The 288,358-nt window shown below is 42.3% G+C and overlaps 5 protein-coding genes across 20 annotated transcripts; 3 read left to right on the plus strand and 2 right to left on the minus strand.

Moving 5' to 3' along the window:
- Window positions 1-13,917: 13,917 nt before the first annotated feature.
- Window positions 13,918-54,163, minus strand: SLC12A8 (solute carrier family 12 member 8). Of its 6 annotated transcripts, XM_076057469.1 has the most exons (16): window positions 54,045-54,163; window positions 53,528-53,690; window positions 40,868-41,171; window positions 38,556-38,833; window positions 36,191-36,337; window positions 32,190-32,381; window positions 31,522-31,753; window positions 30,005-30,118; window positions 29,279-29,366; window positions 27,507-27,594; window positions 26,838-26,984; window positions 23,814-24,522; window positions 23,516-23,613; window positions 22,056-22,173; window positions 21,171-21,231; window positions 13,918-16,807 (listed from the first exon to the last, which is right to left on the minus strand). In XM_076057469.1, the coding sequence occupies exons 4-16, from the start codon at window positions 38,715-38,717 to the stop codon at window positions 16,642-16,644; spliced, it is 2,322 nt and encodes a 773-aa protein (XP_075913584.1). In that variant the 5' UTR covers window positions 38,718-38,833; window positions 40,868-41,171; window positions 53,528-53,690; window positions 54,045-54,163; the 3' UTR covers window positions 13,918-16,641. The 6 variants fall into 6 exon arrangements, with proteins under 6 accessions (XP_075913584.1, XP_032801996.1, XP_075913590.1 ...); XM_032946105.2 differs by lacking the exons at window positions 53,528-53,690; window positions 54,045-54,163 and adding an exon at window positions 46,816-47,085; XM_076057475.1 differs by lacking the exons at window positions 40,868-41,171; window positions 53,528-53,690; window positions 54,045-54,163 and having other exon boundaries at window positions 38,182-38,692.
- MYLK (myosin light chain kinase) lies at window positions 53,743-119,750 on the plus strand. Of its 4 annotated transcripts, XM_032946103.2 has the most exons (34): window positions 61,609-69,870; window positions 74,105-74,279; window positions 85,613-85,820; window positions 86,324-86,372; window positions 86,543-86,702; window positions 87,082-87,256; window positions 88,517-88,568; window positions 88,976-89,781; window positions 90,085-90,291; window positions 90,520-90,645; window positions 90,761-90,913; window positions 91,796-91,930; window positions 92,605-92,802; window positions 95,023-95,269; window positions 97,775-97,855; window positions 98,121-99,097; window positions 99,254-99,370; window positions 99,763-99,846; window positions 100,382-100,432; window positions 100,551-100,696; window positions 101,509-101,665; window positions 104,052-104,354; window positions 105,027-105,059; window positions 105,163-105,259; window positions 105,424-105,627; window positions 105,766-105,983; window positions 106,733-106,856; window positions 107,202-107,354; window positions 108,042-108,165; window positions 108,701-108,830; window positions 109,181-109,321; window positions 109,643-109,756; window positions 111,624-111,632; window positions 118,066-119,750. In XM_032946103.2, exons 1-34 carry the CDS (start codon window positions 69,572-69,574, stop codon window positions 118,200-118,202), a joined length of 6,390 nt encoding a protein of 2,129 aa, XP_032801994.2. In that variant the 5' UTR covers window positions 61,609-69,571; the 3' UTR covers window positions 118,203-119,750. The 4 variants fall into 4 exon arrangements, with proteins under 4 accessions (XP_032801992.2, XP_032801989.2, XP_032801993.2 ...); XM_032946101.2 differs by lacking the exons at window positions 61,609-69,870; window positions 118,066-119,750 and adding exons at window positions 53,743-53,760; window positions 55,301-55,408 and having other exon boundaries at window positions 109,643-111,953; XM_032946098.2 differs by lacking the exons at window positions 61,609-69,870; window positions 118,066-119,750 and adding exons at window positions 54,042-54,184; window positions 55,301-55,408 and having other exon boundaries at window positions 109,643-111,953.
- Window positions 119,751-142,640: 22,890 nt separating this feature from the next.
- Window positions 142,641-225,721, plus strand: LOC116938663 (formin-like protein 2). 6 transcript variants are annotated; one of them, XM_076057513.1, is made up of 29 exons: window positions 142,641-143,460; window positions 183,337-183,420; window positions 188,375-188,455; window positions 190,951-191,063; window positions 194,192-194,275; window positions 195,191-195,348; window positions 197,404-197,431; window positions 199,136-199,244; window positions 200,197-200,273; window positions 200,887-200,980; window positions 204,050-204,124; window positions 204,235-204,345; window positions 205,046-205,195; window positions 206,362-206,463; window positions 207,140-207,512; window positions 207,846-207,983; window positions 208,234-208,257; window positions 208,842-208,966; window positions 210,247-210,449; window positions 211,116-211,350; window positions 212,038-212,106; window positions 212,405-212,485; window positions 212,685-212,814; window positions 214,084-214,247; window positions 215,110-215,211; window positions 215,597-215,692; window positions 216,029-216,152; window positions 217,052-217,183; window positions 222,730-225,721. In XM_076057513.1, the coding sequence occupies exons 1-28, from the start codon at window positions 143,293-143,295 to the stop codon at window positions 217,144-217,146; spliced, it is 3,393 nt and encodes a 1,130-aa protein (XP_075913628.1). In that variant the 5' UTR covers window positions 142,641-143,292; the 3' UTR covers window positions 217,147-217,183; window positions 222,730-225,721. The 6 variants fall into 6 exon arrangements, with proteins under 6 accessions (XP_075913628.1, XP_075913617.1, XP_075913655.1 ...); XM_076057540.1 differs by having other exon boundaries at window positions 142,642-143,460; window positions 190,987-191,063; XM_076057502.1 differs by lacking the exon at window positions 217,052-217,183.
- Window positions 225,722-229,495: 3,774 nt separating this feature from the next.
- On the plus strand, window positions 229,496-246,751 carry ARL6IP6 (ARF like GTPase 6 interacting protein 6). Of its 3 annotated transcripts, none has more exons than XM_076057554.1 (6): window positions 229,496-229,696; window positions 232,432-232,672; window positions 233,106-233,162; window positions 233,658-233,790; window positions 239,098-239,172; window positions 243,359-246,751. In XM_076057554.1, exons 2-5 carry the CDS (start codon window positions 232,444-232,446, stop codon window positions 239,150-239,152), a joined length of 474 nt encoding a protein of 157 aa, XP_075913669.1. In that variant the 5' UTR covers window positions 229,496-229,696; window positions 232,432-232,443; the 3' UTR covers window positions 239,153-239,172; window positions 243,359-246,751. The 3 variants fall into 3 exon arrangements, with proteins under 3 accessions (XP_075913669.1, XP_075913676.1, XP_032801980.2); XM_076057561.1 differs by having other exon boundaries at window positions 239,098-239,160; window positions 243,359-243,469; XM_032946089.2 differs by lacking the exon at window positions 239,098-239,172 and having other exon boundaries at window positions 229,499-229,696.
- A 27,101-nt stretch (window positions 246,752-273,852) lies between these two features.
- Window positions 273,853-276,307, minus strand: RPRM (reprimo, TP53 dependent G2 arrest mediator homolog). The gene has a single exon (XM_032946088.2). It carries the CDS (start codon window positions 275,809-275,811, stop codon window positions 275,485-275,487), a length of 327 nt encoding a protein of 108 aa, XP_032801979.1. The 5' UTR covers window positions 275,812-276,307; the 3' UTR covers window positions 273,853-275,484.
- Window positions 276,308-288,358: the final 12,051 nt, after the last annotated feature.

A 288,358-nucleotide genomic window follows, 5' to 3' on the forward strand; every position in this document is an offset into this window, starting at 1 on the left:
ACCAGGGTACTGTATGTCCGGAATCACATCTTTTACAGACGGAACCAGATCACGGATTTTATGTAATGTGTTGAAACGGACCTGGATCTTGTGTTTATTCAAGATTTTGGAGATCTTTTTTGTGATCCCCGCAATGTAGGTAAAGTGATGGTTTTGAAAGGCTCCTCAAGAGGGTCCTTCTTCATGGTTTGAGTGATAGCTTTGCGGATTGTATAGTCGGAGTAACCATTAGCCTTAAGAGCTTGGTGTACGTGCTTGAGTTCACTGCCTATGTGTTCCTGGTCGGATATGAATTGGGCTCTATGATACAGAGTCTTGATGAGAGAATTCTTCTGTGATGGATGGTGGTGGGAATCCGGTTTCAGATAAGCATCCGTATGGGTAGCTTTCCTGTAGACAGAGTGGCTCATTGAACCATCAGGTCTCTTTTTAATTAGGACATCCAAAAAAGGTAGCTTGCCATCTTTTTCGACTTCCATGGTAAATCTGATGGCTGGGTGTATGGAATTGATGTGATCGAAGAATTGGTCTAGAGCAGGCCGGCCATGTGGCCAGATGACAAAGTGTCATCCACGTACCTCTTCCATAAGGTTGGGCGCAGAGTGGCAGTCTGGATGGCGTCAGCCTCAAATTTCTCCATGAAAATGTTAGCTATAACCGGAGAAAGGGGGGAGCCCATTGGGGTGCCCTCAGTTTGTTTGTAGAAAGTTCCATTCCAAGTGAAGTATGTATTGGTTAAACAGTGTCTCACCAGGGGGGGTACCTCAGTGTTTAGTCCTTGATGAACCAAGTCTTCAATGAACACAGATGGACTAGTCCTTCTAAACAAACTGCTAAATCGCTGCGCATGGCGCTGACGTTTTTTATAAATAAATAAACACACCGTTTAAAAATAAATAAATTTATGCAAACCGACACACCTGATGACGACCGTTTGTGTTATGGTCGAAACGTCGTGAGAATTTTTTTATTGTTTTATATATATATTATTATTTTATTGTTTCCCTTCAACGTGACTTTACCGAAAGAGCTAAGAATATGAATTACTGCAGTCACGAAAGCTTTAAATCAGTAATACTGTAGTTTTGTACGTGTATAACTTCCTGAGAGTTGACAAAATAATTTCCCTGAACTCATGATGTGCCTAAACATGGCAAAGGGACCACCTTTTAAAGAATATGACAGTATTATGTAGTCACTTATGCAGTGTATGATAACATTTCAGAACACTGAGTTTATTGCTCTGCCAGGGATCGCAAGCTCAAATCCTGGTTGGAGGTCAACTCAGCATTGCATCCCTCGAGGGTCACTGAAATACGTACTTTACCACTTTTGTGGGAAGTCAGCAGTGGTTATCATATGGATACTCAGTAAACATGCAAGGTGGGGCCAATGCTAGCACGTGATTAGTATTGTTGGATCAATGTTGTCCCAACGTTTCGTGTAAAATGGGTAGACTCGCCCAAAGCAGAGAAATGTTAGGTATCAACCAGTAACTCAGGGCTGACGTGAAAAGACCCATGACATTTTATAGCACAACATGTGAACTGAGATTTTAAAAATGGGTGGAATGTTTTCATACTTGTTCACTGGATAACTATTTTACTGCTCCTAAACACCTGTCTAGAAATTAACAGCGTTAATAAGTAAATAATTTACCTTGGCTTAACAGTAAGCCTGGGTCACTGAGGATATGTTTTGTCAGATTCGTTCTACAAATGCCAGTGAGATGTGCTCACAACTTGCATATAACTCACCTCTTCGCCTCACTGGATAAAGTGAATGCTTAGACTGCACAGGAAACCATTGTAACTCTGTGTGCAGGGTGATCCAGATGTCTTGTGAACCCACATTAGTTGCCCCTTTGCATTGTCATTCTTTAAATAAGCCTTACTTACAAAAAATATTAAGTTTTATAGGCCCATGCTGAACAGTGTACGCGTTCAGCCCTCCAGTTTGTGCACGGCAGGTGTGATGGCCGGTTCTAACACGAATGGAGGAGACCTCCAGACGGCAGACGCCATCGAAAAATCATACCCGTGGGCTCCCTGGCGGTAATATTGATGTTCAGTTTGCATACCTGTCAACCCCTTCTCAGTGCCTACATCTTTACAGACCAATTCAGACATTATTGGTCATCCCGTGCCCTTAAGAATCTCAACGTGTTTCGTACAAAGTCCCCATCACAAGGGAGAATCTACTCAGTTTCCCTGTACAAGAATACGGGTAAACCGGATGGATTGACAGGTATGATGAGTTCGTTGTCCTTCCCTGCACTTCCGATTATAACGGTTGGCTATGTGCGGCGCGAAAAAAAACGAGTTAATTGAGAGGTTTTTTGTACAAGTGGCAGTTTCAGAACAAGATACGATTGAGTTATTACATTGCTAACCAGCTTGGTGAAGTTTAGCCAAGCAACAATGTGGGGAGGCTTTCATCCAGCAGTGGATGGACAAGTAGCCGATTGCGAGTCCATTGAGGTTGAATGCCCTTTTTTGCGAGAGAGACCTGGGTGATGGCAGTTATGCTGTAGAGTTTGCCTCTATAAGAGATTTGGGCTTTACCGTGGGAACGTTAAACTTCCACTTCTGGCTCATCACTCCCAACGGAGGTGAGTGCTGCGTGTGGTGAGTGTATTTATGCAGGGAGACACCTTGACATTGGCTTGATTTCTTTTCATTAGGCTATTGGGCTATGAATCTCGTCAAAATGGTTTTGTAGGAAGCACTTTAACACGGAGGCTATTAAGCCATAAATGTGAAGAATGCTGAGACTACACGATATCTGACTTCTGTGTTGCTGTTTCAGTCATATTACGACATCATCATGACAAATGTCATTAACCTTTGGACCCTTCACAAGTCTTTCTTCATCTTCCTGATGAAGAAAGACTTGTGAATGTGAGTCAACAGCTATGTCCATTATACATGAGATTTGCATATTTTGCATCCTTCCTGCAATAAAAAAAACCCTCTCCACAGTGGTGACTATCAGTCTGTATTAGTCCCTGGTTAATCATTCTCAACGTTATCAAATGGCAAAACTATTACAAAGAACGCAACAGTCTCTCTCTCTCTCTCTGTGTCTTTCTGTGTGTCACTTTTATTTCGTGTCGTGCGCGGTGCTTTTAGCGCCACAGCGCGTGGATTTGTAGCGTTTATTTTCATTTGTTTGCTGGTGACTGTGTATTTCACATCGAAATCACTTCTAGTGCTTTTGCTGCTGGCGGCAATAAAAGTTGTTGAAAAGTCAAAAGTCTCTGTGCGTGGGTGTGCCTCTCGGTGTGTGTCTCTCTCTCCTTCCCTCGATGTGGTGTTGTCCTTCGTTTGTTTTCCGTCGTTTTCAATCGAGCTGGATGTCTCACTAGCACAGCCACCGTTGCATTGGTTCGTTTACATTGACATGCTCATCTCTCACAATATAAGGACTTGTTTCAGCAGCCTCTTTCTCTCTCCCACCTGTAGACGATTGCTTGTGTGGCGATCGAAACGTCGTGATCTATTTTTATTATTATTTTTCTACCTACGTGACTTCACCGAAAGAACCAAAGAGCAGAGTGTAAACTAGTTTAAAAATCCTTTTATGTCCAAATCCAAACATATAATCACAAGTCATAATCAATTAAAACTGACCAATGTTCAAAAGGTAATTCTGAAAATGTAATTGTTTTCCTTTACTGTGTAGAGGATTGGTTTATGGTTATTCACTTCAGGCAAGTATGTTGTAAAAAAAATGTTTGTTCATTCATTTTAATGAAATTCGTTGGAAAGTTGCCCAAGCTGGAAAATGCTCACTGCCTCTTATCAATAAGCGTTGTATAATTCTGCTATTCTCATATTTAATATTCAGAATGAATGAACGTGACAGAAACCTTCATATTCTTGGTTCTTTCGGTAAAGTCACGTAGAAGGGAAACAATAAAATAATAAATAAAAATATGAAACAATATATTTTTATATTCTTGGTTCTTTCGGTAAAGTCACGTGACTTTACCGAAAGAACCAAGAATATGAATCTCTGCAGTCACGAAAGCTTAAAATAAAAATTCAATATATTTTTATTATTTTATTGTTTCCCTTCTACGAAAGCTTTAAATCAAAAGTCACGAAAGCTTTAAATCAAAAGAAACCTTCATGTTTTAGAATGCCTAACCATGCTGGTATCAGTGGGAACAGATGCAGTTATCGAAGCTCTCACACACCATCAATCATCAAAACGATCAACAAATAACTAACTGCAACTCTTAAGAGATTGTGTGAAAATATCAAGAAAATACAAAACAAAAAAAGAAATTGGCCCAGGAGATACCCGCTCAGCAAGGCTATGCACATGAATATTAGAATATATCATGTGAAAGATCAATTGGGGAAATACATTCATGAAAATAAACGCAAATAATATCCATCTCAGATTTTCTGACAACATATAAAAAGGAATGCACAAAGATGGTTGCTAAAGTCAGGCTGAATAAATATGAGAAAAACAAGTCTCACTTGAATTCCATAAAAATAATGAAAATCTCATCTGCCTCTTCCACATAGCTCTTTGGACCTGAGATTTTTTTATACTTTATATATGTATGTTGAAGTTCTTTTGCACCGTACATAGCTAACTATGCTAATCGGAAGTGCGGGGGAAGGACAACAAACTAAACACAAAAGTGGTTCTAAAGAAATTAGTTTTCAATCTATATAAGTGGCTTCTTAATATCGGAAAGAAGAGCATTCCAAACGGCCGCAGAAGCGCATTTGAAAGCACGCAATGCAGTGACTATTTTTGTTCAATGGTTATCCAAAAGCCACGTCGAAGATGACCGGAGTTCATGTGATGGTTATGCTCCTTGACAAGATCAGCAAGGTATTGTGGTTCATTTGTGGCGAACACTTTGCATGTATGAGTGCAGTATTATAATGTATTCGGCAACCAGAAGCCAATACAACTCAGTGAGCACTGGACGGACATGGTCAGATCTTGCAGTACCCATCACACATGCCAGAGACTTTTGTACACGCTCCAGCTTGGTAATATATTATTTTTCTTCTGCCAGATGTCCTGTAAAGTATTGAGCTGCAACAATATAATACCTGGTAGCTTATAATATATGACACTGAAAACAAAGGTTCTTTGTGGTGCCATGGCCGCGGAGCAACTCTGCAAGCGCCGCGACTCCCCCTGGCCCCCACCCTGAGCACACACACGCAGCGCACACACATAGTGTCCTGGTGGGGGATCGCCTGGCACAACGGGTTTTCATCCGAAGGGTCCCTAGGAGATTGGCCGACCCTCGTAGGACAAGTCACATTGCGGTTCCCCTGAGTTGGCTTAATATTGTATGGGCGCACAAAGGTTCACCGGGCCAGCCGCAATGAGTCATTCACGCCATCGGGAAGGGGGCTGGGGTGAAATATTAAGCAAGCAGAGCAGACTATGAGGCCAGGGGATCGCAGTGCCATGAACTCCGCCGGCCCCAGACCGAGTACACAACTAGCAGGGTGTATATTCGCCAGCCGGATGTCTTTCCAGATTATAAGGGATGAGTCAAAGCACGGGTGGTTAGAAAATAGTCCGCCGAAGTAACCATCGCAACGCTCCGTGTAAGGGGAGGGAAACGAGCGAGGATCACAGGTAAGTGCATGATTGGCCGCGCGGGATAACGTAACCGTGGATTCTTGAAGTCAGGGGGCATGAAAAGGGGAGCCTGACACCATTCAGATCAGAACTCTTCTTCAATAGATTGGTCTCCAAGCCCCCCCCCCCCCTGTCATCCTGCCACCTCGAGCCGCTCACAGCATCCGTGTGATGCCAGGAGAATGCTGCGACGAGGCAGCGATAGGCAACGTTTTTTCGTCATCCTCCCTCTGACTCTCACAGCATCTGTGCGACGCCGTGGGTACAGCTACGAGTTATGTGATAGGGCGTGTGAGTATTTGGGGACTTGGATCGCAGTAGGCTAGGCTCTGCTCGTAGAATATTCCCTCTGGGTAGTGCGGGGTTTGCACCGCGAATAAAAGTTAGCACAGAGCAGTGTCTGTGATTCCTGTGTGGAGCGGCTGCGTGGGCAGACGCGCGGCGAGAGTGAGGGCCGAGCAGCAGCACGAGTGCACGTTGAGACAATCGCTCACAGGTGTGGCCGCTAGTGTGCCGCTGCGGAATGCGTTAACGTTAGCTGTGGTGTGTGCGCGTTAGGATATCAGTTCAGTTCATTTATTAGGTATAGCCCTGTGAGACATTCGGCTCTTGAATTGGGTGCAACAGCAACAAACAAAAAACATGAACAAGAAAACATCTTAAAGTGACTACGTGCAACAGAAAAATCCAGGAAAAAACAGCAAAGTCTTCTAGAAAAAGCACCGTATATCAATGCTGTGTGCAAAAATCCAAGTAGGATGCAAGTCAAACAATAACAACCATAAGACAATTTAGATTAAAGTTATCAGTCTAACTCTGTACAACAACAAACAAATATGGCTAATCGCCAGCAGGTGCGAGCGCATTCACCCCCCTGCGTTAGCGTTCGCTGTGGTGTACGCGGGCGTGTGAGGGCTAACTCCATGCGGCTGTAAGCCAGCAGCATGAGCATGTCCCTCAGAGAGGGCGCTAGCTCGGAGGGCCCAATCACGCGGTCGGCGGGGGCCCAGCAGGAGCCAACCAATGCGGTGGAGGACGGAGTGGAAGGGGTGGACGTCGCGCCCCACCTCGCCAGTCAGGTGGGGCGCAGGGGAAGGACAACAAACTAAACACAAAAGTAGTTCTAAAGAAATGAATTTTCAATCTATAAAAGTGGATAGTTCCAGTGGCTTCCTAATATCGGAAAGAATAGCATTCCAGACGGCCACAGAAGCGCATCTGAAAGCACGCAATGCAGTGACTGTTTTTGTTCAATGGCTATCCAAAAGCCACTGCGGGGAAGACCGGAGTTTGTGTGATGGTTATGCTCCTTGACAAGATCAGCATGGTATTGTGGTTTATTTGTGGCAAACACTTTGCATGTGTAAATTAGAGAAATACGCGGTACACGCAGTTAAGCGGGTGCAACTGAGGACAAACAGGTGTGCGCATTGTAACATGAGGTTTACACCGACAAACCGCCAGTAATTAAGGGCAGAAGCGGGTGCAACCGAGGTCGGACAAGTGGGTACGCTGTGACTGGAGGTTGGCGTCGAAGAGACGGGAGATGGTGGGTGATGATAAGGGATTAATGGGGCAACAGGTGCCGGGCTGGCGGGAGCTCGAGGGGGAGCATATGAGGACTCAGAATGAGGGGGGATATATAAGTGGAGTGTGCATAAGCGGAGGGGGTTCTTGCCCGGGAACAAAGAGTGAAGACATCTCGCCGCTGCCGCTCCAGCCGTCAACGAGACATCAACCCTTATGCCGTCGCCGGGCGGGTGTTGGCTGAACCCCTCGCCTGGGACAGACATGTGAGCGGGTCTGAGGGAGCGTAGGTGAGGGCAGCGGTGGAGATGCAGTGTCGCTGAGTGCGAAATTGCTGTGTGTGGAATCGCTGAGTACAAAGTTGCTGTGTGCTGGATAAGTGAGGTGCAGAATAGATAAGAGTGGAGAGAAGTCAAGTTTTTGTGACCGTACAGATAGTTATAGGAGTGCCTACAACTGGCGCAAGAACAGGTGACTACACATGTAATGAGTGCGGTATTATAATGTGTTCGGCAACTGGAAGCCAATGCAACTCTGTGAGCACTGGACGGACATGGTTGCATCTTGCAGTACCCGTCATACGTGCCAGAGACTTTTGTACACGCTGCAGCTTGCTGGGTTTTTTTCTTCTGCCAAATGTCCTGTAAAGTAGTGAGTTGCAACAAGATAATATCTGGTAGCTTATAATATGACACGTAAACAATGGTTCCTCATTGCTGCTACGTGCACTGATTGTGGCAGGTTATTGCACTTGCAGTCCAAGAAGACACAGGCAGTTAAAGAGTCCATGTGTAACCGGCTGCGACCCTCGTGTAAAATTGGCTCCCTCAATCAGCGCCACTGATTATGTTAGGTCAGAGAACAACTGGCGTGATTGTGCACCCTTCTTGGTCACTGTCTTTGGCATTTTTGAGGTCAGCCATAGCATCTGAATGAAAGTGGTAGTCCTTTGAAGAGTATGAACCCTGTCACTGGAATATGGCATTCTGTACTGCATCCAGAATGCCATCGTAATGATCACTATAAAACATGGTTAGTTTGTTTCTGACTGAAAACCTCAACAAATAATTCTGGAATTTACCCAATTAGCCGCTTTTTTCGCCGCGACCCTCGAGCGCGCCTACACCGAGATGGCCGCTATTTTTGATTCCCCGTCTAATGTTCAGAGAAGATTTAGGCTACGGCAACGGTGAGAATGAGACGCTGCTGGCTTAGCGCAGTGCGCTCCTCGCCTAGGGGCACGTGGTCTTCCCTCGCATGGACAGTCGCCTTGGATTCCCTCGCCTTGGAACGGCTTCGCTCCTTGGCTCGGGAGTTCGAGGTCACCCTCGTGGTGGCAGAGGAAGACGACCTGACTTCTCTGCAGGTGACCCGTGACATCCAGCCACATGGAAATCTTAAGGACTAGCCGGTGTGATGGAGCCAGCCGGGGACGAGCAGGCGTGTACCTCATTGGCCCGGGGATCGGAGGGAAGGAGCGCTAGCCTGCAGCCATCAGCACGGGAATGGCGCCCCATGTTGAGCCGGACACCTGGGCGTTCTTCCCGGACCTGCTATATGTGCGACCGCCCGGGGCAAATCGCCGTCGACTACCACTACGGGACCGACGGGTTCTCATCACCTCCATCCTCTGGATTCAAAAACTCCTCCTCCCGCAATACACAAGCGAGTTCGAACGCATCAGACACACGGCCGTTTTTGTCCCATCATCCATCTAGCTTAGGTCGCGTGCGGACTCATCCTGTGAAAATTCAATCCCGTCGCGACTCGTACACAGGGTGCGGGATCGTTAGCGTGTTTGCCGTGCGGCATCGAACAGTGGAATGCACAAGCTCATCGCGTAGTGCGCTCCTCGACGGGTTCCTCAACAATCATCGGTTTAATTCAGGGGATCCAGGTTCGTCCGATCGTCTTTCCCCTGTGGAAAGCGCTTGTGTGGCGTGGCGGCTAACGGGGGGAGTCTGGGCATAATGGGTCAGATGTTGGCCTCTGTGCAAATTGGGGAAATCTCTTTGGAAGGACAGGTGTTGGTTTCACGGACATTGGCCATGCCCTGTTTGCTGGGCACCGATTTTCTAGGGAGGATGCCCTTGAAAATTCTCATCAACCAGGAGTGTATTGACTTGCCATCGGGACAGTGATTACTGTTTCTGAACTCCCTTGGTCAAGAGCCATCGCAGAACGCTGTCATTCAAGCGATGGCTAGCCAAACCGTTAAAGTTCTTACGGGTTCCCAGATGCTCGTACCGCAGCGATTGCGCAAAGAGTTGCCTTCAACGGGCCCGGAGGAGGGTATCCTGCTAACCCCTTCAAACGCCGTGTCGCGATCTCCTTCCCTGGCAGGGGCTATGACTATTGTATCCGCCGAGCGGATGCCGTTCCTACAAGTGCTCAATGCAGGGCATGCATCGGTTGTCATTCAGGTGGGCACTGTCCTGGCGCACACCTCGGCAGCCCGGTGTTTTGATAACACGGAGCCAGCTCCTGGTTTCGCGGGAAGCGTTGGTAAAACTGATGAGCCGGATTTCCACATGGTTGGAATCTCTATGCTCCAAGAACCCTGGACTGATGGAGGTTCAGTGAGCTCAGCTGCACCGGCTCTTATGCCATGTTTCCGATGTCTTTAGTGCCAGAAAATTTGATATTGGGTGCACTTCTCTCCTCCAACATCATATCAATACAGGCGACTCGCTCCTAATTCCGATAAATTCGCACAGACTTAGCCCCACGGAGAAGGATCAGGTATGCCAGGCTGTGGATAAGATTCTGGCAGCTGATATTATTTCCCCGTCAAATATCCTGTGGGGGGCGCCCATAGTCCTAGTGAAAAAACGTGATGGTAACTTACGATTTTGCGTTGATTTCCACAAGTTGAATAAAATATCGGTGGCGGATGCATATTCCCTCCCTCGTATGGACGACTCACTAGATGCATTATCGGGCGCAGTTTTTTTCAACACTCGATTTACTGTCCGGGTTTTGCCAATTGCCCCTCGATGACGAGTCCAAACCAAAAAACGCGTTTTGCACACCCCAGGGACTCTACCACTTCAATTGTCTTCCATTGGGATTGAATTCAGTGCCAGCCACCTTTCAGCGATTAATGGAATTGGTCCTGGGAGGATTGCAATGGGATTCTTGTCTAATTTATTTGCACGAAGTCATCGTTTTTGGCAGTACTTTTGACAAACAATTACAGTGGTTGCCTTCGGTCTTTGAGAGAGTACGTGCGGCTTAATTGAAATTTAAACCTGAGAAATGTCATTTGCTTCAGACATCAGTTATATACTTGGGCCATTAGTCAGCGCAGCCGGTGTTCCCATAGATCCGGAGATAACCATGTGTGTGCGCACGTGGCAGGTGCCAAAGTCGGTGGCAGAAGTCCGCAGTTTCGTTGGATTTGCTTCATACCAGCGGCGTTTTGTCAGGGATTTTGCCACCATTGCTAAACCACTGCACGCCCTCACGGCCAAGGGCCAGAAATTTCGATGGGAAAAGGCTGAGGAGGATTCCTTCCTTGCTCTTCGCGCTGCCCTTGCCGAAGCCCCTCCACTCGTATATCCCGATTTTACCAGGCCCTTCATATTGGATGCGGAAGCCAGCGATACGGGCATTGGGGCTGTCCTTTCCCGGCATAGAGAGGGTTGTGGCTTACAGCAGTCGAGTATTGTCCCCTGCTGAACAGCGATATTGCGTCACGCGCAGGGAGCTAATGGCCATGGTCCATTTCATCCAGCTCTATCGTCCGTATTTGTACGGACGGGACTTTGTCGTCCGCACGGATCATGCGGCCCTCCAGTTCTCCCTGCACATCAACCAGCTGCCTGGGCAGTTGTCCCGATGGCTTGAAATACTGCAGGGATTTTCATTCACAGTGGTGTATAGGAAATGCACTCGGCACGTCAACGCTGACACGTTGTCCCGCTTGCCGGCCCATGGCGCATGCATGTATGCCTCGGGTGCGTCGAGATGTAAGCCTTTGCAAGAGGGTACACCCACGGTGCTTGCGGCAGCCGGGACAACGTGGGATAAGGGCGCGTGGGCTAAGCTGCAAGTTGATGATGCCTCACTCTTGAGATTGCGCCATCGTGCTTTTCGTGGGCCGGGCCCTGCGGGTCGCCCATCCATTGTACTACGCGAGGGACTCCTAATGCGGTGGGAAGGGGAGTCCCAGCATTATTCCTTGGTTGTACCCACCGTCCTTCGGAGAAAACTTACTAAAGCCGTACGCGAGAAATTAATGTACTCCTTCTGATAAAAGGTTGCGCCGATTGTGCACGTCGGAAATCTCCTGCCCTGCGACCGCAGATTCCGTTACAGTCCATTTTTGTGTCACGGGTGAATGAATTGGTGGCCCTTGACATTTTGGGACCCTTTCCGGTCTACTAGAGAGGACACAAGTACCTCCTCGTTGGCATTGAATTTCTGACCTGTTGGCTTATGGCCTGGCATCTGGCTGACCAATCGGCCACATCCATAGCTGACGCCTTTTTATATGGCTATGTTCTTGATAAGGGGGCCCTTGAGCAGCTCCTCACAGATCAGGGCAGAAATGTATCCTCTAAGTTGCTCCAGGAGGTGTGCGATTCTCTGGGCATGCAGAAAATACGTACCTTACCGTATCATCTACAAGTGACCATGGGCCAGTCAGACTGGGATCTGCACATTCCAGGTGTCCTCGCTGCTTACAGGCTAGCTCCTCATGCCTCAACAGGATTCTGACCATTCTACTTGATGTATGGGAGAGAGCCCGAACCCCCGGTGCAGGTTCAGTTGGGCTTGCGCCCTTCTAGGAAGGGGTCAGTGGTGCCAAACCCCATGTCACAGATACTTGAGCAGCTGCAATTGGCCCGCGAGGCTGCTAGGAGCAACAGGGAGGGCCGGGGGTACCTTGGCAAAATGGGGACATGGCGTGGTTGCAAGACCCCGTAGGCACGTCCCCAAAACTGTACAGTCCAAGGCAAGGACCAGTCAAGGTTATTGAGGTCCGGCGGCCGCAGTGTGTACGTATTCGGTTGGGCCAGCGGCGCTGATTCATGCAACCATCGCGGTTAAAAAGATATGTCTCGCCCTGTCCTGTCGATTCATCCCCGCATCCCTTACGGCCATTGTCTGATGTGTCCGGCGCGCCGACCGCCACACCTGAGGAAACGGGACGTGAGGCGGATTGTTCTGTACCGCCTACAGGACCAAGGCGCCTAACGTCCATGGACGGAACATTGAGGACTCCTGCAGCGGACCATTCTTCAAACCCGAGCGAAACTATCTCTACCCGCGAAGACAGTCCTGCTGCATGCACTCGCTCGCAGCGCGTCACTTTCCATTGATATGAAGGACTATTCACGCCATCACATTACGCTTGTCACTGTTTATTGTTGTTATTTCGTTGCCCCTTCCGCGGTCCCTGCTTACAATTACGTATTTTTCATGGGTCGGTCACAACACATGCGCGCACACTCGCATAGATTTGACAGCCAAGACGACTGCGTTTTTATTCACAGGGGGGGTGGGGGGGGGATTATGTAGAGGAGAGAAATACGCGGTGCGCGCAGTTAAGCGGGTGCAACTGAGGACAAACAGGTGTGCGCATTGCAACATGAGGTTTGCACCGACAAACGGCCAGTAATTAAGGGGAGAAGCGGGTGCAACCGAGGTCGAACAGGTGGGTACGCTGTGACCGGAGGTTAGCGTCGAAGAGACGGGAAATGGGGGGGTGATGATAAGGGATTAATGGGGCAACAGGCGCCGGGCTAGCGGGAGCTTGAGGGGTAGCAAGTAAGGACTCGGAATGAGGGGGAATATATAGGGGGAGTGTATATAAGCAGAGGGGGTTGTTGCCCGGGAACCAAGAGTGAAGACATCTCGCCGCTGCCGCTCCAGCCGTCGCCGGGCGGGTGTTGACTGAACCCTCCGCCCAGGACAGACGTGTGAGCGGGTCTGAGGGAGCGTAGGTGAGGGCAGCGGTGGAGATGCAATGCCGCTGAGTGCGAAGTTGCTGTGTGCGGAATCGCTGAGTACAAAGTTGCTGTGTGCTGGATAAGTGAGGTGCAGAATAGATAAGAGTGGGGAGAAGTCAAGTTTTTGTGACCGTACAGATAGTTATAGGAGTGCCTACTACTGGCGCAAGAACAGGTGACTACACATGTAATGAGTGCGGTATTATAATGTGTTCGGCAACTGGAAGCCAATGCAACTCTGTGAGCACTGGACGGACATGGTTGCATCTTGCAGTACCCGTCACACGTGCCAGAGACTTTTGTATAAGCTGCAGTTTGGTAATGTGTTTTTTTTCTTCTGCGAGATCTCCTGTAAAGTAGTGAGTTGCAACAATATAATACCTGGTAGCTTATAATATGGCACGAAAACAACGGTTCCTCATTGCTGCTAGGTGCACTGATTGTGGCAGGTTTTTCCACTTGCAGTCCAAGAAGACACAGGCAGTTAAAGAGTCCATGTGTAACCGACTGCGACCCTCGTGTAAAATTGGCTCCCTCAATCAGCACCACTGATTGTTAGGTCAGAGAACTGGCGTGATTGTGCACCCTTCTTGGTCACTGTCTTTGGCATTTTGTAGGTCAGCCATAGCATCTAAATGAAAGTGGTAGTCCTATGAAGACTATGAGCCCTGTTACTGGAATATGACATTCTGTACTGCATCCAGAATGCCATCGTAATGATCACTATAGAAAAGCTTGTTAAAACATGGTTAGTTTGTTTCTGACTGAAAACCTAAACAAATAATGCTGGACTTTACCCAATGGCCATGGCGCAAATTCTTATCTTTATTGTCGTAATTCCTCACACACTAGACAAATAGACGCAAACACTTCTAAAATGTACATTCTTTGGAGGCAAGGGTTGGTGAATAATGCACATTCGTAAAACTCCCAATCTGGCTGGACTGTGAGGTGGCCTCAAGGTTGCGGTAAAAAAAAATGTGTTTGCCAACCTGTCGATGCGGAGCTCTGAGTGTTATACCCTCACATGTGTGGGGTTTCTTCCAGCGTTTTGTTTGCTATCAAAGTCTTTTTCACAGATGTCCAGTTGGGGTGGGTTGGCAGCAAGTTACAGCAAAGATCACAAAAAACGTTAAGTTAGGAAAAGGTAAGAAAGTCACTAAAGTATGTACATAAAATAATAAATGTATCATATTAATAAAGCCCAGCTTGGGAAAGGCAGCAAAACAAAAATAGTCCCAGACCACACCAAGACAACACACAGTATCTCAATAAAATTGCATATAAACATTGAACTATTGATACAAAGGTCAGGATCAAAGTCACACATGTGATTTGTATCCAGCACTAATCTTCCGCTTCAGGATATTTTTGGATGTTAAAGGAGGAAACAAGCTTGTTCCAAAACATTGGTGCTGTAAAGGCAAAGGCTTTGTCACCTATTCCAAAATCGTGTTCTTTGGATAGCTGAAAGGCATTTAGATTGACATCTTAGGTTTCTTGGGTTTGACAATAGGGTCAAATAACTAGCTAAGTATAGCGCATATTTTCCAATAAGGATGTTATGGATGAACATGATCCAATGTAGATTTCTTCTGGCATCAAGTGGTGTCAGATTGGATTTTAAGTATAGACCCCACTGCTTTAGGCCCATAGAATTCTGTTTGTCACTTGCGTCTGCCTATGTCGGTCTCCTCACCGTCCCTTGCTGTATTTCAGTTTTTTCCGTATTTTTCTCTGTGCCCGTCTCTATGCCAGTATTTATAGCCCAGCTAGGACCCACGTTTTTTGCCTCCGGAGCCCCGCTTTGTGTTGAAATTAAATATATTTGCTGAAAATGTAATGCAAATATCCCGCGATTTGTGGTAACATAGTCGTTAGGTCACTGTTCAATAAACCTCTCAACCTGATTTCAGTTCTCAACCGCAGGAAATGTCATTGTTTAGAGAATCCTGACAAGGCTTTTGGGTTCCCCTTCACCAACCCCGTACGGAGCAGCATGAAGCATGGTAAAACCCCTCCAAATCAACACGGCATGGAGAGGCCCTCATGCAGCAGTGGATTAATGAAAGTCCATAACTTATCTCATCAAGTTATTCTGCCATTGTGGAAGCTGAGGACTATATAGGTTAGATTTTTACCTTGACGAGGTTTCATTCTCGTTATATTTTTACGTGAAAACATGTTTCAGTCTTTTCTACAAGTCGAGAATGTGGCCCTTTATTCTTTACATGACATGACCACGATGCTTGTGTTGTAACACACTAAAATTCATACAAATTAATCATACATTGAAAGTGTACATACCATTGATTTGATCTTCAAGATCTCCTTGAATAATTTCCACCCCAATGGGTTCAAACCTGGTAAAAATAATTAATAATCTAGCTTTTGCATTTACTGTGCTGCATCACGTAAACAATTGCGTTTACAGCTTATGCATTCACTTATTTACATCCACTTACAACTAGGTATATTTACACCAAGCCAATGTCGTTGTGTGCCCAGACTACTCAACTGTTGGCATCTCGCATGTCCTGCGTGCCAGATGCCTCATTGCACCATTGAGGCATCTCAATGGTGCAATGAGGCACTGCCCTGGAGTCAGTCTTCCTACCAGACCCGTCTTGTTCACAAGGCCCAGCAAAACCATCTCACTTGCACAGGGATGCGATCGTTTTTTTGTGTGAGTGTTGAAAACGTCATGAGTTTTCACCATGATATTAAAAAAATTCACATTTTACTTTTGCACTGTGTTTTGCATGTCGTAAAAATCATATCAGCTACACCAATAAATGATAAGAAAAATCAAAGCATCACAAGGCAAAACACTGGTCAAGTGAATATTTCATTTTGTTTAAAATAATTCACTCTTTTCATTTGTAAACATGTCAATAATACAGTATTTTTTTCAGCAGCCTTTATTTTGGGGCCTTTCTTGCCAGTATCAAAGTATGAAAAAATAAGAATAGGTTTTACCCTTTCTGGCAATACAACAGGTGTTAAGATGTTCTGGCAAAAAAGGCCCCATGATATAGCTGCTCACCCCCAGCTATGAATGTTCTGATTCGTGTGGCATTGTCTTTGTACTGTTCGCCTTTTGCCATTCTCTGGTCTGACACTGGTGATAATCAAGTCTATTAACCACACGTACCACCACAAGTACGTGTGGTTACCACAAGTACTGTACGTGTAATTAAACGATAAAAGATAATCAAGCACTCGTAGTACTTGTGGTTAATGCGAACTTGATTCCTTGCAAAAGGTTTTATTGCCAAAACGGGTAAAACCTATTCCTATTTTTCAACCTTTATTTTGTTCAACATGTACCCCTTCAGCTTTGAGTGTACGCGAATTAGGCTACATCGGTTAAAAATACACATACCAGATTTCCATTTATTAGCTCTCCTAATCACATTGAGCACAGAAACTTCTAAAAAAAACTGTGACAATGGTAGGAATCACGGATGACTTATCGTAGGTAAAATATAGAATAAACTCCATTGTAAAATCTTATCAACCAGCTTTTCTAATCTTGCTTGTGATTGAATTCTGCAGGTTGTACAACAGATGACTGGTGGAAACGGTCACGCGAGGCAAAATCCGCATTCTCCTGCGTGAGCTGCGTTGTTGAGAGGCCCATCGGCAGGAGAGATGGAGTCACGACAAACTGCTCCTTCGGTGCTGGTCCTCTCCTGAAATGAGTGGCACAACAACCAGTGTTCATCAGCTATGGGCACTTGGAAATTTCAGTTTAATTTGACTCGGGGTTTAGGTCACTGATTTGGAGAAGCAGCAATATATGTGGCTCGATCCCAAACTAATTCACTGTCGAGTTAAATATTCTTGGTTCTTTTGGTAAAGTCACGTAGAAGGGAAACAATAAAATAATAGGTTCACATGACATTGACTTCTCCAAGACAGAGGTTCTTTGCAAGCCATCTGGCTACCATGAGAGATTTGTTCCTGAGGCTATCCACATATACAAACACAGAGACAATTTCAACCGAGATGATGGATTCTGGCTTAGCAATCATTTGAAGGATTTGATAAACCATTTCGAGTCTTAATTGATTGATCACGCTTAAGGTGGCTTTCAGACCGCAACCATTATTTTTCGTCTCCCCCCTCCTCTTTTTCGAACATAAATGGACTCGTCCATCTGAACAAACTGTCAAATCTCTCTCCGTGGTGCTAACGTTAAAAATAACCGCCACTTTTTTCACATTTTCTTGCTGTGGTTTTCACACCTGATGATGATTGCTGCTTGTGTTGCAGTTGAAACGTCGTGAGAATTTTATTGTTTTATATTTTTTATTATTTTATTGTTTCCCTTCTACGTGACTTTACCGAAAGAACCAAGAATATGAATACCTGCAGTCACGAAAGCTTTAAATCAAAGTTTGTCGAGTTAAATGTTTTAATTTCTATCTAAATATATCACAGTCAAGTATAGCAAACAATTGTTGCGTTTAAAGTGATCGGTTACAATTGTAATCATTTTCGTCAGCTATGTTCTATCCACTACTAGATGAAGGCCTTACTACCCTATAGCCATAATCACAGTCCCAAGAAGCCACAACCAGTTTCAACAACACCCGAAAACGTGCACTGCATGTGCAAAAGCTCTCAGACTCATCCATGATGCGAAATCCAACAGTTCCTTAAGACATTCATTGTGATTTAAAGCTTGTGTGACTGCAGGGATTAATATTCTTAGTTCTTTCGGTAAAGTCACGTAGAAGGGAAACGATAAAATAATAAAAATATAAAACAATAAAATTCTCACGACGTTTCGACTGCAACACAAGCAATCATCATCAGGTGTGAAAACCACAGGTGTGAAAACACAGGCAATCATCATCAGGTGTGAAAACCACATGTGTGAAAACACAGGTGGTTTTCACACCCGATGATGATTGCTTGTGTTGCAGTCGAAACGTCGTGGGAATTTTATTGTTTCATATTTTTATTATTTGATTGTTTCCCTTCTACGTGACTTTACCAAAAGAACTAAGAATACATTCATTGTGGTTATCTTGTTCTAAGTCAACATTAATACATTGTGTAAATGTGATCAACCAACAGGCAGCAGCTTGACAAAGAGCCAACTGTAGAACGGTTTCGTCCTCAGGGCTTATTAGGGCTCATCAGTACAGTATCATCACCAATGCTCAGTCACCAATTCCAAGTGATATACTTAGCAGCAGTGATCATTTCAGCCTGTGCTGCATTGATGAGTCCCAAGAACGACAAAACCAGTCTATACTTTTTCTCTCTCACTGCTGCCTGTCAGTCACATTTGATATTCGTTTTTCCAGCCTGCAGAAACTTTGTTTTTGTTGCGATGGGTTTTCTCAACAGTCACAGGTTTTAAACAGGTCCCTGCAGGGTGGGCTGGTAGGAACATTGGAATTTTGCGCAATTTTATTTTTACACCCCAACAGCACGAGATTTCACTTCGTTAAAGTATTGAAAGGGGACGGACGGACGGACACATTGATCTATTGCAGGCTGGTACACTCAGTTTACAACTTCGTTACTACCAGTATTATTAATGCCACAACCTCTCTCTCTCCCGCACCATGAGCTGCTCTGATTGTGCCATACATCTGGGGCGGTCAGCCACTCGAGTTTGCTCCCCTGCTTTGGCTGCCATAACATCAACAGTCTCATCCTTTGGCCATCATCCCTTCAGTATATCCTAAATGGTGAGGTACCCTAGTTCACCGAACTATGCAGTTGTAGCACTCATGTGTAAACACTGGTAAGCACAATGTGATTTCAGCATTGTAGGAAACATTGGTTGAGTCCAGCTCTGTGCTTTGTCCTGTACAGCAATCCCTCGCCAAATCGCGAACTTGCCAACAGCGGAATTCACGTACACGTGGTTTATTACCTCTATACCAATTTACCAAATATGCGGCTTGGAAATGTTACGCATGCACAGGCTAAGCACGTGTTCGCAAAAAATGCAGTTACAAATGTTGCGGGGACGACGTTTTTCTCGTGTGCGCCACCGCGCCAATTGTGGCGTTGCGTCATAGCTGCCCGTCTGTTTTGTTGTGATTCTCACAGGGTATGAGACCGACGCGTCGCATTGCAACCGCACACTTAGCTTCTGTTTGTTGTGGGGCTGAGCTAAGTCCTCCTTCTAACCACCCCTTTCCCCTAATTATCCCATTGTCGTCGTCGTCGTCATTGTCGTAATTACCGAAAATCTACCCTCAATGTTAAAAAAGTATGGAAAGTTAAATTAATGTTTTTTTAATGTAATTGTGTAATGTACAGTATTTTATTCGGTGTTTAGTGAAGAAACAGGCGACTTAGTTAAGCTATGACGATTCTGACCGTGGCTGTGGTCCCCCTAACCCTCTATATTTCCCATAGGCCCTGTATATTACCAAGCGCGTATTTGCCTACCACGGCCTTTCCCAGTAACATAATGCCTGTGGTTGGTGAGGGATTGCTGTAATAGTAAGCAAAATAGTAAGAATATACAGTAATTATTGTTAATATGAATAACAGCACCATAATGATCACGATTTGTGAGCACTAGCGCATAAGCATTTGGCAGCTAGATAGCATGCACAATCCCGTTCACTCGAGCTTGTAAGAAGCACTTACAAGCTCGAGTGAACGTTATTAAGCGCTAGATAAAATTATTATGGGTAAGCACGCATGCTCCGTAGAACTATCAATCACAACCGTTATTAGAATAGTAACATGATGTATTAATGCGTTACCTCACCGTAGCAGAGCCATTTAAATGGAATTGTCACACTGCCTTTATTTGCATATACACGGTCAAGACAAAAAGCGCTGCTAAAAGGAATACCTGAATAGAAAAGCCTCAGTGCACCTAAACCTCGCTAGACAAATTATGTAATGATGCTGCTGCGTTGACAGTAGTGCACAAGCACAATTAACAAACAAACTTATGCTCATCAACACCACTGCCTTAAAAGAAAAATATTAAATTTCATCAGCAGCGTTTCAGGCTATGGCGGCAACCAAAATAACAAGAGCCATTTTTTTCGAATTTAGGAACAAAAACACTATATCAAGAGCCACAAAGCACGTGAATACGAGTCTAAGCGCTAAGAGTTAAGACGGTTTGGAGACTGTATTTGACACCATGGGGCCTTGCGAGCATTACATTTTAAAAATAACTTCTCATGGACCAGTTTTAAAAAGGCATATTAATAGCTACCAAGTACCAGACACACCCTTCAATAATACAAAGTATGACTAAATAGACTCGTATAAAAAAGTAACGTTCGAAAATGTTGCGGGCACAATGCATTGTGAGAAGGTTTGTTCATGTAAGAACAAGGCTTCGCGTTCCTGAGCCAAATGAGCCTTTCAAAAAAGGAATTTCACTGCATATCGTGCTAGATAGGAAATACGGCAGTGACGTATTACTTTAATCAGGCATTGACGTCATCAGTTTACAACTGATTATAATCTGATTTCAGGGAGTGCAAAATTTGATTTTTTACATCACATTAGCTGCACTCGCACTTCTATTCATAGTGCTACAGCAGGTATGGAATGAGTAAATAACTGAGAAGTGCTTTTAATGGCCGACAAAATAGAACTTGCACAAAATATGGATTACATATTCTCAATTGCACCAAAAATGAATAGTCACTCTTTTTGGTTGTGCCCTGTTGATAGATAATTGAGTTTTGGACATTATTTCTGAAATACGATTACATTACAATGAAGGTGAGAGGTGTAAAATAAGTGTTTGTCTTTCCCCACTTCTAAAAGTAAAAAGTGACACTGGCTCGAATTTAAAAAAAAGTTACACGTATATCAATGAAATACTAAAATTATGTAAGCATTTTTGTAATGGCAGCCAAAGCAGGGGTAGACCACCAAGGAACTAAGCTTTGTAATTAAATCAGCTCATGTGCAGAAGATGGTTTGTGGCATTACGGAACCATAAGAGAAGGCAACAACCTGGGGAGGCTCTTCATCCAGCAGTGGATATATTATCGTTTGCCATTTCTCTTAACATTGATACAATTGGTAATTTGAGCATTTATTTACCTGCACATTCTCAGGAACAAGGACTTTATCCAAGTGAAAAAGTTGAAGTCTGTTGCAATACCTGCAAATAAAGAGTGCAATTTTACGGCAAATAAAGTGCAATTTTAAGCAACGACGTACTAGGTTCTGTCATTTTTCTAAACTACACGCATCATACATTAATATCAAGCAAAACAATAAGGGACTGAGTTGATTGACATTGGTGCACAAATAAAATAATCCCACCACAATCATAATCATCATCTCTGTCTAATAATGTAAACACAATTAACAACTGACATTTCTGGCAATAGCTCTTCTGCAGATCAAACAGCATTTTTTTTTTTTAAAAGTTTATCAAACACAAATCCTCATGACATTCTGTTTATTCTTGTTGTGCATACAGTAAGTCCGAGCTTAATGTGAGTTCACAACGCACAATGTGGAACACGCACCGTTATAACGCGGAATGGGCACCGCTCTAACAGGGAATGCGCCCATTTCTTACGGGGCTTCTGAACACTCGACGACAAACGACTGCGGGATGAGTGGAATGATACAGGAACGCGGCGGCGTACCCTCAGTTATTTGTCCCGCCATCTGTGTGTGCGTACGTAACATCCTGCCAAACTTATCGTTACATTCCGTGTGTTTCGCTCAACGCGGCACTTTTGGGGGCCATGGATCTGCCGCTTTCAACGAGGGCTATTACTGTATTTGTCTATACCGTGTTATTAGGAACCTTTTATTTGGCCTGCAATCACTTCATTGTTGAGGGGTTCTCTCCAACATCCCTTTGTCCTGGTGCCTCGAGATGTACATGCGCGGTATAATGTGTGCGACAAATACGATGATGATGATGACTTGAATGGCTCAGGAGTTGTTGTTGCTCTACACCTTGCTCACCTGGAGGCAAGCCTGGGCTCGACTGGCCGATGTAAATGAGCAGCAGCAGCGCCACCACGAGGTTGACGAGCGCATAGATCCACTGGATGACCATCATGACTACAAGACAGACGAGCATCTGTGGGCACCGCACCGTTTTTTCACTTAGGCATCACATGGAAGTAAGGACCATGATTATTCGCCCGCCATAGCCAGCGGTGGTTGACAAGTCCTTAAATTGGAAAGTTACCAAACGAACCTCAAAAAGTCGTGAGATGTCGTAAGACGTTTTAAAAACGTTTGCAAGGCAAGTTATCCATGATTTAACGGAGTAAACTGATACAGGATGTTTTAATATAAGCCTGAAGTCTGCAGCATGTCCTCATCCCAGAAAGTTGTTCGATTTGTACAATTTGATTTGACAATGCTACCATTAAGGGAAATCCAAAAAGTTGCTGGATAATGACTCCACCATATCCTGTATACTGTTTCTCAAATTATATTCACTGCATCAATATAAATTAAAATGTAAAAGCAAGTGTGTGTGAATAGTAGATACATAATGACATGGGTAATTGTCACATTGTCTTCTGTGGTTTACATCGTCTCACTTTGCAAAGCAGCTTCTAATCAAAACAACTTGTTCCTCCAAATATCCAATTTATGTATTTTAAATGAAGGGTGCTGTATACTATACATATATTGATACATATTACAGCTTGGACAATTAGTTGAAGTAAACAATAATTAAGTGGCTGATAACAAATTAATAAATAGAGGACTGCAGAGTTTGGGCAATTGTTGGCATCGGCTCACTGCCTACTTGTCTGTGGTTCCTCCTCACACCTGAGTCGCGCTCTCTCTCTGAGAGTGAGTCAATAATGTGCACGTTAGAAATTTGAATTATTATTAGTCAGCAAAACATTGTAGCCGACTACTTTTGTGGTCGATTACGGTACTCAGGCCCTTCTAAACATGGCAGATGCCTCGACATCCCACCTCCCGTGGGCAGGAAACCCCCTGCAAGTGTGACGAGGTTGATGATGACGATGATATCATCACCTCCCGTCCAGCGGCACGTGTGGCAACAGAGATTATTTTTTTCCAAACTTTTTATGTAATCTGATTATTCAAGTAATCCATCTTATTATTATTGGTAGTGTAATCATTTCAATAATCAGATTTCCCATCTCTTAATAAATGTGAAAACACAAGGGCACCTACGTGCCAATTGCACACTTACATTTTAGTATGTTTGACAGAAATAAAGAATGACATAAAGGAGTCATTGTTCTCTTTCAGATCATATTCAGGCAAGTTTGATATATCTGCATGGGAGTTGTTAATATACAACTGTCCACCCATACAGTGTACTTTCCATGTGGATGTGTTTTGACATAATTATATCGGTATTTTATATTTGAAAGGGCACAGTGGACTGCAATGACATTTCAGTACATTTGATGCATAAGAAAACATACCCCAAGCAAAGAAACCCAGCGATTGCACAGTTTTGCGTAGAATTTGTTTGACATTTGGCTGATTTCTGCCTCCCATGGGTTTCGTGATTCTGCAATATCTGTTAAAAAACACAGGTGATATTTTTAGTGACGGTGCATAATTATGACCGGGAAAATAAGAATCGCAAGACAAAAGCAAAAAGGATAAACCATGACAGTTTGTAAAATATTGAGCCAGCATATTTGATAATGCATTGAGCAAACAAGACACACTCGTATTTTACATTCGTTGTGTTAATATTAAATTGGAATTTGTCACCTTTCTTTGAGTCACTTTCTGATGAGCCTCTCTTGAGTTGCCACTTGGGTTTACTTTGTGTTTCCTGCTGGGAAGAATCTGACGAAGAGGCTAGGTCTTGAAGGGGATCTTGGTGGATCGTCTGCTCGTCACTCTCGGCTGAAACGTCGTTCATCGGGTCAACATATTTTCTCTTCTCGGGATCATTTGTCTTAAACACCTGTCCTTCCAGGTCCAGCATGAAGCTGTCCTGTAACGTCTCCTTGGCCGGCTTACGAGAACGACCTCTTCTGGGCGCCTGCTGCTGACCGCTGTTGGCATCAACCTTAGAACTGCCCGAGGACTCCTTGGGAAACAAAAGGTCCATGTCCTTGGTGAACTCCTGCAGTGAACCCTGGCCCGCAGCCCTGTTTGCGCCGTTGCCATCGCCGTTGCTGTCGATCAGAGGCTGGTAGCCGCTTGCGTTTGGCTGTCCAGACCTGATGCCACCTGCAACCTGCGGCTTGGGCTGCATCTTCACGCCACCAGAGGCCAGCCTCAGCCTTCGCTCCTGCTGCTCATCGTAGGTCATGGCGAGCGCGAAGTAAGAGTAGTCGATGGTGGCGTAGGTGAGCAGAAAGTTGATGGTGACAATGGGCGCAAGGATGTTGACCTGGCCTACGAAGATGAAGGCCGTGGTAATGACGCCCACTACACCGATAGCATAAACAGGTGTCTTGTTTGGGCCATGCTGTGGAGAGGACATATGAAAGATTGTATTTAATAACATTACTTGGAGATATATGTACTTGTAGCTTAACTGAGAGTAAGAAGAACATGGATTAGAGAAAATATGTAAGTTATAGGCATCATATTGACTGTTCGGACAAGTGGATTTGGGGAGGACATGTCACTCGAATGGATGATGGCCGGTGGTCAACACGAATGATGGACTGCCAGTCAATGAAGGGAACATGCCCGAGAGGATGTCCACTGCTCATGTGCAGGTGGTAGACATGTTCTAGATTTGAAGCTTTCGTGACTGCAAGGATTCATACTCTTTGGTTTTTTCGGTAAAGTCACGTAGATAAAACAAAATCAAAATAAAAGAAAACTAAATAAAATCACGACGTTTCCGAGGCAACACAAGCTTCCGTCTTCAGGTGGAACAGTCACAGCAAGATAGCTGCATCAAGTGGGGAGCTCTGAGACCCTCGAGCTTATATACAGGTTAAGGTGGGGGGGAGGAGCCAAGCGAGGAGCGAGGTTAAGGTGGGGGGGAGGAGCCAATCAGGGAATGACGACGAGGCCAAGTTAATCCATTTGTTATGTTGAGGGTTTGGGGGAAGCGGTGGTTCACTGCACGGGGGCAATGAAAAATGGTAAAAAAGGCTGTGCGCTTATAAGGTAGCTGAAGTTTTGACTTGGTTGATGACATCTTTCCAGTGGTTGCTTAATTTAAAACCATCCTCTCGGATGAAGTTGTGTCTGTGTTTGTATATCTGGATGGCTTCATGGACAAATCTTTGGTAATAACCGGGAGGTTTGCATAGTACTTTGATTTCGGAGAAAATAATGTCATGAGAACCCGCTGTGTTGAGACAATGATCAGCCACGGCCGAAGAATTCGTTCTGCCGTGTTTCAAATCTGATTTGTGCTCGCGAATTCGGTCAGAAATGTCGTTTCGTCTCCCCGATATAGCAGTCACCGCAGATACAACTCAATTTGTAAACACCGGGGTACTGTAAGTCAGGAATGACATCCTTTACGGATGGGATCAGATCACGGATTTTGTGTACTGTATTTAACCGAACCTGGATCTTGTGCTTGTTTAGAATTTTGGAAATCATTTTGGTGACGCCTGCTATGTATGGCAGTGTGATGATTTTGATCGGAGTGTCAAGTGGTTGCTTCTGTATGGTAGGAGAAACTGCTTGGCAGATGATACGGTCAGAGAAACGGTTAATCTTGAGGGCTAGATGTACATGTTTCAATTCACTGGTCAGGTGGTGTTGGTCAGAAATGCAATGAGCTCTATGGTATAATGTTTTGATGAGATAATTCTTTTGAGCCGGGTGGTGGTGGGAATCAGGCTTGAAGTAGGAATCTGTATGGGTGGACTTCCTGTAAACAGAATGTTCCAAAGAGCCATCAGTCCTCCTCTCAAACCGAACATCCAAAAATGGCAGCTTGCCATCTTTCTCCACTTCCATGGTGAATTTGATGGATGGGTGTCTGGACTTGATGTGGTCTAGGAAATGGTCCAAAGCTGGGAGGCCATGTGGGCAAATGACGAAAGTGTCATCCACATATCTCTTCCACAGGGAAGGACGAAGTGTGGATGTCTGGATGGCGTCTGATTCAAATTTCTCCATGAAAACATTGGCTATCACTGGTGACAAGGGGGAACCCATAGGGGTACCCTCATTTTGTTTGTAGGTGCCATGCAATTAAGCAACCACTGGAAAGATGTCATAAACCAAGTCAAAACTTCAGCTACCTTATAAGTGCACAGCCTTTTTTACCATTTTTACCATTTTTCATTGCCCCGTGCAGTGAACCACCGCTTCCCCCGAACCCTCAACATAAAAAAAGACGGCTTAACTTAGCCTCGTCGTCGTTCCCTGCTTGGCTCCTCCCCCCCACCTTAACCTTAGCCCCGCACGCCGTCATCGCTCCTCGCTTGGCTCCTCCCCCCCACCTTAACCTGTATATAAGCCCGAGGGTCTCAGAGCTCACCACTTGATACAGCTATCTTGCTGTGACTGTTCCACCTGAAGACGGAAGCTTGTGTTGCCTCCGAAACGTCGTGATTTGATTTAGTTGTTTTCTTTTATTTTGATTTTGTTTTATCTACGTGACTTTACCGAAAAAACCAAAGAGTATGGGTAGACATGTTGTTGTATCAGAAGATGGTAAGAAATGGCAATAGCTTGGGCGGGGGGGGCTCCATCCAGAAATGGATTGGTCACGGTTGATGATAGCAAATTAAATATAGTTTTGGGATGCTGCAGGTGTTTTAGCTCAGAGAAATACGTGTTTATTAGGTGAAGTGTCAGACGCACCCCTCGGCCGAGGACTTCGATGATGGGTATAACCCGCTCCTGGGCGATGCACTGCAGGATGCGTGGCGCTCCGTAAAGCCCCGTCATGCAGGAGGCCAGCGAGGAGATATACAGCCCCACCAGGAAGAGGAATCCCACCAGAGACACCTAACACATTGAACCCCAGCGTATAACATTTATACATTATAATCCACAGAAGCTACTGGGTTATTATTTGGTTAAAAATACCAAATATTCCGATTTGTTGAGGCAGATTATACTCCACATAACATGCTGCAGTGGTGTAATGTTTGGTACACTAGACTTGCAATCCAGAGGTAGACGGGTTCGATTTTCAAGAACTGCAGGGGAAATAATTGGCAAGGTTCCTGTCCCACCCCAGCAGTATAAATGGGGACACCACAGTCAATCGGCAGGTCGCGTGTGGTGGGGCAGGGTGTTGATACTCCCTTCTCTTCCAAGACATCTGTCCAGTGTGGAAGAGTAAGCGTAGTACGCTCTAGACGGGCTCTCTCGAGCCAGCAGTGGCGTGAGCAAGAAATTACAAGGCTGCACATCCACCTTTAATATTACACGTTAAATAATCAATAAACAATACACAAAATGTGTGTGATTAAAACCCCCATGTCAAAATATTCGATATAATGAGTTTACAATGAAGGGTCGCACTTTCTCTGCGATCATGAAGTCAACCCGAAGAGCCTCCCGGGTGCATGTGGCTCCAAGCAGCAGCACAAATACGAGGTAGAGGAACCACCTGGACAGGTAGCGGGAGAGGGCACGCAGGTGTCACACATGGCATTGTTTCAAGTGGAAATATTTGTTTTGGCACGAGTCATTCCTATTTGAAAAGTAGCTCTGTGGCAGTTAGTTTATATGCCAAGTATTCATTAATTTAGTATGTACATTTTTTTATGCTTTTAGAGAAATATTGGTTAATAGTGGATAGTTAAAAATTCTTGAAAAGATTGCCAAAATTCATTCCATTTTAAATCAACACAGTTTATATTTTAACTATAACTTCGACTCTAAACTCCAACATGTTATGTAAGCCTGTTGTTTTAACCTCCAATGAAAAAAAATAACAAGTATAAAAAATGTTAATGTGCTTGCAATGCTTAAATGTTTTAAAAGCATTATTTCTGTTCAGGAGACCATAGCAAATACATTCAAATACATTAAAACCTTGGATTGCGAGAAACTTGGTCTGCGAGTGTTTTGAAATACGAGCAAAAATGTTAAATAAATATTAATTTGATAAACGAGGGAGGTCTTGCAATACGAGTAGTACGTATACGCTTTGTCTGCCGAGCGTCACGTGATCACAACTGATATACGAGTGATTTGATATACGAGTGCTTTGGATTACAAACACGTTTCTGGAACGAATTATGCTCGCAATCCAAGGTTTTACTGTATTTTGATACTGGCAAGCAAGCCAGAACCACATGTGATGTGTCGACAGACCCACCAGGGGTCGGTCTCATGCCACTCTCCTCCTACCCTTGACATGCATTTGGTTTAGTTAATCAAATAAGCAATGTGAGCAACAACAAAGAAACAAGGTGACATGCATGTGTGTGTGTATGTTGTTGAACTTCTTCACACTGTACATAGCCAACCGTGTTAATTGGAGGTGCGGGGGAAGGACAACAAACTAAAAACAAAAAGCAGTTCTAAAGAGATGAGTTTTCAACAATCACTATTCTTCATCACTTCACTTCTTTTGTTAATTACCCTAAACTATATTTACTTATATTCTTAGTTTTTTCGGTAAAGTCACGTTGAAGAGAAACAACAAAATAATAAAATATATATAAAACAATAAAACATATATATTTATATATATATTTTATTATTTTGTTGTTTCTCTTCAACGTGACTTTACCGAAAAAACTAAGAATATGAATTACTGCAGTCACGAAAGCTTTAAATCAAAATTTATATTTACTTAGTTTATATTGTTATACTTACAATTAATATGCATACTTTAATGTCCGATTAATGAAGCATTGTCTGAGTAGCTGCAACAAACTATAATGCTGGCATTGTTGGCTTTTTTTACATCTTGAGTAACCTAATATGTTGTGTTAATAAAGAAAATCAGATATATTGCTATGATACAACTCAATGCACGTTGTTCTGAAACTACCACTTGCGGCAGTTTAAACTACTCTCGATTGCACAGGGTGTCCCAGAAGATGTTTCGTGACCCACCCCCCTTCCCAATTAACTCACCCAGAACAATTTTTTACTTTGACGATTCATTTTTGTTTTCACACCCATTGGTATGCAAAGTTTTCAGTTTTAGAGAATTAAATCGGGCGGGGGTGGGGTCACAATACATCCGGACCACCCGATAAAAAAACCAGTAGCCTCGGTGTGTTCCACGAGGGGACGACACTGCAGGGCACTCCACGTCCCAAGCATCTCACACTCACGTGATGCCAATTGCAGCCAAGGACCCCACGGGAATGTTTTTGGATGGCGTCTTGAGGTCTCCACTCATGTTGAAACCGGCCATCACACCTGAGGCACGCAACAGTCGGATTTATTACGCAGAATTTTTTTTACATTAAAATGTCATTGCCCAGAAAATAGTTTTTTTTTCAGTGTAGACAATAAGTGGATTAATAAAGTAAATTTGATTTAGTTTATTTTGTGGCCCTCTGTGGGGCAAACGATACACTGAGAACACGATCAAAAGTTGCTCGTCAAGTTTCTAATGAAGTTATCGTGGGTTATCTTTAGTAAACTGGGGGAATTAGCTTAGAATTAGTCCTCTACTGGAGCTATTAAAAGCAATTGATCTATATGAATGTAATAATGTAGTTACCATGCACTGCGATTAGTAATTGCTCTGATAGAGGAATGTGGCAAGAACAAATATCATATTTATAATCAAAGTAAAGGTGCTGCGCTGCAATTGCCTCGACTCGAGGGAACTCCAGACAGCCTCTCTAGACCAGCCATCTTGGAAGAGGTGGGAGTACCCAAACTTTACCGTACAGGACCTGCAGATCGACTAACTGTGGTGTCATTATACTGCTGGATGTACAGAGGCGACGGCAGGTCGAAGCGGTGACCTCTGTTCAGTGTGCTAACCATTACTCCAGAGTAGCCTATACCATAATCAGTCTCTGCATGAGGTTGACACATCTGCTTACCAGTTGCGGTGGGGAAGAAGACCCCAAACACCGTGAAAAAGCTCTCCCCAGGGGTGTAGTCCGGGAAGGTGTTGTTTTTCAACAGTTCTTCGGTGTAGCCCACAAATCCATTCTCTGCACACACACACACACGCATGCACAGTGCCACTGAAAATGCCAGCATTGTTTTTGTTATATTTAACTTTCAGAACAGTTACATACAGCGACGCTGAACAGGACAATGCGATTACCGTTGTCACAGACCATTCAAATTGTTTGCAGGCCACACGTATGTCTTTGTCAAGGACATGCCGTTTTGTTTAGGGTCACTCTGACTAGTGCCGTTAATTTGGCGACAGTGCTGGCAAACAATGCCATAATCTTTCAAATAGCGGTATGGGATTTCTTAAAATTCCACGTGCAAAGCGGACTATGTTTTACACAGTTGGACTACACCAGCACATTGTTTGACACCGGAACAAGCATGCTCGACATCTGGACACAAATACCACAGTTGTGAAACTCTACAAAAGAGCTCATACCATGGTCTAGTTTTCCAAGTCTAACGTTCATAAATTTCAAATAACGTAGACCACTTGCTTCATATGTGCATGGACACGTACTGTATAAAAGAAATTGCAAAAAAATGTTGGCATTAAAAGCTATCCTCTGGTTGTTCCCGAGGGCTAAACGTTGAGTACCGAGGCTCTATGCCACATATCCAATCACCCACGTGTTAACACCCTGTCAACCAGTCCATAAACCTTTCCACATTTGCTCCTGTACACACAGCCATATACTGGAGAAAACCACCACTGGGATACAAGTGGTGCAAGGGTAAATTCGAGTGTGAATGTGGCTTGAACAGCCAATACCGACGTACATGCCTGACCTTCCCAAGTGTGCTGTAGTGACCATTGCCACCTTTGGCAACAGCTCTCTTTGGCACGGATTCACGTGTAACATAAAAATCGACGTTCACCGCTAAGTGCTGGTGATATCACCACGGCACTTGTGCTATGCTAGGTGCACTTTGAGGCCAGGTGAAGTGACGAAGGCCCGCTGGCAGGAGGTCATGGAACAGACCCAGGTGCCACGAGTTGACTGCGATGACTGGCAGATGCGCAAACTGTGTTTTCCACTGTGCTAACTCTCTGCGCTTTTGCCGCCCGCCACTCTGCTCGTTTTTGAGAGCGTCGCTCCTCTGGCCTGCATTGTTGCCGGAGGGTAACTGCCGCCAAATCCTCAGCAGCATCCTTCACGAACCTCCTCCACAGAGGCCGATCTTGACACTGCTGGCACCATTCATTGGCAAGTCCAATCAGCTCCACCTCCTTCTGTACCACATCAGTCCATCTCTACTCTAGACCATGTCACGTGTGTACACACACACATCCACGGTGTAAAGTGATTGGTACGGGACTTGGTACAAGAGATGAAATGGGGAATCCCTGTTTGTCTTCCTACCCTCCTCCCCTCCCCCCTCTTCATACAGTTGCACCGCCTGCACACTCCATAGTTCGGCCACACGCACGCACCGGGGTCAAGGTGCGTGAAGGAGCCGATGACGAAGTCGAGCATGGACACGGCGAGCAGCGCCAGCAGTACGAGCTGCAGGCGGATGACCCACTTCACCCCGGCCAGGTTGATGCCAAGGAGGCCCAGCACGACCCCGATGGCGATGCCACGCACCGCCCAGATGTTGGATAGCCCGAACGTATCGGCCACAGACTCGGCGAAGCCCGTCACGTACAGAGCGCCCACTACGCACTGAGTAGCAGCCGCAGTAGCGATGGAAAATTAGATTGTGTCTGCATCTACCGTGCAGCAGTTGCAACTCGCTCCATTTAAATAACGTCATCCTTATGCACTCCACCACAGCAAATGTTATATGTTATTGATACAATCTTGAGTATCTCGACAAGTACATACACTGCCAATATGTATTGAGTGTGCAGGTCAATTAATTTACCTGTACTGTATTTAGAACCAGGTGAGACCTTTTAGACAAAAATCCCGATTGCAGGGGGTACCTGCACATACAAGCTCGTGGAGTTTGATGGGTTAACAAGTGTACATCGGCCAAGGATATGGAGGTCAACCATCGACGCATCCTGTGGATGAAAATTTTTTTCCTTTTCCAGGCCACTTCGAACAATTCCTCCTCAGCATTTCCCGTCGGCGGCGCGGCGGGTGCGCCCGTCACCTGCCCAAAGACGTAGAGCAGGCCGATGGTGCCGCCGACCTTCCCACCGAGCACGGTGGAGATCATGAAGTAGATGCCGCCGCTGCCGATCTTGCAGCGCTCGCACACGCCGATGCCCGAGAGCACGGACACCAGGGCCACGAGGATCACGAGGAACACCATAAGCACCCCCAGCAGCACGCCGGCATTTCCCTGGCACGGGCAGTCATGGGCGAGCCAAGTACTCTGGCTGTCGATGCGAGTGACGGCTCGCACGGTGATACAGTAAGCAGTCGCGCCAAACGTTCGTACGCATTTTTAGACTTAAAACTTTCATGACTGCAGGAATTCGATCGAAACATCGTGGGTTTTTTGCTTTTAATTTTGTTTTCTATCTACGTGACTTTACCGAAAGAACCAAGAACATGAGATCGTATGCATATTGCCCTCGTTCAAATTGTGCTATAATGCCAATAGCCGTTGAGAACTGTGCGCCAATGTGAGCTGACAGACAAGCCAGATGGTCTAAACGAGGAAGGGATGTTTGTTAGGATGGAATGTCGATTGAAGTTATTAAGAAAGCGGCGCTTAATTTTGACGAAGTTATCTGGGTGTCGACATGAATGTTATGATTGACGTTGACTATCATCATCTACTTTTAATGGATTAGAAATACAAATACAATGGTGTACGTCTATATCAGGCTGTGATATTCGTTTAAAAGAGGTAGTAATAGGATTATTTTTGGATAATTGTACTATTTTCCCTGTAATGTAAAATGTGGAAAACTGCTGTGGTATTAGGATTTGTATAAAACTGTTAAGTGGTCTTATTTAAGATTAATTTAACATTGTGATCCAGGACACTGTAGCTCATCCTTATTTAACAACCATTTATAAACAAATAAAATGTCTGTACAAACGTTATTTGAAAATACACAAAAGAACAGCACTATCGCCTTTCCCTTTGATCTAAGGACATGTGTCTTCAAAAAAGTTTTAATTCTATTCAGCATACTGTCGTTAAAGCAGAGTAATGGATAATTGTCATTATGCGTTTTTGGGGTTTGGACACATATCCGTTACGTGGTTGACTTGTTTTAGACTACAAGTTACATTTGTTTCAGACTACAAGTTACATTTGCTTCAGACTACAAGTTTCATTTCAGGAGCAGTGGCTATAAACCTGTAAAACCAGAATGCACGGGTCAAGAAAAAAAACTGTAGGGTAAAGATAAAATATGCGACACGTGTAGCACAATGTTTGCTCGTGACATGATTGCTGTTTCAGCATAAATACCATAATGATCTCACGAGTTTTTAATTTAATTACCAGCAACAATGTTGAATATAAAAAAAATCCCAGTATTTTTTTTACAGACTGTGGATTAATCTGGAATAGGGCCAGGGCAGCTCCAAGTAATAAACAGGGCAGTTGGCTCCATGCCCTCAAGGCCTCACAGCTTTTGCAATGGGTGGACTAATATACTGCACATGTACACCAAACTGAACTAATGACAGAGCTATAAAGTATGTTCGTACTATGTAGGAGAGCCTTATCTACTTTCGTATTGTTTGGAGAACACCATTTACAGTGTTATGGGAGATTGGTTGACAATTTTTTGGCATATGATGTAGTGGCTTTTTTATTTTAAACATATATTATTATACATGTATAGCAGCAGCCCTGTTCTTCCCATGCTCTTTAGATGTGAAATCAACATACCTTTCAACCTTCATGAATATTCTAAAAAAAATTAACGTGCATCCGGCGAGCAAATGTAGCTCACCCAAGGGCTGCAGCCAATGACCCTTGACCCGGAACGGATTTGTGCTCGCCTGTGCCATGACGCACGTCTGCCACATGGTAATTCATGCTATGTGTTTCATCTAGCGAGGCTGCTGTAACCAGCATACAGCAAAAACACAAAATTACTGCAAAGAGTTTCCTTGATTTACGTACGAGAGACGTGGACGCTTGAAAAAACAATAATTGCATCTATCCCTGGTGGTTTATTTTGTTAGAGAGATAAATTGGTAATTTCTGTTTGCACGCACAAATGTTCTGGAGCGTTTTTCCTCTCCATTTGGGAAATGTCAGCTTATTCGGGCCAGTGAAAGGCTCTTTGAGGCTCTAGGTAAAACCTGCTGCATTTACTCTTTGGGAATGTACTTTGCATGCGTGCTTTTCAATGCACACATTGCGTTCATAATGGATAATTTTATCCACATGCTGGCTCTTAGACATTTAACTACTCACCCCCCCCATTCCCCAGTAATTTATTTATATTTAGGAATCTCTTCTCTTTTTCACAATGCAATTAATGTAGCAGCCTCAAGAGTTTGCAGGGATCACGTGAACCCATTGCATACAACATACAAATAAGAAACATTAATCCTGACACAGTCAATACGATGCATGTATCATTTAGTTTAAGGATGCATATTCATTGATCAATTGCTGCATCTTTACAATCATACTGGCTATTTACTATTGCACTGTTGAAGAAGTGAACATTTAAATATATTCTTTGCGCCTAAAAAATCCTTGATGCAAGTGAATACAACATAAATGAAGGAGAGTCTTGCAGAAAAGCGTTGCACTTTCTGCATTGAGGCTACAGTCGGTTTTGGGGATGTTTTCACCATTCTTAGAAATCAATTACCATTACTATTATATTTCAGAATGTTTGAGGCGAATACAAATGTTTTAAATTAATTTACAGTATGGTGATCTTTATGGAAAATTCTTTCTTGGGAACAGGAAAGAGTAGGCTACTAAACTCTTTTAAAAACACAAATGTACTTCTCAAATACGCAGCGATTCCAGGTGGAAAATCCATCCACAACTGTTATTATACCATTGCTCTGCTTTTATAACCCGAGGTTAACTTTTCTGACACATATTGCTTTAAACCCAAAACAAGCCAAAAGGCTCAAGAGTCGCGGTTTTAACGGTCGGTAACTCCGAACGTTTTCCCTTCTGCTCCACGGGAGGGTTCTGTCCCCTCTGAGCTCGCCTTAGGACACTTACATTACCGTTTGGCAGGTGTTATCGCCCTCCCCCCCCGTCAAACTCCCTGCCAGACACTGTCCCTGGAGCGGGACACGTCTCAAATGTAATTTTGAGTGGAAAACTGTCGATCGTAAAATATGTAAAGGCCTTTTACTGTTGTTACATTCAATTATAGAGTACTGCGATCATACTACAAGAATAAAAGTTTAACAGATATTTAAAAAGTAGCGTTGTTATTTTTTCTTCCTAAACTTCTTTGATTTCACAAGTATTCATACCTAGGTTATTGTACACTCCGACAAAGAAAAATACCTATGTATATGTAATGTCTAGAAATGTTTCACTCTTTACAAAAAAGTTAGGCTTAACACAGACTCCGAACATGTGCATGGCATGGTCTTTAACAAAAGGTGTGCACTGTGAGGCCTGGAGCGCCCTTTCCAACCTCTCGTGTAGGTCACTCGGTGAGCCGGAAATGAAAATAAAATTGGTATAGGCAAATTCCGTAGAATTTGCAAATACAGGTGCACATCATTAGACCAGGTGGGTAACAAGTGCATTTCTTGAATTACACGGGTTAAAGATTTTAAATGACATAGAATGACTTAATCAACCTGATTACGTGGAACTGAGTGTCATCAAGCTGCCAACGACAACTCTGCAAACACTGACCATTAATAGCATAGCATATCATCTTAATGTCATGCTTTTTTTGGCCTCTATGCATACTTACAAATGTACATGTGCAATACAGTACTGTACTTAAGTCTGGGGGAAAAATTATAAATTAGATGGACCAGAAATCTGATCAAAGTTAGGTTTATATGGATGAGTAAGAGACTGCACAGAAGATCAAACTTCCTCTCATGTCCTGTCTAGACCAACACAGGAAATGCACTGTTTGCCTAACCAGATCTGACGATTGAGCACCAATTAAAAAAAAGTTTCAGCCAATTCCGCTAATAGCCCCACCGACTTGGAGCCTCCCTGGTCCCAGCCCAGCCTACCACCAGCCAGCCTGTGCGCAGGAAGATCACAACCCCGAAGATGTTGATCATGCAGGAGGTGAAGACACCGTCCCACATGCCGAAAAGCACGGGCTCCCGCACGAAGAATTGGCTCCTCCACCAGGGGGTCCGGCTACCCGCAGCGCTCTGCAGCAGCACAGGGGCGGTGGAAAGGAGCTGCGAGGTTAGACAGGGGCACGTTTCCTGGGGCTAATTAGATGAGGAGAGGTTTCATCGGCTGACTTCGGATTTTGTGGTCTGCATGGGACGTTGAAGAGCATTGTGCAGAGGTGTACACATCATTTTCATCACCTCTCCCCCCCAGCAAGCATGCAAGGTTTAAAACAAATATATTATGAAACTGGATCTACGATTCATGATACCAGCCAAATACTAACAAGAGAGCACCAAAATGCACTACTAATGGATGTACTACTTTGCACACTATGGGGAAGAGCCTCAGAGCAGAAAAAAGCATTTTATTGCAAATCTAAGATAACAAAATAGACAAGCAGACAAGAGGGGTATCCGTTATATGTTTGTCTTAGCACAAGATAAGATAAATTATATTTCGGAAGCCACTGGCAACACACATTGCATGCCTAAATAATTAACACTCAGACAGCCATAGCCTTAACTTGGCAGTGACAAATGCCAAGGCCCCTTCCTTAGCCATCCGTGCAGCATTCAGTTTCCATTGCAGTTTGGTACCACAAAATCACATCGTATTTTAGTGGCACAATATCATTGAAGAGAGTATCTTAGCTCAATGAGCTTCAGAAAAAAGAAACCGACTGACTGAATACAAATTTGTCAAATTTTTGGGAAAAAAGTAGATGCTCCCAATGCCATACGTACTGTAACTCTCACATTTATTTTGTTTTCTTTGATGTTTTGGCTGGCTGGCTGGCTGTAGGAGTGTCAGGAGACAGAGAACCGTGGCTTGAGTTGGTCAAGGACTCATGCCCACATGGTTACTACCTCTTCATGACCAATTGTCAACATAAAGATATACAACTGCACCATTTGGAACGCTCTTCATCTGGATATTAGGAAGCCACTGGACCTATGCACTTTCAAATCAACTATATTAAAAACGGATTTCTTGAGAACTGCTTTGTGTTTAGTTTGTTGTCCTTCCCCCGCACCACTGATTAGCAAGATTGGCTATGTATGGTGCGAAAGAAGTTCAACATACATGAAGAGGAATCAAAGTGTGTATATGTCAGCATGTGTTGATAAATGAAATGTTATCTGAAATGAAAAATTGTTTAATGCAGCCACTAAGAGGTGCCATGATTAAATTTAATATCTTTATCTTTCTGCCAGGCTCAGTATCAATATAACACAACCTTACATATACAAATTACAATGAGTCATATTTACATGTTTTCATTTGGAGCCACTCCCACAAAGCAGGTGCAAAGTTATAACGGCCAGTGCAGTAAATTGTGCCATTAACATAAAAAAAATTTTTTTACAACCTTTCGTCACTGCTAAATGAAATATTTTCCATGCCATGGCAGTCATGGAGGTTGTTTGATCATACCTCACCCCATTGGTCAGTCCGGCTTGGCAAAAGGGGGTCCCAGATATCACTTGCCACTGTTGTTCGCCATTGGCTGGAACCACAAACTCAAGTGACCAATGAACTCCGGTGGCCAGGTTTGTCCAACTAACCACAGCACCACCACTCGCCATGAATCCCATTATCGACACTTACAATCAGTGATCTCTGGCGATTCTCCTCCAAAGTGTGGGGATAATAGAAAAAGTTATAATTTATGAAATCATGATACATGTTACCCATCAGCGACCTTTTCTACATCAAAGTCCATTTAACATTTTGCCCATGGGTGTGCGGATGCCTGGCAGAAAATTAAATATATTCATGGTCAGGCTGAGCAGATTCTGAGAGGTTTTGAAGTGTAGCTTACAGTCACAGTAACATTATCAGTTTCTCTAAAAGCTGCAGACAGACATCTCCTTACCACCACGTAGCCCGTCCTGAGAAACAAAACAACCCCAAGGATGTTGACGAGGCAGGATGTGAACACTCCCGTCCACGTGCCAAAGAGGGAAGGCTTCCTCGCAAGTAACTTCGCTTTCCACCATGCACCCCAAGCCCAAGCCTGTTGCAATGTGTTAAGTTACCGAGGTCACCGATCGCTGACAGTACAGAGCAGAACAGCACAGCAAGTGGGCAGAATCTTAAGTAAATCAAAAGGGGCAAATGTCACAATCGTACAGAGCATTTTAGTGCGTGCGGGCATCCGTCTCCAAGAAACAATGACGTGTGGCTATTACGTACTACTGCTTGCGTGCATAACAACAGGCGACAGTGTGTGGGAAAGGAATCCCTTGCCTGAGTCTCTTCGTGGAAGAGGTCCTGCACCTTCCCATTCTCCTTGGTGGAGCCATAGTTGTCCGTGGCCTCGGCCTTTTCGTCGGCGTCGTCTGCAGCCATTGCCTTCGCCGTGGCGGCTGCGAGCAGGGCTGTCCTGTCACCCTGGTCTTCCCCAGACATGGCGACCTGAGAAGGTGATGACCCTCGTGCCCGTGCGTTTATGTGCAGCCTCTGGAGTCGGGATGAACTCGGCTGATCATTCGCCGGTTTCTAAGGGTATGGGCTTCCATGGATACCTACAGCAAATAAAAAAAAACTATGATATCCTGTTTATCATACAGCAAATGTATTATCATCCATGGCTTATCTGCTACTGGTTGAAGGTTTCCTCAATTTGTTGCATTCCTTCCTGGTCTCATGAACAAACAATCCATTTAGCTCCTGGACACACGCTCATGTCATTGCTTCATCTCCACATGGTCATATTTTATATTTAAATGTTAATTTATGCTTCTTGACTGTATTATTAACAACTGTCTTGTACAATGTATCACAAATTGTCATATACAATCATTTCAAGTCCAGAATTAATCCATATGTTAACACTGGCAACCATAAAAAGGCAATCGATAAGCCTGAATATTTTTAACAGAAGATATATTCGATTCACAAAACATTGGGCTCCAATTATTTGTGAAACATTTGTTATGGTAATGTCAGCAGAACCAATTATGAGTATAAAATTATTCACATTTCAATTTTACATAGAGTTGATATGAATTTTCATCAAGGCTGTGGATACGTCAATCTAAGTATAAAATAATTGATTACCAACCGTTCTCTTGCCTGAAATGTTTTTAAAAATAGTTTCTACCATTAATAGACAGAATCGTTAGAATATTGCCACGAAACATTAAAAGGATGACAAAAGCTCAATCACTATATACACAGCGGTGTCTATGCCACCTCGCTTGGTTTTCATTTATTTATAATTTACTTATTTATCCAGGAAAGCCATACTGAGTCGTATGACTCTTCTTAACGAGGGTCCTGCCACATTGGGTTTTTATTTCAAGATATTTTCAGCGAATTAATCAGGAGTTTATAAATATGGGAGGAAGCCGGAGCATCCAGAGTAAACCCACGCACGTGAGGGGGGGAGGGGCAACACTCGTACAGATGGAAACAGATGGTGAATCAAATCTTGACTTAAAGCTTTCGTGACTGCAGGAATTCATATTCTTTGGGTCTTTTGGTAAAGTCACGTAGATAGGTTGAAAGAAAATGAACAAAAAGATAACAAAAAAACGACGACGTTTCGATCACAAGACAATCGTCTACTTGCTGTACTGCCTTCTCCCGGCGAGCCAGGGTACGGCACCTCGACGCCTACGGGAAGGGAGTTTCACAGCATTGTGCGATCCACCAACTGTTGCCTCCAAAGTGCTGATTATAGGCGTGCATATCCACCACAGCCCTAGTTTTAACAAATGCCCTAATGCAGAATATGGAAATTGTACAAAATACTATACAGTATAGCAAAAAGTAGAATTTTCCAAAGTGTCTCCAAGCCCAATAAAACACAGTTTTCATTTCAACAAAATATTACCCAAATTGTTTCCTGTTTAAACAGAAAACAAAACAACAAAATTGTCCTTGATATTCTATCATCAGTGACCATGAAGACCCTAAAAGCATTTCAACTAAGAGATAAAAATCCTCTTCCAAGCATAGAGCTTAAGAAGCGTTATTAGAATACACATCTGTTTGGAAATGAACCATAAAGCAAACACAATGAGTGAGCACAAATTTCTTCAGAACAAATCCAGTACACTCTGTACAATATTAAAACCCGTTACAGTATTCAAATGAGTTTGTGGAGTAGTGGAGTAGTGGCGCAGTGGTTCCTGCACTGCACAACGAACTCCCGTGGACCAAAATTCGATTGCAGGCCACAGTGGTGAATGATATCTGAACCACTTCAACCTGCACTGACCAGCACGGTGAAGTATGGTCAAACAACTCCCATGACCAACACAGCATGGGGGAGGCCTTCATCCAGAAGTGCACTGACAAAAAATGTTATTTTAAAATGTTAATTATTCATGTCCATTACAAGGTTTTAAGTTCAATCTCAACATTTGATAATAGAATTACAGTGCTGTTATACCCATACTAAAGTAGCAACTATTAACCATCATCCAGTGTTGAACAATTGCACTGCATGGTCACCTGTTTGTGACATATGGTGACAACCTACCATTTAACACCGTACCGCTGACAGGCAGTCCCACGTATAAAAAATAAAGGTACACAAAATGAGCTCTTACCAAAATTGAGATAATGTTTCATTTTCGTGTGATGAGATCTTGAACCACCAGTGTCGTGAACGGCCCACAAAAAATAAATAAATAGAATAAGACAAAAATTCAGCTTGGGCAAAATAATGTCAGCAAAATGTTTAAAAGGGAACAGTCAGCTATTTTTTAACATGACTCCCGTCATGCACAGTCGCATTGCCACACGATGAATCCATGGAACAGCCCCTGGGCCACTGCTGAGGCTGTGAAAACTCCGTCCACGACCTGGTCAAATGACGTTGAGATGTGGTTTGTTTCCAGGCAACCGCATAGCCTGCGAGAGGGAGGGAGCGAGACAGCCAATTCAGAACTCAATCACTGGCACAAGTGTCTCAGTCCGACCACCCAATGCCACCCACTCCACTCCCAACCCCACAACACTTTCATTTAATCATGAAATTGTTTCACATTTGCATTCTAGGTACAACATTGGCTCATCGAGAAGAGTATTACATCTGCTACGGCAAACGAGTGGTGAAACCGAGTGACACGGCTCTCACTCAAGACAAGCGGGTGGTGCGTGTGACGATGACGACGTTGATGAATACGTCTGTATGCAGTGTATTTGTATTGCACTGAACAGGATGTTGATCTGCTGCTCCAGGCTAAGTGCCCTGGTTAAGGGGCTGACGACAGTGATAGGGGCCGACACCCACTGCAGTGAGCCACAGCCCACACCTCCTGGGAGAATGTACAAAGGCTACAGTTGACCACACCAAACTGCATTTTCCACGAAACAGATTGACTTGCGCCACACGCATGTAGCAGTGTATTTTACAGTACAGTACGGTATGATGAAAATGCCACCTTTGAAACAAATGTTCACCAACAAATACTTCCATCATTAGCCTATCCACTGCTAGATGAAGGCCCCCACATGCTATTGATATCCCTCACGCTCCTGCAAGGCCACACTCCATCTCACTCTTCAACATGAATTGATTTCATCGCTCCATCTCCACAGTTGTCCTCCCGGACGCCTTCGTTCCAGAACTCATTTGGCTTTCATTGTAACTCATCTCGTCCATCGATCATCGTCCCTTGACCAGGCTTGCCTACTTTCCTTAACAGTCCCTGTGATGTCTCAATGCCCCCACTCGCCCCGATCAACCTGTTCATTTACAGCACTTATCTACATGCATGGAAGAGTTATGGACGACACCAATAAATAAGAAGAAAAACAACATTTAAATGCCACCAATGATATTTGTAATGTATCCAATAGGTTTGCGAAACAAATGCAGGTGCTTGTCGAGGCAACACAACTTGTGTTGAGTAAGGTCCAATCTCCACATATATAAAAGGCAAAGATGTGAATGTGTGTCTGTTCAAAATGTTTAGCGTACTTCCCGACATGCAACAAACATGAAATTTGCCATATGGGTACTTTCCAGACTGTACACCATGCAAACATTATAAAAATACACTTTTGGGGGGGGGGGGGGGGGGGAGCTCAATAATGCATTTATTTTTTGCTCGACAAGTCAGCTGTGTCGTCAAATCTGTCATGTGACCCGCGCATGTGGAAGCGTAACGCATTGCAGTGTAGTGGTTAGCACGCTGTGTATGTGTCTGTGTGTGTGTCTTTGTGTGTGTGTCTATCTGTGTGTGTCTGTGTGTGTGTCTGTCTGTGTGTGGAAGCGTAACGCATTGTAGTGTAGTGGTTAGCGCGCTGTGTATGTGTCTGTGTGTGTGTCTGTCTGTGTCTGTGTGGAAGCGTAACGCATTGTAGTGTAGTGGTTAGCGCGCTGTGTATGTGTCTGTGTGTGTGTCTGTGTGTGCGGGCCCGGGTAAAACTACGTGGCCGGGAGTCAGAGCCATTCCCTGTACACCTTGGGGTGCGACAGGGATGTCCTCTGGCTCCCACATTATTTAACATCTATTTTGACCACGTAGTTCGTGAAGCCTTCAATAGCTGTACTGGGGGAATCTCCATATGGTACAGATATAATGGGAGGCTGATCGATGCCCAGGTGCAGACAAGGGATGGCTCCCTATTGCTCAACCACGTTATGTATGCTGATGATTTGGTAATAGCTGCTCATTCAGAGGAGGCGTTGGAGACGCTGCTGCTGAGACTGGAGCGTGCCACTAAGAGGTGGGGCCTTACCATCAGCCCCACCAAAACTAAGCACCTGCCTGGGTATTTTGTACCATCGGACACTTCACCCCCACAACTCCCAATCGGTGATGGGGCAGTTGTGGAAAGAGTGGAGAGTATCCCATACCTGGGCAGTGTGCTTATGACCGGCTCCAGTTTAACAGCAGAGGTCTCACTTCGAATCAGTTGAGCGGCAATATCTTTTCATCGGTTGCGTAACGCTGTGTGGAAGCTACCTGGTCTGTCGCTCCGCACTAAGCTTCAGGTCTTCTCGGCCACGGTCATTCCCTCCCTTCTCTACGCTTGCGAAACGTGGACCCCCTGAATGGAACATTTTCGCCGGTTAGAAACATTTAGGCTGGCCTGCCTACGATCCATCCTGGGTTTAACCAGACTGGATTGTGTGAGGAGCTCACAAATCCTTGAAAGATCTGGGCAAAGTCCCATCGGTGAGCTCCTCCGGCGGGCAAGGCTGCGATGGCTGGGTCATGTAGCCCGCATGCCCAGCCACCGCATGCCAAAACAGCTTTTGTTCGGCCGAATTGAGAGGGCTAAACGGGCGCGGCACGGGCTAGAGAAGAGATGGAGTGATGTGGTACAGGAGGATGTGGAGCTGAGTGGACTTGCCGATGACTGGTACCAGCGGTGTCAAGATCGGCCTCTGTGGAGGAGGTTCTTGAAGGACGCTACTGGGCAGTTGGAGGCAGTCGCCCTCCAACAACAACGGAGGGCGGAGCAGCGACGCTCACAACAACGAGCGGAGCGCCGGGTGGCTGAAGCACAGCAGGTTGGCACAGTAGGGGGCACAGGTGGTGCATCAGCCAGTCATCTCAGTCAGTCGACCCATGGCACCTGGGTCTGCCCCGTGACCTCCTGCCAGCGGGCGTTCGACACTTCACGTGACCTCAGGGTGCACATAGCCTGGCACAAGCGTCGTGGTGATGTCACCGCCACTTAGTGGTGAATGGCGGTTGTTGTTGTTGTGTTGTCTGTGTGTGTGTGTCTGTGTGTGTGTGGAAGCGTAACGCATTGTAGTGTAGTGGGTAGCGCGCCGCTCTACGAACCCGGCAACCCGAGTTCGATTCCCGCTCATGGCCACCACCGGTGACGATTACTTTAACCGGTCCTGGGCCTCCCCTAGGTCGACTCAGCCTCAAACGAGTAACTGCTGTGGTGTGTGAACATCGCCACTGGGGAGGCAAAGGCGGCCAGGCGTGGTGCTGGCCACCCACCCCCTCGTGTGCCGTGCCGGCCTTCATAGGTGCTCGCTAACAGCACTTGCCCCCTACAGGCTACACGAGGGATCTTTGTCTTTATCCTGTGTGTGGGGGGGGGGGGCAGCGACTGCGTAGCGATTCGCGCGCTGCGCTACGAACCCGGCGACCCGAGTTCGATTCCCGCTCACGGCCACCGCTGGTGACGATTATTTGAACCGGTCCTGGGCCTCCCCTAGGTCGACTCAGCCTCAAACGAGTAACTGCTGTGGTGTGTCAACATCGCCACTGGGGAGACAAAGGCGGCTGGGCGTGGTGAATCCAAGTCCCGGGCGAAGCCGGGTAGTTCATCTATATGAAAGGGAAATTTGTGAATGTGTCTGTTCGAAATGTTTAGAAAACTTTCCAACATGTAACACACTTGAAATTTGGCATGTGGGAAGCTTCCAGACTGTACACAATGCAAAAAATATAAAAATAGACTTTTGTATTTAGGGAGGGGGGGGGCGCAATAATGGATAATTTGCACGGCAAGTGAGCGGTGACGTCACATGTGTGATGTCACCCGCATGCGGCAGGGTCACGCATTGTGCCTGCTGACGTCACGCATCCCCCCCCCACCCTCCGCGTACGCCGTGTAACACATTCCTGCGGAGGGGGCTGGTAGGAAATTTTGAAGTAATTATGTACGGATATTTAAGCCAAACTTGTTAGGGTCGTGCGCAGAAGAAAGCAAAATGAAAAGTGAGCAGAATTATAAAACGACGCCAGAAAGTGCAGTGTAAAAGAGGTCGCACCAGAAAGTGCAGTGTATAATCCCCTGCCTCCTGTGAATTAATCCCGGTTGGGCTTCCAGTCAATATAAGGGCACCACGGGGTGACCAGCCCCTCCCCACCCAGCCCCACCCCTCCCACCCCCCACCCAGCCCCACCCAGCCCCTCCCCACCCTCCCCTCCCCACCCAGCCCCTCCCCACCCAGCCCCTCCCTAACCTCCCCTCTCCACCCAGCCCCTCCCACGTGGACAGACATCCACAGACATCCACAATTAATCCCCTGCCTCCTTTTAATTAATCCCGGTTGGGCTTCCAGTCCACTACGTTTCCTACCAGTACAAGAATCCAAGTCTCGGGCGAAGCCGAGTAGTAAAGCTAGTTAATTATAATTAAAGGTGGACTGGGGGCAAAATTATGAACGAAAGAGTGAGCAATAGCAGGTAGGAGTGCTTTTAGAAAAAAAATAGCTCGATCATACTGCTGAAAATACATATCAGTTTAACTCAGTAAATATTACTTGGATCAGATACATGTACAGGAGCCAGATGGTTATGTCGCAGGGCTACTGAGGGATGTTGATGACCTGGTGAGACCCTCATCCAACACTGGATAAAGCATGGATGATAACATTTAATGTCCCCATACATTATATCTCTGTACATTATAATATCATATGATTCTATAGAATATTGTATGGGTATATTGATGTATGGAACAGTTGTGGTCATTATCCTTCTACAGTATTCATACGATTGTCATGTATTTATTTCACAATACTTTTTGTCTCCTGGAGAGTCTTGCATTGAAATGTTTGGCCATTTTCACAAGGGTTTAGCATATGGAAGGAAACCGGAGTACCCAGAGAAAACCTACTCACGTGCAAGAGAGCAACACTCAAAAAGCCGTATGAGGTACAGGTTATGAAGAATACGTTCATGTACTTCTGAGAACCTCGCAGGACAAGCCTATAACACCTGGTATTCACAGGCAGGGTCCCATCAATCCACGAATCAGGCTACAACACGCTTAGCTTCCGAGATCTGATGAGCTCGGAATTTTTCTGGAGATAATGAAAACAATTGTTACACTGATAATGCAGTACTCATTAGATATGTGGGTTTGCTGAGCAATTTTAATCCTTACAGTACTGTGCATTACAGTACAGTATACACATGCCACTAACATATGTTGTACAGCTAGCTACTCGACTACTGAAATGTACCAACTTAAAAAAGAGCAGATGTCTTTGGTAAAGTCTAAGATAACCATTAACAACCGTTGCCTTTGCTACTTGTACTATAAAACACGACAACGGCAGCATGTTGTTAGGACACAGCGTTTATATAGTTCGATTGTATGCTGGGAAGACGGGCATGTGACCGACACGTGTTTATGTAATTGATCATTTTACATATCTACACACACACATCGCCGACCACGTATAACTTAGCACACGTTGACCGTCGCTAAATAGGTCGTTCATTGCGATACGGGATGGCCAATTTAAACGAGAGATATCCTGTTTCGTTTCGGGCCGTTCCGATAACGCCGTGCGGGTGAGAAATGTCAAACGTGACGCTTGCCTCCTGCTTTACAGACGCGACGCAATGTTCCACGTCACCCGCAAGTGTTGAGTGCTAAACCCTTCAAGCCGGGTCACACACACACACACCGGGCTCGTTAAGCCCAGGTAGGTGGAAGCACATCCTCAAAACGGCTGCCATGCCAGCCTGCGCAGGTGAAACCCCTTCAACGCTCATCTCGCCCACAACGATTAAACTTGCGTGTGATACGACGAGGTGTTACTAAGGATGCCAAAGTCACTCACCTGGCAGCTGGGGATCCCCACTGACTCTCACCTGTACCTGGCCAACTTCCTGAGCGCGTCAAGTGTGGGCTGGGCTGTGACGGACTGGGTGGGCTGGTTTTACGTGATCTGGGCAGTGATTAGGTTAAGGTGGAATTGACGTGGGTGCTTTGACATGGGCTGGGCTGTTTAAAAAAATGTACGCTTGCTTACGTAGAAAAGCCTCTCTCGGTATCTCAACTGTTTTTCAAGGCTCTGCCAAGTTATTGCCGTAGGGGGCGTAGTCGCTGTATAATCCCAATTGAATAATTTAAATATAATTTGGTAACATTGGGATGTTTGGCAAATACCAGTTACATGGCATGTTTTTTTTTACTGCGATTAGCTTACGGTGGAATGGGTCGGCTAATTTGACATGGGCTGGGTTGCCACAGGCTCGGTCGGCTGGTTTGATATGGGTTGGGCTGAGTTTATGTAATGATGGGCTGCTTTGACATGAACTGAACAGTAGTTTAGGCGAAATTATTGAGTTACAGTGAGGGAAAAAAGTATTTGATCCCCTGCTGATTTTGTGCGTTTGCCCACTGACAAAGAAATGATCAGTCTATAATTTTAATGGTAGGTTTATTTGAACAGTGAGAGACAGAATAACAACAAAATCCAGAAAAACGCATGTCAAAAATGTTAAAAATTTATTTGCATTTTAATGAGGGAAATAAGTATTTGACCCCTCTGCAAAACATGACGTAGTACTTGGTGGCAAAACCCTTGTTGGCATCTTCTTTGGTTCTTTCGGTAAAGTCACGTAGAATGATAATAAAATAATAAATTGACGTTTCGGCCACAACACAAGCGGCCTTCATCAGGTGAAGGGGGCGAGACTGTCTGGTAGGACAGCGCTGGAGTGAAAGAGCCACGTTCAGATACGGTCTTTAAGCTGTGTGAGAGGAACAAATGTTTCCACCTCCATGTTTGACGGTGGGGATGGTGTTCTTGGGGTCATAGGCAGCATTCCTCCTCCTCCAAACACGGCGAGTTGAGTTGATGCCAAAGAGCTCCATTTTGGTCTCATCTGACCACAACACTTTCACCCAGTTGTCCTCTGAATCATTCAGATGTTAATTGGCAAACTTCAGACGGGCATGTAAATGTGCTTTCTTGAGCAGGGGGACCTTGCGGGCGCTGCAGGATTTCAGTCCTTCACGGCGTAGTGTGTTACCAATTGTTTTCTTAGTGACTATGGTCCCAGCTGCCTTGAGATCATTGATAAGATCCTCCTGTGTAGTTCTGGGCTGATTCCTCACCGTTCTCATGATCATTGCAACTCCACGAGGTGAGATCTTGCATGGAGCTTTAGGCCGAGGGAGATTGACAGTTATTTTGTGTTTCTTCCATTTGAGAATAATCGCACCAACTGTTGTCACCTTCTCACCAAGCTGCTTGGCAATGGTCTTGTAGCCCATTCCAGCCTTGTGTAGGTCTACAATCTTGTCCCTGACATCCTTGGATAGCTCTTTGGTCTTGACCATGGTGGAGAGTTTGGAATCTGATTGATTGATTGCTTCTGTGGACAGGTGTCTTTTATACAGGTAACAAGTTAAGATTAGGAGCACTCCCTTTAAGAGTGTGCTCCCAATCTCAGCTCGTTACCTGTATAAAAGACACCTGGGAGCCAGAAATCTTTCTGATTGAGAGGGGGTCAAATACTTCTTTCCCTCATTAAAATGCAAATCAATTTATAACATTTTTGACATGCGTTTTTTTGGATTTTGTTGTTGTTATTCTGTCTCTCACTGTTCAAATAAACCTACCATTAAAATTATAGACTGATCATTTATTTGTCAGTGGGCAAACGTACAAAATCAGCAGGGGATCAAATACTTTTTTCCCTCACTGTAGGTGGGCCGGTTTTACGTGGGCTGTGCTCTAATGGGATAGTTGGGCTGGTTTGACGTGGGTTGGGCTGTGTTGAAGTTAAATTGGGCTGTGATGGGCTACGTGGGCTGTTTTCAGACATTGCCATTCTAGGATGACTTGTGATGTAAAGAGTTGTAGATGGACAACATGATATGGGATAAGTTGTGCCGGGCTATAATGAGGCTGCATTTGGATGAGCTATAATAAAGTGAGTTAGATATCCTGCACATGTTCGGATGTGTTGGACTGTAATGACATTGAGGTGGTCTTGTATAGACTGGACTGATGACGTTTAGGTGAGATATGCCATGATTGGCTTGGGCATATTGCTTTGAAGTGAGATTGGCTGATAATCTCAGGCAATCGGGGAATGACCTCTGTGCAGGCCGCTGTGTACACTTACTTAGCTTTCACTGTGAAAATATCTACGCGTGTGTTTGTGCGGCCAAAGACACTAATGGGTCGAACTGAAAAAAATATGCATAAACTGTACATTTGAGACGAAGAGTTTTGAAAGCGTTTCAGGAAATTAACATTCGGCCAAGACTAATACATGACAGTGACGTTTCCATTCGCTAGCTGTAGGAAACAAACGCAAAGCTGCCCAGCTGCTCTCTGTGCCGAGAGCATCCCAATGATAACCGCAAACGCGTTAACGCCAACACGCGGGCAGCAGAGGGCAGTGCATCCAAATCCATTGCTGTGCTGTACTTCCCTGTTCCTACCGACCACCCGTTACGTATGGTCAAATTACAAGCGATGCGTGTGGGTTTACAAAGGGCTCGACGTACAAATACATATATGTACAACACCGACACGAGGTTCACACAATGACTGACGAGTCACACGTGACCTATGCGACGCCACAACGGTGCTGTGATCACCCAGCTTGACATACTCTGGTGAAAGGAGGGACATTAATTGACTTAAATTTTAACACGCAGGCTTTTGCGGCCAATATTAGTCATAATAAAGGCTTTTGGGTTAGATCGCGTAAGTATAAATGTGTCGTTAACCCGCCACCACCCGCCACCGCCAACTAGTAAGGTTTGCCATGTAAACAAAACGTGTCAATTAGTTACTACTTTAACCCACCAGTGTGTTGGGGAGTACAGTGAGGGAAAAAAGGATTTGATCCTCTGCTGATTTTGTACGTTTGCCCACTGACAAAAAAATGACCAGTCTATAATTTTAATGGTACGTTTATTTGAACAGTGAGAGACAGAATAACAACAACAAAAATCCAGAAAAACGCATGTCAAATATGTTATAAATTGATTTGCATTTTAATGAGGGAAATACGTATTTGACCCCTATGCAAAACATGACTTAGTACTTGGTGGCAAAACCCTTGTTGGCAATCACAGAGGTCAGACGTTTCTTGTAGTTGGCCACCAGGTTTGCACACATCTCAGGAGGGATTTTGTTCCACTCCTCTTTGCAGATCTTCTCCAAGTCTTCTTTGGTTATTTCGGTAAAGTCACGTAGAATGAGAATAAAATAATAAATTGATAAAATAAAATAACACAATAAAATTCTCACGACGTTTCGGTCACAACACAAGCGGCCTTCATCAGGTGAAGGGACGAGACTGTCTGGAGGACAGCACTGGAGCGAAAAAGCCACGCTCAGATCGCGACCTTTAAGCTGTCTGAGAAGAAACAAAGCGCCTTGACAAAGGAATTAGCATAGAATTTAGCATTGAAATAGCTGAGTGATTAGCTTGTGACTGGTCACAGAAATGGCTATGTTAAAGTTAAAGCATACACATCCACAGAGGCACCCCTTGACAAAGGAATTAGCATAGAATTTAGAATTGAAATAGCTGAGTGATTAGCTTGTGACTGGTCACAGAAATAGCTATGTTAAAGTCGGAGCATACACATTCACAGAGGCACCTAGTACAAATCAAACAGGAGAATTTAGCATTGAAATAACTAGGAGAATTTAGCGTTGAAATAACTCGGAACAGAGGAGGGGGAGAGAGACAGCTGCGAGGCGCTGTTATACTCCATGTTGTAAACCATACCATTAACCGTGGTGTGAGAGGTATTAAGAGTCAATGCCAGCGAAAGAGCTGCGGTCTGAAGGTCATCGCGATCTGAGCGTGGCTTTTTCGCTCCAGCGCTGTCCTCCAGACAGTCTCGTCCCTTCACCTGATGAAGGCCGCTTGTGGTGTGGCCTAAACGTCGTGAGAATTGTATTGTGTTATTTTATTTTATCAATTTATTATTTTATTCTCATTCTATGTGACTTTACCGAAAGAACCAAAGAAGATGAATCCTTGCAATCACGAAAGCTTTAAATCGAAACTTCTCCAAGTCATTGAGGTTTCGAGGCTGACGTTTGGCAACTCGAACCTTCAGCTCCCTCCACAGATTTTCCATGGGATTAAGGTCTGGAGACTGGCTAGGCCACTCCAGGACCTTAATGTGCTTCTTCTTGAGCCACTCCTTTGTTGTCTTGGCCGATTGTTTTGGGTCATTGTCATGCTGGAATACCCATCCACGACCCATTTTCAATGCCCTGGCTGAGGGAAGGAGGTTCTCACCCAAGATTTGATGGTACATGGCCCCGTCCATCGTCCCTTTGATGCGGTGAAGTTGTCCTGTACCCTTAGCAGAAAAACACCCCCAAAGCATAATGTTTCCACCTCCATGTTTGACGGTGGGGATGGTGTTCTTGGGGTCATAGGCAGCATTCCTCCTCCTCCAAATACAGCGAGTTGAGTTGATGCCAAAGAGCTCCATTTTGGTCTCATCTGACCACAACACTTTCACCCAGTTGTCCTCTGAATCATTCAGATGTTCATTGGCAAACTTCAGACGGGCATGTATATGTGCTTTCTTGATCAGGGGAACCTTGCGGGCGCTGCAGGATTTCAGTCCTTCACGGCGTAGTGGGTTACCAATTGTTTTCTTAGTGACTATGGTCCCAGCTGCCTTGAGATCATTGACAAGATCCTCCCGTGTAGTTCTGGGTTGATTCCTCACCGTTCTCATGATCATTGCAACTCCACGAGGTGAGATCTTGCATGGAGCCCCAGGCCGAGGGAAATTGACAGTTCTTTTGTGTTTCTTCCATTTGCGAATAATGGCACCAACTGTTGTCACCTTCTCACCAAGCTGCTTGGCAATGGTCTTGTAGCCCATTCCAGCCTTGTGTAGGTCTAGAATCTTGTCCCCGACATCCTTGGAGAGCTCTTTGGTCTTGGCCATTGTGGAGAGTTTGGAATCTGATTAATTGCTTCTGTGGACAGGTGTCTTTTATACAGGTAACAACCTGAGATTAGGAGCACTCCCTTTAAGAGTGTGCTTCTAATCTCAGCTCGTTACTTGTATACAAGACACCTGGGAGCCAGAAATCTTTCTGATTGAGAGGGGGTCAAATACTTATTTCCCTCATTATAATGCAAATAAATTTATAACATTTTTGACATGCGTTTTTCTGGATTTTTTTTGTTGTTATTCTGTCTCTCATTGTTCAAATAAACCTACCATTAAAATTATAGACTGATCATTTCTTTGTCAGTGGGCAAACGTACAAAATCAGCAGGGGATCAAATACTTTTTTCCCTCACTGTACATCCACATTTACAATTTGAGCAAGACGTTTCACTGGTAATTACATCCAGCATCATTGGGCGATTTTGCCAGAACTCTGGCATATCGCCAGATGGATTTACTTTCCAAACCCATCGCAGTGTCTCCAAGCCCGTCTCCATTGATCTGCAGGCTGCCCGTGGCGGTTCCCAGGTATGATTTGTCAGGTGTAGTTGCAGGGAGAAGCGCGGCCCTAGCATCGCTGAAGGCGCCCCGGCCTTGTGCTCAGACGAAGATTGCGTCTCCACGAGCTGGATTACGTCTCGTGGTCTTTTTCTGGAACATCTTCCTCCGAAAGACGTCAATTCTCGTTACTGTTATTGTAAGATGCTACTATCTGCTAGAAGGTTTCTTATGAGAAGGGCTTCCTAAGCTTACCTTAAACACATGATAAGCCACCTCGTTGAGTTACCATTTGTGGCCAGGTCGCTTCTGAAAAATAAGCTAACAACTCAATGGGCTTTCACTGGTAAAATAATAAGTTAGTTTAATTGTATGTTGTTCAATGATTTGCTTACCTTTCCCATATTTTGCACTTCTATCGTATTTTTTTATTGTTGTAACGTTCTGACCCACCGCTACTGAACATCCATGAAGAAGAGCTTCATCGCTAATCGGATTCCTCCTGTATAAATACATATTATGATATTGAAACTTCCCAGGTTCTCTCGAGAAGGGGTTTCCAGGAGTTGTGGGATTGTTTTTATTTTAATATTTATCTATGCCGTTCCACCAGAAGTACCTTCTGCCCATGGAGGTTTAATCTCCGGGGCTGTCTGGGCTAAGAAGAGGGACAGGTACGACACTACGCGTATAATATTATAAGAGAAAATAGTCCCCTTGTTAAAATAGTATGTGGGTTGTTTTGATGGGTGTACGCAAGGCTGGGTTGGTGATGCGGGACTCTTAGGATCAGTTCAGATATCATTCGCCGCAATGTCAGCCTTGACCAGGAATCGAACTCCAGTAGCCAGTTTCACAGTTCGATGGGCGAACCACACATTTTAAAAAATATATCTAATCTTACACGCGCGATTCGGTGCATCTATCATGAGTGTAAATAATCGACATTAATCTATTGGTGCATGGTTGCTTGCCCGAATCCATCGAATGTATTTTAGCAAACACATTATTCGGTGACACTGTACTGCGTTGGGAGTGGTGCACAAGCATATATGTGCTATAATGCATGTGCTGTGAGAAGGAACACGTGCCTCGAAACGTCGCACGTGTGTTGAGTTGTTTTTGTTGTTGTCGTCGCTTCTGATGGACTCGCTCCCGGGACACGTGGCCGCGCGCACGGGAGGGACGTGGGAGTGGCTGCAGGCTCCGTCACAAGGGAGGGCGCGACCCCGTGCTCAGAGGACGCTGCTGCCACTGCAGGGACCAACAGCACAAACCATCATTCACTGCAGGCAGCAGTAGCAAGCACATACCATTGCCGCAGGTAGTAACAACAGCAGCAGCACCACATACCATTCACTGCAGGCAGCAGTAGCAGCACATACCATTGCCGCAGGTAGTAACAACAGCAGCACATACCATTACTTCAGACAGTAGCAACAGCAGCAGCACATACCATTCACTGTAGGCAGGTACCAACACCACATACCATCATTCACTGCAGGCAGTAGTAACAGCACATACCATTTCAGCAGGCAGCAGCACATACCACTACTGCAGGCAGTAGTAACAGCACTTACCATTGCCACAGGCAGGAGCAGCACTTACCATCGCTGCAGGAAGCAGCAGCAGCACATACCATTGCTGCAGACGGCAACAACATTTCTTCAGGCAGGGACAGCAGCAGCAGCATCAGGAGCAGCAGCAGCAGCAGCAACAACAAGGCGTGATCTTTGGACATCACCACAGTACTGTATTCTGTGATGGCCACGTCGTATTTTGTTTGATGCGAAACTTGCTGAACTATTATGGACGAAACTTGTATTTGTCGTGACTGTGAGCGCGTTCGCCTGCCTGCCTGCATGCGGTGTTGCGTTGAGAAGAAGCTGTATTCGAGAAACACAAACGCGGTGTCGCCACGGTGGACGCGTTAAAAACAAGTTTTAACACCGTGGTTGATGCGCAGCGCGTTCCTTTTCCACCCCAATGCCTCTCCTTCAGCCGGCTTAACTGGCGCTGTTACTGAGCGGGGCTGGCGGCTCGGTGCGTCCGGCACGTGCGCCCGTCGAGACGCCCGTCGAGAGGGATTGATGGTTGCGGCAAAACTCTTCGTGGTCACTTCTCAACAAAGCAAACAATAACTCGCTCGCCGTATTCTGAGCAGTCGGTGTTTTCCATTGTACTCGGACTGTTCAAAGCACGCAACAACAAAAAGACTCTCGCGCGCACACACGCACACACGCACACACATGCGCACACACACGTACACGTACACCCACGACTGGCTCTGTTTATGTTTAACAGCTCTGATATTTGCATTCCTTAAAGCCAAGCGCGCTCACTCGATCCTGCGCATAGACGCGCGCTGCGGTGGCCGCAGCGCGCGTGCGTCTCAGTGTCTTGAGTGACACGGACAAGACAAAGATGCCGTGACTTTACCCAATAGAACCAAAGAGTAAAGACAAAGATGCCCCGTGTAGCCTTCACAGACTATTTGGGGCAAGCGCTCGCTGTTTGCGAGCAGCACCGATGAAGGCCGGAACGGCGCACGAGAGACGGTGTGGGTGGCCAGCACCACGCCCGGTCGCCTTTGTCTCCCCAGTGGCGACGTTTAGACGCCGCACCGGGTACTCATTTGAGGCTGAGTCGACCTAGGGGAGGGAGGCTTGGGGGGGGGGGGCCAGGACCGGTTCGGATAATCGTCACCGGCGTGGGCCGTGAGCGGGGATCGAACTCGCGTCGCCGGGTTCGTAGTGGTCGCACACGCGCACCTGAAGCTCACTTGCTCACTCACTTTTGTTGTTGTTGTTGTTCGCAATGTGTTTGGTAACCCGCGCAATGTGCGTCCCCTCGCCTCTCCTAAGTGGGCCGCACACCTGGCTAGCCGCTCGGCATTGAGTGCGTGTCCACCTGGCTGGCCGCGTCGCTTCGCGGTGTCAAAGAATGCAGGGGAGAGACGACGTGGCCTGGACGTGAGTCAACGGTTGCATACCGGCCACGGAGCAATGTTTGCCATGCCTGGTTATTTCTCATTGGTGCCTCCTGTCTAATGAACGTAATCGATGTGCTTTGAAAAGTGGACGCTGTCCAAAACGTCGTCCAATTATAGATATGTTTTCCTACTTTGTGCGGTGCTTTTGACTAATGTGTCGAGTTTTTTTTGTAATTTGTGCTCGTATGCACTCCTGCCAAGGGTAGTGTCGCCAACTAAGTTATTGAATAAAAGTAAGCTCATTTCAACCTGCGTGTTAAGCCTATGTGTTAAACTCATTTCAACAAACGCTGCTTGATTTTTTATCGCCGTTTTTGTAAAAGGCCTTGTATTCTTTCAACAAGAAATGCACCTTTTGCATTCACTTTGTATATCAGTTGCAAGATCTCGCATCGTCTTCTTTGTAGTTCTTCATACCTTTACTCCCACTCATCTCTTTGATGCCATCACTCCCTTATCCTCCCCCTGCGTCTGTGAATTCGACCTCGTCTTTCATCTTCCCCTCTTCTCCTCCTCCTCCTCGCCTGTTGCTGCTGCTCACGCCTCCTGGCAGATCCTCGCCCTAATTGCCTCTCTCTTTTACTCGTGGATACCGCCCACGGTTTAAATGCACGCCAACACGCGTCATCTATTGCTGAAGACTGATCAAGTTATTTTTCATTTGCGTAGACATTCATTTCATATATTTTTTTAACATAATACAATGTATGCTGCTGTGGTGTCAGAATCAGAATATTTATTTATACTGGAGGAATCCGATGAGCTATAAAGCTCTTTGTCACAGACTTTCAATCCAGAGGTAGGCTGTCCAATCTCTCAGGTGCGGCAGTTGAAACAATTGGTACGGTTCTTAAATTCCCCTCCCACCTGTGTCTATGCAGCAGTAGAAATGTATACATATTCGAAGGTTGTAGGTGGTGGAGTCAAGTGTGAGTACTCCCACCTCTTCTACTATGCTTGGCCAGCGTGGACGAGTAGGCCAATATACCCCCGAGAGCAGCGAGTATCTTGGGCTCCCTCTTGAGGCCCTTTCACCAGCAGTGGCGAGAAGCAAGTAATTGTAACTGCAGGGCTGCCTTTTTTACCTTTTAGAGTAATGTATAGTATTTTATTCCAATGCCAAAGTTCTTCTTAAATGAGCATTAGGGTGATTCTGAGCTGGAAATAAATTCCAAGTTCTCATGGCAGGGACCAGTCCCACGTAAGACGACTTGTGTTGACGTTCCACAACGTGGTGCTGTGCGTTTTACCCATGGGAGATGATTGGCTGAGTTCCGTTGTATATACTGTATGTGTTCCTTATTTCATTTCAGTAACAGTGCATAGCCCTATCGTGACTGCACAGCTGCTAGAGATAACGTTAGTATTTTCTGTTTTAAAGCCGGTTGCGTTATGTTTTAAATTAGGCAACGTTAGTTTAGCCTTCATTCGATCGCATTGGGACACTCTGCACTTGACCCTGAAGATGTGGTAAATTAAAAAAACATGTGATTTAATTCGCTGACAAGAAACCCAAAACATTTGTTGTACTCGCATTGAAACCTTTCTTATAATAAGTTGTATATGTTTAATCGTAATGCACGTATTAATGTGTGTACATTCACGTGGATATGAAAGCCTTCAAACTAAAATCAACTAATGACCAGATAAATTAAGAGTTGCCATGCCCCCCCAGTTTAGATTACATTTTTCATGTTGACACACTTGCACCTAGTTTTGTATTAATTTAAGAGAGAAAATGTTGCATTTTGTTTTCGACATACAGTCCATAGTTGTGAAATAACGTGATCTGGCAAACGACTTCGGGGCATTTTTCAGAGGTTTTGTCATTGCATTACCTTTGAAAAGATGCCCAGTATTTTACGATGAAAAGATGCCCAGACATTTCCACGAGCAAATGCATCTGCAGATTTTAGTTTTGCATGGCAGCTCTCATCCCCTCAATAGGCTAATGTTCCACGTCACAATTCACATCTTTATTTCATTGCGACAATGATTTGTTACCGTCGGTGAGCGCATGCAAACCTGCTTACCTCACAAATGAAAACAAGAAGTTACTTGCAGCCCTTTGTCAATCCACTGTTGGACAAAGGTCTCCCGACAAAGTGGGGGTTGTTTGACCGTAATTCGTCAAGCTGGTCAATGTGGATATGTGGAAGACAAGATCCTAAACCAGTTCAAATATCTCTCCCCACTGATGATGTTATAGCCATGGCAGGGAACTGAACTAAAGTGCAGGATTTATCGTTCAGTGCACTAACCACTGTGCTACCACTCCATTGCACCCCCCCACAGTTAGAAAATATTGAGCTCGAATTAAGAAGGCTTTAAATTATGTTTTGTCAATTGATGTGGCAAAAAAAAACTTCCGAGCTATGCCCAAACTTGTATTTTTTTATACGTGTTTGACACAGCTTAAAAAGCATGCAAATAGGTGGCTGAGTGGCATGGATAGTTAATACTTGGGGTGTAAAGAAACGTCGATTAATCAATTGAAAGTAGAATGCTACGTCCATGATACATGCAACGAATCGTGTGTCTAAGAGTCGGTTATTTTCCACTAGCCAAGAGGGTGCTACATCTACTACAATGGTAAGAATAATAATCGATTATTTAAGTGAATTGCAATCCTTAAAGCTGACAATTCGTTGAATGGTGAGCAGGGCAAATTATTACAGGCCTAGCTAATACTGATGTGGTTACGTGTTGACTTCATGGAAAGGTTAAATAAATGTAGCTGCCTATTCTAAAAATTAAAAGCTGAGATTGTCTATACCTATTATCACCAGGCACTGCCATATTGCAAGTGAAAAATACACGAGAAACGTAATTTTCTGGGCGATGACCTTTCATCACAGTTAAAGGGAAAAAAAGTTTGAAAAGGCTTTGATGTACAGCAAGTTTGGTGGTCTGACCTCAGTCTCAAAGAATTAAGCACAACATTTTCACAAAAAATAACAAATGTATCAACTCTCATTGCCAAAAATACAGCTCTGAGAAACGTAGAAATAGTTGATTGACTGGACACTGTTCTGCCGTTGCTACATATAAAATGGAGGAGAATCTACCATATGTTGGCAGAAGTTCTATAATGCCTGAATCAGAGTTTTACACTGCTTGATCTTAAAAAAGGATGCTCCAGAAAAGAAAATGTTATTATATTATTTTTTCATTTTATTCCAGAGTTTCAGCGTTGAAATTCATACAATTTATTCTTAGCAATTTTCAAAATAACCCCTTAATTAATTTGTCACTGAAACACTTCCTACATTGTGGTAGTACAAATAACATTTTCCTTTAGCTTTTAAACAGATTTTCCTTAAAATATGTAGCCGATATATTTTTAAGCGAATATATTCGTTGGTGAGTTGGTGAAGCATTGTGACTTCCAAAAAAACCATACAAATTATAAAAAAAAATATTGTGCGGTACACACTGTGCTAAAAAAAACTACGTAATCGGTTGGGAATCCGACACTGATTACATCCACCTGTTGAACGTTTATTTTGGCCAGAGGCTCCTTTAGAACACCTAGAGCCAGGCAATTCTAGGGATAGCTTCCCAGAGAGGCACCTGTATCTAACATTGCTCTTGCGAGTACGTGGTTTCTACCAAGAGGATAGTAAATTCACAATAAATAAGGAGGTGTAAACACAGGCGGCATGCCCTTGACCTATACCTATTTTGTGACTGTGCAGGCTGCTTTGTTAATTTATTTAGGTCAATGCTGGAATGTGGGTGGTCCTTGGCATGCGCAGTAGGAGACGCATGTATGACCCGATTGTTCAGAGAAATGCATTCTAGTTTATTTTCTCTCGTGAAATTTTGGGCCCATCTTGTGTTGTTCTTTCATCCTCCTCCCCAGTTGGAACCAATTGGTCACTGTTCACTTAGTAGGGGAATGCAGGTTGCATGCCAAGATGTCAGGTAACTTACACCGTTCATTTCCTGTGTAATAATAGCCACCCAGCTCCATGGGCAAAAACGGCGGTTTTCCCTGGCCCTATCTTGACTGCTATTTAATCAAAATGAGGCACTCATCCATCATTTGGCTTAAAGGCGCAACAACACAAATTTTGGTATTGTTATTTTATCACTTAATTGCAGTTGCAATGATGCGTCACTTCACTTGGCCAGTTCCGACACAAGTGTGCGATTCGTCATAAAGCCTATTTATCACTCAGACTACAATAAATGAAACAATAGATTACTGTCAATTATATACAGTATATAGTCATAAGCCAGCCAAGAATTTGTAGAAAACAGTTATGTCATGAAGGTATTTGGTTCAAAGTACTGATTAACAGCTTTTCGCTCAAAAGAGAGCAGAACATTTTGCATTCGAACTTTGTAGCATGGGGCATATTTAAAAATGATTAATTTCTGTACAAACAAGGTAAAATATTTATGTTTTGCTTTTCAAAGCACACAGAGTCATTAACAAATGCAAGTGTGTATACCAATGTGCACACCAGACGTGTTAACGATGCGTTGATTCATCAATTGGTATGAATTTTTTTTTATCTCCACAACACATGCATTCAGTTGTGCCTGTTAAACCAATTACTCCTCTTGATTCATGTGCGGTGTACGGCACTGTAATGAGCTCACGGCAAACCCCTCCAGCTATTAAGAGGCCAGCGAAGTCGAATCGAAAACCTGAAACAGAAAGTACTGTAACCGCGTATTGCCATTAACCCGAAAGCAACCTTCATAACAAAAATGTTGCTCCAGAATGGAAAAAAGGGATTCGGTTACAAGTTTTAACCGGTTTATATATATACAGTACAAGGACTCTGCTACGTGCGAACGAGTTAGGTTCCAGAGGTCTGTTCGTAAGTCGATTTGTTCGTAAGTCCAACTTTACTCCTGTCGATTCCACACATGTTGTACGGCATGTACACTAAACACGGGGAATGACTTTAAAAGTTGTATAAACGAGTGTTAGATGTAGATGCCACTGGTTTTTCACGCTCTACAGATGTAGATGCCACCACCGCCATCTATTGCGTGGTGGTTGAACTTACGAATCTCTAGGCAACTGGACATACAGACAGGTTTGTTCGTATCTCTGAAAGTTCTTAAGTCCAATGTTCGTAAGTAGAGGGGTCCTTGTATATAGTTTTGTAGCTGGAATGTAAAAGTGCGAATGGCCGTGATGCCTCTGCCAAGTTAAGTTCACCGTTATTGCTACGCAAAGGGGCCCACTCGGTGTAGTTCTGCAGAGAGACAAACTCTTTGTGCACGGGACTCGAGACACGGCGACTCGGACAGAGACGGACACAGGACACAGACAGGGTGAGAGACGACAATTTTGCCGATTTGAAAGAAAAACTAATTTTCTATCCAAAGTTTACAGTCAAATTAAATTTTAAAAGGTTAACCTAAATCCCCAAAAAATAACCGTGAAAGTAAATTTTATAAAATGCTGTGCGATATTTAGTGTTGTTTGATTGCTTTTGGAGAATGAACTTTTGGGCTTGCATTATTACACCAGAGGAAATCCATCAAAGCAATGAACATTGCACTGCGATTAAATACACATACACAACAAACATACAAACATGCATATTATAACAATGGACCAATGTACCTGGTTCTATCTCTTTTGGGTTCAGCTGAACCGTTAACGAAAAACATTCACCTCCACATAGTAAAACAATAATCTATGCTTCTTAAATAACATAATGACCCTGAATCACAGCATTGTATTGACCACAACTGAGTGACTCACTATACCCATAATGTATGCCTCTATATTTGTATTGTCATCACTGACACTTCTCGGGTAATAGCTGTGCATGAGATGATAAATTATCACTTCAGCTAGTTGCAAGTCCTTTGTCAATTCACTGGATGAAGTTCAGTCATGCATGGGAGTTGCATGACTTTACTTCACCACCGTGATCTGTGGAGGTTGGTGAAAGATGACACTCAGAAAAGGTTCAGATATCACATACTGCTGTGCTCTTGATGTTCACCTTGGCTGAGAATTTAATAGCTGAGTTGTTAAAATCGGTTTTTATTTTATTACCAGAAACCACATTTAAAATAATCTGTAAAAAAATGGTTACCGGTTTGCCACACACATATACAGGGTGTTTTAAAAAAATGTTAACACTTACATGGGACTATCGTTTTTAGTGGAAAAAGAACGGATGATACATTGTAAGCGTTGTCTCTGTTATCTCTGTTTGTGTCTCCGTTTGTGTCTCCGTGTATGTGTCTTGTCTCTCTCTCTCAAATGTCACACTTAACTTAAGTTTGTGTCTCTGTGTTGTCTCTACCTGTGTTTCTGCCTTTGTGTCTACGTGTATGTGTCTTGTCTCTCTCCACAGTCCCTGTGGGCATGCTAATCTGATTTTGTGCCACTCCCCCCTCCCCACGCTGCGGCGGCATGTGTGTGTGTGTGCCTCTACTTGCTCCAAGTCAGTCCCTGCTAATTTGTATCCCTTTATCTCTCAGTCTCCGCCCCCCCCTCTCCCTTTATTTAAGGATTCGACACAGAAGCGCTGTTTCACTGTGTCCCATGTGTGTGTCTCTCTCTGTGTGTCTCTGTGCTAACTCTCTCTGCTTAGATGTCTATATATGTGTCTGCGATCTGTACTCTTATCACTCCTAACCTATAATTTAGCAATCTTTGAAATAACGTAATCAGCCAGACCATGCGTTAATTGTGTTTTGACCGACCCTCTGTGTTGCCTTATATTGTTTCCAAATTTTACTAAATCTTGTTCGATTTGATGTGCTTCTCCATCTCTCTTTGTCTCCCCTACATGCTAAGGCCTCGGCACAGAGACCCTATCTCTCTGTGCTCCATACGTTGTGTCTCTCTTTGTGTCTCTGTGTTAACTCCCTCTACTTAGGTGTCTGTATATATCTGCGGTTCTGTGTTTCCTCTCTCTCTTACATTTAGCTCTTCTATGCCTGATGATGATTGCTTGCGTTGCAATCGAAACGTCGTATGCTATTATGTAATTTTATTATTATTTCTTATTTCTACGTGACTTTACCGAAAAAAACAAAGAGTAATAAATGTATGTTAATAGCTTCAAAAAGCCACCACTTGTTCGCCATCATTGTCAACACGTGTCTGGAATCTTCTACAGGTGGTCTCCAGAGCCCTGAGGCAAATTTCGTGTGGTATTGTTGCAAATTCTCAGAAGTGTTAACACATTTTTTTTAATCACCATGTATATAAGTGTCTAGGAATGCATATATTTTTACTCTTTTTACTGAGACTGAGAAAGGCAGCTACCGTGGTATAATGGTTAGCACACCGGAATTGCAATCCAGAGATCGCCGATTCGACTCTATCCCTCGGTGTGGCAAAGTGAAACAATGGTGCAGGTTTCTTAAATGCCCCGGTCTATATCCACCCGGCAGTGTAAATGGGTTCACCACAGGTAGGCGATCGGCAGGCCGCAAGTGGCAGTGCAAAGTATTGGACTACTCCCGCCCCTTCCAAGGGTCAGTGTGGAAGAGTAGACCAAATGCCGCCTCGTGTTCCCTCTCGCGGAGGCCCTTCTCTGAGCAGTGGCTACAGTAAGCAGACCGGCACCTTTGCCTTTTAACTGAGAAACGAGAGAAACATTTTACCGCTCGGTGATTTAGATCGCCCTAGAATTGTACTCAGGTCGCCGAGTCCATAGTTCAGTGCGCTAACCACTGTCCCGCTACTCTTCCCCAAAACATTAAATACCAGATGGCATGATTAATTGCACAATGTCAGCACAAGCTCTTAGAACATCACGTTTTCAACAAGTGACGAGTATAGTAAATAGTCTACCCTTAATAAAATAAACTCAATGCAAATCTAAAACTCAACAGAATTGTTGGCATTGCAGTGACATACCATGAAGCGGCATAAAGTGGCATGAAGTGCCAAAATGATGTGTAAGTGAAAAGGTGCAGCATTTGTTATTAGTTTACACTGGTAGATATGTGCCACAGTGTCAGCTATATAAATGAAATAATACATTTTAATGTATGCCCCAGAGTTGGTGTAGATATTCAATTCAGTTTAGTCGTTTTGACATCACCGGATTTTGTTAAAGGTGAATGTATCTGACCTCCACAAACCTGTGCTGAAAATCTTATCGAACATATTGTGAAACATGTTTATTCACATACAATGAATGGTCAGTTTAACGCGTAGGCTTTCGAAGCCAATATCATCCATAGTACAGTTTATTGGAGGGTTAGATCGCATAAATATATAAATGTGTCGTTAAACCCGGCACACCCGACAGCCAATCAGTAAGGTTTGTCATGTAAACAAAACATGCCAATTCGTTACGAGTACAGCACACCGGTCAGGTATGTTTTATTACAAAAGGGTACTCATTGGATTATAGTGAATGAAGAATGGATTTGGACCACCAATAGGCTCTGGTTCAAAATCATGAACAGGTCTATCGCCCAAAGAAGGAATTATTTAGATTTCAAACTTTCGTGACTGCATGGATTAATCTTCTTGGTTATTTCGGTATTATTTCCCTTCTACGTGACTTTACCGAAAGAACCAAGAAGAAGGAATTATTTATCTTATGATCTATATATACGCGGATAATTTGTATGTATTTATGGATGTTTGCCTGGAAAACTCCTGATAGTCCACTCTTGCAATGAATTAAGTTATCATATGTGGTTTATGCAATAGAAGTCTAAATTATTGAAAAAAAGTAAAATTTCTCCAGATATTTTAGCAAATTAGAATTAAGTCTTTTTGATGTCCATGATTTCTACCATTTAAAATAGCTTTCCATGTGCCCGAAGCCTCATATCATCATCATACAATGGATAGATGTACACAATTGGGGAGGGATGGCCGTGGGAGCCCGTTAAATGGGCTCCCACTACGTTTAAGAATACATTCAAATAATACATTGCAGCCCTTTATATACACTGCTCGATGAAGGCCTCCTGACACTGAGTTGGTCACGGGGTTTGTTTTGAGCATACATCAGCGTTGCTGGTCAGTGTAGGTTGGTGAAGGGCAGTGCTCCTGGACTGAATCAGACTGGTTCTGATATGACTCACCGCTGATGTTAGCAATGGCCAGGAGTTTAACTAAGGTGCCTGTGGTGTATCGTCCAGTGTATTAACCACCGAGCCACCATTCCACCCACCTGTATTATTTACATCTATATTTAACATTCTCACATAAACAATAGGTAGTTCGCAGTTTTGATTTTAACACTGCAACATACTTTTTTGCTTTTGCGTTTTGGCATGGTTATCAGTTGGATGGTAAATCCTTAAGCAACATGCAGAAATAACAGTTTAATGTTGTCATCATCTGAAGAGTTAACAAACCATGCTTAGAATGCCGGAATGTAAATCTTGAGGTTCAAGGCCCGTTTTGGGCCTGTTTCCAATACTTTTGCGATTAAACAACATTTCTTGGCATTGGGGAAGGATAAGCTTTTTTACAATGTTAAATTCCATACACCAATATTAGACAGAAGCATACATTATTTTGGCACTGTTCCAAATTCATTACGATTCCAACAAATAATTTACACATTTGTCTGCTGTTCAAATGCTTTCTTCGGCCTGAGAACTCACACGCCTGTCTTTTACAGTAACTTGTGTTTATTTTTGACCATCTAATTCCACCGGGCTAACGTGTCTCTAGACACTATGTGGAAGATTTGATGATGGTCATGATGATGATTTTTTTTATAGCCGTGTCGATTTCGTTTTCAAGGCTGCACATTGTTTTACGTTTTAGCTCATGCGTCTTATTGGTCAAATACTATATGGCAGCAGTCAACATTACGTTTGCCAATTTGCTGTCAACATTAAGGTTTTATTTCGTGAAAGAATCACGGATAGTCAGCCTCAAGATTGTTCTTTGTTTAAAGTAATTACGGTAATTCAGTGGTTTGTCATGCTTGCTCACTGTTATTGAGAAGGGTGTGAATAACCATGGAATGATAATTTATGTCGTTTAAGGTTTTCGTTTTCAGGGTTTGAACATGTTGTTGATGTGCTATTCAGTACATTAAATTAATAAATATATACGGTAATGTATGTCTACTTTGCTGGTTCATCAGCTCTTAATCATTAATCTGGTCAGCTAGCACAGTAATAGAAACAATGTAGATGATGCGATGATGAAAAGTCATGTATCGAATGAACATATATAATATTTCATACAAAGACAGTATTGTTTTGCTTCTTGCAAACACTTCGTATTACCCATCTTACAGATGCATACAGTTTTCATTATAGTTTTTTTCCCCTTTACCTAGGGATAGAGATGGGTGCTTAGAGACCTTGTGTAAGTATACAGCCTTTGACTTACGTTATGGCTGTTGGTAACTAATTCCCTGCTGTCCTTTCCAATTGCCTCAGGCAAGTCCTAGTGGGAGTGCTAGGACATGAGGGCTGCTCTGGTTTCCAGCTGACTGTGTATATATATACCTTATGTGTGGTATAAATGCATTGTTTCTCTTTTGTTATGTCATAAAAGGTCTGGCCCAGCTCAGGTTGTGTGCGTCGGGTGTTTTATAAGCCTATGGTCAGCTCTCTAGGGCTCTGCAGAAACTTCACAAGTATTGGGTTCCCATGATGATTCTAAACTCTAATGCACACGAAATAATATCTTGATATTTGAGCCGGTTTACCTACTGTGAAAGAAAGTTATTTCTGTGTCACCTTCAGGTTGGGCCATGTGATTTTTTTCTTGCAGACATAAGGTGCCGCGGCTATGTTTTTATTAAGAGATGAAGGGCCAGCTTTAAATCGTACTTCCTATTACATTTTCAGATATATGCCTAAGGCTTCTATAAGTTATTGAATAAAGAAACCAAAGCAGCAACACATTCGTGATTTATGTTTGTTATACCGCGAAACTGTGGATTTTTTTTAAAACAAATGCTATGGCGGCTCCTTTTTTTTGCCAAGGAATGCTGAGGAATGTTTGCTGTCAAACTGCTATACTGTAGCTGGTGTTTTCTTTAGTACTGCATTTGCTCAATTCCATTGATTTTAGCAGCTGCTCACGAAAGCAGAGGAAACTACGGGGAAAGCGGTATAACCTATTTATTTTACCAGACGTAAAGAATGCCCAAAAATCTGGCACATTTTCGGGGGTTATTTATTGTATGATATGCGATTTTAATCTCCTCATTTTTCCACTTCATACACGCCCGTGTGTGTAAATTGATTTCAGTACAGCACACTTGACGACATTTATAAATTGTTAGATCCCAACGCAGGGAATGTGTTTATCAAACAGGACATTCTGCCTGGGCTTCACTGTGACGGTGACCTTGCAGAGTGTCCACAACCAGGATTAAACCATTGTGAGCTGTTAACCTCAATTTCTTCCAATTTCCTGGTGTCTTCAGTCATGCATTCTTCAGTGGTTACTATGTGGGCAGAATAAATATATTGTTTCATCTGCATTAGAGATCGGAGATCGACTTTAATGCTATCTGCTGGCTACAAATGAAAAATAACATCTCAAATAGTTTACATTCTCTAAATAATTGTCTCTTGGTGGTATTTTCCGCAGCATTACATTTCTAAATATAAACAAATTAATCATTCTGAATGATTGCTGAATATTCAAGTGCAAGTTTTTGGTAGCTGTAATGATGCTTGAGCAGCCTGTCTTTAACTGTCAAAAGTCAGCGTCCACTATATCATATTTTTTATTCTTGAAATGTATATTGCCATAGATGCTGACATGGTGTTATAGTTATCACATGGACTTGCAATCCAGAGTTTACCGGTTTGATCCCCCAGCACGGCATGAACAAGATTCTTAAATCCAAACCCACATCTGTCTATCCAGCAGTATAAATGGATACACCACACAAGCAACTGTCATCAGGTAGAACAGAGACACACAGAGAGAGACACACAACATAGACACACAGTGTGTCTCTGTGTTGTCTCCCTCTGCTTGTGTGTCTGTCTATGTGTCTCCGTGTCTGTGTTTTGTCTCTCTCTCAAATTTAGTTCTACCTGATGACGGTTGCTTGTGTTGCAATCGAAACGTCGTATTCTATTATTTAATTTATTTTCTTTCTACGTGACTTTTCCGAAAGAACCAATGAGTAATTCCTGCAGTCACGAAAGCTTCAAATCAAGTTTGGATACACCACATTTAGTCGATGAGCAGGTCACGGGGTGTGGTGAGGTAAAGTGTCTGGCCATTGTGGAAGAGTAGGCCAAGATAGCCTCTACTGGGGCTGTCTAGAGCTCCCTCTAGTGGATACTAGGAGTAGCTTCACATTTATGTATTATAATTGTAATTGCATTTCACTTATATAAATAGTTAAATTATGACATTACTTAGATTTATGTTACTATTATGCTATTATAGTGTCTGAAGAGGTCGCTCAGCATTAGAGTGGCTCGCATTCAGAAGGTTGCGATTTCAAATCCTAGTTGGGGGATCACTCAGCCCATCATCCCTCTGGGGTCAATAAAATTATTACTACATTGTACGGAAGTCCACAGTGGTCGTCCTACGGAAGCCTCGCGCCTGCCATAGGAATGTGGAATTTCCGCCACTGCCTCAATGCTGTAAATAGGAGATGAGCACCGCCTCAATGCTCAATTGAGTATAAAATAACTTCCACTGCCATTGTTGTTATACCACACTGACATTTGGTGCTACTGATTCAAGGACAATTATTCAACGATTACTCGAACCTGCTACATACTCCACTCATGATGTAAACTCTGCCGACACTGCAACATGTGGCAATGTTCTGCTATGCCATAGTGGTCTGATGTGCATGTTGGATGGGTATCTTCACCAACCCACAGCGAACAAATTATCTGAAACCACGTAAGGCATGTTTAGGAAGAGGAAAAATATAACACTAGATTGAAATGCCTCATAAAAGATTGGAATTGTAAAATTATCAGAAAAAAAACAGGTTCATGATTTCTTAAATTCTCAGATGGTAGTCCTTAAGGAGAAACATGGGACCATAGCACCGACAGAGATAACAATCTTAAAATTAGTGGAGGAATGTTATGCTGATAACAACAGAAAAAAACAATATCCTTGGAATAAAACCATTTTATGGAGAGGAAGAAGAACTTTACAGATGTTACACTTGAAGAAGCATTCACGACCCTTCACTGTATGAGACATTGGAATTCTACTGGACTAGGCATAACTATGGGTATCGCCAGAGAACCATGACCAATGGTTGGAACTTAATTCGCAGATAATTCATGACTAAATATTTACACGTAACTTAAATACCTCAATTGTGTAACGACCCCTCTCTTCTATATGAAAAAGACATAATACTGACTTTGTAATCATTGTTTGTAATTATTGCACTCTATATTACCTGCTGTGACATGGGTCTGAAACATGGACATTGTAAAATAAAATCAAACAAAGGCTGCAAAGTGCACAAAGAGTCGTCGAGAAGTGCATGCTTTGAATTACACACACATATAAGAGAACATACACAAAGTAAATACCCTATGACTGACTAGAAAAAGCGGGGTTGGGAAGGACGTATGGCGAGAAGGGATGAAGGATTGCGGTCCAGATTATGTGCAGGAGCTAGATGGATTTGACACATCGCAGGACCATGAGGGATAGTGACAACTTGGGGAGATCATCATCCGGCAGTTGATAGATCATGCATGATGATGGTTGCAGAATATTATTATTTCAAGGTTATGTAAAAATTAAATGGCGAATTATTATTTTTTCAAACTGCATTCTGCAAAAAAATCATGTAAAATGTGTAAACGTACTCGGACTAGTTTTGGGTGTTGTTCAACTATGTTGGCAATCCCAAAGCAGGGATAAGAGTCCATGGTCTTATGACAGAGATCACCGGCCTGTCTGCACAACATCCACAATTGACTTCTCACAAAGTGGTATTTATTTGATTGCCCCAGCAAGGGTGATGGCTTAAATTGATTTCGTTCTTCCACAGTTGTATGCAGATAATTGCTCTTTGATCTTGTCCATTTTATTTGAAAGTGTGTACGCAATTGCCTCTTGAGCAGGGAAATATTTAAGACTAAATTAAGCAATACGTGCAATCGCACACACACACAGAGAATATGTAGGCCAGCTGTTGACTCGGTCTAAGTGGTTATTTTGTCTGTGACTCTGCCGAGAGAGAACTTTCTACAGCAGCCAATGGGGCAGGGAAGTGGAAAGGAGGCCGGAGCAAACAGTGGCTCAGCGACATATGAGGAGGGCCCTCCCCCCTCCCTCTCCCTCGCTGCACTCTGCCTGGAGACGTTTGGCTTTGCGTTCACACGTCCCCCCCCCCCCCTTTATCATCGCTTTCTGCGAGGCTTTGCGGCCACACGGGGTTTTGCACGTCTGCGCACGGCCGATAGACAAACGCCACAAGGCGCTCCCCCCGTTCCCTTCACGCCACCCTGGTGCTTCTACGTACTCGCGACGAGACACGACGCTTCATTTTTCCCATGGTACGGTAAACAAACTTGCACCGGACCAACATTTTGGGCAACAGTGAGGTTTGATAGGTTTGTTTGGGGGAAGAAAAAAAGGTGTGATTTACATTTCAATGGCTTGTTAAATATTCTTTTGTTGAAGTGAATGATGCGTGTTTTTTTTCTGTACATAAACACAAGCTTTAATTTTGCATGATGTTTTGTATTTCTATTCATATTTAATTTTAAGCATTAATTTACGATTCTATATATTTTTAAGTGATTTGTTTGCATTGGAAGTTATGTTTGTAGTTGCTGTTGACAAAATGTATCGGTTTTTTGCAAAATGCATTTGAAAAGACGGGACACTAATGTAAACCAGATACTACAGTACTGTATATTATTTTTTACAACAGTCTATTACAAACACTTCAAACATTGTCTTATGCCGATTGTAGATATTGTACTTCATCCATATCCAAAGAAAATATATGACATACAGCATTCATTAGGACCTGAAAACCACACTTTCCAGAAGATTTTTCTATACAGCCGAACTTAATTTTCTTTTGGAACTCAAACAAAGAAGAATACCTGTCATCTCAAACTGTTGCCAGACCGTACTGGGTCCCGAGCCAGCTCTTAAAATGCTCTTTTTAAAAAAAAAATATCAGCATGGAAATATGGTTATACTATTACAGAGCCTACTGCATAGAATAAAATACTCTGTGGTGCTAATTTTGTAAGCAGTAAACATTCATTGCACGTTTTCTCTATCAACATTAGCATTTACACATAATATGTAAAAAATACTTCCTGTTTGAACCTCTAACAAAGTAAATCTACATTGTACAGCAGCAGTCTGGCCATGTATTTTTCATACATATTTCACAACAGCAGCATGCATTTTCATTCGTGTGAAATTTGATGAAAAGATCATACATTGTGTTCATTGCTTGTAGAACAAAGCTCTGTGTCAGAAGGTTAATATAGTAGAACTGACCCATAGAAACGTGCCCCCTTTTGGGGCCACTAAGCAGCCTATGAACACCGACGTGAGTAGTGTCATTAATGTGAGGTGCGCTGGCTGGCTGTCAGTCTCGCAGCGTATACATTTAGTCACGACAGGTGTGAGACATTCTGAAAAGCTGTGCTTTATTTGTTCCCTGCAGTATATTTCAAACATCAGTGTGCAGCTATGTCAGGAATTTTGTATAACGTAATAACTTCCTCTCATAACGTGTTTAGACTTAACTTTTTGTTCTGATGTGCAGTTATATCACCGGTGGAATCCAAAGCGGTTTGTATGAAGAGGTAAAATAAACAATACTCACAGGCAATTCCTCTTTCGTAAAATCTGGCATTTGTAGGAATGATATTTAATAACATGCATTCTTACTATCATTCGCTGTTGGCATTGCCAGGCCTAATCAATTTATGACCATTGGTTTTAGACAATGTCGAGATTTATGACTTCAAACAACAGCTGTTTTGCATTTTTCTTTCAAAAGCAGGTGTGGAGTTTTTTTTTTAATCCATTTTTGGCAAAGCGTAAGCGAAATTGAATTCTGGGAGCCATTTGGGCTGCTTGGCTACTGGAAAGTCAGTACCTAGCCCTGCAGAAATGTTGGCAGTCCTGCGATAGTGTGGGTGGGTGCTGCAAGAAAGAGGGAGAAAAAAAAAGGAGAGTGCCAGGAAAATGAGCAGAAGGCAATGTGCGAGCCTAAAGCAATGCGCCTAATATTTGGATTAGGATATAGAGTAATTTGGTTAGTTTTTTTTTTTCACGTGCATACCACTTTAATAATTTATATTGCTCTGGCTTATATTTCACTGTGTGCTAAGCCAGCGTTTAGTCTCAAGATGTATACACATTAGAAGCCGTGTAAATTGCACGCAATATATTTAAAAAAAGAAACAGCCTCAGAAAGGGTCGTAGACAGTGCAAGAATGCGCACAGTCTCATTAATGTTTGCTGGCCCATTCCCTTCAACCTCAAGCATCTGTACTTCCTCAACCTAAGAGACAAAGAAAGACAGTTTTATATATATACACAACGTGCAGAATATACGTACATTTTAAAAGTTAAACCTCCAAAGTTCTTGAATTAATATGGTTTACATAAAACCCTTTATATGTAAAATTCCATTAAACGTATTTTGTATTTATTAATTACGCTATACATGGAATGGATGTATTATAATGGATGAAAATAACGTGTAAAAATACAAACAATAAATACATGCATATGCTATTAAACGTGACCATATTTGTTATAATAAACTGCAGTAGGCTGACGTTTTGGTGAAGAGACAATCCGACGAACCTTCAGCCACTCCACTGAAATGTCTTTAGTGTTACTCTTGAGGAAGGGGCATTCCTAAAATGCATTAGCCTATTACATGTTTCTTATCAGACTGGTTCATGGTGAACATTCTGTACGTATCCGTGCATGCTTAACCCTTTGCCAACGTGCATGTACGTGTACAGGCCGTATTTGCTGTTAATCGACTGTTAGAATGAGGGCCTTGCCACGCCGCACCGGGCCCGTTGAGGATGATTTGATGATACTTCACCCTGCTTGTCGGTGCGGTTTGGTGACGGTAGGGGGCGAGTAGAAAACAAACGTGGATTTTGCTTCGCTGCCCACAACGCCTGCGACACCTAGACGAGTATAAATACATACATTTAATCGCCATGCTTGTTTGTATGCCCGATATCGTCAGATTGTTGAAGCTAATCAGATTTTGGGCCTATTAAGTGATTTGGATGGGCGATCGGCGTGCATAAAACATACCACTGGCTCTCAGAGTCCTTGAATTGTTCATGCCAACAGCATGTGAACACAGTACAAAGCTGCAAATACCACCAAGATGATCCACTACTTGCCATTGTACTCAAACAAAGCCTCCTCCATAAGTGGGGCCATGTGGCCTAAAGAGACATCACGATTGCCTCGATATACATACATTCATTCCAAATGGTTTCAAGATAATTTATGTTTAGCGCATACTTTGTACCAAATCTGAGCTCTTAAGTTCTGCTTTGAATAAGCGCACCGCCTTAAAACAAACGGGGGCATTTATTGTGGGTTGTTCATATTACATACAATTTCATGAACATAAAACGAATAATACAGTGGACATTTTTTGTTAGATATATAGCCCTCTGTCAATCCACTGCTGTATACATACCTCCCCATTACATGCCAGTCATGAGGTTATCTGACCATATTTCACCATGCTGGTTAGTGCAGAAGCAGGGGACCACAGGACCGGCTCACATATCACTCACCCACGGTCGAGGAGCAAACTCAGGATGCCGGGTTCAAAGTGCAGTGCGCTAATCACTGTTCCATCACTCAATTCCTTATCTTATTCTTTGGCGATTGTTCTATTCCTCTGCTGAGTATAGTTTTAAGAAATTATTATACAATCGTTGACCATAGCGGATGTTTTGATTTGATACCATCATTTTAAACGTTTTGCCGTGTTTAAAAAAAATGCATAATTATGATGTGCTTGATTTTGTGCAGATATTTAACGTGGCTTGACCCAAAGCATTCACGTGTTGCCACGGCACCCGTTATCTCGTGCTCCAGTCGCTGGGCTATCGCATGCTACGTAACCGTGGCATTATTCTCCAACCTCCCACACTCGTTCACGTTCACTCTCATTTCGTGAAGCGCCACTCATCGTGGCGGCATTACTCGGCAGTGATTATCCATTGGAGTGTGCGCGCACACATGCAAGCCACAGTGTCCTGCTCCAGAGGAAGCTCGGTGGTAAGCATCAGCTGTAAAAACAGAGCCAGCGTTGGGTAATGTAAGACATTTCCTTTAGCCCGAGCGAAGTTTAGCAACTTTTTTTTTCAAGCACAAAATATGGCATGCAGTTTAATTATTATATTCTTCAAAGCTGGTCAAAACTCATCCAACAGATAGTTCCATTACTGAGTCAATATTTTTTTTCCTGGGTGCAATAGGATTAAAAAATAATTTAAAGAAATTCATCTGACTTGTGAGATTGTATCTGTCGTACGTTTTAATGAGTTGTGTAAGAACTTCGTAAACATTTTTACGTGGAGAGACAGATATATATGAAGGAGACGTATTGTCTGCCTACGTACAACTTAGAGGGACTCTATAGAGCTCCCTCTATTGGAGCCCCTTGCGCTAACATCAGAATGAAGGAGCGATTGCAGCGCTGCGCCTTTACCTTTTCCCTTTACCTACCAATATCCTGTCTGTCGCCTTCTGTATTGCGCACAGGATGATGGCCGACAACCAAATCAGCGCAAAGTCCTCACCATCGCGGGTGTCAAAAGCGACGCTCACTCTGGAGCTCACGTCTGCGGCAAGGCCCCCCATGGAGCCGCCTGCCTTTGCCGTCGCTCCACGAAACGCGCGAGCTCCGCTGGGCGCCACGGCGCGGTTTGATGGCAAGGTAAGGGAAAAGAATCAACAGGCCAGGGATCTGCAACAAATCATGGCTTTGGCAGCCTAACAATCGTTAAAAAAGGTCGTGGCAGTAAACCCGGTGCAATATTACCCCTTTGTAACCGCAGAGATCTTGCAGTCACTGTGATGCTCATATTGCCGTTCTAAGAACAGAACGTGAATGCAGCTTTGAAAATTCTCCAGTTTGACAAAAGAAGCAAGGCTGCAGTTAAAAAGGCTTTTTCACTATCAATGTGTTTATCCGTATAAACCAACAATTGCATGTGAATATTATTTTGTACATAATGACTTAACTTTTATATTCTGCGTACATGAAAAAATAATAGATCTAATGGACCACCTTAATAATGCTGTACAAGCACAAATACAGTGAAAGAGATATTGCCCAAATCGTTAGCTATTCTATTTTTATAAGCCACTCTTTTTTTGTATGGATTATGTAGAGTAACTAGAGATTCAGTTATAAGTGATTTAGCCATTCAATTGTTGTGTTTGAGAGTTGGCAAATGATAGATAAACCGTCTTCACATTTATACTTGTGGCAGTGCAGAGTTGTGCATTTGGTGTCCAGATCTTCCATAGTTTGTGCGGATCTGGTTAAATGCTGCCCATTGTTTCCATAAAAGATTGGTGCCATGCAGTTTGGTGGTGGGGTTACTGATCACGTGTTTGTTGGGCATGTTCCTTGGAGCCCACAAAATGGTCCGTGTCCTTTTGATGCTCAAATTCACATCACGCGGAGCCTGTGCACATTTCCAAGATGGCTTTCTGGATCTCAGCCATGATTGTGGGATATTGTTCAGATCATCGACGAATAGCAGGTATGGCTCAGCTTCTGATCGGTGCAGTCAACAGTGTTGTGGCATCACAGCGAATATGTGGTGTGATATTTGCAAGTAGAGGAAGCCAAATGTCTGAGGTGGAGTTGTGTGATAATCCACAGTAAATCTGAAACTTGCAAGCAAAAAGCAGACCGTGACGTGATATTCATTGCATCAATTCGTGTGAAATTTGTAAGGCCGCGGTTACACAGACTTATTTAATTTAAAGGTTATAATCACTTGTTCATAATTACGTCCTTTTTTACTTCTATGTCTCAACAGCGTTACGGAGATCGCGTGACGTGAGGGTTCTACCTTTGTAGTGAGGGTTGTGAGTTGACGCTGAGGAGGGGGGAGGAGGCGTCTCGCCCCCCCCATGTGGAGTGACGTCAGCCGCTAATTATTATTAATGGGGGGGGGGGGTGTCCATTTGGAAGACGTCACCGCTTCATGATTATTAATGTGGGGGGCTGTTCGATGTGGAGTGACGTCACCTGCCCATGATGCTTAATGAGGGGGGGTGCTACATGTGGAGTGACGTCACCCGCTCATGATTATTAATGAGGGGGGCTGGCCGACGTGGAAAGACGTCACGTGCGTTACACACTGACATTCTTGGGTAAATATAGTAGTAAATGTTGAATTTGGTGGGTATTCATGTGTTCTAATGTATATACATTTTATATTTAGTTTACAAGTTGTTCTATAGAATGAGATGCAATTGCACCTGTATGAACGTCTGCGATACTGGCGGCTTTCATTGTAGCCTCCTTGCCACTGATCCTCATAGTTCTGCAGGAGCCATGTTACCTGTCAGTGTATCTTGAGAATATGAAAATGGCACAATCGGTGTTGCTATTAAATTAGGCAAATCTGTAGACTTCAGTTGTTGATGACCGTGACACACAAACCTGTATGTGTCCTGAGGCGAGATAGGCTCAAAATAATCCAAGAGCGAAATGATTTTTTTTCTCCATAACAGTGTGGAAAGGGTGAAAAGAAAGTACCAGAGCATTGGTAAAGTGGTAGCATCATGGCAACTCACTAAGTGGAATTCCTTTGGTCAAGACAAACATAATTAGCTAAAGTGTTTGTGACCTGTCAAAAAATGTGCCCAGTGTAGACAAGCTTTTGCATAGTTAATGATTATGGTCCATAATAGACGTTTTTTGAGTTAGTGTTAAACTAATTATGGTCCAGATATGAAGTGGTTTATGACATTTCCCCATTCCCCCTCCCCCCGCACTGAAATTGGTAGATCATTTTTCAGCTGGGAATGCTAATACTAACTAACTTAAAGTATGTTATTACAGTGTTTTACTTACACGGTGTCTGGGGTAGGTCGACTGTGTTGGCCATCAGTGAAAAAAAACTTCTAAATTAGACTAAAGTCCAAGACATCGACTCTGTCTTATCCAGAATGTTCAGAAGTTTAGAAGGGGTAGCGATCACAAAAAAAAAACCTTGGCCTGCAATGTAGTGCACATCATTGACTTAAATTGTGGTTCTAAATAATCATTCTCAACCTAAATGATTTGTGTATACTTATAGTTGATGGATGAAGGCCTCTCCACAGTGTGTGTTAGTTCACCAGAATTGTTTGACCATGATTCACCCTGCTGGTCAGTGTGGGTTGACAAAGGGGAAGCCCCAGGCTGGTTCAGATATTGCTCAAAATTAATGTTTTCAAACATAAGATAATACAGTATAACAATTAAAAACTGTCCCTCTGTATCGCCACAAAAATATGAATTGCATTGCAGTTTATTGGCACGCCGATCTTGCTGCTGGTTAATGTGTCTGAAAAGCTAAGTAGGATAATAGACTGGAATACATTTCGTATTTATTTGGAGATAGAGAGCAACAGTTTTTTTAAAATAACTAAATATAGTAGAAATTAGCTGTATTATCTAAAGTACTACATGATTATATAATAAATGGACTTGATGGTACCGTGAGGTCATTAATCCTTTATAACACTACCTGTATTTCTATAAAACTAACTGTTTTGTTTTGTATGGCTCTTGGCCTCGCAAGTATTGCCACTGATGCATGACCGTGTTGCCAGCACATCTGACTTCGAGTTGTAAATGCCATCTTGACGTACGGCAATGTAAAATAAGTGACGAAAACGACGCGAGGATTCCATCGGCAGCTGATGTTTGGTGTGCAAATCTTTTAAATAAGGGTTATCCTGCAAAGCTTGATAACCCAAATGCATTTTCTTTCAGATACCCCATTGGGAACTTCATCGGAAGAGTTTTTTCCACTTTCATTGTATCACTTCCCTAGAGATGGCCACACAATGAACCTAACACATCACAATTTTTTTCATCGTCGTAAGTTTTCAAGTCTCTCTCGGACTCTCCTCAAAGGGGACAATCCGTAACACGAGGCTTTTGAAGGGTGCTCATTTCAAAGTACATTTTGGTCAGAGGCAAAATAATAATCGCCCCCACTATTGCTTTGAAGAACTGTTTCATTTCATGAGAATGAAACATCTTTATATGAATGTATAGGTCCCAGTTTTATTTTCATTATCGCATATGGACTTTGGGGTACCTAATAAAATGCACGAATTGTCCTTTGTTCTTGACAAAAGCAGATGGCCTTTTGCTTACGAAAATAAATAATTCTGGCATTTTTTTCGTGCTCATGTGTTTCCTTACTGTTTTATAAGTATTTTCTTTGCTTTGCAAATGCCTCCCTCCATGGCTCCCTGCTGTGCCTAATTACCCACTGATTAACTGCAACCTGCAGCCATGTGGTTATTTTTAAGATGGCAACATGGTAAGGTCGGAATAAGATGTATTGTGGGGAACACATAAAAGGGAAAATGAATAGCAGACCGTTCAATCTCCGGTATTTTGACGTTAATGTACTTCATCAAGCGCACTTGGAAGCCTTCCAAGCCAAACAATATAGCAGTGTCTTTTGTCACACTGAGAGCTTTATAGGATCGTTACTGAGTGGCATAAAATGTTTCTGCAACGCATACCAATTAATATCATTTGGCCATTAAAAGCAATACATAACGCAACTACTTTGTATACTATCATACAGCAGCAAATCTTTGTTTATATTTGACCTGGGACTCGATGCTGTCCTTTTTTAAGGATACATTGTTGCAAAGGTAGCTCAGCTAGTTTGCCGCTTGTTACAGAGGCCCGCAGTTGAAACCCAGCAGGCTGCCCTGGTATTATTGTGGGTGTATTCACCATAAACACACGTGCCGTCCTCTTAAATGTGGACGTTAAAGATCCCCTAACTTCATTCAATATTAGTAGACCATTCACCGATGTCATGGCCCAAATGTGCAAAATAATTACCTGCAAATGACTCAATTGGGAGTACACATAATCGCACCCTATTGACAGACTAATTCCCATATACAGGCCAGGTGCTGAGTCATCTTGTGCCATACAGGGACAGCTCCCACTGGGGTGAGGGGTTTTTAGAAATTTGAGCTGAGATGTGAAAGAACCAAAGAGTATGGATCCTTGCAGTCACGAAAACTTCAAATCTAGAATAAACTGAGATGTGATGTAAGTCACAAATTGCGTGTAAAGGGCTCTGAAGTGCCTCGGCATAAAGGGCGTTACATTTAAAATAAATATATAATGCGGAAAGGGTTCTGGCACGAAAGAGTGATTGCAGCGCGAGCTGCAATCAGGTTTTGCGTGAGATCATAACAACTTGACATTGGCAATCTCCAAGACAGGTCAAAACACTTCTCTTTCTGCTTCTTACCTCGAATTCCCTCCTATTATCGTCTGTTTTCCCAAGCTCTTATCACCTTCCTCAATTCTAAAAACACGTTAACTCTTTTGACAGTCCTGTTTTTTGCTGGTGTTGCACACTCGAAATGAAGGACGTGGGCAGGTGCTCCAAATCGAGGGCAAACACATTTATTGTGGATAATCTGTGAGATGTAACAGCACGTGGTGTCACACACAGCAACCCTCAACCGAGTCGCCATTAACCACGTGACTAGTGTACACGTCCGGTTAATCAATAACCCTGCCAGCCGCCTACAGGCCCAACTCCGTTATCGCATGCTGCTGTACGCACGTGCATTGATGCACTGCCCAGCACATCAGGACTTTCACAAAACTACACTTTACTCCCTTGCTGCAGGAGGAAATAATTAAAAGAGTGGTCCATTCCTAATGTGCCACACTGGCCACTTGATGTCTTTGGCCTTTGGGCCGTGCTTAGCATCTGTGTAAAAAATACAAATGCACGTTAAAACCCTGTTCACTTCAACAAAACAAAGATCTCGGTAGAGCATTTAGTGTAGATTTGGTTAAAAAACATTTAACAGTTTTTTTCATTCACTTTGCTTCTATTGCTCATACAGTATGCCATATGGCGCACTCCATAACTATGCCGTATGATATGACCGTGGAATAAACGAGATGCACATTTCACTTTTGGTGGGAATCTCAGGCATGGTGCGTGTATGACGTGTCCTCGCTTTGCCTTTGCTGCATACCTCAGCTAACCCTCTCTCGGCGGACGCCTGCATGCATGCCTCCTCTTCGAGAGAACATCAAAAGAAGAGTGGTGCCAATATCATCCAGCTTTGAGATTTAAAGCGGGGCCATGTTCATAAAGCTTCATGTTGTTTGATTCTCATTGGAGAGATAAGCCTACAATGCTGCAAATGGCATGGCTTAATTACTCACGTCTCACGTGAAATATATGTAGCATGCCACTTCACATAAGGACAAACCCTAACATGACGGAAGGTGTATAGTGTGCTATTTGCCGAGAAGTTTATGCGGACTAAAACCCTTTTCCTGATTTGTTTGACTTGCCGGAATCTTTGTGCATTATGGAGACATTTCGCAGCGTCTTTTAGTCCTTGATTCAACCCTAACCAAAAAAGCCCCCTGTAAAACCCTCATGTGACCCTATGCAATGCAGAGGCAAATATTTTCTTGATAATCTTCGATGATGAATGTGCAATTTTTCTTTACCAATGTAAGGCTCAGACTTGGAAACTCGCTCGTGAGCAGGCGCTAGGGGCATAATTCACATCGCGGGATCGTGAGCGATGGCAATGGCTTGGGGTAGGGCCTTTATTCATCAGTGGATTGATCATGACTGATAACGCTAGTGAGCACTTGGGAAAAGTTTAATTTCCCCCGTGTCCAGGAGAGGGTGCTCGTGTCGTGACGGCGAGTGCGACGCAAGGCACTCTACAGGCACGCCAGGGTGTCGTGGTTTCAGTGAAATCCAAAGTCAGCAGCTGAACCTGCATTTTGTTCAGTCGAGCACAAGGAGGCAGTGCCCGTTCGCTCTGTGTCTCACGCAGTGCCCGTGGTAACTGTGCCTAGCTGGGTCCATGTGAGGTAACAGCAGTGTTTTTAGAGTTAGCTGGGTCCATGTGAGGTAACGGCAGTGTTTTTAGAGTTGCCTGACTAAGTCGCATAAAACTAAAGCTTTTTTTTATTTTACCAGATAAGGTCCACTGAGTTTTATAGGTCTTATTTAAAAGCGACCCGGCCACAAAGGTTCGCTCAACACACTGGCTTATTGTGTGGGAATTTATAGCAGCCAAATTCTTTTAACGCATGTTTCTAAATATGGACGGAAAAATCCGGAGGACCCAGAGAAAAGCTCACACGACCATGGTGAGAATTTGCAAATTCCAAATATACAGAGGCATCAGGGTCAGAATCTACCCCACAATCTCCAGCATATAAGGGGAGGGAGTTAACATCTCACCACTGCGGCGCATGCATGGGTTGGGAGGGCCCAGTCATGAAGACTTCGTGTTATGGGATGACAAACTAAGGCAATTTGGTTATGCGTGAGAGTGAAGGTGTTGGCATAGGTCTTGGCAGCTGTTACATCAACATGGATGTATGTCTTCACCTTGCAGCGAATGATGAGAGTAGCATAACGTAGCAGTAAAAAAAACCTTTTACATGACATATATTAAATATAGAACGGTGCATGAATTAATTATTGTAATTGATTCTTATACTTTTGGCACACGCATCGATCATGCGCGTGAGAATCGATTGATGGAAGAAAATGAAATGCAAATGATATGCTCACGTTACAATTAGGGGTCACGTAGCGAATACAATTATACAACTGATGGATACAACTTAGAAGCAATACTGTTCAGACAATAACATCCAGACAAGAGAAAAACATTTCTTTAATCATATAACAACATATTTGTGACAATTGATAAAACATTTTGAGGGGTAAATTGTTATATATCAAAATCATCATCATCATAATGATCTATCCACTTGTGGATGAAGGCTTCCCCGTTATTATCCCGTCCCTCGCAGTCTTCCGATGAACATGAGCCGATCTCTTCATTCCAACTCCGAGGAGGCCGTACTCTCGGGCGTCTTCATTCCTTTGGTTACCATTCGATCACCAGTATCGTCCATTGGCAATCATTTCCTCCTGCCCATGAGGTGTCCACTTACTTTCCTTAACAGTCAACACGGAGTGTTTTAATTTGCATTCGTTCTCTGATCCATGCGTTTCCCTCTCCCTGGATCTCAGGATAATTCACAACATGCATCTCCCCATGCTTTTTTTTTGCATAGCTTTCAACCTTTGTACCATTTCTTGCCAGTGCCCATGTTTCTGATCTTTATGTAAAAGTAGGTAAAGTGCCACGTTTGAACATTTCAATCTGTGTTCAAGCACATAGTTGTGTTGCTTTTCTTGATCAAATTCAGCTTTCCAAAGGCACTGCACCCTGATCTTGTTTGCCTCTTTATTTAATTATTTGTATTCCAATCTGATTTCAACAGTCTTTCCAGGTGTACATGTGTTCTGCTGTGCTTTTCCAGTGGCGTACATGCAACAATTGTTTCCTTGTGTTTGGAGAACTTTCTGCAAGTAACTTTTGTTTGGTTCATACCCATCTTAAGCCTGATAGTGCAGCCCCTGGATCCTGATATCGTTAAGTTATTCAGTCATTCCCTGTAATTAATTTATATTGGTTGTTATAATGACCATGCCATCGGCGTATCTGAGGTGATTAATACCCTCTCCTATTGAAGTGTATGCGTTACAATTTTAGTAAAACGTCTTACAGTGTTGGTGAGGATGTATCTCCTTGCCTGACTCCTCATCTGATTTGCATTTTGTTACTTTTTACACGCAATCTTAGTGTGGCAGCCATCCACAATTGAGCGATTGCCTTTCTGTTTAAACACAGAGGGAATAAGTCCGCTAATTGTGTTACATCTGGTCCCACTTTATAAACGATTACCACAGTTAATCATTCTATATAGTGCGGGAGCATTCCCTCTTCTGATCCTACAGAGGGCATTGGTTAATTTTCCAAAGTGTACCATCTGCAATTTCTTCTTCTTTGAAAAAAAAGATTGATTTGGTGCATATATGATTCTTTTGTAGACAGATCTGCAAGGAATTGACTACAGTACTAGCTTTACAATTATATCGCTATCATGGCCGATGGACAAGAATGGTGTCAGAATAGCAGCCAAAGAAGGAAACATATCCAGGAGAGAACATCCCCAATATGGAGATGATAGAGAGATACGATCAGTTCATGTGCAAGAGCGAGATGGATTGTGGTATTGCAGCGCTGCACCTAATGGCGTAGGTGCTTTCACCCAGCAGTAGCTAGAGCATGGCTCATGTTGATGAACGTTTAATGAAGTTTGTTAAGAATATCACTGCATTACAGTGCAGGCATTAACCACCACCACCACCAGAGCTGCCTCATACATATGGATGGGAAATACAAAACGTACATTGAATGAGACTATACAAACCTTGTATTAATGTAACAGCTGATGAAACACAAAATACCATAAAAAAATGAGAGCACTATATCTTCATAATTAAACGTATAACTGGAGGAAAAGCGTTGTCCAAATATTTTGAAGTTCACGGCTTGGTAGCAAGGGGGTGCTGTGTTGTCATGGGTGCGCTTCCATGTATTTGCTCGCTCTAATGACAGGATGTACTCTACTCGGTGGTAATTGCTCTCTACAATATGTGCGGGGGTTGTTTTCAAGAGTCGCGGACATACATTGGAAGCAAATGGCAGGAAAGTCTGCCATCAAGGGATCGAGTGAAAAAAAGAGTACAGTGCTGTAATGGTCGCCTTTTAAATTATGTTTGTAAAAATGAATTACAACTTATTTTGGTAGGCAATTGATGTCATTGTGTATTTCAAAGCTCACTATTGGGTTTTAAAGATTACACACCACCTATATATTACACATGTAGGTTGTATCTCAAAGTAAAATAGCACCATTTTATACGTGGAAAAGTAATTCCATGTGTTCTTGGAGTTGCAAGACAAAAGTCCCATTTGATGGAATGGTTTCATACATTAGAGTATTACGATCAATGCTGGCTGGATATTGGCGAAAGCAAGTTGAGTGATTTGCGTAAATATAAAAAAAATATATCCATGATTGTACGTGAACAATTTGAACATATTGTTGTTTGAAGGGTATCACAGGCTTGAATAAAGATACATGTCCAGCAGGTAATGCTTCACAGCAGTGGTTAGCTTCATTCTTATGTCAATGCGTTTATGCTCAGTGGCATGAACTTAGTTCCATATATGGTAAAAAAGGGGTTTATAATTAAATGTTGCATCACCATGGTTTGGATAAATACGATTATGTACTTGAGTCTATTGCATGAATATCTATTTTAATGGAATACTTGACACCTTAAAAAGTACATTCTGTGTTGCTGCTGTTTTCAGTGATTTAGAGTACAAAATATTCCCATGCCTTGCTTAATGGGAAACTGAAATACCGTATCAATCAGAGATATGGCCTTGCCAAGGCAGCAGCGTCTGCAGAGGTACAAAAAAAAACAGTCTGTGCAAGCAGCAAAGGTGAAGGAGATTCCAGTGTATGGTTTACAGTACACAGGAAGGGAGCTTCTTTCCTCCGTGCAATCTGAAAAAAAACATTCCCTAAAATGGTGTGGCACTGCGAGGCACTGGTGGCTAAAGCTCGCCTTTTCTGGCTATGACTTGGCACTGGCGTAAAAAAAATTCCGAGCCAGCTGAAATATGAAATGTTTGAAAGAGACTGGAAAGTTTTTCTACTTGCTTTAAAAGGACACAAATTCAATGCATTGACAAGAGTGCATGGTGACCTTATCTGTCTGCTCAACACCCCTGAGTTTAAATAACTGCAGGAAAACTGCGTCTTCTTTTTGTTCCTATATTAAAACCATTAGGCCATTAGCGCCCTGACTTTTTCTCAGTGTGACGCGGCTACACTGCTCAATGGCAGTTTGATTTTTTTTTTACCGTGAATTGCGTTGAAAATGACACAAAAGTGTACACCTTTCACATTCTTTGGAAAAAAATGAAATGGGCATAGAAAAAAGATACATATTTTCTAATCCAAAGTAGTGTGTGCATTATTGATATGATATCTAAACATAATTAATCTTGGGTTTATCAATGGTAATATTTGTTTCAATAACGTTCAGTGGATGGCAGAAATGCAGTGGGGCAGGGAGTGATGTGGCTACAAAATACGAAGGTCGACGTACATCAGCTATGCGCTGCACCAACAATGGCGGTGACCACATGAGTTGTCGCTAACAAACACGGTCCTCTTGTCATGAGGGTCAAATGTGAGATCCATCAAAGAGCATTATTGCTGCTGATATTATATAGCCTGTTTCCACCCCAGTCACGCATTGGGATCCAAGGATGGAATGCGCATTATAAATTTGAATAAATTATATCATGTGCAAATAAAAAGTTATTCATTAGATTGTATATTGTTACCGACCAATGCATCTTAAGAAGAAAGTGTCGTGCCAGCAGTGACATGGATCAGAAATGTGGAAACTTGCAAAGGCATTGGAACAAAGACTGAGAAGTACACAAAGAATCATGGCGAGAAGCATGCTAGATTGCATGCTAGATTGAAAATAATTTCTTTAGAACTCTTTTTTTATGTGTTTAGTTTGTTCTCCTTCCCGCACATCTCTGATTAGCATAGTTGGCAACGTACGGTGCGAAAGAAGTGCAACATACATACTTGGAATCGCACTGAGAAACTGAAAGAGGGACATGAATCAGGGAATAAGCACCAATTCTAGAATTCATATTGAGAGTGAAAAAAAAGAAATGGGTTTGGGCAAGGCACATCGCTAGATGGGATGAAGGCCGATGGACGAGACTGGTGATTGACTGGCTGCTGAAGGAAAGAACGTGTCGGAGATGGAGGGATGACATTAGTTCATATACAGGAGTGAGATGAATGGTGGCGTCGATAGATCCCGAGGGATGGCGTCAGCATGGGGAAGCCTTGATCCAGCAGCGGATAGACAATGGCTGATGATGATTTCATTAAAACTTACACATTTCTATTTGAACACCGCACTTTTGTTACGTAAAAATTATTATCGATTTTGTTTTTAAAAACTAGATGAAATGGAGGATAAGATCTTAAGCGCGTTCCTGTTACTGGGCATGTGTGGCGTGTCGCGCCCGTCCCAGGTGAGAGGAAACCCCGAGCCGCAGGTGCTGTGGTTCAAGAATGGGCAGCCGCTGGTAGCGGGGGAACACTTCCGCGTGGAGCGAAGCTCCAGGGGCGCCTTCAGCCTGGAGGTTGTGGGTCTCGGGGAGGACGACTCCGGCAAGTACCTGTGCGAAGCGAGGAACGAGGCCGGGACGAGGCAGATCACGGTGGAGCTCAAAGTGGAAGGTGACGATCGGCGTTTGACGCGACGTGACGAGAACACTGCGGCTTGTTCGGGTTTGTGTGTTCTGTGTGGTGACGTGGGGAGTGGGAACGCCACGGTTAGAGAGCCGCGCGACGAACCCGACAACCCGAGGTCGATTCCCGCTCACCGCCAACACCAGTGACGATTCTCTGAACCGGTCCTGGGCCTCTGCTCGGTCAACTCAGCCTCATATGAGTACCTGGTGCGGTGTGTAAACATCGCCACTTAGGAGAAAAAGGCGCCTGGGTGCCGTGTTCGTCATGCACCCCCTCGTGTTCCTTGCCAGCCTTCATTGGTGCTCACTAACAGCACTTGCCTCAACAGTCTGGTAAGGCTATACGGGGGATTTTTTTCTTTGTATAGGTTTGTGTGCGTGTGACGTGCATTTATTGAAATCCCCCCATTATCAAAGCGAAATTAACGATTAATCGATTCATCATCGACGCTGCATATCTACTTTTGGATGTTTTTCTTCTTCCTCCAGGTTGTGATGCAGAAAAGAAATCCCTCGTTGCCAGTGCCAAGTTATCCAGGTACACGTACCTGATGCGTGGCACCATTACAGCGAGTGGTAAAAAAGGAAACTGACCAAAACGCATATTTCTATGTTGCAAATATAATTTTTTTGAAAGTGAGAAATGTATGACACTTTTTCCCAGAGGTGTCTTTGTTAATGTACGTCTTTGTTCTGTCATTCTGACAGATTTCCAATTCCACCGGTGGAGAGCAGGCCAAGTATATGGGGAGAAAGCCCTCCGAAGTTTGTCAACAAGCCCTCAAGGGCTGTAGTGCGAGAGGGACAGGGTGGAAAATTCAACTGCAAAATCACTGGACGACCACAGCCCCAAGTCACCTGGAGAAAGGTGTGCGGTCGCCTTAAATGCACATTGCTTATCCCTTGTTTCTTAAAGAATGATTCAGTAGTCATTCTTTACAGCCCTTTGAAAATCAACTGCTGGATGAAGGTGTCCCCATACTATTCATTCATGGAGGTTCTTTTAAAAAAAACCTCACCACGGGTCTGCGTGATATTAGCCATGGCTTGGAATCAAACAGGTGGGCAGGTTCACAGGGCAACGTGCTAACCACTACTCCCCTGATCCCCCTCTCCCCTTATGCCTTGCTCATTTGATATGTCGAAATTATCCTTGCGAGGATTGTCATTGTGCACTTAGCATAGGGTAACTCCATTGCTTGCTCAAACATCAGCTCTAAAACTGGCATGTCTATGATTGTGCCTAGGGAGACACAGAGCTGCACAATGATGGGCATTTCAAGGTTTACGAGAAGTCAAGTTTACACTTTCTGGAGGTCTTGGATGTGAAAGAGGAAGACTCGGGTGTGTACACGTGCACCATCACAAACTCAGCTGGGAAAGCAAGTGCATCGGCTGAACTGATCATTCAAATTTCTAATGGTAAGGTTTTATCCAACAATAACTGCTGATTTATACTACTCTTTACATGTATGTTGCCGTATTTCCAGTGCATGCACGGTGTTTCAGATGAAGGCTGGTACAGAGTGGGCTGAGTGTTTTCCGTCATGTTTACAGGTTTTCTCAGGGTTCTCAAATCACTCATAAATGGTAATGGAAAAGCATCCCAATGCAGGATCCTATCGAAAAAGAATATTGAAACTCAGTGAGGCTTTCATGGGATTATAATTGTCATTAGTATGTTTTAAAATATTTTTCTACTTCGAAATTTAAAGTGTGTATAATTCGTCATGATCTATAAACTACTGAATGATGGCCTCTCCACATCATCCCTGTATCTCATCACCTCACTCTTGCACATTAGCTCTTATCACTCCATCTCTCATTACTGAGAGACAGAGAGATGCACACGTGGATTCGAGAACACACATAGGTTAATGGTCCTATTAAAAGTGTTATGAAATATAAGTAGGCTCATGTAGGACACGTTGCTCGAACAGATAATGGCCAATGGTCAATAATTATAATGGGGTGGCAGCCAAAGAATGAAAAACCTTCAAAATTATGTTCACTGAGAAGATGGAACAATGGAATTATCTGGTGTCCAGACCCTAGGTGGATCATTATATTGTGGGATTGTGAGAGATGGTGGCAGCTTTGGGAGGCCTTCATCCAGCACTCGATTGACCATGGCTGGTGATGATGATGCTAAATAATTTTGGCCTCACTTCTTTGATGTCCACAGTTATTAGTCTGGTCGATGAGCTTTCCTTGATTTCATATTACGAAAGGCAGTGGTTACTTTTTCACATTGAACATAGGGAGCATCATCCTTATGTGTTCCATTGTAATTTGTTTTTCTGGACATATGATTATTCTATTTTGTTCGCTGTAGATATTTGCATAGTTTTCCTTAACTAGATTAATAATTTTGTTTCAGGAATTTCTTATGGATCCATCTTCTTGTCTCAAGGCTACAACCCATTGTTACTTGCCCATCATCAACTTCATTTGTAATGTTTTCATGCTCACATTGCTTGTTAAGACATCAAAAAATGTTTGTGTTTTGTTCTCAATTTTAGTTTGTCTTTTATTTATAATGGTTTTGCAGAGTTATGTGAATTATTTATTTTGTTTGGCATTTTCATAATGTATAATATATGATATCACACGTAATTAAATGCATATTGTAATACTTCATTATAGTGTATTGTTTGTAAAGCAGCTTTATATTGTTTTCAGAGCCTCCATCTGTTTTGAAACCTCATTTGAATGTTCAAAAATCATCCACTGAGTAAGTGCTGATTCTTTTATGGATTGTATTACAAGTGGGTTGCATGTTCGAATTCTTATTTTTATGAAAGCTGGGAAACACTCAAAATATTGTAGAAATTATTTGGCAATCTCTGTGCTTATACGTGTCAAACATGATATAGAATGATTTACAATTGCTCTTTCATATTTTGTTTTGTAGTAGGTTGTGACATTTTTCACGTACATTAAGCGGAATACAGTTATATTCTTTGGATCTTTCGGTAAAGTCATGTAGATAGGTTCATAGAAAATATAAAAAATATATTTTAAAAACTCTGACGTTTAGATCGCAACACAAGCGTTCGTCATCAGGAAGAGTTGTTATACGCCAATACATGGCTACAAAAATGTTAAACACATGGTATATCTTGAATATATATTTTCTAGGTTAACTCTTCAGGTGACAAATAAGAAAGAAAGAAACACAGAAGAGGCAGAATCCAAGAAACAAACGATGAAAATTGTCACCCAAGAGGTGGCAGAGAGGAGAGAGGCAGCACCAATGGAAGCCAGCAAAAAGCCATCTGCTGCGATGGAAATGAAGATGACAAATGAGCAACTGTTAAGGAGTGCAGACAGAATTAAACCAGCGTCCAATGTGTTGCAGAAAACTGAGTTACCCGCACAGCCAGCTGAGAGGAAATCAGCCTTCCAGAAAATACAGATAAAGTCTCTGGCTGTGAAAGAGACAGAGACAAGAGCATCAATACCGGATGTGGTGAGGAGGAAAGAGAGCGGTGGAAATGAAGGTGTTGCTGCTGATCTGCCACAGGTCAACCCGGCAGGGCTATCAGGAGTAGATGTGAAGTCAACAGTGTCAAAGGAAATGGGTAGAGACGCAGTGGTGGCAGTAGCGACAGAGACAACGGAACCACCGCCTAAGGGGCTTGTTGAGAGAAACGAAGCAGCATCTAAGAAGTTGCCAAAACTTACGATGACACAGAAGGACGCTGAGAGAAAAGTGGCCGTGCATAAAGAAGTTGAACAGAAGCCACTTGAGAGAAAGAGGGTGGAGTCCCAATATGTCGCCCCAAAAGATGTGGCAAACATAAACGCCCCGGCAGAGATGAAGATGACAGGAATGGCGTTGAGGGAAGAGTCTAAGAAAGAAAACAGCATGAGCCCGGTGTTCACTCATCCTCCACAGTCGCGCGAGGTCACACAGGGTCATGAAGTCGCATTCAGCTGCAGAGGCGAGCCACATTTGCTTACCCTTCTCGCACATGGCATGTTTACTTTATTGCAGTAGCGTGCAAGCTTTATTTGTTTTGATAAATACCGTAATTGTGTTTTCTTTGGATATCGCTTTTCTTATTATCTGTGCAATAATTAGCCAATAGTTGAATTCATGTTTTAGAAGAGCCGAATGGCTCACAGGGCTATACCAAATAAATTGAACTATGAACTATGAGAAACACTTCCACTTTTAGGGAAGTGTGGTCAGTCCACTTTTAAAAGTGCATCGTTGAAGCTGTGTATTCTCTAACCCCATGCAGTGTCAGGAATCCCAAAGCCAGCTGTAGAGTGGTCAAAGGATGGCGTCGTAATAAAAACAAGCGAGAGGTGGGCGGTCGAGGAGAACCAAGGTGGCCATCAGTTGATCATCTTCGATGTGCAGAAATACGATGGAGGCGCCTTTGCCTGCGCAGCTAAAAACAGTGACGGGAAGGCAACAACGGCCACCTTCACACTCATTGTCAAAGGTGAGACGCACACACGTGCATTTCTTAAGTAATAATACAAATATTTCTAAATCCATCTTTCAAAGTCAATAAATTATCAGTGAATCTGTTGTCATGTAAAAAATACAGATCGGGTTTCAGGAAAGGCTTCGTCGTTAATGCATTTAGTGGTTGTTTTTTTGACTGTATTTTATACAGACAGGTTTACGATTACTTAAAACCGTGACTCTTCGTTGGCTGGTGTGACAGACGCAGACCAGGCGCCCGGTTTCTCCGCCCCGTTGGTGGCATGTACTGTTGAAGAGCAACAGGAATTCACTCTGGAGTGCCACTTGTTGGGGAAGCCAGAACCTTCGGTGACTTGGTTAAAAGATGGTCAGACCTTACTGCAGATCCAAACAACACATTAAATTGCTCCTTTCATCAAAAGCAATTCACATTCACCGTATGAACATAACAGGGGTTGTTGTTGCTTTTGCCATTGTTGCAGACAAGCCTGTCAACAGTGCAGTAATGTCTTGCCGTGATGGATACTGCACTCTTTATGTCGGAGCTGCTGGCCTGGACGACGGGGGAGTGTATACGTGTAAAGCTGAGAACCACCTTGGAAAGGCCTATTGTAGTGCCACAGTGACAGTCCGAGGTAATGAACCCGACATATTCAAATGCATACGCAGCTTGTACTGATCCACGTGATTCAATCGACTTCCATTAGGCGTCTAGTCTTGTAGATGATTGTTGTTAATAGGATTGTGCTTTGTGAGGCTAAAAAAATACATGCATCCAGTTGGTTGCATTCTGGGCTGGGATTAACCATAAATGGAAGCTGATTAGTACAGTAACCGGCGTATCGAGGCCAAGACACAAGCTGCAAACAGCACTGACTTTGGCAGGTTGAATAGATTTAGCCATTAAAGGATGTGAGTTTTCCACGTCACGAGGTTGTTTTTTTCGTAAACAAAAATAGCCCTGGTGTAAATGTTTGGGAAAGAACAGCTCTCGTTAATGGCCTGCAGTTTTGTGGTCCACGTGAGTGACAATGAGGAAAAATCCACTCGTTTGCCATGCCTGCAACGGAAAGGTAAGACAGTTGACCATTAATTTGATGCTTGGCATAACCCATACGTTTGTACTCGCCAAAATGTAACAGTGCCCAAATATGCATTTTGGGCAATAAAGTTTGAGTTTGTATCAAATGTGAATGAAAGGACATTAGCTGTTATGCTACTTTTGGAAAATGAATATTTTACACGGAAAATGTTACAATTAATATTTGTGGATGCGTATAATAACGTTAAGTATAAACTGGAATAGATTGCGTTGGCAATAGCCTTTAACAGACTGTTGGGACAAGTGCTGTTTGCGAGCACCTATGAAGACTGGTACACGAGGGGGGTGGGTGGCCAGCACCACGCCCGACTGCCTTTGTCTCCCTAGTGGCGATGTTTACACACCCCTGCCAACCCACCACGCATCTACACACGCAAACAAATCCATTTGTTTAATGTCCACGGTGCCCTTGTAGAGCCACGGAGGAGGACGAGCCGCAGGAACGAGGAAAAGCCGGCGGTCAAGCAGTCGCCTCCCGTGTTTGTGAAGGGACTTTGTGACCTGCAGGTGATGGACGGCAGCGAGGTCCATCTCACTGTCAAAGTTGCAGGTACAATTCCAATGCCTCGTTCACCACGACACAAACAACAACAAAGACAACGATTCCCTCCCCCCTCGTATAGCCTGGACAGACTGTTGGGACAATTGCTGTTCGAGGTCGCCTTTATCTCCCTGGTGGCGATGTTTATACACCGCACCAGGTACTCATTTGAGGCTGAGTCGACCTCGAGAAGGCCCAGGACTGGTTCAAATATTCGCTACTGATGTTGGCCGTGAGCGTCAATTGAAGTCGGGTCACTGGGTTCATAGCGGAGCGCGGTTATCGCTGCACTACCGCTCCCCCAGTTCACCACAACACACGCTCAACGTGCACAGAAGTAAAACATAGACATTGTACAATTCTTTTAAATGCACATCCTACCATGTAATCCTCCTTTATGCAAGTGCGGTCTTCCAGGATAGTCTGGGTTTCTGGCACACATTCTCTCAAACCTTCACCAACGCTCTCCTGCAGACATCTTCAGGGGTTGCGGATGCCCGCTGGAGTGCATATTGATGGAGTTGAAGATGCCCTCAGTGACTTGTGACGGACCTTTGAGAGACGTTATGCTCAACACACGGCCCAACGGGTGTGCTGCGAAAAAACCGACGTGCTAATAATTCCATGCTGGATGTCCTGACACGAGGAGGTTTCATTATGTATTTTCGTACGTGTCATTTCAGCAATTCCTCCAGCAGAAATAGTTTGGCTGCATAATGGAAATGAAATCAAGGAGTCGGAGGACTTTGTGTTGGAAAGCAAGGATGACGAACACACCCTGCACATTCAGGAGGTCTTTCCAGAGGACACAGGCTGCTACACGTGTGAAGCCTGGAACGAGGCTGGGCAGGCTCAAAGCCAGGCCCTGCTCACCGTGCAGGGTATGAATCCGAGCACCCATCAAGCACATATTACCTTCCAGTAAGAAATCATCCAGATGGGTCAGACGTGGGGAAACCTGCAAGCCATTCAAATTAGTTGTAAAATGTATATCACCAAAATGTAAGTGTGAATGATGAACTTCCTGTGAACTGTAAGGGGTAATGTGGATCTCAACCATTTCACTTATTCGTGCAGGATAGTATCACTATCATGTTTTTAGTTATAGCTCAGCTGGTCATGAGTCCTCGCTCTCCCTTTGCCAACCCACACTGACCAGCGTGATGAAGTATGGTCAAACGACCCTTTTGAGGAACATGGCATGGGGAGGCCTGCATCCAGCAGCAGTTTGGCAAAGAGCTATTATTAATAGTGCAGCTTTCACCAAAATGTGATCATGCTGATAAGGTTGCTGCTGTCGGAAGGAAGGCATTAATCATCGATATTTAAATTACTTTTGGAGATTGTTAATGATTCCATTTTTTATCAGAGCCATGAGGTTGCTACGAACTCTGAACACAACGTTTTAAATCAACAAATATTTAGCTATGACACGAATATGCCAGGCTGTACGTTTGGGTAAAGCGCAGTGATGCACGTCTGATTTTTTTATGGTTCATCCGGGCCCTACAAAAACGACAACAACAACAACAACGCAAAAGCAACACTTACTTGGTGAGAAATACGATGGCTGTTCATTGTAATAAATGGTCATGTACAGCCCTCTGTCAATCCACTGTCGGATGAAGGCCTCCATACACCTCGTCTTCCTTCACCACCTTGGTGAAGGGGAATGCCCAGGACCAGTTTAGATATCACTCAGCAAGTGATGTGAGCTGTTTTCAGGAATTGAAGTCGAATCTTTGGGTTTGTATGGCTGCCCGGGAGCCACTGCGCATGCGTTCACACTCACAATAAAAGACACCACTCACAACAACAACAAAAACAGCTGAAATGTCTACTTTGTTATTTTATTATGTACACACACACAAACACGAGGCAAACTAAACGAGTTGAGAGTTATATACAAATTTAAAAAAAGACCTCGTGCTAAATTCAACTCAGACTACGGTAACACGATATGAAGAAATAACTGTGGCTAATAGAAAATTAATGGAAGCCAGTGCATAATTTAGGCACTTTATTCTCAAAATGTCAAAATTGCCACTGACGCTGTAGTTACGCAATTTAATAACCAGTGAATAAGACCAAATCACTTTCGGATACACCCAAACTTGGCAGCGCTGTGAAGCTAAGCAGGTTTGTGCTGTGAGATGGTTCAGCGATGGCAGCCTGGAGTGTAACTCTCTCATATGGTGATAGTTGCATATATTGAAGCATTATTCCCTCGTGTTTATGGGTCTTCTGTGAGTACTTTGGTGTCCTTCCACTTGCGAAATACTCATTCGTGACATTGGCCAAACATTCCAATTATTCCAGGACCCTTTTAAAGATTCTCAAGTTTCAGCAAGGCTTTACTTGGTGTATGATTTGCATTACGACGGTAACTTTGTGTGGGTGAAGATAATTTGGACAAGATGCAGGTTTGCAATTGCGTGCTCATGCCCCCAACTGGTGGAAGGACCTCCTCTAGCAGGAGATCCAATTTAAAACTGACAACCTCTAAATTGTACCAGTGTGCTAACCATTACACTACAGCAGCTTTCAGTGTTTACATATATGTGTATGGGACTAGTCGCTAAAGCAAATAGTGCCTCTTTCTTTAAAACTACTATAACATCAATGCACAGAATCCAGAATATTTATAATGTGTATGTATATCTTTTCAATATTCTATTTGTATCGTATTAACATTTACACGCCATTCATGTATTTGCTTGTGTTCTATGCGCAGCAGTTTAGAATGTTCCTGTGGAATGCATATACTGCAATACTTGGCTCGTGGTATTTTCAACACGTGTATAACGGCGCAGTTAACATCGATATTGGTTTAAAGGAAGACGGCCACATACATTGTATAAATGTCACATTCTTTGGTGCCAACAACTGGAAAATGATATTCAGCAGTGTTATGAATAGGGTCCCGTACCGTTAATCCAATTAAGGTCACGATCCCCACAAAACATAAAAAATAAATACGCTTTGGTCCTGTTTATAACATCTCACTAATCTGATCTAACCTGCCTTTGACCCCCATGCATCACCGGCTGTCGTGAACCCTCCGCCGCCCGCCGCTGCTGTTGCTGCTGCACTGTTTACAGAGCCCCAGGATGGCGTGCAGCCCTGGTTCATCAGCAAGCCCCGGCCGGCCGAGGCGGCGCCGGGGCAGAGCGCTCTGCTGTCGTGCGCCGTCGCCGGCGATCCTTTCCCCTCCGTCTCCTGGCACAGGGACGGGCGACTGTTGTCGACGGGAGGCGACACCGTTCTGCAGCGGCATGGCGACGTCTTCTCCGTGGTCATGCACAACGTGTCCCCCGAGCACACGGGACTCTACGAAGTCAGGATCCAGTACGAGTCCCTCTCCCTCGTGTGTGACCCCGCTCCACGAGGCGCCGTTTGTAAACGCGCACCTCCGATTAGCACGGTTGGCGACGTACGGTGCGGTTTTTCTTTCGTCTCTGACGGACTTAGGTCAAAATTGATCTCAATTGTGTCCGCTCACGTGTTGCCACAAAAGTTAATTAATTTATGAACTCGAAGGGCAAATCCTCAAAATCTAAGATAGTGATGTGCCTCCACATTTCTTTGCCGTCTTGCAAATACTTATACAAAATCTGTCTTTTGCGCATAATGCTCCTCATACACTTTTACCAAATTATCCAAAATGCACCTGATCCAGTCAGACCTCGGAGGCTAATCGGTGCCTTGCCTGGACAGTGATTTGATGGGAAACCATCAATCGTAACAACAGGTGTAGTAGGTATTGTGAACAACATGGGGCAGTCCAGCAAAACCCATTTATTGTGTGATCCCTCCACATGTTAATCAACCCGCACTGACCAACGTGGTGAAATATGGTCAAATAACCCTCACCGCCTGTTTAGCATGTGGAGGCCCTTATCCAACTGAATTGACAAACGGGCTGTGCATGCTCCTCCTACATGGATTGACATTGTCGCAGTATTACAGCGAGAAATAATAATGCGCATGTCAGCTTTCAGCTCTGGTCTAATGTTTACACATGGGATTTGTCTTTCATTCGGACTGATGTATTTATGAACACTTGATATTGCCACTGTCAAATTCATTTAATATTCAGTGATTGTTTAATTTTAAATTAATCTTACAGTGTCTTACGTCTTGCCATTATGTGTTATTTTATAGTTATTTCGTTTTAATCATTGTTGCTGTCATTTTATCAGTTGTGTTTGTACAGGTACAGGTCTTTTAAAAAAAAAGATACGTTCGGCTTGTTAGTTAAGGATGATAGCAATATTATTACTTTACAATTAAAAAAGTGAGTCAAGTAAAAATCAAATGGGCTCCATGCTCATGGGCCATGCTGAGCTCCTTCAGACTTTAGAGACAATGGCCAGTGGTGCAATTTACAAGTTGCAATGATGAAGCAGATTCAAAATACTAAATATATTCCATTGGCTTGCAACTCTTTTTGTAGTGGGAAACTATACTAAGGAAGATTGAACAGCACATGCATGTGCTTTTACACATTTTCCAAATGTAAAGAAATACAAATAATAATGTTGAGCATTTTGGCAATGTGCCGTGTTGGAACGTGGAGGTTGTTTGACCATACTTCACCAACTTCTGCCACTGATGTTCGCCGTGACCAGGAATCAAAATCAGGTCGCTGGGTTCATACCGCAGTGTGGTAACAACTGCACCACTCTTCCACCCCTCATCTAATTTATGCAGTGATTAATGGTCAAGGAGAGGTTTTGTATTATTATTCGTTCCCGTTTGGGGACATCAACTGATCAGGCTGCTCAGTGAGAAGCGATATTTTATTGTTCTCTGCTAATGGACATTGTAATACATTTCTGAAAGGTAAAACAATTCCTGAAATGTACATGAGCTGCTATACCTGTGGACTCTTTTTGATCAGTTTGACATTTCTTTACATAAGTGGTGCTCTTCTCGCAACACAAAAATAAATCTTGCTGCAACGATGAAACATGTGTTTATTAATAGCATAATTGATCGTTTTAGTATTCTACTTGGGAATTCTGAGTTTGGACTCATTAATTTACAAGGTCAATTTAGAGCAATCAGCTGCAATAAATGGCAACTGTACACTGCCTCCTACACCCTATGAAATATTTCAAGAATTTGGCCACCTATGGACGGAGTTTGTAAAAATATCATCAGATTTGGAAAACATGCAGGGATTGCCATAAAAATCGGCGTTTAGTGCGTGAGCATACTGTTGGTGGCCCAAGGCGACCAATTCACTAGTGAGATTAAATTACCTGCAATGTCTTCGCCCGTAATGCCCCAATTAAAGTTATTATCTGTCCTGTTTTTATGGAAAATATTTGAAACAAAAACAGTGCCCTTCCGAGCTTTATTTAGCTACGGGACAAATACACCACCACCAGTTTTCCCCTCTATACTTGATGGAAAGATAAACTCTGGACATTCTCTAGCGCTGAAAACGAAGCCCCTGAGGGTAACTGTAAAGTTGGTTCTACATATAATCACATGTAGCTCAGGGTCCTGGGGCGGTGCAACTCTCCCCTGCCGATGACGCAGGTTTGGGCAGAGAGAATGCGAGAGCGGGGCACTTTCCTCTTTCCCACAGTTTTGTGGAGGGCACACAAGCCAACTGGGAGATCGCTTCATGGATCACTATCCATTGAGAGCTAATAAGCTGTCAAGACTTATTTTGAGATTGTCATTCTGAGTTAGTTCCACTTTCCGCTAAATTGCTGAAACCTGCATACAGTTAAAACCTGTGTTTGTACATGCTGGGGTAGGTCATTTTATTTTGAAATAAATGTAGAGTTGAATGATAAATTGCGATATTAATTTACATGTGTTTTTTGCTCTTCACAGAAACACTGTTGGCTCGTCAAACTGCACAGTATCTCTGGTGGTAAAGGAGGGTGGAGGCCGTGGCTCCGTACACCAAAGGTGGTAAGTGTGATATCAATTAAAAGTAATGCTTGATGCTGACAAAAATTCAAACACACTTGAGACGTTGGCTTTCATGCGGCATGGTTACATTTCAAAAAGGGCTCTTAGCAGTCACCGGTAACCGATGCAAATTCAAGTTCGCTGCCTCTTTCCCAGTGTCTGGCTTTATTCATTTAAACAAACGTCACTTGGGAGCGCAGCCAGCTGGCTCCAGTTCACAGGCCAGCAATTCAACTGTGTGATCAAAACTCTTTTTGCCTTGTAGGGGAAGAGACTCGGAGAGCCTTTGCTCCAGCACAAACGTTAGGCAGAGCTGCAGCCCGAGTGGAGAAAACCCTGAACAGCAGTGGGAATGCAAGGGATCCGAGCCCGATCAGACAGACTTCCGAGGTGTTCTGCGCCGTAAGGTCCAAACAAAAGAGCGCTTGGAGGAGGTACAGAAACAGCAGGAGGCGGAGCAGAAAGACTTCCGTAGCGTCCTCAGTGGTGCGGCCAAGAAATCGTGCTCTACCAAGCACTCATCCGAAGAAGAGAGTCAACAAAGAGAGGCTGAGCAGCTGGACTTCCGTGGAAACCTTTCGCGACGAGTAAAGACAAAATCCCTGTGTGAAGAAGAGATAAAGGAACGCGAGGCTGAACAAGTGGATTTCCGAGCAACATTGGCCTGCAAGAAAGCCCCATCACGTAAGCCACCACCTCCGGCGCCAAAACCCAAACAACCAAGTTTTCGCCGGATACACCTACAGGATTGCGGTGATCCACCCGAGCAAGAGCCAGAGCAGTGTTCGTCGGAGACGTCTCACCCTGGTTGCTTCTCTGGCTGTGGGAGCAGCAGCCTCTGCTCCGAATCGGATCCACAGCACTGCCCCACGGAGTGCGACACGCAGGACGGCCCCCGCTGCCAGAGTCGCCCGGCCTCGGCTCGCTGCTTGACGGAGTCTGCAGGCGGCGGAGGAGGAGGGATGGCATCTTCTAAGGGCTGTACGAAGGGTTCCAACGGGTGCTGCGAGACCGTGTCCCCCGGTGGGATCTCCCGGGGGGGTGGCGGCGGCAGTGGCGGCAGTGGCGGCGACGAGCAGGCGCTGCCCGTGTTCACGGAGCCGCTGCGTGTCACGCGGGTGCTGGACGGCGAGCGCCTCCAGCTGCAGTGCCGCGTGTCGGGGCGGCCTCCCCTCACCGACACGTGGAGCGTCGATGGAAAAGTCCTGAAACCCTCCAAGTACATCATGATCACTCAGAAAGGTACGGCTCGCCATACGCCTTGCTGTGCGTTTGTCTCCCGAAGCCTTGCTGTGTGTTCTGGATGTTCACAAAGTGTATGTGCTTATTTGTAATTACGAGGCTCGTGAATGCCAATGCCACATGTTAAACAACAATTGTACGGGTTTGTTTTTGTAGGTGACCTTTGCCTTTTGACGATTGACGAGGTTCTTCCTGAGGATGAGGGAAAGTACACATGCTCAGTCGAAAACCGAGCTGGAAAAGCACAGACATCGGCCATGGTCTACATAGATGGTAAAACTGTAACTATTCATGATCGTTGTTCAACCAGAGGCCACTCGGGGATGTAATTACTTGTTCTACTGAATATGGAATGGACAAACGAAGATATATATACACTCTGGTCGATGTCCACTTGAGAAAGTGATTTGTTGAATCATGTCTGTGGCTCCTATTTTAGATATAACTTACCTTTTAAGTGATGTCCAAAGTATGAGTGATTTTTGTTATTTACATTTTTAAAATATATTTAATGTATACGTACATGGAAGTTGTCATTTATTTCAAATGGTTTTCATATCCAGTTAAATGCAAAATGTTTCCTTTGTATATTAATTTATTTCATAAAATTAGCTAAAGTGTTTCCCTCAAATAATTATATAATGTTTCTTTATTTCCTTGTACAGATCCAGCATCTTTAGTCAAGCCAAAAATATCAAAACTAAAAACCAACGAACCCAAAAGTCAAGTCAGTGCAGTCGAAAATGATGGTAAGTGAAATCGTTGCATCACTCATTTGAATAAATATAGACATATTTTACATTATTCCTTTTGTAACTTAATTCATAATTTTACATTGCAAATGCTTTATCGGTTTCCCATTTCTCTGGAGTTTTTTGTCGAATGGAGAGCCACAACATTAAACTGTTTATAAAGGCAGACTGCAATTTGCGGTGATGAAAGGCAGGCATGTTATTTAATTGCTGACAGATAAATTACCCCACAGAGCCCTCCACTTCCGAGGTGTTTGTGCAGCTCCTTCTGAGCCGTCAGGACATACCACGCGATCCTGGTAGTTAGCGGCAGAGGTTTGCGGAAGCAGGACCACCAAGCTGGCCACAAACATTAGTATTGTGTCACATTGTTATTGTTGTGCAAAGGCACTTTCACAGGCCCCTCTATGCACAAGAGCGTCGATTAAATTGTGTATCTGGATTGATTTGTTTTAGATTTCAGTTTAAAACTAAAACATGAATCTACAATGTTCCAAGCTTACATTGCAATGTTTTCTTTAATGTTCATCAGGACCAGTCATTCCAAAAAAGAAACCCACTCCAAAGATTTCTGCTAAACCAGGTATTGTATATATGTTCTATTTATTCGAAGAGACAGCAAGCCTTATTCATGCATACTCTAAATTATGAATCATACAAGGCTGTTATGTGCATGTGTAATGCTGTTTCAATCTGTGTAGATGCAACGCACTCTACAGCGTGTGCACCCCAGATCACACGCTTCCCTGAGGATATGAAGGTTCGAGCTGGCGAAATGGTGGATTTAATGTGCTCCTTTGAAGGCACGCCGCCCATCAAGGCTTCTTGGCTGAGGTTCAAAAAGGAGGTGAGGTCTTCAACGGATGTTAAAACTCCGTAAAATAATAAGTGGTGGATGTATACTCTGTACCCGGCCAGAATACTGCACCTGGCCAGATATTGCCGTGGCTGAACACTTTACTCATGGTCCTCTGTTTGTGAGCACCACAGCCTTGTGGCCATAAAATGAGTACTACTTTGTGGGAAATCAACAATGGTTGCCCTATATTCTTGGTTCTTTCGGTAAAGTCACGTAGAAGGGAAACAATAAAATAATAAAAATATAAAACAAGAAAATGTTCTTGCAGCGGTTTTCACACCTGATGATGATTGCATTGTGTTGCAGTCGAAACGTCGTGAGAATTTTATTGTTTTATATTTTTATTATTTTATTGTTTCCCTTCTACGTGACTTTACCGAAAGAACCAAGAATATGAATCCCTGCAATCAGGAAATCTTTAAATCAAAAATGGTTGCCCTCTCAATTAAACAGCCCCTTACCATAGGAATGTGAATTTTTCCACAAGTGACTGCACCACCAAGTAATCTGAATACTTCTCCATCCTTCTCTGAGCATTTGAAATGTTTATTCAACATGATTAACATTTCGCCAAACCTCCTATGACCAACGTGGTGAAGTATGATCGGTCAAACCCATGTGCTCGCGGGGAAGCCCTCATCCTTTGGTGGATTTCATATTTTTTTTAAATTAAACTTTTATTGCTTTACAGCCACTCGTAGAAGTGTGACCCTCTCCGTACGTAGCCTTTTAAAAAAAAAAAAGGAAAACCTTCCGCGGTGCTGGCTGACGTGATGCAATCCAACGTTTTTGCACGCCAGATTGCTGCGGGTGGGCGGCTTAAGATTGAGACGAAAGATGCAAGCAGCAGCAGGCTCACCATTTCCTCGTCGCAGCACAACGACTGCGGGTGCTACACGCTGGTGCTGGAGAACAAGCACGGGAGCACCCAGGCGCTCGTCGGTGTCACTATCGTCGGTAGGAAGTGGTGCACAGCGGCCGTACGTCACCCGGTGGTGGCACTGGGTGTACGCGAGCTTAGGGAAAGTTCAGGACCCCCCCACCCACCCCACCCCACCCCGAGTGGTTCAAGAAGCCCAGATTCATATAAAAAAAAATAGGGGTGCAAGCAAAGATTAGCTCAAAAGTAATTTCGTAGGAACAATGAAAAGCTTGTGCTTCTAAAAACAGTTTCAACTGATGTTAATTATAATTGGTCTATTCACGTAATAATTTCACACAACTAGAATATCGGAATAGGTTTTACCCTTTTAACTGGCACAAAAACTGACACCTTTATTCAAGGCATCATGTTTGCAATAACCACAACACAAGCAGTCAAAATGCAAACAAAAAAGACAACTCTGATAATAATATGCACTGTCCTTGAATTTGATTGGTCCACACCCGAGACGGCTTTCCTTAGAGCCTAGTCTCCACTGGTGTTGGACCAGAAGACGCCAAAAGGCGTACAACTCAAAAACAGCGCACTATCAGAGTATTGAGGGCTCGGGGTGAGCATTTACATTATGAGACCTCCTTGCCAGTAACAAGATATAGGAATAGGTTTTACCCTTTTAACTGGCACAAAAACTGACACCTTTATTCAAGGCATCATGTTTGCAATAACCACAACACAAGCAGTCAAAATGCAAACAAAAAAGACAACTCTGATAATAATATGCACTGTCCCAAGGAAAAAAAAGACAACTCTGATAATAATATGCACTGTCTTTGGGACAGTGCATATTATTATCAGAGTTGTCTTTTTTGTTTGCATTTTGACTGCTTGTGTTGTGGTTATTGCAAACATGATGCCTTGAATAAAGGTGTCAGTTTTTGTACCAGTTAAAAGGGTAAAACTTATTCCTATATCTTGTTACTGGCAAAGAAGGTATCATAATGTAAACTATAATATAATTAAGTTACATAGTGTTTGTAGTCACGTGATGCGTCCAAAGGTCATTTTTACTTAGGTCAGCAATGGGCTAGCACTGCCACCACACCACAAACGCCTCCGCGTGTGCATTACATGAACGCGCGTGTTTGTTGACGAAAGGTGTGCTTGTAACAATATAATTGTTGGCAGCTGTATTTTAGATTGATGCCATAGTTATAGAATTTAATACAACAAACGCAAATTATTCTTGTTATTCCACTTCTTGTGTGTGCCACCGTTTACACTTGTACAGACATAAACTGGTATTTCTTCTAAAAATAATCTGTGTCCATAACCCGTGAGCTTTTAGTGCAAGAATGTAGATCACTTTGTTAACCGAAGGCCATATTAGGAAAAGCATGACATGAAAAAAAATATATATTTCCCTTAGTAGGCTGTGAAAGCTCCTGCTCATGCCCCTGCTCATGAAATATAATGGACATGTAAACATTTGCAGATGCTCCAGTGGTTTTGTGCATATAATTTACACCTTGTAACAAACTGACAGCAACAGTGAGTGTCATTCTTTGTAGCCACGATAGCAATTGCACAAACACCGACTTTTGCACGTTCATATCATATATATGAAGAGCCAAATCAAATTTTGGTGCAGCTTATGAGGTGAGTGTTTGTGAACCTTTAAATGTAGCTTTTACATGTAATTATACTAAAAGCAGCGACTACATACGAGAAACCAAAGCTCTCCACTCCGTGCGTCATGGGCCATATATGGCTCTGCTCTCAGCATCGCTCTGAAGTGCACTGCTGCAGTAAGTGATGCACGTTAGTGGTAATGTGCTGTAAATGAAGGACATGGTTTACTGCTGGCCCTCAATAATTTGTGTGTGAAGTACAGTGGCATGGTTCACGTTTATCAAAAGATCAAAGACCCAAACCTCTAACCATCCAGGGAAATGTTAAAGTAACAAATGTGTTTCATTTATCTGGGAAGGTCCCACTGAATCTAAACACCTCATTTCAGCGGGGCCGTAAATTTGGCCGTTTGACCAATTGATTCACATGTATTTCGCATGACGGAGGGAGCCAGAGTACCCAGAGAAAAGTTTGCACATCAATGGGCTAACGCTCAAACGTCTGAGCAGACAAATTGACACCCCTTTTCCTTTTAGCGGCCACCTCAGATTTCAGCCAGGCACACGACCAAATCTTTGGAATCCACCAATCCCATCTCGAAAGCAGCAGCTGGATTACACCACCACCGAAATTCAGCTCACGCAGGGGTTGACAATCTGCGGATCTTTAAGAACTGCATGGCGACGTTATTTATTAAGGACCGTCTCGTATTCACATGCATTGCGGCTCTGAAATATTTAGTTATTTTTACCGAATTCGAAAATAATGGCTCTTCTTGTTATTTTGGTTGCCGATCCCTGAGCTAACGTAACCTTCCCGTCGCTGCTGCAGATAAACCGGAGCCTCCCGCGGGCCAACCGTGCGCCTCGGACATCAGGGAGAGCTCACTGACGCTCTCGTGGTATGGCCCCACGTACGACGGGGGCAGTCTCGTGCAGTCCTACACGGTGGAGGTGCAGGGCGAGGGGGAGAGCCGGTGGAAGGAGTTGACCTCCACGTGCCACAGCACCTCGTACAACGTGCAGGGCCTCGACCCGCAGAAGCAATACAAGTTCCGCGTGCGCGCCGCCAACATCTACGGCATCAGCGAGCCCAGCCAGGAGTCACCGCTCGTCTCACCGGGCATCGTCAATGGTGCTCCCCATTTTCTAACCTCATCGCCAAAGGAATGCTTATTTGAGTAACAATTTAAGCCGTTACGATTTAGCAGTGATTATACGTTTTCCAAATGTTGCCTTTTTTTGTTCTCCCTCGTGAGCTTATACGTACATTTTATATAACCAAAGGTCATACGCTAATAGGATGTTTCCATAGCATAATGGTTAACACACTGGACTTGCAATCCAGAGGTCGCCGGTTTAATCTCTAGGCGCGGCAGTTGAAACTATAGGCAAGCTTCTTAAACCATCCTGCCTCCGTCCACCCAGCTGTATATATGGGTATGCCACAGTTAATCAGTTGGTAGGTCACGTGGTAGGGCACATTGTGTTTACTCCCACCTCTTCCAAGATGTCTACCCAGCATGGGAGAGTAGGCCAAAATATTCACTAGCGGAGGCCCTTCCACCATCAGTGCTGTGAGCAAGCAATTGCAGGGATGCACCTTTACCGATACAGAATAATTTAAGTTTTTGCGCTGAATCTTCTACATTGTAAAAAAAAATGTTTGTCTAAACCAGGCCTCCATTTAAAAATTGTCACTGTGCCAATGAGATCACAGGAGAGTTTAAATACAGATACATGGTGGATTGATGCATTAAAACACTTCAATGCAATAATATATTTTGGTGTGGTTGTGTTTTTATAGCAGTTAAAGCAGAAGAGGAGTTTTCAGATGATGGTTCGTATGAACACTTTTTTTGGCCTAATGCATCAGTTGTTCTTTACATACATGATTGATATAATGCAATAATTTATACTATAATGAGTTATTCTTTTCCTAGATGAAAAGGAAAATGAAACTCGTGATTACGGACACGTTTCTATCAATCCAAACAAGAAATTAAACGATCTCTATGATGTCAAAGAACGCCTCGGGACGTAAGTTTTATTCATTTTATTTTTATATGGAACAACGTTTTTACTTATTCACAAACACTTATAACCATCGCATTATTTTGGTATATGCAGTATAACTTGATTGTGCCATATGCTTAGTAATGGGCATTAATGCACAGTGGGACGCAATTGTAAACTTTTAACAGGGGACGGTTTGGACAAGTTTTCAAACTGGTGGAAAAGAAAAGTGGGAAAACCTTTGCAGGAAAGTTTATAAAGGCCCTCACAGCAAAGGACAAGGAAAGTATTCATCAAGAAATTGCTCTTATGAACTCGTTGCATCATCCCAAGCTGGTCCAGTGTGTTGATGCATTCGAGTCAAAAACAGATATTATAATGGTGTTGGAACTGTAAGTACCAGTATTTCATCTCCATATACCTTTATTGCACAATTATTGAAATGCGTAAACAATGAATAACGTTGACATGGCTTGCGTGGCCGCTGTAAAAGGTAATTGTCGTTTTGTTGGCATTGGACGTGCAATCAGAATTTCTGGAGGGGAGCTTTTTGAGCGCATCATCGACGAGGACTTTGAGCTGACAGAGCGAGAGTGCATCAAGTACATGCGGCAGATCGTGGAGGGGGTGCAGTTCATGCATCGGCAGGGCATCGTGCATCTGGACCTCAAGCCAGAAAACATCATGTGCCTCAACCAGACTGGCAATCGCATTAAAATCATCGACTTCGGGCTGGCTCGCAAACTGGGTAACCACACTCCAGCCGGGTTTCTTATGACGCACAAGACACGTGTTGTCATATATATGTCATATATATGACAAATATACGCTCTTTATTGTGGTTGTGCTGTGGAACTGAAGACCCCTGCCAGCGGAATGTAGAATTTCCACAAATTAATCAAGGCTTGAACACTTCCCCATGCTCGTTTGAATGCTTTTAAATGTTTGAGCATGGAGAGACGTTTAAATTAGACCATGCATGTGAGCATGTGTATTTGTATTGGTATTTAAACAACGCTTATGACCAAATCACCCTGAGTGCACCTCATCCTTGTCAAATCTCTCAGCCTGGATAGTGCTCGGATGGGCCACCACCGTGCACCTCAGGTTGTTATAACGCTAAGGATCTATATTGTGGGCAGTAGAGCGCAGTGCAGCAAAATCCACTGTTGTACTGTACTTCTATGCTCCCAAGTCTATGCTGCCCTCCTTCACCAATCCACACTGACCAGCATGGAGGTACAGTATGGTCAAATAAACCCCCGCAACCCGCATGATGTGGAGAGGCCCTCATCCAGCAGTGGAGTGACAAAAGAGCTGTACATGTACTGATACTATGCATACTACACTTTGCAATGTACAAACGCAACATGCCGGTGAATCTTTGTTGTACCTCTTCCTCAAAACTTGTATAATGTTCATCATCTACATTTTAAAACGCACACTGTCGGTGCCATTTTTCTAACGTACGTTCGTTACTTTTTTCTAATTTCAAAGAAAATGTCAAGAATCTGAAGGTCATGTTTGGAACACCAGAATTTGTGGCACCTGAGGTCATAAACTACGAGCCCATCGGATATGCTACTGACATGTGGAGCGTGGGTGTCATCTGTTACATACTGTAAGTCCGTTTGAGACGTTAATGATTGATTTTGCTCAGTTAGATTTAAAGAGACGCAAAAGTTGTGCTCACAACTCCCATTATGCCTTGCATTGCATACGTGTCATGTGACCACCACATTGCGTATACAATACACTCGGCCTTGTTTCCGAGCACGCCTTTGTTGTTAAATATAACTGTTTCCGGTCTGCATACATTTTCCACATTGTGATGGGTTTTATCCTCATATTTTACGGAACATATTTAACACATTCCTGGTTCGTTCAGCACTGCACACCTCTCCCTGCACGAGTTTATTCAGTGGTTACCGTCTTCACCAAACGTTCACTGTTGCCTCGTTTGCAGCGTAAGTGGTTTGTCCCCATTGATGGGTGACAATGACAACGAAACCCTGGCAAACGTCACATCGGCCACGTGGGATTTTGACGACGAGGCCTTCGATGAAATATCTGAAGATTCCAAAGACTTCATCAGTCACCTTCTACAGAAAAACATGAAGTAAGGTATTTCTTTGTGCGATTTCATTTGTACGTCTTTACTTTTTGCCTTCCAATTGCTACAAACGTCGTGGTTGGTTTTTTTTGCATGTCTGTAAAGTGTTTTTGTACAAATCTAAAATTAAATAGAGACACAATGAGGATATTATGTAACAAAAATGTTTAATGAAAATTAAATAGCTTTTGAAAATGAACGAGACCAAAAATCACGAATATGTGACCGGGCAGTACAGTAAAAGTCAATAACCTAAGCAAATTAATGCATTTAACATTGTGCTGCCTTAACACCAAATCACCCAGAATGTCATCGATCTCATCGGATCTCCGAAGCTGAGCAGGGTTGATTCTAGACGGTGCCTGGATGGGCGACTACTGTGCATGACAGGTTGACGTAGGTGGTGCTACAGAACTGTACGACGTGTTGGTCAGGAGAGGATAGTACGGTAAAATGTATCGTTGTACTGTATCGATATGCTCCCACATCTACGACGCTCACCACTTCCATCAACCCACACTGACCAGCGTGGTGAAGTATGGTCACGCAGATTTACTGGCCCAGAAGTAGATTGACACAAAATTAGCTGTGCATGTACATGTCGTCTTGTGTTAGCCGCCCCGGAATCTACAGCACTTTGCATGCGATTGTACCCGTAGTGTTTTAAGATTCCTGAACTGATTCTTTTGCCAGGGAGCGTCTGACTTGCACACAATGTGTGGAGCATCCCTGGCTGCAGATGGACACAGAGCACATGGCAGCCAAGAAGCTCTCAAAGGAGAGGATGAAGCGCTATCTCACCAAAAGGAAGTGGCAGGTAAAACGCGGTCCAGCAGCGCCACGGTTTAAATTATAGCACTGCAAACACCGCAAGGGGATACCCCAACAAGTGTATTATTGCTCCCGTCCTCCGAGTGTTAATTCCAAGACGCATCCTTAAAGATGTGAAGTATGAGAATTAAATCAAACCTTACTAAGGTAATCATACTAGGGTAATGTTTGTTACTAAGGTAAGATTTGTTAATTAGTGATGGCGGGTTTATATTTACGCGATTTAACCCAAACACCTCTATTATGGAAAAAACATACGTGTTTTATTTTTTTGTTTTCATGAAGCCATTGTTATAGCTAACGTTAGACGTCGATTTTTCATATGTACATTACAACGTTGCGTATCTGGCTCACTGAGGATTGAGGTATAGTCGGATATGTGAAATGGTCGGATGTGTGAACATACATTTTAGAAATTACGGTTCCACCATCATGCAATGCATTTTTAGCATTTAAACACACTCGTAAGTAAAAAAAAAATATTTCTGAATCGGTGAGATGTTTATATTTTGGTCTGACAGAAAACTGGTAATGCTGTACGTGCACTTGGGAGACTTTCATCTATGGCGATGCTGGGGATTGGTGGTAAACGAACTTCTGGTGTGTCTCCTCCCAGCCCAAAATCTCCACCTGCCATTAACGATGTATCTGGTAAGATGAGATCAAGCTTTGTCACTTATGTTTGCACAAACATGGTTAAATGCTCAGAAGGCCACTTGGGGTAGGGTATGATCAAAAAGCCTACCTCATATAATACCGGTACTGTCTTTTCAATTAAAGGACATCTGAGACTTGGGTTTTATTAAAGGAACAACATTTAACAACCGTCCATATTGCCATTGTAAACAAATAAGGACTACCTAAACACGTTTGCAAAAAGCTGAGCGATGTCCATTCATACATCTCGGTTTGAGCTGATAATGGATTAATGTGATTGCACACTTGATTTTAGCAATTGTAAAATAACTGAAGGGGTTTGCTTTCCTACTGTGTCCCCCTAGTGACACCAGATTCACCAACAGTGAATCCACTCAGCCGCGTTGCGGAAGAAAAATCGAAAACGAAACCATACTTCAGCAAGAAAATGAAAGATGCCAAAATGGTGCCAGGCTCGTCAGCTAGGTTTGAGTGCAAGATTGAAGGTCATTTTTATCTTATTGTTTTTACTTGGTGTTGTGTGAAACATCGTGCACTTATTGTAAATGAATCACACGTACAAAATAGACACTGGGGAAATAAACTTGTCGGAATTCATCACATTCCCAGGAAAAGTTTCAGTATAACGTTTTGAAATGACGTGTAACTTATCATATATACGTGTAACCGTCATCATTCTTGCTAGATTGACTGTTATGCTGTTACAATGTTTTTTTTAATTCAAATGGACACGTTTGTTTTTGGGTTTGGGATAGGTAGCAAACCTTTAGTCCATCGTACTCAACACCTCCTTTTTCCTCTGCCAGGTTACCCAGACCCCGAGGTGATCTGGTTCCGGAACGGGCAGCCTATCAAGGAGTCGCGTCAGCTCCAGATCGAGTACGACGAGGAAGGCAACTGTTCCCTCATCATAACGGATGGTTCGGAGCTGAACGGCTCCACCTTCATTTGCAAAGCCATCAATGGCCTTGGTGAGGCCACGTGCTCTGCGCGTCTTCTCGCCAATAAATAACAAAATGGGCGGCGCAACGAGCAATAGAAATAGTAACACTGAAATAATGGTTGAAAAACTACAATTTGAGTTATTTTATCCTCTCACCACGAACACGCTGAGAAAAAAATTGTTAATATATTTACAGGTAGTTTAAATATATTTCTGTTAAGGTATGCAAGGCCATTATTTAAAGCTTCATGAAGAATGTACACAAATTATATGTTGGTAATGTTTTGAGTTAATTGCGTAATTGCTTTTTTTTTTAAATAGTAATCAAGCGATATTTCCCGGTGTAATGCGTTTGTATCTAATGTTTAGACCACTTAAAGATGGAGATTTGCAGGTGTTTTTTCATCCGTATTGGCTTGTGGTTTCTACAACATGAAAAAGTATAAAGCAGATTAATTATATTGCTAAAATATTGACTTTATTTTGCAACATGTTTATGAGAACAACTAAATTAGACTGTAGATAATGTTCCAAAATGGAGTTTGTCGTTTTAATGTTATTTTTACATTTACATTGTTTGCATCTTCATAAAGAAGTGTCTGAAAAAATTCAAATACGATGTGGAGATAATTGGGTAGATTATTTTAAGAATATTGTGTACACAATGCTACTAAAAGCCATCCACATTTAATTGTGGTCCAAAGTTCAAACGAAAAAAAAACTTTTGTATCTTCTATATTTGGCTCCTAAACATGGTTACAAAAATCATCTATATTTGTACAATATCTCTTCAGTATTCTTTTCTGTAATGCACACATAAATGAACTAATGCGGAAATAAAATAATTCTCGTTCTATAAATTGTATCATTGAGCATCAACTTGTAAAACATGTATGCATTCCTCTGTTTAATAAATGCACCATGTACTTATAATATTTGTTGTTTTACTCAGAAGATGGATTCTGATATGTGATGAAGGGGGTATGAGTTTAGGACAATTATTAAAGACTAGAGGACCCCTTGATTATATATGCATGTACTGCTATGTTTCCATCGAGAGCTGAAGTGCAAAGAGAAATCTGTCATGCGTAATTCTGCTGAAAGTGATACTAGGACGGCTGAAAGAGATTTGCTAAGCGAGTGTGTTGGTGAAGAGCAAATGCGATTTTGCGGTTTTGGTAAACGTGTTTTGCTGTTGGGAAATCATTTTCATCGCAGATTCCCCAGTGGGCTGTGAGGCTGGCCCACTTGGCGAAGTCGCTCGGGCTGATGCTGTGTGACGTGTTACGTGCGTCCGTGAGCGAAATATTCCCACAACTCGATAGCACCGTCATAGAAACATTTTCATTTGCATACATTTGCATAAATTATTTTCTTTTTTACTTAATTATAATAGTAGTGATAGTTCTAGGACTTACATTCTTGATGGGAATGTTTGCTTGATGCTACAGAACATTTCTATGGTAAGAAATAATGGAATTTTTGCAAAAAGTCAAATTTAGCACGCTGTTTTAGGTAAGGACAGGGTTGTTTAAATATGCCCTCAAGCTACAGTATGTACTTTTTTTAAACAGTTGTGCCTTGCAATAGTTTGATTTGAAAAACATAAATCCACAAATGTGTTTAGTTAACATCATGTTACAAATAAAACTACTTTTAGCATCATTGTAACTGGGACTTCACATTGTATCTTTTTGCATGAAAAGGGTACTTCAAAAATCTTATTTCCTGCGTGATATTATAATTTATGGTGTACATCTGTTTAATTTTCATGTAAAACCAGAACAAAAACACATTCAACGATTTTTTTTAAGTGAAACTTATCAAAAATGTCCAGTTACCAGTAATTGGCGGTAATGTGTATTGATGTTTGTCATCGAAAATAGCCATTTATTAGAAGCACAAAGCTTCAGTTTAATTGATACATATTAACAGCTTATACCAAATGGTTACATATTTTATACTAACAGATATTGTCAATAAATGCAAGTTTTACTCACAATATCCTGCAATAAAGTACACTATTTGACTCGCACCTGTTGTTGCATGTGATGCTTGATGTGTTTACAGTTTCTGATGAGTAGTCAAAATTAATATATGCAATATTCCATCAGATAATTTGTTTTCGCTACTTTATAATGGATTAGCACTTAACAATAAAACATGCGAATGAATGTCTTGTGATGCTGGCTTTGTTGTTGTGAATGCACTTTGGGTTTATTGAATAAAATTGGCCAGCTATAGATAATATAGTGTATTATCTAAATGTGTTCATTTGTGATTGACCAAATTTATGAATTTTGCCATCACTTATCTGTTTAAATCAAATGCCCAATGGCAGGCCGTTGGTACAAACTTTCTCCATTCTCTCTGAACCTGATCTTTCTTTATCATTTCACCGTAATACCCCCCTTCTTTTAATTTAAGCAAAAATCATATTTTTCCATCTCTTGGCCTCTTTCACAATACCCTTCCAGAAATGTATTTATCAAGCTTCCATCGTTACGATTGCCCAATGTATATATTTAGGGAAAAAATTGCATTCTTATTTAACTTCTCTCCTCCTTAACCTCCCCAAGAACACCTTCAATTACTCTTTTTGTCCAGTTGATTTCTCCACTCTCAAGTTTGAATTTTCTATACAGTCTTAATTTCAGCAGTCCTGCCAGTTGGACATCAGTTTTGTCAGGTGAGCAAACTTCCCATGGTTGCACTATGCCAAGCATTGCGTACACACAAATCAATGCAACTGAACCTTCTTCCACGGCACAGTAATGCACTGAGAGAGAAAGCTATTTGGTTGTCATGCATTTTTGACCAATCACAGGGACATTTCTCTGGGTACCCCTTATATAGCACTGTAAATTATTCAGCTGGGGTTCATCGTAATAATTAGTGAAATTTGAAAATGTCCAGCCGCAGCATAATATTAATTGCCACGTTCTAGTTGCTGTCAGATTAGGATCGTGATTTATTGCTCCGTATTTAATGTGTATTTGTCCTCATCCATCATCTGATCCCATCTTGTTATACCACATGTGAAGATGAGAACCAACATCTGCATGCACGGAGTTTTGGTGCAATTAACACGCACACCAGTATTCGTTTAATGCCTTAATGAGAAAATATAATCTGGAATAGATTGCAACAAAAATCCATAATTATAAGAGGCAGCGATGCGAGATAACTGTACTGTAAACATCCTCCAGCCAAATCTGGCAATTTTTTGGTCATTTTGGGACACCCACTCTGTGCGGAGTGCAGCACGCATAAACATCGATACAACGGATGTTACTTATTTACTTTCGGCTGCAGATTAAACAAAAGTTGGTGGCCATTATAGACAAAACCTGCTTATTTTTTGTCCATATAAATCCGTAACTTGACAGTTCGCTGACGTAGAAGTTGCCATTGACGTGGACAAGGGTGCGCTTTAGCAATTCCCATACATAGATGTGGGGCCATACAGCCTCGGCACGCTGCCTTCTTCAGCATACAAACAATGGAATACGCATCAAGGCTTTAGTGAAGATCGCAACATTTTTGCCATATTTTAAGAGGCCAATTGTTTTATTTTTTTGCTCAGCCTTATAAAGGTAGTTTTGTAACAATTGACGTATGCCACAACATAGTTTACTCATAAATGCTTAACTCAATCTCATATCTCTTTTTCAAGAAGGTCCTGCTTTTGGATGTTTGGCCACGTTTTCTTTTGCTGAATTTTTCTGTGTTGAGTGCCCAGATTAAAAATTAGAGAAGAAGATTGGGAAAACATTAAAACATAATAAACCTGTTTGCTGTACTGTCTCCGACAATACTGCACCTCTATGCCCATCGGATGCGAGTCTTGTTCAGGCTCAATCACCGCATGACCCTCCAACCCACAGTGATTGTGCAATCTGCATATCTCACTTGTGTGGAGTCACACAGGCTTGTGAATGTAACGCCACATGAAGTGACCTGCAACGTTAAACAGAATTATGGGTCGCATTCAGTTGTATACAAGGTAAGCAGGAAGTGTGTTACACAACACAGCCAAGGATTTTCAGAATAACCGAGATGGACGCGCGGAATGGATGCAAAAGGTCAACGACGGGCCCCGTTAACCCCCTTGATTTAGACGTCAGATGCTTTCTCGTTTCTCATGACAAATTGGGCGTCTGTCCAAATAAGGGCCAGTCGACATACGTAGATAGGGACTTTTCTGCAAGCAAGACCATGTTTGGGATTTGGTTTACATGGCCCAAAACTGCAGCAGCGGACATGCAGTCACATCGCTTGGTTTTAATTCGAGTCTATGCGAATCGGTCTGGAGCACACTATACATAACCGGTACGATATATACTCGGGTTATTGCAATTTGGCGATACTGCGATATATCGTACAATGCAAGATCCACCAAAAATCGTATCGTCCGTTGTGCAACATATCATTAGATCGTGATGATCGTTGCTCATTAATTGGTTCCCTAAAGTTTTAAATTCCTAACACGATATCCAGAATATAACAAACTCAAAACAGAAATTAAAATTTGTTAATAAATATATATCACACATTATACGAATACTTTATAATATTAATCGGACTAATTGACGGCTTGGTGATTATATGATATCACGACCTTCGGGAGTTTCATATTCAATTTACCTTATAGAATGAAAGCAGGACACAAGATCAACGCGCGGATGTTAAGATACAATTATTTCGTCCTCGGAAACTGATGTCGCGATAATCGTCGTTTCGTGACCCTCAATATCGTATCGTGAAAATTATATCGAGGCAAACTCTACTTTACATGTACTGTATACGTTATCTAACATATAACATACTACGGTGCACGAACAGTGGATGGGATGCTCCTTCTCATCCTTCCCACGCTGTTCGCAATGTCTAACCCCGTCAATCTCTGCTGCCTACAGAGAAACGGATCCACTCTTATCCTCTCTGTCCCCGTGAATTGAGTTGCTTTTTAGCCATAGCGGCATTTGTTCGTGTGATTTAACATGTCCTTCTCTCCGTGGGTGCTGCACTTTGTAGATTTCGACTCGATATCAACAATCTATAGCCCACGGTACACTTGTGGCTGTAGTATCCAACACGTTACCATGCACAACAGAAGATTGAAGAAGATTGTGCATGGTACCAGGTTGTTGTGCGTGGGAACAGTTTGTTGTTGTACGTGGTAACGGATTGGCAAAGTACGTACGGGGCTACGTGACGGGCAGCAGGAGGGTAGTACAAACATAGTGTTGTATGGTATGTCTATGCTCCCACGTCTATGCTCCCTGCCTTCAACCCGCACTGATCAGCGTGGTGAAGTATGGTCATATAACCTCCACCGAGCAGCGCAGCGTGGGGAGGCTGTCATCCAGCAAATGGACTGACAAAGGGCTGGATATGCTTTCGCGTGGTGTAATGTAACATCCACATGTCCTTACCAATATCCTTGCACATTCATATCCCCACCCCCTTCAATTAGGATAGCTGTCAAACATCCTGTAAGTCCCGCAGTGTGTATAAGCTAGAGACGCTAAAATACCCACGATGATGATTAACGAGGTAGTGTTACCATATATTCTTGTGTAATAGCTGCGGGCAAAGTGAAGTTTTAACCTCAGGAGTAAAACAATTAATCACGCGATGGGAGTCTTCTAAAAAAACACATTCTATGAAAGACTGCCGGTAAAAGTGAAAAAAGCACGTTTATATTACATTATATAAAAATGTTCATCGAAACTTTTGATCTTGCTTCTAAAATTGGCACCAATCCAACCTCAACAACAACAACAACAAGCATCAGAGGATACTCAAAAATAAATTACACTTTTCGTATTCCGCCAGCGGAATTTACTGAAAGTGAAAATCCGCGCGGGGGCCTCTGTGATGCCATGTTCGAAACTTTTATCCCTATATAGGCATGCCTTGTTGTGATCCATCTGCACGGGGTTCCCGTTTGCAGAGAAAGCCGGCATTCTCGCGAGCTGTACAGCCCCGCGGTGTCAGGGCGAGACACAGAGAAGGAGGAGGCATCCCCACCCAGACAAGCAGGGCAGCGCAGTCAGTCAAAAGCCCAAGGCGACCACCGAAACTTCTTCTCGACGGCACGCGTGCCCCCACACCGACCATGGCTTTTCGTGCTTTAAATCAGACGAAGCCCAAAGTGGAGCCGAGCCCACAGGTAGACTTCAGAGCGGTGCTAAACAAGAAGAAGACCCCGCCGGCCGCGGGGGCATCTCCCGACAACCACGTGAAAGCGAAAGAAACCCCCGAGCCGAAGAAACTCTCTGGCAACATCTTCCTGCAGCCGAAGCAGAGCCCCCAAGGCGAGCAGCCCAAGCCGCTGGACGCCTCCAAAACCGCGAAAGGCCACTTTGCTCCCAAGGTCAAGGAGGCTCCGGCTGTCGCCACCTCTGCGCCCAAGATCTCGCAGGCTCTGTCCGACGCCGAGGTGCTCGAGGGCGAGAAGGTTGTGCTTCAGTGCCGGGTTGTGGGTCAGCCGGCGCCCAAAATCTCCTGGACCGTGAACGGAAAGGTCGTCCGCCCCTCCAAGGACGTCGCAATCTCGCAGGAAGGTGCGCCGTGCCCTGTGCGTGAGTGAGCGTGTGTGTGTTGACGCAACTCGTGCCTTAGTAATAGAGTTTAAGTGCGCATATAAGCCAGACCTGGGAAGCTTAGCAGGATTGAGCATGGATAGTGCTTGGATTGGTGACCACCATGCGCAAAAATAGTATAACAGGCGTTGCTTTGGGGCTATAGTGGAAACGTCAATAATGCAGAGAAACACACAATTGTGTAGGATCGCTGCATAAAAATCACGGTTTTTTTCTGCACTGGCCCCAACCTTCGCCAACCCGCATTTACCAGCGTGGCGGAGTATCTATCGTTCGACAACTCTCACTGCCCGCACGGCGCATAGATATAGACGGAGAAGGGAGAGTGAGAGAGGCGATGATGGCACGTGGTTGAGTCGCGTCTGTTCGTCGATCCGTTCGACGTTGTCGACGCAGGAGACGCGTGCACGCTGACGGTGGCGAAGGCTGGGAAGGACGTCGCCGGCCAGTACGTCTGCTTGGCTGAGAACTCTGCGGGGAAAACATCCTGCAAAGCCAACCTCGGCGTGGTCAAGAAAGGTACGTGTGCAGAGGACACCCACCAGGCTCGCGTAACGGTGGACAGCTGATGCTCATTAGATTCGACTTTTCGGTATGCTTCATCACCCCCCACACACACCCCAACCGCAGTGCACATTTGCCAGATTCATTTGGAAATATCATGCGTGCATGTTATGCGGCTTGCCTTGCAACGAATGCAGAATGATTATTAATTCGGATATTTGTAGGGGGTTTTTCGCTGTTTAAATGCAGGAAGAAATGTAGAGAGGTAAAGGTGCATCCCAGCGATGTCTTGCTCACGCTCGTGTCGGCATACAGGCCCCCGGCACAAGCAAGGACTTAAGAGATTTCCTCTAGCGTTGAATGTCATACTCGAGTGTTATCAGTTTAAATGTCAGCAAAGGCAATGTCCACTGACTCAAACATTTAAGGTGCGTTTCAGCTTATGTAACGCAAGCGGCGAGGTGCCATCCATCCCTGTGAGTGGGTGGCCTGCAGGGCAGCCCCTGCAGGCCACCCAGTACAGTCAATAATGAGCGTGTCTTTACTCACAACCTTCCTGGCACAGCAGTGGCGTTTCAGCTGTCATCAGTAAATTACACACACCACTCTTTTATGCTCGCTCTGGTTTGTGTAAATAAATACTGTGTAAACATGATGGTGAGCACATGTCCTTGTATGAAGAGTATACAAAGGTATGCTAAATGAAATGGTCCAATTATCCTTGTTACTACTATGATTATATTATTCTTTTCAGAAGAAAAGAAAGAAGAACCCCCTGTTAAGTCTGATAATGGGGCTCAGCAAATAAAGCCACGTTTTACCAAGACTCTCCGTGATGTGGAGGTGGTGGAGGGAAGTGCAGCAAAGTTTGAGTGCAAAGTTGAAGGTGAAGTATAATTAAATGTTTTGTCATTTGAGAAATGCAGCATTAACCACATATATAAAAACACTGCATAATGGTTTTTAACCGTGATATTTTCTTACCCAAAAAACATTCACATCAGAGCATAATGAGTTGCGTGTTATTTCTGTTCCCAAACCACGTTAGGCAACCCTGACCCCGAAGTGACCTGGTACAAGAACGATGACGTGATCGAAGAAACGCTGCGAGTGCAGGTGGAGTACGAGGAGAATGGCACGTGCACCCTCACCATCACAGAGGTGTTGGCAGAAGATGACGCCCGGTACACCTGCAAGGCCGTGAACGCGGCCGGAGAGGATTCTTGTTCTGGTGAGCTGCTGGTGGAACTCATGGAGGTGGAGGAAGATGATGGAGGAAAGGAAGAGGACGATGGGGGGAACGAGTAGAGGCATGATAAGGGGAAGGCCTCTCTGCTCATACATTTCCACCAAAATGTTGCGCAAAGCAGAGCTCCGAAAGTAAAATAAGATTGTGCATGCGAATTTTAATCCCACCCCTACTAAGCCCAATTGTGTTTTTCGTTTTCGTTATGATGAGTAATATATGTCCACAGGCAGACCTTTTTACATTACAATTTTGGTGGAAATGTAGCTACATATAGCCGCTCTGTTTCAACATAATTCATGCTTTAGCTAAATATAGATGAGTGTTTTACTATTCAATGTAGTTTATTCATGCTTTATGCCGACACAAAATAAAACATGTACACAAGTTTATTGCTAGTTGGTATCCTTATTGCTAAGCTAGGACAGGTATCGCTCGATGTACGAAAGGGATGTGTTCTTCAAAAAACACGCCGTGAAAAACTAAATTTCGAAAATCGGAATCGTTATTCCCATGAATTCAATACTAAAAATAAGGAAATGTGTTTTGGACAGTCATTACATCTATACTCCTAACCTAAGATATACACATATATAATAGAAAAGTAACTATAAAGAACAGACATTAAAAACGATTGAATAACAATGGGTTTAAAACAAATATAACATCTGCCTGTTGGAATTCCTGGACAGGTGATGTGGATGCGTTACTGCTGCACTGTAAGGATATCGTGATGATGTCGCGGATGGATGTTACAGCCTCCCGGGTGCTTCTTGTTGGATCTTGTGGCACGTTCCATGTGAAATTTCGTTCACGCAGAAATTCGATTTCACAAATCGAAAAGTGTCCATAATTTGCCAATTGCGTGAACGCGAAATTTCGTAAATCGAACGTTCATGAATCAAGCGATACCTGTATTCAAATAGTTTCGTTATTTTACAATTGAAGATGCTAGAAAATAAACTATGAACAACATTAAAAGTTCAAGGGATTATGTGTCGCCTCAAAGTAAATTGTTTTGAGCAAATGTTTTCTATCCATCGTTAACCCGTTAAAAAACATACTTTATGGATCGTTAAAACATTTAAGATCGTTATAAGATAAACATATTTTTTTCCCTGAAGGAGTGAACTGTCATTAATGGGCAGCATTAAGGCATTTTGTGACGCTAAAACACTGAAGTTGTTACACTTCTGATTTGCATTGTATGAAGTGGATCATCTCTGCTCCTGGCACACCCAGGTACACCATACACAGTGATTCGTATCGCGATATCCCAAACACCCAGAAAATGCGACCAAAGTATGCCACTCCTAGCATTAACATGTGCACGTTACCAAACAGCAACCGCAAAATACAGACATACCATACCCCAGGGGCAACAGTTCATAGAACCAGACAGTGCCTGCACGCTCTAATTACGCACTGCGCATGTCTTAATGCAACTGCCGTGGAAGAAAATGAAAGTACACTTGTTCCATTATTGTGTAGACCCCCACACTTTTGTTTTTATTCTCAATTAGCATCTAAGGATCACGAAGTATTGTACGTGAGATTGTCTTCCCCTGCATTATGTAAGTGAATAAATAAATGAGCCTATCAATAATGCATTTAACTTTGTGAATGCTGTTGTTTTTTCCTTCTGTAACAAAACTGTCGATCAACAATTTACATTATATAAACTTCAGAACTTTGTTGTCTCAACAAAGTAGGTTAGTCCACGTGTTTGAATAAAATATATAGTCTTATGCATGGACAATATTCCCTTGTCTTGTATATAAAAGTAAACATTTCCCTAAAAGGGGATCCACTGTACACATTTTGTGAGAAATGCTATTCCGAACCACTAAATGAAATTATTCTTTAGTCGCCGAAAAAATAAACTGAGGATAAAGCCAAATTCCTTCCCAAAGTGTTATAGCTATTTGCCTGTCTTGTTACCATAAACTGTGAATGAAACGGTGTATATGGTACGTCTAAGACGATACTGGATGATGTGCAATTCGCTTTAAACACAACCGCATTCAAGAACGTTGCTATAAACGTGAATCGGCATAAACCCTACATTAGACACTGTATTTGATGCTAAACATATGTAACCTAATGTCACTTGCAGCGGCACAATGCATTACACATTTACAGATCAACAATTTATACAATACTGCTCTTACAATGCGACTTGTATCACTCCTTTTATCATTAAATTATATAAGTTCTGCACAGAACGTATGAAAGCAACCAGAGCTAGCTTTGTAAATGTTTATGACATCGGTAAACAAAGTAAAAAAAAATATTTGAAGCAATGCTCTAAGAGTAAATGTTGTTGGTACAAGAATAGCTTTGTTAGAAATGTGTTCGTATACAGATGATAGCGGGGTTTAGATCTCCCACAGTGTAAGTGTAAAAAGAATTAAGCAAGATATCCGTTTAATTTAACAGTTGTCATTGCAGTCGTGCAATCCTGGAGGCCAGTCCTTGGTCACCAACGACAGATTTCAGGGACAGTTTTGAAGTCTTTGGCCTTGGCTTTGTGAATCCCACACCAACCCACGTGCATTCCAGAGCCACCTGTGAACGGTTAAAGAGGGAAAGTCGCAACCCTGCCATTGATTGCTCGTGCCAATGCTGTCGGAAAGGGAACCAACACTCGACGGAGCTTAAGAGAACCGCTCGAGAGGGTAGTTTTGGTCTACGCTCCCATGACAGTGGCTTGACGTCTGAGAAGAGGTGGGGGTGCCCACACTTGACCTCACCAAACACGACCTGCTTCATATACCAACTCTGGTGTAACCCATTTATATTGCTGGGTAGACGGCCACTGCAACGCGCACTTTCAGATGCACTTCTGCGGCCGTCTGGAACACTCTTCCGATATTAGGAAGGCACTAGAGCGATGCACTTATAAATCAGCTATATTGAAACGAATTTCTTTAGGACTGATTTTTGTTGTGTTAGTTTGTTGTCCTTCCCCCGTACCACCGAATAGCAAGGTTGTCTACGTACGGTGTGAAAGAAGTTCAAAATACATTCGACTTACAAACTTTCAGAGATACAAACAAACCTGTCCGTATGTCCAGTTAACTTTTCGGACCGAGAGCCGTAAGTTAAACTGCCGCGCAATAGATGGTGGTGGTGGTGGCATCTACATCTGCAGAACATAAAGAACCAGTGCCATCTACGTACATCTACAGGAAATTAGAAAATGTTTAAAGCCATTCCCGTGTTTAGTGTACATGCCGTAGAACACGTTCGGAATCGACAGGAGTAAAGTTGGACTTACGAACAGACCTCTGGAACCTAACTCGCTCGTAAGTAGAGGAGTCCCTGTACATACCGAGGCGGGGCAATGAACGAATCGTGCGCCATTGTTTTAGCGTCGGGTTTGCAGAGGAAATAGGCGAACCACCTGTACTGTCTCAATTGAAATGTTTACATGTCACAAAATCCACTGCAGAACAACTCATTAAAGGAAAAATAAATATGATTTTTTTTAAAAGCGAGACAAAAACAATTCCAATAACAAGTTACATTCCGGCAGTGATTCGTCTGTAATCTGCAAATTAAACTCTAGAATATTGGCAGCAGGATAACAAAAAAATGTTCAAATGTCTCATGTGCTTGACAAGAATATGCTGCTTAAAGGAATGTTGGGTTTAGGTTGTTGATTGCAATCACGTAGACACATTACAATACTGTATATGTGTGTTTGTTTACATTATTTACTAAGTACAGCAATTATTTCTTTGTTTATATAGGTTGAAGTCACGCTTGCTGAATACTGCATACAGTGTTGTTCATAATTGTTTGACACTGTTGTGTATGATTCAAGGAAGTACTCGTGATTATTTTAATACAAATAAACTGCGCATGCATATGCAGCACTGCATATCCACACAACGCGCTTACATTATAACAGCTACTATTGTGAAAAAAACACTTGTTGAGGCAAAATGTAACATTACTGCGGTTTAAGATACATTTTTGCAGCTATAACCATCAAAGCAGCAAACTATAACTTTTATATTATGTATACCCACTCAATAATATTTTACAACCGCAGCAAAGGTGGGCCCGAAAGGGATCGAATAATAATAATATACATCCCTTTGTTAATCCACTGCACGATGAAGGCCTCCCAACACCATGTCGGTAAGGGACATTGTTTGACCATACTTAATCACGCTGGTCATTGTCAGCTGGTGATATGAAGCACAAGCAGGACTCGTTCAGACTTCACTTGCTTCTGATGGCTCAAAATCAAACTCGGGCCATCCGCTACATGGCGCACTGTGCTATAACCATTGCACCGATTTTCCCCCTGGGCCCTATCACATTGTAACTCGCGTCTTGTGCATGACAGAGTCTCGAAAGTGCCTGCATGAGAAGCTATTAGGCAGCGTTGGCCACTAAAGACAGACGTACGGGATGGTTGGCCTGTGAAGTAGGTAATGTAAACACACATGTGTTTGTGTTCATGGCATGAATGCAAGGGAGCCTTTCCACGAAGCAGTTTTTCCAAACTGTACCACCTAGGCAAGCCCCTGTGCATCCAAATATTTATTACTTGGGCAATGACATGGTCTAGCGGTAGCACGTTCACCGCTTGTTTCAGATGTTCACGGTGCACATCCAGTGGTCACCCTGATTATTACTGCGGGTGTAAAAACGATAACAATACATGCCATCTGCTTCAAGAGTAGGCCACTTTGTGCAGAAATCAGTCCTAATTTACCAAATTAGAAAATTACCTACAATCAACGCCCTCTACTGGCAGGTGAATGTCCCAGGTCACTCTTCAAATTGTCTCTCTTGAGTTCTCATTAAGTTAAGCAAAATAAAATGTAAACTTCAACTTGTAATGATCTCACCCAAGACCATGCTTGATGGCGTTGGTGTGAGAAGGCCTTCACCCAATAAGTTGATAGAGAATAGCTGACGATGATGTTGATTGTTCTTAGGATTTACAGGCTTCAGGTCAGTATTCACTAAGTCACTTTGATATACGACATGCATGTCGCATTCCCAACAGCCTCCCATAAGGTTAAATCATAACATTGTGAAGCCCAGCTTTTACGAGTAATAATATAATTTGATCTTTAAAAAATACACAAATACTTGACCCTTCAATATTTGGTGACAGTGTGGGGGCCAGTGGTAAACACATATACTCACAATACATATGGGAGTCAACAGAGCAAATTCCCATGCAGGATTTCTTTAATAGCAGGAAATAGCTGATTTGTGATTAGGTTACAGTACACATGTTTTTGGGAAAGTTGAAGTTCTCAGACAGATCACTCTATAACAGCATTCACACAGAGTTGTGGGAGCTTTAATCATTACATCCGATGTGCAGAACCAGGGTCAATAAATCACACCGACCAGGGAATGCACTGAGCATTCAACGTGGTTTCACATCTTTGCATCAAAATGTAAATGGCAATACCACATTCAACACTCACATTATTGTTGTTTGCAATAATGATCACCCGATGGCAATACTGTTGACTGAGAGAAATCTTAAGGTTGTATTTGTAGGTTTACAATTTTTAAAAGCTGAAATAAAATTTTTGATGTAGTAGAATATAATGTTGTAATACAAGTTACATTGTGGCTTTACTTACTCAGTCCTTTCTGTGAACGAGCTAGAGTGCTTGAACATAATGGACGTAAGCGGAATTATTCTCAAGAGAGTCAACTTGTTCACAAGTTCACGACCGTCTTTTTTTAGAGTTTAATTCCAAACCATAGTTGACATCCGTGACGGGTGATTATATCAGAACCAGTCCTGGGACCTTCTTTCACCAACCTACATGGATGAGCATGGTGAAATGTGGTCAAACAACTTCCATGACTGACACAGCGGTGGATGGATAGAGGGCTGTACATACAGACCATTATTGTTCCTCACTTTAGTGCTAAACAATGGTAAGACAAATGGTGTATAAAATGTATCATGAGGAATTTTAATACTGTCATAGATTTTACAGCTTTCTATAATCTGCCATAAGATTTCCTGAAACGGGGCGAGGATATGTGACTGTTCTTTAGCTAGGTGTGTATAATGTAACGGCGTATTTCCTGTGATATTACAAAATAACGTACGTTTTGTTCACATTATATGTATACTTTTAAAAAATACTTTAACGAGTAATCTGTATATAATGTCCGTGAGATGTGTTTTATTTATTTAAAGTAGGAGGGGTATATTTCCTCAACCTTTTATGCAAATTTGAATCACAAGGTCAGCATCGATGCATTATGTATGTGAGGGGCTGTAACAATGTTTCTCATTCTTTGAAAGGTAAAACTTTTTGGCACGAATTTGTGGTCAACATCCTGGTGTTAAAATTGATAGAATAACCCTAATCAAGAGGGGACGTGTTGAAACCGAGTGCTTCCTCGTATATTCATCAACCTAACGCAACTGCACATATGGTTCACATAGCAGATTGTTAACCTCATGTTACAACGAGTCACATTTTGTGATGTCATGTTTCTCTACAACACATGATTGGAGTAAACATGTATATTTTTAAATACCACACCCCAGACCTTATGATACTTGAGAGCGCTTGTATTTGTATTGGCTCTTTCCACGTTGAAAATCCAGTCATTATTCAATACTGCGTACTGCCTAATAGTGCATGATTGGTGACTGGTCAGTTTCTGGATATTCTAGCGTGAGCAGGGCTGTAATTAAGTTAGACTTGGTTGATATTCAGATCCATCGGTACATTGGGAAATTATTTTGGCTTTAAGAAAGTTATTTTCGTTTAAAGCAAAATATAACGTGGATATATTTATATACGAGAGCTTGGGAAGACATTTTTACAGGTCTTCCCACTATAAAATTATTCTGCGTTTAAATATAAAACCAGAAATGTTCATTAAGTTTTGCACTACAAATGTTGATCTTGCATAACAGAAAATACTGTAAACACTTGTAATGTTATGTAATAATAAAAAAAGAAATATTGCACCTTGTAAAAACACACGTTGCATGCATGACTCAGAAAAATATTTAAATGAAGTTTATGCTGAAAAACGTCAGTGTCCTTGCAAGCATTGAAGTGGCAGTTTCTTAATTTTCACAGAAGAGGGCAAACAATATTATAGGTACAATAGAGTACTCTACTGATGTAATTTGTGTAAAGTACCTGATATTACTGCATCTGAAAAAAAGCTATATAGCTCAGTGGGCCCTACCTGGTAAAATAAAATTGTTTATCGTTTAGTGGTTCGCTTAAATATGGCTACACCAAGACGTGACCAGAGCACCTGGAACGTGCTCAGTGGAAGTTGGGATGAGCCTGGAGAGTGCCATGCACAAACGGGTTGTCGCAAGGCTGCGAAGATACGTGATTGGCAGGAGACAGCAGTGAAGCAAACTCGATTGTTATGATGTCTTACTGTACTTGCTCCCAAATATAAGCTCCCCGCTTTCATCAACCCTCACTCACCAGCATGGCGAAGTATGGTCAAATAACTCCCCGACAATCTGCATGGCGTAAGGAGGCCCTCATCCAGCAGTGGATTGCCAAAAGGGACTTTGCGCGTATACCAGAATAGAGATTCCAAAATGATGCGAAAAGACAACCACATGCGATGCATTATTTCACCTGCTGCAACTGTAGACATCCAAACATGGCAATGGAAGTTTCGCTCAGCCAGTCTTGGATCCAGGCCGGGACCCACGACGCCAAGGCAGAGGCCAGGAGCCACAAGACCAAGGCCGGTGTCAAGGCCAGTTAAGGCTGGATTCTCTCATCAGGAAAAGGCGATCGAAACGTCATCGTTTTTTGTTATTTTCTTTGAACCTATCTTCGTGACTTTACCAAAAGACCCTAAGAATATAACCAGTCAATATTTTGAAATGTTATGAAAATTCTCTTGATTCAAAACTAATTTCTTTAGAACTGCTTTTTGTTTTTAGTTCGTTGTCCTTCCAACGCACCTCCGATTAGCACGGTTGGTTACGTATAAGTTCAACATAGTACATAGCATAGGAATAGGTTTTACCCTTTTAACTGGCACAAAAACTGACACCTTTATTCAAGGCATCATGTTTGCAATAACCACAACACAAGCAGTCAAAATGCAAAAAAAAAGACAACTCTGATAATAATATGCACTGTCCTTGAATTTGATTGGTCCACACCTGAGACAGCTTTTCTTAGAGCCTAGTCTCCATTGGTGTTGGACCAGAAGACACCAAAAGGCGTACAACTCAAAAACAGCGCACTATCAGAGTATTGAGGGCTCGGGGTGAGCATTTACATTATGAGACCTCCTTTGCCAGAAACAAGATATAGGAATGTGTCTTCTGGTCCAACACCAATGGAGACTAGGCTCTAAGAAAAGCTGTCTCGGGTGTGGACCAATCAAATTCAAGGACAGTGCATATTATTATCAGAGTTGTCTTTTTTGTTTGCATTTTGACTGCTTGTGTTGTGGTTATTGCAAACATGATGCCTTGAATAAAGGTGTCAGTTTTTGTGCCAGTTAAAAGGGTAAAACCTATTCCTATATCTTGTTTCTGGCAAAGGAGGTCTCATAATAGTACATAGCATTATGAGAAATAACACGTGACCCGTTTGAAATACCCAAGTACTTGAAGTTCTCAGACTGACACCCGAGGCCACGGCCCCCCACGCCCAGGTCAAGGATGAGACCTGGTCAAGGATGAGACCTGGTCGATGATGGTCTTAAAGCACCAAGTCAGCACTCAACCATGATAACTTTGGCATTTTAAATATGTGATCCCGATTCCATCAATGACCTTGGCATTCACATAAGAGAATTGCCATGCAATTAAGTGATATTAAAACCTTAAACACTCACCCTAAACCTTGTTTTTCAAAGCTAGTGATGAGCTTGGGCAAAAGCCATATATGGAATGAGATTTAAGGAGCCATTAGTGCAAATTAGAATGTGTTTCCTGCTATTTTGCAGTGCAATCCTCTGCTGTTGACCAGGACTCAGGGGCTCTTAAGAGTGAAGGTGTTTGCATCCTTTGGGAGTGAGGAGCTGACTGGCTAATGGCTTACATTCATTGGGGATGAAATACAGTAATTGCGTATCTGATGAAAACCTAAGTGGGGAAGTAATGTTTAACATGCAGTACGTTTGTAATTAAAATAACATGGAAATGTTGACTTACAGGAAAACAAGTAAGAAACTTAGATTTGTTTATTCCACACGAGTCGTATTTCTCAAAAATACATGATTAAAACTAAATTCACCATTTGTAGTGTACAGAACATTACGTTTTCCTGTAAATGTCTTATGAAATGCAACTCCTATCCTTCTTGTGGGAGAGCGGCAACATCACGAATATAATTTGAAAGAGGTGGCTCCAGTAGGCCAAAGGCACCCACAACTGGGAAGTGGGATATTGGAAAATCACAGCCTCACCAAGGGCAGATGAACCTCCAGTAATCATCACCAGACATGATCAATCCACTGCCGGATGAAGGCCTCCACAAGCCATTACCAATCTTTCAAGGTCTCGCAATGAAACCATCCTTCCGTTTGCTGCGCGCTAAACAATACCGTTGCTCCTTGTCCGCAGTGGACAAGCTCTTGGAAATGCTCCCTCCATTGGCTGCCACTGAGTCGTTAGTCCCAACCAGAAGAAGACAGCCATCGAAAAAAAAAAACCCTGCACATTTGCAAGAAGTAAAAATGCTTTGTTTTATTTTGGGTGGCAGCTTGAATAGAGTGGTCATCATGCACGTCAAACATGCAGAGCGAATTATAAACTTTCCATCCTGTGGGCCAAGTACGGCGAATGCGACAGCTACGGAGTGGTACTGGAGAATAAACAAGGAAAACATATGTTCCATCAACCTTACAGTTGTGGGCATGCCCTGGTTCACTTACATTTTCTTAGGAAAAGAAAAAGAGGAGAAAATTACTGGTTCCTGTAATTTTGAGCTGGCGTGTGCAGTCATCCATCCAGATGTACAATGCATCACAAATTCTGCATAACTTATTACAAAAAAAGCTGAGTATACAAGCACGAATCGCAGCTTTTAAAAAACCCGTTATAATATAGTTTGCTTAACATGGGTAAAGTATTTTACGTATGACTTTCATGCATACATATTGCATACATGAAAAAAAATTATACTGTACAGTAACTGGCATATTTTTGGATGCCAAGTGCTTAGCAAGCATTGCTTAAGACAGAGTTTATCATATTCTGAACGGTTCCACCCCATTACGGGACGGGTTGATAAGGTGAATGCATTTGCAAGGCGACTGTGAACGTGGAGGGGTATAGCATAAGTTGGGGGGGTGTATTAGAGCTTGAGAAAATGTATTGGTACATTAACCACAGGATGCCAAAAGACACGTGCCTCTCTCTCCGGTATGTTTTCGGGTTGTAATTGCGTGTTGTTCGGCATTATGTTCGACGTTTCACTTTAATTGCTGGGATATCCTTCAGTTCCAATTTCTGAAGGACCTGCCCGTGCAGCGAATTGTTAGACAGCATATAAAACATATCAGAGTGCGATAAAAGCACAACTTCGAAAACCTACACAGTTGTAGATTCCCTTACTTTCTAAAAAAACTCAGTCTACTCGTTTTTCTTTGCTTTTTTTTTGTGTGGCATATACTGCAAACTGGAGAAGAGGGATGATGTGTGCCATGGGCATTCGTCATGAACACTTCACAATAGCAAACAGCTCTACTACTCATCTTGCATTGAAAGTGGACAGAGTTTATCATCACAACAATGATTTGCACGTCACCAAACAGATCCATAGCGCCCTCTCATGGAATATTTTAGTACAGTCATACAAACCAATGCACGTGTTCATATTTAAAACAAATGCCATTTTAAGCAGGTGAGAGCCTATGTACTTATTTTGCACCGCACGTAGCCTCATGGGAATTTTTATTTGTTGATTTATTTAAGGCGTGGGAACTGGACAGAAGGTATTTATGAATGGATATATATTAAATATATTTGCATACTATTCAGTTGGAGGGTTTTTTTACTTTAAATCTGGCATTTGAGGTACAAAACGAGCACAGAATACAGAATCATCAGCAGCAGACATGGCCAATCCACTGCTGGATGATGCCCTCACTAAGCCGCTGCCATCATACAGAATAAGCTCATCTTTCAAATGTCGCCATTGGGTTTTTAATGTCATCTATACAGCTTGCAGAAAACATAAGTGATGTGATTGCCCCACAGAAAATACCAGTTGAGAATCTAACCAATGACTGTCGGAATTAGTTCAGAGTAGAACCCACTCATGAATGAGCTATGCAAGCTGCCAACACAGTCAACGCAATATTAGCGTGACACAATAAAATAAGTGTTTACGTTACAGAATTACTTGTTTGTGTTCCACATTCATTACAATGATGCTACACGTATGGTTGTTCAACAATAACTCATCGATAACTGTTCTTAGAATCGATTATCGGTTCAGACTTTTTAGAAATCTAAGAACGTTGACCAGGGGAAATTTAATAACAAATACACGGATTGGCATGCGCGAACGTTCAAACGGCACGGTGGCCTAAGTCACAGCGTGGCACATTATTTTGGTACAGAAACGAGAAATGAGGACACATATTGTCCTCGTTTCTCATTAAAGAGGTAAGGTTCAGCCTTAACATTACGGGCAGTGCTTGACTTACGAACGTGTTACATTCCTGAGACCCGTTTGTATAAGTCGATCTGTTCGTATCTCAGAACTCAATAACTGTACATACGGTCAGTATTATAGAATGTGTTAAGGTTCAACACAAAAACAATATTCATTGTTAAACTCATAAGGTTTAACACAAAGACAATATTCATTGTTAAACTCATAAATAAGAATACATATTTAACATTTGCATGTAATACTATAATCAATACTGTGTAGTAAATAAAAGATAAAGTAAAGTAACGTTAAAAGGGGGGGGGGGGAATCTGTTTTCATTTAAATTCATCTTGAAATCTGATGCTGGCTTGCTCGTCGGAACGAGCGGTTCAATGTCGTTGTGCATCACGCGGGATACAGAACCGAACAAAATAGCCGCACGGTTCGGATCGCAAGTACGATGGAACGTTCGCGAGTCGGATGGTTACAAATAATGTCACCTTATGGCAGTTCGTTCGTAAGTGCGGACGTTCGTCATCTCGGTGACTGCCCGTACTTGCTCAGGTTTCTGCTGGTGGCAGGGCCTCCACTAGAGGGAGCTCCAGATCAACTTTTACACGCCGGTCAGACGTCTTTGGAAGCGGTGGGAGTTACCCCACCACTCTACCCCCCCCACTACACGCAACTTGTCCATAACTGTGCTCTACGCATGTATTCATACTGCCGGGCGGCTTGACAGAGATGGGGGCGGTGGATTTACGATACCTGCCGCGTTATTTAAACTGCCGCTCCTGGAGATAGCATGGACCGGCTTCCTCTCTCTGGATCGCAAGTCCGGTGTATTGACCATTCGTTACACCTTGGTTTCTCAGTAAAAAGATAAACGTGTCCCGTTTATTGCTAGACGTATATATGTGTGCGGCAAACCGGTAACCGTTTTTTACTGGTTTCTTTCATGCAGGTCAAGGTAATGCAAAACTATTTAAATATCCATAGTTGTAAATAGCATATATTTAGAATTTGCTGTAAAACTGGCAATAAAGGGCAGACCTCGCTTAGTGCTCAAGATTCGTTCCTGGAGAAGTGAGTGCGAATTGAATCAGCACTAAAAAATATGGGTTATTATACCATTTTATATATTGGGATGTGTTCCCGACAGCATTATTTCTTACGTATGAGCAATTCATTGGGGTATCGGTAACAGCTATAATAATACAGATGGTAAACGTTATTTTACAAATATAAATGCTATATTACATCAATATTATGAGCTATACTCACCAGCGTACCCAACCGATGCTCACGACACACATCCAGATGACCCTCACCCACCTCGATCCACCTTATCGCTTGAACTTTTGCATCCAAAGTGATACTATTCCTTGACACTTTGGCCACATTTGCAGCGCTAACACTTGCAGACCTTTTCCCAGACGTGAAGACCAAGGCGTCGGCGTATCTCTCTTACTCTTTGGTTCTATTCGGTACCTCTCTTCTTCGTTCGTTCGGCTGATGTCGATGCAGAGCAACAACTACAATGCCATGGTCAGGTGGTCAAGCCAAACAACCGCGTAAGAGGCAGCCGAGGTGCATCGCTGTGATATCTCTTGCATATTTGGGGACCGTGCATCACCACGAATCGTCATAATAAAATCGCCGGTGCTGGTTAGCTCAGGGCGTACGGTCGCTCTCACTGACTTTGAGTGTTCTTTGAAAGCGACTTTTGGGATTCTCTTCATTTTTTTTCTCCGGAAAAAAACGTCGCCATGTAAAAGAGCGCTATAACGAATCAGCGTTCCACGGGAGCATGCTGCAGTATGTAGTTATACGAATATATCGACAGAGTGCAGCAGAAAGCCATTTGAATGCGATCAGAAACGAAACTAAATGTGTTATAGGTACAAGCGTAGCAGCACAAAACTATATAAAACCAGCGATTCCGACACTTTATTTGTACAGCACTCTCTAGTTAGAAAATAAATCAGTTAAATAGTTATTTCAGGTCATTGCCCTGGCATCAATAAGCACGCAGTAGCATGTGTTACGACGCAAACTCGCAAGTGTGTTGATTGAGACTTGTTCACAGACGGGATCCTGAGAGCCTCGTCAAAATATATTTTAGGCAGAACCCAGGGACCAGACACTACCACAAATGTTCACAGTCTGACCTTGCGCCAAGAGAATTAGAAATGTTTTTAATTCCTCAGAGTAGACTTAGCACTGACGTTTAAGGGAGTGGAAGGCGCCACTAATATCATGAGACCCTGGTAATATCACTTATGAAAACATCTCGATGGCTCATGATAGGGTAGGCGATATACAGTGAGGGAAAAAGTATTTGATCCCCTGCTGATTTTGTGCGTTTGCCCACTGACAAAGAAATTATCAGTCTATAATTTTAATGGTAGGTTTATTTAAACAGTGAGAGACAGAATAACAACAACAAAATCCAGAAAAACGCATGTCACAAATTAATTTGCATTTTAATGAGGGAAATAAGTATTTGACACATCTCTGCAAAACATGACTTAGTACTTGGTGGCAAAACCCTTGTTGGCAATCACAGAGGTCAGACGTTTCTCGTAGTTGGCCACCAGGTTTGCACACATCTCAGGAGGGATTTTGTCCCACTCCTCTTTGCAGATCTTATCCAAGTCATTAAGGTTTCGAGGCTGACGTTTGGCAACTCGAACCTTCAGCTCCCTCCACAGATTTTCTATGGGATTAAGGTCTGGAGACTGGCTAGGCCACTCCAGGACCTTAATGTGCTTCTTCTTGAGCCACTCCTTGGTTGCCTTGGCCATGTGTTTTGGGTCATTGTCATGCTGGAATACCCATCCACGACCCATTTTCAATGCCCTGGCTGAGGGAAGGAGGTTCTCACCCAAGATTTGACGATACCTGGCCCCGTCCATCGTCCCTTTGATGCGGTGAAGTTGTCCTGTCCCCTTAGCAGAAAAACACCCCCAATGCATAATGTTTCCACCTCCATGTTTGAAGGTGGGGATAGTGTTCTTGGGGTCATAGGCAGCATTCCTCCTCCTCCAAACACGGCGAGTTGAGTTAATGCCAAAGAGCTCCATTTTGGTCTCATCTGACTACAACACTTTCACCCAGTTGTCCTCTGAATCATTCAGATGTTCATTGGCAAACTTCAGACGGGCATGTATATGTGCTTTCTTTAGCAGGGGGACCTTGCGGGTGCTGCAGGATTTCAGTCCTTCACGGCATAGTATGTTACCAATTGTTTTCTTGGTGACTATGGTTCCAGCTGCCTTGAGATAATTTACAAGATCCTCCCGTGTAGTTCTGGGCTGATTCCTCACCGTTCTCATGATCATTGCAACTCCACGAGGTGAGATCTTGCATGGAGCCCCAGGCCGAGGGAGATTGACAGTTCTTTTGTGTTTCTTCCATTTGCGAATAATCGCACCGACTGTTGTCACCTTCTCACCAAGCTGCTTGGCAATGATCTTGTAGCCCATTCCAGCCTTGTGTAGGTCGACAATCTTGTCCCTGCCATCCTTGGAGAGCTCTTTGGTCTTGACCATGGTGGAGAGTTTGGAATCTGGTTGATTGATTGCTTCTGTGGACAGGTGTCTTTTATACAGGTAACAAGCTGAGATTAGGAGCACTCCTTTTAAGAGTGTGCTCCTAATCTCAGCTCGTTACCTGTATAAAAGACACCTGGGAGCCAGAAATCTTTCTGATTGAGAGGGGGTCAAATACATATTTTCCTCATTAAAATGCAAATCAATTTATAACATTTTTGACATGCGTTTTTCTGGATTTTTGTCGTTGTTATTCTGTCTCTCACTGTTCAAATAAACCTACCATTAAAATTATAGACTGATCATTTCTTTGTCAGTGGGCAAAATGTACAAAATCAGCAGGGAATCAAATACTGTTTTCCCTCAATGTATAGTTGTAAGAGCATTGGCTGCATAGTCACAAATAGTATTTTGACTAAGTAGTTACAGTAATATACAGCAATATCCCACAAACGCATAGTTACAGCCTAGCTCCACGTTCAAACTAAAGTACAAAGTGATTTTTTTTTTAAGGCGAATGACCGCCTCGCTGTGTAATACACTCCAAAGCGAAGGTTGATATGAGTTAATCTGGTAGACGTGGAAGCAGTTCATGGCTTCCCCGGCTGTTTCCATGGTGGTATGATTGGCCAAAGTGCTCAACAGACTGCACACATTCCGCAGTCTCAAGCTGTGATTAGGAGTTCCACCATGTGGGCAGGAACATCTGTCACAGCCCTGACCTGGCAACATTTAAAAGGTATCGTTAACAAAGTGCAAAGTTTCCATGGACTCATGGCCCCCTCGCTCGCTGAGCAGGCACAGCTGGTGGTCCCATTGAGCTCGGTTTGTGTGATTTAAGCCAGCGCCACTTCTTTTTCCTTAGAAATGGAATACCATGCCAAAAAGCATGCTTCCTTCAGGGATGTGTGCTCAGTCGAAGCAGCGAATAAAACCGAGCCGAAAAATGGAAACCAGAGTTAATCACTCATGTTCATGAACCGAAACCGAAAAATGAACCTAAATTCAACTCGTTGCTCCTGGGCGAAAGCAAAGAATATAATGGATCCAGCTTCCGGTTTTAACCGGTTTATATATCTATCTTTATAAAATGTTCAGTATATCGGTTAAAAAAGTGAGAATGGCCGTGATGGCTCGGCCAAGTTCACCGTTATTACAACGCAGGAGGGGGCACACTCGGTGCAGTTCTGCAGAGAGACAAAACTGTTTGTGCACCGAGCTGGGCACCGGCCACCAGACTACGAGGTGACAGAGGGTGGGCCCTCACTGAGACACGGACACTCGGATCGAGACACAGGACAACAACACGGACAAAGACGCGGCTCGAAGGCGACAATGTTTCTGATTCGATTAAAGCAAAATGCATTTCCATATTTCACATTAAAATTACAATTGAAAGTGTGAACTGTGTAGCGTTATAAAGAAAATAATCGGTTAAAAAAAACAAGGGTAGCGGTACATTTGACACACGCTGTGCAATGTTGATTGATTTGTTTAATTGTTTATTAACGCAAGCCCGAGCCATACCCAAACATCTATCGGTTCAACTTCCTTTATGGATTTAACAATCCACAGTTAAATGTATGCAGTTTCAAGATTCTGAACTGCTATTTGGTTCAAACTTAAAACATTTTTACCGTGTTTTTGCAATGTTTTTAGTTTTACTTCCAGTCACGTTTGTAAAGTTGCATTCACATTACCGTATTAGCCATTTCACTTAGATATACAGTAATTGCATACATCGATAAACATTGAATCTTACATAGACAATGGGATGCATGTATTTTGAGCCAACGTACGGTGCGAAAGAAGTTCAACATACATGAATTATGATTTAATCGAAATTAATCGATCCATCCTTATACTCTCATTATCAGTGTTTCCTCCCCAAGAATATTAAGCAAAACGTATTTCATCGACGATTTTTCAATATTTCATATTTAATCATTACAAATATTTTCCTGTGCGTTGTTTAGAATGGGTAAAAGTTGTACATTGTCATTGAATAAGAATACAGAAATTATAACATTCCACACACAGGAACACAACACGTGACCAATATTTCCAAGCATCACAGTGTCGACTCGATAAGAAGCAATTTGAGTTGTTTGCACATACTGTACTGTATGGCATTGCACTCTAGAATACGTTCTTATCCTTTACTATAATTGGACGTTAGCCTGGGCATGCTGTGAGTTGAGATTGGTGCCTGCACAAACAGATATTGGCCAGCAGAGTACGCTCAGCCTCCTGTGATCAACACAGCACCGCATCACTTATGATTCGTGACAAGTATCGTCCCGTTCGTTGTACGCACGTAGGAAGTTAAGGCAGTAGGAATGAAGGATCAGTGAGCCTTAATAAAACGGTATGTTGCCATTTTGCAGGAATTTTCTAAGTCTTGCATTTTTTGTCTAAGTAATTTTAAAAGATGTGCATATTTTTTCTTCATTGCTTCAACATGCTCTGGCTGTTTAATACTCATGCAAATTGTTTCGTACCATTATGCAAACAAACTCTTCCAATGCAAAAACTGATCGTAGTTCATGCATTTGAACAACCTTTAAAATGTCACAGGAATTGAGCTTCTCTTGTGGAAAACTGCCAAATGTGCCAGGAATGCGTCAGACTCGATGCATGACCAACGACACTAATTCAGGGACTTGGAGCCACCCCTCTGGAGCCAACTGACGTTTTGACTGCAATCAAAACAATACTTCAGTTTGACAGCATGAGACAGTGAAGTAGGGGAAGAACAATTCACGGCGAGATATTTTTTGTTGTTGTTGTTGAAAAATAGTTTACAAGCCAGAACTGGGGGGGGGGGGGGGGGGGAGTTAGATTTTTTTTGTGCCAATAAATATGAAGCTTCATTTTTTTTCCTGAATTTTTTTTCACTTTGTGGACAGGCAATAGAAATCTATTATGGATTGTAAGTACAACAAATTACGTTAATTAAATTAACTAGAGAATGTCAAGTTTGATTTCTTGGACATGTAATGAGAAAACAAGTGACAGAACATATTTTGACTGGGAAAATTATAGGTACAAAAAGATGGGAAGACAGCAAATGAATACTGTATACTCTAAGTCATTTGAACAATTGGATACAATTGGGAGTGTCCCATGCAAAGTTCGTAAGTAATATCTTGAATAGAACAAAATGGAAGAAGGCCATCATCGCTGACGTCTTTGAGAAAGAACATGGCTTGCTGCAGAGAAAAGAAAATATTGCTTTGTATGGCAACAAATGTTTAAAATTGATGTACAGTATCTGTTTTTTAGACATTCGACTGCATTGGTCGTGAGCTGATGAATTGCTTTGGTGCCACCGTTCAGTGTTCTTGATGGGGAGTTAGAATTCGATTGTGCCCCATTGTTTATTCCGCTCCGGAGTCGCAGGTAAAAGTATATTTTTTCTTGCACTTGTGTAGAAGATGAGCACATCAGGCATGTGTTCATGGTTATATAAACTGAAATAATTCCATAAAAACATCACAGTGTTGGTACTTACTACTGTATGGAGATTTTGTCTAAATTTTAAATTAACCACAAGTATGGTTATTTGGCCTATGGCCTATGACTAAATCAGCTGGAATGTGCTCGATCTCGTCAGATCTGGGAAGCCAAGCAATGATAAGCTTGGATAGTGCTTTGAAGACTAACCACCACCATGTACCAGCGGTTGCCATTGGGCTATGTGAGGGGCAGCAGAGGGCAGTGCAGCAAAATGCAGTTGTAATGTATATGCTTTCATCGTCTATGGTCCTTGCCTTCACCAACTCGCACTTACCAGCATAGTCGAGTATGGTCAAACAACGCCTACACGACATGGGGATGTCCTCAGCCAGCAGTGGATTGACAAAAGGGCTTGTACATGTGCACAGTTATTTGGGGGGGGGGGAGGGGGTGCAGCAGCCGTGCAGTGGGCTACAAACCCGACGACCTATGTTTGATTTCTGGCCGCAGATCCTCCCACTCAACCTACTGAAACCAAACTATTAAACTAAACTGTTTTTATTTTACCAGGTAAGGCCCACTGAGCTATATAGCTATTTTTAAGAAGCGACCTGGCCACAAATTATAGCTCAACGAAGTTGCTCATCACGTGGACATTTATAGCAGCCAAATACTTTAAACGCATGTTTCTAAATGTGAACGGAAAAATCCACTCGACCACGGGGAGAGAGACATGCGCATTCCAAATATACAGATGTCAGGGTCGGGATCGAACCCACGACCTCGTGTATACTTGGCGAGGCAGTAAACATCTCGCCACCACAGCGCACTGGCCAGTGTGGTGAATTATGCTCAAAACAACCACCACGACATTCTACGTGGCACTCATCCACAGTGGATTGACAAGGTAAATTATGGGTTGGCGTTGTGGTGCAATGGTTAGCACACTGCATTCTGAAGCCAGCGACCTGAATCACATTTTCTTCCCAGGGCTCACATCAGTGGGGAGTGACATTTGAACTGACCTGGTTTCCCACTACCCTAGCAACCCACATTGAATCAGTGTGATGAAAAATAATCAAGCAACCCCGTAGTAAGAAATACAGCATGAGGAAATGCCTTCATGAAGCAGTTGTGTTAAAAAAGTGCCGTAAGTTATTGCAGTAACAATATAGTATTTTAATAGCATAAATTAACACGGTGTCTACAGGGGCAATACGCAGCATTTCCCTCATTGCTGTGTTTGGGATTTACATGTATGTGATCCCGTAATACTGATAAACGTGGTAAGCTGATGGGAATCTGCCAGCCAGGAAGGGGAACAGATGGCGTTACCACGGTGGCTGAAAAGACTGATTGAAAAGGGAGCCCAGCTGGAAGGCTCAGGGAAAGATGTATGCCTTTTCAGGGGTTTTATTGGCAAGGAAAGCCAGGGTTTTCTGCTCCCATTTTACAACATTTAACTCTGATTTTTTTTAATGAAACATGATGATCCCTGAAATGTATATTCTGGTGTAAAAAGTGTTTTATTCGTAATGCTGTACTTTGATGCTGGAGAGTTTATATATGTAATGTCCCATTGTGTTCCTCATTTAGCAATTGGCTTCAATGAAAATTATATCAAAACACATACAGTACGTCCTTAATAGTATGCCTATATTTTCTGCAATTAGCTACAGTGCATACTTCAACAATATGATAAAAACAGTCATTTAACATCAGATGCCAGAGGTTTATGTCATCTGCTGCTACCAAAAATATATTGCTCAGTAATTACTTTAATCAACATTGCGAGTATTGTACTGTTAGGATGTTTACATGCATTTCTGTTATGCATTACATTACTTAGTGGTGTGTGTACAGTTCCTTTATTACTGTGATGCAACGTGTAAGGCAAGTGTGAAAGGACTTATGGGTGAAGCTTGATAAAATAACGTATTCTTAGCAAATGAATGTTTGTTATGGGGAGTGGTAAGATGATATTTTCTTGGAAAATATTAAAAGTGGTTTGGGTGGCATCATACACAATGATGTATATTATTTCCCGCAAGTTTTAAACGAGGGCAATGGAAATCAGGCAACAGCCGGCTGAGTCTCGCTTTTCAGACGGATGAGAATGAGTGAAACTTCCAAACATGTGTTACCCAGCATCTGATACATGAAATAAAATAAACCTTTGTTCATTACTTGCTCTCAGATCGACTTACATTTTTCCAAAATAATGTTGCGTGAATATGTTTTAATACGTATTTATTCACCATTAAATATTTGTAAATACAGTGCAAATGCATATGCAACTCTGCATGAAATTATTCTTCCGCAGAAAATAATTCGTTGGAAAATACTGTTGCCTAAACCACGTTGCAAACAGCAAAAACACATGCGTTCAGTCTGTCTCGTGACTTCCTTTAGAGTTGCGACTAATTACATCATGCATTACATTTCTAAATAAATCACCACACATCAAGGTAATTTTAAATGTGAAGATCTTCCAGACGTATATCGTCCCAGCCATCGCCTCACATTACATGCTACCGAGTGGCTGCCTTATGTCACAGACAGCATCCTCTTGAGATGGGCTCCCAACCCCCCATCCCTCAAACTCCCACCCCCATCCTCCACACAAGCCCCCAGTTTCAACAAAGCATCCAAAATAAAGCCATTGTTCTTCTCGTTTGCCTGGAAAGGAGGAAGTGGTGAACGATGTGTGCAGCAGGCACCCACAAGAATCGCTGGAGGAGAATCGTGGCAAGGGGCCCTGCCTGGCGCTCCAGTTGCGCAGTTGTTCAAAGGGAAATGGTCCTCCACTTTTGTTTTTTTTTTACCACAGTGGCACTCTTTCAAGAGCCCATAGCCCACTGCTTAATAAAAATTAGACAATGGCACCGCGACAAAGTACCCTTCTGTGCAACTGGACAGCTAAGAACACATGATTTGTGTCAGTGAGATAGCATTTTTGTGCTTTAAAAAAAGTTAACTCTCTATCTCTTACGTTCCTTAAAACGTTACGTTTCTTAACCAGAAAAATGGTTTATAATCTCAAAGTTTCGCTATCGAAAGTGTGATAAATTTGCACCTTATAAATGTTCGATTTTATATTCAATGCAATAAACGTACAGAAATATCTTGAATTTCTTTTTCAACTAATACTTATCCTGTATGTACTGTAAAACTGTAACCTTTACTCATGAAAGCCTGAGCCTCAAGACTCATTTTCGAGAGGGTCCTGCATGGGGATGTTTGGCCATTTACGTTGCGAGTTTGGTATGTGGGAGGAATTGAAATACCAAGATAAATTGCACAAAATAGGAGATAACACTGAAAGTTCTGCAACCATCATCATCATCCTTCTGAAAAGTTTGAAGCTGGAATTGGCCATACGTTTATTGTGTACATTTGCGTAAGAGGTTTCTGGTGTATGCAAATGTCGAAATATGTATCCTAGTTTTATAAAATATTTTCCCCGTGTTATTTGTGACTTCATTTTCAATGGATATATTAGGTACTGTAGTGCATTCGTCGCCTGCTGCTGAGGTTCATGGTTCGAATCCAGCGACCACCACGATTATTACTGCGGTTGTAGGAACCACAATAATCCGCGCCGTCTGCTTTACAGTGGACGTTAAAGATCCCCTTACATCATTCAGCAGAAGTCGACCATTGTGTTCTGGCGTAAGGGTCCAAATTTTGCTAAATGAGAACATTGCCCGCAAACTTACTCAATTGGGATTACACAAAGCAATATTCGCCCCCAACTGGCAGACTAAAATCCCAGGTCACTGGCAAATAGGAATCGTCCTCGTCTCGTGAGTTCCCGTGCGGTTAAACTAAACTGTGGCTTGCACTGTGCAAAAGACAGATGCAATAGGTGCTGTGGGCAGCAGAGGGCAGCGCAACAAAATCCATTGACCCGTGTGGTGAAGTATGCCTGCACGATATGGGAAGGCCCTCATCCACCAGTGGCTTAACAAAAAATAAATGTTGTACACGTTATACATTATTCTAATCGCTGCATTCATATTGACATGTGAACCATTGGTAGAGATCCACAATGATTACCCTCTTTCATCTTGCATATACATATTTCCAGACACAAGGCCAGACAATGCCACACCTCAGCAGCACGAGCAGCAGGTATTAGCGCCTCTTTATTGGTTGAGTGCAGCGACCCTCACTGCATTGTGACAGGCAGAAGAGACCAAGCTGCTAAAGGGAGTACCAAGCGACCCAATTTATGTGAAAGCATATGTACTGTAACCCGTTATATTCCTTGGGTCCTAAGTTTCCTCTGTCACCAGACAAAAGTGTGTATTTTTTTTTATCTTAAGCATTGTCGATTTCTAAACACACCCTGAGATGGATTTCTTCAAACATGTCAGTTAATTGGCATTGCAAAATGAGTGATTAAGTGATCCGTTTCATAGTCAATGCTGATGAATGACAGAGCAATCTTCCAACGTTATGAAAAGTAAAATTGACATCTAACCAATGTTACATACGCCCTATTCAAACACTGTACTGTACAATTCCCAGACCTTTTTGGAATTTAGAAAAACCATGCAACGCATTTAGATATGATAGTGGTCATTGTCATGGTAATTCGGTTTTTTTATTTTTTGGGGTATGGAGATGTATTGTTTTGATTATTACATTTTAGGGAGATGATTGTGATGTTGCAGTTTTAGTAATTGGTTCATATTATTCCATTGATGCAGTATTTTATGTTGATTTTTGTATACGTTTTGTTTTTAATCGTTTTTATATTGCAAAATATGTATACAGTACATTTTTCATTACCATTTTAGAGATGGTGGTTTTGATGTTTTAAATATTGTTAATACCGGAGACCATTGAGGATTGATATTGACACTTATGATTGCATTGCTTTGATAACGATTCCAGTAATTAATACTAACAGTTATAGTGCCAATTTAGATTTTATAATTTTAAATAAGTCTTGATGATCATGCAATATAGTTTTGAATGATTTATCAATTCATTGGTCACCGATTGCAATTTTATAACCCACTAGGTGATTTCTGATGAACGCTTTGATTATTTTTGTAGGTAACATCGAGAACATTTTTTTTCACGAAGGTGATGACTAAAAAGGTACTTTTGCAGATGCCATCGACGTTACACGTTTCATTACGATTATCAAGCCGTCGGGCATTCACACCGGTGACGATTTTCTCTCGTGCAAATCCTAACGCCGCCTGACATGTTTGTTTAAAAAAAAAACCTACATCATCGGCGACGTTTCGGGCAAGGGCCCCTTCTTCACAGCCCCCCACATAAGTCTGCAGACAATGAAGAGACGCAAAAATTCAAGAGTCCTTGAAACGGGGGGGGTAGAAGGGGGGGTGACGTCACACGGATTTCAGTCTCCCGGTAGACACGTCCCGTCCGCATCCGCCGAGGAAGCCCGCGAAGGGGGAGGCGACGGTGGGGGGGGGATGGAGGGGAGGGAGAGGGGGGGTGGAGGGGAGGGAGAGGGGGGGATGGAGGGGAGGGAGAGGGGGGGATGGAGGGGAGGGAGAGGGGGGGTGGAGGGGAGGGAGAGGGGGGGATGGAGGGGAGGGAGAGGGGGGGATGGAGGGGAGGGAGAGGGGGGGATGCAGGGGAGGGAGAGGGGGGGGGATGCAGGGGAGGGAGAGGGGGGGATGGAGGGGAGGGAGAGGGGGGGATGGAGGGGAGGGAGAGGGGGGGATGGAGGGGAGGGAGAGGGGGGATGGAGGGGAGGGAGAGGGGGGAGAGGCGGCAGCCACCCGCGTCCGTACTCAGCCCGGATGGACCCTGGAGCGGAATAGAACCACCCCCCCCACCACCCCCCCCACCACCCCCCACCACCCCCCCACCACCCCCCCACCCCCCCCCACCACCCCCACCGCCTCTCTCCGTGGGTCCCCGTTACACCGCTGTGGAGGAAACGCGACAGGCCGGGGGAACAAAGCGGGCGGACGGGCCAAGCTTCGTGTTGGCGAGGTTGTAACGGGATTTACAACAACAAAATGACGTTTTAGCAGCAACAACAACACCCCGCTCTCGATGCTCGGTGGAGTTAGTGAGAGGTCTTATCTTCCACTTATCTTCCCTGTGCGTAAAGCGCAAAGAATAAACCGCGTTCATCCGTAAATCTGAGCGCTCAGCAAAACGGAGCGGGCGGGCCGACGACGTCGTCGTTCCGTCTCTTAAATCGCGACAGGAAAAAACACAAACACACAGGCGACACAAACACACAGGCGACACAAACACACAGGCGACACAAACACACAGGCGGCAACAACAGCAGCAGCAACAGCAGCAACAACCCAGGCGGACAAAGATAAACGGAGGAAGAACAAGAACCTTTCGTGGAAGAGAGAAAGAGGAAAGCTGGCTGCGGCGAACGACAACGCAAATCACGCAAGCGGCAGCCACGGGAGACGCGAAGTTAAAGCCACAACCACAACAACAACCACCACAACCACAACAACCCCACGCGGCTAGACGTTTCGGCGACGCCGCTTCCCCAACTTTCGCATGCATCTATGAGAAAATCGGGGAAAAGCAAAAGCTCCGCCAAGATGGGAAACGCGGGCAGCATGGAGCCGGCTCACGCCGCCGCCGCCGCCGCCGAGGCGAGGGCGCACAGCATGCCCCTCAAGCTGCCCATGCCGGACCCCGGAGAGCTGGAGGAGAGGTTCACCGTCGTGCTGGTGGGTGAGCTTGGACGTCGTCTTACACCACCACCACTCACTGCTGCCGCCGCCGCCTTTGTGTCGTGTGTCGATCTTCTTCTAAAGCACCGGCTGGTGCTTTAGTCGGCGGTGTCGGGGAAGGACTCTCGCGTTGATTGCACGCTGCTGCGCTTTGCTGCTAGCTACCAATGCCTGCTGCCCGCGATTGTTGTTGGTGTTGTTGGTGGTGGTGTTGGTGGTGTTGTTGTGGACATTTGTTGCAGTTTTATTTCGGTCAGACCAATCAAGCCTTGCGCGGCGAGCACGCGTGCTGAAATTTTGCAACATTTAAAAAAAAAAGACTCGATTGTGTCCGCCGAGGACGACGATGATGATGAGGAATGAATGAATCGGTGCGTCAACGAATGGCCAAGCAGATCGCTCTCTCGGATGATGTTCGGGGGATGTTAACGCAGCACAGCAAGAGCCGAACACGCAGAAGGCACAGCGGCTAAACGACCTACAGTGTTTGGGTACTGTAGCGTTGTATAACATTGAATTGTGGCGTGCTTGAGTGCGCCAAAATAATATCGCAGTGCCAATTTTTTTTGTTGTCTCTTGCAAGAGGGCCGTTGCCCGAAAAATCTACCAATTATATATATTTGGTTTTCTTATAAGGCGATGCGTTGAGTTTTTTTTGTTGTGCTTGATGTAGCGGCATCACCAAATCATCTTGTCACACGTGGTGGCCCTTTTTTCCCCCCGATTGTTTTCATTGTCGACTCTATTGTTCTACTGTCGGTTGTGTGGCTGCCGGTCCGCGATGGAGGATGCTGTTGTGATGTGTCGTCGTCTTCAATGTGTCGACGGTGGTAGTAGATACGGAGGGCTTCACAGCGCCGGGCCTTGAAGCATTAAGTGCAAACACATACGAGATAAGGGAGTGACAGGGAAAACAATGAAGGGCTCAGCTGCTTTGTCAGTGGTGGGAGTGGGTTCAGTCGTGAGTGTGGGTTCAGTGGTGAGTGTGGGTTCAGTGGTGAGTGTGGGTTCAGTGGTGGGTGTGAGTTCAGTGGTGGGTGTGGGTCAGTGGTGAGTGTGGGTTCAGTGGTGGGTGTGGGTTCAGTGGTGAGTGTGGGTTCAGTGGTGAGTGTGGGTTCAGTGGTGAGTGTGGGTTCAGTGGTGAGTGTGGGTCAGTGGTGGGTGTGGGTTCAGTGGTGGGTGTGGGTCAGTGGTGGGTGTGGGTCAGTGGTGAGTGTGGGTCAGTGGTGGGTGTGGGTTTAGTGGTGGGTGTGGGCTCAGTGGTGGGTGTGGGTTCAGTGGTGGGTTCAGTGGTGGGTGTGGGTTCAGTGGTGAGTTCAGTGGTGAGTTCATTGCTGGGTGTGGGTTCAGTGGTGGGTGTGGGTTCAGTGGTGGGTTCAGTGGTGGGTGTGGGTCAGTGGTGGGTGTGGGTTCAGTGGTGGGTTCAGTGGTGGGAGTGGGTTCAGTGGTGGGTGTGGGTACAGTGGTGGGAGTGGGTTCAGTGGTGGGTGTGCGTTCAGTGGTGGGTTCAGTGGTGGGTGTGGGTCAGTGGTGGGTTCAGTAGTGGGTGCGTGTTTAGTGGTGGGAGTGGATTCAGTGGTGAGTTCAGTGGTGAGTGCGTGTTTAGTGGTGGGTGTGGGTTCAGTGGTGGGTGTGGGTCCAGTGGTGGGAGTGGGTTCAGTGGTGAGAGTGGGTTCAGTGGTGAGTTCAGTGGTGGGGGTGGGTTCAGTGGTGAGTTCAGTGGTGAGTGCGTGTTTAGTGGTGGGTGTGGGTTCCCGAGTGGGTGTGGCTTCAATGGTGGGTGTGGGTTCAACGGTGGGTGTGGGTTCAGTGGTGGGTGCGGGTTCATTGCTGGGTGTGGGTTCAGTGGTGGGTGTGAGATCAGTGGTGGGTGTGGGATCAGTGGTGGGAGTGGGTTCAATGGTGGGCGTGGGTTCAGTGGTGGGTGTGGGTTCAGTGGTGGGTGTGGGTTCAATGGTGGGTGTGAGATCAGTGGTGGGTGTGGGATCAGTGGTGGGAGTGGGTTCAGTGGTGGGTGTGGGTTCAACGGTGGGTGTGGGTTCAGTGGTGGGTGCGGGTTCATTGCTGGGTGTGGGTTCAGTGGTGGGTGTGAGATCAGTGGTGGGTGTGGGATCAGTGGTGGGAGTGGGTTCAATGGTGGGCGTGGGTTCAGTGGTGGGTGTGGGTTCAGTGGTGGGTGTGGGTTCAATGGTGGGTGTGAGATCAGTGGTGGGTGTGGGATCAGTGGTGGGAGTGGGTTCAGTGGTGGGTGTGGGTTCAGTGGTGGGAGTGGGATCAGTGGTGGGAGTGGGTTCAATGGTGGGTGTGGGTTCAGTAGTGGGTGTGGGTTCAGTGGTGGGCGTGGGTTCAGTGGTGGGAGTGGGTTCAGTGGTGGGTGTGGGATCAGTGGTGGGAGTGGGTTCAGTGGTGGGTGTGGGTTCAGTGGTGGGTGCGGGTTCAGTAGTGGGTGCAGGCTTAGTGGTGGGTGGGGATTCCCTGGTGGGTGTGGGTTCAGTGGTGGGTGTGGGTTCAGTGGTGGGTGTGGGTTCAGTGGTGGGAGTGGGTTGGGTGGTGGGTGTGGGTTCAGTGGTGGGAGTGGGTTCAGTGGTGGGTGTGAGATCAGTGGTGGGTGCGGGTTCAGTGGTGGGAGTGGGTTGGGTGGTGGGAGTGGGTTGGGTGGTGGGAGTGGGTTCGGTGGTGGGTGTGGGTTCGGTGGTGGGTGTGGGTTCGGTGGTGGGAGTGGGTTCGGTGGTGGGTGTGGGTTCAGTGGTGGGTGTGGGTTCAGTGGTGGGAGTGGGTTGGGTGGTGGGTGTGGGTTCAGTGGTGGGTGTGAGATCAGTGGTGGGAGTGGGTTCAGTGGTGGGTGTGAGATCAGTGGTGGGTGTGGGTTCAACAGTGGGTGTGGGTTCGGTGGTGGTTTTTGGGGTTTTGTTGTGGATTGTGGGTTCAGTGGTAGGTGTGGATACTTGTTCACATGTACTTGTGCACACACATGATACACAAAACATGCTGTCATATCGTGAGAAAATTCAAATAAGACCAAAACATATGCACACGTCAACACATGTACGGTACAGTTGGGTAAGCACATGTCAAAGCTCACACTAAAGTCATATTTGCCAACTAAGACATGTCAAGACATGTACAGTTTATACTAATACTAGCAATATGCACATGCTTTTGTGCTTAGTTTGGTGTCCTTTCCCTGCACCTCCGATTAGCACGGTTGGCCACTTATGGTGCGAAAGTAGTTCAACATTCAACAAATATACATGCAAGTTTATAATATTCATGCTATCGCGCGCACGGTAAAACCTGCGCATACTTTCGTACACAGTACATAGACATGCCAGCATACGTACAACATATGCATGCTAAATTATATGTATAGATGTGTTATCCCCTCGTCGAGGGTAGGTTTTCTCCGGTCACCTCTGGTTTCCTCCCCCAATTACACGAATTAAAAAGGAAATGGCAAAAAATTTCAATTCCAGGACCATAATGAAATAAAAAAACACTCCTCAAACTCAGTGAGGATGGCCTGGATAAATAAAGGCCATTTGTTAATTTATTGAACATACACAATGCACCATCACCACATGGTGCATATCATCCTTTTCGGATTTACGCTTCAACGTGCTGGCACGATCGCCAGTAACCACACGTGTATACAGTATATATTGTAGTCCTTCAAACAAATAGCATTCATATAGACCGCTTTATACCAACGTTTACAATTTGAAGATATCAGCCAGACAGGTGATTGTCGCTTGCTTTGTTATTAAAAAAAGGCTTTACTTGGTCATGCAGTTTTGTCTAAATTTGGGGGTGCCTTTGTGATTTTTGCTTTTTTTTGGCCACAAGAGAAGGGCGTGTACAGTTTTCCTTCTCTGCACAGTGTCATTGTGTCAGAAATTCCCTCGGCTGACCTAAATGCGGTGAGGTGGCAACTTGCTATGCATAAGCACTCACTCATCGCAGTTGTAAATAGCAGAGAGGTCTGAAGGTTGGCATAGCCTGGATTTGAACAGGGGATAGATATGAAAATACACGTTATTCTTAGCAAGAGACAGCTGTACTCCTTAAAGCCTTAATTATTTGGGTTTTTTTAAAATCCACGCACACATTAAATACAATCCTGAATATGTACAAATGTGTGTTAGTAAGCCTACAGTTTATGGCATCACACACATCAATGTTAATGTTATACGTGTATAAACACTTTTAAGCACACAAGTGGTGGATGATGGCCAAGCTCACTCCGTGTAGGTCGTGGGGATTATTTGACCCTACTTTACCATGCTGGTTAGTACAGCTTGATGAAAGCTGGGAGCATAGATGTGCGACCATAGAAATAAGTACAACACTGGACTTGATTGCACTGTGTATCCCAACAGCCTATAGCAACCTGTTTGTACATGGTGGTCACCCATCCAATAATTGTCTTCTAAAATCTGACAAGATCGGGTGCATTGAGTGATTTTATCAAATGCTCTTTTATACAACATATTCCACACAGTATGTATTGCATCGTGGATGTAATTTCACTAAAATGGGGAATGTAATGATTTCAGTACATTTGCATTATCTGTGTGTAAATAAGACATGCAATCTTCAGTAGCTCGAAAATGACCTCGCATTTTTTGCAATATGGAATTAATGCTTGAGTGGTCCCAGCTGACACTTGAGGCATGGTACATTCAACATAACTCTATCCTTGGTGGTCATCACATTCAATAAGGCTTTATGATTCAGGCTCAATATGCCAGGGGTTCGTTTGTGTCTGTTAGCCTATGAGCTCCCATTGTTTGTGCCTTTTATTGACAAAGGCGTAATTCAAACATGGAATGTGCTCCTCTTCATTTTGTTAATTAAAACTACTGGTCTGAAATTAGCTTAATTTTTGCTTGGTGCTGCAATAGACGTTTTTAGTTTCAAGCTAGCCAATTGTTTGCGCCCTCATGGCCAGAGCATCTTTATAATGATCTTGGCTGAGTCTAATAAAACCCAACAGCAAGTAACATATCAGCACTCAACAAGAGCCTCATTCAAAGAACACTGACTGCATTTGCCAAAAACTGAGAAAATGCTTATAGAGTTGTAGCCACTCTGCATCTGTGTGTGATGGTAAAAAAATAAGTGCTTGCTAGCAGCATAACATTCCCGAGATCCCATAGGGCTATAAATATGTGTTCATTCACCGCAGTGTCTGGGAAACTGTTGGTTGGCCTGCCTTTCTGAGTCTGCACCTCTCACATTCCTGAGAATCCTACAGCTCCCCATGGAACACTATAGCCTTAACTTAATTCTGGTTATTTTAAATGCCGCTTCAAGAGTAGACAACTCTTACTTGACTTCATAAGACAGTGTGGTTTCTTTTGTTTTAATTAAAACAACGGACAACAACATGCAATTTGTAATATACCTAAAACACAAGAAACCTCTCAGTCCTGTGACATTTTATTTTCTAAATTGTGTGATATTTCAAACCTGTATAGGAACAAGTGAAGTCTGAACCACTTTAGGTACAAACAATGGTTTTCCTGTAGCTCATGAACAGTTTATCAGCCACTTCATCAAGTTCTGCACAAATGTTTTTACTGTAATAATTTCTTCCCTGGTCAACGAACATTTGCGAATACATGTCAAAGAAACTTTGCAGCGATGCTGTGTGCGAAAACGAAGTAACGTGTTTAACAAGTGTTCAGTTCACAAATCAGGTCATGTTGTCAGCTGGACATGCTATCTTAGAGTAGTGTGCCAGTGAACCAAACGGTTTGTGTTACATGTCGCACATGCGTACCAATGAACGGCTAAAAACTTAAGTCGGTGTTGATTTGAAGCTTTCGTGACTGCAGCAGGAATCCACACTCTTTGGTTCTTTCGGTAAAGTCACGTGGGTAGAATAAATAATAGATCACGTCGTTTCGATCGCAACGCAAGCGACCGTCGTCTTTTTTCACCCCCTCTTTCTTCCGCCTGATGACGATCGCTTGCGTTGCGATCGAAATGTCCTGATCTATTATTTCTTCTATCTGCGTGACTTTACCGAAAGAACCAATAGGTATTAAGTCGGTGATTAAATTAAATATAGTACAGAACTGTAATAAAAATTAGTTTTCCATTTTCAGCCATGGAAACCCATTATATGGATAATTTTCTTATCAAAGTAAAAAAAAAACATTTTTACGGCAAGTATATACATTTGGTTTTATTTCTGGTGCAGTATATAAGAATTGGTGGAGTGGTGATGCAGTGGTTAGCTCGATACTATGAACCCGACAACCCAAATTTGATTTCTGGCCACAGCTAACATCAGTGGGACGTGATATCTGAACTGGTCTTGGCTGCTATCTTCACCAACTCGTACTAACCAGTGTGGTGAATTAAGGTAAATAAAAAATCCCCATGACCCCATGTCGTGTGGATTGATAATCGGCTGTAGATTAGTATTATCTTCCGAATGTAGAATGTAACATTTGGGATACAGACATTGTGATGCATTGAACAATGTTAGGTCAAACTTATTAAGCAATACAAATATTGACAAAATGGCCCTTGGGTCACATAATTTTATAACCTCAAATATGCGGCAGAAAAATTGGGCTATTTTGCCATTGGATCAGGGTCAACAGCTGGAAGGAAAATCAAACGTGATCCGTTGTTTGTTTCGCTAGGATGTGTCGAAACAGACTGATGCTCCACTTGGCATTCAAAGAGATGATGACGGAAGAAGGCCATATCCTCTAGCAGCCAACATTATGTTCTCAAAGAATATTTTAGATGAATTACATTTTGAGAGGTTTTTCACCCCGTAAAACTTTATTAATTGTAGTTTATAACATTTAATTTTGTATTGTGTACCTCCCAGTTTACAGCACATCATGCATGTTGAGATATGTTGCGTTAGTTTAACGCCGAATTGTAAAGAATTCCCGGTCTATTCCAAAGCAATAGATACACTACTCTATTTCATAACATAATAGAGGTTTTTTGGGTTAGATCGCGTAAATATATAAATGTGTCGTTAAAACCCACCACCACCCGACACAGTCAACTAATAAGGGTTGTCACGTAAACAGAACATGCCAATTCGTCACTAGTACAGCACACCGGTGTGTTGGAGAGCCAAGCCACAACATTTACAATCTGAGTACGACGTTTCGCCAGTAATTACAACTTACTACTCTATTTCAGTGCGTTTGTTGCTTTGTGATCCTATCTCAGGCTATTGACTGGATTGCTATTGACATGTGCCCATATCCCAAACTTAGTTTTGAGTTGTTTTGAATGCTTTCCCACCGGATGATGTTGAGGGTTTCAGAAAATTAGGTACCTGAGTCGATAGCCAACAACCAATCTACGAGGAAGGATGGCGAAGCAAGCTTAATTGGAAACGAATGACAAAACTGTAACTGGCGTACCTGAACTAATTTGTTGCGTTATTGATAATGAAGGGTCAATTTGAACACAGTAATAGGGTTTAAGTGATAAAATCACATACAACACCGACTTTATCTCCTGATGTCTATTTTGTTTATGGGCTCTCTGCATATCTCCAGTTCACACATTTTTCTGTCTTCTGATTGCCAGCATCTGGTCTGCAATCTTCACCTGGGCTTTACATTCTTTCAACAGGTGTGTCTCCTCTGTCAGAAGATATCACCACAGCTAGCATGCTGATGATAGCTGGGATGACAAACCCACAATGGTTGCATTATGATAGCTTCGAAAAATGTCTATATTTGTGTATGTGATGCCAAATTATATGGACACAGGTTGCATCTTTTCAAAGTGATATAAAGGCTGTGAAGTCACATGGTAATGGCTACATTTTGCATGCAATCTAATTGGATATACTATACAATACTTTGTTGTGTCATAATTTATAGGATTAGAAAAATGTGCCGATGAATAGTTAAATGTCGATTCCTAAACTCATGATATGCTCATAGAATTGCATATGTGAGATTCTTAGACAGTATTGTCGCAGGTTTATGTTATCACTGAAGCCACTAACTAGTAGAGGCACTGCTTTTCACCGCTAATAATAGCAACAAAACAATTGATATCTGAATTGAGTTTCAACCTTGATTTGTGACAATTTTTCGCATTGCCAGGGAAATTAATTGTTCCCTGGCTGGTAGTTTTGATCTCATGCTTAAGCCATTGCATGTCACAAGTCATCATCGTTTAAGGTATTTTGGCATTTAAACATGGGCAAAATAATAAGGCCCTCTGTGTCAAGTACCTAAATTATGAATCTGTGGCATTTATTTCGTGGCCCTTTTGTTTGAGCTGGAACCGTTACTTCCGGCCAAAGCTGAAACTGCAGACAAATGCTGTTGGCTCACTCGCAACTCATGGGAATTCCTGTCTGGCCAGCTGCCCTGTGCACTTTTTTTCTGCTCTTATTTTCCTGCAAACTGTGACCTTCCACAAGAGACGTGCAATTGGGTATCTTTTCCGGGATGGGTACAGAATGGAAATGTGCTGAGCACAGTAATTTTTACGTGGGAAATTACTTGCAGTATTCCACACAAACGTCAGTGGATCATCTATCGACTTGTTTTGTGTTGTTGTTGTTGTTAAAATGCCGTTATGATTAGTTGTCATGTACTTTAAATAGAAATGGGGGTGCGGTGCGGTGGTGGTCTCTCTTATTAAAGCTTACTACAGGCACTATATTGCATCAGCAACAGAAACGCTTTTTTTATATGCAATTAACCTTGGGAAAGACTTCCACTGTGGAGGATAAGCGTGGCTATGAAGACGGAAGGAACAGATTTCTGTGCGGTATTTTCCCACACTGCGCTTGATTACTGATTAGCTCTGCTGGAATCAGACCTGTCCGCAAGGACCCCCCCCCCTCTCTCTGGGATCTTTGGTATGAAATGGGTTTTTCAGAAATTCTCTTGTTTTCTCAGGGAGAGCCTGGTTTCCCCCTGTGCTAGCTGGGACAATGGCCCCAAAAGCCTGTTTTTACACTAAACAGTGTGCTGCTTTGTGTCTTTTATGTATTTACATTCGGTTCCTACAATATGTCTGTGTAAGTGTACAGTAGTTCCATTTACTGTGCAATATTGGTATTCATGGAACCGTGTGTCATGTCCGTGCGTAATTTAAGAGTTATGTTGGCAAAATAACCCACGTGAAAACTCTTTTGGTTGCACAATTGCAGATGAAGTGAGAATTGATTTTAAGTTGCAAACGTGCTGAGTTTTATTTGGCACTATGCTCGGCCGCTGATGGGAGAGCACAATTATTGGATGCAGAGCGAGTTCATAATACAGAACCCTCCTCGCCTGATTACATTGAAGTCCAAGCACAGTGATTAAATATTGTCAACAGCACATGCGTGAGCCTCTGAAGATAGAACACTTCGCAGATGTTGCAAGGAATGTAAAACAAGATGCGAGTGTTTATTAGAAGGGCAGCCAGACACAGTACCTGCGATCACATTATTATTAACTCGAGAGGTAATCTTGCCCACCGATAAAATGTTTTCCTCTGAAACTAAAATCTAGAGCTTCAAATCAGGAATGGATGATTGTGTTATCCACATAGATATTTCATGTAACTAGATGCATCTTTTTATTTTTATTTTAAGTTTTATAAAAGGAATTTTTCTTTCAGGTCATGATGGCACAGCTGTTTCTCAGCGAAATCCTTTAATAACATTTTAATGACATGCTTGGCTAGCTTTGCAGTAAGCCTGCTTTAATTCATTGATTTTCATGAATATATCTTGCTTGGTTCTTTCGAAAGAACCAAGAATATGAATCCCTGCAGTCACGAAAGCTTTAAATCAAAATATATCTTGCTTATTTAAATAAATGGCATAACACACTAGCTGTGAATATTTATTTACTGTGAATCAGTTGCAAATGACGGTACAGTAATCTGTGTTGCCTTGAAAATAAATTGGAAATTTCCTGCAATGGTCATGCAATGTAAAATAAAAATATTTGAAAGTAACGATTTAATAGAGCTCTGTTGACACACACAATGGGCCACTTATGTTCTTATGGTCACATGCATGATTTAAAAGGGAAACTACTGTGTGATAGGCCTACTTATTCTGTAGTCTGCTGTGTTTTCATAATGAATTTTACTTGTAATTCTCATAGTGTAGTACTGTATCTCAGTAGTACATAAAATGTCAATAAGTAGAGTATGCTAATAAGGATTTTTTTTTGTTCATTATTATAGTCTCTTGTGTGTAACTGTTCCATCCTTGTATTTTTTAAATCACATTTTTAATTCAAATTTGGTTTGTCAGAGCTTGGATGACTACATCAATTTGCACTGAGTTAAATGCTTTTTCATAATCTTTTTCCAAAATCTGATTGAGTCAGGGCAGCAGTATATATGTGGTCGATACATGCTCTCGAACACAGTTTGCTCCTGTGGTTGGTTGGCCTCTACGTTTTCCGTCCTTAGAATGAGAATCGGACAAGGAGACCGGCTTAAGCCAAAGTGATTCAGAGTAACATTAGACGTGATTGTCTAAAAAAAATATGATCGTTACCTTTGACGGTGACTAACAGCGGGGTGGCAGCGAAATGAGAGGGCTGTTAGACAGAACGTTCACCGAGGAGATGGAGCAATACAATCATCTCGTGTGCAAGTACTGAGCGGATTGTTACTTTGCAGAACCATGAGAAGATGGCACATGGTGTTTGATGATGATGACAGTTGACATATATAACAAGGTTTGGCCTTTAGTTCCCATGTGGTAAAAAGGATGGGAGCGTGCGTTGTACAGTATTTCTGGCAAAGATCATCATGGGGTTTATAAGACGAATTGTGTGTGTTTTTTGTAAATACAGTGTTTAACCATGTAACATGGTTAACACTTTCGTACCAAACCAAGTTAACTTGAAAACTATATGCCGCATTTGGAGAAATTGCTTTGACACCTGAAAGTGTTTTCCTGCAACGTCTGCCTTGATGGTAAGGTCATGGTGCTTAAGTGCACGTGATTTGTGAGATACAGAAAAGTTAACATTATTCCGCATTGGGAGTTCTGCTCAACTGCTCGGTGGACAGTGAATGTAGGGATCGTGAAGAATAATAGACAGTGGCAGCCAAGGCATCAGAAACAAATACAAGGAGGACGTCCACCAAGGACAACATGCGAAGAAGCGATTAAATTGGCCTCTACGCAAGGTGCCCAGCGGATTATCACATGGCAGGATCACAAGAGATTTTGACAGCTTGAGGAGGCCTTCATCCAGCACCATGTTTAGTTTGTTGCCCTCGTCCAAACCTCCGATTAGCACGGTTGGCTACATACAGTGCGATAGAAGTTCAACGTACATACATATGTCTCAACCATCAGCCGCCTCCATCCCTTCTAGCCCCATGCCCTGCATCAGTGCACTCACTTTTAACAGTCAGAATTACATCTCTTAACTCCCGTATGGTTTGAAAGCCATGTGTATTTCTTTCTGTCTCTCGGTGTAATTTAAATCGCGTACCATTCCACACTTATTTGCACACACTAAAGGTGTTTTTACATTTTCTTTGTCAAAGCCCATGTTTCTGAACAATATTATAGCAGGTAAATGTGCACTTCTTTAGACACATTGGTATATTACTTTTCATGTTTAAGTTCAGCTTCCCAAAATCACTTCAACTTGCTCTTGTCTGCCTCGTGATTTTATCGTTTTGAGCCTGATCTCTGATCACTAACTCTTCGAGGTATGCAAAATCTTTTGTCTTTGCCAGTTGTGTCCCTCCAACAGATATCTCCATTTTTTTCGAGAAATTATTGTACGTGACTTTGTCTTCCTCATATTGTATCTTTGGTACAGCTTGCTTTAAGTTCTTCATTTGCTTCCTGTAGTTCATTCCTATTGGCTATGCCATCAGCAAATCTGAGATGGTTCATATTTTGGTCAATTGTATTTACACCTTCATTTCTCCAATCCAATTTTCTGAAAACTGCTTAAATAACATCGGTGAAGTTTCTCTTCCTTGTATTTTGGTACATTGTCATCTCAGTGTTGCTTTTCTATTTTTGAAAATGGGTTTGTTTTCTAAATATTTCTAGTTATTCAGGGAAATATAGCCTTCAGTTGGAAAATGAACTGTTAACGTGACCATAATACAGATGGCTACTTTCTAAGTTAGTTGCATATCTGTTTTTTATTGTTGTAAGTTACATTCGAGCATTGATGCTGTTAAATACCCTGGAAACAGTAGTGTTTACCATTCCATGCATCCTGTGTAGGGCTGACGATTAATCCATTTCAAATCGAAATCGCAATTTGAAAAATGCGATTCGCAAATCGCAAAGGCTGTGATTTTGTGCGAATTGAAAAGTCCTATTATCCGCCTATTGGAATTGTTTTATTTTGTATTATTATTATCACTTTATTTATTTACTTTAACAATTGTTCTATGTTTGAGTGTTCTATTTCAATTGAAACATTTGAATAAATACATGTTGGAAGCAATTCATATCTTTTAAGTTTTCATCCTTGCATTATAATATATAGAGCAGTTCATATTTTGATGGTATCATGTGGTAATGCTCCATCACATGTTTTAAATCTATTACACAGTGAATATTGAACTGAAGCTTGACTTAAATTTTTTTTATCGCAAGTCAAATCGCAATATCTGTCAGAAAAATCGCAATTAAATATTTTCCCCAAATCGTTCAGCCCTAATCCTGTGTGTTTTCAGACCTCCTGCTGCAGACATGGTGTAATAATTCGACAAAAGGATTATGACCAGCCCGTCCAAATATTTACTGATAAGACTGCGGCCTGGACATAAATTGAAGATTTTTTTCCTCCCTTTTTTGCAGGTTCAAACCGTGATATGCCGTACTAAACCGAATATTATGTTGGCATATTGAAATGACGGATATGATACCTGATCTGAAACATGAAGAATTACCAATTGCATAAAAATAGAGTGCCGATAAGGTTCACCTCCGAGTGGGTCATGCTTGCAGCATATAGAGTACTCTATTAACCTTAGCATTACAGTATAATGTATAAAAATAACATGTTAAATTCCATTTAATCATTTTTATAACCTCATAATTGTTAGGTTATCATTTATCTCAGAACTTTAAGATTACAGTACTATACTATTTTTCACGAGGATCTTGCATTGGGATATATTTAGTCATTACCAAAAATCAGTGGCAAGTGAGAGCATCCTGGAATATCAGAAACCTCACCCACATGATGGGGGGTAACACTGAATATTGACATGTCTGGCCACCATTGTAGCCCCATATCTACAACACTGGCAAGCCCTGGTAGTCATCCAGCCAAGTACAAACCAGGCTAAACTTAGGTAAGCTTTCAAGGGATTGGCCACTTTTTGGGTGATATTGTCATATGGCAAGAATTTAATCATCTAATTATTTACGTGTGGTTGTTACAGTATTATGAAGAATGTTTTTCAGTTTATTAAACCAAATGATTATAGTTGCACTACGTATACATTTAAATATTGCATTGATCTTGATAGCATACGATCTGCACATTTTCTTGTTCCACCGTATTAGGCACAAATCATTGCCTTTAATTATACAGCACTGTACTGTTTTGTAGTGCAACAAATTTAATTTTAATGAAAATCAAACTAGATTCGAAGCTTTCGTGACTGCAGGACTTACTCTTTGGTTCTTTCAGTAAAGTCACGTAGAAAATAAAATCAAATAATAATAGAATACGACGTTTTGGTTGCAACACAAGCAACCATCATCGGGTAAGAATGAATGTTTAAAACACAGACACGGAAACAACATAGGCAGACACACATGCAGAGACACACTGAGCGAGACACACACCAAGACAAACAGAAGGACAACGAATATGTGCCGAGGCCTTAAATAGAGCGAGGGGGGAGGAGGGGCTGGGGCAGAGAGAGGACTGGGGAGGCGGACAAACGAGGGGACCAGAGGACAAACGGGGGGACAAGAGGGAGCACTGTGGAATTCTGGGCCACAGTGGCCGGAGGAGAGACAATGGTACACACATGCAGAGACACACCGAGCGAGACACACACCAAGAGAGGAATTGGGAGGCGGACACACAAGGGGACCAGCAGACGAGGGGACAAGGAGGGAGCAGTGTGGAATTCTGGGCCACAGTGGCCGGAGGAGAGACAATGGTACACCCATGCAGAGACACACCGAGCGAGACACACACCAAGAGAGGACTGGGGAGGCGGACACACAAGGGGACCAGCAGACGAGGGGACAAGGAGGGAGCAGTGTGGAATTCTGGGCCACAGTGGCCGGAGGAGAGACAATGGTACACACATGCAGAGACACACACCAAGAGAGAAATTGGGAGGCGGACACACGAGGGGACCAGCAGACGAGGGGACAAGGAGGGAGCAGTGTGGAATTTCGGACCACATTGGCCGGAGGAGAGACAATGGTTGAGAGCAAGAAAATCGAAAGTTTGAGAAAGCAAATTTAGTAAAATTAAGAAGTGTGATGCAATGCAACACAGAGGGTCGGTTAGCACACAGTTAACGCATAGCCTGGTTGATTAACGTTCGTCCAAAGATTGCTAAATTAGAAGTTAAGTGTGGAACAGACAAGCAAGGAGATATTTAGGAAGTTTGACAACAAACTTAGTAAAATTAGAGATAGTAATGTAATGCAACGCAGAGAGTCGGCTAACACACAGTTAACGCATAGCCTGGTTGATTAACGTTCTCCCAAAGATTGCTGAATTAAAAGTAAGTGTGAGTTGTGAGTAAACCCTCCCCGAAGAGGTGTTCAAACTAGATTCGAAGCTTTCGTGACTGCACTAAAATAAATAATCGCGACGCTGGTGTTATAGGCTTTAACGACCATAGGATTTTGTATGCAGTCATGTATGTTATAGAAACAGTTCTCAGGTAGACTGAAGCACATTTCTTAGTATAAATCATCCTGGGCCTTTGTTAAACAAAGCAATTCAGGGTATGACAAACGCCAAATTGTATTGAGCAACTTGGAAATATCAGTCCACAGTTTGACCAAAACCAATCTGTATATTATACATACAATAATTGTAGAGTGAAGATCTTGGTGAACATTGAATGTGGTAACCAATTTGGAACCAATGTTGGTCCAACAGTGCCAACCATATGCCAACGTTGGCTTAACATTGCGAGTTTACAGGGATATGCCAAACATATACAATGTTGTGTAAGTTTAAGGATGTTCTTAAAACCGATGACATTCTATTCCAGATGTAGTTTTGTATTTATTTTGAGAGCCGTTTTACGTGGCATCATATAACCACATTTATTTTGAGTCCCATTGTTCAAGAATGATCCAACTTCCATATTTTTAGGTTAAAAGTCACATGAACTACAGTAGGATATAGGCACATGGGCGGACGTTTTTTTCTTGAAGGTGGGAAGAAAGTAAGGCTTCACTGGAAAATAGATTAAACAGTGAAATTAATTCTGACTATAATGAATTTCGTGTACCTGAGTTGAGGATAAATTTCCACAGTACAGTGTAATGTATGTCAACTTCAATTGTAATGAATTACGAATTCAATGGAAACATACTTTCCGTATTTTTTGGAAATCCTTTCCATGAAAATGAATTTTATCACAAGATGGAGTTGTGTCCAAAGGTGTAATTGTGATTGTTTCGATTTGCAAGTGCTTTGTTTCAACAGTTTAACTCATTATTAAAATCGCTCAAAGTGGCCTATTGAACCGTCAAGTGGATGTGATATTATAAAGTGCTTTAGGCTGGGAGAGGTTTTTTTTGTTTAGTTGTGCCAAGGGAATTGTGATAGGCCCAGTGAATAAAGGTGAGGTTATCTGACATTGGTTCATAAGTCACACTGCCTTGGATTTTTAGTTGCTGGCTGGCTGCCAGGTCAGCTTAAGCCTTGATGAAAGAAGGTATTCATGCAGAAGCCAATAGAGTAACTGACCAGTGTGTTTAGACAACGGTCCCTGCCAAGGCCTCCCTGCTAGGCCTTGTCGCCCAATAATTTTTTAAATTTCACATTTGTCCGTTTATAAATACGTATCCATCATCCTTGTTTTGCTAGATGCAGTACATAGAACATCATGCTTTCTTGAGCAGCAAGTGGCTGTGCTTTATAAAATAAACAAAAAAATATTTGGTTTTACCACTTTGAACAGAAAAACTGTCAAAAATTTTGCTGCAATGCATGTAAATAGCTTGTGACTAAAATCGCACACAATATATAGATTACAGTATTGTTATTCTCTTTGTTATGTTATATAAAATATTTCCACTATAATGTAGTTTAATGTTCAACTGCTTTGGACTTTTATAGCTATTTTAGGGTCGCAATGGGCTCTGTTGAACGAATGCACCGAGCAGCACATAAGGGAGGCTCCGTTGTACGATTGTGCTGGAATGTTTGGTGCCGTACATCCCTTACATGGCCCCTGCCGCATCCGGGCAGGATGGTGTGGGAGGGAGGTGGTTGTCAGTTACTACTCGGGATCGTAGAATGACTGGGAAGTATTGTGTGATTTTTGCACGTGGGCTATTGGAAGATTTGTTTTGGATATTTGTGTGGGGTTTTTTTAATTCCAATTTTTTTCTTTAAAGACTAAACACTGCAGAAATTAACACTGTCATGTACTGTCGTTAATTTCCTCCATTGGGAATGTGACAAGCTTGTGTAAGTGGCCAGACATTTTCTCTTTCCAGTTACGATGCTTCTTGCACGAGACTGAATTTACTCAAACCGATCTGCATGCCTCTTCCATGTTCACAGCCAAGCTATCTGACTTTAATTACCGAGGTGCGTGTGCGTCTGTATGTGTGCTTGCGTTTTACTGTGGACGTCAAAAGTTTTTTTTCTCTTTCCTTTTTTCACAGAGGGGTTACCAACCCCTCCCACATCCTGCTCCTGCTGTTGCTGCATGTTTCCAATCATGCACCCAACCGGTGGACACAGCTTATTTGTTCAGGGGATCAAAGATGTCTATGTTTATGCGGAGCCATATTTATTGCTCTACCTTTGTCAAGGAACATGTTACAAAAAATTATACCAGCTACAAAACTGCTTTGAATGGTCTTTGTCATGTTGGTCAAAAAGTCAATACAGCACTGTAGTGCACGATATTTCGTGTGGGTGGGCATCAGAGGGCAGTGCATAAAAATCCTGTACTTCTATGCTTCCACATCTATGCTCTCTGCCTACATCAGCCCGCACGAATCAGCATGGTGGAGTATAGTCAGATAACCCCCATGACCTGCATGGTGTGGAAAGGCCCTCGTCTAACAGATGGATTGTGAAGCTGTACATTTTATGTTTCCTTGCATTTTACATTTCGCATCCGCGATATCCTGTAGTACAATACTGTATAGTATTCGCTCAGCGCAAACCCATTCTCTCACTCGTGTGTAACTTAACGTAGAGAAACCCAAAAAGAGGTCCATAAAAGGAGTCTGCGAGTCTTCACTCAGAACTGAGTTGGGGAGGTCATGAGTAATTACTGTGTATGTCCACCCACGAGTAAGCCAGCAACCTCTGAACATATCGCAAGCCTCCTAGCATGACCAGTTAGCATCACCTGGAAAAGTTTACCTTATTTGTCCTGCACTTTTAGTATTGCAATTACAAAATTACTATAATAATAGGGTCTTCCCCCTTTTTTCTGGCAACAAAACTGAAACCTTTTTACAAGGATTCATGTTACTCCATTAACCACAATACCTGCAGTCAAAATGCAAACAAAAAACATACTTTGATAATATATGCATTGTCCTTGAAACTGATTGGTCCACACCAAGGGACGGCTTTCTAGTGATGAGCTTCGACTTTAAAATGCTTGGATTTTTAAGGACAATTTTAGATTTTTTTTCCTAATTTTTCAGATCATTAATTTGATCTAATAATTACTTAACGGGGCTTTGTGCTAACATGTGATGGATGTCACCTGATGCCACGTGACCCCACTTTTCAGCAGGAGGGTGCAAAAGTGGCGTAAAACTATGTGATGTTGTTTCTTGTAGACATACTTTCAGGTCAATGGAAAACAGACAAAAAAATTCAGGTAATTAAAAATGTAGTATCTAAGTAACCACAAAGAACAGGTCAGGTAATTTCATTGATTAACATGCAGCCTCCAGGTAAAAGTACACAAGATAACATATATTAATCCAAAACGACACATTTCTTTTTATAATTGGACATGAATTTCGGTGTAAATCACAATAACAAGTCACATTTATGAAGTGCATTTTTACAAGGTAATTAAGGTGGTAATTGAAAATAGGTTGACATCTGTTGATAATTTGTAGAAGGAACCTCTTTTTGATGAGTCAGAATTCGACTCATGTTGAGCTTGCACGCTGCTTGATTGGGCACACGTTTGGGGGCAGGGATGAAGTGATGCTCCTGGTGGGGGTTTAAAGTACCAGCCGTGTGTCACCCGCATGTCTGAATGGTAACTTTCCACACCGGGAATATTTTCTACCGCACTTGGTATGTTTTCATGTGGTTAGCAGATTTGAGGACAAGATGAGTAAGGCTGCGTCATTTTGTGTATGTGTCTTTTACCCATGTGCAGTCATTTAGTTATAGTAATTGTTATTTGCTAAAACATTTTCTTTCACAGTATTAAAGTACAAATGGGCAATATGTTTTGTACGCTTGCCTACAGTACTGACTAAAACAAATCTATAACAGACAAAGTATCAATTTTGTCTGTTATAGATTTCAAAATTCTAAACAAACACAAGATCCAGGTCCGGTTCAATACAGTACACAAAATCCGGGATCTGATCCCATCCGTAAAGGATGTCATTCCTGACTTACAGTACCCTGGTGTTTAAAAATTGAGTTGTACCTGTGGTGACTGCTATATCGGGGAGACGAAACGACATATTTCTGACCGAATTCGCGAGCACAAATCAGATTTGAAACACGGCAGAACGAATTCTTCGGACGTGGCTGATCATTGTTTCAACACCGCGGGTTCTCATGACATTATTTTCTCCGAAACCAAAGTTCTCTGCAAACCTCCCGGTTATTACCAAAGATTTGTACATGAAGCCATCCAGATATACAAACATAGACACAACTTCAACTGAGAGGATGGTTTCAAATTGAGCAACTTTTGGAAAGATGTCATCAACCAAGTCCAACGTTAGCTGGCTGATAATTGTACAGCCGTTTCCGTTTCTACCAGGATGGTGCTTGCTCTTGTGCAGCACGCCATCGCCCTTCCCACGAACCCCCTGCAGCATAACAAAAGGCGGCTTAACTTAGCCCCTCCCCCCCACCCACGTCCCTTCCTGGCTCCTCCCCCCCCTTAACCTGTATATAAGCTCGGGTGTCCCAGAGCCGTTCACTTGATACAGCGAACTTTGTTGTGTCTGTTCCACCTGAAGACGGAAGCTTGTGTTGCCTCCGAAACGTCGTGATTTAATTTAGTTGTTTTCTTTTCTTTTTATTTTACCTACGTGACTTTACCGAAAAAACGAAAGAATAGGAATCCTTGCAGTCACGAAAGCTTCAAATCTAGAATTAAAGTATCAGTTATTTATATTACTTGCACATTTGTGTGTATGCATTATAGTATGAACGTACTTAGTGGGTTTAAAGCGATACGTTTGTGTGTGTGTGGGCATGTCGGGACATGCGTGAGGTCTACTTTTGCTTTTGCGACTGTTAAGTTTGGAGTGTTTATTGGACAATAAAAGCGCATTCTCTGATGTGGAGAATCCACACTTAGCACAAAGCAATAAAGTCTGTAAGGCCGTGAACGTGCTTTGCTTGTTAATGTGTGGACGTGCGGTAATCATGGTTCTCGGTGAGGCTGTGAGGGAAAGGAAGTTGAGATTGTCTGAGCCACTATCATCACCTGGGAATGGGAGTAGACTGTAAGTGAAGACGCATCATTGCTGAATGTGATTGCGATATCCCACTGTTCTTTGAAGACAGCGGAAGAGATGGCGAGATAAAGCCAACAATAATTTAGATAGCACTAATGGACAAGAATGACTTGGGAAAGGAATGAAATGAAGAAAATGGGATATGCCTTTGTCCAATGCAATATTGGGAAGGTGCAGGCTAATGACAACAAAGGCTGTCGTAATTACCTTTACACATTGAAGCCTTTAGCTTTAAAGTGTTACTCTACAGCCCACAGAATAACGCTGTGTGTGGCGTTTCGTGTTTTTGTTGTTTCTTCATTGTGAGCTCAATGTTAAAAAGTGTATCGCTAATCAATAGCGTATGGTGTTTACTATGCTTATTGTGATATACTGCCATACAACACAATTACAGTACTACACAGGTACGATGTCATTCATAAGAGTGGTGTAACATTTCAATTTGATTACTAAAACATGTCTCTATAATGGTAAAGTATACAATATTCATCTTGTGGCTGTCATATAATGCAGTTCCTTGATGTATGAAATACAATTAAGCGTTGTGTTTACATACCATCCAAATCTCAAGATGCTGTCCAAAAACAGGAGGAATATTTATTTTACGGAATGAGGCAGTCAGGAATAGGGGGAAAAAATACTTTTTGAGCCCAGACTTGAACAGGGACAGGGAGTCAACAGCACGGATGAACGTGGTGGGAAGGGAGACCCAGAGATTTGGAGCAGCAGAGGAGAGTTAGCGACTACCCACTGAGCAAAGGTTGACAGGGGGCTTCAACAGAAAGCCTGGGTTGTGTCTCGACTCACTAATTTTTCATGTTCATGAATATTCTTGGGAAATACTGTATGGTGATAAAGAATAACATTACAGTACTGCGTAGGTAATTTCTTGGCGCACGTTACTATCTGAATTCATGAATGAGTAGAGTGTACAGCAGTGTTAACGCAAAAGCGGTTGTTATCATCATCATCATCAACCATTTTCTATCAATATTTGCCTTTGGCCTGCTTTGGTATAATTTTTGGCTCGTAAAAAATGCCCCCGAGGCTGAAATAGACAAACGGTTATAACATTTCCTCCCGTCAAGCCTACATTTACATCACGATGCATTGCCATGGTAACCAGCCACACTAAAAAAAATCTCAGTTTCTCATTAAGATGCTGCACGAGTCGTGGCTTCGGGACACATGCACGAGCGGCGCGCACTGGAGAGATGCTGCCGAAAGGAGAGCACACACACACACACGGCATCTTGATCCACACATGGTCTCCCCCACTTGATGAGGAATCCAGTGAAACATTTCCTCAACAACGATGCTGTACCACACCAGAACAAATCTGGGGCACGTGGGTGGTCATGCACACGCGGGCATCCTCGTGTCCTCTGATTAAAAAGGTCAATTTACTCGTGAAGAGGAGTGAATGATGCGTTTCATGGACAGCAACTATATCTAACACTGGCATTGGCAAATTTTATATTGCTTTTCTGGAGAAGAAAATGCAATGTTGACTCTGAAATAAAATAAAATAAATTCTCCTGACAGTGCGCAGAGGTAACTTTATTTAGCATCAATATTAAATATCTCTCATAAATGTCAAGAGGTAATTATTGTTTGATATTTTAAATTAAGTTTATTAGTTCAGTACGTAATTTTACATTAAAAATATACACTTAATATTGTAATAGTGGCACAGCAACATTATTACAGTATTACCTTGAACTTTAAATTGCATAGTTGTATACATAGTATAACGTACAGTATTGTACTATTAAGTACAAATGTTACAGTATAGTGTGTTCATTTTAAAACATGTTACCTTAAACATTTTGCACTCTAAGGATACTACAAGATTTAGATCATTCTCACGAGGGAAATTGACAGCTTGAAGGGAAGCAATAACCACTCTAAATGCGGACGTGTCTGACATTCACACCTCCGATTAGCACGTTTGGCTAGTAACGGTGCGAAAGAAGTTCAACATGCACATGCATTCCGGCAGCCACTGCTGGATTTGCAGTCTGCATTGAATGTCCTATGATTCACACGTAGAGCAACGGCTTGGCAGCATGTCACAGCGTGCACGCTGGCATTTACACAATGACACGCATTCAAGTGCTCCCCATCTGCTGATTTCAATATCTGGGGCAGACCACATGGCATTTACACCGGGCACAGGATCATGGGCCTTCCCCATCTGCCGGTTTCAACATCTAGACTCCCATCAGTTGTGCACATGTTTCAAAAATACATAAATGTACACTGCATAGAGCAATGGAGTACAGGAGGACTCCTCTTATCCGGTTTGATATCGGGTGCCCATATTTTGGATCCTGTTGCAATGTATGCTTGGTTTATCCGTGAAATTAAGACACGCATCCGCCGGGGGAAAATGCGGATAACCTTGGGTAATAGGATGAACATGCTTTGGGACTACATCAATATGCGATAAGATCGTGGATAATGGGAGTAATGATGTAAGCTAACGGGCGCCCAATACCTGTAGATAGCCGATGGGTAATAGGATTACATTTCTGCACAATCCCACTTGTCTGCAACATTGCGGATAAGTGGGATCTGCGTATTTATGTTTCGCCTTGTGTCCATCAGGGAGACAAAAACGGAGACAAAGACTACAGAGACGGACATCAATACAGAGGCAGGCATGGACATGGAAACGCACACAAAGACATGGGCATGAGGCACACAGACATGGAGAGAAAGAGATGGAGACACATACAGACACCGAGATAGATACACGGAGATACCCTTTCCCAGAATTGGGCTTAAGCAGGACACATTGCAAGAAGGGATATGGGATGATGAATGATGGTCAAGAATAATAAATGGCAGCCAAGGTATGGAAAGTGTTTGAGAGGCAGTCCACCGCGGAGGAGATTGAGCAATGAAATGAGCCCACGTGTAGTTGCTGGAAGGATTGCTGCATCACAATATTGTGAGAGTTGGCACCGTGGTGGTGGCTTTGGGAGGACATAAGCAGTGGATTGATAATGGTAGTTAGCGCACTGCGTTGGGAACTCGGCCGCACAAGTTCGATTCGCAGTCAGGGCTAACGTCAGTTGTGATTATCTGAACCGGTCCTATGCCTCCAAAAGGTCGACTTGGCCATAAACGATTACCTGGTGCTGTGTGAAAAAATCAGTACGGGGGGGGGAGGGGGGAAAGGTGGTCGGGGGTGGTTTTGGCCATACTACTCGCTCATAAGTGCACCGTATTGGCCTTAATAGGTGCTCACAAACAGCATGTGTAGGCTGCACGGGGGATCTTTGTCTTTGTGAGAGTGTGTGTGAATGCTTGTGCCTGTATGGGTATGTGCGAGTTTAACAGAGTAGATTAATCCGATTACCTGTAGGTTATCTGCTGGTATAGTGCAGCCCTTACCTTGTGTCATAACTCCAATTATCTGCAGTTTTTTCACGCGGATAATAGAATACACGAAATCGGTCTGCCATGTGAAGACGGACAAGAAGAACTTTACTGTATCTCATATCCACTAGCTCTTTGCTGAACCAGAACCAAACCACGATATTCTGGCTCTGGTTCAAACCAGGGCCAGAATATCGTGGTGCTAATGACATCAGTCGGTGCACTGAGGACCCGGTGTCATTGCGTCATGATATTTCATGTAAAATCAGCAAAAGGGTTTGGGCTTCTACAGTGGAAAAAAAACAACCTGGTGCCAGGCTGGCCTGGGGCACAGGCCCCGATTTCGCACAGTCCCACAGTGCAACAAACAGTACGGCAATTTTGTAGACTGGTTGACTGAGATTTTGAAGTGAAAAGTACTGTAGGTATTTTTTCACGTCATATATCATTAAATATTTTGATGCCGTGAATTATTATTATCCCGTGTATTTATTGCATATTTAATGGAGCAATTGTGTAAATGCCCCGCAATACTGCATTTGGTGAAATTTTCTGCAGTGTTAATTGTAAGTGTACCACAGTACGAAGTTTTCTAAACCACATGATGTAGCGTTACTTTTCACTGCCACATTTAAGTGGCCAGCACTCCATTACTCGTAAATGGTTCAATGAGGACTGCTGGAGTTTTTCCTGGATGCCTTTAGGTCCCTTGTGATAATTTTAGCAAATGACAGCTTGACCACTTATTTGCATACGTGCATTCAGTTAAGCAACTGACACATTAAGCAATGCCCCCCCCACCCCGTGTAACTGATTACATTTATCTCGATGCCTTAAAACATCACCGTATTTTTTAAGTGTGATTAAGCCGAGTACAGGTAACTATCATGTGCAATGAAGCAAACGTGTGTAATGTATGTTACACAGTACCGTACTGCAGTACAACATTAAACTTGCTGCGAGCCAAATTAAGCAAAAATGAATGTGATGCGGTAAATGTGCCATCTTATTTTTGTGGATAGCGTGTCAAGATTTGTGGATTTCTATGCGTGAAGAGATGAGAGAGATGGGTGAAAGTGAGAAGAAAAATCACAAGTACAGCACAACTTCAAATCATGCTGCAAGAAATTTGGAGTACATGCGATGTGTATATAACAAACGAAAACCGATGAAAACGCAGGACGGTGCAGGATAAGTAGACATATCACATTTTAAATTGACGTTATTCTGAGTGCGAATAGCAGATACAGCACTACAGTGTTGGGTGTTGTTGACAACAGGAACTGGCCAAGTGTACTTTTTTTGTTATTGTATGGATTAAATGATGTTCTCAAATGCCACTCCTCATGCTCTCCCAAGGCTATTCATCTGATTAGCAGTCAATTTATCTGCATCGTAATTAACATTTGAATATAGAGCAGAGTTTTATTAGACGTGGAAATAATATAATAACTGTATGATAACGTGAGCACTTTAGTTTGACACAGCAGATTGATATGTTTAATCGATTTCAAGGCTGCAAAAAGGTCAAAGTTCCTTCCTGTGGTGTACTCTTGTCTCTGCAGTGGTGTTTATCCACTTTACATCCTGTCTTATGCAGTAAACTTGAAAATAACAATGGAGCTATATCCTACCACACTGCTATCGGGATGCATATCACTGCCGTTGGATAGTCATTTTGCTAGGAAAACACGAACGTTTTCCACAGGGGAACACTGTGCTCGATTGCAAGATTGTTGCGATCTGCTCTCTGCTCTGTATTCTAATTGCAGCACATATTTTGTTTACGGTCAAAGGTGATTTTCTACCCATGAGTGTTGATACGGTGCTCGCCTGCTGTTTACAGCCCTTAGCCAGGCGTAAGACGTTCTCTAGTCCAATGGCAGGGGCGAGTCTCTGCATAGGACAACCACCTACCGACAGTTTTGTTGACCATTTTTAGGGGCAATGGGGGACGAGTCAACCCACCAAACTGGATTTTAACTCTGCAACCTTTCCATTCCGAGCTGCAGTAACACATTCCTGCGGTGAGAGCTGGTAGGAACGTTGGGTTGCTCGGTCAATGGCCAGGGTCAACGGCGGCACCACGTGGTGTATTCCGCAAATATGCCCGACTGTGAGGGTGGGCACAAGTGGGCGTGAGTAGGTTAAACGTTGAGTTTTATAAGGGCACCACGGGGTGACCAGCCCCTCCCCACCCAGCCCCACCCCTCCCACCCCCCACCCAGCCCCACCCTCCCCACCCAGCACCTCCCCACCCTCCCCACCTAGCCCCTCCCCACCCAGCCCCACCTTTTTCATCCAGCCCCTGCCCACCCTCCCCACCCAGCCCCTCCCTCCCCACCCAGCCCCTCCCCACCCTCCCCTCTCCACCCAGCCCCACCCCTCCCATTTTTGGATGCACGACGGACGGACAGACACAATAATCCCCTGTGGGCTGGTGTAACCAGGAGGTTCCTACCAGTATAACTATACTTGTCCATGGCCCTATTTACCCACGGCAAAATCACTTAATCTGCACGCTTCTTAATCCTATTAATTATCCACGTTGTTCCTCTCCCCACCCCTTGTGGATAGATGGAGTAAAAATGTGGATAACTCGCACCGTAATAGGACATGTAAAGTTTTCTCCACACATCAGTGTGGATCAGAGAAACATTCCTGTATTGCAATATGCTACTTTAGTTCAGTAAGTATGGTAGAGGAAATGTGAATAAGAAACATATACAGCATCAAGCATGATTATTTTATGGGATATGTTCACGAGTATAAATGGTCCCCATGAATTGCCTAATTGTGTTTTGTGACAGCGATACATCACTGTAGTGCATACAAAATAGAAGAAACATTCTCTCACTGCACCGTCCTTTCTCAAGTAAACCACATTATCTGGGGTAAATAATAAAACAACATTAAAAAAATTAGGTGTCAGCAACATATATCCTTGACCTTATATGTTCTTCCTGCTTCATATCAGCAAGGGAAGACTTAAATCCAGCTGGATAAGCTTGCCGATATGACATCCTGTTGTACGACAGGATATTATAAGTTTACCCCATAGCGAGCAGCAGGTTTGTCTCTGGCCACGCCGAACCCGGGCTACCTGGCCATCTGCTAGGTTTATGATGGAAAATCTTGGGATGGTGGGATTATCTCCAGATGAGCCTCTTTGTCTCAAGGCCATGCAGTCTGTGAGAATGGAGAGAAGCACACACGCTTGCACTGGTATCTGTGTGAAATTACAACAGCCAATCTTAACAGTAGTTTTACATGTGAAAAATGCATTTCTTCACTGTATACTTGGGGCGTAATTATATATTGATTCATCGATTACAGTAACATTGATTCTTGAGCTCATGATACATGCATCAAATTGCGCGAGTAAGAATCAATTTTGTGTGGTATATAACTGTAATGATATCACTTGACCCTTTCACCACAGTGTTAAACACAAAGAGAAATCACGCGTATGCATGCCTTTGTATAACACTTTCCGACATGCATTTGTCCTCGGAAGTATAGTATAAATAAATGCCTGTTACCTGCTGTGACACGGATCAGAAACATTGACATTAATGCGGAAAATGGAACAAAAACTGGAAAGTGCATAAAGGAGGATGGAGAAGCGGTGTGTGCTGGGGTGTGCTAGTAGGCCCACAGAACGAATACGACGAAGAACACATGGGGTAGAGGACATGCACAGGTTGAAAACATCAACTGGACTGTTAGAAAAGTCAGTGCGCATGCTGCAGGACACATTGCCGGAAGGGATTGACAGCAGATGGACGAGACTGGTGACGACATGACAACCAAAGGAGGAAACACGCCCAAGAGGGCTCGTGCGCAGAAGCGAGATGATGTTATTTTCTTAGCATTGCACGATCTTGAGAGATGTGTGACTTAAGTGTGGATAAAACACACGTTACATATCCTTTATTTAGCTCGGATAAGCCAGTGATATACAGCCAGCAAACGCGTAGAAAGCATATTTTAAATATGCGACCTGGCTGGCATAATTGACAGTAATTTACAACAATAAAATGTATGCGATTGTTGCTTTAAACCTATATGCTCATGATAGAAAGTACTGTAGCATTACACGCTCAAGATTTGCTTAAACATTGGCGGCTGGTGAGCTGCATAGCCTTGAAATACTGTACAGTGTCCCTGCCAGCTTTGATCTTACAAAGCATTATTTGTTCACAATGCGTAAGCTGGCGTTTTGAGCTGTGCTTTTTGTTGTTATTTTCAGTTCCTTCCGTGCCTCCCCCTGCTGTCTCCTCCCCCCCGCCCTCCTTCATCATGATCGCTGGCAGCAGTAATGGGAACCAAGTGACCCGTATTGGCTTCATGAGCACATGTGGGCCTGTCTGGCTGTTTCTACAAACCTCATATCGATCTGTGCAGGCACACTAACCCAGATTGACAAAGCTCATTCGTTTACGTGTTTGCAAGCAGTCTACTGCCAATTGGCAGACGTGGCACGTTACTTAAATGCCTCATTGGCATTTGGTGGCATTATACTTTTTTTGATCGCTGGTTTCAATGGAATTACACAAAAGAGAAACTGGAATGGCTGCAATGATAGGATTGTTTTGTCACATTCAGAAATTGGAATCGGTGCAGCTTGTGTTGTCTGCAGAAATAAGAGACAATTATAGGAGTTCGGCATGTTTTGCTTTGTAGATACTACAGCGACACCTCTTAACGTGAATTCTAACTGCATACTCTAAAACATTTTCTTAAGCATTATACCATGAACATGTTTTTTTACATTGGAGTTACACCACTCAAAAGTAAAGCAGAACATGAATATTGTACGTAGTGCAATGAATATCGGCAGCTGTGGTTCAATCAAATTTAATAAAGAGGCCAGCAAGAGGGAATGGGCTCAATTGGAAAGTTGAACTCTGTAAATGATCCGTTTGGAACCCTTGCAGGTGGCGGAGCACCATCATATCCTGTCAGAAAACAGCCTTGATCGATGACATATCGCTTTACCTATGAAGTCACTTCACTTTGCCCCTTTGTCTACTTTAGGGGGGCTCAGTGGGAAGTTCCTCTTTGTCCTCTACTGCCCCCCATAGTCTTGAACTCCCTCCTGGTCATCCATGCTGTTGACTCTCTGCCCCTATAGAAGTCCAAGCTCAACACCTTTCTATTTTCCTCTACTACTGTGTTTAAATAAATATGTACATAGATCCACTTTTTCTGTACAGCTTCCTGAGGTGTGTTCGTGTTTAACCTGTCTATAAATCCAACGTATATGATACTCTCTATATGTAAGTCGTCAATTACCAAATTGTTTAATTTTCACAGAATATCAAACAATTACACTTGAGGCCTTGTTTTATTCATGGGTGGGAGTTTGAATTCAAACCCAAGCTCTCAGAAATTCTGGTTCAGTGCTCTGAACCCTGAGACACCCCATACAATTTCGGCATAAATTGTCCAGATCAAGGCGAAGATACAAATTCACCATCGTACAGACTTTTTAAAAAAAGTATGTGGGCTTGGGCAGGATGGATATTTCTATATAATGATGGCTGAGAAGACTAGTGATGGAATGGCAGCCAGAGGTGAGAATGCAGAGGGAGCAACAAGATGAGTTTATGTGCAGGCGTGAGATGGATTGCAGCATTAAAGCACCGTGAGTGATGGTGAGGAGAGGGGCTTGGTTCTGCAATCGATAGGCAATGGCTAATGATGATGGTGATGTACTCCATTTATTTTAAGAGCTAATGTTAATCTATAGCATACGCCTGAATACGTAGTGCTTAACATCATTACTTTGACCAAATCACCTTAAAAGTGCCCGATGTCAGATTTTGGAAGATAAGCAGAATTGAGCCTGCACGGTACAGTACTCGGAGGGGTGAACAGTATTCATAACAGGTGCTATGTGGTATGAGGTGGGCAGCTAAGGCCAGTGCTGCAAAATCCATTGTTGTACTGTACTTCTGTGCACCCATGTCTATGCTTCCTGCCTTCACCAACCCTCAACTAGCATGTTGAAGTATGGTTATATCATCCTCATGACCTACACAGCATGGGAGGCCCTCATCCAGCAGTGGAATGACAAAGGGCTGTAAATGTAGATGTACACAATGTCATTACAATACAGTAATATGGTGCTCATTTCAGAAAAAATATATATTATTTGCTCGTGTGATTTGCACGAAACGAAATGCTGCTTAATCCAAGAAAATCAGAGGTTCTGCTGGTTGGCAATCGGGCTCAGGCAAAACATTTGTGGAAGGAACAGGTGTGGCTGTCACAGACTCCGAGATTCAGTTTTCTACTCGTGTAAAGAGCCTCGACACCATACTCGACCAGATTGTGTGGTTTGATCACCACGTGCAAAATATAGTCAGAAAAGCTTTAAGTCAAGATTCATCGTCAGGTCCTGCAATTTTCATATCAGGGCTCTCCTACACATTTGGCCACTGTTGAGTCGTGACATAGCCAACATGGTGGCGTGTAGCATAGTATTGACAAGGCTCGATTATTGAAACTCATAAGTCTACGGGACGTCTGGCAAAAACATTATCAAGCTCCAGCGTGTACAAAATTCTTGGGCACGTGTCGCGACGAGAGTACTGCAATATCCAGCTATGTCTGTCCGGTTCTCGCTGAGCTGTATTGGCTTCCGGTTGCTGAAGGAATACATCATCAGGTCGCACTCATTATACACAAAGTGCTTGCCATAACTGAACCACAATACTTTGCTGATCTCGTCAAGGAGCATAAACCATCACGCAACCTCCGGTCATCCCCGCAGCGACTTTTTGCTAACCATGCTCTTCTGCGGCTCTCCGTAATGCTCTTCCTTCCGATATATTAGGAAGCCACTGGAACTTATGCACTTTTAAATCTCCAATTAAAACGAATTTCTTTATATCTGATTTTTGTTTTTAGTTTGTTGTCCTACGTGCGGTGCGAGAGAAGTTCAACGTAATACATACGTGCACACATCGGATGCCCTTTTACTTCATGTGACATTTAGTCCTTAATTCCTTAATTGTGTAATCTGGGTTATCCTTGGCGACACACAACAGCTCTTCAGATTAATCAGTTGGTCCCAAATAACTGAACTGTTGAACTGTCTTATGATGAGAATACTGGAAGTGTTTTGTCTCTGATTCTAGTGAAATGTCAACTTTACATTTGTAACTTGGCAATTTTGCTGAATATGCTGAATATGAATTTTGCTGGGTTTTGATGATTTCGTATTGTGTTTTAACAGTTTTCTTACCTGATTCCTGTTTCCTATGATAGCTTTTGACCTGGTTAATAGTAAATATTTGTGTGGCATTAATGATCAATGGAAACAAAGTTGCATATTTGCATATATTGTAAGATAGTACAGACTTTAAAGCTATAGTTTTTTTTTCTCTACAAAAATGAAACGGTGGCAGAGAGAAATGGAATAAAGCAATGCAGCACGAAGCGGCAAAGAGTGAACATGGTGCACGGGATGTTAGGAAGACGATGAGAACCATGGAATGATTGTATTATGCATGTAACAGTTTACCCTCAGTGATTTAATTCGGTGCTTTTGTTAAGATTTTACCGTCTACAGTCGTAGTTTATGGAGCAAAACAACAGTGTACAAGCAAGACAGAAAACAAAACAAGAAACACGACGAACAAAGAGAGATTAAAAAAAAGAAACAATCGATCCTTAAGTGAAATTGTGACCCCAAATCTCGACAATTTGTTGAATAGCTGGGAAGGTGAAGCATGCTGTACCCACTTCATATGCTGCAACTGCAATTGCATTTCTTTTTATGTGCAATTTACGTGTCCTTGAGCCCAAATTATACTGCCAACTCTATATATGTTTTAGCAAATGTGCTTTGCACGCATTTCTTTTTATGCTCGCATAATCTCAGATTAGTCCTCAATGATTTTCTTTCAAGAATCTTCATTGCTAATGCATGCATTGCTGTCCGCAGGCATGCAAATGCTTCTTGATGGAAAAAAACACACATGTACATGTTCATACATTTTAGCATTGATTTAAAACCCTGTTGCTATTTTTTCTATTAATTGTGTGCTGTTCTGGTTGTAGATTTGTTTTTTTGAGTTTACCGTAGTTCTTTGCTCTTATAAAAGAGCGAGTGGTTGTTAGAAGCTTGTGTATTGTGGCAAAGGTATTCAAAACTATTTTTAGATTTTACAGAACTCTTATCTGTGGCCCTATTATCAACAACTCCTATTCGCGGCAACTGTGTGGTCCACGGATACACCTTAGGCCCTTGTCTTCATACATTCCTTGATTGTGACTTTTTCCATAAGTCTTTGCTGAAAGGTATCTTTTTGCCGCTGTTTTTTCTGCGAATAACAGGAGTCGCTCGACAAATGCATCCTATTACCCGAAGGGTTTTGCACAATTTTCTACCCCGCAGATCGGAGCAATATTGCGGATAGCTCTGCGGACAATAGAGCCCTAACATTTTGTTCACCATATCACTACGGATAAGAAGAGTTTTCCTCTAGTTACTATACAGCAGTTACTGTATGCTGTGGGGCCTGAACTTACTCTTCCATTCCCAACAGCTTAGGTGCATTGTCCTGGAGGAACCAGATCCAGTGCATAATTAGTAGTGCTGTTAATGTCGAGCCAACACTCTTTATCTTGGCACTGGTGAAATTGCAATCAACCTTAATGTTTATTAGATGGCTTGCCAATTGATTTAAGCAATGAGCTCTTCTTCGTACTTAGCTGGATTCAGCTGGCTACATCTTAAATGAGCACTGTAATATAGCGCTGTCATATATAGTACTGTACTGTTATATTAATTACAAAACAGCAATAACTATTTTCAAAATGAGCATTGTGGTGATTGTGATTTGGCAGTCCTTAGCCATTCGTGAAGATTTCACGACAATCCTTGGAGTCAGGGCCCTATTTCTTCCAATTATCTACCTTATCCATGATGTTTCCCATACTTCTACGTGGAATGGCATCAAAGTTACCCGCAATATTTTCGTGGACAAGAGGAATCGTGCGGCAAATTACTGCAATGAGACTCGCAGGTTATCCGCAAGTAATGAGAGATGCACACATGGCATGAGGACACACATGGTCAAACACAGAGACACGGACGCGCACAAAGGCGCAGATACGCCCAGGATGGATTGTTGCATTGCAAGATCATGAGAGGTGGCGGCGACTTGGTGGAGGCCTTCATCCAGCAGTAGATTGATGATGGCTATTAACACACTGTTATGAACCCGGTGGCCCTGTGGATAATAGAATGAAAAATGGATCTGTAGTGAAAAATGCTTCTGTAGTACAGAAGCATTTTTCGGATATGACAAGTTATTCTATATATATTCTTAGTTTTTTCGGTAAAGTCACGTTGAAGAGAAACAACAAAATATATATAAAACAATAAAAATTCTCACGACGTTTCGACCATAACTCAAACGGTCATCATCAGGTGTGTCGGTTTGCATAAATTTATTTTGAAAAACGGCATATTTATTTATATATATAAAAATAACGTTTGCGTCACGCGCAACGATTGGCTGTTTGCCAGGACTAGTCCATCTATTTTTTGAAAAGAGGAGGGGGGAGACGAAATTTGTTTTTATCTATGCTGTCTGAAAGCCACTGTAAGCGTGAACAATCAATCAAGAACTGAAATGATTTATCAAATCTTTCCAATGATTGCTAAGATAGAATCCATCTTCTCGGTTGAAATTGTCTCTGTGTTTGTATATGTGGATAGCCTCATGAACGAATCTCTCATGGAAGCCAGATGGCTTACAAAGAACCTCCGTCTTGGAAAAGTCAATGGCATGTGAGCCTACTGAATTAGAACAATGATCTGCTACGGCCGAGGTGTTGGTCCTACCGTGTTTAAGGTCTGCTTTATGTTCACGAATGCGGTCCGAGATATGGCGTTTGGTTTCTCCAATGTAACTACTACCACAGAGGCAACTTAGTTTGTAGACACCAGGGTATTGTATGTCCGGAATCACATCTTTTACAGACGGAACCAGATCACGGATTTTATGTAATGTGTTGAAATGGACTTGGATCTTGTGTTTATTCAAGATTTTGGAGATCTTTTTTGTGATCCCAGCAATGTAGGGTAAAGTGATGGTTTTGAAAGGCTCCTCAAGAGGGTTCTTCTTCATGGTTTGAGTGATAGCTTTGCGGATTGTATAGTCGGAGTAACCATTAGCCCTAAGAGCTTGGTGTACGTGCTTGAGTTCACTGCTTATGTGTTCCTGGTCGGATATGCATTGGGCTCTATGATACAGAGTCTTGATGAGAGAATTCTTCTGTGATGGATGGTGGTGGGAATCCGGTTTCAGATAAGCATCCGTATGGGTAGCTTTCCTGTAGACAGAGTGGCTCATTGAACCATCAGGTCTCTTTTTAATTAGGACATCCAAAAAAGGTATCTTGCCATCTATTTCGACTTCCATGGTAAATCTGATGGCTGGGTGTATGGAATTGATGTGGTCGAAGAATTGGTCTAGAGCAGGCCGGCCATGTGGCCAGATGACAAAAGTGTCATCCACGTACCTCTTCCATAAGGTTGGGCGCAGAGTGGCAGTCTGGATGGCGTCAGTCTCAAATTTCTCCATGAAAATGTTAGCTATAACTGGAGAAAGGGGGGAGCCCATTGGGGTGCCCTCAGTTTGTTTGTAGAAAGTTCCATTCCAAGTGAAGTATGTATTGGTTAAACAGTGTCTCACCAGGGGGGTGAGACACTGTTTAACCAATACATACTTCACTTGGAATGGAACTTTCTACAAACAAACTGAGGGCACCCCAATGGGCTCCCCCCTTTCTCCAGTTATAGCTAACATTTTCATGGAGAAATTTGAGACTGACGCCATCCAGACTGCCACTCTGCGCCCAACCTTATGGAAGAGGTACGTGGATGACACTTTTGTCATCTGGCCACATGGCCGGCCTGCTCTAGACCAATTCTTCGACCACATCAATTCCATACACCCAGCCATCAGATTTACCATGGAAGTCGAAATAGATGGCAAGATACCTTTTTTGGATGTCCTAATTAAAAAGAGACCTGATGGTTCAATGAGCCACTCTGTCTACAGGAAAGCTACCCATACGGATGCTTATCTGAAACCGGATTCCCACCACCATCCATCACAGAAGAATTCTCTCATCAAGACTCTGTATCATAGAGCCCAATGCATATCCGACCAGGAACACATAAGCAGTGAACTCAAGCACGTACACCAAGCTCTTAGGGCTAATGGTTACTCCGACTATACAATCCGCAAAGCTATCACTCAAACCATGAAGAAGAACCCTCTTGAGGAGCCTTTCAAAACCATCACTTTACCCTACATTGCTGGGATCACAAAAAAGATCTCCAAAATCTTGAATAAACACAAGATCCAAGTCCATTTCAACACATTACATAAAATCCGTGATCTGGTTCCGTCTGTAAAAGATGTGATTCCGGACATACAATACCCTGGTGTCTACAAACTAAGTTGCCTCTGTGGTAGTAGTTACATTGGAGAAACCAAACGCCATATCTCGGACCGCATTCGTGAACATAAAGCAGACCTTAAACACGGTAGGACCAACACCTCGGCCGTAGCAGATCATTGTTCTAATTCAGTAGGCTCACATGCCATTGACTTTTCCAAGACGGAGGTTCTTTGTAAGCCATCTGGCTTCCATGAGAGATTCGTTCATGAGGCTATCCACATATACAAACACAGAGACAATTTCAACCGAGAAGATGGATTCTATCTTAGCAATCATTGGAAAGATTTGATAAATCATTTCAGTTCTTGATTGATTGTTCACGCTTACAGTGGCTTTCAGACAGCATAGATAAAAACAAATTTCGTCTCCCCCCTCCTCTTTTCAAAAAATAGATGGACTAGTCCTGGCAAACAGCCAATCGTTGCGCGTGACGCAAACGTTATTTTTATATATATAAATAAATATGCCGTTTTTCAAAATAAATTTATGCAAACCGACACACCTGATGATGACCGTTTGAGTTATGGTCGAAACGTCGTGAGAATTTTTATTGTTTTATATATATTTTGTTGTTTCTCTTCAACGTGACTTTACCGAAAAAACTAAGAATATGAATTACTGCAGTCACGAAAGCTTTAAATCAAAATTTATTCTATATAGTTAAATTATTGTGCAGAGTATGCACTGTAGATGTTAAACGCAAATGCATTAAAAGATTGCACATGGTGCTGCAGGAGATAGCTTCCTCTATGTATCTTCATTCCATTTCACATTTTGTGAAGCAAATTCATGGAAAATCCTGTTGCTTGTTGGGCTTTGAATGGAGGATCATTGTTGAATCTGCTGCTTGCACACCTGCAGTCGCTGCACAAGAGGATGAGCCTTGCGTTGCCATGGTTATTTGTGCGTGAAAGGTCATGGGAGGAGAAGAAGCAGTCTCAATCAAACATCGATCTCATGTCAACAAGATGCATTATAGTGGCTTTGCGACAATTGACCATTTGTCTTCCTTTCCTGCGTGTGAATGAGACTGCCGAAGGTCTCAAAGCTTGATACTTTAGTTGCTTGCATCAACCTTTCGTTGAAAATAATCCATTGGGTTAATTTAATCCAGTAACTACCTGCCGTTTTCGGTTTTTATGGCGTAATGCTAATTACATTATATCATTGCATCACTTATGAGTTATAATCCGCGATATATTACCTGCTGTGACACGTGGATCAGAATCGTGGTGAATGACAAAGAATATGTAAGGCTGACAAAAGGAATGGAGAGATGCGTTTTTTTGGGAATTGCACTGAGACAAAGGGAAATACTTGTCACTGATTATAATAATATAATAAAGTTAGAGATGTCCTATTAGCTGTTAATAAAAGTGGCCTTGGGCAGGTTGCATCTCTCGGAGGGGTCGAGACTAACTACTGAATGGCAGCCAGGGTACACAGCTGAGTGGACGTCCACAGAACGATGAATTCAGCTCATGTGCAGGTTCCAGTTGGATTGTTAAATCACAAGACCGTGAGAAATGGTGTACGAGTTGGGGAGGCCTCATCCAGCAGTGGATAGATCGTGTATGAAGCTGGAAATGGATATAAACCAAAAGGTCAACATGCTGTAGATAGTATTACGTGTTATACACAGTACAGTGGGACGCCAAACATCTGTAGTCTACGAGAACTCTGATATTTTGCGGTGGCATTGGCAAAAAATGCTAATTTTTGTTGAGTCAATTTTTGTCAAGTAGCTAAAAACGTCTCTCCTCCGATGAATGATATTTGCACGGTAATGCTGTACATAGGAGTGCAGACTTGCTAAATTCTGCTCTTTTATCGGAGATGAGATAAGCGCGGTTCGTTACTCCTTCCATCCAGGATTTGTTTTCACGAATGCGAGGAGTATTCTTTATTCATCGCGGCGTATCACGGATGCTCAAATAACATCCCCCACATTGCACCTCGGCCACAAAATATTGAATGCATACATATCGTATTGTAATGTAGCAAATACGAGGGAGTGCACCAGAATTGATTGTGCCGTGTATTCCAGTACTGTAGAGTGCAGTATAGTACTTTACAATGAGGAACATTGATATTCAAACTACTGTACATTGCATTCAATGGTAATTACTGTAAATTGTTTAATTGAGTCGATACAATTGTAGACAGTTGTCTTGGGTAAATGCGTCGGATATTAATGAGATGAGATTTTAAAATCAGCATCCTTTGCTGTTGCCTGCCAATATGCAGAGCAATATAACCTCGCATGTAAAGTCCAAAGTAAACATTTATCAAAGCAATGTGCTTTCTTATGGCCATTGCATTGCAGATTTCCACCAATGCCAATGTGTTTGAGAAGGAGTACAGCACGCCGTGTGGTATTGTCAGATAAGCTACTTTAAATGTTTAGTTTAGCTTATTAATGCTGAATTAATTTTAAATTTCTGTACGGTGTGGCACATGGAAGATATTTCATATTTATTATAGGAATCAATTATGTCTGCAATGTATAAACACATCAGGTGTGAAAACCACAGCAAGAAAATTTGATGATGATTGCTTGTGTTGCAGTCGAAACGTCGTGAGAATTTTATTGTTTTATATTTGTATTATTTTATTGTTTCCCTTCTACGTGGTGACTTTACCGAAAGAACCAAGAATATGAATCCCTGCAGTCACGAAAGCTTTAAATCAATATGATTACCTTGCTTAACAGGATTTTGTCTCACAAAAGCTTTTCACCAGGTTATGAATACAGTTTATTACGGTGCCTTACGATTACATTATTTCTTGCACATGTTTTCAGTGTGCGATTAGAAGACGTAGCGTTCTGCGTTGTGAAGTGCCGTGCCTATGCTGCAGTGGAAGAGACCCGGAAAAGCAAACGTCTGTAACACTCCAGCAGTGCAGTAGCACAGGGAACAGATGGTTCAGGAGGGGCCTGGAAGACTCTTGTTCATTTAAAACCCACCCTCCATGTATCCTATTCCCCAAAGTTGCGGGCCTTTAATTGGGAACTGTCTGCCCTGCCATAAAACATTTGGACAGCACTGGAAAAAATGTAAATTCGGTGTAGCAGTACAAGGATTTTAGATTTTCCTCCATTTACCAACTTACTGGTAAAGGCGTTTGTGTATGCTCTTGTGTCCTCCAGACAGGGAAAAATATATAATTCATGCACCTGCAATGAGATATATTACTCTTATACTTAATGGGATTAACTCGATTACCATGCTTTCTCTTGCCACAAGTATTTTTTTTTCAACGTTACTGTTCAACGTTGTGCACATGATTCGAATGTCTGCATGCTTTTATTTGCTCAAGTGGTGATGCCTTTTGTCAGATGACTGGTGGCTTTTGTATTGCCACACTTCCATTAGCTGCATATTGCATACCACAAATAAGAGCCAGCACCATTGATCATCATTTGTTGTGCAATATTGGGGGTGTTTTATGATGCTTAATTTTCCTGTTTACTTACAGCAAAGTGCAACACTGATTGTTCATATAGACACCCTTCTTCACCTTCAGAGCAGTGGGTTATTTGTTAGGTTGCCCTCTGGCTCATGACAGAGGTCATACCGTGCAGTTGTGAACATGTAATTCACTTGTGTTGTTGAACATTTGACCTCACATAATTTGGGTATAAATGTTATTATTTTCAAACTCGGACACTGTCCTTTGGGATTGATATGTTTTGGAAATGCATTTGTGTTTTGTCTTTGAGAGTGCACAATAATTCACTTAAATTAACTCATTATGTGTTGCTGTGAAGCATTATGGGTAAAATCATATACAAACAGGACTCTGTTCTGTGTCTCCACATATACAAATATATTTGTGGTCCATCAGTCTATAGGCTTTGCAGACCAATATTATTACCGGTTGATGGGACCCAGAAGGTTTAAATTGGTCTAACGTTTGCTTGTACTCTATAAACAAATGCTTAGTGACAATCAATATAGGTCTGGAAAACCTACAGAACGATGGACTCGAGTATTATTAACTTTTATGTGGATGCACAGATAGGACTTCTGCTTATAAGTGCATTCACTCAAATGAAGTACATATGTATATTATTGTAATGCTGGATTTTATTTAACTACAATGCTGCTTTTCCTACTTTCAATGTCTATACCCACGTCCATCATCCGCGACGATAGCATGCCTCCAGGTACTGGCCACCGCTGTGCTCAGAACCTTTGGTATATTTTAGTTCGTGCAGAAATGACATCTGTATTGAATGTTTGTGTGTGAATTCATAAATGAAGCAAATTCAACAACTCAGCTGCAGTCTAGTCATTTCAATAATTTATTGATCTGCAGTATTTTTTTTGGTGACCTGCTGGCTTGGGTGAAAATATGAAATAATATTTTCAAGTACGCACTGTAATAGTAAGCTGATGGTCTCGATCCAGTCACAACAACAAAAATCACATTAAAGTATTTGAATTAAACAAAATATCAGTTTGACTGAAGGGCTCGTGCGAACACGTGCCCTCGAATGTGCAAATAAAATTGAATGGCTTGAAGGGGGCCATTCTCTAATGCACGGGGCAATACACTGCTCGATGAGAGCTCCAAATGGATACTTTGTCTCATGACATGCCCCTGATGACATGGTTGAAATAAAGATGAAAAAAGACTGAGAAATATTATTTGACTTGCAAGACATGCGTAGAATGATTCATTGAATTTACATGTTATTGTTTCACGTGAACCATACAGTCTCTGAACATTTTGCATGCACTGGAGAAGCTAATGTTATTAAGTAGAATTGCTACTGCGAATCGTGACAATTCACCCAATAACAAGGCAGTTGAATAATTGAATGGCTCGTGTTACAGCAATTAAAAATGTGTAACATTAGTGTGATATGTAACACTGAATGTTTTTTTAATTTGTTCTTGCATTGGTTTTTATCGTATTTTACTGGAAAAGATTGATTCTTGTGGAATCTGTGTTGATTTGAATGGTTTGTCTTTTTGGCTTTTCTTCAATTTTGTTTTACTGTACTTGCTTCGACGCAATAGACCTTCAGGTGGTAATATGTTCTAGGTGATGACGACGATGATTACGTATTGCTGTACAAACTGTGTGTAGCTTTTTGTGGTTAAATGTGGTGTATTCTTCTCTGCTTTCAGAATTCCATGAATCTACCACCCGACAAAGCCAGATTGCTACGGCAATATGATGCTGAAAAGAAATGGGAACTAATTTGTGACCAGGTAAGTCACTAAACGCTGTCCCACCCCCTTACATAATCCCTCAATGTCATTCAAGTCTTGCTGAAATGTTTACAGAGTAGATGTGTGTCGACAAAGTGATCTATACATATTGTATGAGGATCTATATTCGTTAAGCACTTTGTGCTTACATCTGTCTTAGTAAAGACGCATATTGTCAATTACAGGGCAGCATTGTACGTTCCGCTAAAAAGGGTTGTCGAAACTGCTTTACCGTTCGGTGCAGTCCTTCTATTACAATATAATTCCACATAAATGCTGTTCCGTCTTTATACGGGGGCGTTGAATGGAAAACAAAATCGGCGTGGAAACTATTATCTGTGTATACAGCAATTCATTGAAAGCACGTGCTCACTCACGCTGCAATAATTACATAAATGTGGTACCCATGCTTTTAGAAGCCTAATACCATATGGGCAAAATTTATTTAACGTAAAATACAATAACCAAATTATGGCCATTTGGTTCTCACAGTGCAGTACTGTTGTTCTTTTTAAAGGGCTGTGTTTTTCATCATTATGTCAATGCATTACTTGTGTTGTATATGGTAATTTATTGTTTTGTACTTTTTTACATCAGAGAAGTTAGGCAAGGAGAGTATTGTATCCATGCTTAGTGACATAAATGTGAACACGTGGATCGGAGAAGAAACTGAAATTACAGACATCACGTTAGCTGTTAGGACAAGTAAAAGGACTTGGGTAAGGGACATGCTATAAAGGAATACATCAGAGAAGGGAAGATATCAGGACAAATAAGAGGGGGGGGGGGGGGAGAGACCGTTCACTCAGCAGTGGATAGAAACTGGCTAATGATGGTACTTTTATGATTCTGTTTACTGCATTTATTATTTTCTTAGATAGAGCCATGAAAACATCAGTCAGGATTATCACCACATGGTCCTCTTCATGGGGAGAACTCTATCATACAAATTAGCGTTGTTGATACCCTTACCAGGGGATATTGCGCTTGGCCAACAACGGATGGTGTCTGGTTTTTTTTATATTTGTTCATTGAGATCAATTTTATTAATTAAAATCTCAAGTGGAGATTTTAAAAGACCCAAAAAGAATAATGCTCCAATTAACGTGCGTGCTGAGAAGAATAAATAGCCTTTAATACCATTTAATTCAATTGCATAATTCCGTAACAAGATAAAATGAGCTCAGTGGTTTAAGAAGGCCGTTTACGATTTTTTTAAACGTGCTATTAGCCAGTGACCTTGAAACGACACTCATCCGTCACTCCTACGTATTTATTTTCTTAAAACCTTACTGAAGGATTGGACAAATATTTCTTTATATATATATTTTTTAAACCAGTGCACCATGTTAAAAAGCAGCCAAAGGACAAACAGGCCTTTGGGAAAGTGTCTGCTCACGGGGGGGGGGGGGCGACGACTGTTTGTATTAAACCCGATCCAGCAGGAAACGTGGTTGAGCCTGGGGACTTAATGATGGTGTGGCCTCAAGGTAGTTGTCGTGGTGAACTGGGTCTGCAGATGGCAAGAGAGTTGTGTGGTGCCCCATTATTCACGTGACTGGTGTGGCCCATGATAGGAGCAAGGGTGTAGTTAAGGGTTGTGTGGGTTCAGAGGATGGTGGGAAGGCAAAGAGCCGCTCTCAGCTCGCTCGAATGCTGGTGCATTATTTAGATTACAGTACACCTCCGATTAGCACGGTTGGCTATGTACGGTGTGAAAGAAGTTCAACATACATACAGTACGTGTAGCTTTATTATATGCATTATTCATTGTAACTGCTCATGAATATACTACCCTGTAGCAGGATGACATTGCTATAGTGACTGAAGTGTAACACTTCGTGGCAATTTCATCACGTTATGTGATGTGTTACGGTGCGAAAGAAGTTCAACATGAATACGTTTGTGTATGGGCCTTGCGAATTGTCTTGCAATATTTCTGTGAAGATGTTTTGTAAAAGCAGGTTTTTAAAGCAGCGTTTGTAGGATTTGATATGAGTCACAGTATTGTACCTTGTTGCTGCTCACAAGCCCAATGACTGCAGATTATGCAGTACAGTAGTCTGTTTTGATTGTGAATTTAGAAGAAATTACACTCTGTGGTGACGATGCGTTGATTAATCGATTAGAATAATGTCTTACACAATATAATGTACATGCATTGAGTTGTATGTACAGTATTAGGAATACATTGTTTACGATGTATGTGGATTATATCCAACATTTATGGTAATGCTATATAGTTTAGGTTAATGGAGTTTTAAAAACACCATTCGAAATGAAAATGTAAAATCAAATGTGGTAAAAATGGGCCAAAGAATAATCAATTCATGAATGCAATCATTGTCCTGAATTGCGATAATTATTCATTACAATAATTGGGCTGGATCATTACACGTGATCGAATGTTGTAATGCAAAACTGTGTGTATCCTGAATATGACCAGTGTTTTTTTTATATTACTGAAATGTATTCACAGCAATATCAACAGAATACAATGATTCTTAATAAACAACTATAACATCTCTAGCACTTCAGAATCAGAATGTATTTATACTAGAGGAATCCGATGAGCTATAAAGCTCTTTATTACAGATGTCCAGTGACTATGTGTTACACAACATAGCTACACATCACATAACGTGATGAAATTGGTACGAAGTGTTACACTTCAGTCAATATAACAATGTTATCCTGCTACAGGGTAGTATATTCATGAGCAGTTATAATGAATAATGCATATAATAAAGCTACACATACTGTATGTATGTTGAACTTCTTTCACACCGTACATAGCCAACTGTGTGAATCGGAGTTGCAGGGGAAGGACAACCAAACACAAAAGACAGTTCTAATCATTTGCACCGTTAAATTATAATATAATTAGAACACAAGTACGTTCATTTGTAATGGTTCATATCTGGTTTGTTCCTGGAATATTATGACACCTATTTAAGCAACCGTGTCAGGTGAAAATGATTATCACTTCCTAGAATATTGTCCTGAAACGTCGTACTCCTTGGCTCAATTTGGTTGTGAGGATTGTTCTTCAAATAAATGGTGAGCTGAAACAATAGTAATAATAAGAATAATTGGCACGTTGTTAAACGTGGCAATGATTCAACTGATATTTTTTTGCCTCCCTGGAATGTTTTGGTTGGGTTGTACCAATGGTGACAGCCATCCTTTAAACTACAATATTTGTAATAATAGGGTTTGTTCCCTTTTTTCTGGCAACAAAACTGAAACCTTTTTACAAGGATTCATGTCTGCATTAACCACAATGCCTGCAGAGAAAACGCAAACCAAAAAAAACATACTATGATAATATATGCATTTTGACTGCAGGTATTTTGGTTAATGCAGACATGAATCCTTGTATAAAAGGTTTCAGTTTTGTTGCCAGAAAAAAGGGGAAAAACCCTATTATTACATTTTGGTATTGGCAAAGGAGGTCTAATGATGATGAGATACAATATTTGTCTCGCAGAACCATCGTGTTAAAATACATACAAATCTTACACGTATAGATACATCATTGGTCTTTTTCAAGGACGACAAATATTGCTTCATCCGTAATTGCTGCAGCAATCAGAGAGTATGATTCAAGAGCCTTGTGCAGCCCACTTTGGGTGCACCCGTTACCAACGTGCTTGCCGTGAAACAATACAGTACAACTTCTCTTCACCGTGGTGATGCAGCGGACGAACATTGCGGATCCTATAATCTGCGATCGTATTTGGAAATTGTACCCCATTTATCCATGAAAAGAATGTGCATATTGCAGATAATGTGAAGGATCTGGGCGCAGACAATAGGAGTTCTTGCGAACCCGTCCTATAGATCCTGCAGATAATAGAAGTTGTGAGCAATAGAGTTGCTAATAAAATGAATTCTACTGCACTGCATTAACTCTAGCCTCTCGGCTGGAGGAACAAGGTTTTTATCCATACTCGGCCAATGCAGCTTCTGCAAACCCGTCATGCTTGTCATGGCGATTTTACCTTGGATGCCTTGAACAAGGGTATATGCAATTATAGCTGGAACAATTAGTTGATTAAGTCGATTAGTCAACTAACCATTATTTACCGACTACTTACTATTTTGTGGTTTATTACTCTGGCCAATTTAAAAATAGCCGCACCCCCACATTCTACCTCCTGAAGACAGGAATCCCCTATCGTACACGCCCAGGTGACACGGCTGATGATGCTGATGAAGTCACCAATCTTCGCCCATCATTTTCCATCCTGCGGCACACACGGGAATAGAGGTGACACTTTTGTTCCCCAACCTTTGTCGCGTTATCCGATTAGTCGAGTAATCAAACCGATAAACGGGAAAGCCTAGCCCTATGCAAGATCATCTTTTCTTCAGCAGATCCGGTGCAATTGCATTTAATTGCCTTCCACAACTCCCCTAATGCTTGCCCCCACTGGACCTCCTTTGAGCCTTCTGTGACCCGCCTGCTGTAAATGCGCGGCGGTACTCTGCTGTATTGCATTTGAAGAGCTGTCGCTTCAGACAATGTGTACGTGACATCCTGCGACTCGCAGGAGAGATAGGTGGGGGCGCGAACACGAGCCATGGCTCAAGACGTGATGAAATTGCCATCTTGCAAGAGACAGGGCAGTGATTTAAAATGTGGGTCACATTTTGCGGCCAGAAATGCTATTAGATCCACACGCCTTGATAAGTTGCACGTGATGACCATTTTGGTCGTTGTATTGTGTAACACAAACGAGAGCTTGCTGGGAAAATGCTATGCAGTGGTGCAGCACTGTTGTTTATGCAAATAGATCAGTGCAAACGATTATACACGAGACATTAGATCTCTCTATAGCTCCCCTATATTCGAGACATTCGCAAATACTAAATGGGAGGGGGTGTTCTGACGGTCACGTGGTATCTGCTATGAATACTGAATACCTGTTATATGTTCTGTTGTTTGTAGGAGCGTTTCCAAGTAAAGAACCCTCCACACACGTACATACAGAAGCTGAAGAGCTACCTGGACCCAGGCGTGACTAGAAAGGTATCAAAACATTACACACAGGCTACTGTGCACATCAGATTAATTATAACATTTATATGTTGTGGTTAGTAAAGTATTCCTAACATTTCAGACCAATCAATTTATCTCTGTATTGACATTTTCCAAGCATTGGTTTTCATGGTACATCACATTTCATTACCCCCAGTGCCATGCATTGTGCAGATGTGGGGTAGCATTACGCATAATTGCATTATTACAATTCACTTACACTGGCAAATAATTATGTAGGCACTTTCTAAATTCAATTATAGTACGTTGTGGTGGCGTCTGGCCTCCATTGCTGTATAAGGCACCATATAATCGTCTACAAACTCAAATAGCATTGCATTTTCACCACTGTTGAGTGGCTAAAAAATATATGCAGAAAAGTATTTATTGAATGTTGAGAGGAGCTAGGAAGGAGGGGAACAAAAAAAAGGGTTTGGAAGGAAATATTTTGATGCGCATGGTTCCAACTGATTGGTAGCCTTGGTGCCGACACCATGGGGGCCACGTTTGCCTAGTGTCAGGGCCCGGGCAGGCCTCCCGAGAGGTTTGTTGGGTTAAGATCAGATTCCTTCCTTTGGTTAAAGGAGGCTCTCCACAACAACACAAGGCCTTTGTTTCTACCCCTGCCGTTGGGTTTGGGAAACCCTGTCAGATGTTGCCACGGCAACCTCTGCTGGAAGGGGCAGCTGGGGAAATTTGCTGGGTTTTTTTTTGTTGTTGCCGGTGGGATTGTAAAGGGAATCGTGCCCCCGTTGCTAACTGCTTTCAGCTGCCCCTATCTCGGACTGCAGCCAGTTCTATTTCAGCAACCTAATTGTTTCCACACCAGGCAAATGGTTATTCTGTTCTGTCTCGTTTGAGCGTCTTTTGTCGTCAAATCAAGAACTCAAAAGAGATGTAACCAATATGTGCCAGCCGCTCCTGTGATCTGCATGTAGGCTTTTAATTTCATAAACGCATGATTCCTGGATGATTTTGTAATATAGTAGGTAATAGCTTCTTTAAATACTTTTAAAAAGTAAGGTCGTTAAACGAATACTATCGTCGTCACCCCCGAGTGAGATAAATGTTTGTTATTTACAGCACTTGTTTGCACGTGCTGAAAAAGAGGTTTGCAGCTCATCGGATTCCTCCACTGTAAATAGATATTCTGATTCAGACGTAAATGTTGACGTTTTAAGATTATAATACTGTACCCGTTTTCACACCTGTAAGAATGGCTCACTCAAAAAGAAATAACAGTACAGAAAGGAATCCAACTTCAAATTATTAGTTATTTTTATATGATCGTTTCCCTCAAGCTTCTAACAACTGGCATCAATGACTTTTGGTAATCTCCACCATTTTTTTTACATCTGGTCCAAAAATTGTGCAACCACATTGGGATTCTGGAAGACATTTATCATTTAGGCACGACAACAATTACTGTATGGTTTCTAAGAAAACATGACTGCAGTGATGAACTGAGATAGTTGGTACATTTTGGGTGGCACATGACTGTTCATACCATGCTGTACCATGACAGCTGGAAGGAAGCACAAAGCTTCAATGCAGCTCACACTTGGCAGCAAGCTCTTCAGACAATGGACGCAGTCTTGTCAAAACAGAGGCCTTGCCCTGGCTTATTGTTGTGATCTGTGCAAAAGCCAGATACAGTCAATCTCCACGGATGCTCCCTGATTCAAGTTGAACTGGCTGGAAATGCGAGCACATCAACCCCTGGAAGAAATCACTTTACGCGAATCAGTTTTGGTCACCAGCACGCTGTTTCATATAGGCATGGTATGAGAGAATAAATAAGTTGTTATGTAAAACGCCATACACTTTAAAAATGCGTTATTGAGTTTCTCAAATAAGCGGTGCGGCATTTGTGAGTGCGCTTCGTTTTGTATGAACCCAGCCAGCTGAGTTCAATTCTTGGCCATGGCTAACATTAGTGGAGGGTGATATCTGAACAGGCCCTTTCACCTATGGGTGAACCTCATGCACAAACAGATTGTCATGTGACTTGTGGGGCTATGTGGTGGGTAGTAGAGGGCAGTGTTGAACTGTATTTTTTATGTTCTTACATTTATGCATTCACCATCCCACACTGACCACTGTGGTGAAGTATGGCCAAATAACTATTAATAACCTGCACGGCGTGGGGAGGCCCTTATTCAGCAATGGATTTACACAAGACCCATACAGGTACATTGTATATAGTATGGGAGAATACAAAATACAGTACAACGTCACATATCCGACACACTGGATACTGAGGTATAGGCGGATATTTGAAAAGGTTGGATAAGTGAACATCTTTAGAAAATGACAGTTCTGCCATGTACAAGTAAGGTTCTAGAACAACAAAAATTCCAAACTTCTTTAAACATGGGAACATGCTTTACTGTACTTAAGAAGTAAACGAATGCACGCAATTAAGGAATGCATATTGTGTGTGAACATGTCGTGGTGTTTTCGATCTTGATGTCAACATAGAGAAGTGTACCTTGTTGGGATGCGTGTTCTTGCCCCTGCAGAAGCTGAGGAGGCGCGTGCAGGAGTCGACACAGGTGCTGCGAGAGCTGGAGATTTCTCTGCGCACCAATCACATCGGGTGAGTCCCTGCCACCCTCCACTGCAGGAGATGATCCAACCCGGCTTGAAAGTGGCACAGTCGTGCTCTTGGATAGCCCTCGAATGCACGGGCAAGTGGGGCCTCTTGCCAAATTGGGTAAATGAAGTAGTGCACAGGGTGATGAGATGTTTCGACAACACACTGAAATGTACAATTGTGTGTACAAAAAGGCGTTATGGAAAACCACCAGCTCCCACAGAACGGCATTGTGGTAATTTTCTCTTATGTCACCATCAACAGATTAAGCTAATTGTGGCCAACTTTTAGGCAATAGTAAGACAAAGATAAAACTGTCAACCAGTTTTGCCATTATTAGGATTCATCACACCAGTACAGTAATAAAAGCTTACCGCTGCCACGCCTGCCACTGGGAAGCTCAAATGCGCGGAGAACTCCACTTCTATGCAATGGGACCCATTAGCTTGCGAATGGCAACATTAATTCATCCTGTAAATTATTCTCTTGTGATGTGGCTAAGTTGTTTGGAATCATCATCAACCATTGTCTATCCGCTGCTGGATGAAGGGCTCCCCACGCTGTTGCCACCATGGTCTAGAGCCGCTGCCATCCCACTTCACTCCAGCACATGAACCGATCTCATAATAGAGGTTTTTTTTATTTTTGGGTTAGATCGCATCAATATAAATGTGTCGTTAAACCCGCCACCACCCGACACAGCCAATTAGTAAGGTTTGTCACGTAAAAAAATGTGCCATCTAGCTACTCGTTCAGCACACCGGTGTGTTGGAGAATAAACCCACAACATTTACAATTCGAGCACCAGATTTCACCGGTAATTACAACCAGTCTCATCAGGCGACAGCCAAAATTGTGGCGGGTTTAACGACATTTATATTTACACAATCTAACCAAAAAAAAAACCCTCTATTATGAGCAATATTGGTCACGAAAGCCTACGTGTTAAATCAAACTAATCTCATTGCTCTCTTTTCATGGTGGCATTCTTTTGGATGCATTCTCTACTTCCTTTGAGTATTAATCGATGAAATATGAGGACAATCACACTATATATAAGCCAATGTAATGAACAACTTCGCATATGTTTTGGTGTAGGCGACCTTCAAATACATGTATTGGATGGTAATGGTGGTTATTATTACAGCATCTGTATAGTCCAGAAGAAATGGAGAAAAAAATTGTCTTTAACAACTTGAGGTCAATGTACATCAGTGAAAGTTGTAACTTTAAACATTATGCTTAGGTCACCTTACAAAAGTAATTTTTAAAAAGTTACCACAATTTTCTTATGGCATAATTGGAATTGTCCTTTCCTCTTAATGTTTTGTGTGGTGATAGATTTTTTTTTATTATCGTGTTATGCTGCAGTTGTATGGCAGAGAATGTAGAGTTTATTGCGTTGTCAATGCATTTTATACTGTTAAGTTGATCAATGATGGTATGACATATCGTATTTAAGGCATCGATATCACATAGATCGTATCGTATGGTAGCCACACATTGCTTGCACGTTCTGAAGTGTTCACGTGCAAGCAGCTCGTTTACACGAATAGCTGGCGGCTTTGTACAGATCTATGCATCTGTTCGTTGGCTGCTCTTGGTTACATTTTGCCCACTGAACTACAGTTGTCCATTGCTTCATGGGCAAAGAGAGGTACACCGAGATTGCGATTTGGGCCAGCTGGACATGGGTTAGGATGTCAGGGACTATGGGAAGCAGAAAGTTTCTGCATCGTACATACCATTCCTGGCAAGTACACTCGCATTCTCAAGTGAGTGTGGGGTGTGTGTGTGTGTGTGATCAATGTTGCCAGTCTCACTCGAAACATTTAAACAGAATTTGAGTTGTTTGCACACAACCTAAGTACGTTGTAGGTTTTTTTTATGTTTACTTCATCTTGTGTCGGTTACATTTTGGGAATTTTTCTGCAAAGTATTTATCAACCAACATTTACACAAGTATTTATCGTTATTGTGTAGTTTGTATGCTTGCGTATGCTTTCCACCACTGTACATAAACAAGTACAATTCATATTAAAGTACTCTGTTATTGTTTCTACAACATTGTTTTGTCTTTGCGAACTTATTTTTGTCATCCTGTTGCCTCACGTTTTATACGAAGAGCGTTTTGTTTTGCATTCCTGCATGCAGCTGTGTTTCCTGTTTTGCTGTTTTTCTTCGTAATTTGGAACATCCCCCATTTCTTTTTGAAAGACAATACCCCTCCAGCCTTTGTCGCAGACATACGGGTCCCATTGCGTCGTGAAATTATCCAAGAAAGCTTGCGGCCTTCCAATCCGCTGCCGAATATAATATACACACGCATCATGCTGATTTTTTTTGTTTTGCTCTGATACTTTGACCATTTCTTGCCAACTTTCGAAAGCCCCCCAACCACCACCACCGCCACCCTCGAGGGTGCCTGTGGGATTGGCCTTGCGTGAGTTTGAATCAGAAAGGGCGAGAGAAGGAGCGGATGGGAGGCCTAACTTCCTCCGCTCACTCCCCCCAATCCCACCCGTGTCACAGCAGCTTGCATTAAACCTGGTCCCAACCTCCAAGCACTCCTCCCTTCAAGGTCTCCCCAGCTGATTAACTTGCCCATTGTCAACCACAGCAGGAAGCAGTTGGCCTCCGCCCCATCCTCCACAAAATGGTTCGACGTGTGTTCGTGCAGGCCCACGATTACAGGCAGGATATAAGGGGACAGGGCGAGTGTAGTATTTGCAGCTGGTTTTAGTGTTGATGTTGTGGTCTTAATTAGTTGTTGCTAAATCTGCGCCCCACTCTGTGCAAGGCTCCCAATGTTGCTACGTACCTGTTTTTTTGTTGAAGTGCCTTATTTTTAGAACGTTGTAAAAATAAGGGTGCAATAAAATGAAGGTCTGTGAAAAGCAATCAAGCCTGGATAATGAGATAAACTAATTTTTATCTGAAACTTGTACAAAGTTCCAGAATTTGTGTATGTGTGTGTTTTTTTTAAGTGGTACCCTAGTCTTTCCTTAATTTTTAAATAATTCATCATATAACACGGTGCTGTAATTATATAATGTAAGCACATGCATATATGTGAAAACACACTTAAGTACTTGAGATAACAATAATAGTGCCAATGTTCATTTGTGCAGCTGGGTGCGGGAATTCTTGAACGAAGAGAACAAAGGACTGGACGTGCTGATAGAATACTTGTCATTTGCGCAATACGCCGTCACGTGAGTATTTCACCAACATTTACACAGATGTTGTTTTTTGGACACGCTTCATGTACTTTGTTTAACTATAAACATTCTTAAGTTTAATGTTAAAACGGTGAAATGGTGTACAGTACAGTCGTATTTTAAGAGCACGTGTATAACTTTTGTAAAATATCCGCGTAATTTTCTTAACATAGGTTGGCTGAACACGACGCCAGTCATGGGGCAGAATCGGGCCAATATTATGCACTAGTCGTTGGCAATGGTAATTCTGGACGTGTAGAATCGGTGTTGCTTAGCTGATTTAAGCATAGCTGAAGCTTAGCTATGCTATATTTGCAGTAGAATCCCATTCAAATCCACAAATCGTATGTGCCAGAATCCCTTTTGAAATCCCATTCAAATGAACGGAAAAATTAACATGGGTATTACCCATGGAAGATTCACACATTTTGCAGGATTCTTCCACATTGTAATCATTGGGAGTTAATATTACTTCTTTACCCAACTCTAATGCACATTTTAACTTTCATCCATACTCGTGTTTATGTATGCCTGCACTTACAGATAGTAAGTCCCAGGTTCCCTCATGAGTAGTATAAAACATTTAATATGCCAAATATTACAAATATTCCAGTGGACTTAATGTATCTGGTTAGCTACAGGTTATGACTCAGGGGTCAGCAACCTGCGGCTCTGGAGCCACATGTGGCTCCTTTAAGGACTGATTCATGACGTTATTTATTTAGAACTGTCTTGTATTCACATGCATTGCGGCTCTTGAAATATTGAGTTTCTTACCAAATTCGAAAAAAATGTCTCTTGTGATTTTGGTTGCCGACCTCTGGGCTATGTACATGTTTTGTCATTGTTGATATGCATTCTGTGTGCAATAATCCCATCCCCTTTCCTACTCCGTTCTCCTCACTGTAGGTTTGACATTGAAGGTGCAGAAGGTGCTGGCAATGGCACGCTCAGCCGGTCCAAGTCTCTGGATCGATCCATTGAGGACCTCTCCGGCAAGAATAACGGGCTGCATGCGGCTGTGTGTACCACCACGGCCAAGATGGCTCGCCACCACCTCAGCCTCCGGTGAGTGTGTGTCGGGAATAAATTGACATAAGCAAGTGTGGTTTTTACCTATGTACCGAGTTATTAATTTACGAATTGTGCCAGGAAAGCCACACTTGACTCTCAAGACTCAGTTTTAGGAGGGTCAGTCTGTGAGATATTTAACCAGTTTATTTTTTCAGTATTGTTTTGCATTCGGAAGGAAATTGTGGGTGCCTGGAGAAAATTTTACAAATAGGATTGGATTACACCAGGGATGCATACGTATATGCAGCTTCCTATCGGTCTCCAAATTCATTCCTTCTTCATAAATTGGAATACCTGCTGTGAGAGTGGACATAGGTATAAAGACACTTGCACTATTTTGATTATGCAGTCTCGGTGACGGGCTTGCTGTTGTAGGGCCAAATATAGTTTGAATGGCAGACTTGACAGTGATATTAATTTACTGACACAATTGTAACTCAAGTTGCTGTCAAAATATCTTATACTTTTAAATATAGTTTTTCTGTATATTAGATTGGAATTTATTTACTGTTGTGACATTTTATTTCTGCAATGAATGTGATTTATTTATGGAAAACCATGAAATATGGATATTTATTTCTTCCAAATAGGTGTTTAGTCTTGCTTATTTTTTAAAGGAAATATTTTCTCACTTAACCCAAAAGTATTCCAAATGCACTTTTCCACATCTAAATAACAGACCTCATCAAATGTTCATTGGCATATAATTAATTTGTTTTTATTTGGTAAAAACAAATAACGATTTGCATTACAGCTGTCGTATGCATCATGTATGCAAGTTATTTTTTACTACATCACATAGATTTGTAGCTTCTAATGTGTTACTTTTTTTCTAATAGTGTTAACAAAATATAAACATTTGGCATAATTACATTTTTTATTTCTTGCAAGCGAATGCATTTTTGCCTTTAAATAACTCAATTCGTAGTGTAATGGTTGCTTAAGTTTGTGGCTTGCCTCACCACAGGTGTTTTAGGAACATCTTAAGTGCAAAACGTCAATATTTGTACGCTCTGATTAAATTAGTGTGTTTGGAGAACAAATGGTGATTTTTTTTAATTGACTGAAATGAAAATACAGTGAAGACCATGAGCTGTTTATTACAGAAGCAAATGCCATGCACTATTTTAAACTACTGTAGTTATACATAATTCTCATCAATAATTATTAATGGCGTAATATGTGTTGTACGCACTTGCCTTTGAACAAAGTATGTATTTGAGTGGAACGTAATTTTTATATGCCATTTCTCCATCGACCAAAGAAAGTAATCGTACCACTGTCCCAGTTTGCACAATTGACAATTCCTGCTGGCCATTAATGTGGTCGCTTTGATGAATGCAGAGTGGGTGAATCCATTACACATGAAATAAGAGGGAGGAATCTTATTATGCGTATTTTATTCTTTCCTTGTCAAATTAATTCTGCAATCTGACATTTAGTGACATTTTGGCATGGTGCAAGCGGTTGTATTGGCATTGGTCTGCGACCTTTTCATTATGGAGCTTCATTAGCAGCTTTTGAAATATGTATTCCTCTCTGAGTCATGATGACACCAACATTCATCCATAGGAAAGCAGAACCAATCAAATATCAGTGATATTTTGATAGTTTGCAAGTTACAACTATGGTGGACCAAGGTAAATTAATGAGCGTTAAATGCATTTCTCATTTTCAAGCCATCAGTTGTATCATTAGGCTGGAGAGGGTTCATGTTCATCTCAGTACAGTATTTCTTTTCAGTGGAAGGTACAATTATAATCACAATATTGGTTGCTGTAAACGTTAATGAAGAAGCCTAATTTAATACAGTTAGAATTTTGGCTTTAGTCTGTTGGTGTGCAGCACATATGGTCAAATTAATTCTATGTCCACTTAATAACTCTTTAGCTTATATATGCATGACCCAACTGCAACTTTCACTATATCGCACCTGTAAATCATGTTATAAAATACTGTATGGATAAGTCTTTGCATGTGTATTTCTTCTTCTTCTGTTTTTCTGCCATGTGACTATGAATATTCTGTGTTTTCCCTTTCTGCGCGTGGACGGGGGAACATCACTGAGAGTGATGGGTATGTTGATCTGTAACTCGATTTTGTCGTACTCACCCTATGTTCTGTAACTACGATCTATGGAGGGAAGTGGTCAAGTTGGTATGTGCCGTCCATACAGGGCAAGCATCACATGAATCAATGTCCATCTGTACTGCCCACTATGTCAGAGAAAAAATGCTTCCCAGCAGAACCCAGCAGCTCATTTGAAGGTTCATCAGACCAAAGTTAGTCATAATCTCTATTCATTATTTCGGAGGCATTATATTTTCCCAAAAATGGACACCAGCAACTAATTTCTATAAGCTGTGGCCCTTCTAGAAATTGTCATTTGACTTTGTCTATTTAACTTTTGTGAGATATCCGTATCAGAAATGTAGTGTCTGATTAACAAAACACAGGGACTCTCAAGCCTTAATGTACGGTGGTATATTTGGAATGCCACGCTTCCTTTCCAGCCATCACCATGGGCATTATAAACCACTGGTTTTATCGTGAGGGTTTCAACACATTTGCATGTGAATTAAGAAATCAGCTCGCTGCTGTGGCCACCCAAACTTCAACTGCATTCGTATGCATGCTGCTTTGGATGGGCGTGATGTAGTGTTGACTCAACTGCTCTGTGTTTATTGTCTGAGACTGAAAAGAGCAGCCCATCTGACAGTTAATACAATAGGTCCTTTCAGGTGCATTATGTTCAGTGTAACATCCAATCACAGCATCGAAACATTCACTTCAACGTTGTATTTGTATTTGTGCCAATCTAAATCTAGTAAAATGTAATGATGGCAGCCACTTTGGGAAAGTGTATGCCAATATGATGTAGTGTTTGTATGTGAGGAGCGGTGGTACACTGGTTAGCGCACTGTGTTATGAACCTGTAAACCTAAGTAAACATTTTCACATCTGGCTAATATCAGTGGCAAGTGGTATTAGAACTTGTCCTGGGCCTCCCTGAGACTTAAATGATGCCTTGTACCATGTGAAAACATCAGCGCTTGGGAGACAGACGGCCATGCGTGGTGCTGGTCACACCACCCCCTCATGCAATGTGTGCCGCCTTCATAGGTGCTCACTGACAGCAAGTTGCTCCAACAGTCTCTGTAGGCTGTATGCGGGGATATTTGTGTTTTTGTATTGTGTGTCTACATGTTTGCACCAAAAGCATAACATTATAATGTCTGTGCCATTTCTTGAAATAAATACCTCCTTGTAATACGTACGTGAAAAAAAAAGTCTGCATGTGGGGTGGCTAACTTGTGGAATCTGGAATTGTATTAATTCTAGGTTGTCTTGTGAGTGCACTTGCCTCTTGAGTCCAATAACATGTATTTGCTGTCCCCAGTGCTGTTTCCTTCTGTATATGTGACACAGGGCATCAAGAAGCAATATCCCTTAAAGGAACATTCATTCTGTTGTCCAATTAATTATGCGGCACAAATGATCCCACAGCCCTCTTTGTGCATACAGGCCTCTCGTCGTTTCTGTTGTAGCCTAAAATATCCTCACATTTTGCACCTGCCACAGTGATGGTCTTTTATTGAACAACACATTGTTGAACGTTACTTGTAAATCCTCCATGGAATGTTTCAAACTCTGGCGTTTAATACAGGTTGAATAAATGAACGAACCGTCAAACCATTGCACTGCATTAGCACGTTAGGATTTTAAGGTCTTTACTGTGCCTTTTTTCGGTGACACCCATGTTGTTGTGTATTGGCTCAGTTATAACAGCCTGCCCAGCCGCAAGACGCTCAAGAACTCACGACTGGTCAGCCAAAAGGACGATGTCCACGTGTGCATCATGTGCCTGCGGGCCATCATGAACTACCAGGTGGGCAGGCAGCATCTCTCAACAACCTGACATTTTACCCTTTCCAATTTCCGATGATGTACCGTTCCAATGACGTACACCAACCAGGAGAGAAAAAACTACATTAAAATAACTTTATCAGTACCAAGGCTCTCACAAGGCCATGCGAGAGGGCATGTGGCACTGTTTGGCACCATCTATCATACAGTGTGGTCGTGTCGCTACAGTTCTGTGCAGTGAGTACAATGTTTTTAAAAACAACGGCGCTATGCCTCTAAATAAAATTAATGCCGAACCACTTGCGCGTTCTGAGGTTCAGTGGTGAATGGGCCACCCACCTTGCACCTTTCAGGCGTCTTGGCATGGGAAAGGGTTAATCACTCCTTTTACATTCATAATACAACAGTAACGTCTCCACCGTTAATCGACAGTGTTCTGTTTTCTATAACGTTTATATTTGGGGTACTCAATATATCGATCTGCCTTCCGGATTTATATATATTTTGTGACCTGTAGTAAAGCTATAGAGTTTAGATATATCTTCTAAAAATAAACCTAATGAAAGTTCAATATTTTGTGAGTGTTTCATTCTCAAAAGTGTATTTCTTTGAAAAAGAGGCAAATAAGTATGAACATTTGACCATCACATTCATATAAAAATGTTGAAATACTTGTGACTTTGAGGTCATTTGCATCATATAATGAGGCAAGATATTTAAAAGTAGTGTTCACTTATGTTTTTGAAACTCATTAAGTTATTATCATAACTGAAGCCATGAGACTTTTTAATTTTCACCTACAGTGATGACTCTTGGTTGATGTACGAGCCCATTAAGCTCCAAACAAAATGGGCACTTAATGAAAATGATCACAGTGAAATTCAATGTTTATGCTGTTTATGAGATTCACAATTGTGGCCATAATCGAATTGTGTTTTTTTTATCCTCTTGATGTTTCCTTGTCTTTTTCATAGTATGGGTTCAACATGGTGATGGCACACCCTCAGTGCGTTAATGAAATTGCTCTCAGCTTGAACAACAAAAACCCAAGGTATGAAACATACGTTAGTTTATTGTACAACTAAAACAGCAGGGCTTTTCAAACCCAAGTCCACACCATCCCTCAGCACGGGTTTTTGTTGTTATCAAATTGTCATATGTGTGCATTGCGTAGTGGCCTGGCTTGTGTATGAATGTAGAAGATTGATATTTAAACCTTCCGTGACTGCAGGAATTCATATTCCTTGGGTCTTTTGGTAAAGTCACGTAGGTAGGTTCAAAGAAAATAACAAAAAACTAGGATGACGATCGCTTGAGTTGTGATCGAAACGTCATAGGTTTTTTTTGTTCTTTTTTGTTATTTTCTTTGAACCTATCAACGTGACTTTACTGAAAGACCCAAAGGATAAGATTGATATTTGTTGAAAGGCATGTTGTGGTAGTGTGTGAAGACTATTGTACGGGAAGCCCCCATATTAACGAGACAAACATTTACATGAAAGTTGTATTACTGTTGGCAAGCAATGGAAAAACATTGACAACATGTGTTGAGGCTGCACATGTAAATGATTAATAACATTGGAGTGTGTTATTGTTCACACTGCTGGTGTATTACGCTTCACTCTGGGGTGATGCTGCTGTTTTGTGGGTCATGTGCCTGTCAGGACTAAAGCGCTGGTGCTGGAGCTTTTGGCAGCTGTGTGTTTGGTGCGGGGAGGACATGAAATCATCCTGTCTGCCTTTGACAACTTTAAGGAGGTGAATCTTCATCAGAGTTGACAGACCAGTGAGAGATACTTGTTTGGCATGGCTGAGATGACATGCCATGCAAGGTGTTCATATGTGCAAAGTAAAGTTTCCTTTACAGTGAACTATTTGATCATTAGTAGTGCAGTGTGATAATAAGGATAGGTTTTACCCTTTCTAGCAATAAAACAGGTGTTGAGATGTCACATTTAATATTGTGTGAAACATACCTCGCCTGGTATGCAAAAGATCTTGACCCTGACACCTGTATATTTGGAGTGTGCATGTCTCTCTCCCCATGGTCGTGTGGATTTTTCTCCAGTTGTTCCGGGTTTTCCCTCCACATTTAGAAACATGCATACAAAAGTATTTGGCTGCTTTAAATTTCCACATGATACGCCACTTCATTGAGCTACCATTTGTGGCCAGCTTACTTCTGAAAAAGAGCTATACAGCTCAGTGGGTCTTACCTGCTAAAATACAATTTTTAGTATATTCAAAGTCAACGGCCGCCCCGCTCCAGTCCGATTGAAATGTTATGTCCAATGTTGCTGGCTATTTACATTTGTTTAGAAATGCATGGTTTTCCATCTATAAAAGTTTAAATCACTTTTAAACAATGACTCGCATGGCTTAGAAAATACTTAAACTGAATGCTAATCATAAAAAAAAAATGCAATGATTTGCCTTTCCCCCCGCATCCCCTTGCATTGCAATGACATTGCAACTCAGGGATGTGATTTGATTCAATAAGTGAATCAAAATGTTATCATACATTGAGAGTGTCTGCAGGATATACATGAACCATTTGCATACAAATCAAACAATCAATCTTCTTATTCTTTGTTCTTTCGGTAAAGTCACGTGGGTCTTACCTTCTACGTGGTGACTTTACCGAAAGAACCGAGAATGTGAATCCCTGCAGTCACGAAAGCTTTAAATAAAAAAAATCAATCTTCTATGATGTATCTATGTATGTTGAACTTTTTTCGCAACCATATGTGGCCAACCATGCTAATCAGAGGTGTGTGGGAAGGAGAACAAACTAAACACAAAAATAAGTTATAAAGAAATGGGTTTTCAGTCTAGATTTAAAAGTACATGGCTTCAGTGGCTTCCTAATATCAATATGATGCATGCATCATGAACATCATAAGCATAATAGTCGATTATAATTAGTGAATTGATGCATCATTATATGTATGATATATAATTTATACTGTACTAGCTAAAATATACTTTGTGGTTAAAACACGTGTTCAGTGTTGCAGTTGGTGTGTCAGCAGTTCTCCTGCTGTGTTTGTTTCACCTGATGACGGTCGCTTGTGTTGCGATCGAAACGTCGTGATTAATTTTCTATCTACGTGACTTTACCGAAAGAACCAAAGAGTATAGAATATCTTTCTACATAAAAAAACATGTATTTTTGTATTTTAATATACATATTTGCATAATTATTTAAAGCAAATGAGAGATGATCTTACAGGCCATCATAACCTCCTGTTAATTTTTCTGGTGCAATTTGTGTCATTCTGTGTGAAGGCTTAATATAACCAAAGAATAATTTTAACACAATTGTAACTACAGTTGGCCATCTGGGTGGCGTGGAAGAGTAGGCCCAAATACATACCGTCTATAGGGACTTTGTAGAGCTCCCTCGAGTAGAGGACCTTCTTCGAGAGTGGGATGAGAAAGACATTTCAGGGCTGTATGTTGGAACTATAATATAAACATCTGGCCAAGTGGCTCCCTGTGGCAGATCAATCTCTCCACGAGTTTCAATCCCCGTGCTGGGCCCATCACAGCGAGCGGGATATGCAACATTGTGCCGTCCTGATCCATTCACGTTTTTTTCCAGTGATGAGACTTGTGATGCTGGGGAAGTGCAGCCTTCATTGCACAGGGATTTGGGATTGCTAGCCAAGAAGAACCTCTGTGGAGAATTTCCACTTCCCTCTAAAACCTGCACGCGAGAAGAACTTTATGCCAGATGTGTTTCAGAGTTATGCACCCCAATGTATGAAACTTCAAGAAATATTTTCCACTGACATAGCATGGAAGTAATTTTGTATGGTTTCAATATACTGTATGTTATATAAGCAAGCATGAAAAGTATATTTCCTTTAAGATTTTGAGTCTACACAGTTGGTGACTTTCCAACATGCTTTATTGAAACCTTGGAGTATCCTAAAATCCAGACATAGCGTTTCCTGTCTGCTATGGGCTTTTTTTCTCGTCTTAGGGTTAAGCTGTCACGTTTCGCATGTTTACTTGAACCGAATGCCTTGCCTTTGCTACTACTGTGAATTGACTGCTCCAAGATTCATCCATCACTCAGCTCCACAGTAAATGTATGGCATGCAGTGACCACCAGCAGCTCATTCAATTTTATGGAATGCCTTGTCAATGCCAATTATAACCTATGCAGTGCCAGTGTCTGTTGATTGGTGAAGGCTGTTACTCACGACCAAATGTAAAAAATATGTACAGTACATTAATGGAAAAATTATTTTCCTGGCAGGAAGCAGTAATATGGATGACTATTTTATTTATTTGGCAGATTTAGATGCACGATGCTGTTAAAAATCATGAATACCTATGGTTTCTGTAATAATTTCCAATCTGCATTTGTCCTCGGGTGTATTTAGTTAGATATAATAACGTTACTTTCTAAGCCACACAATTCGATGATGTCACATAGCACGTGATGTTTGAGGTCTCGAGGTGACATCACACGCAATAACATCAAGGGGGGAGGCGGGGCACACACTCATTGTGGCATCATGGCCTTGGTTGTCGAGGCGAATACTTTAAACGCTGGGTTTTGTTGCCAAAATTTTGGCAATACTTTGATCAATTTGACCAGTTTTATATAAAGCAACACAAGTTTACACAAACATGTCACTGATATTGTATCATCTTCACGACCATTATCATGCATCCTCTGTTATAGACAGACCAAACCAATTGAGCAAACATATTAACGCCTTCAACAATTTATATGGATGGATGTATCAGAACGATGATCTTGTTTCATGGCACCCAAACACGAGTTAACTCTTACCTTTCGATTGTGCACAGGTGTGTGGCGAGAAACAACGGTTTGAAAGGTTGATGGAGTATTTCAGAAATGAAGACTCAAACATCGACTTCATGGTAAACGGAAACAAGCCAAGACAGACTGTTTTTCAAATGTAAGACTATACGCAAAAAAATGCGTATTTACAACTTCGCATTAATATTTTTTCTTTTCTTTTCTTGCAAAGGTGGCCTGTATGCAGTTCATCAACATTGTGGTGCACTCCGTGGATGATATGAATTTCCGGGTCCATCTCCAGTACGAGTTCACAAAGTTGGCTCTGGACAGCTACCTGGAGGTGAGTGTTCATGAACAGGATGCCCCAGATATCCTGGAAGATGTATCCCGCACCTTTACATTCTGAGCCTTCCTGGTCACACAAACAACATTGCCTATGCCCATATCACCTGGAATGCACCTGATCTCATATCGCAGAAGCTTAGGTTGAAGCCTCGGTAGGACTTGGATGCTCAAGCACCATACATAACAGGCTGTGGTGGGCTTCCGTGGTGAGCAGCAGAGGGAAGTGCAGAAAAATCTAATATTGTACTGTACTTCTATGCTGGAACGTCTATAATCTCCACATTCACCAACTCGCACTGACGAGCGTGATTGAGTGATCAAATAACACTGGTGGTGTGGGGAGACTCTCCTCCAGCTGTGAATTGACAAAAGGGCTGTACATGTACTGTACAGTTCTTGTTAAAGATGTTAAAGATCTAATGAAGCCATCACCAAACACTGCTGTATATCTTTGCTGATCACTTTGGCCGACCCTCATATGTTTGATCCTGTATTTATTTGATTACTGTCTGAATATAACATAACATCTTAATATCTCAGCTTAAGCCACTTGTTCAGGATATAAAGCCTAAGAGAGAGGGTTAGTAATACACTGGATATATGGGTAGCACATCAGTTAATACGCTACTCCCAACCTGGCCCCAATTCTAATTAGGCTGGAGGTTGACATTTGTGTGTCTGTCCCGGTCCCGCAGAAATTAAAGCACACGGAGAGTGACAAGCTGCAGGTGCAGATCCAGGCTTATCTGGACAATGTGTTTGATGTGGGAGCCCTTTTGGAGGACGCCGAGACTAAGAACGCTGCCCTGGAGCGGGTTGAGGAGCTGGAGGAGCACATTTCGCACGTGAGTCTACCCTGCCACTCGGGTGCAACTGCTGTGGGGGCAGAGCCGTCTCATCCAATAGGCGCACAGTAGGCACTGTCTAGGGCCTACGAAAACTAAAGGGCCAACGAAAAATAAAAATGTGCATGTTTTTTGTTTGTATGATGAAACATTTAACGACGATATCTTCTTTAATAAATATATGTATATACCAAGGATATTCACAGTGTTTCAAATTAAATTTGCTTATCTACGGCACACAGTGCGCTCCCATCGAATTAGGGCACATACTACATAATGAACGTATCAGTAACGACATCTGTCCAGCGACTGGATGAAGTACGCATGAAACAAGCGAGTGACAGCGGCGGTAGTAACATGGGGCGGCAGTACCAACTGTAGAAAGTTATCACTGAAGGCCAACAAGAACCTTAATCCGACCTTGTGTGGGGGTCCTGGGTATGTGGAGCCCAAACATGTTTACATGTGACTAAGAGATACACACTTATTTTAAACAAGGCGACATGAATGTGCTGTTATGCTGATGATCGATTTTTTTAAATTTACATCAGCGCAAGAACAGTTAACTCATTAGATCCCGACCCTGACTCCAGTTGATTTGGAGTTTGCTTGTTCTCTCTCCCGGTGGTCGTGTGGATTTTTCTCCAGGTTCAGAGTATTTGACGGCTATAAATTTCCACGTGATAAGTCACTTTGTTGAGCTATCATTTGTGACCAGGTTACTTCTGAAAAAGAGTTATATAGCTGAACAGGCCTTACTTAGCAAACTAAAAAATAGTTTAGTTTATTAGTTTAGTTCATGACAGAGTCGTGAAGATGTAATATAATTGTAGTGCAGTAGAACTACTGCTATTTAATGATGAAGTAGTGGGGGCGGGGGATAACGTCACGTAGTGTATCTGCTATCTAACCAATAGCCTCTGGGAATTATTATTTTGTGGGACACCCCCAAACCTCCACAGCGTGGCTGCACTTCTGCTATCACGGCTGTTTTACTGAATATTAGCAAAGGCTACGTTTCTGAAAACACACGATTTAGGTTCTCAATTATGAACTTTGAATTTAATAGCTTTTGTTTTAAATATTACTGTAGTTTGTCCACTGTGCATATTTACAAAGAGTTTCTTCGAAGCATAATAAGAGTGATGGCTGCATCTTTTTCCCAGTTGACAGAAAAGCTGATCGATTGTGAGAATGAGGCCATGGCCAAGATTGTGGAGCTGGAGAAGCAGCTGATGCAGGCTAATAAGGAGTTGGAGTCGATCAAGGTACGAGTCCTGGCAAAGTGCAATGCGCATTGTCATGCATTTTCAGTTTTTGTGCAACTTTCCTTTTGAAAAGTCTTCTTTTCTTTATGTAGTGTCAGCAAAGGGATCTGGATTATTTGTTTATATATTTTTTAAGATGTGGATGTAGGTAATATAAATGTCTAAGTCAACTGAAAGGATGTGCATACTCAAATGGGCATTGGACTGCACTTGGTGGCCCTGGACTAGTATTTAGCTACGAAACATTTCCATACAATAAGTCACTTCGTTGAGCTATCATTTGTGGCCAAGTCGCTTATGGAAGAGAGCTGCGTTGGCCTTACCTGGTAAAATAAAAATAGTAAACAGTTAGTGATAGAAATGCCAAATTTCTATACCAGGAGTAAATTTTTCAATTAAATGACTGCGGTATATTTTCCAAAATACGGTACAAATGTTATGATCCTTGAAGGTATTTTGTCTGAGTTGACCCACGACCAGGATTTGAGCATGATCTTTCAGTTGTGAGATGAGTGCTCTTATGTTTGGATTACTGTTTGGATTACTTCAAATGATAAACTAGAAAAAAATGTTTATGAACAACGAATACACAGTAAGCAGTCAACACAGATGCTCACTGATCACTCTTACTATTCCGCTGGCATTACCTGACTCTCTACCCGTTTTGTTGTTGCAGGTGATCTACCGCGATGCCAACACGCAGGTGAACACGCTGCGGATGATGATCAAGGAGAAGGAGGACGCCATGCTGCGGCAGTCGGACCTTGAGAAGAAAATCGAGGAGCTCGAGAGGCAGGGCACCGTGCGTATCCACAGACGCCCGGACGGGGACATCATGATCCTGCCCGTGTTGCCGCCCCTCGGGGCCATGGAGGGTGGAATCGGCGGCGGCTCGTTCGAGAACGGCCTGGCTGGGGGGGGCGCCTTTGGGGTCACGGGGGTGGCAGCGGCGACGTGCGGCGCTACGGGAGGAGCGGCGTTAATCGGACACATGGGACCGCTGGCCCCGCCTCCTCCGCCACCGCCGCCCCCGCTGCCGAATGGAGCCGGTTAATACTTTTTTGCAGCCCTTACATCTTGTTTTCCTTGTTATCGCTTCAATGTGCATGGGGTTTGTCCAGGCAATTTGTTTTCCTCCCACATGGGAAATATACAGTAATGATTGGGCAAAACATTTCATGCAAGACCTCTTAGATACACAGACGACTGTTGATCCGAAATTGCAACTATATTTGTAACTAAATTAAGCGTGCAATAAGCCGTCTCCAGTGAAAGCTCAGTTACATCGGTCTATTGTGGGTTTTTTGTTATATATATTTCGTTGTTTTCTCTTGGTTGCCCCGGTAATGGGTTTGCCTCTGGTTTATGTTTCCCTGGTGCAGTTCCAAATGGGCCATCTCCACCATCGCCACCGCCGCCACCGCCCCTCCCCTCAGGGAGGCCCCCGCCGTCACCTCCTCCCCCGCCTCCCCCCGGAGCCCCACCACTGGGTGCCTTCATCAACCCAGCTGCTATCGGAGGTGAGGTAACGGAACCACCCTTGTGTAAGCTTTTTAATTGCACTGATATGTTGTTTTACTGAGTGTCCAACAAAGCCTTGTGTTTTTTTTTATTCTCACCATTGTAACAATATTCTAATACTGTGTATCACTGTATCATGCGTTTTGGCAGTATCAGTGACTCCTGGATGATTTTGTTTCTCCGTTACTTTCATGTTTTTAACGTTTAAATGGTTATGTTTTCATTTTATGCTTGCTCCTCCGCTTCCAGATGAAGGACTTCTCAAACTTTTCTGTAGGTTTGCTTTGCGTTGATTTTTCGCTGTGCAATGTTTATCTCATTCCAAAATCGTATCTGTCTTACTAACAACAACATCAACAACCATATAACTGTTTGCACAGTTTTAGAAAATCACCTGCATTGGACAAAACAGAGCTAAAACCCAACCTGACCCTGATTTGGCCTAATTTTAAAACAAAGTGTACTCATAGAAACAAATCAAAGAATTTATCAATTAATTGTTGAATTTTACGTCTTGCTATATCTTTTTACTATTTGTTGCTCCCTCATAAAGTTTTGCTTCTGTTTTCTATGTGGATGTTTTTTTTTATTTGTGTAGTCTATTTTTGTGCAATTCTAACCCCCAGAGATTTCATGTCATTGTGTGTCTTCACGGTAATACTGTCAATGCTGACAGCACAACTCACTTTTTCGCTTCCACTCCATGCCAGTGTGCATCACAGTATTGTATGTCGCCATCACTATCCGTACAGTCTAATTCAGCACACGGTCGGTCATTTGTTAAAGTTTTTTCAAGGACAAATTCAGCTTGTAATATTTCTAATGATGAAATTGTTCTCTATTCTTTTCCTCTACAGCTGTGCGAATTAAGAAGCCAATCAAAACCAAGTTTCGCATGCCTGTGTTCAATTGGGTGGCTCTTAAACCCAACCAAATAAATGGCACCGTCTTCAATGAATTGGATGACGAAAAAATTCTGGAGGTACCTGACCTGCTCATTTTTTCAGAGTAATTGTTCTTAGCTAGCTTTAAGCTATATTATACATGAAGAATATGATGTTGAATTTAACAGTATTGTAAATGTCCTTTCCGCTTCAAAGACAAACATGGTTGGTTGGCAAAACTAAATAATTACAAATGACAGTCTTTAAAATGACGTTTAACATTGTATATAACAATATATCCAAAGACCTGCCATTGGGCAGAGGACTTAAGAGTAACTATATTTAAATAAATGTCATTTATTAAACACTTGATGTAACTATGAGAGTGCCTATTGAGTCTTCTACAAGAGAGACCTATGTAAATTTGTTGAGATACATTGACTATGAATAGAATAGAACATCTTGAAAATGAACAAATGATGCAAAAATCTATCCTGTATCAATTACAGTTATATACACGAAGGAAACATTCTGTATATTTAAATATTCAGTGAACATAGCATATCAGAATCAGAATCAGAAAGGGTTTTATTCGCCATGTAAGTTCACACCGACACGGAATTTACTTTGGCAGGATGGTGCATACATTCAACATATAGGAATCTAAAATCTTAAATAAGTTTTAAACAAGTCTTACTATAATAAGGGTTAAAAGTCTAACATTAAGGGGCTGAAATATATAAAATTAAATAAATATCGAATATAAAATAGCTTTAAGATATAATTTAAAAATACAAATAGGGAAACATAGTTAATATCAGCAACGTGTCGTTATGTAGATCAAATGTTAAAAACAGTGTTAGCCCTTGGCCTTGTTTAACAGGCCAGCAGCAGATGGGAAGAAACTGTTTTTATGGCGTGAGGTTTTGGTCCTGATGGACCGAAGCCTTCTGCCGGAGGGGAGTAGCTGAAACAGAGAGTGTCCAGGGTGGGAGAAATCGGCCATAATCTTCCTCGCTCGCCTCATAGACCTTGTCGTGTGCAGGTCCTCGAGGGTCGGTAGATTGCAGGCAATTACCTTCTCAGCAGTGTGGATGATACGCTGCAGTCTGCTCTTGTATATTTTAGCCATCCCAAATGATATAAACTACTTCCACACACAGGTTAAGCATTTATATATTCATTACGAAACAAGAAAAGTGTATGCAAGGACAAAATTAACAGCTACAACTCGATTGTGTATAATGCACTTTAATGTCATGTAAATTCACAATAACCTCTACAGCTGCCTGCATTATCAGCCTCATCGTCAGATACAGGAGGGGTCCTCTCAACCTGTCAGGTAGCCTAAGCGGCCTTATCCTTTGTATTACCCCAGGAGCTGGACATGGATGAGTTTGAGGAGATGTTTAAGACCCGGGCACAGGGAGCCACAGTGGATCTGTGCCTCTCCAAGATAAAGATGGTGCACAAGACGCAGAACAAGGTCACACTGCTGGAGACAAACCGTGCCAAGAACCTGGCTATCACCCTGCGGAAAGGTGGCCTTACCACCGAAGAGATCTGCCGGGCCATACAAATGTAAGTCGTGTGATGCAGTCACATTAACGTCCCAGCGTGCCGAGCTTAACATGTACGGTACCGATAATTGTTGTTTTTGTATTTCTTGACCAAAGATGACAGTGCTGACAGTGTCATGAATTGTGTGGGTGACCGTGGCTGTGAAGACTAATCTGTGAGTGGCAGTCTTTCCCACAGTGAATGTAAGTGTAGATTGATGCTATACCGAAATACCAGTGATAACACTGGGCAGGGTGGTGCACGCCCTGTAATGCAGCAACTTGGAAGTTGGAGCTAATGGATTTGTGAGGTCTCCACCTGAAGGGCTAAACAGTGACCGTTAGATGCCAGATCAGTAAGTGGTAGCTGACCATACGTATGTGTTTGAATGTTGCCCACTCATACAAGTGGGTTTTATCCAATAATTTTTTTTTTACCCAATTCTAAACATGTTCAATATGAAAGTGACCAAATATCCGTTCAAGGCCCTTCTGGAAAAATAATCTTTCCACTCACTTGGAACTTTCCTTTAAAAAAAAAAACCCACTAAATATTAATACGACACCATTTACAAAGCCGCTTATTACGACCAAGTCTATAATACGCCCCCCAGAGCTTTGTAACCACCACATGTCCGCTCAACGGTTGTCGGGCGGTCATTGTCTCTCTTTTGTTTGGGTGCGGCAGGTTTGACCTGCAGACACTGCGGCTGGACTTTGTGGAGTGCCTGACGAGGTTCCTCCCATCGGAGGCTGAGGTGAAGCTGCTGCGTCAGTATGAGCGAGAGCGCAAGCCGTTGGACGAGCTGGCAGACGAGGACCGCTTCATGCTACAGTTCAGCAAGATCGAGCGCCTCACGCAGCGCATGACCATCATGATCTTCATCGGAAACTTCACCGAGAACGTACAGATGCTCACTCCAGTGAGTCTTGTTGCATCGTGATCGCTTAATATTTATACCACACCACACACAGTGCACCTTGTGTATGGCGCCTTGCAGCCAGGAACCCCTCCCCCCCCCCCCCGTGGTAGCTGTCCCTGCTAGCTTGGCAATGGCCAGAAAGTGGGCATCAGTTGGCCACTAGGGGGCAATGTTGTAATGCTGCTTTACCAATTAAGTAATTTATGAGTAATTTGTCAAATTTGGAAAAATATGAGTAACCCATCGCATTGCTTGTGCTGAAACGCTTTACTGTATTGTTACTCGAGGCCGATTGTGCTCATACCGATCGTTGGCACCAAGGTTAGAGTGCTCACGTTACGAGTTCATGTCACAGTCGGTGCTTGACTCGGCCTATAATTGCACCTGGAGCGATAAAACAAGTACAACTTTTTAGGAAGTAGATGGGAGTTGTATCATAGAGCTGTACAGTTTTCCCTGTTTCCTAAACTCAGCTCAGCCTCAGTGGTGGCTTATCAGGGAGCACTGATTCTAATTGTTATTTTATGTGCAAAGTTTTAGTCATTTTACAGACAGCTGTAGCTTACCTTGTTTTGGAGCTGTTCATATTTTTCAGTAGTTCACTATTCAATAGCAGTTATCCATAAATGAGATCCGTCATTGTCATGTCTTCTCTCATCGTTATTTCTGTGTGCTTTTGTTTTACAGCAACTCAATGCAATAATAGCAGCATCCATGTCAATTAAGTCTTCTCACAAAATAAAAAAGATATTGGAGGTATGTTTGCAAAGTACAACATTTACCAGGGTCAGTCAATAGGTATTGAACATGGGACATTAACATGCTTATTATTTACACAGGCTGCAAGATATAATAACATGAAACATAAAAATGTGTTCAAAGTAATTCAATGTTTATTCAGCTTTATTGTCTCATTGTAAAAACAAATTGGCCATCGTTTGTAATAAGGCACCACTGATTTATTACAGCTTGTATTGGTTTTGCTTCCAGCTTCATATTGGTTCAGAAACCTTTTGTCATTGGTACTGCACTGTTATCCTCTGCCAAATCACAGATAATCTTGGCCTTTGGAAACTACATGAACAGCAGCAAGAGAGGTGCTGTGTATGGCTTTAAGCTCCAGAGCTTGGATCTGGTAAGACTGTGCACTTTTTATTTTCACACTGGCTAAAAAGAAAAGAATCCTATAACTGCTGTTTGTTGCTGGCTGCTTGGTATTTTGGGCCTTCATGCCTGTGTTCAGAAACCTTGATATATATTTTAAAAAATACGTGTCATGCATTATTCACAATGTTGCACTTTCTCTTGGATGCCCGTCGTCCCTTCTCTTGCAGCTGATCGAGACGAAATCAACTGACAGGAAACTGACCTTGCTGCACTACATTTCCAACATCGTGCAGCACAAGTACCCAGACCTGGTCACTTTCTACAATGAGCTGCGCTACATCGAGAAAGCTGCCGCAGGTACGCGCTCCGTTTTCATGCGTGCTACACAATCTTCAGAGAAGCGATTATTTAAAATTATCTCGATTGAGCTGACTGGGTGCAGTCACTAAGCCAGCGCCGCTGAAAGTTATGGGTTCGCATCCAGGTAGCCACCCCATGATTAAACCTGGTTCTCATGTGTGGTGAGTGCATGGTCTCAATCCAGTCAACAATGACTGCACATAAAACATATCTATTTCGTTTTGCACTTCATTTACATAAATCCAAGTGCTAGATTTAAAAACAAATATCTGTTGGACTGCCATGTGAAGCATTTCTCTGTAGCAGGACATGTTGGAGAGTGCGCCCCCGGACTTAGTGACTATGAATGTCACTTCAAGGGATCCCAGAAGTAGTTCCGTAATATCTCCTTCCGTCAGCCATTATCTTAGACATGTGGCGATGCACTCATCTGTAAGAGTTCCGAATGGTTACTCCATCCGATGACGTCAAGAGCACAATTGGTGTAAAATTGGGCAAAATATTTAAAAAAAGATGAAGCATAAAATGTACCATGGTCCACTCACTACATTTGTTAAGCTCAGAGGAGTTATGCAATCCATCTTACCGCTTCAACCTTGCACTGTGGCACATTCATTTGTTTCCCAAATTGAAGCATTGGCCTGGGGCAATACACACTGTGTAACAATGACCTTCAAAGTGTTGTCCTGTAGTGTATATGACTTCACAGAAAGAAATACCCTCTAACAGGACATTCAGTTGACCCCCAAATGAGATGTGTATCCCAGATGAAAAATAAGGCATTAGAACGACAAGTGACCTATAACACCTAACCTATTTGAGTAGATTGGTACGTTCAATAGTCTGACAATACATTGCACTGTCCTTGCACCGGACACATTCATTGCAGTACCAATGCAAAGGTAAAGGTGCAGCTCTGATTAATAATGCCACTGCTGGTGGTAGAAGCAGCTCTAGAAAGCCTCTCTGAAAGGTATTTGGCCTACTCTTCCACACTGGACAAACATCTCGGAAGAGGTGGGAGTAACCCACACTTTGCCAGTATGCGACCTGCAGATCGAGCGTTACCGATGTATGTATCCTGATATCAATAACCAATGCCAATTGTTGTGTTGCTGCAAACATTCTTAAAATATTATGGACAAGGGGATGTGATGGCTATTTTTTTTATCGGCATTGAAAGCTCATTGCACCTTGAGCCATACGTCATTTTTTGAGAGTGATTGATGCAGACGTTGTACTGCTTGGCGCCTTGCTCTGACGCAGTGTCGATGGAGAACGTCCTGCAGGACGTGCGGGAGCTGCAGCGCGGCATGGACCTGACCAAGCGCGAGTTCAGCATGCACGAGAGCAACACCCTTCTGCGTGAGTTCCTGGCGCCCAGCGAGGCCCGGCTGGAAAGGCTGCTCAGCGACACCAAGACTGCGCAGGTGCCACTGACGACGCTACTGCCATCACCACCAGTGTTGATTGTGCAATTTGTGACTCAAATGTTTGTCAACCAAAGTGTTTATTTTGTTTACAATGACCAAAAGCGTGACTTGACGAGATGAATTGAACGAGTCTAAATGAGGACAGGCTAAGATCATTAAATAACGCTGTTCGAGACCACAGTGACTGAAGAAGACTAAACATGGTAATTGACGCTCTATATGTATATCAAAAGATTAAGATAGTACACTGATTGGCTGACCGGATATAAGGGGGGTAAAAAGTCCGTGCCCGATATTTAATTACGATGAATGGACTAAATGTTTATCTACTTTAGTTGACGATACTAAGAGAATTATTCTATGAAATTCACAGACCAAGACTTGGATAAACTGCCACAGATTGTCGATTAGACTATGGCTAAAATCATAAATGCTCACTAAATTAGCGATGGTCACCCCAGCCAGGATATGACAGCAATGATGGTGCCTGTGGCCCCCTGCTGGCAGATTTTTTTTTGCAGCTTCTGGATCCTTTTGCAACGCAGATCTTTGTGTGGCGTGATGGAGGCCATAGCAGCTGCTCCTTATGTTGAGACCCAGTCCTGGAATACGAGGATTTTTTTTGCCCCAGAGATATAAAAATTACGCCACACGTACGAACCAAATGGACACTTGTTATTCCCGTCTAGTAATAAATGCCGTATTTTGTGTGTCTGTAAATCATAATTTGAGTGTCAATGAGCAATGCGTCACAAGGCCCAACATTTTAAATGTGTTGTTTCATGAATTAATTGTTTAAGAGTGCATCGTGGGAACTATGTGACTATTCTTTTTATGCTCATATCTTTAACTAATTCAGGAGGCGTACAACACCGTGGTGCAGTACTTTGGGGAAAACCCCAAGACGACTCCCCCGTCTGTGTTCTTCCCACTCTTAGTAAGATTTGTGAAGGCGTACAAGGTGAGATATGTTTTTTTGCATTATTTATTTTTATTCATTATTTAAGAAGAACTTTCGAACCGAATTACGATTTCTTAATCTCAGACGTCACGCACGCTATGTTTGACATTTCATTGCATATTTCTATCCTGTACTTTTCTCGCAGTGCTTGTTTCCCAGAAAGTTGTGTAATCCTTAGAATTGGGGGCGTTATGTGCGTGTTTTTAACATAACACCGTTAAAACATTTATGGACGCAATTGCGTGGTGGGGGAGGGGGGGGGCTAAAGCGACTGTGTTGTAAAGTGGTGAGTTTTGTGCCAGGGCCTCGTACCAAGCCGGGGTGCAATGGTAATAGGCACAGTGGGTGTCAAGTGCCTCCGTTGCTTGCTTCTCTTCTCCCGCAGCAAGCCGAGCTTGATAATGAGATGAAGCGAAGGCAGGAGGAGGCCCTCAAGGAAAAGCAGGAGGAGGAAGCCGCAGCGTTGCTGGCGGCTCAAAAGGTATTTTCAATATTTGGCATAAAGCACTCGGTGGGGGCTTGATGTACCCTAAATGGAACCTCTTTGAATAGACGTATTCAAAAAGAGCACAGGAAGGCAAGGATAAAAGAAGTTGTAAGTGGCAGTTTTGTGCTAATGTCGATGTTTTACCAGCAGTGTGATTTGAGTGGCAATTAAGGTGTTTGGTTAAATTGTGCAATTTTGTTTCCATACACGACCACACGTTCCCATGTACGAGTGTTTACATTTACAAATGGATTTTGCGTCTTTCTGTGTGTGTGTGTTTGCACGTGATCGTGCGCTGTACCCATCTGCCTTCAAATATCACCACCGCAGCTGTCTCCATCGCACCGTAACCGGCGTCAACAGCAGGAGCTGATAGCCGAGCTGAAGAAGAAGCAGGTGAAGGAGCGAATGGTTTACGAGGGCAAAGATGGAGCCATTGAGGACATCATCACAGGTATTGCTTTTCCAGCCATCTACCTCCCCATCACCAGGCTCACTGTGGAGTTGCCTAGTTACTTTATGATTGTGCAGACCAAGTTGATGCCTTTCATAAATGTCACAGCTGTGTGTCATTCAGTGTTTGCCCGCCATCTGTACTGCGTGTGCATAATTTGTCATGTGGTGTAATTATTAACATATTTTCTGCAGCGCTGTTAGAATAAACAACATCGAAATGCAGTAATTCCATTACCAGTGCGTGCGGTATGTCTTGGGTTTGCTACGACAGTGTCAGTTTTTATGAATGCGAGGTGTCGCGTATTGGTACAACTTCATGAAAGAAAAAAATAATAGCAGGATACTACACGAAACTTTATGTATGGTGATGTTGTTGCTTAGACTCCAGCAACTCATTTGGCACCCAGGTTCTAGTCTGTTGCGCTATTCTGCAATAGCATTTTATAGTAAGGCCTGTTGAGCCAGCACTATGCTTATGAACATTATCATCTAGTTTGTAAAACACGTACTGAATGAAATGTCATTCTAATGCCGAATTAAATGTTGAAATGAAAATACATAATGATGAAAATGTAAACCAAGACTTACCGTATGCCATCTGTGCTGTTCTTTTTAACTATTAGTCATGTACATTTCTTACAATTAACTTTTATAACCCGCTGAATTATTTAGGAGACGTTTTGCCAGCAATGCATTAACTCATAGCGAAATCTTAAGCCCTCCTTCCCACTCACCCCACTCTCACGCCCTCTCGCCCTAACCCCTCCCTCCCCTGGTTGGTAACGTGTATTTGTGCACTCCCCATCCCTCCCCACATCCCTCCCCATCCCCTCCCTCCCCCTCCCCTCCCGCCCCCTCCCCTCCTTCCCTTCCTCCCCCGAATGCCCCACCGCACAGTGCTGAAGAGCGTCCCCTTTACTGCCCGGTCGGCTAAGCGCTGCTCGCGCCTCTTCTGCGAGAACACATCTGCGAGCGAGGAGTCCCACGCCTAAAACTGCTTTAGGACACCCTTTCCCAGCTTTTAACAAGGTCTTAGACCCCCCCCCCCCCCCACACTGCCCCCATGCCTCCCCCCATCCCCCAGCCACCCTCCTTCACCTCCTCATCACCTCCATTGCACACCGCAAACTCTCTGCTCTGCTTCCTTGCTAATGCCTGATAGATGCAACATTCTAACTGCATAGGTTTTTTGCCGTTGTGCTGTATCGCTCTCCGATGCGTTTTCGGCTTGTGCCGCATGCTGTTGGGCACGATGGAGCGGAACGTCGAACATCGTGCCGAATAACACGTACAACCAGTAAACACCGTGCGTTGCTGTTGGGCACGATGTCTGAAGTTGCGATCGACAAACCAGCATGTTCAGCGAAATGTCGGACATCGGGCCGAACAACCCGAAAGCTGTGACTGCCTATGTCTTCCTGGTGTCGTGCTGCACGCTGGGTGTACCCTGTGTTCCCTGCTCGCGCAGTGTGCCCTGTATTCTTTGCTCGCTGAGTGTGGCCCTCCGACGTTTGTATTCCTATTTTGCTTATTAACTATCGGCTTTTTTGCATCTTTAGTACTAACCTCCTCATAACTGTTGTTGGAACAGGGTCATATTGCATATGTTTGACGCAAGCTATCCTGTGCCCATCACTGTGGAAGGATTTGTGATGTTTCATTTCATTAATTTGATATTGCTTGCATGGATCTTACCCTTCGAATAACTCGCACACTATAAACAGTATATGGATATTAGAACTCCGGTTATCCACATAATTTACAATATCTTGCACAACCATTAACTTCCATTCTGCCGCTGATATTATTAAAAACAGATTTAAAAGGCATTTGGCCTCGCAGCAATTTAAAAAGAAAGATTATGATTCAGATGATAAGACTCCATATTTTATTAAACTTCACAAACGTGACAGTGGCAGTAGATATGCAATTTGTATTATATTGACATCACACCTTCGGGGCTAGAAAGCGATTGTGACTGCTACCCGAATACAATATAACACTGAGATATGTTTAAATATCGATGTGATTAAAAACAACTGCTGGCAAGGTCTTTTAATGAAAATATATCAGCATTGCTGAGCCGAGCTGTATGCTGACTCTTAATTTAGTGTTCGTTTTCTCGAGAATATATTAATGTTATTAATAGGGGTGAAATTATGCATCAGTTAAAATAGCTTTTTTTTTACACGATGCATTAATTGAATTGTGCGCTTGAGATTCGATTATTTTCGATAATTTGTTCGTGTGACCCCTGCAACCACTAGAGGCGCTATAGTATGCCACTACAAAGTATATATATTTTAAGAATACATGTTTAAATAAAATGACCCTGAATCGTGGCAATTCAATGAATCTGTAGTAAATCGTTGCAGGGATAGTTATGAGTAACTATTTATTGCTATTTTCCCAATCAGAGGGAATCTGCTGAATAACAAGGCACCTTTGTTCTACACTTAATCAGTATGGACAGCTGGGTATAATATGATTTCCTCCGGTTTTCCACTCAATACTGGAAAAGTTGGATGACATAGAAAGCCTCATCATACAAGATGTGACGTTGTACTTCCTGCCAATTTGGCTAGCCACAATGCTCACCCAATGTCTACGCTCATGACTGGAGTTCTAATGCTCTTTTACAGTTTGTATGTACTGCATCACTGTTTTGGATAGAAGTCATACAAATAATGTTGAATGTTGTGGCAGCGAATTCTACTGGCTGTGTTAAACTACTATTATTATTTTATGTATCTTCATCTGCACTTTTTCTGTCCTGCTTTACACCACACTTCATGAAAACAACACAATGTCTCCATGAATATTCAGAGTATACATCTTTAAAATAATTGTGTTTAGCCATGCCAACTTAACTGTTTTTGCTTTTGCTGTTGTTCCATCATGTTGCCTTAACACAGAGAGAGAGCTTTTAAATATAGATTAATTTACCAGTACTTGCTATTTTAGCTTACCAAATGTTACATGTAAAACATATCAAGGAATGTTTGCAGGTTACCTTTTTAACAACAAATGTACGCAAAAAAACAAACCTTATAAATAATTTCCATACTCATCAAGGGTTTTAGGGCGTGATTATATTACATACTTTAAACAATGTATGCCATCCTGCTGCACATTTCCAGCAGCATTCAATCTACACCCACTGCGAAGAGACACATAAAGGCCCTAACTCTCTCGCATGGCTGTCGAGTGACACTGAGCTTGGCTCCGTGCTCCTCAGGGTCATGGTCATTTATGTCTGTGAAATATTGTGCATTATAAATTGCATTATTATTTATTGTTAAAGAGTTCAAGCATTTCACAACACTTTGAGTGCATGGTGGTAAATGTATTTCATACCTATGGCCTAAATATATCACCAATTTATATATTTGCCTTATTATTACTTTAATGTATTTGACCTAAATATTACATGGATTGCATTTTCTCTACACAGTATGTGTGCATCTGCTGCCATCTATTGCCACATTCCTGATCTAGTTCAGAGAGGCACTGACAGTCACCTGTAGTGTTCCAAGCAAGGACCTGTTTATGCAAGAATATCAAACCCTGTAATAACAGGCCTTATCTAGACACAATTTGTTATCTGTGCTCGCTTTAATTCGCCATTATATTATTTTTCAGTAGCAATACATTTACCATAATGACCTCAAGCAGTATTGCTTGAGATCATTTTCAAAGCTGGTTGAAGGTCTCCCAAAACTGTCACCATCTGAAAATGTATTGTGCTATCCGAACAGATTTTATATAAAATTATATATTTACATTATTCTCATTTGAAATTAGATACAGTATATACTGTAATATAGTAAACAAAGTGAATGTTTGCTATTCATTTGCAATTATTATGCAACATAGCATGTTGTGACATACATGCACATTACCATGCATAACAAGCCAGATATATGTATTTTAGTATTTTCTCCACGTCAATTTTCATGATTATTCATAAACATTTGCCTTTTTTCAAGGCTTGGTTTTATTATAACTTGAATGACTGCATCAGTATCCATTAATTATTTGTGTCGGCTACATTGTAAACGCTCGGCGCAGTGCTAAGTTAAATTCGTATTTTTTTTGCAGAATATTATTTGCAGTATGGTATATATGGCAGAAAACCTTTCCTGAACCATGCTTGATCGTGTGGTTCGATGGCCTCTAAATTTTGTATTATTCTGTTACCAATGATCTTCATAAACATGATAAATGTCAAATGGGTCCATAACTTTTCAAGTAACTTTTATCTCCCCTCTTTAATTATTATAATGATCGAGGTGTTCCAGAATCGAGGTATTTAATTTCTGAGTAACAATTCAGTGAATAGGAATGCTACTTTATTTCCAACAACTGGTCCCTGCCTCATTGGGGATGTTCAGTCTTTATAATGTAAAAAAAACCCACAAAATGCTCGGAGAATTTAATAAAGAATGCTGGAAAGTTGGGATAAAGATACATTTGAGTAAAAGTCCGATACAAAAAGTTTGGCAAACAACTGGAAATATCTTGATCAAATTATGAAATTACGAGGCAGACATGAACAGGTTTAGAAAGTTGAACTATGTGCCTACAGAAGTATGCTTTAATGAGTGCATATTACCTGCTGTGGCATGTATCAGAAACATAGACATTGACTTAGAAAATGGAATCTTGATTTGAAGTTTTCGTGACTTCAGGAATTCATACTCTTTGGTTCTTTCGGTAAAGTCACGTAGATAGGAAAATAAATAATAGATCACGACGTTTCGATGGCAACACAAGCAATCGTCTTCAGGTGAGAGAGAGAGAAGCACGCCGTTGTGACGAGGCATTATATACATCCGAGAGGGGGGAGGGAGGGGAGGCCGTAACGGGCGAGAGGGTGGGGGTGAAATTCAAAGAGGGCTTAGGTGAGAGAAAAAAGGAAAAGGAAGCTTAGATATCAAACTTAACAAAATGTAGAAATGTAATGCAACTCAGAGAGTAGGCTTACACAACAGTTAACACTTTTGGTTGATCACGTCATTCCAAAGATTTCTAAATTTTGCATCCATCTTCTCGGTTGAAGTTATGTCTGAGTTGTGTGGAAATCCTCCCCGTAGAGGCGGTTCAATCTCGATTCGAAGCTTTCGTGGCTGCAGGAATTAATACGTTACCGAAATAACCAAAGAGTTAGAAAATGAATTAAAGTACAGTGTTGATCATTCATAAAAGTAATTGGCCTTGAGCTGAAAACATTGCTAAACATGCTAATGGCCAGTGGTCAAGACTAATGATGAAGTGGCAGCCAAAGGAGGGAACAAGCGGAGACGGAGCGATGAAACCAGCTCATGTTATATCACAGGACTCGGAGATGGCAACGGCCTGGGAAGGCCTTCATCCAGCAGTGCATTGATCATGGCTGATCATGACTTCAAATCCACACCATTTTGACCATTAACTATTCCTTTCACACTGCTTTCTGTAAATCACGAGCAAACTCTAAAGGTGGCCATTATGCTTTGTTTTCTGCTCATAAAGCAAATACATTTACCACAAAAGTGTGTATGTGAGTGGGCAAACAGCTGCAATAGATAGACTTCGTGTCATGCTAAACTTAGACTCTAGTGGACATGCCTTCTAGAGTGGAAACTGCTTCTACAGTCTACTATCAAGTCGTTTTTTTACTCAACATTATACAAGATATGTAACAGAGGAGGACATACAAAGAACTCTTAAAAATTTTCGCAATCGGCAGTTAATGAGAGTTTCCTCTACCCATCTAACGATCATCTCTTTTTGGGTGTCCTGGAGATCCTTCTCAAAAGCGTTCGTGTATTTTTTTTCCTTCTCATTTTATTTGCTAGCTCTGAGGAATAATTGTACCTACGGTAAAAGACGATTGAGGGTAAGATCAAAGCTTGTTGCAGAAAAATACTGCTGGTGAAGAACCCCACAGCAAATGCTTTCAATCCTGCTTGCCGCTTCTGCAAACATCTGCCTCGTCCGTGCCTTAGCAAAGGGCAGATGAGCATTTGTTAGTACAGTTTTTAACAAAGTTAACCTTCTAATTCACGTTTGAAATGATGCCCTGCTTACATGCTCCTTGGCTTTATTTACCGTAGAATGTTTGGCTACATTTCTTGACCACGTATGTTTATAGATTGTTTATGTGAGGGTGAATGTAATTCAGGAGTTAAACTATATATGCAGGATTGAGAAGGCAACATGTTGACACCATTGGTTTTTTCTGCCTTTAATTATTGCTGTTTTGTATACGTTGCTGTTATGAAATCGTGCATGTAAAGTTAAATTGCATTTCTCAAAAAAAGTATTGCATTTCTGCATACAGTCTTGAAATCCAGTATGCTGGCATGCAGACAAAACATATGCTCAGAATAAGAGCAATGTAAAATAGGCTCGCCAGGTATAAACTTATAGGACGGCTTCGGATACCATGGATCTGATGAGCAAAGTTACAGGATGCAGTGTAGACGCGTATTGCTTTGCCGCTCGGTTTGACTCAGTGTGTTCTTTAACCGTGTCTCCCATACCCGCCGCCCCACGCCCTGACCACACACACTCCTGCTCTGTGTGCGCAGATCTGAGAAACCAGCCGTACCGGCGCGCAGACGCTGTCCGCCGGAGCGTGAGACGGCGCTACGATGAGCAGAGCGGCCGCTGGGCCAACAGCGGCGAGATCGCGCTGTGAACCGAACGCGCCTCTTGCGCCGCTCACGTCCTGCCCTGAACGCCGCCGGCACCACCCCCCCCTCTCTCTCTCTCCCGGTGGCAGGATGCTTTGCTTGAGCACCGCATGTGCTGTAGACACAACAGCTGCCGTACATTATAGTGGTGACTGATATCAATTCCTGCACTCTCGAGATTTGGGTGGGAGACGGCACTAAAACAATATAATGTTGAACCAGATTCTTAATGGCCACAAGCTTTGTTTTTTCTCGAACTTTTTTTTAAAAAACACCGCAGACCTAATCATTGAAAATTACAGTGATGCAGTTTACTGGAGGCCTAAGTGGTTTAATTCATGTTCGTACTCTAATGAGCTTTCTTTAATGACGTTTGATTTACTTTTAAATCACTTCTGTATTTTCTGGTGTATAATTGAATCAGGTAACTTGTACTGTACTTGTCATTGTTACCATAACAGGAACATAAAGTGCCTAATATTAAGTCGTATCCTTTTGGGGAGAAATTTTAAGGAGAACAAAAATGAAATTGTGTCAAGTCTAAACTGGGTTGTGACTGAAAAATTGTGCTATTAAAATGGGCATCATGGCATGCTTCTAAGCATTGGGTATGTGCATACTACGTGAATGAATCTGTCATGTTGTAAGACTGTCTGATGGGAGTGCAGACACGTTACAGTGAAGTTGGAAATTCAAAATGTTCAAAATAACAACTTAAAACTTTGTAAATATACATGATTCTAGGTGCTAGTAAACCAAGGAACGTTAATGCTGAATCCGTTTCCTTTTATCGAGAGGAATTGGTAAAAACAATATTTTTTGAGACACATACGAATTGAGTCTTATATTATCGTGCACTTAAAAGCCCAGAATCACAAAATCAGTTTAAATCAAAGATGTACTCAGCAGCCAAATTAACAGTCAACTGATCTACCAAAACATGGCATGGGATAGGAATGGGAATTCACACGATGGGACCAGGAGGAAATGGGCACTACACCAACTCGCAAACAACGCAACGAGAGACAGTGCAGTCCAGACATTTGCAGCCTATTCACACTTTCAACACACTTTTCATAAAGGGACAGGATGAACTCAAATACATTACCCATAAACTTTCTCGTTTTTAGATATCGACCATAGGTGTTAAAAAAATGCAATATTACATATTTACAAAGTAAATGTAAAAGCCGGTGCACAACGCAGATGTTTGTAACTATGTACGCATTAGCTGGTCTTGACCGATGTTGTCTTAATTGTTACGTAGCTTATACGATGCTATTTATGCAACCACACCTTCTCAGTAATGATCATATATGAGACTTTTTTTGAATGGTCATTTCTTTTGTAACATTGTTAGGATTATTATGTCTAACATTGTTGCGTTGACGTACTGGAATTCTTTTTTAAAACCCCCCCGACAAATGTAAAATGATCTTTAAAATGTGTAGATGAATATTTGGTCAATCCAGTAATTGACAGGGTTAACGTTTACTGGTCATTAATCACTATTGGAGCACAAGATAAGCAAGTAATAGAAATCTTAATGCCTTTTTATATTACCATTTAAAGCTAAGGGCATCTGTGATTAACCTTTCCGAGGCCACATGTTACTGGCTCTGGCATTTAATTACATTTTAAAAGTTATCGCTTATTTCAGTTCCTCTATTTTTAACCGTCAAAACTTTTCCCGGCCCTTTATCCCCAACAGAGCTAAAGGGGTAAAAGTGTGTTTGGAGAGCATGTCCACACAAAAGTGGGTTCGCTTTGTCAGGATGTGGTTAATAAAGGACCCAACATCATTAAACCATGGGCCTGGGTGGAGCTAAAGGGGGGGGGGGGGCCCTAATTTCGCAACTTGACCATTGCTTTGCTTTGGCTCGCCCTGTGCCATGTCTCGAGATTTGGCACCGTGTTGTGAACATTTTCTGTTCGCAGAGCAGCCGTTGCTGTAAATACTGTATTGTCAGTGTTGCGCTACGATAGCTTACACGCTGTAGTTAGGATGCTAAAGTGATAGCCAACAACCTCTCTTAAGTAAAACAAAAACTACGAATATGAACTGTATAATAAGGCTTTGTAAATGCTCTTACTTTTTGCTTTCGTCATTTTTTAAGTGTAGCAACAACAAAAAAGTTAAGACTGTTACATTTTTTTAGTATTCTGTTTGATGTTTAACTTCTAAAAATTATTTAAGTACAGACACTCCCATCAGTAGTGGTCATAGACGTTGGCCTCTGTACCATTTTATTGACAGTAAAAAGCCAGCTATTGAAAATATGGAGAATTTGTAAATCAACGCAGTTGCGGCAAAAATAGGTAAAATTCATGTTTTAAATGTAAAAAATATCTAAACCTTATTTACTTATGAAAAATGCAGTAGGTGAGTGACGAAGGCTAAGTTTGGAAATGTGTATCTCTTTTCCTTTTGTCACTTGTGCAATTAGGTAAGACTGGCATTTTCCTGTACACGGGGAAGTTGTGCGTGTAACTCACAGGAGATTCTAGCGCTAACAGTGAGTGATAGAAAAAAAAAACGGACGTGCCACTTTGCGTACCATTCCGAACGACTGCTTGTCCTTGCACTTTTGCAACACCTATCTTTCTCTCTAGTTGGAGCTTTTAGTGAAACGGCAAAAATGCAGAGACATCTGCATGTGTATTTTATGACTATTATTTTCAAGGTTGCTCCTGAGTTACGGTGCCCAGGCCATTGCAGCGCGTCGTTCTTGCGGAACTAACTCAAAAGTCATAAAAATTGCTGTAGTTTTTGACCACTGTTTGGAAAGTTATGTGTGATGCAGTAACTCAAACTTGTGACGAGCTGGCCTGGGTTCTCTTTGCGTTTCTGCTGTCGCCATGAAATAAACAGCTCTTTTGTGCCCTATTTCATGCGATGTCTTGTTTGATATAACTTTCTTTAGTTGTGCATTGCATTTGAGTATCATCATGGGACCTCCTTTGCCAGTACCAAAATATGATAATAAGTTTTCCCCTTTTTTCTGGCAGCAAAACAGGTGTTAGGATGTTAAAACACCAAACTGAAATCTTTTACAAGGAATCATGTCTGCATTAACCACAATACTTGTGGTCAGAATGCAAACAAAAAACAATTACAGTAGCTACTGTAATTATGGATAAAGATTCATACAACAACAAAATCCAGAATCTGCTCAACGATGGAAGTTACTCAAAAATGAAAAATGACCCAATAGCCTAGCGATAAAAACCAACAACATCATCACAAGTTCGACCTCCCTAATCGACCCAACTAAACGTCCCTCCCTAAAACCTTCTGCTGCAAGACCCCCTAGATTCTATGGTCTTCCAAGATTCATAAAGAAGGCACCCCACTACGACCCATCGTGTCCACGATCAACTCCCCTACCTATAGACTAGCCCGTTTTCTGTCATACCTTGCTGCCTTTCACTGGCAAGACCGCCTCAGCAGTACTTAACTCAGCCCAATTGGTCTCTATGGTCAAAGACGTTGTACTGTCCCCTGACGATATCCTTGTCAGCTTCGATGTGGTCTCTTTGTTCACCAAGGTCCCAGTACCTGATACCATTGAAATAATTGAAAATTTAGTGCAACATGGACTAGACCCCGATACACCTGCATTGGTTAGGCACTGCCTCAACAATACCTACTTTACTTGGAATGGCTACTTCTACAAACAAAATGAGGGTACCCCCATGGGATCCCCCTTGTCACCAGTGATAGCCAATATTTTCATGGAGAAATTTGAATCAGACGCCATCCAGACTTCCACCCTCAGACCTTCCCTGTGGAAGAGATATGTAGACGACACTTTCGTCATTTGGCCACATGGCCTCCCGGCTTTGAACCTTTTCCTAGACCACATTAATTCCAGACACTCCGCCATCAAATTCACCATGGAAGTGGAGAAAGATGGAAAGCTGCCATTCTTGGATGTTCTGTTTGAGAGGAGACCTGATGGCTCATTGGGACATTCTGTCTACAGGAAACCCACCCACACAGATTCCTACTTGAAACCTGATTCCCACCACCACCCAACGCAAAATAATTATCTCATCAAAACGTTATACCACAGGGCTCATTGCATTTCGGACCAACACCACCTGACCAATGAATTAAAACATGTACATCTGGCCCTAAAAAGGAATGGATACTCTGACCGTAACATCTGCCAAGCTGTTTCTCCCTCCATACAGAAACAACCACTTGATACTCCGATCAAAACCATCACACTACCATATATAGCAGGCGTTACTAAAAAGATCTCCAAAATTCGAAACAAACACAAGATCCTGGTCCGGTTCAATACAGTACACAAAATCCGTGACCTGATCCCTTCCGTGAAGGATGTCATTCCTGACTTACAGTACCCCGGAGTTTACAAATTGATCTGCCCCTGTGGTGACTGCTATATCGGGGAGACGAAACGACATGTCTCTGACCGAATTCGCGAGCACAAATCAGATTTGAAACACGGCAGAACGAATTATTCTGCCGTAGCTGATCACTGTTACAACACTGGGTGATCACGATATAATTTTCTCTGATACCAAGGTTCTTTGCAAACCCACGGGTTGTTTTTTATCAGAGATTTGTTCACGAGGCAATTCAGATTTACAAACACAGACAATTTCAACCGAGAGGATGGTTTCAAATTAAGCAACCATTGGAAAGATGTTCTTAATCAAACCAAACATTAAACTAATTTTCAATGGTACAGTATATTTTTTCAAGTAGTGGTATCCCAAACTTTCGCAGCAGCTTAAATTCCCTTTTCACACCATCAATATGTAAACTCCCCCTCCCCCCCTCGCCGGTCTGCACATGCTCCCCCCCTCTACATCGTTCATCATGCTGAGTCCGCCAATTAAATGCTAATTTTTATGCTAATTCCTTTGTCAAGGCGCTCTGCTTCCTCTCACAGCTTAAAGGTCGCGGTCTGAGCTTGGCTGTGTTCACTCCAGCGCTGACCTCTAGACAGTCTGGTCCCTTCACCTGATGAAGGCCACTTGTGTTGTGGCCGAAACGTCGTGAATTTTTATTTTTTGTTGTTTTTTTACGTGACTTTACCGAATAGAACCAAAGAGTATGGTATGAGTGTATTGTGGGTCAAATGTGTTTCTTTTCGAACATCTTTACGACTACACTCTGGGTAGACGTGAAGAAAATTGCTGCTTTAGTAATCTCGCCAGCACTCACATTTACTGCCCACTGCTTTCCAAAAGAAACTCGAGCATGAATCGACCCAATAACCCAATCCCCATGCACCTTAAAAACACAAAAGCCTCCCAGCAGATGACGCAAGGGCCATGTTTGTGCGAAATTGGTTATACTGTAGTGCGAACAATAACCCAGTGCCTCCAGCAAACCTTTTCTGAACATCATCTGTCAACAAATCTCCAAGAAACAGACAACACGGCTTGCATCGTGAAGTGATGATTGCCATGGCTCATCAGCAAAAGCAAGAACACGACATTGTGCATTCTCCGCCATTTTACCAATATTAGTGCTTCCTAACACGAGCGATTTTTGTTCATGGATAACTGGAGTCTCCGAATGACAATTTCGCAATGTTAGGTCGCCGCATCTCATCGCGGATAAGAGGAGTAAAATCTCGGATAATAGGATAAGTAATATTGGGTGCCCCCCCAATCTCACCGCGGATTAGAGGAGCAAAATCGTGGTGGGAGTGGTGGTGGGGCAGGTGGGGGGTAGTGGTGACGTAGTAGTGGTAGTGAGGTGACGTGGTAGTGGGGGTGGGGTGACGTGTAGTGGGGGTGGGGTGACGTGGGGGTGGGGGGTGACGTGGGGGTGGGGGGGTGACGTAGTAGTGGGGGGGGTGACGTGGGGGTGGGTGACGTGGTAGTGGGGTGACGTGGTAGTAGGGGGGGTGACGTGTAGTGGGGGTGGGGTGACGTGGTAGTGGGGGTGGGGTGACGTGATAGTGGTAGTGGAGGGGGTGACGTGGGGTGGGGTGGTAACGTGGTAGTGGAGGGGGTGACGTGGTAGTGGGGGTGGGGTGACGTGGTAGTGGGGGGTGACGTGGTAGTGGTAGTGGGGGTGTGACGTGGTAGTGGTAGTGGGGGTGGGGTGACGTGGTAGTGGGGGTGGGGGGTGACGTGGTAGTGGTAGTGGGGGGTGTGACGTGCTAGTGGGGGGGGTAGTGGTAGTGGGGGTGGGGTGACGTGGTAGTGGGGGTGGGGGGTGACGTGGTAGTGGGGGTGGGGTGACGTGGTAGTGGGGGGTGACGTGGTAGTGGGGGGTGACGTGGTAGTGGGGGTTGGGGTGACGTGGTAGTGGGGGTGGGGGGTGACGTGGTAGTGGGGGTGGGGGGTGACGTGGTAGTGGTGGGGGGGGTGGTAGTGGTAGTGGGGGGGGTGACGTGGTAGTGGTAGTGGGGGTGGGGTGACGTGGTAGTGGGGGTGGGGGGTGACGTGATAGTGGGGGTGGGGTGACGTGCTAGTGGGGGTGGGGGGTGACGTGACGTGTATAGTGGGGGTGACGTGACGTGCAAGTGGGGGTGGGGGGTGACGTGACGTGGTAGTGGTGGTGGGGGGTGACGTGCTAGTGGGGGTGACGTGACGTGGTAGTGGGGGTGTGGGGTGACGTGGTAGTGGGGGGTGACGTGACGTGCTAGTGGGGGGTGACGTGACGTGGTAGTGGTGGTGGGGTGACGTGATAGTGGGGGTGACGTGACGTGTAGTGGGGGTGGTGAGGCGAGTGGCCCACATCGCTGGCCCCGTGCCGGCCCAGTGGAGCTAATAGAAAGAGGCTGCGCCTGCTCCGCCTGCGGCCTTGCGTGCTGGGGAGGTTTCTCCTCGCTCGCTCGCTCGCGATAACCCCGCGAGTAATCGTTAACAGGTGTGCTCGATGGCTCGTCGTTCCAGGCGTGTGTTGTGTTGGATTGGAGTCAATCGTGTCGAGGGTTTTGGCGAGATAATTCACAAGGCCTCGCGAAGCTTGTGTGGTACACACGGTGCTTGTTTGACCATACTTCACCACGCTGGTCAGTTCACTGGGGGTTGGAGGTCAATGAAGTGGGGGTCAAGGGGGGGTGGGGGGTTACCACTGATGTTAGCCGGGGTCCGGGAATCGAAATTTGGTTAACCGAGTTCGTCCGAAAGCGCAGCGCGGGAAATAAAATAAAAACAACACTTGCAGTTTCCTTTCGGAATAAGTGTGCGAGTATGTACGCGTATACAATGCCGTGCGGTAGGTCGACTCGGCCTCAAACGAGTACCTGGTGCGGTGTGTAGTGAACATCGCCACCGGGGAGACAAAGGCGGCCGGGCGTGGTGGTGGTGCTGGCCACCCACCCCCTCGTGTGCCACAGCGCCGGCCTTAATAGGCGCTCGCTAACAGCCGCTTGCCCCTAGAGTCTGTCACAGGCTACACGGGGGGGACCTTTGCCTACATACACCTAGTGTAAACTCCGTGTGGTGGGCGGGCATCATCCAGCAGTGGAATAGTTATCGACTCGTCAATGTCACAGTACAAGCCGAATGCTTGGATAGCGCTTGGATGGGCTTACCACCATGCAATTCGATGTTGTACGGTACTTCTATCGCCCCCACCCCACCGCTTGCATCAATGCCCCAGACTTCAACCAGTAATGACCGGTGTGGTGAAGTATGCGCGTTGAACTTCTTTCGCACGGGGTGCGCAACCGAAACGTGCTTATCGGGAGTGCGGTCAAATAGCTACCGAAGAGACGCACAAGACGTGGGGAGGCCCTCATCCAGCAGTGGATCGACAAGAGGGCTGTACGTTTGTATTGAGGGTGTCAATTGGCACACGCGTCTCACTTGATGGGGTCACGGTGGGTCCCCGACGTGGGGCCTCTGGGAGTCGCGAGGATCACCACCGGGTGCCAAAATCTATTCTCAAATTGCGACCGCCTGTTAACAATCCGCAGAGGGGGGAGGGGGGGGGTTCTAATTGTTACACAATTAACACCGCACTGTAATGAGTTGCTGCACGTGGTGCTGCTTATTTGTAATTTTGATAGCTTTTGTGAGCAGTGGTTGCGTAACCGCTATAATGTACGAGGTGTTGGTGCGGATCAAAAGGGGCCCCATTTCCAAAAATAACGCGTGAAAGAAATGGAATCGTGCGTGAGAGTTAATTGGCCCACATCTTCTCAAGCAGACCCACCCCCTCTGCCTGTTGTGATCCATCAACGTGATCAGCCCTTTGCCCATCTCTATGCTGGCCAACAGCCTCCAAGCCCCATCGCCTTCCCTCGTGGTCTCGTCGTTATGCCAACAGTCTCGGGATCAACGATTTGGGGGAAATATCGAATTGAGATTTTTCTGACATTGAGATTTTATTTGCGATTGGATTCTTTTTTAAGTCAAGCTTCAGTTCAATATTCGCTGTGTAATAGATTTAAAACACGTGATGGAGCATTACCACATGATACTATAAAAATATGAACTGCTCTATAATAATGCGAGGATGAGAACTTAAGAGACATTAATTGCTTCCAACATGTATTTATTGAAATTATTTAATTGAAATAGAACAAGCAAACATAGAAGAATTGTTAAGTTCAATACAGTTATAAAAAAACAATTCCAATAAATAATAGGACTTTATAAATCGCAAAAAATCGCAGCCTTTGCGATTTGCTAATCGCATTGTTTCAATTTTAAATCGATTAATCGTTCAGGCCTACCACAGCCCACCTCGCTCAAGCAACATCAGTTGTTCCATCGCTCCCATGTCACTGTGGTCATCTTTTTGGGTATCTTTGTTAGCTGCCATTCCACGACGAGGCCACGATCCCTTCTTGAGATGTATCCTTCTCAAGCCCACTTAACTCCATTTAATGTCTCTAACTTACTGTTTGTGCTCCGATCTGTGTGTTCGTGTAATTTCACCTTTTTTGTGCATTTCTTGATTTTTTTCACTTGCATATGATCCCATGAACACATTAAGAGTTGTAAAATGTTTATGCAATTTTTTATTAATTATTAGACATTAAAGTACATAGCCAGGTGAGTAAATACTGAAACACTTAATGTTCACTGGCAATGAAATACCTTAATTACAGCCATTTGTTACTAAAGTGCAAAATGTATCGTCTTATTTCTCAGTTACCCCTACTTCTTATCGTCACTTTCTTTTCGTAAAGTTCTATTAGATTTAAATATAAAATTTTAAGTGCAATTAACCTTTTTTACTTAGCCTTATTTACTTCATACTGTATTAATGTATCGTTAAATCTAGTCTACATTTATTAGATGTAAAAGCTAAAACATATTGTGGTCTTAAATGGATCTTGATGTATCTCAGGTCACCAATTATCAATCTCCTTGATCATTGAGTGTTTAATTATTCACAGCTAAGTTGTAAATGTAGAATAATGTTTCTTTGAACCTGCAGCTGTCCATGGCTCATGTAAAACAATACGCTTTTACAGTACCCAGCAAAGGCTCACTGAGTCTCAGGACTATTTTCGTGAGGTTCCTACCAAGCCTTCACAGAAGGGGGAAATGTTTCCATTTATATTCCCAAATAAGTCATTTTCAGCCCCTCCCCCCCCCCCCCATTTCCTCACATAATCGAGAATGGACTGTTCGTGCATTGTGCAGTTTTTCATTGGGATGGAGAACCCAGGAGGCATCGATGCAGGAAAGGTCGCTCGTAGGCTGGAGAGAGAGATGCTGGAGGTGTCTGACAAGTCCTCTGGGCCAGGCGAGGAGCAACCGGAGATTTCTCCGGAGCTACACCCTTCGTACGGCGCTCCTCGCTACAGCGCTATTTTCTCCTGCCTTGTGACCATCTCTCTCATCGCCCTCATGATCAGGGCATCGCTCGTTTCTGCCAGTGCAGGTAGATGCTGATGTGAGCTTTAATATCGCGAGTAAATTTGACGTTTATAAGCGATCGTAATGATTTATTCTAGGCACTTACCGATATATGCCCCTGATCTCTGTTCTTGTCACAGAATGCATCATTGTTCACTTTTTAGTTTTTGTTCCATTTTATTTGTCAGTATCCATGTTTCTGATCCATCTGTCAAAGATAGCATTACATGCTGTTTGAATGCTTTCTTCAGACGGACTGCTATGCTGCTTTTCATTTTCATGTTCAACTTTCCAAAGGCACTCCATACCGCTCGTATTATCTTTATTTCATCATTTTGATTCCCAAAGCATCTTCAGTGCCTTAGGTACACATAATCTGTATAATTAGTTTTCAGGTGGCATTTGTTTGTAAATGTGAATTGCATTGCTTCCAAGTATTAAGTTATATCCATTTATAGATGCTGATTCGGGAGACACAGACAACATGGGCTCTTCAGTAATTCTAAGCATCTTGGGTAAGTTTTTGATTTGGTTGCACTGTGTCAATTATATTTTCACCACCTGCTTCTGCAATACAGCATAGAATAGTATTCTTGTGAATGTACAGCTAATAATTAAGCATTTTACCTTGGAATATTTAATTGATGGAATCATATGTATGTCATTTGTATGGGTGTGTTGGCAAAGATAAATGGGTCCCCTCGAGTTTTACTGCAGTTGTATGAGCATTAATTATTTCTTATCACAGCTGTCTACCCAGTAAAGCTTCATTGGAGTCTCAGCACTCTTTCAGGAGGGTCCTGCCAAGTATTTTTTCAGTAGGGAGCTATGTTGCATTTTGTCATTCCAATCGAGTAGTTTGCAGGTGAGTTTTCAGCAATATCAGTTATATTGTGTTTTTAAAGACCTACTTAAGCAGGTGTTTTTCAGTGTAATAAAGCTGAGAAGTGTCATGAGGTCTCAGATGCCCTTTGGCCTGAACCTATATTTGATGACACTTTGTTTTACAGGTCTATGTTGTCCTTTCCTCCTGCCACTGGTGACTGGATTGTCCTGCTGCTGTTTCTCCTGGTCTCTGGCTTACTTTGACTCATTTGAGCCAGGAATGTTCCCTCCAACGCCACTATCCCCAGCTCGGTTGCGGTAAGGACGCTGCTGCAGTGTGTTGGATTTAGTTGTTATTGATTTATCATGTATTGGTGAGTAAAATTGTTGATTAAAACCAATAATTATGCACGTGGTAGAAGCATCAAATGTAATTTATAATAATTAATTATTAATGATTTATGCTGACGAAATGCATTTGAGACACTAACGTTACATTTAAAAACCTCAACACACTTGTCAACAACACTGCCTTAAGATAAAAACATTCGGTTACGTTTTGGGCAATGGCCTTTCTTAATTGCACGTAAAATGTTTCGTAATGGCAAATTGAGTGGACAAAGCTGTACACAATGAGATGGAAAAATGAGAAGTAACAAAACGTACAGTAAAGCCAAAGGAAACTATTGAATCTTAGACTTATCTGAATAGCTCGGGGTGAGGAGGAATTAGGGGTGAATGCATTTCATAACTGTGATTATACCCCTCGTGACAGAGCCTCACCAGTGGGCCTTCATTTAATAATCTGGACGATGTAGCTTCTGCTTGATCTTAAAATTCAAGATGTTCTTTCAGATTATTATGCTTAAAGTGCAATTATTGTTTTACGTTAAACAACAATGTGTTGTACAGTGTATTTGACTAAGCTCTTTATCAAGTGCGTTTTGTTATGTTTGGGATATTGGGGTACGTTTTGTAGGTAGATCATTAGAAACGGCTGTAGAACAATGTTGAGTGTTCTTGAAGGCCCCTGCGATTTCTCGCACGTTCCACGTTGCGTGCTATGTGCGGATCTCGTTGAGAACAAATCGCGATGTGCCTCGCGCCACCGTGGAGCATGCTGCATTTCATTAAGCATTATCACTTCACTTTTTCGCCTCTGACGTTTGCAAGTGTGAATTGTGTTTCACACTTTATGTTTAACTTTAAGTGTTGTGCCTTTTAATTATTTTTTGCTTTTGGAACCCAAGTCTCCGTGAAAACACAGGCTAGTAGTCTCGCTGTGCTCTCACCTAATTGAAATGATGGAAATTAACAATTTGTCTTATAAATGCTCTCTTTACACGAAACACTCATGATTCTGTTAACGGCCATCTGTTTTAACTGCATGTCTTGAAATTACTTGAAAATAATCTTCTAGGGCACCTTTTCACTTGAGTAATGATGTAGCACCACTTCCTTTGTAAAGTATACTCCTGGTCTTTGGTTCCAATCGGTTAAATAGGCAAAACAGTGATAAGGAAAGTGCTCAGAACATCTTTGGAGTTTCCAGCTGATAGATATTTTCAAAGGTTACAGAATATAAATCTTAACATCAAGTGCATTGGAAAGAGCATTCATGAACCTGCACTGAACCCCACGGGAGGTATGTTATCGAGGCTATCGACATATTACAGTGCTTATTGTGATGGCTGGTCTTACTTTGGGCCTTTGTGGATTGCAGGCACCAATTTTTATCTTCTTAAACGTCCATGAAAGGACTTAAACTATTTCGTGATGTTGCATTCTCATTGGTGCACAAATAACAAATACTCGACACATTTGTTAACAACGCCGTTTTAAAAGATAAATATATGATCGGTAACATTTCACGCAAATTGCCCATCTTCATGTGCGATGAATGAGCGCCATTAGGTCTAAAACTTTGCGTATTATTTACTTTTTCTCGGAAAGACTTTGTGTGCATCAACTGTAAATTAAAGTGTAAAGAGGCACAACATTCTAAGTGTTTCATGTTTGTATTGTTAGTGGCCTATTGATGATGAATCTGTATTTAACGTGAATGTGCTACTTGATTAACGTGTATTGTATATTGTAATGGTCTTTAAATTAAATTATTGACTGCAATGGCAGTGTGGGAAATATGTTAATCAAAAGAGTAAATAAACAGAATTGGTGTTATCAATAATAATGATGTTGACTGGGGGTGTGTCATAACCCAGCTACTTAAGGTAGATTACCTTCCAGACCGAACATCAGTGGCGAGTGATTTTTTTAAACCAGTCCCTGGACCCCCACTTCACAAAACTGCATTGACCAGCGCTGTGAAGCTTGGTCAAACAACCCCCACGACTGACACGGTCTGGTGAGGCCTGCCCATCAGTTGATTAACAAAGCACTGTAAATTATTATTTGTTAATACTGTAATAATATGTAAAACAACACTGATACTGGTTTGAGTTCATAAAAATATGAATTATCTTATCCATTAACCATTGTAAGTGCAGTGATGCCTACACGATTACTTTTCATTTAAAGAATGAGGCTACTTTGTGAACTGGCGGTAGCAACAATTTGACTTGGTTATAATGACCAGCTAGATCATGGAGAGCCACGTGGACTTAATTTTGAGAACCTGTGGCACAAAGACAGTCGGATTCTCATGTGTCTAGAGGGTTAAAAAAATGTTAAATTATTAATAACTGTTAAATGGAATATGGAAGCAATTACTCAACCACCCCATTGAGTCGGATTTCAGCAAACAGGTGCAACCTCTGCCTTGCTGATTATAGAGACCAGGCATTTTATATGAACGGGTGAAGCCACTTGAGAGGAAAATAGGGTTTAAATGGAACGGGTTGCAGCACGGTGATTTTCTCAAAGACACACCTGAATGTCAATGCAGCTTGATTAAAATTACACCCCTGTCCAATAATATAAATAATGTGATTGGTATATAAAACTATGATCTTATTTAGAATGTTATCTACTTCAAACGTGCACATGAGAAAGTACGTGTTTTTTTTTACTTTTGACTCTTACGATAATAATGTCAGCATCTATAGTAATTTTCGGCAAAAAAATCTTGGCTTTGATACCACTTCAACATTGGCATTGAACTCTCAGGAAAAAGTATATGGTATGGATATTAAATATTAATGTTATTATATAGAGCCCTGCATAATGATCGTGATAATAAAACTGCTTTGTAACATAATTAGGCCATTTTGTCTGGGAGCCCATAACCACTTTTTGCTTTATGAACAGGCTGCCAGAGATGAGGATTTGGTGTGAAAGGAAAATTAACCACTCGCAACAAATCATCCGTGACTGACTTTCCCTAAAACGTGCACCGAGCTGCTTGTGTAGCCAGGATACAAATGAGTACCACACAGCGGAACAAACCACACGGAGATTAGCTCAAGTTAAGCTCACATAGGTCAAGGATTTTATCGACCCCTAGTTTGACAGAAGAGCACCTCTCACAAAGGTGGTTTCTGTTCTAATATAGACACGGGAGGCGCCACTGTTTTGCAAGTGGAGCAGATAATTGGCATTGCAGCAGGCGGGTAAGGCACCGAGGGGGAAAGGGGTGGGGAGCAAGGCTTAGGTGTTGTTAATTTGGAAAATAATTACGCGTATATAAAAATCGTGAAGGTGCTGTCGCTGAAAGGGTAAGAAGCGACGAGGCGGCCCAATTCAGCACCAAGCCCTGCTTAGAATTTCCACCCCCTTAGCCAGCGCGTCTATCCACTGAGCCATGTCATTTTCATCCTATAATAATCTTTAGTTCATTACATGTTGAATGTCATATACAGTGTAGAATGCTGACGTGATGAAATGGTTGATCTCTCCCAGCTTGGCAATTGAAACAATGATTTCTTATACATCCCTCTGCTTGCCTGCCTCTGTTCACCCAGCACTATAAGTGGGTACACCACGGTTAGTGTATCGGCAGGTCGCAGATAGTGGGGTAAATTGTGGGTACTCGCACCCCTTCCAAGATGTCTGGCCCAGCGTGGAAGAGTAGGCCAAATTTACTCGAGGCATTCTCTGGGGATCCCTCTCACCGAGACAATGGCTGTAGCCAGCAATTGCAGGGCTGACCTTGTACCTTTTATGCAGTGTAGATTGTATTTATCAGTATGAAGTATTAGCTAATGGTTAAAACTTTTGCTGTTATTTTCATATACGGTATCAAGTTTAGTTTTTAGGAGCTAAAGTCTATTTGTTCATCCCCTGAGTTTATCTAGTTGCAGGTGATAGCCCCTGGATGGTGCCACCTACAATTCAGTCAAACTCTGTTACTGTGCGGTAATGCACGGGATGCCCGCGGTGGTTAATTCACAAACCGCGGCAGAAATAAATACGTAAACATCGTGCCAGCCCGGTGTGTCACACATTTTAGGAGTGTTTATCCCCGCGACATCGTTCATCCGCTAGAAAAACGGATTTCAGGATTCACCCCCCCCTCCCCCCATAGATTACAACAGTATCTGCAAACTGCGGTGTCACTGTCAATTTTATAATTTGCAGATTATTTGAGCGCAGATTATCCACGTTCTATATATTGTACTGTAGGCACACTAACGATTTTATTTGACATATCCTTGACTCCCCCAATCTCCCTACCTAATCTCTCCAATCAACATAGTGCTAATCTGCCATTAACACTGCTGTTATGCGCATATGCGGGCACGATCATCTTATGCGGCGACGGAAGCTAATTTCATGCGAATCTTTCTCCCCAATCTCCCCCATTAACACAACAGACGTGCTTGCGTCCGGGGATGGAATTCCTTTCCAGCTCAGACCTCGCTTGCTTGCCCATCGCCACATAAATAACCTCTTGTTGTAACAGCTCTCTCGCTGGTTCAGCAGTTCCACTGCTGGATTATTTTTATTTTTTTTCTGCCTCAGGACGACCGCTTGTGTTGCGATCGAAACGTCGTGATATATTATTTTTTGTTTGATTTTTTCTACCTACGTGACTTTACCGAAAGAACAAAAGAATATGGATCCTTGACTTTGTAAATGTTGTGGATTCACTCTTCAACACACCGGTGGGCTAAAGTGGTGAACTATTTGTCTTTTGTCAACGTGACACTTTTTTACTGATTGGCCGTGTCAGGTGGTGGAGGGTTACGGCACATTTATAAATAAGGCGATCTACCCCTAAACACGTTTATTATGAATTACTGCTAACAGTTTAAAAGTAATTTGACCGAGTCAACTTACATTACAGGACATTTATTTTCCTTTAATACTGATTTATGTTTGTGCAGTATTTTAAATTTCTCCTTTAATGCGATTGTCTTTTCTCTGATATTATATTTGCTCTATTGGTGTATGTTATTTTATTGCTTTTGCCATCTTAGTGACCCAGGTCACTCTAACAAATGAGACCATCTGCATTGCTTGAGTTCTCATCAGGTTAAACAAAATAAACTCCACTCTTGCGGATGCTTGATTTGCCCTTGTGTGTACACAATGAGTTGTTATTTTATGAGATAGGAAACGGAATAAAATGTGGCCTGTTTTATTAAAGCTACCAGTGAATGAATGGAATGACACTTGGGGGGTACCTCAGTGTTTAGTTTTGATGTAGTTTCCTTATTCACCAAGGTTCCTGTACCTGACACCATCGCAATCATTGAAGACTTGGTTCATCAAGGACTAAACACTGAGGTACCCCCCCTGGTGAGACACTGTTTAACCAATACATACTTCACTTGGAATGGAACTTTCTACAAACAAACTGAGGGCACCCCAATGGGCTCCCCCCTATCTCCGGTTATAGCTAACATTTTCATGGAGAAATTTGAGACAGACGCCATCCAGACTGCCACTCTGTGCCCAACCTTATGGAAGAGGTACGTGGATGACACTTTTGTCATCTGGCCACATGGCCGGCCTGCTCTAGACCAATTCTTCGACCACATCAATTCCATACACCCAGCCATCAGATTTACCATGGAAGTCGAAAAAGATGGCAAGCTACCTTTTTTGGATGTACTAATTAAAAAGAGACCTGATGGTTCAATGAGCCACTCTGTCTACAGGAAAGCTACCCATGCGGATGCTTATCTGAAACCAGATTCCCACCACCATCCATCACAGAAGAATTCTCTCATCAAGACTCTGTATCATAGAGCCCAATGCATATCCGACCAGGAACACATAGGCAGTGAACTCAAGCACGTACACCAAGCTCTTAAGGCTAATGGTTACTCCGACTATACAATCCGCAAAGCTATCACTCAAACCATGAAGAAGGACCCTCTTGAGGAGCCTTTCAAAACCATCACTTTACCCTACATTGCGGGGATCACAAAAAGATCTCCAAAATCTTGAATAAACACAAGATCCAGGTCCGTTTCAACACATTACATAAAATCCGTGATCTGGTTCCGTCTGTAAAAGATGTGATTCCGGACATACAGTACCCTGGTGTCTACAAACTAAGTTGCCTCTGTGGTAGTAGTTACATTGGAGAAACCAAACGCCATGTCTCGGACCGCATTCGTGAACACAAAGCAGACCTTAAACACGGTAGGACCAACACCTCGGCCGTGGCAGATCATTGTTATAATTCAGTAGGCTCACATGACATTGACTTTTCCAAGACAGGTTCTTTGTAAGCCATCTGGCTACCATGAGAGATTCGTTCATGAGGCTATCCACATATACAAGCACAGAGACAATTTCAACCGAGAAGATAGATTCTGGCTTAGCAATCATTGGAAGAGATTTGATAAACCATTTCAGGTCTTAATTGATTGTTCACGCTTACAGTGTCTTTCAGAAAGCTTACATTAATTTTTCGTCTCCCCCCTCCTCTTTTCAGAACATAGATGGACTAGTCCTTCTAAATAAACTGCCAAATCGCTGCGCGTGACGCTGACGGTTTTTATAAATAAATAAATACACCGTTTAAAAATAAATAAATTTGTGCAAACCGACACACCTGATGACGACCGTTTGTGTAATGGTCGAAACGTCGTGAGAATTTTTTATTGTTTTATATATTTTTTATTATTTTATTGTTTCCCTTCAACGTGACTTTACCGAAAGAGCTAAGAATATGAATATACACTAAATTGCTCTTTAAGTTAGTCTTGTAGTTTAGCATTGGTGTGTATTTATTTGCATGGGCATCTCAGAATGGTGTTTTTCTGTGGATATTATTTATTCTCTTCCTGCCTATTTTGATTACAGTCATCTACTTTAAAGTGTATTACTTCCAGTGCGCCTGGAACATTCAATCTTTTTTTTAATCTTAGCTTTACTTTTGAAATCACAAATAAACACATTCCTGCGGAGGGAGCTGGTAGGAACGTTGGGTTGCTCGGTCAATGGCCAGGGTCAACGGCGGTACCACGTGGTGTATTCCGCAAATATGCTCGACTGTGAGGGTGGGCACAAGCGGGCGTGAGTAGGTTAAACGTTGAGTTTTATAAGGGCACCACGGGGTGACCAGCCACTCCCCACCCAGCCCCACCCCTCCCACCCCCCACCCAGCCCCACCCTCCCCACCCAGCCCCTCCGCACCCTCCCCACCCAGCCCCTCCCCACCCTCCCCACCCAGCTTCTCCCCACCCTCCCCTCCCCACCTAGCCCCTCCCTCCCCTCCCAGCCCCTCCCCACCCTCCCCTCTCTACCCAGCCCCACCCCTCCCATTTTTTGATGCACGACGGACGGACGGACACAATAATCCCCTGTGGGCTGGTGTAACCAGGAGATTCCTACCAGTATAAGCAAGATGTATTGGACATAACCCTCCTGGTAGAAACCATAACATTGCATAGCAATTTATATCATAGCCATGCTTATAGGATAACCATTTTAATTAAATTTAGATTAATGAGCTTGCCATTGGCTACAATATATATAGTTTCAGGAAGTCATTATTTTGTGACAATGTTTGATTGTTTCTTTTAATTAACACATTCTAACTCCCTTTAAATTGCGTGTTCGCCTGTAGATGCAATTAAAATTAGATAGTGGACAGCCACATTTATTTCCGTAAATTAATAATTTAAGGGATCTCGGTGACTAGGACAGTGGGCTTGCTCTCTGGGTACAAACGCTTTATTACATTGAGCTGTCTACAAGCATGTGTCGCTTTGTAAGATGCAATTATATTACCTTCTAAGACACGTGTACTGTGTCATGGATTAATTTCCAAAACAAAACCAAATTGACAAATTACCAGCTTATCTCTTCCAGGATTTTTCCATGACAAGATGCGTGCCTGTTGTTGTAGAGGTTGTTATATCTGGACTAAACTGTTGTAACGATAACGATCAAGAAATATATTTACCATTCTAGCAATGTGTCGTGTAAGAATTCTAAAGGGGAGGTCTTGTAACCCATGTTAAACCAAGGTTGGGTCTTGTCTAATAACTAGCTTTTTTGCCCGTCCAAGGACAGGTGTATATTGCAGTAAATTTTGAAATATTCAATAGAAAAATTGTTCAGCTCATGATTATTAATGGGGGGGGGGGTTGCCCCATGTGGAGTGACGTCACCCGATAATGGTTATTGGGGAAGGTTGCGGAATGTGGAGTGACGTCACCCCCTCATGGCTATTGTGGAGTGGTGCGGCAGGTGGAGTGACGTCACCCGCTCATGATTATTAATGAGGGGTAGGGTGCAGCATGTGAAGTGCACAACCTTTTTGTACGTTCGTGTAAATTTCCACGCGGGCATGAATATTAATGAAGGGGGGGGGCCTTTTTTGCAGTGACGTCACACGGATGTAGCACTGTGCTGCATAGATTTATTTTTCACCATCACTTTCTGTAAAGAAACGTCATATTTGAAGCGACTTTGCGTAATAAATTATTTAATTCGACTCGACCTGCGTTCGTGTAAAAATCCACCCACTCATGAATATTAATGAGGGGGGGGTGGGCCTCATGTGGAGTGACGTCACACACCGGACGGACAGACATTTCTGGGTGATTATAGTAGGTAATTGCTGCCATAGACAACAAAGGATGCAATGGGAGTTTGCTATCGCGATCTCATTTAAACATCCCTTGCTTTTGAAAATACATTGCCATAGCAATGTGCGGAAACAATTAAATTATAGGGAAGCACTTTAATAACATTTCATTTGGCTTGGTGCAAAATTGGAGGGTTAATGAACAACAACTCTACCCATCTAATTAATTTAATGAAATGCTTTATTAAAACTGATGGCAGTTTTGTCACCAATTTAGTTTTTGCAACCCAAAGGCAGAGAATTGCTTTTTTTTTCTTCCTGCATGTTTCAGTTGTGGCTCATGATATGCCCCAGCAACATTGAAAGCAATTACATTCTGGCCACTTAGTCACTGATCGGTGGCAGGTGGTAGTTAGTGAGAATGTGTGTGTATTTTCTGCTGTGTTACGAACATGATGTGCGTCAGTGCTCATCAGGATCACCTGGGTTACAGAAATAGGGTTCTTGATGCCTACTTGGTCTCACCCATGAATACTGGGCATGATAATTCTTTTTTTAAGCTAAATAAATTTTTGTTAAAATAAAATACACCTCATCAGCTAGGCGTGTGATGTTTTATTTCCACAACTCCGTAAATTGTTCAGGGTTGTGATTAAGCTCGATGTTAAATGTTTTCTTTTGCCCTGTTGTGCACGTATAATTTCTCGCTGCTGCACGATTTTCGACAACCAGTCATATACAACACATGAATCATAAATCATATATTCTGACACACATCATTTAATGCATGCAACACGAGTGCAAATAACGATTTTAATTGATAAATGAATATATATGTGCCTAGTAGACAATGTAAAATTGTAATTTAAAGTTGCCTGATGGGCGTGTGACATTTCAGCATGCCCTAACCTGTGTCGTGTGTTTCTTGTCTTGCAGCAAGATGACGGGTCATTCATTTCACATGGCCTACAGCATGGCCATTCTCAATGGAGTCACCATGTTCCTGATGACTATATGGTGGCTTATTTAGGAGCTCGAGTCGACTCCCAATGCCTTGGTGCTTGATGCCCTGGGGAGTGAGCGCGAAATGTGTCGGTGTTTGTCTTCCTCTGTATCCCACTGCCGGGATTTATTACAGCTTTCGGAAAGTATATCCTTTTCGCTCTCTGGTGCGTTTTCGGGTTGTGATGTCTGACGCTTCGCTCCACTTATTTCAGGAACTGAACTCCCACCACATAGAGCGAAATGTTGAACGTTACACGGAACCACACGTGGATCAACACAAACAGCACATCGGAGAGCTGTACAGCATAACTGAGAAAACCCTACGCAGTGGACCTCTTTGCTGCACTTGTATGGGAATGCGTATTACCTTCAAAAGTCACGGCACAGCTAAAGTTAATTATATGGTGACATTAACGCATAAGGAGAATATGCATGAATGATTTAATGCCAGTAAGATCCCCAAAGCACAAATGCCATGGTTTCATTGGCTTCTACAGATTAACCATACTTTTTGCAGAGACTAAAATCCTCTAGTTTGTTTCAACATTTCTGTTAAATCAATTTGAGAATATTAAACATTTTAAAGGAATGCTATTATCTTATATTGTCTTGGTTGCAGTCCGGTGGTGAATAATAATTTCTCCAAAATTTTTGTATGAAACAGATCTTTACATCTCATCAGATTCCTCCAATATAAATACATATTCTGATTGAGTTTTTATGCATATTCCATGTTTGATGTTCAGTTATTGCATGCACTTTTTTAAACATTTTACATATGTGATTATCCAGAGGTGAGAAATGTGTGCTGTTTAAAAGCACATTCCATATGTGCACGCCACAGGAGTCATTTGTGCTGATGATTGACCCACATTAATTGTTTCAGTTTTTAGTTTCATTTATTCGGTATAGCCCTGTGAGCCATGCGGCTCTTGACTCGGGTGCAACCACAACAAACAAAAACATGAACAAGAAAACATCTTAAAGTGACTACACGCAACAGTAAAATCCAGGAAAAAACAGCAAAGTCTTCAGGAAAAAACACCATATTTCAACGCTGTGTGCAAAAATCCCAGTGGGATGCAAGTCAAATAACAACCATAAGACAATTTAGATTAAAGTTATCAGGCTAACTCTGTACTACAACAAACAAACATGGCTTAACCAAAACGTTTTCAAAATCCCCCAAATAAAGCTATAAAAACAATGTAACAGTGATCATAGGAACTGTGATTCAAATTTAACAATTAACGATATACACAACATGTACGACCAAAATTTGCAGCCATAGCTGGCAAATGGCCTCATTTTGTTATTTGTGAATACCCATGCAATCCCATAATTGTATTATGCTCATTACATTTTATTCTACGCTGTGATACTTTTATTTTTTTTTATACAGTACAGTATTTTACATTTCAGGGTGTTGTGGCACGCTGTGTATTATTTGCATGTGGCCAGCGCTTTGTTTCTGTTCTCTTCTGGCAATGCAACTATAAATACATTTTGATTCACTGGTTAACTACCACTTCTAGATTATTCTGCTGCTTTTGACCCCACATATCACTCACACTTTCACTCTTACCTATCGAACCACTCTGTCTTGATTTCCTGACAATGGTTGTTTTTCATTTGCAAAACCTTTTCGTTGCCATTGATCCGAGCTCTCGTTTGCTTGTCACTGACATCAACTCTGCAGGTCGTCATACCTCCTCTACCTGCGCAATACCTCCAATTTACTCTAAACTCAGCCACTTGCCGAGACTTTCATTCATGCCTCTACGATTATTGCAATTCTCCTGGTCAGCCTCTTCAATCCACTCATCCAAAATTATATAGGTTTGTAAAATGAAACAAGGCTGGTTTTTAAAGTGTATGAAGCACAATGCAAGGTCAATTTGAAAAACAGCAATGTTATAACTCTGGAAATTTTTTTATTTTATATGAACCCGTAATTCTTCTGTACTGGTGTACATACTGGTATAGTTTATCATGCATTCGGAAGAAATACTGCCTGTGTTCCTCTACTACTTGTTAAGATATATTTTTGTATGTTACCCAATTTTATATAAGGACTTTATGTAAATAAAATGTGTGGGTGAAACTAAATAAGTATTTTTCATTGTGTCCCATGTATTTTATATTCATACACAATACATGACATACACTTACTTTAGACAGTTGGAAGATGTTGAGGTTTTTCAAGACACATTTGAGCATCATTTTTCTCAGGTCTCCTTTGAGAAACTTGCTATAATGGTCAGTAATATAATGTACGTTGGAATTCCAAATCATTCTTAACATTAACGTCAAATACAAGTTTTTAAAATACCGATGATACGCTCTGATTACTCTCTCGTTCGTGATATTTTATGACCACCGCTTCTTCCCGGAACACTCATGGTACATTGTTCCTAACTTAGTGTCCACTTGGGGTGTCGCCATCGTATCTGGTCATAATTGTACATTTCTCCGACTGATCCAGTCTGCCACTTTGAGAGATTGGCTTAACATTGCCGCAATGGGAAATGATGGGAATTAAAACTGGATTCAAATTCTGCATTGGATTGTTTGACGTATATTTCATTGATTTTTATGCACAGGGAAATAGTGAAAATTATAGAAATAACAGTCATACATTAAGTATTTAATCACACTAAATATGTAAAACATGTTTAAATATTAACATCGTTAAATTGTAAATAATTAAAAAGGCTACATCAAATAGGAATAAACAGTCAAGATGGAATTGAAAACAGTGCTTTAGCTTGTACTGTCTTGCAGAATACCAACTCAAAATTTGTATACTTTAAATTGCAAATAAACATGTAAAGATACATTACATGATTACATGGTTTTAACTATTTTATATGTGAATCTATTAACATTTCTTGATGTGTGATTTGTTCTAAAACGATATAGGCTCAGCTGTGATCAGTTATTTTAGCCAGTCGTAACCCATACCATTGCGGTGCGTCATGGAGTACTATTTTCTTCCATAGTTGTGTAGTGCGTGTTTGCACACACCCACATGGGCTTGTGTGTCACGTTATGAATTTGACCTGTCCCTACTGGACATCTGTGAAAAAATAACTTCATAGCTCATCGGATTCCTCCGGCAATATAAATGAAGATTGTGATTCTGACATGAGTTCATTTTGGTAGGGTGTGGCGTGGCAGCATTTTTTCAAGATGCATTCTTGTGCAATACATTTTTGCTTGCGGCAAATGTCAACCCATGTATCCCTCTCTTATTTATTCGGGGATTTTTGTTTTGTTTTTCATGGCTTCTGTATTAAATGCATACATTTTGTTGCAACGGTTGATACTTTTTTTGTATTCTGTGTACGTTTTAATACCCCCTATGTTTTGGATCTTACCTTCGGTCCGAATCATATACGTCCGATGTCGCACGTGTATGATATTTCTCATACAGGCAAATTATGCATTCACTTTGTGTAATATATAACATTTCAATCTTGATCACCATGTTGTTGTGCACATTGTCGGTAGTTATCTTCCAAATATGCATGTAATGTTAATCCCGCGCATCCCTAATATGCAGAGTATAATGTTTCAGAGGTTTTTCTTTGAATATTAGTCATAATCAGCCATGATTTACCTGCTGCTGCATGAAGGCGTCACCACCATGCCCGTCAGTCCTGCGATGCCACAATCCATGTGCACATGAGCTGGCCATTGCCAACATCACAATGCGAGCAATATCTGAAGCAGTCCTGGAACACCCCTCACACCCTGGACTTTACCGACCTACAATGACCAGCGTGATGAAGTATGGTCGGACAATCCCCATGTGCAGCACGCATGGATCATCTATTTTTTACAGCAGTAAATTGACAGAGGGCTGAATATATATTTTTCTTTACAGCCTCACTTGATTTATTTTTACATTTTTTTTGCATTTTTCTGGTACGCTTGTGCATTTGCTGCATTAACCCTGTCATGCATCACATCTGCTGTGTTGGACTGCTGCAATATACACGGCATTGAGACAACTCTTATAAAACTGTATTCAAAATTTTCAACACATTTTGTGGGTTCTTTTGAGTTCAAAATTACATTACATTAAAGCGTGCCCAGTTTATTACGATATTGTCACAAACTGTCACAATCTTGGCCACTGACTTGTCCATTCAGGATTTGAGCCAATTTTAAGCAAGCAACCCTGTGGTATCAGGCTGCGCTTTTAATTCACGAAAAGAAAAGGTCACGAGTAATCAGTCACCACTGTCCGATAATAAATATCTGTGAACCATTTTCCAGACACTCTTTGTCCTCGAGCAATACTTCGCTTTTAATAGAAAATGAAATTGCAAATATGGAATTGTTTTTTTCCATCAAATATTGTTAAAACGTTACGAGGGCCACGGTGGCGAGATGTTAACGACCTCGTCTGGTATACAGAAGGTCGTGGGTTCGGTCCCGACCCTGACGCCTGTTGTATTTTTTGAGTTTGCATGTTCTCCTTGTGGTCGCGTGGATTTTTCTCCAGGTTCTCCGTTTTTTTTCCACATCACAGCCAATTTGTTGAGCTATCATTTGTGGCCAGGTCGCTTCTGAAAAATAGGTATGTAGCTGAGTTGGCCCGTCCTAGTAAAATTTTAAAAATATATATTTCATTCTTTCCATTTTGGTTGTTCTCTGCTGTGCTCAAAACATGTCCAGACCTTAGGGTAATAGTTGTATAATTATTTAAATAGTTTTCCCTATCAAATATGCCATGACAGGTAACATTGGTTTGTTGATCTTCAATTCCAAGTTAAGTGTTTCAAAAGCACTCCAAAATTGCTCTTGCTCACCATATTTCACCACATTTTGATCCAAGTTCACCCTCAGTAATTTCCATGAGCTTACATATTCTGATGTTCTTTCCCTCCAGCAAATATCTTCCTTTGGCGGTTTTCGATATTACTTTTGTTTTGCATATATTCATGTCAAGCCCAACTATGCAACCGTATTTATTGTTTAATCATCTGTCATTCAGTTGTAGTGGTTGTTATGATGTCATAGGAAAAACTAGAATTGTTTCTATTTTTACATTTATTTGTATAACCTATGGATCAAACATGGACAATAACAAAGAATATAAAACATGTTGCAAACGGTGTGCAAACGAGCATGGAGAGGCGAATGCCTGGAATTACACCGAGAGACAAAGAGGAACTCATGGATGACCGCGCTTGTAAATTAGAGAAAAGCAAGTTAGCTTTGGCAGGAAATATTGTAATAAGGGATGATAGTCAATGACCGAGACTAACGAGAGAATATCTCGAGATAACAACTTCCCCATGGAGATGCCAGGATGAGATTGGCTCGCGTGCAGAAGCTTAATGGATCGTGGCATCGTGAGGCCATGAGGGACTGCGACGGCTTGCGAAGGATTTTTTTTCCAGCAGTTGATAGATCAGGGCTGATGATAAAATACAAAATGTATTCCTGGCAGGATTATTTTTTTCCAGTTTTATTCCATTAGTAGTGGGTTTAACTGAGTCGCACACTTATACTTGGAGGCAGCGCATTTATTTCCAACACACGGGGTAAACTTTCCCCTTAACACGATAACAGCGTCGGGTGGTGACCACCCGGCTAACTACACTAGTTACCACGTGACTGGTGTAGTTAGGCGGGTGGTGACCACCCGGCTAACTACACTAGTTACCACGTGACTGGTGTAGTTAGCCGGGTGGTGACCACCCGGCTAACTGCACTAGTTACCACGTGACTGGTGTAGTTAGCCGGGTGGTGACCACCCGGCTAACTACACTAGTTACCACGTGACTGGTGTAGTTAGGCGGGTGGTGACCACCCGGCTAACTACACTGACCACCCGGCTAACTACACTAGTTACCACGTGACTGTTAACTACGGACCCGGGACCAACAGCATACTGCACGGGTCCACGTGCTGGAAGACTCGCAGAACGGAGATCGTAGATGAAGGGTTTCTTTCCCGGGATGAACAACCACGATCCCTCTCGGGACTCGGCTTATATTCCCTGCGGCGAGGCCGGCTCCGCCCTTGGCCACGCCCCCCTTCCAGAACCGTCAGGAAGGACCTGGGTTCTACCCACGTGATCCTCCTAGCCCTCTCTTGGGGCCCCCCTGCCATTCAACTCGGTCACGTGTCCTCCCGGGTCACCCAGAGTGCCATGGCCTCACGCGACCTTCCCCTTGGGTCGGCACCCACACACCGCGTGCCCTCTAGGGCCGGCACTGCACTTACAGCCTGATGACACTAGTTTCAATGTAATTGTACAATAAATACAGTGACGTTTGCTTTATTATTATTGATAATCACCCAGGAGTGTCTGTCCTTAACGCTCGTGACGTCACTCAACATCGACCAGCCCCCCTCATTAATATTCATGAGCAGGTGACGTCCTCCAAATGAACACCCCCCCCCCCACCCCTCCTCATTAATAATCATGAGCGGGTGACGTCACTCAATATGGAGTACTCTCCCCTCACTAATAATCATGCTCAGATCTTGACTTAAAGCTTTCATGACTGCAGGAATTCATATTCTTGAAAATACAAAGTGTATTCCTGACGTCACTCCACATGGGGGGGGGGGGGCGAGGCGCCTCCTCCCCCCTCCTCGGCGTCAACTTACAACCCTCACTACGAAGTTAGAACCCTCACGTCATCACGTGATCTCCGTAACGCTGTGAGACATAGAAGTAAAAAGGACGTCATGATGAACAAGGGGTTATAACATCATGAGGCCTCCTTTGCCAGTACCAAAATATATATTGAAGCTCTGTCGTCCCGACAGGTCTGTTCCTTTCACCTGAAGAAGGCCACTTGTGTTGTGGCCGAAACGTCGTGAGAATTTTATTGTGTTATTTTATTAATTTATTATTTTATTCTCATTCTACGTGACTTTACCGAAAGATTTAAAGTTTTCGTGACTGCTAGGATCCATACTCTTTGGTTCTATTGGGTAAAGTCACGTAGATGAAAATAAAATAACAAAAAATCACGACGTTTCGGCCACAACACAAGCAGCCTTCATCAGGTGAAGGGACGAGACTGTCTGGAGGACAGCGCTGGAGTGGGAGAAGCCACGCTTAGATCACGACCTTTAAACTGTGTGAGAAGAAAAACACAAAGCGCCTTGACAAAGGAATTAGCATATAATTTAGCATTGAAATGGCTCATTGAAATAGCTAAGTTAAAGTATACACATCCGCAGAGGTACCCCTTGACAAAGGGATTAGCATAGAATTTAGCATTGAAATAGCTGAGTGATTAGCTTGTAACTGGTCACAGAAATAGCTATGTTAAAGTCAGAGCATATACATTCACCGAGGCACCTAGTACTCATCAAACAGGAGAATTTAGCGAAACACAACCACGCTCAGACAGCGGACCTTTAAACTGTGTGCGAGCAAACAAGGTGTTCTGACAAAGAAATTAGCATAAAAATTAGCATTTGATTGGCGGATTTTAGGAAAGAGGTGGTGTACGTGCCGTTTGGCGCGGGGGGGGGGGGGGAAGGGGGGGAGGGGGAGTTTACCTATTGATGGTGTGAAAAGGGAATTTATAAGAGCTGCGAAAGTTTGGGGTACCACTACTTGAAAAATATACTGTACCATTGAAATTAGTTTAATGTTTAGTTCGATTTAGAACATCTTTCCAATGGTTGCTTAATTTGAAACCATCCTCTCGGTTGAAATTGTGTCTGTGTTTGTAGATCTGAATTGCTTCATGAACAAATCTCTGATAAAAGCCCGTGGGTTTGCAAAGAACCTTGGTATCGGAGAAAATTATATTGTGATCCCCCACAGCATTGTAACAGTGATCAGCCACGGCAGAAGAATTCGTTTTGCCGTGTTTCAAATCTGATTTGTGCTCGCGAATTCGGGGGATCCCATGCTCGCGAATAGGGGGATCCCATGGGGGTACCCTCATTTTGTTTGTAGAAGGAGCCATTCCAAGTAAAGTAGGTATTGTTGAAGCAGTGCCTAACCAGTGCAGGTGTGTTGGGGTCTAGTCCATGTTGGACCAAATTTTCAATAATACCTACTTTACTTGGAATGGCTCCTTCTACAAACAAAATGAGGGTACCCCCATGGGATCCCCCTTATCACCAGTGATAGCCAATATTTTCATGGAGAAATTTGAATCAGACGCCATCCAGACTTCCACCTTCAGACCTTCCCTGTGGAAGAGATATGTGGATGACACTTTCGTCATTTGGCCACATGGCCTCCCAGCTCTGAACCTTTTCCTACACCACATCAATTCCAGACATCCCGCCATCAAATTCACCATGGAAGTGGAGAAAGATGGCAAGCTACCATTCTTAGATGTTCTGTTTGAGAGGAGACCTGATGGCTCATTGGGGCATTCTGTCTACAGGAAACCCACCCACACAGATTCCTACTTGAAACCTAATTCCCACCACAACCCAGCCCAAAAGAATTCTCTCATCAAAACTTTATACCATAGGGCTCATTGCATTTCGGACCAACACCACCTGACCAGTGAATTAAAACATGTACACCTGGCCCTCAAAAGGAATGGTTACTCTGACCGTACCATCCGCCAAGCTGTCTCTCCCTCCATACAGAAACAACCACTTGATACTCCGGTCAAAACCATCACACTTCCATATATAGCAGGCGTTAATAAAAAGATTTCCAAAATTCTAAACAAACACAAGATCCAGGTCCGGTTCAATACAGTACACAAAATTCGTGATCTGATCCCATCCGTGAAGGATGTCATTCCTGATTTACAGTACCCCGGGGTTTACAAATTGAGTTGTGCCTGCGGTGATTGCTATATCGGTGAGACAAAGCGACATGTCTCTGACCGAATTCGCGAGCACAAATCAGATTTGAAACACGGCAAAACGAATTCTTCTGCCGTGGCTGATCACTGTTACAACGCTGTGGGGGATCACGATATAATTTTCTCCGATACCAAGGTTCTTTGCAAACCCACGGGCTTTTATCAGAGATTTGTTCATGAAGCAATTCAGATCTACAAACACAGACACAATTTCAACCAAGAGGATGGTTTCAAATTAAGCAACCATTGGAAAGATGTTCTAAATCGAACTAAACATTAAACTAATTTCAATGGTACAGTATATTTTTCAAGTAGTGGTACCCCAAACTTTTGCAGCTCTTATAAATTCCCTTTTCACACCATCAATAGGTAAACTCCCCCTCCCCCCTCCCCCCCCCCCCCGCGCCAAACGGCACGTACACCACCTCTTTCCTAAAATCCGCCAATCAAATGCTAATTTTTATGCTAATTTCTTTGTCAGAACACCTTGTTTGCTCGCACACAGTTTAAAGGTCCGCTGTCTGAGCGTGGTTGTGTTTCGCTAAATGCTCCTGTTTGATGAGTACTAGGTGCCTCGGTGAATGTATATGCTCTGACTTTAACATAGCTATTTCTGTGACCAGTTACAAGCTAATCACTCAGCTATTTCAATGCTAAATTCTATGCTAATCCCTTTGTCAAGGGGTACCTCTGCGGATGTGTATACTTTAACTTAGCTATTTCAATGAGCCATTTCAATGCTAAATTATATGCTAATTCCTTTGTCAAGGCGCTTTGTGTTTTTCTTCTCACACAGCTTAAAGGTCGTGATCTAAGCGTGGCTTCTCCCACTCCAGCGCTGTCCTCCAGACAGTCTCGTCCCTTCACCTGATGAAGGCCGCTTGTGTTGTGGCCGAAACGTCGTGATTTTTTGTTATTTTATTTTCACCTACGTGACTTTACCCAATAGAACCATAGAGTGTTTACCGAAAGAACCAAAGAAGATATACTAATAGGGTTTTCTCCCTTTTTTTGGCAACAAAACTGACACCTTTTGCAAGGAATCATGTTAACATTAACCACAATATTTGCAGTCAAATGCAAAAAAAACAATACTCTGATAATTTATGCATTGTCCTTGAAACTGATTGGTCCACACCAGAGACAGCTTTTCTTAGAGCCTAGTCTCATATGGTGTTCGACCAGATGACGCCTTTTGGCAAGTATTGTGGTTAATGTTAACATGATTCCTTGCAAAAAGGTATCAGTTTTGTTGCCAAAAAAGGGAAAAACCCCTATTAGTATAAGGGATTATCACCTTTAAATGAAATAGGTCTGTGTCTGCACCCGCGGTCTGATTTTCGCTTGAAAGTTTCAGATTTACTGCAATACACCCGTCCTTGGATGGGAAAATTGGCTGGTTATTGATACAAATGAAAATCCATTACATTAAGCTTTATACATTTTATAAAGAGCAAGTGAAGCATCTTTGGACAACATGCTCAGAGTCACATGGGTTCCTGATAGGGTTGTCAAATAATAACCAGTAACTTTAAAGAATTGATTAACAGTTACGAAATGAAGAACCGGTGATTAAATCCAGTGAAATATAAGTAATGAATACAGTGATTGCCACTCGCGAACAAACAGCACGGCGGCAGGCACTAAAGGTAAACAATACGTAGATAGATTAAAGGTAAAGGTGCAATCCTGCAATTGATTGCTCATTGCTGGAGGAAGGGCCTCCACTGAGCTATCGGTGGTATTTTTGGTCTCTTCCACGCTGACGAAAGGCCTTGGAAAGGGTGCGCATACCCACACTTATACCAGTTTTTCATGCGGTTACCAGATATGAAACAATAGAACGATTTTCACAACCCTTGATCATGACCAACATAAAATAAGCATCAGAGTTAAAATAACTCCCAATGTAACGGACCAACTTGCCTACCTATAAAGCATATATTTTTTACGAAACGATGATTTTTTTTGGGTAGCCGCACTGCACTCTAGTCGAGTTCACGCGTTGGAAAGTTCCAATTATGAACGAATCGTATGGGTGTTTGCGTGGGGTTACTGGCTGCTGGAATGAAGGTCAGGCAGTGTAGGTGGGCGGGTTTACCTTTTGGCAATGCTTATCTCTGTGTGCACATGTGACAGGCGGGCATACATGCTGACAGCGAGGCCATTTAGGTTACCTCGCTCGCGTATTTAATATACCTCTCATTTTGTCCGCCTTTTTTTTCCTGTTTAAATGTTAAGATACAATTACGGGTCTCTCCACCCTCTCTCCTGCGATGAGTAATAGGGGCTGTTTTATTTAGGAGCACATGGAATTGCAAAATCTGTGCTGCAATAGTGGAAAGGAATCATTAATATAAATTATAATTTGCTGGTACAATTTGACATGCAAAATTGTGAGCTTCCTTGAACAATGATATTCTATTTCCATTAGCTGGAACATTAATCACAAAACATTAGTCATCATTAGGACATCATGCAATTGTTTGTATGTGTGTATATTGAACTTATTTTGCACTGTACACAGCCAACTGTGTTGCAATTGTTATTTAAGCACAGAATTATTAATTTTAGATGTTTACAATTTCATATGCACTTGGTTTAAAAATACATTATTGTAATAACTGGAAAACTACAGTATTGAAGTTTAAAACAAGTAATACACAATGTAATGAATTGTGCATTTTTAAAAGGCGAGTACTGCAGTCAGATTTTATCTTAAAATACATAGGCACAAAATATGAATGAAAGTGATTCAAATGAGTTAATTTAAATTTAAATAATTCCTGTCATCCAAGTGACATTTTATAACTCCTCTCCTTGTGCAATCTGGCTTACAATTGTTTCTCTGGGTAATCACAGTCTGATAATACATTGTTGTATTCCACAATTAATATAACTTTAAGTACTAGCACATGCACAGAAAAAATATATTACAGCCCTTTGTCAATCTACTGCTGGATTAAGGCTTCTCCATGCAGTCTCACTCAATGGGGGTTGTTTGACTATACTTCACTAGATTGGATTGGTGATTACGGTGGTAGAAAGGCTAGGGCCTGTTTATATATCACTCACCACTGACAATGTCCATGGTTCAGGGATTGAACCTGGGTGACTGGGTTCATAGCGTATTGCATTAACCACTGTGCTTCAAGCAGCCTCAATAAAAAATCAAATAACATTATGACCAAATCACCCAGAATTCGCCAAATCCTGTCAAGGCCTTCATAGCCTGTATAATGCTTGGATGGGCGACCACCATGCGGAAATATTCAGGTGCAGTGGGCGTTGTCGGTAGGAGAGGGCATTGCAGCAAAATCCGTCGTTATGTACTACCCCCACCCTCGCCAACCAGCTCTGACCAGTGAGGTGAAGCATGGTTAAATATCCCTTACTGCCTACACGATGTGGGGAGGCCATGTGAGATTTTTTTTACTCCACTTTGAAGTATATGTTATGGTCAGTACACCCACAGTATTAACCAGGGTGGCCTGCCATTTTTGAACCGTGAACTTCTAACAAGCGCAGAATTCGCTACAGCTTGGCCACGTTATGGCACCTAATTGCGCAACATCCATATTCTATTTTAAAAATAATCAGTTGAAGTTTGAACATGACAAGTCTCAATCAGGCTGCTGTAATCTGCAGCGGAATTCTAAAGGTCATTATTAAGTGGCTGACAATTGGATGTGATATAAAAAAACATTTATGCCTTTGTGATGTGTCCTCACAAAGAGACATTTACCCAATTGTCTATAAACCCTACAGACATGTACCATTTTTAGATATTTTTACATGTACATGTACGGCACTTTTTTAAATCCACTGCTGGGTGAGGGCCTCGTTACACAGTGCGGTTCACTGGGGTTATTTGACCATACTTAACCAGGCTGGCCATTGCGTGTAGCATAAGGCACGAAGTATTAGAATTTGATCCCGTATGGATATATCGAGTCACTGCAGATGTTGTGTGCACTGCCCACAATGAGGCCCGGCAGCAGTCCCGTGGTCATGTGTTTGTGCATGGCGGTCATCCATGCAAGCTTTCGAGGTCTGACGGGATTGGGTGCATTCCGGAAGGTTTTGTTTTGGGGTATTTGATTTACTTGAAGGTAATATAGTAATATCCATTCCATTGCCTTAAACAGTCATTCAATAGGTTTAATTTTAGGTGCTATTGTAAATGAATTACATTGGTTGAAATATGTAGACAGCCTAGCAAACATGAACGCACACACCTTGTGTGCTGGCGAATTTCAAACTGAAACTTTACAGCGCTTGTTATTACTACATTGTGAAAATGAAATATCATTAACTTACTTGAATTATTAAAATACGTTTTCAGAGGAATATTATTTCATTATATCAAATAATAAATTAAGAGTTACATAAAGCGATTATAATTGTCCGAAAAATGCATCTGGAATAGGTGGTGACTTAATCCGTTTTCTGCAGCCCAGATTTAGACATTTTTCAGAAAAGGGTTTGTAATATTTGTTTGTGTCCATTTGCTTATTATGAATAAGGAGGTTTAAACTAATGTATCTTCTATATCATGATTTACATTCATATTCAAACAAGTGGCTTGCTTTGCTTAGAGGATGTTTTTCTTCAAATAGTTTCCATTTAAAACGCGCTGCAATTTAGTCACCGCAGCGGGTCATTTATCAACATTTGCCATAATGCATCTGCTTTATATGATTTCTAATTCTCAACAAATGTCTATTACACATCAGAGAGGTGTGCATGCGGCACCAGAGGCGAGCGAACCGTCTGTGCTATCTCGGCTGAAAGAAAAAAAGCCACCTTCATGAAAATATCACAGCCACGATGACGAGAGCTTGGCATTATTTTTTTTATAAAAATATATCAGGGGACCAAATATGATTGTGTATAGAGTGCTTAATGGAGACCCATAGAACTCATGAGGGGAGGAGGAATGGTGGCCATTTGGGCAAAGGGCTCAGAGCTGTGGCTGGCCCCCACCAAGTGCCTAGCATGAGCATTGTGATTACCCGTGGGAATTGGTATTGGCTATTTTTATTTGTGCTCATTTGAATTTAAATTGCATATAAAACAGCCAGCCACACATGCTTTGTTTTCCAAGCTGCTTTCACATGAATGGTCTTTTGTAAGCGCATACGCACATTCACGTGTATGGGGTAGTTGAAGTGTTTTGAGAAGCAGATTAAATGTCATACGAGCCTAATGTTTGACGTTTTCACAAAATCTACCTTTGCGTGTTAATGAACTAAAAGGTGCATTCGTGTAAATAAGTGGCGGTCATAAAAAACACACATACAAAATATACACAATCCAAACATATTTTTCATCAGAATTCAAATAAACATCCCCCCTGATTTATGGTGGACAGATGGGCAAAAAAATTGCATGCCGTCCCTCCTCCCCGGCTCATTCTTTCTTTGAGGTCTCTGTCCTGGGAAATCTGAAACATTTTCCGGGACATAAAAAGTCACAGTTTTTTGTCCATTGATTAAAAATGCGCTGCTCTAGACAATGGATTTATTTACATGTAGTTTTACCATCTTGCAGTATTGTGAGATATTCTTCCCATGGTATGTCTTGGCTTTTTATAGTACAGGGCTTGCGATCCTATTAAAATATATTTGTGAAAATCGGTCCATTGGCATGTAAAGTGGCAGTGCTAGCGACTATTTTTAGAGCAAAGTGAGCAGGGCTTGAAATCATAAAATTCTCAACTTCTAGGCAGTTTCACCCAGCGATTCGCACCTCTAACACAGCCAAAAAAGTTGGTGGAACTACGGTGTGTTGGAGAAAAGATGCCCACCGCCAAACTTTCATCCCGCCTGGGAAGAAATCGGCAGGTCAACGTCCTCGTGAGCCTGGAGTAGGTGGAATTCGTGCATTTGGGTTGCCCTACTTGCCATAAATGTGGCTGTGCACCATCGCGCAGCACCATCGCGGAATCACAGCGCGGTGGCTTGGGCCACCACAGCTCTATCATTTGTAGTATCAGCCCAGCCAAAGACACTTTAAAACATCACCTGGCTATTTCCTCGTAGGGCGACACGTGAATTGATTGGAGCCACTTTTCCACTGCCGCGTGCCCTTCGCTCTGCCTGCTCTATCAGCTGTGAGGAGATTTTAGAAACGTAAGACTTACAACCTTCGTACCCTTCGTACCCTAAATGGCCATAGCCTCACCCCATTGGCAATAGAAAACCATCGATCTTCACCAACATTAGCGGCGGGTGGTTGATAATATTTGGCCCAAATATTTCAGAAGTAAAGTTGCTCTTTATTGTTGAAAATTGCGAATATTATCGAAAAAATTGATGACTATCATCTTGACATTTTGGCGAAAGTCAGCAATACCGTTTGGATGAATATTAAGGAGAAGCAAATACCGCACTTAAGTAAATGTCCTCATGGCGTGCGTGCCATCTCCTGAAGTTGACCCTTTCTCTTGAGTGAACCTGAGGAAATTGTGTTTACAATTTATTCTTATATATATCTTAACCTCCTAATTCCTTCACATGTGTGCTCTGTCATCAGTTGGAGAAAGGCAGCAACTGGTAACGTGTTTACCTTGGGCTGCAATGTATGTATTATGTATGTTGAACTTCTTTCGCATCGTACATAGCCGACCATGTTAATCGGGCAATAGCCCAATCAGTGGCGATGTAACGCGTGTGAAGATTACAAAGCGTATACTTCGGGCTACCACACACAGAGGACAATGAGATAAATGCCTCGCAGCCTCTCATTAGTTCACAAAAATGCAATAACCTATCAACAATGGACTTTCAGGCTGGCAAAAAGCGTATTTTCTGCATATGAATCACGCAGCAGATAATTAACATTTTTTAGCAAAATATATTGGCTGAGATAAGAATCGCAGCAATTCGATTGTAATACATTAATATTTTTAGTAACCCTTTGTGAACACCTTGTATTTGTACCGCTTTAAAACCAATATAATGGAAAATTACCTCGAAAAGAAAAGTTGAATGGTAATTGTTATTTAATCGTCCACGAAATTACTCTGATTATGAGAAATAATGTATGCATTTAAACTGCAAGCAATTTACAAAATGCTAATTATAGTGACGATCTGAATATTACAGTAATATTCCCACATTACATTCACATGCTAAATATTCACTGATAATATTTTCCTACACATTTAATCGCGTTAAATGTGTTTTTTTATAACATTGTAAATCACCAGCGCATATATACACATATAAAATACCTATTTGAAAAGAAATGTGATGTATAACCTTTATTGCTTAAATCACCTTATTATGTTTCTGTTATTTTTATGAACAATACATATTTTTATGACATTTTCAAACGTATCACAAATCAATCAATGGTTATATTATGTTACTGTAATCATCCAAGGTTACGATGTTACTTACTTAGGCTTTCATATGCAGATTTGCCAATTATCGCTGCCGTACATATTTCAACACTTGGGTGTTTTATAGGGAACTGAAATTGACAGATGTTAATGGAATGTCTCAAGTGTTGAGGCTCTACACACAGTGTTGTATAAAGGCATCAATGAGTGACTAAGGAGAAAGGTTATTTAACTGGATTAGATCCGAAGAATAAAAAAGACAATTTATTGTTTTTGTGAATTTTGGCTCATATCACTGGATTCCTTTGGCGATTTTAAGTTTCAATAATGGCTGCCTTAAATATATATTGGACTAGTCCCCGTCACAGGAATATGGAATTTTGACCCCTGATCGAAGACCACCATTGCGATAAGCAATGCTTCATACAAATGTATACGCTATTTAATCTTCATACTTTCACTTTTACAGCCATGTAAAGATAATATTTCTCAGAATTTCGAGTTAACAGTTGAAAAATGCAAAATTATTGTAACCTTTCTCAATGCACTGCTGGATGAAGGCCTCTCCACGTCTTGTTCATCATGGGGAGTTGTTTGAGCAATACGTCATCACGCTGGCCAGTGGGGATTGGTGAGGGTTGTACCCAGGACTCTTTCAGATATCACTCACCACTGATGTCAGCCTTGGCCAGGAATTGTGCAGTGCACTAACCACTCCACCCCAGAGTAGAAAAGGTAAAGAAAAAAGGGGTAAAACACAATACAATGTAAAATTAACTTCCATGAAAAAAATAATTTCCCCAATAACAGCTCACCGTATATTATAGGGGTTTTTTGGGAGGGTTAGAATGCATAAATATAAATGATTAGTTAAACCCGCTACCACCCGACACAGCCAATTAAAAGAACATGCCAGTTCGTTACTAGTACAGCACACCGGTGTGTTGGAGAAAAAATCCACAATATTTACAATCTGAGCACGACATTTCGCTAACAATTAGAACTAGCTTCATCATCTTCTCGGTTGAAATTGTCTCTGTTTGTATATGTGAATAGCCTCATGAACGAATCATGAGGCTATCCACATATACAAACACAGAGACAATTTCAACCGAGAAGATGGATTCTGGCTTAGCAATCATTGGAAGGATTTGATAAACCATTTCGGGTCTTAATTGATTGTTCACGCTTACGGTGGCTTTCAGACAGCATACATTAATGTTTCGTCTCCCCCTCCTCTTTTCCGAACATAGATGGACTCATATTCTTAGCTCTTTCGGTAAAGTCACGTTGAAGGGACTTTACCGAAAGAGCTAAGAATATGAATTACTGCAGTCACGAAAGCTTTAAATAAAAAAATAGATGGACTCGTCCATCTAAACAAACTGTCAAATTGCTATCCGTGGTGCTAACGTTTAAAAATAAATAAATAAATACAAACCGCCACTTCTTTCAAATGTTCTTGCCGTTGGTTTTCACACCTGATGATGACTGTTTGTGTTACAGTCGAAACGTCGTGAGAATTTTATTACTTGGTCAGTGTCACCTCTCGTTTTATTTAATTTGGTTTGGCATTTAGTGCCCTGTTGATTTATGTATCATTGCAACCATTCAATTGCAGCGCTCCTTGAACATGTTTCATTTCACTTCTCAGACTATCACCATCTACCACTTTCTTAGCCCAATATATGAGCGTCTTGATGAGAGAGGATTTCTGTGTGGGGTAATGGTGTGACTGCATTCAGATTGGCGTCAGTATGCGTTTTCTTTCGGTAAACGCTGTGTTGTTTTACCATTTCGGCTGTGCCCGAGCAGAATATTCAGAAATGGGAGAGTTCTGTCAACTTACACTTCCATGATGAACTGGATGGATGGGTTTTGCGAGTTGAGATGATTTAGAAATTCGTTAAGTGTATTTTTGCCGTGTGGCCAGACCACCAGTGTGTCATCCACATATCTAAATCAAGCAGAGGGTTTTAGTGTGCTTGAGGATATTCATTTTGCTTCAAAATCTTCCATATACAAATTCGCAATCACAGGAGACAAAGGAGAGCCCATTGCTGCTCCTTCCTTTTGTTTATAGAAGTCACCTTGCCACAAGAAGTCAGTGTTCTTTAGACAGTGTTCAGCTAGTCGTGGGATATCTTTCGTTGAACCTGTGTTCGTTACCAGAGTATCGAGTAATTTAATTGACTCGTTGACCGGAACCCTCGTGAACAGAGAGGTCACATAAAAACTTACGAGAATATCATTAGGGTTAAGCTTAATATCTTTAATTATATTTACGAGATGTTCCGAGTTTTTAATGAAGGAAGAGGTCCTACCGATGTAGGGCTGTATTAGTTTCGTTATATATGTATGTGGCAGAGCCTATTGTACTCACTATGGGTCTTAATAGGACATCAGGCTTCTGAATCTTTGTTTGCCCATAAAGTCTTGGTGGTTTTGGCGCCCTTGGTTTGATCAAGGTATTGCGCTTCGTTGGGAATTGATAACCCAAAAAAAACAATATTATGGATGATATTGGTCGCGAAAGCCTAAGTGTTAAGCTTACCGTATGTTGTGCGGTAATAAAATTATGGTACAGCAAACATAATACTAAAACTAAACTGTATAGGGTAATCATGTACTACTCAATCATTTTTTTAAATTGTCACGTAACTGAAAACAAATTATTTAAAACGTTATTGCCTATATGGCACAAAGTAGACCTTCGATACAATTATTAAACTATTTTATGGATGATGAATGGTGCAAGATGTATTTTAAAAAGCTATTTTAGGTCCTCCAGGAAAATAAATTTTGAATTGATTTCCAATAATAAAGCTGTTTGTTGCCTTTTGTTGTGATCAAGTATGTACTCTGTCTTATATAATAGTAATAAAGTAATCAGATATCATATTCTTAGTTCTTTCGGTAAAGTCACGTTGAAGGGAAACAATAAAATAATAAAATATATATTTATATATATTTATATCTATTTTATTCTTTTATTGTTTCCCTTCAACGTGACTTTACCGAAAGAGCTAAGAATATGAATTACTGCAGTCACGAAAGCTTTAAATCAAAATTTAATCAGATATCATCATTTATTATAGCCATTTGTCAACTACTGCAGTGAAACAATTTTAAATGTGTAAATCTGAGTAAAAATGATAGTTTAGCATTTGGAAAGCTACTAAATAATAACATTACTTCGCAGTGGTGCACAAGCAGAAATAACAAAAAAAAACAACCCAACACATTCGTCAAAAACCTCAAAAGGAAAATTATTTAATAGGTGATGTTCCAGACAACTACGAGGTGACTATTTATAAGCCAATTTAAATACTGGTCATCAAAAGAAGAAAACGTGCAGTTCTCATCAGGCCCTATGGTGTAAAGTGAGTATCCAACCATGATCCACTCTGTCTCTCTGTATGTGCAATGAAGAATGAAGAAGGGCCATTGCCAGAAACGTGGACTATTTTTATTTTTTTCCTTTGAAGGCAGCTTCATTGACGAATGTGTTGAGGTTTTTACACATATACTGTAAATACAATTTTTAAGGCGAAGGTGATTGAATAAAAGAGACCATTGTTTGGTATTGCAGTGAGAAGCTGTCAGACAAACTTTAGAGAAACACTCTATTAATGATTAATCTTGCATTACTTTAACAATGTAAAACGGATTTTCAGTGATCGTTTGCTGGGGTAATGTAGTTGGGACCACTCACCTACACAGGTGATTCCAATATGACAACTTACTCCCCAACTGTATCAAAATCAAGAAGACATTGAATAGAGAGGTGTATTCGTGTTCGTTGGATGTGAAATTCCCTTAATGTGGCCTTTTTCAAGTGATATCTCCACTTGTGTGGAATGTTCTATGAGTGGGGGGGGGGGGGCAGAGGAGATTGGTTGGTTCCTAATTGAGGGCCATTTACTTTGGCTCATGATCTTCATGATCTATTTTCTGACTGCACATCTGTGAAAAAGAACTTGGTAGCTCATCGGATTCCTCCAGTATAAATAAATATTCTGAATCTATTTAAGGGTCGTTCTCAACATCACTGAGGTCACTCATAGGTTACGGTGTCACCTTGGTTACTCGTATCGCAATTATCTCCATAGCAACCAATCTGCAGAAACGCAGTGGTCTCATTGTATAGCCAGAAGTTGATGCTGAAAAAAATGAGGGTCAAAACAATCTGCAAAATCTTTAACTTTGGCCAAATTATTGTTGAAAAAACAAAACCCGAGTAGGAAATACAGCATAATATAATGATACTGGGTTGAGTGTTGGGACTGTGGTTAGCGCACCATGCTATGAACCGGGTTTCCGAGTTCAATACCCGGGCCATGACTAACATCAGTGCTGTTATCGGAACAGAGGCACCCCACCGTATTCACCAAACTGCAGACCAGCATGGTGAAGTATGGCCAAGTAATTCTCACTGCCAGGACGGGATGGGGATCCCGTAATACAACAAGGTGTGTGTTGCATTGATCCATTGCGCAATATAATAATGATCTAATAATTGGTATGTTTATGGCTGTATAATTGTATGTAACGTCAATGTAACGAAAGGGATTATACCGTACATTGGTGTTCTCTCTTGGCCCATGCTGTTTCAGCTGATGCAGGTGGCTCGGCAATATTCTCTGGTGTGTGCTTTAGGCTGAACTGGAAGCTTGTGAAAACCACATGTCTACTGAGTTTTCCGTTTATCAACAGGTCCTGCGATATAGTAGTGGATGCTAAAGAATCCATGACATATTAGTTCACAAGAGAAGACTATCTCCTACCTGTTTCAGGAACAGCAGCTAAATTAAGATAACACATTTTCACTATTCCTACATCACTTTGATTTACCTGGACTCCCTTAAAAAAACGACTATGATCTCCATGCGTCTCATAATTATATTAATGATACACTAATTTCTCAAGTGTAATGATATACACGTTATTAATATCATCATTATTGTCAATCCACTGTTGGATGAAGGTCTCCCCCAAGCCATCACCATTCTTCATGTTCCAATCCATCTCACACCTGCATATGAACTGATCTCAACACTCTATTTCCACGATTGTCATCTTCTCAGATGCGTTATAACCTTTGACTGCAATTCCATTTCCAGTCTTGACCATGGCCCATCATCATCATCGATCATTATTGTAACATTATGTCCTGTCTAAGACAAATTATTTTGATTCAGTCAACACGAGGTGTTTCGTTTGCATCTGTTCCCTGATTCCTGTGTTCCTCTTTTGTTGCTAAGTGTAATTTCAAGAATACATCTTCATGCTTTGCACACATTGATATAAATGTGATAACATCCTCTAAGTATCGGAGAGAAAAACAGTTTATTGTAAAGCGAGTTTCATGTCTAACATACAGTTGACTTGACTTGTTTAAAAAAAGCAGGCACGGCAATGAATATTCATCACAAATGTCAGTCCATGTCAACCAGTGGGAGAAGCATTACGCATGTGGAGTATTCCTTTTGGCTAATTTTAAACCAGGGTTCATCTAATGTGCTTTATGCCAGAGATGCATGGTTATTACCTTCGCCAATTGCGCATTAAAATGTAATGTTGTTATACGGCATACGGGGAATGGCATGTGATAAAGTTAGACCCATATGTGGTGCATCAGCTGTTGATTATTGATTTAAGCTGTAGTCAGGTTACTTTTCTTGGCTCAAGGGTTATTAATTGTAGAGACAACCCTTGTCCCAGTCCTCATGTTATGTCTGTCCCAGGTCATATGTTAATCGATTAAACGTATTGCAAGAGTAAACCTCTGTCTATTGCCGTATTAACGTGAACTTTAAATTTCTTAAATATGTTACATTCGTATAAATATATACAAGTAACACAAATTAATATGCATTTCCTTAAAAACATGGCATGCCAGCAACGAAAACCTACATCTTTTGACGTTAACAGTTTTATGAGTTTAGATGAAATTTAGCACATTTGTGTTGAATTGAATGTTCACTGCGTATTCACACACACAGCCGTGCACAGTACTTAGCAAATAATTAACGCTGTGAATCCGGAGAGCTAAGTTCGATTCCCAGCCACGGGTAGCATCAATGGCGGGTGGTAAAGGTCCTGGGCTCTCACCATTCACCAATCCACCGTGACCGGCATGGTGAGGTTATGGTAAAACAATCTGCATGGCCAACACAGTGTGTGGGGAGGCATAGAGCCAGAAACGGATTGATAAAACACAGTCAATTTTAATTGTTATACCTGTATTACTATTATGGACAAAGCATTAAAACTAACCTAATAAGAGCTAATGCACTTTCAATTACAGTACATGGCACTGGTGGAAATATTTCAAATTGTTGTTATCAGCTTTTATATGCCTCAGGTTTTCTGTTTAGACGAAAAACACTATATGAATACAGTGAATCATCTGCAAATATAAAATGTATTTCTGGCCAAGTATATAGCTGAATTTGTAATCAAGTTTAGTGTGTACTCTCTCGTCTGTGAATACAACAAATTGCATGATATTAATGTGCACACTTGTGTGTAAAGAATGACCACATGTACTCCCAGAACTGCGTAACAATTGTCTGATTACATTTTCTGTATATTGACAGCCGCCGCTGGGATTTTGAGGTCCTTCCCCAAGGGCTGCATCACTCTAACCCACTTAGACAAAAACAAGAACGACGCAAAAGCCAATTCCACTTTGTTTACACCGTGTAAAAATAGCACGCTAACTGCACAATTCAATATCCATCGTGCCTGATTTTCAGCTATGTGTGGGGGGGGGGGAATCTTTCAGGAGGAAAAGGTGACAGAGTGCTAATGTAATTGTGGTAGCCTTTGTGATCCTGTTGAAGTCAGTTTGCTTTTTATATCATGTAAAGCGAGTTCCCCTAAGGCCATAACAAATCTTGTTATTTCAATATTATTGAAAGAAAAACAAGCTAAACATTTTATACACTCAATGCAATGCTAAAATGTGATTATAAGGAGAACTGTAAAACAACTTTTGCGACAAGAACATTTTCACGGAAAAGAAAACAAAATATCTGCGTGTATAGTATACAGAAAATTCACTTAATATTCAGAAGTCCACAGTTAACCCTCTCTCAGCAGGAGGTCGCTCCTTCTCCCTGCTGCTCACCCGGTCTTGAGCTCCCTGTGGCCGTCTGTCACATCGATTTCCACTGCTCAGGTCCAAGCGTTCGAGCTTCCTCTTCTCTTCTGCTTACGACTGACTGACCATCTGTTGGCGTCATTAATAAATATATATATACAACGCAAATCATGCATATATGCATGGATTCTGTAACTATTTCCAATGTGCTATTATTGCTCGCAAGTTTTTTTTTAAGTTGATGAATGCGTACATATTTCCTGCTATGACAAATGGATCAGAAGCGTGGACATGCACGAAGAAAACGGAAAGTGCACAAATAGCGAAAAGTGTTTGAAACAAGTGTTCATCACTGGATAACAATACCTTAATGTGCATGGACAATAATTATTAAATATGAATGTTGATTGTAATTCAAATGCATGTTAATCAGTCGAATCTCTAAATGTGATGTGCTTTACTGTGTCATTTTCTTGCACTTAGTCAAAAGCTATAAATGTCAGCTCTTGGGGCACGGGCTCCCCATGAAGATGGCAACATGCCTCTGAGCTTGCTGCTGACCATGGCAGTGAGCACCGCCTTGGCGAGAAGTTAACTTCCTCGCCTGGTATACAGCAAGCGTGGGTTCGATCCCGACTTGTATATTTGGAGTTTGCGTGTTTCTCCACCGTGGCCGCGTGGATTGTTATCGGCTTCTGGAAAAGAGCTATATAGCTCAGTGGGCCTTACCTGGTAAAATAACAAAAAAATTATTATAAGTTTAAATTGTTAATAATGGTATGCAGCCGTCTAGCTTGGAAGCTTTTCTCTTGGCTGGTTTTTTGACTGCCTTCCCCGGTTGACTTAACCACTTATGATATTTTGATTTAAAGCTTTCGTGACTGCAATGATTCATCTTCTTTGGTTCTTTCGGTAAAGTCACGTAGAATGATAATAAAATAATAAATTGATAAAATAAGAGAGATTCGTTCATGAGGCCATTCACATATACAAGCACAGAGACAATTTCAACCGAGAAGATGGATTCAGGCTTAGTAACCACTGGAAAGATGTTTTAAATCATTTCTGCTCTTAATTAATTGTATTTTTACGATGATCTTCAGACCGCAGCTCTTTCGCCAGCATTGCCTCTTAATACCTCTCACACCACGGTTAATGGTATAGTTTTACAATATGGAGCATACTAGGGCCTCGCAGCTGTCTCTCTCCCCCTCCTCTGTTCCGACCATGGACGAACTCGTCCGTCTGAACGGGACCCGTAGCTATCCGTGGTGCTGAAATTTGAGGGTAAGAATCCACCCATTTTTTCGCCATATAGCATTGTGATATATAACGACTTATTGTTGGTAGCTTAGCTGATTGGAGAATATAGAGTTTATTGATAACATGAAGGTAATTTATATTTTAGTTTTTATTGGTTCACTATATAGTACTGTGAATAGCTCAGATGTGTAGTCATTTCTGTGACCAGTCACTAGCTAATCACTCAGTTGTTTCAATGCTGGATTCGCCTAGTTATTTTAATGCTAAATTCTCCTGTTTGATTTGTACTAAGGGCCTCGGTGAATCTGTATGCTCTGACTTTAACGTAGCTATTTCTACAGCAGGTACAGGCTCTATTTCTGCAGCAGGTACAAGCTAATCACTCACCTATCTCAATGCTAAATTCTATGCTAATTCCATTGTCAAGATGTGTATGCCTTAACTTAGCTATTTCAATGCCAAATTCTATGCTAATCCCTTTAACAATGGGTGCCTCTGCGGGTGTGTATGCTTTAACTTTTAACATAGCTATTTCTGTGACCAGTCACAAGCTAATCATTCAGCCATTTCAATGCTAAATTATATGCTAATTCCTTTGTCAAGGCGCTTTGTTCCTCTCACACAGCTTAAAGGGCGTATCTGAACGTGGCTCTTTCACTCCAGCGCTGTCCTACCAGACAGTCTCGCCCCCTTCACCTGATGAAGGCCGCTTGTGTTGTGGCCGAAACGTCGTGAGAATATTATTGTGTTATTTTATTTTATCAATTTATTATTTTATTATCATTCTACGTGACTTTACCGAAAGAACCAAAGAACACTAATGATATTCTATTCATTTTACACGTGAAAGCCTGTTTAGCCAAAGTTATATTTTAATGGTCTACATATACAAAGAAAGCCAAAGTGATTGTACAAAACCCAGAAGTTTGAGGGGCTAACACTCAAAACCTGCACAGATCGCCTGACAGAAACCTACTTGCTGTACTACCTTCTCCAGGCATCTTGTTTGTATGCACACAGGTGATTGTCACACGCGTATGCGCATTATCAACCATCTCCATAACTCAATTTCACGTACAGATTAACCACGATTGTAATTAATTGTAACATGAAAATATGCATTATTAATTGTATCACTGTGCTATATAAAAAGACAATTATAACCTAACTGAATTTTGATTTAAAGCTTTCGTGACTGCAGTAATTCATATTCTTAGCTCTTTCGGTAAAGTCACGTTGAAGGGAAACAATAAAATAATAAAATATATATTATTTTATTGTTTCCCTTCAACGTGACTTTACCGAAAGAGCTAAGAATATAGCCTAACTGATTTTACTTTCTAATTGCCTTGGTATATATATACAGTACCATCTGCTGATGAAACCCAGGTTAAAGCTGCTCTAGAGTTTGCTTAGTTGAACAAATGCTCCTCTCCAATATCGGTCTGGAAAGCCAATATGCCGGTGAATTTAAAATGCATTTTATTCACGTGTTGGGGCAAAGTGGGATTCTGCTTATATACGCGTGAGCTCACACCGTGCCGCAATGTTGTGCAAAAGTAACGACGTTGCTATAACGCGGTGCAGCTGACGCCACTCGCCGTTTGGCTGCGAGCCACAGATCGTCTACTGTGGCCGCGAGTGACCACCGCGAGAGGGTTTGCGGTGATGAGCATCAGCCCCGAGGACTGCCTCTCTTTCTCTCTCTCGCACAACAGCAAAACAGCCAGTGACCAAACACTCTGTGATGGTCAAGCGATCGGTCAGTTACACTGAGACTTTTTGAAAAGAATTAACTGCACCCTCGAAATAATTCGGCTTGGTGTGGGTAAGATGTGGCACAGTGGAGAGTGCACTACGCTACGAACCCGGTGACCTGGGTTCAGTTCCCGGCTATGGGTAATATCAGTGGTGAGTGATATCTGAACAGGTCCCACTGGCTAACGTGATGACGTCTGGCCAAACACCCCCCATGACAAACCAAAGCCTGGGGAGGACTTCAAACAAGTTGACAGAGGGCTGTAAATTATTAAACTTTTTTTTATATATCAATTGTCTTACATAATACATTTATTTCCGTGATTAAAAAAAAATGATCAAATATCATGATGGTACTGTAAAAATAATGTGCTCACGATTTTCACTGATGACTTTTGAGGTGGCGGTAAATATTCCACAACTTCAATGCACAGATCATTGTCTCCACAAGACAATATTGGCCTTTCATAACAAAAATCAATGATGAGCCTACGTTGGCAGTGGTGCACAAGCACCATTCATAGCACTTGAAGATTTTTTTAGGTTCTTTAATACGATTGATTGCTTGATATATACACGACTGCACTCGAAACCCACATTTACACATAAAATGGCTTCTTTAAAAAAAAATGGGTCCACACCTTTAAACAAAACATTATAGGTCTTTTTGTGATTAATTTATTACCAAGTATTGTTTTATTTTGATGAATTTCGTTAATATATTACAGTACAGTATGCTAAAACTCACTTGACTGGTCATTATAAGTGCATGAGTGCCATTCCTAGTTACATTTACAATTAAATGTCAATCGTTGTGTGATAGTTTTAACTCAATTACAGTACTGCCAAATGCGTTTGTGTGCTCATTCAAATGCGCTTTCACATTTGCATATGTATATGTAAATCTATCGTCTTTCTGTCCGGGAGTAAAGAAGCTGCGATTCAAAACTCATAGCACACACATCTCAAGCCAGCATCGTGAGGACGCTTGGAAGAAGGAAATATTCAACATGTAATCCGCAGGGAAATGAATCTTGAGCGAATTAAATTATTTGGTCATAGCTCAACTATAAGCACAGCGAGATGACTTTGAAATTAGATGTGTGAAGTGCTGCTTGATATTGCATTGCGACCTGCTCAATATCTTGGCATCGAATGTCTCCTGGAATCCCACAAGATGTGTAATTACAGCACAGTTGAGCTCATAAAAAAACGAGTCACGTTCGGTTTTCGGACCGAATTACATTTTTAGTCACAATTATCTGTAAAGTCATATAGAAAAAATATTATTATTGTTAAATTGACATAATGGCCTTCCTTTTTATCAGACCAACAAGGTAATCTTTGCCTTCATTTAATAGGCGACTACAGTACCGTACATTAACACAACTATAATGAACTAGCATGACATCTGTTCATATGTTATGGCAATTGACCCCACCAACCTAGGTTAGCTGAGCTTTCGGTAAAATTGCCAAATTAATCATGTTCGTGTCATGCATGACTGGCATCAAACCACTTACATTAACCCAATGAGTAGGGCTCAAGTGCTTTTCCAAGTCACCAATTACGTTAACTATTTCAAGTTTATTTGGCTTAACCAGGTAATAACTCAAGAGACCAGGATAAGGTTCGTTTTGCAAGAGTGAGCTAAATCACAAAAATGGCAAAAGCAATAAGAGTTAAATAAAGTAATGACGCAAGGGGAGGATTTCGCTTGCCCACGGTCTCAACTGCTCCACCGGGCGACCTCTGGGTTGAAGGTCACGTGTGATAACAATTGCTTAATGGCAGCATCCCCGATCTGCATTTATATTACTTTTTAAATCTTCGCTCAGCGCGTGGCTGTTAGATCACACGTTTAAATATAGAGTAAAATGTGTGAAGTTTAAGGGTAATCTCAATTTAAAACAACTAATCAACAGAATGCGTTAATCTGAGATCATCCTTTTGCCATTTTTTTCTTTTTGCCGTACTCTGTGGACAACATTTTTCAAATTACAATAATAGTTATATCATACATTCCAGACTTAATACTGAAGACTGAAAATAATTGCATCGAATCATTGTTAAAATGAAAGATATACCCGCAAATGCCCTTGACTCTTTCAACTCATCAGCTTGGATTTGCCTTCAGTCCCGAGAGGCATGGGGCCGAAGCCGCTTGTAGCTTTTCCCAATAGCATCTTCTATCTTCTATCCTGGTTATATGTTCTGCTATAATATATTATAACATTTACCCACAGTATATTTTAGACTATGCGTATGAGACCTTAAGAAATATGTTAGACCCCCCCCCCAAGCTTAAAGACTCTCTTTTGAAAGTATCCCGCTTGGGATGTTTATCCAATTGTTTATCAAGCGCTTCTGTGCCTTCGGGAAGAAACTGGGGTACCTAGAGAAACCCGCACACATGAAGGGATAAGAAGGCAACGTTTTGCACAGATATACTGAAGTATGTCAATAAACTACTTGAACATATCGTGCTGTCAAGTACCTCCTGTATCCCCTGCGCACATCTCGGATATCTTCAAGGTTCATTTTACAAACACCTCAGTGATCTTTTTGGTATCTTCTAATAGCATATCATAATACATCTCTCAGGCAATTCCCCGTGCATCTTCGCGCTAAGATCTCCAAAACATTAATGATATCGGCCAAACATCTAAAAAAACAGGACCATCCTCAAAACCCTTGAGACTTAAGCAAGGCTTTCCTGCTGTGTGATTCAGTACTTTTTACATAAACGGATTAATCCGTGTGAATGTTTGTTCCAATACCTCCTCCTTGAATGCGCCACGGATTTCAGTGAGTGAGCTATCAATTGAAATTGTATGATATGCAGTTTATGCTTGGCTGTCGTAAGTACGAAAAAACATTATTTTGTTTTACCTTTGGATCGATATTTGTTTTGGCGCAAAGGCCCAGGCGCTGTACGCACGAATCTACTTCTCAGCATCACTGCGCCAAAACATTGTATACTTGTGTTATTATCATTATAAGGCTATAATCATTATTGTTTTGTTTTACTGGTATGATTTAACAAGTTCATTAATTTTAATTGTTGTTTTACCCTTGAATCTTAATGGTCAATCAAATCTTTAAATGACCATAAAAACCCATCTTCATAACACAAGTTTCAAACAACACACAGACAGACAGACAGGTTTAAAAAATACTCAGCATTTATGATTGTTCTTGCATAATGCACAGATGTCGAGTGCTTTTTGTACACTTATTTGTGTGACCTCGACGGGTTTCTCCATTAGCTGGATTATATTCATAATAACTGGTCGCAAAAGCTTAGGTGTTAAACTGGATTATATTATTACATCTCTCCATGGCATCTCCCGCTTACATTTTCTAACATCTCCCTGTAATGTTTTCCCGCACGTGCCGCACTATGTGGTATCAGTTGTAATAAGCTGTGCAAAACCCTGCTTGTCAAAGCGTGTGGAACGGCCATCATCGCTTGTGGCACCATATAGGGTGGGCCCTGCCAAGTTTTTCCAGTGGTGAGCGACGTTGCTATGTCTAATCCCAATTGAGTAGTTTGTTGGTAATATGGCAGCAATGGGATGCTTGACCAACACCAATTACATTGTACGTTCTTTTTTTTTCAACTATGGGAGGAAACCCGAGAACCCGGAGTAAATCCATCCAAAATCGGGGTGTAACACGCAAACTCCACATAGAAAAGCCACCCGAGTCAGGATTCGAACCCAGGGACTGCTTGTCGTGATGCACAAGTGTTAGTACTGCACCACCCCTGCCGCAATACGATCGATCTCGTCAGATCTCGGCAGCTAAGCATATGTGGGCCTGGAAAGCGGTTGGATGGGCAGCCTCCATGCATAAATCCGGTCTCATGTGCTGGTGTCGGGACAGCGTTGTACCATACTGCGCTCCAACGTCCATGCTCTCCCGCCTTCCTTCACCAACCGGCACTGACCAGCATGGTGAAGTATGGCCATACGACCTCTGTGACCCGCACGGCGTATGGAGAATCCTCATCCAGCAGTGGATGAACAGGGCTGTACTTGAACACGTATGCTCACAGCTCAATACTGAATGACGCAATTGCGCTGCGCTGTTTACCCAGTACCAAAAATAATGAAGTGGTATGAAATGACAGCGTTGTGAAAGGTTTATTTTTTTTTAGTACATTTAATAAACACGTGGGCTAAAAGTATACACTGAAATCAGTCGTCTGCATTCATACGAGTTTCACGGATTTGCCCATCAAGGATGTACGTACGCCACACGCAGAGTATAGAGACGCAGGACAAATACATTATAGCCATTCTCAATTCACGAGTTGATGACGCTTTTGGGGGTCGTTTGACCATACTTTACGACGCTGGTCAGTGCGGGTTGGAGAAGGAGGCCGTCTCGGAAGGACTCGTTTAGATAGTTATCACTCGCCACTGATGTCCGTGAGCCGTGGCCAGGAATTCAACTGCGGTAGCCGAGGTTCATGGAGCGTATTGAGTTAACCACCGCACCACCACCGCTCTACCCTCCCACGTAAAACAGACACGATATACTGTATACTTTATATTCGTAAACCGATGAATACCAAATACACTGCATTTGAAATCGTACACGCTGCTGTTTAATCGTTAATTAAAGTACCGTAAACACATCTTTAACATTGCGACCAATATATTGTGTTCATTCGTCGTATAAACGCGGTTAATATTCCATACGAATAAGACATCAATGCCAAACCAATCTCCGAATGAAAAGTTTCACTGGGTTCAAGCAACTATAAGGTGATCCATTTATAGATATCCTACTCGTATAATATATATGGAAAATCTTTTTAAAGGAAATTACAGTTTAAGATAGCGATACAGCTTTCGCCACGGTGCGCAACCACAGATAATAATTTAAAAATGCCCAACACGCTTGTTAATAACACTGCATTCAAAGGAGAAAACATCTATATATAATAGGCAACGTTTGCGTTAATGGTCTCTGCATGTCCATCACCAACATCAATATAGTTCACGTGCTACATATTTGAACGCTCTCCTCTGTGAGACATGGAGCTATCGTCTTCGCGTTATTCGATCACCTGTTGGATTGAAACGTGGTCATGAGAAATCCACGGTGTGTCTACGAAGGGATCGCCCTGCAGAGGATAATTCAGGATCACGCAGCGCACTCGACCACCAATCGGGTGCTTGAACCCGCTTGATGGTCGAGGTCACGCCAGAAATCAGATTAATGATCTCTGAATATATACAACTTTTTTTAAATTAATTGTCATGACCATTGTACCGCTCACGACCGAACGTGTATACATTCTCAAAATAATCAATCATGAGTAACGCAAGTACACGGTAATAGCACGATAGCGATTTACTTTGGAGAGGAAAACCGCACTGACGATTTTAACATAACGTAAGGTTGTAATTCTAGGTGATCCTGCTTCAGGCAACAAATGAATTAAATTCGTATACCAGTTACGTCCTTTTTTGAAAATGCAGCACAGGTGTTGTATATTTCGCAAAGGCAGGATTATTTTACACATTACATCACATCGAACAATACAAAAAGTGTGTGAGCATGCCCCCACCATTTCTCGTTCTTGAAAACCCACGAGAGTGTAAACCACAGTTCCAGTCGGCGCAGACGCAGTTACTTGTCAAAGTGTCCAATGTCCAGACGCTCTTCCATATCCACGAGCGGCTGAGATTTGTTCCTCAGCTTGGTTCGTGTCCACTTGGGAAAGTGCAGCGTCTCAGGCACCTCCTCACAGGCTTCCGATCACGATCGCCTCCACCTCTTTGGAAGGTCTCCGCTCCTTGACCAGGAGGTTGAGCATGCTCTCGGACTTTATGAGAAGGTTGCAGCCCAGGAAGAAGATGCCGAACACCACGGTGATGGAGAGCACGCACATGACGGCGATCTGCACGACGCGCGTGATGTAGACGCTGCGCTCCTCCAGCTCGGCAGACGAGGAGCCTGCCCACGCGTCGTCGGACACCACCACCAGTGCCCGGTCGCAGCAGCTGGACGCCTGGCCGTCGCTGCTCTGGTTGATGTTCAGGGCAGCCCTGAGCACTGCGCTCGCGTTCATCTTCGCCGCACGACGCAGAGGAGGGGGGAGGGGGGGGCCCCTTCGCGTCCCAAAAGCGCCAGGCAGCGAGCTCCACGCACACCAATGCAAGCGAACAAGAGAGGAAGAGAGAGAGAGAGTGAGAGAGAGAGAGTGAGCTGTCGGTGAACTCTCTTGCTCACTGCGTCCTCGAGCCCACTGGGGAGCAACGCGTCTTCACTCACACTGGATAAGCTGGAGGAGAGAGAAGCTCTGGCCAAAGCGGGGGAGGAGGAGGAGGAAGGTGCAGTGGCGCGCGTGACTCGTCCCGGTGCTGCTGGTTTTGATTCTGGCAGCTCTTCCATGTCACGGAGCTTTAAAAGACTTCGGAAGAGACCACGTGTAGGTGGCGGGGGTGGAAGAGGGTTGGGGAGTCGTGGTGCCTAGGAGGAGGAGGAGGCTGGATAGATCACGCTGAGATAATATCGGGAAAACGCGAGGATACTGAAACAAAATAGATATATATTTTAGTCGATCATTTGTTTTTTATTATGGTGATGTCGCAGTCACCGCATTCCCCGGATTATATGACGGCATCTTTTTTTGTTCCCTGTATTTGAGCGCAAAAGTTGGGGGTTGCGTCTTATAATCAGACCGGTGTGTGTGTGTGATCACATTTTGTTTAAAGTGCACATAGCCTGGCACAAGCGCCGTGGTGACTTCACCGCCACTTCGTGGCGAATGGCGATTGTTGTTGATATTTGTTTAATGTTATTGACACATTGCACAGGTTTGGGGTGCGTCTTTTCGGAGCGTCTCATAATCCGGATGATGCGGTATTTAGATGCCGCCCGTGTATGAATGGGTGATTGCACACGAAGCACCACGTGCACATATGGACGTGTACGTCAACTGCAATGGCACGACGAGTCGCGTATGTTAGGTGTACACAACGCGCACGCAATTCATGACCACTGTCTGTCACAGTATGCGGTGTCCAAACTCACAGAGATTCAATGCAACGTGCGCACACGCGCATACACGTGTTCAACTCTAGACGCGCTCGGTATTCGTGCACTCTCGTGGAGACAAAACGAGTCGGAGGCGCAGGCAATCACGCGGTGAGCGGGCGGCCAGATACAAACCGAAGCTCTGCGGTCCTCGCTGTATTAAGGTGTTATCGATCGATTCATGAGTCGTTTACATGTGGGAGGAAGCCGGATGAAAGAGCGACGCGTACTCGGGGCAAACACTTTAGAGTTTAGCTACATACAGGCAACAACAGTTGGGAGTCCACATTTGCTGTGCCGCCTTCTCCTGGCAAGCCAGGGTTATGACACCTCGACAGCCAATTCTGTGTGACCCACCAAACCTCGCCTCCACAGTATTGGATGATCACAGGCGCGCAGAGCCACCATCGCCAGTTATATTTCTGCTTGCCTGTGTCCCACGACAGTCCAAATGGCCGAAACGTTTAGCACGACGAACTGGGGGCTTGCGAAAGAGCTGGTCAGTTGTGCAGCGTGGCTCTGAGATGACGCCAGGGGAGGCTATCGAGGTGACAAGCAAAGAGGTCCGCTTAAGAGTCCGCGAGGTCCTTTGAAGTGGCGGTCAGCTGCTGCATGCAGGCAGCTTGGAGTGGTGGGGTAGTGGAGTGACGGAGGTGGAGTGGTCCACGTGGAGAGCCTGTTTTAAAGGCAGTTAGAGGCAGAAAGTGTTGGTGGAAGGAGCTGCACGAGTGTGGAGGAGGAGGTCACACGTAGCTGAGGGGAGGCCGCTTTGGAAGGACTGCGTTGTGCCGAGACGAAATGACCTGTCACCATTTGTTAACAGTGGAAAAATAATCACGGGACTTTGTACGGAGAGACTTTGTGCAGGAGTTGAAGGTCACGTTTGGTACATTTCCGTGGTGCGGAAGGGTAATGAACTGGTCACCAGAGTGTAGGTCAGCTACTGGCATCAGCTTGTGTCACAATGGACCCCGTAGAATCAGCGGTGAGTAAATTACTTTGACTTCAAATTTTGATTTAAAGCTTTCGTGACTGCAGTAATTCATATTCTTAGTTTTTTTGGTAAAGTTACGTTGAAGGGAAACAACAAAATAATAAAATATATATAAAACAATTAAAAAATTCTCACGACGTTTCGACCATAACTCAAACGGTCATCTTCAGGTGTGTTGGTTTGCAAACCTCCAACGTGACTCTACCGAAAAAACTAAGAATATATACTTTGACTTCACTTCATGGGGTCTCTTTCAGCATGACTAATGTTGATGTTGGAGGTGAAGAAGAAAAATAATAACACCTTGATGTTCTTTGGTTCTTTCGGTAAAGTAACGTAGAATGAGAATAAAATAATAAAATAAAACAATAAAATTCTCACGACGTTTCGGCCACAACACAAGCGGCCTTCTTCAGGTGAAGGAACAAAAAACTGTCAGGACGACAGAGCTCCATTGTTCCTTCACCTGAAGAAGGCCGCTTGTGTTGTGGCCGAAACGTCGTGAGAATTTTATTGTTATATTTTATTATTTTATTCTCATTCTTCGTGACTTTACCGAAAGGACCAAAGAAGATGAATCCTTGTAGTCACGAAAGCTTTAAATCGAAACACCTCGATGATTAATATTTCTGATGGAAACCAATGTGTGTTTTTAGTTTTTAAGATAGATTGTTTTGAATTTATGGAGTACATTTCTGACTTGGCTGCTCCTCTATTTGATCACTGCCTAAACGTGCTGAGGCTGATTGTCTTGTATTAGTTGTTGTTCCCCGTGCATACAGAAACAGGGTGTGCTTTGTACAACCTGTGCAGATGATAATGTTTGTGTCTTACCTGTATCCTGACCTTTTTGTGTTTAATGAGATACATTCTTATTCTCATTATCTAAATCCACACGACATAGGGGTGTCACAGTGGCGAGATGTTGATCACCTAGCCTGACATACTGGAGATTGTGGGTTCGATCCCGACCCTGACGCCTGTATATTTTTCCTCCACATTTAGAAACATGCGTTTTGAGTATTTGGTTGCTGTAAATTTCCACGTAATAAGCCACTTCGTTGAGCTATCATTTGTGGCCAGGTCGCTTCTGAAAAAGAGCTGTAAAGCTCAGTGAGCCTAACCTGATAAAAATAAGTTGTATATGCAGTACACGCTGTATGAGTGTTTATGTCAGAAATGTCTGTCTTTCTTATCATTATTAATAATCATCAGCCATGATCTATCCACTGCTGAATCAATGCCTCCACAAACGATCACCATCTCTCATGGTCTCACAATGCAACAATCCACCGAACGTATTTACACGAGCTCTACACATCACCCCGTCTCCGTGGTGGATTCCTCACAGCGTGTTTGTTCCTACCTTTGGCTGCCACTCCGTCATGAGAACCAAACTCCGGCCACTATCCCTTTACCAAAAACGCAGTTACTTTTCTTACGGTTAATATGGTTCTCTCTAACGTGCGTATGTTCTCTGATCCAAGTGTCCATCTATCTGTCTTTCTCAGTGTGCACCTATCAGCTATTATTCTATCTTGTGTCATACGTGGCAGAGCAGGTAATATACACTGGTTGGAAACGTTATTATTTTGAAATATTGGTATTTCTTTTCGTTATTAAGTTCATTTCCAAACAACATCCATCTACTCTCATCTGCCTTTTAAATGCAATAATTCATTCACCGTATGACTGTTTTTTTATCCATATTTGCAGCCTTCTCTTTTAAATTATTCAATGTTATGCTGCAGTCGATTTCCATCTCTTAAAATGAATGTCATCAGAAAATATCAGATGTTAATATTTTCTCAGATTTGTTTGGCCATATTTCTTAAACCAATTATCAGAAGAACATATATTTTGATGTTGCTGTGTATAACTTCGGAAAAAGCACGTCTCCTTGTCTGACTCCTTCTCTCATCTAAATTTTTTACTTTTATTTTGTAATGAAAGTCAATTATTTTTTAAAATATATCTTTTTCTATTTAGGCCTGGGTTTTTTTTATTCAGATTTAAATGACTGCATCAACTTCTACTGAGTAAAATGCCTTTTCAAAGTCCACTAAGACTATTCACTAGTATTTTAAAGAAAATAATCGCGAACTAAGATTGGTAGAGCAATCTTTCTTACTACCAGCTTGCTGTTTTGTTTCGATTATCTATACCGCTTCCATTATTCTGTTCCCAGTGATCTTCATCAACAATGTATATGCATGCAAGAAGAGGCTAGTAGATCCGTATATCTCCGAGTCGGTTTTATCACCATATTTTATATGTAGAATTATCGCCACATAATTCCATGATTGAGATTTTTCATTTCTGTGAAAATATTTATGGAACAGAGCTACTACTTTTGTTCTAAAAATGGTTCCACTATTTTATGGTGTTCACAGCCAAACATTCAACATGTGCAGCAAACTGTTTAATTTTTAACTATGACATCTGGAATGTCCTCATGTTCATCTGAAAACAGTACATTACGGAACAATTATGAGAGTACAACACAAAAGTGATTGAGGGTGTCATCATTAGCAATGAAAGCACTGGCGGAGCCAGTGGGGGTGGGGTGGCACGTGCCCCCCCAATGATCTGATCGAAATCCCTAATTTCGATCGGATCATTGGCGTTTATTAGTAATAAATCGGCATTTTGCGATCCCCACTGCCACTGTGTAGCATATTATTAAGTGCCAGGGACTCTATGAGATGATAGGACAATAGTCTGAGTCCATAATTGGCAATAAGTAACGGCAAAGCAGTTATAAGTGACTCAGAATTGTGCGCAGTTGCGTACACAGTCCACGACTTCCCTGAAGGCAATCACCTTCAGCGAGCACGATGCCGATCACACAACGCGGTTCGAATTCGACTCTCGATCGATGGCTGCGCCATCGCCGCACACGCGTTGAATAAAAAGCAAGGGACAAGTCCTTACTTACTAACAACTCCTTATTTACTAACAATTTCTTACTTACTAACAACTCCTTACTTACTAACAACTCCTCTATCATTTTTCATTGCTGGAGGGGTTGCCCCCCCTACCTGAAAATCCTGGCTCCGCCATTGAATGAAAGTATAAAGGCAGTAAGAAGGTTTATGACGGGCAATTCACAAATGGTAGCCCTTCAGGAGAAAGATGAAACCATATCACATAATAGTCATATGTTTGCATTAGTAAAGGGCTTTTATGTAGATCCCTATAGCAAAAAAAATAATATATCCCTGGAATCGACCCCCTTTTCTCATTATTGCACGATGTAACCCACGAAAAGTTGTGCTCTGCTACGTGCTAGCAGTCTTTCTGAATGGTGACTCACCAGATGATGACAACGTAGATTCATATATGGACAGTATCACAGGTGCGTTCGTTCGTTCGTTTCTCAATCCGCTTGTTCTGGTGAGGGTCGCTGCGGCACCGTGTTGAGTCGTGGCGGTCCAGACGTCCCTTTCCCTGGGGACAGACTCCAGCTCTTCTTAGGGAATTCCCAGGCGTCCCCAGGCCAGCTGAGCGACATCGTCCCGCCAGCGTGTCCTGGGCCGGTCCCGGGTTCTTTGCCCAGTGTCATAAGTGTCATTCATTGCACGCTGTTTTCTGACTGGGTTGTTGCAGAGGAATCAGAGCCGGTGGTGGATGATGGGTCTTAGATGTGGAGTCAAAGCTGTTGTAAGGAAAAGTTGATCATGGAGGCCTCGGGAAATGAGAGCCATATATATGACAGCATCTGGGGAGGGGGTCGAGATGTATGATTATCGTTTATGATGTACGGTATTACAGCGTGCGTAGAGTACACTGCAGGAGTAAAGAACTGTCTGACTGGGAACAGGACGTGAGGGACCTGGGAGAGTTGGATATGACAGGGGAAGGCAAGGTGAATCGGATGGTTTATGTGGACAATGCTTGTGCCTGGCTTATGGTGGAAGTGGTGAGTCAAGGTTATGGATTGTGTGCTCTACTGCAGCTTGGTGGTGTTGAACGCAAGCGCAGCTCATGCATAGTTAATCAGGACGTTAAGCCCAGTCGTGGGCATACGAGTGCTCTGCTCGTGTCTGCCAGTGCACATCGTGGTCATTTCGTTATTCATAGGCCAGCCTTGCATATGGCACTTGAGTGTCATGTCCGTGGACGGAACTGACCACGATGGATAAATTACTCTGCACCAGTAGACACGCACATTTTGCAACATACTAGCACTCTATTGATACAACAGTGTGCATGCGAGCATTGGTGGATCACATCAATGTTGTGAAACTCTCTTCCCGTTAGCAATGAGGTGCCATTCTTCCCCTGCGTCTTCCCTTGAACTGCACGCCTGCCCATGTGTTTTATTCCGTGGCTTCAGTTGAGTAAAGCATTATGCCAAAGCATGGCATTCTAGCACCTACTATAAGTTACGGTTGGCTACGTGCGGTGCGAAAGAAGTTCAACATACATATATTCAGGTCGTCATCATGACCAATGGTATATTGAATGCATTGCTGATTATACTATGTAACACAGTTATGTGAAGGAATGACACAAATGCACACGTTTTCTCATTGAAAATAGGTAAATTTCTAAATATCACTGTCCTGGTCACAAAAGCAAAGTTTGTAGGGAATAATAGCCGTTTTCTGTACTTCTGAGGCATAAGCAATAAGGAAATAACACTACCCAGGAACAAAAAGTTGTTTGTTACACTGCTTTTATATATGCAGTCCATGAAAGTTTACCAGGAGAGGGCATTTGCGGCAAATGCAGCCCACACTACGCGACAACACTTATGGCTACGGTTGTTAAAAGACAACCGGTAAAACGGTAACCGTTTTCAGAATAGGTTACCGCTTCTGATGGAATGTTATTCATAAATTCACTCATTGACACGTGCCAACGTACAAACCGCACGGCTGCCTAAGTGCATTTCCCCCTCGAGTCTCAGTTGAATGCGAAAGGCGCACTCCTGCTTAGTTTGCTCACGCCACTGCTGGGGGGGGGGGGGGTCATCCACTCGTGGGATCTACAGAGGGTATTCGGTCTACTCTTTCACACTGACCAAACGCCTCGGAAGTGGTGGGCATACCCACACTTTACCCCCACCACACACGATCTCCCGATCGACTGTGGTGGACAGAACAGAGGGGATTTAATAAACTTGTTCCATTGTGTCAGCTGCTGGAATGAAACCGGCGAAACTCCGCATTGCAAGTCCAGCGCGCTGACCGTTACACCAACTGCGATTTTAACATCCCAGTAAATGTTGGCCCAACGTTTCACGTTCACTTGAATTGTAACCTGCATGCTTCCTTAATACGTCACCATTATTTATAATGTTCAATCGTAATTCCACACGCTTGTTTAGCTTACGTAATTAATCATTGCTCACATTTATGTTTCAGGTTATATGACAGTTCTGCTTTTAATTACAATTCAAGAATTCAATTTTAGAATTTAGAGGATATATAGATGATATATTTTCTTTGCATCATATACCATGTGTCATGGCTGTCCTTTAAGACATGTACTTTTGATTACCGTAAAATTATTTGAGACGTTGTGTAATCCGCAATCCTAATGCGCTGTAGTTCCCTGTACGATAACATTGGCCGGCAGGTGGCAGACTTAGCACAGACAAATTATTTTTTTAAGGCTGTTGATGGTTTTTGCTCTGAAAAGATTGCACCTGATGTCCAGTTTTTGACAGAACACTCCACTGCCTTGGACTGAGCGAAGGGGCTTGTGTGTCTTGTATTGTTTTACTTCTTTCGCACCGTACGTAGCCAACCGTGATAATCGGAGGGAGCGGCTAGCCGTGCTAATCAGAGGTCCTGAATACCCAAGGAGTATCGACGGCATTGGATAGGGCCACCCATAACCATTTAGGTACTCATCGAGGGGGGAAACAAATGTGTTATATTTACCAACCCGCATTGACAAATGTGGTGAAGTATGGTCAACCAATAAACCCTCCCACCCCTGCCTTTCCCCTCCACGACCGACTTGCGGAGACCCCGTCACCCACACCCTAGCGGCTCTGGATCCACCAGCCACGGTGTCGGCTGGGCAAGTCTTAAGAATCACTGGGTACGAACAGGACGCCCTCTGGATTTTAACAATCGCTGCGTACAATGCATCATAGGCAACATATATACTAAAAATGGAGTTAGACAAGCTAACCCACTTTTGCCAAGGTTAGTCATCGCGACATTGGACGAAAATTGGATTTCAGAAACAAAGGCTTACATATAAATGGAGCAAATGTTAACCATCTCAGATTATGCTGGTGACACAATCATTACAGCGTTCAACGGGAATGAACTGCAGAAAATGATAGAAGCTCATAAAGATTGAGGGCTGCAAAGTTCGGCTCGGGATGAATATGAGCAGAACAGAGGTCACGTTCAACAAGTTCGCTCAAAACTTGGAGATATTTGTCGGAGGGATACAACTGGAAAGCACAGCGGAATTTGTATATTTTAAACAGCTGTTGAAGTCGGACTGAAATAATTAAAAAATATTAACTAAATAGGTGCCTCTCTAAGAAAGCTACCCCACTACATCGTTAAGAAACATGGTCGTTCATGTAAAAATATAGATCAACAATTGGAACAATGAGCAAATACGCATGGAGAGATGCATTCTTGGAATTAGGCGAAGAGATAGAGGAACGCGTGAATTGTAGAATATACGTAGGTTTAATGACATCACCCAATACTGTTAAGAAAAGTAAGGGGGCTTGGGGCAGGGCACATCGCCGGAAGGGATGGTGGAAGATGGTCAAGAATAATAATGGAGTGGCAACGAAGGAATATAACGCGTTGAGGGAAGTCGCCCACTGAGAAGATGTAGCGATGAGATCAGTTCATGTGCTAGGACTGGATGAATTGTTGCATGGCGGGCTCGTGAAGAGGTGGTGGCTTCATCCAGCAGTGGAATGATCATGGCCGATGATAGTCAACATCCAGTTCACACGTATGAATGTACAAAATGAATACTGTAAGTTCTGCTATAGTAACTTGTATCGAAAAATAAGAAAAAAATGTTAACTCCACACAAGTGAGAATATTCACAGAAAATTATTTGCTTAACGGACAATTTGTTATTAAATAAATATGATATACATGTGGGCATTTTGTGGAATAATACGTAGATTTTCCGTTTGCATTGCTGACAAAGACAAATCTCTCAAACAGAATGTGTACACGGGTACTATATAGAGGTGCCTGTTTTAAAAGGCCACCTTTTGCATTGACTAAAAATATGCTTCTGCATTTAATTATGCACCTGATCAATAATGAGGGTGAATAATAAGCTATGTGGCCCTGATGCGACTCTAGCCATTACATCCTTAGCAGCTTGTTCTCCAGTCCTGGCTGCACGGGATTAAATTACCAATCTCAACAAAATAGATGTGTACTTTGTTCTCACTGTATATGCTCGCTATCTATGCTAATTAGGATGTTTTAATGGAGACGCTGTTGTTGAGCGCATTTTATAGATGAGGTGACGTTTTTTAACCGTCTCGCGGCATTATAATTATCCTCTTGGGTATTTTACCGTGTTAGCATGTCTCTCTCTACAAGCCTTAATGCTAACAAAAACACATTCAGATGACAACCTACCAAGTTTGTTCGTGATAAAGGGAGCTTCGCACCACATTGAAAGTGTGTCTGAATGTGTGCACAACTTTAAAATTCCAAGAATATTGTAATTTCATATACTGTACACCTATTCGCAAAATTGCATTTTATTTCCATCGTGCAGACTTCCCACAGCTCATTGTGAGAAAACTCCTTTTTAGTGCAGCTATAATATATTCTTCATGTGGCGTTCAATTAAACTAAAAACTCTTACTATCTTATTTCCATTATAAAAAAAAGATAACATCCACAAACTCAAAATATTTCACATTAACCTTGAGTAGACATGCACATCTGCTACTAAGAGCAATTGTGGCTTTAATAGAAGTAGAATGTACTAAGTGTACCTTAAATAGAAACATCTTTTACATTAATTATTGCTGTCCATTGCTAATGAACAGACAACAATAATTCCCATTACCTGTGATTATAAGGCAAATATGTTGATGCTCGCAAATATATGGTGAATACATTGACAATCTATTTGCCTGACCCAGTTCCAATTAGCTTACAGTAGAAGGTTCACTGAAGATGTGCTGCCATACCATTCGGGAGCCTGCACGCCCTGATAGAATTGGACTGGGTAATGTGCTGAGCTCCCCAGAGCCCCGGGTTGTGAAACGTGAAGTGATGAGCGCTGTCAAAAGGTCTGGAAGCCTGCTGAGTTTTGTCTCAATTTGCCTGCCTTCGTAAAAATCCACTGGATTCCACACTTGCTAATTACTTGGTTAAAGCAATCAGTATACAAAGATGCGTAAACACCGAATGACCATACTTTGGTTAAATCCAACGATTTTTCTAAGTCTCAATTCACATATCGTAATTTAAGTATTATAACTAATACTTGCATTGAATTTATATTTCCTTTTTAAAAAGTAAAACTTTCTAACAATATTTCCTGACGTGATGAAAACATGTGCTATTACTATTCACACTTGGGTGAAGTGAAAACATGTTTGCTAAAACAATTTTTTTTGTGTTACTTGTTTAATATACTTGTCACATAACGCTTGACGGATTCATTTCCACATGTATTCAAATAGGTGCTCAATGATTACACTATGTAATACAATTTTTGTTCCTGGGTAGTAAGTGTTATTTCGTAATTGCGTATGCCTAACAGGTATAGAAAATGGCTATTATTCCCCACAAACTTAGCTTTTTTGACCAGGACAGTGATATTTGGAAAAGAAAAAAACAATATATGAATGAAAATTAACATGTATTACAAAAATTACTACAAAAGATTTAGGAGTAGTTTTTCGAGATTTACGATTATACTGTAAATCACTTTCACGAATCAGCCCCAAAATGTAGTCTCCCATCATGTTCTTGTTATACTGTCCTTGGTAGTGGCGTTCAAAATCCAGTATATCCTGGTGGAAACGCTCGCCTTGCTCCTCCAAGTACGCTCCCATGTTCTCCTTGAATTGATCAAGATGAGCATCAAGGACATTGACTTTGAGGGACATCCTACAGCCCATTGGTGCCGTAGTTCTTCACCAGAGTCTCAACCAGCTCCACATAGTTTTCGACCATGTGATTGCCCAGCTACGAACCACTGCGACAAAGCTGTTCCAAGCCACTTTCTCCTTACTACTGAGCTTCTTGGGGAATTCATTGCACTCCAGGATCTTCTTTATCTGTGCTCTGACGAAGACACCGGCTTTGACCTTTGCCTCAGACAGCTTAGGGAAGAAGTCTTGAAGGTACTTGAAGGCTGCCGACTCCTTATCTACAGCTCTGACAAATTGTTTCATAAGGCCCAATTTGATGTGGTGGCATCAGCACCTTCCAGAGGTCCACCAGTGGCTCCCACTTGATGCTGTTCCTCCCCACAGAAAACTTGGTCCGCTGTGGCCAGTTCCGCCTGTGGTAGTGTGCCTTGGTGTCCCTGCTGTCCCAAAGGCAAAGATAGCAGGGGAACTTGGGAAAACCGCCTTGGAGACCCATCAAGAATTCCACCATTTTGAAGTCTCTGATGACCTCCCAGCCGTACTCATCATACTTCAAGGCGTCCAGCAAGGTCTTGATGCTGTTGTAATCATCTTTGAGGTGCACCGAGTGAGCCAGGGGTAGAGACGGGTACTTGTTACCATTATGGAGCAGCACGGCTTTGAGGCTCCTGGATGAGTTGTCAATGAAGAAGCGCCACTCATTCTGGTTACAGGCGATTCCAATTGCCACGAACAGACTTGTCACATTGTGGTAGAAGCAGAGCCCATCATGATGGGTGAAGAAGCTGCAAAAAGGTTGGTGATGCTTTCTCTGATCTGCGACTTGCACACTTTCATCCAACAAGTTCCACTGCTTGAGCCTAGACGTCAAAATTTCGGCATTGGACTTGGTGAGACCAAGATCTCTGATCGTCATTGAGGTCTTTTTGGTTGGGGTAGTATGGGGTTCTCTCCTCAGCTCCTCCTCTGAAATTGTCATCTGGATCTAAAACGTTTCCCTCGCTCTCTCACTTGCTGCTCTCTTCTAAAGACGGCTGCTCTCTCTCCGGAGGAGTGGGTACGGGGAGCTCATGGCAGTGTGGCACCGGGGCGATGGATGAAGGAATGTCCAGATACGTGATAGCAGGTGCATTTTGCCAGTCCGACATTTGGAAGGGTCCACCATGCAGAAGTAGCAGTTGCTTGAGTGGTCAGTGGATTCCCGACAAATTCTTGGGATAGCGAACCTCATGGCTCTCTTTTCCCCTCTGTACCATCCTACAAAAATACATTTATTTCACCCATGACTAATGTGTAAGAAATTCTCGCAAAATTTTTCATATATGATATATTTTTTCAATAACATTGAAAACTGTAAAACATTTTAAAATGAAAAACTTTTACTTTTTTTTTTACAAATTGAATCACGTAAAGTTTCGAGCAACAATTGTCCATCTTACCTTCCAGAGTGTTTTTGCATTGCTCGCAGGTGAAATGAGGTGCCCAGGGTTTGTCTTGATTCCCGACAGGCATGCT

Source organism: Petromyzon marinus, chromosome 4 (genome assembly GCF_048934315.1).
Source record: "Petromyzon marinus isolate PM22_M1 ecotype Great Lakes invasive population chromosome 4, UKy_Petmar_22M1.pri1.0, whole genome shotgun sequence".
In the NCBI taxonomy this organism is placed as follows: Eukaryota; Metazoa; Chordata; class Hyperoartia; order Petromyzontiformes; family Petromyzontidae; genus Petromyzon; species Petromyzon marinus.

Bases quoted from the DNA above. Each gene is read 5' to 3' on its own strand.
- ARL6IP6 (XM_032946089.2), top strand. From the start codon at position 232,444: ATGGAGAACCCAGGAGGCATCGATGCAGGAAAGGTCGCTCGTAGGCTG. The intron at 232,673-233,105 runs GTAGATGCTGAT...ATCCATTTATAG, and splicing joins GCTCGTTTCTGCCAGTGCAG to ATGCTGATTCGGGAGACACA. The intron at 233,791-243,358 runs GTAAGGACGCTG...CTTGTCTTGCAG, and splicing joins CTATCCCCAGCTCGGTTGCG to CAAGATGACGGGTCATTCAT.
- LOC116938663 (XM_076057502.1), top strand. From the start codon at position 143,293: ATGAGAAAATCGGGGAAAAGCAAAAGCTCCGCCAAGATGGGAAACGCG. The intron at 204,125-204,234 runs GTAAACGGAAAC...TTTCTTGCAAAG, and splicing joins ACTCAAACATCGACTTCATG to GTGGCCTGTATGCAGTTCAT. The intron at 210,450-211,115 runs GTAAGTCGTGTG...TGGGTGCGGCAG, and splicing joins ATCTGCCGGGCCATACAAAT to GTTTGACCTGCAGACACTGC.
- SLC12A8 (XM_076057469.1), bottom strand. From the start codon at position 38,717: ATGTCTGGGGAAGACCAGGGTGACAGGACAGCCCTGCTCGCAGCCGCC. The intron at 30,119-31,521 runs GTGCGTGCGTGT...GTGTGTGTGCAG, and splicing joins CTTCACGCACCTTGACCCCG to AGAATGGATTTGTGGGCTAC. The intron at 29,367-30,004 runs GTAAGCAGATGT...TGCGTGCCTCAG, and splicing joins CTTCTTCCCCACCGCAACTG to GTGTGATGGCCGGTTTCAAC.
- MYLK (XM_032946103.2), top strand. From the start codon at position 69,572: ATGGGGCAGGGAAGTGGAAAGGAGGCCGGAGCAAACAGTGGCTCAGCG. The intron at 69,871-74,104 runs GTACGGTAAACA...TATTGCGCACAG, and splicing joins GACGCTTCATTTTTCCCATG to GATGATGGCCGACAACCAAA. The intron at 74,280-85,612 runs GTAAGGGAAAAG...CGCCCGTCCCAG, and splicing joins CGGCGCGGTTTGATGGCAAG to GTGAGAGGAAACCCCGAGCC.
- RPRM (XM_032946088.2), bottom strand. From the start codon at position 275,811: ATGAACGCGAGCGCAGTGCTCAGGGCTGCCCTGAACATCAACCAGAGC.